This window comes from Brachionichthys hirsutus, chromosome 10 (genome assembly GCF_040956055.1).
Source record: "Brachionichthys hirsutus isolate HB-005 chromosome 10, CSIRO-AGI_Bhir_v1, whole genome shotgun sequence".
NCBI lineage: Eukaryota > Metazoa > Chordata > Actinopteri > Lophiiformes > Brachionichthyidae > Brachionichthys > Brachionichthys hirsutus.
The window spans coordinates 4570825-4850205 of NC_090906.1; the positions used below are offsets into that span (position 1 = coordinate 4570825).

General features: G+C 45.1%; 19 protein-coding genes, 2 non-coding genes and 1 pseudogene across 27 annotated transcripts; 8 read left to right on the forward strand and 14 right to left on the reverse strand.

Moving 5' to 3' along the window:
• Nucleotides 1-17171: 17171 nt before the first annotated feature.
• Nucleotides 17172-27643, reverse strand: fhl1b (four and a half LIM domains 1b). Its single transcript, XM_068744070.1, has 6 exons — nucleotides 27578-27643; nucleotides 20583-20755; nucleotides 20331-20505; nucleotides 19642-19811; nucleotides 19285-19471; nucleotides 17172-18336 (listed from the first exon to the last, which is right to left on the reverse strand). Exons 2-6 carry the CDS (start codon nucleotides 20736-20738, stop codon nucleotides 18185-18187), a joined length of 840 nt encoding a protein of 279 aa, XP_068600171.1. The 5' UTR covers nucleotides 20739-20755; nucleotides 27578-27643; the 3' UTR covers nucleotides 17172-18184.
• Nucleotides 27644-30470: 2827 nt separating this feature from the next.
• LOC137900913 (sodium/hydrogen exchanger 6-like) lies at nucleotides 30471-39977 on the reverse strand. The gene is made up of 16 exons (XM_068745062.1): nucleotides 39836-39977; nucleotides 38897-39096; nucleotides 38511-38588; nucleotides 38309-38385; nucleotides 38070-38182; nucleotides 37818-37923; nucleotides 35222-35363; nucleotides 34405-34510; nucleotides 34062-34150; nucleotides 33368-33481; nucleotides 33124-33235; nucleotides 32744-32897; nucleotides 32626-32656; nucleotides 32426-32514; nucleotides 31679-31784; nucleotides 30471-31357 (listed from the first exon to the last, which is right to left on the reverse strand). The coding sequence occupies exons 1-16, from the start codon at nucleotides 39975-39977 to the stop codon at nucleotides 31028-31030; spliced, it is 1989 nt and encodes a 662-aa protein (XP_068601163.1). The 3' UTR covers nucleotides 30471-31027.
• A 30-nt stretch (nucleotides 39978-40007) lies between these two features.
• On the forward strand, nucleotides 40008-48056 carry LOC137900203 (cytokine receptor common subunit gamma-like). Its single transcript, XM_068744267.1, has 10 exons — nucleotides 40008-40050; nucleotides 41677-41769; nucleotides 42469-42563; nucleotides 43005-43134; nucleotides 43829-43984; nucleotides 44287-44420; nucleotides 44519-44684; nucleotides 45364-45469; nucleotides 45853-45913; nucleotides 46157-48056. Exons 1-10 carry the CDS (start codon nucleotides 40008-40010, stop codon nucleotides 46406-46408), a joined length of 1236 nt encoding a protein of 411 aa, XP_068600368.1. The 3' UTR covers nucleotides 46409-48056.
• A 198-nt stretch (nucleotides 48057-48254) lies between these two features.
• Nucleotides 48255-50459, forward strand: snx12 (sorting nexin 12). Its single transcript, XM_068744268.1, has 4 exons — nucleotides 48255-48584; nucleotides 49742-49837; nucleotides 50066-50190; nucleotides 50312-50459. Exons 1-4 carry the CDS (start codon nucleotides 48426-48428, stop codon nucleotides 50457-50459), a joined length of 528 nt encoding a protein of 175 aa, XP_068600369.1. The 5' UTR covers nucleotides 48255-48425.
• Nucleotides 50460-62434: 11975 nt separating this feature from the next.
• Nucleotides 62435-67554, forward strand: slc7a3a (solute carrier family 7 member 3a). The gene is made up of 11 exons (XM_068744999.1): nucleotides 62435-62801; nucleotides 62884-63045; nucleotides 63385-63568; nucleotides 63658-63773; nucleotides 63867-64089; nucleotides 64176-64315; nucleotides 64425-64527; nucleotides 64632-64870; nucleotides 64969-65135; nucleotides 65256-65364; nucleotides 65453-67554. Exons 1-11 carry the CDS (start codon nucleotides 62435-62437, stop codon nucleotides 65602-65604), a joined length of 1962 nt encoding a protein of 653 aa, XP_068601100.1. The 3' UTR covers nucleotides 65605-67554.
• Nucleotides 67555-69040: 1486 nt separating this feature from the next.
• LOC137900856 (ras-related protein Rab-39B-like) lies at nucleotides 69041-70688 on the reverse strand. Its single transcript, XM_068745000.1, has 3 exons — nucleotides 70474-70688; nucleotides 69386-69656; nucleotides 69041-69196 (listed from the first exon to the last, which is right to left on the reverse strand). The coding sequence occupies exons 1-3, from the start codon at nucleotides 70686-70688 to the stop codon at nucleotides 69041-69043; spliced, it is 642 nt and encodes a 213-aa protein (XP_068601101.1).
• Nucleotides 70689-75895: 5207 nt separating this feature from the next.
• Nucleotides 75896-93073, forward strand: LOC137900206 (phosphatidylinositol-binding clathrin assembly protein-like). Its single transcript, XM_068744270.1, has 19 exons — nucleotides 75896-76025; nucleotides 80780-80922; nucleotides 81702-81777; nucleotides 81904-82006; nucleotides 82762-82855; nucleotides 82940-83051; nucleotides 83962-84068; nucleotides 85366-85407; nucleotides 87135-87220; nucleotides 88077-88179; nucleotides 88384-88517; nucleotides 88871-88968; nucleotides 89158-89262; nucleotides 89358-89388; nucleotides 89523-89664; nucleotides 90994-91017; nucleotides 91309-91365; nucleotides 91451-91570; nucleotides 93059-93073. The coding sequence occupies exons 1-19, from the start codon at nucleotides 75896-75898 to the stop codon at nucleotides 93071-93073; spliced, it is 1722 nt and encodes a 573-aa protein (XP_068600371.1).
• Nucleotides 93074-100570: 7497 nt separating this feature from the next.
• LOC137899942 (RNA-binding protein 4-like) lies at nucleotides 100571-104104 on the reverse strand. Its single transcript, XM_068743972.1, has 7 exons — nucleotides 103944-104104; nucleotides 103426-103610; nucleotides 102962-103135; nucleotides 102294-102394; nucleotides 101505-101786; nucleotides 101181-101401; nucleotides 100571-101054 (listed from the first exon to the last, which is right to left on the reverse strand). Exons 1-7 carry the CDS (start codon nucleotides 104102-104104, stop codon nucleotides 100571-100573), a joined length of 1608 nt encoding a protein of 535 aa, XP_068600073.1.
• A 5727-nt stretch (nucleotides 104105-109831) lies between these two features.
• On the reverse strand, nucleotides 109832-117973 carry LOC137899970 (dipeptidyl peptidase 3-like). The gene is made up of 19 exons (XM_068744005.1): nucleotides 117962-117973; nucleotides 116856-117014; nucleotides 116585-116729; nucleotides 116394-116483; nucleotides 115750-115887; nucleotides 115289-115363; nucleotides 115034-115124; nucleotides 114736-114866; nucleotides 114444-114574; nucleotides 114281-114339; nucleotides 113913-114107; nucleotides 113723-113835; nucleotides 112819-112911; nucleotides 112662-112724; nucleotides 112469-112593; nucleotides 111891-112011; nucleotides 111410-111589; nucleotides 111135-111297; nucleotides 109832-111037 (listed from the first exon to the last, which is right to left on the reverse strand). The coding sequence occupies exons 2-19, from the start codon at nucleotides 116975-116977 to the stop codon at nucleotides 110895-110897; spliced, it is 2178 nt and encodes a 725-aa protein (XP_068600106.1). The 5' UTR covers nucleotides 116978-117014; nucleotides 117962-117973; the 3' UTR covers nucleotides 109832-110894.
• A 288-nt stretch (nucleotides 117974-118261) lies between these two features.
• trnas-gcu (transfer RNA serine (anticodon GCU)) lies at nucleotides 118262-118343 on the reverse strand. The gene has a single exon. It is a non-coding gene; the product is annotated as a tRNA-Ser (tRNA).
• A 1485-nt stretch (nucleotides 118344-119828) lies between these two features.
• On the reverse strand, nucleotides 119829-123122 carry LOC137900851 (complement component C1q receptor-like). The gene is made up of 2 exons (XM_068744995.1): nucleotides 122693-123122; nucleotides 119829-121558 (listed from the first exon to the last, which is right to left on the reverse strand). The coding sequence occupies exons 1-2, from the start codon at nucleotides 123120-123122 to the stop codon at nucleotides 119829-119831; spliced, it is 2160 nt and encodes a 719-aa protein (XP_068601096.1).
• A 10427-nt stretch (nucleotides 123123-133549) lies between these two features.
• LOC137900507 (rootletin-like) lies at nucleotides 133550-158024 on the reverse strand. Of its 6 annotated transcripts, none has more exons than XM_068744601.1 (30): nucleotides 157906-158024; nucleotides 155050-155107; nucleotides 154871-154966; nucleotides 154379-154432; nucleotides 153823-154001; nucleotides 153519-153637; nucleotides 153329-153391; nucleotides 152216-152734; nucleotides 151544-151609; nucleotides 151306-151425; nucleotides 150923-151156; nucleotides 150664-150793; nucleotides 149995-150321; nucleotides 148578-149867; nucleotides 147757-148002; nucleotides 147095-147598; nucleotides 142003-146496; nucleotides 139767-140192; nucleotides 138836-139019; nucleotides 138410-138558; nucleotides 138174-138222; nucleotides 137532-137856; nucleotides 136612-136679; nucleotides 136478-136523; nucleotides 136337-136389; nucleotides 136009-136120; nucleotides 135828-135927; nucleotides 135663-135736; nucleotides 134997-135111; nucleotides 133550-134581 (listed from the first exon to the last, which is right to left on the reverse strand). In XM_068744601.1, exons 1-30 carry the CDS (start codon nucleotides 158007-158009, stop codon nucleotides 134494-134496), a joined length of 10392 nt encoding a protein of 3463 aa, XP_068600702.1. In that variant the 5' UTR covers nucleotides 158010-158024; the 3' UTR covers nucleotides 133550-134493. The 6 variants fall into 6 exon arrangements, with proteins under 6 accessions (XP_068600702.1, XP_068600701.1, XP_068600703.1 ...); XM_068744600.1 differs by having other exon boundaries at nucleotides 153329-153394; XM_068744602.1 differs by lacking the exon at nucleotides 147757-148002 and having other exon boundaries at nucleotides 153329-153394.
• Nucleotides 158025-161457: 3433 nt separating this feature from the next.
• znrd2 (zinc ribbon domain containing 2) lies at nucleotides 161458-164843 on the reverse strand. The gene is made up of 4 exons (XM_068744818.1): nucleotides 164824-164843; nucleotides 163477-163628; nucleotides 163286-163370; nucleotides 161458-162879 (listed from the first exon to the last, which is right to left on the reverse strand). Exons 1-4 carry the CDS (start codon nucleotides 164837-164839, stop codon nucleotides 162431-162433), a joined length of 702 nt encoding a protein of 233 aa, XP_068600919.1. The 5' UTR covers nucleotides 164840-164843; the 3' UTR covers nucleotides 161458-162430.
• A 1225-nt stretch (nucleotides 164844-166068) lies between these two features.
• On the reverse strand, nucleotides 166069-174171 carry arr3a (arrestin 3a, retinal (X-arrestin)). Its single transcript, XM_068744272.1, has 17 exons — nucleotides 174061-174171; nucleotides 171103-171143; nucleotides 170519-170549; nucleotides 170375-170435; nucleotides 170223-170267; nucleotides 169954-170144; nucleotides 169258-169317; nucleotides 169106-169182; nucleotides 168875-169010; nucleotides 168659-168743; nucleotides 168477-168549; nucleotides 168245-168382; nucleotides 168056-168139; nucleotides 167955-167978; nucleotides 167819-167868; nucleotides 166302-166422; nucleotides 166069-166126 (listed from the first exon to the last, which is right to left on the reverse strand). Exons 1-17 carry the CDS (start codon nucleotides 174169-174171, stop codon nucleotides 166069-166071), a joined length of 1386 nt encoding a protein of 461 aa, XP_068600373.1.
• LOC137899960 (proto-oncogene DBL) lies at nucleotides 174170-183834 on the forward strand. Its single transcript, XM_068743995.1, has 26 exons — nucleotides 174170-174220; nucleotides 175440-175574; nucleotides 175661-175777; nucleotides 175876-176025; nucleotides 176095-176219; nucleotides 176348-176462; nucleotides 176546-176665; nucleotides 176750-176941; nucleotides 177106-177288; nucleotides 177390-177570; nucleotides 177716-177804; nucleotides 178099-178199; nucleotides 178285-178351; nucleotides 178481-178596; nucleotides 178711-178780; nucleotides 178870-178962; nucleotides 179040-179132; nucleotides 179226-179351; nucleotides 180459-180674; nucleotides 180828-180920; nucleotides 181018-181096; nucleotides 181274-181319; nucleotides 182472-182644; nucleotides 183017-183132; nucleotides 183421-183533; nucleotides 183625-183834. The coding sequence occupies exons 1-26, from the start codon at nucleotides 174170-174172 to the stop codon at nucleotides 183704-183706; spliced, it is 3042 nt and encodes a 1013-aa protein (XP_068600096.1). The 3' UTR covers nucleotides 183707-183834.
• Nucleotides 183835-185303: 1469 nt separating this feature from the next.
• On the reverse strand, nucleotides 185304-189495 carry f9b (coagulation factor IXb). The gene is made up of 8 exons (XM_068744739.1): nucleotides 189414-189495; nucleotides 188582-188754; nucleotides 188483-188507; nucleotides 188289-188402; nucleotides 187575-187706; nucleotides 187060-187490; nucleotides 186334-186478; nucleotides 185304-185860 (listed from the first exon to the last, which is right to left on the reverse strand). The coding sequence occupies exons 1-8, from the start codon at nucleotides 189493-189495 to the stop codon at nucleotides 185304-185306; spliced, it is 1659 nt and encodes a 552-aa protein (XP_068600840.1).
• A 1721-nt stretch (nucleotides 189496-191216) lies between these two features.
• Nucleotides 191217-205702, forward strand: LOC137899956 (fibroblast growth factor 13-like). Of its 2 annotated transcripts, none has more exons than XM_068743990.1 (5): nucleotides 191217-191265; nucleotides 201157-201267; nucleotides 203612-203715; nucleotides 205186-205384; nucleotides 205563-205702. In XM_068743990.1, exons 1-5 carry the CDS (start codon nucleotides 191217-191219, stop codon nucleotides 205700-205702), a joined length of 603 nt encoding a protein of 200 aa, XP_068600091.1. The 2 variants fall into 2 exon arrangements, with proteins under 2 accessions (XP_068600091.1, XP_068600092.1); XM_068743991.1 differs by lacking the exon at nucleotides 191217-191265 and adding an exon at nucleotides 196080-196110.
• On the reverse strand, nucleotides 192846-192917 carry trnad-guc (transfer RNA aspartic acid (anticodon GUC)). The gene has a single exon. It is a non-coding gene; the product is annotated as a tRNA-Asp (tRNA).
• Nucleotides 205703-207691: 1989 nt separating the features above from the next.
• On the reverse strand, nucleotides 207692-221241 carry LOC137900373 (actin filament-associated protein 1-like 1). The gene is made up of 20 exons (XM_068744450.1): nucleotides 221220-221241; nucleotides 215169-215297; nucleotides 214394-214468; nucleotides 214221-214306; nucleotides 214025-214142; nucleotides 213835-213924; nucleotides 213534-213748; nucleotides 213281-213460; nucleotides 213101-213193; nucleotides 212502-212510; nucleotides 212202-212258; nucleotides 210810-210981; nucleotides 210377-210591; nucleotides 210145-210290; nucleotides 209957-210038; nucleotides 209646-209754; nucleotides 209297-209482; nucleotides 209053-209219; nucleotides 208550-208675; nucleotides 207692-208471 (listed from the first exon to the last, which is right to left on the reverse strand). The coding sequence occupies exons 1-20, from the start codon at nucleotides 221239-221241 to the stop codon at nucleotides 208445-208447; spliced, it is 2304 nt and encodes a 767-aa protein (XP_068600551.1). The 3' UTR covers nucleotides 207692-208444.
• A 2211-nt stretch (nucleotides 221242-223452) lies between these two features.
• Nucleotides 223453-243022, reverse strand: LOC137900210 (actin-binding LIM protein 3-like; annotated as a pseudogene).
• Nucleotides 243023-256926: 13904 nt separating this feature from the next.
• Nucleotides 256927-260446, forward strand: LOC137900290 (beta-2 adrenergic receptor-like). Its single transcript, XM_068744354.1, has 3 exons — nucleotides 256927-257080; nucleotides 257184-257475; nucleotides 258472-260446. The coding sequence occupies exons 1-3, from the start codon at nucleotides 256927-256929 to the stop codon at nucleotides 259490-259492; spliced, it is 1467 nt and encodes a 488-aa protein (XP_068600455.1). The 3' UTR covers nucleotides 259493-260446.
• A 10132-nt stretch (nucleotides 260447-270578) lies between these two features.
• Nucleotides 270579-276983, forward strand: ubtd2 (ubiquitin domain containing 2). The gene is made up of 3 exons (XM_068744723.1): nucleotides 270579-270679; nucleotides 272791-273027; nucleotides 275738-276983. Exons 1-3 carry the CDS (start codon nucleotides 270610-270612, stop codon nucleotides 276247-276249), a joined length of 819 nt encoding a protein of 272 aa, XP_068600824.1. The 5' UTR covers nucleotides 270579-270609; the 3' UTR covers nucleotides 276250-276983.
• Nucleotides 276984-279381: the final 2398 nt, after the last annotated feature.

Here is a 279381-nt window from a genome sequence, read left to right on the forward strand (position 1 = left end):
CCCTCCGCAGCACGGTGACCGTGGCGACGCCGGTTCACATGTAGGTAGTCGTGTGTGTGTGTGTGTGTGATCTGATGAGGTTCATTCATATTGTGTGGGCGGCTGGTCGTACCGGAGTATTCCTCCAGTCGGAAGCGACCCAAGCAGAGGTGGATTCGCCACTCGGTTCTGACGCTCTCCTTCATCAGGCAGTGGAAGAGAAAAATGAGAAGTCCTGCAACGAAAACCAAAGTGAGACGTGGCCGCGAGCGTCGGAGGGCAGGATCGGGTTTTAGCTGTTGACTTTGTCGTCCCTCAGAAGGTATTTCATTTGCACTTCATTCATTTTCACGTCTACTTCATCCGCCTTGTGTTTCACGGGCGTCGGAGCCCATCCCAGCTTCACACCCCGGAAGCGTCACCGGACGATTTCGCCGTTCCCAATTCAGCTAAAAGCAAAACAAGAAAGACTGAAGTCTCTCCTGTTGCATCAGCCTCACATTAAAATGGAGACCAGCCGAGGTAAAGGAACTCGTGAAATCGTTGCGTCATTTGATTCCTGTCTGTTTTATGTGAGCGTTTTGTTGGTGCCGCAGAGAAACAAAGCAGAAGAGATTAAAGTAGAGCGTTTGCTCATTCAAAGGCTCTTTGATTGAGAATAATAAACGTTTTTTACGATTAAAATCCGCTCGACACCACAACAGCTCATCAATGGCCGAACCTGTAGACGCAGCGTGAGATCAAACCGGTTCTAATGTGTGGTTGGATAATAAAAAAGAAAGGTTCCCGCATGGCTCCCAGTAACTGTCTAACCTTGTAAGCTGTTGAGTCCTGCAAACAGGTACAACAGATATATTCTGGCTGGGCCCCAGGTAAAGAAGCCGACGGTCCACGTCAGTCCGAGTAGCAGCGTGAGGCTGGAGACGCCCTTCAGCTCGTGAACGAGTCCCCTGCGGGTCCCCGCCGGGCTGTTGACCTGGATGTGCCGGATCTGGATGAGAACCACCACAAAAACCTAAAAAAAAAAAGAGAGAGAGAGAGGTTTGACAGAAGGCGGGGCCTAAATGTCTGAAACTGAAACACGAGACAAAGGTAAGTGCAAGTAATCCTGCAGACATTTGTGGTTTTTTATTTATTTATAGAATTGGCTTACTGCAATGTTGAAGAAAAAGATCAGCAGAGCGTAAGCAACGACAGACACGTAAAACGCCACGTCGTCCTGGAGCCAGCAGCTGAAGACAGAAGACGGGGCGAGTCGTTGATTATCACCATTCAGACACCGTGTCACATGACGTAACACTTCGGCACCATTATGACCAGCTGGGATATAAGATCAGCTGTAATATGAAGAAAATACAATTTTGGGACTAACGCAGATGTTAATTCTAATCTACAAAGAAAAATTTATCATTTTTCAACATGTTCTATTTGTCTGTTCCTCTAAAAAGTAATGTACACAATTAAATATTTTTACAATTCCTAAATATACAATGTATTTAACAGCTTCTCACATGCCTTCTACTTCCTGTTAAACGGGCCGTTTTTTGGACCATGATTCGCTTTCAAACAAATTACAAAATCATCTCAGATTAAGATTTGAGGTGAATTTTCCCACCTGTACATAATTAGTATTATTTATTAATTTTTTTCAGCACAGTAAAGGTCAAATATTCTGGTAAAACACAATTTTCAGATTAATGTGGGCTTTAACCTGCAGCTCATTAACACACACTCGTCAGTGTGATTTTGCATGCAGCCGTGCAGAGGAACGTTTTAAAGGCCTGTCAGCCTCACTGCAAATTGAAACCGCTGTCTCAAATGTACATCAATGAATGGAAGTCACGGCTCACAAGTTGTCAGAGTTGTCCAGTGGCTCCAAAGGGTGCTGAGCATCAGCGTAGAGGTGACTGCCGTAGGCCTCTCTGTTCACGACGAACACCAGGATGCAGATCACCAGAGGAATTCCTGGAGGAATGCAAAGACTCGTCTTTTAAACTGCGCCATAGCAGGAAAAGACAGGAGGCGGAGCTAGAAGTGGGGGAGATGAAGGTGCTGAGGTTCTCCTTGGGTTGGCTAGGATTATAAATGAGACAATAAGAGGGACAGTGAAGGTTAGACGTTTTGGAGACAAGGTCAGAGACCAGACTTCGATGGTTTGGACAAGTCCAGAGGAGAGACAGGGACTATATCGGTAGAAGGATGCTGAGGATGGAACTGCCAGGGAACAGGGCTAGAGGTCGACCCAGGAGAAGATACATGGACGTAGTGAGGGAGGACATGAGAGTGGCTGGTGTTGGGGAGGACGATGCAAAGGACAGGGTGAAGTGGAGAACGTTGATTTGCTGTGGCGACCACTCAGGAGACAAGCCGAAAATTCAGTCGTAGTAGATTGCCTCGAAAAAATCTACTTGAGTGAGTGTGTCGGAAAATCAGTCAGGCAAACACAGGACTTACCCCAACCCAGAGCGCAGAACTTGAGGATATAAGAGGGAATGTAGACGTTGAAGACTTTCACGAGTGCAAAATACATGTTCACGGCCTCCAAGCCCATCCAGGTGAACGACGCCAGGAGGAAGTAGTGCAGTGTGGACGCCACAGCCACACACAGGCCATGTATGCCCCAGGAGGACAGCCAGGAGTCGACAAGAAACACCAGGTTTAAGCCCAGCAGCGCCAGGGAGAGGTTGATCAGGATCTGGGAGGGATAGTCCTGACGGAGCTTTCTGAGACGGGCAGGAAAGCAAAAGGTCAACTCAGCCAGGAAACGGTAGAATCAGCAGAACGCTCGCAAAGAACAACGAGGGAAATCACGCCTGGGAAGTGTGGTTCAAAAAGATCTTAGCGCCTTCGCCATCTGTAAGGCCGAGCGTGCAGGTGGCCAGCCTGCATGGGAACACCTGCAGAGTGTGGGAAAATGAAAAAGCAAGTCTCACTCGAACGCCGTGTACGTGAGAAGAGTGATTCCCAAGAACAACGACGAGAATCCACAACCGATGTAGGTGACGATAGTCAGGATCTGCTCGTTGGCCAGGTCCACCTGAGTCCTGGAGACGTCCTAGACACACACACACACGCACACACACACACACAATGAGAGGAGGGTTCCAGCCCTGATACTTCTGCAGCTGTGACAGATTGATAGAGCTTTCTCCTCCCTTAGATGTCGTTTGACTCAAATCCATTCTGCTTTCGTTTAATGCACCTTTACTGTTTGCAAAAAAAAAAAAAAAAATACACACACAACGTGTCAAACTGATCCGTTCGTAAATGTTACGCATCGGGCGCCCTCTGTTGGCGGAGTCCGAGTTGCTGCCTCTGCCGCCTCGACCTCCTCCTGTGCTCTGTCTCTCAGGGAAAAGCCATCTCTCTCTGTCAAACGTGAAAACGTGCAGCGCAAACCATGAGAACGCCAAAGTGCGTGAGATGATCGCACAGGCACGTCGTGTGGTCCACGCTGCTGTTGAATCTTCTACAGCCGGCGTCATCCCAGCCTCCGTATCCACCTGGGTGGCGACGGGCATTTAGAATCGCATCGCTCTTCCAGCATGTGATTTAAAAATCGAGACCTACTGTTTTTGTTGAAGTTCCAGTAAACGCACTGCACGTCCTTCTGGAGCTTTACCAGAGAAGGAGAAGCGTGTTGGTTATTCACGTTTCACTGACGCGAGCCGGCGGGCGTGCTGAAGGATGGCTTTTACGTTATTGGGCGTCAGATGGCGCAGCACGACCTTCACATCGTCCTTCAGGTCTGTGATTGGCGAGCTCACGTTGGTGACACTGGCAGACACCACAGGGGTGTTGAGACTCCACCCCCTCGGGCTGTTCTGGAAAATGAAAGGGAAATGAAAGCGTTGATCATTCCGATGGATCTGCTCGTGTTCTGCTGATGGGATTCCTCCTCCTTGCCGTTTTCCGTGTTAAACATTTACTCTGGAGTCGTGTTGTTCCGCTGGAGGCCGGAGCAGTGAGACACCGATGAAAAAAAAATAAGAAGAAGTTGGCATCGATCTTCTTATTGATTGTCTCAACGACAGCCGCTTTTGCTGCAGCCTATCCCAGCTTGCTATGGGCGAAAGGCAGAGCACACCCCGGACGTGTCGCCAGCGCATCAGGGCCTCACAGAGACAACCACTCTCTCACACACACACACACACAATGGACAATTTGGAGTGATCAATTATGCTAAATTGCATTTTTTGGAGGTGGAAGGAAACTGGGAAAAAAAAAAAAAACACGCGGACACGATACAAACTCCATTCAAAAAGGATTCGAACTTTGTACCTTCTTGCTACGAGGCGACGGCGCTAACCACTACACCACCTTGCCGCCCTACTTCAGCTGCTAAAGCAATTCATTTAAAATGAAAGAAATCCTGTCAACCTGGGGAGACAGTGGGAGGTGTGGGAGCTCCGTATAGAGGAAGAGATCTCCTCCCAAGCGGCAGGGAAGGTTTGAGTGTTTAATAGGAGGCGTAAAAACCTTCCTTTATGATCAATCTTACAAGTGTGGCTGACACGGTTAGTGAGCTATAGATGAGTTTTCTCTATCAAACACGGCCTGTTGTTCCACAGGCCGTGTTTCGCTTCGGGCCTGTGGAACAACAGCGCTACGTCAGCGTTTTGCTTGCTGTAAATAAATAAGGCGTGATGAGAGAAGGCTCTTTGCAGCGGCGCTTTCTGGCGGTAAAAGGTCTTTTGATAGAGACACACAAACCCTGAAGAGCACCGGGATGCCGTAGAACTGGAACGTAACCCTGGATGGGGATTGGCTCCAGCTGCTCTGGGGGACGCTGTGCTGCAGGACAGATGGCAGCGAGATGAAAGCTACCGTGCCTTCGGATGAATACCTGTTGATGAAAATCTACCACATAGAAAGAGACGCATTTATTTTCTATTCAGATCTGAGCATGATGCATAATGACGTTCGATAACCGAGTGAAGGTCAAGGTCATTTCTGCCTGCGTTCCACTGTAGAACTTTAGACGGGTCCGCTCTCAGGCACGACTACCAGAACTGAGCCGAGAATTTAATCCATTTTCTGGACATATTTAAAGGGTGACCAGGGCAACACATATGTGCTAAAAACACACACGGGCTGAACTCTATTTATATTAATTCATCACATTTTAGCCTTAAAGATACTTTACATTTTTTGTCATCACTGTGGCGGCGACATTAAACTGCCTTTTGATTGGTGACCTCATCATTTGACAACATTACAAGTATTTCACAACATATGCAGAATCACAGTTTGACTACAATAGCTACTTTGACATCGCAGTGATGTCATCCCATCGGCGTCTCCTCTTTGCGTCTTCATTAACCAAGCGTGACGTCTTTGAGGACTTTTGTCGGTCGCTGTCTTCACTAACCTCGGGCTTCGTGCCTTCGCCATCAGACGAAACTCCGAAAGTCAACTCGCCGAACTGTCCGGGAACCGCATCGACCACCGCGATGGCAATGGCTGGAGCGACCAGGGTGGAGGAGCCCTCGGAGCCCTCGGAGCCCTCCATCCTGTCTCCCACCTCCTCCGTGATATTCAGGATGCTGCAGAGAGACATGGAGACGGGGGGGTAAACGTAGACCAAAACACTTGGAATCTGTACTCATCTTTCCATCTTACGTATTTGTGAAAGGCGACAGGTTGCTGTCAGATTCCAGTATGTCTGAGATGATATTGAGTAGAGCTTGGCCCAATTTGTCTGTGACCGCGTTTAGATCGAGGACATCCTGGAGCTTCTTGAGCACCGTCAACAGCTCCTGGTAGTTGAGGGCGGTGTGGTCGCTTAGTAAGTCTCCAATCATCGCCACCACATCCAGGGCGTTGTCTGGAGAAGACACGGCACGCGATGAAGAGCTTTCACATCCGTCTTTTTGAAAATGAAAATGGTTTTTTTTGCTGTTGTTCATGGAGATCTTTTTATACAGACCAGCGGTGACTTGGACATGGTCCAGATCAGGGATGGTCTCCACCAGTAGAGAACACGGCTGCAGGTCTGGGACCAGCCAGTGGGTACTAAGGCGCAGTTTACTGGTACGTAGACGACAGGAAGGGGAAGAGGCTCAGTGTTTCATTCCCTGTCTTTGTATTTACTTTTTGATCTTATTTTTTTCCTCTATAATTTTGTAGTCGATAATTTGATATGCTCTTTGTATCAATGTTTGTCCAAGGTGCACTTAGGCAGAAAATAGATCTATTGCGTCCACTCATTAGTGACAATCAATCATCTCGTTAATGGTTTTTTATAGCACAGCCACCTTTAAGTTTTATCGCTCTGACCCGATGCAGACAGAGAACTGAACACAGTGTAAACAAAAAACTATGGATATGATCAATACCCAAATAAGCCTGTATTTGTTCATGTGTTAAATTTATAACCGCTGGATTTGCGCTTCTGATTCTGTGGTTCCTTGTTTGGCAGAATGCCTGGAGACACGCCTGGAGACACGCCTGCCATTCATTTCCAGCTCGTTAGTTGCCATTTAGTCGCTGCCCTGCTGGCGCCTTCGTGTCCCGTTTCCAACCCGTGTTCCTCCGTAGGTTACGTATATCACCTCTCCAGGTAGTGTTGCCTGCTCTTCCGTGACCATGAGATTTGTATGTTGTTGTTTTTGTTTGGCAGTGTTTTTGATTTTCCTTTTTTTCCAGCGCCTGCCCGCCGCACAGTATTAGTCTTGAGTATTTTGTTGGCTGTGTGTTTTATTCGTTGGTGTTTTTCTAGGACCGGTCCGAGCTTCAGTTGCTTTTGATGATAGTGTGTTTATGTTCTAGATTTTCCTGTCATTCTGTATAATCCTGAGGATGTTTCAGTAAAGCTGTTTGAACTTTTTCTTTTTGACCCCAGTCTCTGCGTTCTGGGGTCAACCAGCTGGATTATTCTGGTCCGTGATAGAATTGTCTGCATTTTTATTTTATTTTTTTCTATTCAGAATGATTCCTCCTCCCAGGCCTTTTATAATCAAAGCAAATCACAAATCCAGCGGGTAGATCAATCCTAAAATGTCACGGTGGAACTGACTGACATAAGTTCTTAATTCAAAAATGTTCAAATCACACTGATAAATGAAGAAAAACACATTATCATATTTGAGAATTCGATTTAGAACTATAAGGAACAGAAATATTTCCAAAATGTACTGTATTTGTATTTTTTTTCTCATCACAAGTAGTATTGTTTGTACATTCAAATCCTCTGGACTGTTCCATATTTGTTTGATTGGGTTTCCCCCCTCACACACCAAATGCATCCCATCATCATGGAAAGTCTTATGTTGAAGTGTGTGATTGCTCCCCAGCGGTCAGGAGGGTGAATGAGTGTGTGATTGCTCCCCAGCGGTCAGGAGGGTGAATGAGTGTGTGATTGCTCCCCAGCGGTCAGGAGGGTGAATGAATGTGTGATTGCTCCCCAGCGGTCAGGAGGGTGAATGAATGTGTGATTGCTCACCAGCGGTCAGGAGGGTGAATGAATGTGTGATTGCTCACCAGCGGTCAGGAGGGTGAATGAATGTGTGATTGCTCACCAGCGGTCAGGAGGGTGAATGAGTGTGTGATTGCTCACCAGCGGTCAGGAGGGTGAATGAATGTGTGATGGCTCCCCAGCGGTCAGGAGGGTGAATGAATGTGTGATTGCTCCCCAGCGGTCAGGAGGGTGAATGAATGTGTGATTGCTCCCCAGCGGTCAGGAGGGTGAATGAATGTGTGATTGCTCCCCAGCGGTCAGGAGGGTGAATGAGTGTGTGATTGCTCCCCAGCGTTCAGGAGGGTGAATGAATGTGTGATTGCTCCCCAGCGGTCAGGAGGGTGAATGAATGTGTGATTGCTCCCCAGCGGTCAGGAGGGTGAATGAGTGTGTGATTGCTCCCCAGCGGTCAGGAGGGTGAATGAATGTGTGATTGCTCACCAGCGGTCAGGAGGGTGAATGAATGTGTGATTGCTCCCCAGCGGTCAGGAGGGTGAATGAATGTGTGATTGCTCCCCAGCGGTCAGGAGGGTGAATGAATGTGTGATTGCTCCCCAGCGGTCAGGAGGGTGAATGAATGTGTGATTGCTCCCCAGCGGTCAGGAGGGTGAATGAGTGTGTGATTGCTCCCCAGCGTTCAGGAGGGTGAATGAATGTGTGATTGCTCCCCAGCGGTCAGGAGGGTGAATGAATGTGTGATTGCTCCCCAGCGGTCAGGAGGGTGAATGAGTGTGTGATTGCTCCCCAGCGGTCAGGAGGGTGAATGAATGTGTGATTGCTCACCAGCGGTCAGGAGGGTGAATGAATGTGTGATTGCTCCCCAGCGGTCAGGAGGGTGAATGAATGTGTGATTGCTCCCCAGCGGTCAGGAGGGTGAATGAATGTGTGATTGCTCACCAGTGGCGGGTGGCGTGGCAGTTTGGGTTTTTTGGGCATGGCAGACTTGCGTTTTCCCCCCCTGAAGTGCTGGGCCATTCAAACAGGCCTTTCCTCGTCTGACGGGATTCTCCTTCGCAATTTACAATCACTAGCACACAGCGGCACGTGGAGGAAGGGAGAAGGAGAATAGAAGGACTATAATGTTCAGTGTTTGAAAGTAATATTATGTAAATTTCCCATTTTCATGCAGGGGAAGCTTTCCTTACATATACGGCTTATCTGTATGTCCTCAGTTACTATGGAGACGGATCCATTTTTGTATGGCGTCAGCAGCAGGTCTCTTATCCGCTCCTCCATTTCCTGCGTGTCTGACTGCGACGCCACGACCTGAACTTGGAAAACACAGCTCTCTCTGCAGACAGTAAAAAATAAAATACAAAAATCACTGGTTGCAAACGGTTCCTTCCTGCGGTGATTTTTTTAATGCGTCTTTGTTTCTGAATTAAAATGTAGAAAGCCACATGATCACAGGATGCAGTGTGAGAAAGAAAATGAGTCTGATAGGGCGATCCATTATTGCCGTTGTGTTTTTCCCGCTAGGCCTTGTTTTGAATGTTTGAAATGTCTTCATGTACTTCCTGTTTGCTGTGTTGTTCGATGTGAAATTGTATTGAGCTGCATGATCCGTACCGGGAAACTCCGTGCGCAGACACCTGGGAAATGAAACAGATTAATCTGAGTTAGAGCTTGTATTTACACAGTTTCCGATCACAAAGGCAGTGATGATCCATAAATACAGGGAGACTTGTCCATGAGCCCTCGTATCGTCACAGTTACGTTGCATTGACTTGAGATTTGTTTGGTTCCTTCTGCCTCCGTTTCTTTAAGATACTGGGAAAATGTTAAAGAAGAGATTGAGATACTTGTAAAAAAACCAAGCCCCTTCAAATATGTTGCTTTATTTATTAGGAGTTATTTTAGTGGATTATTTAAATTTTGATCAAAGATATAGTTTGAGGATAGTAATATTGATTGCCATGACAGTCACTGCCAACTGGAAGAAGGTGAAACCACCAACAATTATTGAATGGATAAACAAACTAAAACAAGTCTATATGATGGAAAAAATGACGACATCATCTCATCTTCATCCGCTTATCCGGGGTCGGGTCGCAGGGGCAGCAGCCTAAGCAGGGAAGCCCAGACTTCCCTCTCCCCGGCCAGTCCTCCAGCTCTAACGGGGGGGGTGACGGCATCATTACCCTCGCCAAAGGGGAGGCGAGGGTATTGCAATTGGGTCCGTTTGTTTGTCTGTCTGTCTGTTTGTTTGTCTGTCTGTCCGAGCGGAAGCCCTGTTTACTGTCTCACAAGATCGAATAGTCTTTTGGAGGCGGAGTCTGCAATCTCTGATTGTCTTTCTAGTTTCGTTTTTAAATGAAGAGCTTTCAATCTGAAATAAACCTCTGCACTGTTTTTACATATTTATATTTATATTTCTACGTTGAGCTGTCTGCATCGGAGCTCTTAAAACAGCTTTCATCCAGTTGCTGTCAGACTTGACTTCTGTCACATGCACTAAGGGCCAGAGTATTCTCTGGAAATGTCCCGTTCGGACTGGTGCGATGGGTGCGTGTATCGCATTCCCACCAACTGCACCAAGTCACGAAAAAAGACTGACATTTTGGGATCAATATTATGCTATGATCTGTAGCACGCATGTAACCGAATCAATCAAATAAAGTTTTTACAAAAATATAATTTAAGATTAAATGTCTGATATTTCTAACTCATAGAATACTTTAATCGTACCGTGGCTGGCTGATGACGCACCTGAGAGTCAAACGAGACGCACCTGATCCTCATCCCTCATCAACCCCGAGTCTTCATAGTCTCTGCTCTCCCTCAGAGCGCGATTTTGCTCTGATGCTTGTGTGTCTCGCATTCTGCTCCTGTGTCCCTCTTTCCTTGCGTCGTCCTCTGGTTTCTGTCTTTCTTCGGCGACGCCCGTCCATCCTCTGCCACGTGCAGGCTTTCTGTTAGTCCGTGTGTTTTTTTTAATTTTAATAATTTTATTTATTTATTATTAGTGAGGCCAGCCCGTCCTCTGCTGCTTTTTTGTACCTTGTGGTTTTTATGTATTTTTAGCCAAACCGTACGTTTGGAGCAATCAATTCACCTAAATTGCACGTTTTTGTATGTGGAAGGAAACAACTGGAAAAAAATGCTGACACAGGGAAAATACAAAAAATATACAATACAATACAAAAATAAAAGACTAAAATGTCATCGCGGTAGCTCCTTGCTGTGAGAGGACAGCGCTACCCACTACGCCACCATGCCCGACACATGTCACTATGGATATTTTTGTCCTAAGTAACTTAAAAGGATAGTAAATTAAAATGGCGCCCCCATCAATCTATAAAAAAAAGTCATTCATTAACCGTAAAAGTTTGAAATAACCTGGATATTGATTTGAAGCCATATCCGCCAGCCCAAGTTTAGGAGTCACATGCTGTAACTATTGATCCATGATCAATGGATGTAGCAACACAGGAAGTCAGGGGTGCCTGGCTGCTGGTTAATCTATTACTAAATAAATATAGGTACAGATGCAACAAGGCACATTTCCCAACATCTTTAGCTGTTATTGGTCGATAAATGTTGAGCTGCAGAACCAAACAGCTTTCACAGTCTAGAAATAATAGAGATGTTGTGAACGTTTTGACGCATTCAGAGTACGAAGAGTTTCATTTGTGAAATGATAAAATATATATATATATATATATCTTTACTCACCCCTTCAGCGGCAGGGAGGTTAGACTTCAGCTTGCCGAAACGTCTGAAAGGGATTTCAGCCACTAAATCAAACTGGTTGCTTTAAAATTATAGTAGTTGGTAGCTATGGCAACATACAGCGGCTTGGGAAAGTATTCATAACCCTTGAACCTTTCCACATTTTATCACGTTATGATCACAAACATAAAAATAAATTGGAGTTTTATGCGTGGGACCGGCACAAAGTCACACAATTGTGAAATACAAAATAAATTGTATGATTTTACTTTTTTTTACAAATAAAATACAGAAAAGTGGTGTGCAGAAGTATTTAGCCGACTTTTCTTTGAGTGCGACTGACTGCATTCAGAAGCTGCCTTGCATATTAATAGAACTGTAAGGTGTGTACAGTAAATGGGAATTTATCTGCTGCGTCGGAACGGATTCATTTGGCTTCTATTATTTCTCATGGGGAATATAGTTTCGGTCTTCCAACGGTATTACGGAAAGAATTATGTTCGACAGCCGACGTGACAAAACGTGGGAAGGTTCGAGGTGCGTTTGTGCTTCTGCAAGCTGCCGTATCTCACTGTACCGGTGAGCTCTGGGGAGCAGCTGGAGGTCCAGCAGCATCATCATGTCATCCGGCAGACTGGAGTTCAGCTGTGGACACATTTAAGACCCCTGAAGTCGCACATTTAACAGTTTAGAACAAAGAGAGCTTCACCAAACGTACCCAGGAGGAAACCGTCTGCTGTGCGTCACAGTCTCCGGTGATGGAAACGTTCACACGAACCTCGAAATACAGATCTGCAGAGGGAGATGGCCACGAAAGGGTGACTTTCTGCAGCTGGGGTTAAACAAACACAGCAATCATGTCTGTGACCATAAATAATCCAACTGACTGGAGAGGATTGCAATGCTGGTGGAGGAAACGGTTGCTGGGGTTTTAAAGGTTGCAGTTGCAGCTGACGAGGGGTCCGTCGTCACATCGCCCGGGGTGACGGTGGCGTCGCTGAAAGTTTCTATCGAAACAGGGGAAAGATTACGATCAAACAGGTTGTTGTTGTTTGTTTTCATCCAAGCACACATGAATGGCAAAAAAAAAGCCAGTTTCTTACCAACAGCCGTGGTTCGTATGCTCTGTGCGTCGGCCAGAAGCCACAGCAGGCCGCCGGGGTGGTCGTAGAGCTCGCCGAGCTTCAGCTGCAGCTCCGTTTGCACCGCAGCTACATCCAAACTGGGGACTACAGTTATATGAACCAGGCAGTTGAACCTGGGTGGGAGACGTGGCGTTTTCAGTGGGTCCACTTACTTCAGCTACTTTTAAATCTTAACAATTTAAAAGTCTACGTGATTCGACCTTAAGTCTAAGGATATATCATTTGTGTTATGAATTGATCCTGCGTCCTACAGTTGATCGTCTTATTGGCCAGCGTTACCTTTTGCAAGGGCCAATCCACCAAACCTGCAGAGTTAGAAAGCCGCAGATTATAAACTTATAATTGAAATAGAATTCAGCCACCTTTAAATGAATGATAATGGCAACATACTGGTGGATAAACTGCTTTATGTCCCGATCCATCAACACACGCACCTTTACAGCCGGGATTGTGTTTGCTCACCTGCTTGTCTTCTCGTGACGTTCTTTCAAGGCTGTCCTCTGCGCTGGATCTGCATCAAAGAGCACAGCGTCGTAAACGAAATGACATTCATGGGCAGTTTAATACTGGCCAGACGGCACAAAACGATTGTTGAAAACGTGGCTCTTTCTTCTCCTACCTGATTACTTCAAACACAGACACTCTGTGTAAGTACATGCTGGCGGGCAGAACCCCTCTGAGCTAGAGGAGCGACACGCAGCGTTCAGAGCCACTGAGATTTACTGCGAGACATCTGTATTTTTGCCTTAGTTTGTTTGTTTGTTCCTCTTACCCAACGGTGTGCGATGTCTCTGGCTGTGTAGAGATCAGTGTTGTTCCCATCGTCGCAGAAAATGGCAAACATCAGTCTCACTTCGTAGGTGGACCATTCTGCCAATCAACCAAAGGGAACGCAGAATGTAAATCACAAATAAGCACCACAGTGCACAAACACAAACAAGCAATTAAAACACGCGCCAACAAAAACTCAGGACTTTATCCAGTGGCGGTTTTCAAACATAATTATTTTCTGCAGGAAATCATAAATGTCCTTTATTGTCTGTTGCAGGAAAGACCTGCAGGGAAAGACAGAACCCAAATTTGACCAACAAGAGCAAGCACTTTGGGGACGGAGGCAAGGAAAAACGTCCCTAAGCCTCGCAGTGGGCGGCCATCTGTCTGGACCGGTTGGGTTGAGAAAGAGAGCGAGAGAGAGACAAAGGTAGAAAGACAGAGACAATTACAGAGAGGGAGAGACAAGGACAGGTGGGAGAAGAGTCCAAAAGGAAGAGAGAGTGATAGAGCGACAGAACAGGAGCAGACGAAAACAATGTGTTTACACTACATCCAGTGATTCACAGTTTATAGGTTGCTGAGGATACAGAGCAGCTATATAAAGCTATGAATGCTAATGCTATAGCGACAACACATATTGTGCAGCCATATCACTTCCAACATCAAGGATATGCCCAGTAGGAACATTGTAACATTGTCTGTATCCGCATGGACTGTTGAATACTGCAAAAACACTACTGTTAAGGCAGAAATAGACTGTGAAAGGAGTGATAAAATGTATGCCAGTACACGACGGGTCAACAAGGACTGAGACAGAAAAGAATGGACTGTGTGATTACTCATTTGACAGAATGTATGAGAAGTGTTCCAGTCTGTAATAATACACTGTAATAACCTGGACGCAGTAGTATACAGTGGTTAGCCTAACATAGCACGAACGGTAACAGTTTGTGATGTTGGGGGACAACATTTTTTCTGAGGGGGGAGTATGTGACCGGTGATTATGTCACCGAAACAAAAATAATAATTTCCTGTCAGGATGTCTGCTCTGATTCTCAGTGTTTGACATTTCTTTATCACTGTTAATGTCATATGGTTAAAAGTATTTTATGTTATTGTAGCTGTTTATGTTTTCCAGCGTTGGTCGGGGTTATATCGTCAGCTGGATGAATAGACGAACACAGACGGACGCAGAGTCAAAACATTAGATCGATTGTTCGGTGATCTGTTAGTAATGCCTCAGGGACTCTAGGTAGAGGGAGGCGTGCGCTTTCTTCCTCATTCAAGAGAAACCGAGTGAACGACAGGGCTGTGTGCGCGCTTTATTTCACTCTTCTCACGACTATTCCCTTTGTTTAGGGGCACAACACATGCAAGGAGCATCCTAACGTATTACAGCTAAGTAAAAAAGATGTCTTCTGTGGACTCACCACAGAGAAGGCTGGGATCGGGCAGAGGAGAGCAGGCCCGGGTGTCCCAGTCATGTGTCTCCCATCTTATCAGGTCCCCCTCTGTACATCTCAGAGACGCCACTTGCTGTTTGCTGCGTTCTCGCCCCCACAGCCGAAACAGAGTCAATTTGCCCTGCAAGCAGGTTAATGGAAGAACATGGATACCCCCATTGACCAGGATGTGCTTCGCGCCGAGGGTAAGCGTCCCGTTGGGGGCCAGTTTGCGGCAGGATGGGGAGATGAAGGGAGATGCATCTTTGCCGTGAGCTGTGAGAGAAGACATGAGAGTTTATTCCAAGAAATGCTATGCAGGTTGGATCCGGTTGAGACCTGATAGAAATACTGGCATGAATGGAAGATCAATTTAATCCCCCCCCCCCCCCCCCCCCCCGAGGTCTCCAGGTGTGTCTTCTCTCTGTCGCCTTTCCAATGCACAAAAGAAGAACATACACTTCCAAGTAAATCCAAAACTAAAGAGCTCAATCAGAATATGAAACAAAGCTGTGAAGACACATTTTAAACAGGTATTAATATTGATCTATTATTATTATTACAGTACCTACTGAGGTCAGAAAGCTGCTTGTCGTCATTTAACACACCTGACATTAAGTCTTCTGGGATGCCGTTGATGTAGAGGACAGGTCTGTCTTTGCTACATGTCCGGGTCAGACACAGCGAGTACCAGAGTGATCCATTGAAGTTGATCGGATTGGTCGTCCACTCCATTCCAAACATCCAGACCCCTAAACGGCCCTCGTTTCCGCCCAACCCCAGCTCAGCGTACGGGTCCACTGGATGATGGTACATGAAGGCCGTCCACGGTGAGGAAGCCTTGGTCTACGGTCAATGATGATATGATGCATATACATAAGGCGTCACACTCAGCAGACACCTTCCATTTGTCCTCAGGAGTCATGAGTACCTCTAACTTCAAGTCAAAGCAGAGGGTGAACTCCTGCAGGGCTGGGATGGAGACCTGAGGCTGTAGTGTCCAGTGTTTGCAGTCAGGCAGGTCTGCCACGGTCCCCCATAGGCTGAACCAGGGGTCTGATAGACAGGCGATACACAGTGAGCCATTAACATGCAGTACGTCAGAGTATTCGCAGTACGTGGACCGTTCAGGAGATCAATATTACAAAAGTCCATATAGAAGGTGCAACTGAAAGCCCTTCTAGGGTCGTACTCAAATTCAAAGGGGGATGTGAGCCTATTGTGCCCCCTTCTGAGTACATTTGATCATCCATCCATCCATCCATCCAGCCATCCATCTTCCACCGGGGGCAGTGTCGCGGAGGCAACAGTCTCAGCAGGGTTTTCCAGACTTCCATCTCCCCAGACGTCTCCTCCAGCTCTTCCGGTCAATCTCACGCTCCCTCCATCCTTCCCTCGCTCGTGAACAAGACCCCAAGATACTTGCTCAACATCTTACTGGGTTGGATTTATGCTTCATGACTTTCATTTGCTTTTCTGAAACATTTTGCAGGTTATCCAGGTTGTTTGATTTGTTACACCATAATAAACTGTATAATATATATAAAGATATTTAATGTAGACATCCAACAACAACAAAGTAGGATTCTTTTGTTTGGAAAATGATGTTTGCACCCTTTTTTATTCAGTGTCAATTGCTTTAATGTTTTTTTTTTTATGAGAAGTTCCATTTATGAAAGCTGGAATTGTAAATGTAATAAAACACAAATGATATCCGGTTAAATCTGTTTGTCTTAAAGCTCTATTTATCAACACTGTAGTCATGCATGCACGATGATGAGAGCCAGACACAGATCAAACGATTTGCAATGTCTAATTGTCCTTCATTACAAATCCGCATCAATGGCCGGTGGAGTTCCATTCGAAACCTTTTCTTACCTCTTTCCTTCATGGCAACCGGGTCGCTCAGCAGAGACAGAGTGAAACACACTTTCACAAGTTTTTGAATAAAAATCATCTGGTCTGGAAAAAACAATCCTCCTTGGTATTTTTCAGCAAGAAAATATGTGTGCATCAACCGAATAAAGCAAAATCTACAAATGCATTAATTTAAAAAAAAAAACCCCATCATATTCTTATTCCATTAATTTGTGAAACTTGAAAAATGTTACATTTATCTTTAGTGATCTGAATGACTTCTAATTCTGATGTGTCACTGTTTAAACGGTCCTTCAAGGCCTTCAAAGAAATGAAAAAGAACTTCCAAATGGGAATCAAACCCCCCCCCCCAAAAAAGCACCAGAAGTCCAGAAGGTCAGTCCCGGTCCGGACTCAGAGCAGCGCCGCTTCAGTGTCAAACAGGCTCTGACACAGATCAGAACAGGAACCACAAACCCGTCTCTGCAAACAGACGTGGGTGCGACCGTGTGAGGCGCGCTGGCCAGTGATTGGTCACTTGTGTAATTATGTATCTAAGCACCTGTGTGCAGGTGAGAGAAAGAAAGGAAGAGGCAGGAGTGTAAGAAAACGCATTCTAGCTGTTGAGCATCATCATGGCAAATGCCAGAATTACAATTTCATACAAGAGAATTTATTTTAACAAACACTCTGACTGCACATGCAAAGTTTCATTACTCTACAAACCTCATAAAAGTCAACCTTCACCCCTTAAATCTTTATTTACGCTGCAGACTGCAGTGTTTAAGAATCAACACTACATCAATAGACGAAAGTGCGACACTTGATTTTGTTGAAAGTTTATTTAAATGTAGCAAAAACATCCAAGCATACACTTTGCATATTTGATATTTTAAAGGGCCTCTTTCCTTGGAGGCAAAATGGTTAAGAAAAGTGCATAAAAGTTTATTTACTAAGAACATACAAGCGTTTGTATCCCTGCAATTAGCAATAACAAATATCAGAGCTGTGTGTTGGCGAGAATCCAGCGGCATGATACAAATCACAATGTGCGGGTTACAATCTCGTACATTGTGATAACGCAAAGCAAGGTAATGCAATGTTTCACGGGACCGGGGAGGGGGGGGGGGTCACACTAGTGATATTTGGCCTCTTCCATTCTCAGTTTATGCCCTTCCATGGGAGTGGAATGGCTGAATTCAGATTACAACACCGCAACCTAGTGGTGGGAGGCTGAAACGCAACCCGAAATGAATCAGCCACAGATGTAAAAGGGTTCACACACACACAAAAAAAAGAAATACTGTGACAGGCGTCATTATTTTCTTACACCCCTAAAAATATACATGCAATTTTGTTTATTAAAGAAACACAATTTCTTTTTTGGTCATAAGACAATATCCATTTTTAAAGAAATCAAGGCAACAATTTCATTTAAATGTCTCAAATCTATATATTTTATTTTTGACGTCACTGCTACAACATTCAAGCAATGTATTCTGAATTTTGAAAAGTACGTGGCTGCTTCCATGTTTATGCTAACTTTTTAGCATAGACCACAGTAGAACAAAATAACTACCTTGTGTGATTCCTGCTGCCGTTGTTTCCGTGATTCAAGGCTCACACACACACGTATTATCTGACGTGTATAGTATTATTATTTTTTTTATTTCCATTGCTCGGCACATTTTAGATTTTAATGCTAGAATGCAGCATCAGCGAATACAGTCAACAGTGGACCCACATTACATTTTGGTCCCATGTTTCCCCTCACTGTAGGAAAGTATCTCCCGAAAACTAAAATCAAACATATTATTGAAATAAAAGACGTCAGCCAGTGATCGGGCTCTCCTTGTCTACTTGTTCCCACAGTCGGGGCAGAGGATGTCCGTCCCCTTGGTTACGAAGCGCTTGTTGGACAGGCTGAGGGAACATCTCTTGCAGTTGAAGCAGTATTCATGCCAGGAGCTGCCCTCATAGTTCACCACGTTCACCCCTTTACCGAAACCTGGGAGGACAGGAGATGAGTCAGAGATCGGTGGCGGATGTTTGTCAGTCAAAACTTAATCATGTGGGAGGTACCGCCGTAAAATGCGTTGCTACTGTTCTTGAGTAGAGGTTTCAGGTCTCTGCGTACTTTACATGATATTTAAAGTTTTATCTGCATTTTCTAAATACATTCTTTGTCTATGAATTAATAATAAAACACTGACATCAATGTCACAGTAACTTAAATTAACAAAGTTCATTTTCGTTTGCACAGAAAACGTCAGCAGAAAGATCCTTCAAAGGACGACCGGTACTTTATACTTTCATTTCTGTGCTTCTACATTTTTACCTCTACTTGAGTATAGACATTGAATAAGTCCTTCTATTTTGACAACAAAAAAAACTTTTTGTTTTATTTTACACAAGTTTTTAATTGTAGTAATACTTGAGTAGAAAAAAAAGTGTGTACTTTTCCAACTCTGGTAACTCAATGTTTGTGTGAATTACTGCTGTTAGCAGCTACATTACATTCATGCAGATGGCTAGCATATGCACGTTAATCAGCTGCAATGCAGAGGTTGAAGTCAAACTGTGTCATCGACTCAAACCAACTCTTCTTGTAAACTTTACTGTTTATGAGGCAAATCGTTTGGTGGAAAAAAAAAAATCCATCCCAAAAGGTTTCTGTCTGTCTGGACTGTGTCCACATTAAAATGCACGTCATCGGGGGAAACTTTGACGTTTCCCACAGCCACATATCTGATCTGGGAATCAATCTGTCATCTGGCCCATATTTCCAGGCCCTAGAGTTACACTGTAAATCCATGATGGCGTGAACGCTCACAGGTCGTAAACCTGGGAATCTATCCCGTTCTTAGACTAGACTAGACTAGACTAGACTAGACCGGCCTGGGCCTCTTCTTCTATTTATTTTTTTATACTGGTAAATCTTTAAAGCTAAACCGACCGGTGATGGGGTTCTGGCAGCCACAGCATTTCTTCGCCACACGGCTCTTGTAGCAGTCGACGCAGAAGGCCTGGTCCTGGTGGTTGGTGAAGCTGGACCCGGCCAGAGGCTTCGAGCAGGAGCTGCACACGAAGCAGTGGCCGTGCCACGGCTGGTCCTGGTAGCTCACTCCTCCAGAGACGATGGGCTGGAGGTTTATGGAAGTGTTTTTGTTAAATGTCTTCAATGCAACACATTCAATCATTGCTCAAATCTCTATTTGCGCCACGCCTTCCCTGCAGAACTTTTTACACCTTTGACGCGCCGGGTTTTTAGTTCAGGCTTTCAGAAGGCGGGCTTGAAAAGGGAAAACCGTACCTTTTTGCAGCTGAAACAATGTTTGGCAAACTTCCTGTCGTAACAAGGGCTGCAGTAAACGTCACTTCCTTTGGAGAGGAAACTCTGCGATCCTATTGGTCGCTTGCAGTTGAAGCAGGTGAAGCAGTCGTCGTGCCAGGAGTTCCCTTTGTACTCCGCGCTCTCTGTGCCTGCGGAACACGAGAGGTTACGAAACGCCAAGTTGAATGAGAATTAGAATACTGTACATCCAATCACAGCAGTGTGAGGATTTCTATAAATAGAATTGTTGTAGAGGTTCTGGAGGGAAGTGTTTGGATCGTCGTCTTTGATAACATTTTAGAGTTTGGTTAGATAATTCAAACATATTGAGCAGATTAATTCAAGGGTTTTGACATTTTATTAGTTTCAGCCTTAAAATCAGTCTCATTTTAAATTAAAAAAAAAGGTTCTCAAAATGGGTTTGAAGCCCGGTTTGGCTGTGCTACAAGACAATACTTGCGAAGACGGGACAGTAGAGGCTTGATCAGAGCGCCGACATGGCAGGCAGGCGTGAAGACAAATGGTTTAAACGGCCTTGCGAGGTTGAATCGCTTCCTAATACAGTAATATCATTGCTTACATAAATTAACTTGTGTGCCAAATTCCAAAAGCCACTAGAGTACGGGTTTTTCTGCTAACAACAACTGGTTTGAAATGTCTTCCGGTACCGGCCAGTATGGGTTTATAGCAGCCGTGGCAGCGTGGAGCGTCCTCCCTGGAGCAGCACTTCCCACACATGATGCGCTCGTCCTTGGTGCTGAAGGGCTCCTTCGCCAGAGGCTTGTAACACTTGGTGCAACGGAAACACTCCTCGTGCCAGTACCGGCCCTTGTGGCTGAGCTCCTGGTGGGAGGAGGGGGAGAGTCCGATCAGAAGTGCAAGGGGTAAAAGGTCACACGCACGCACACACACACACTCACCTTTGATTCCACGGGAATGGGGCGGTGGCACTCAGCGCAAGAGTTGGCGCAGAACTTGGTGTGGCAGCGGACGCACACCGGCTTGCCTTCGTGGCGGACGAACCTCTTCCCCCCGAGGTCCTCTCGGCAGTAGAAGCAGCGTGGGCTGTCCGCCATCGTCACTCACGGGACGGCTGCATTCATGCAAAGGACAAGAGAGGAATGGTCCAGCGTCGTGAGGCACATTTTTAATGTCTTCCCTACGAACACAAGGGGGCGCTGCTGGTGCAGATTGATGATGAGATGAGGGGCAGCACCGATGAAGGATTTGTGTTGTGCCTGGGCGTGGCATCCAGGTGTTACACACCTGTGTTTATTGTTCTCTGAGCCATCTAACCTCAGCCTGATGAAAGCAGCTCCATCGACTGATGACTTTGACACAGAGAGGCAGACTGACCTTTGTATAGGTTAAACTTTACACTTATCTGGAGCTCAGAATTTAAATTCTGTATTTTTCATAGTCTTTCTTTCGGTTAAATGGAGGACACGGCACCTAAATCAGTCACTTTATTGATTTATTTTCTTTCAGCCATCCTTCATGTGACTGACCTCCTAAATCCTTCGCCCCTAAACTACAAGCACATAAATGTGATAAACATAGCCAACCAAAATGGCAGTGTGATCGCAGGGCTGGATTACAGGGTGAGCGTTTCAGATGGTTAATTATATAAAGCAGGGCCACATAAACACACATGTGGAGGAGGACACATCTGAAATCTGTCCACCGAGCTGATTCTCTCATCAGCCGAAGGCGAGGAATTCTCTTGTGAGTCTACTTGAGGTGAACTTCCTGAAAGGAATGCCTGAAGAGATTGATGTGATGAGATCTGGAGCGTCGACAAAGCTTTGACTCAACCTCCTCACGCAAACACACGTCACCTCCTTCTCACATGGACCACAAGGCAAAGTGTGGCGTGGGTAGAAGCTGGGGCGACAGATCAGCACAGACTCCTGATTCGCTTTCTGGGGTGACTCAATATGAAGACTGAAAGTTCAGACATTTTACACACGTATAACTGATGCATTCCATATTTAAAACACAGTTGGTACTGATGGAAATAGTTCAATATATATAAATATATGCTTTGGAAAAACAAAACGAAAAGCCTCCATAGACAAATTTAGAGCATCGTGTGACTCTTAAGTCGCTTTCACACCAGAGCTGTTTATTCCGCATTAAACAGATCAGAGTTTGTTTCCTCGGATAGTCCGCTTCGTTCGGGCAGGTGGGAAAGCTAATCCGAACTCTGGTACGCCTAAAAACGTGGTGTCTCGGTTCGCTTGGAAGTGAACCCTGGTTCGGTTCGCATGCAGTGTGAAAGCTCACAGGACCGATGTACATAGTAACGCTATACGCAGTGCATCTAGGGTAGTACAGCACTCCAAACCAAAGCAAACGTGGGAGAGGGAGGGATTTCCCCCCCCACAACCGAACCGGGGTCCGCTTGGTCAGGTGTGAAAACGACTTTAGTCTCTCCAAACGAGTCAAATCCCAAACGCGGAAAAGAACGTTTTCCATGGAATCTGGTCAGGGAGGAAACAAATGCATTTGCGTAGGTTGCAGCATCACTTGTAAGAGGGGACGTTTTAGACTGCGGTTAAACTGCTTCCTGTCCGTCACAGAGACAAACATCTGACTGACAAGGTTAGAGGTTGTAGCTAAGCAGATGAATAACTTGTCTTTGTCTCCTTTGCAGGCGATGTGTCGACGTTCGTCTCCCTCTCAGTAACACGCTAACTCACGACTTCGCTTTGGCTTATTTGCTAAATGGGCGAGATTCTCATCCGTCACTGGAAAGACGTTGCCTTTTTGCCTTTTTGCCTTCTACTTGACTCCCTGCGTCTCTCTGAACTAATATGAATCCGTGTTTTCCATGATCTGGCTGACTCAGTAGACACAATGTAAAGTTCCGTGGCCTTTAGAGCGGCAATAATCGTGAGTTGGCTAGCAGCGACATGGTAACGTTATCTGATGGGAAGCAAACAATGGCCGAAGGAAGCAAGCCAGTATCCACACAGGTTGGAACCAAACAAATCAGGCTGTGCTAACATCTAGCCGCTCTGAGGACAATGGCGCCGCTTGTTCTTCTCTCTCTCGCTCCGACATGGCCCGACCAGCACATACATCATATCCTCGTATCCAAGCTAGCCAAACAAAATGCTGTTTGCTCGCCATGGTAACAGTTAAGTGTTCATTTAAGATGTGGCACAGAAAGTAACGCTGCGTATACTTTTATTGACGACATTGCGGAGCCGTAAATCTATTCGTAGAGATTTGCGTCACGGGCTTTGTGCGGTTCGTAAGAGGTGCTGGGTGAGGCCGTGGAATGGTGAACGTGTAAAGAGGAACACGAGGACTACAGCTGTCTTTATTATCATTATTTATTTATTTTATTTATTTATTATCAACTCGCACATGGAGTAAGGTCAACATTCACTGGTGACTATTTCGACCTTTCTAACTCGAATAGTGGGGGGGGGGCGTGCAGAGAGATGAATGATGTAACATGCATGAGAGGAAAATTGTGCACACATTAAAAGAAAAAAACACGTGAGGGTGAAAAAAGAGGCGGGACAAAGAGGGGATGAGGAAGGCAGATGGGACGAACATGACCAAACTAAAACCGTCTGTTTGTTGGCTTGTCTGTTCTGCCTGCGCCGCCTGCATCTGTGTGTCTGTTGGCATGAGCTTATCACTGAAGAATGTCGTAGAAAACTGAGAAGCAGGAAGCCTGCATCAGACTGGCGTCGTTGGCACAGTCCAGCAACACACACACACACACACTGTTCCTGCTTTTAGAACAACACTCAGTAAAGGCTATGGATTGACAGGCTCAACTTGTTAAACTTCCTTCCACAGTGTTGGACATTTCAGGGACTTTTCGATCATCAGTCAAGAAAGTTTCCAAAAGGTAATTCCTGATGGTTTAAAAATAGATTTACTGTTAAGGTACAAAATACCGCTCGCATGTTCCTCCATGTCATCGTTACTGCAGGCTGCCGACGGCCTGGCTTCATCCTTCCTTATCTGCAGCAAATGTCCTCCTGGTGTAAAACCCGTGGTTTAAAGTATCACGTGAGTAACTGCAAAATGCTGCCATAGTTTGATCAGTTAAGGCTGCGACAATTTATTTCACCATTAAGTCTCCAGATCCCAGTATGACATCATGACATGGGAAAAGCTACAGTATTATTATACACTTTACTTAATACTTTATTTATTTACTTATTTATTTATTATCTGTTGCTCTTTCAGATGTATTCTTTCTTTTCTTTTCTTCTTTCTAAATCACCTTTAAGTAAACGTGTGATTTGTGATACTGGGCTGTGTAAATGGAAGACAAATGCTTCTTCTGTGGGCGGCACGATGGCGGAGTGGTTAGCGCTGTCGCCTCACAGCAAGAAGGTACCGGGTTTGAATCTTAGCAACTCCCGTGACCCGCAAAAGCCGAAGAAGACGGACGGGTGCTTCTTCTGACATGAAGACTGTGCTGCGCTTGGCAGCCGGGTTCAGAGCTGAGTTTTCAAAACTTCCAAAAACATTCAAGGTCCAGGAGATTCTCCCCTTCCACAAGGTTAATGACCGCTTTTGGCCAAGTTGCAAAGCGAATCTCAATGTGGACTTTAAATGTCACACTACGCCGATGACGCTGTGTTGTATGTCTCTTTCGCTCGCTGCCAATGATTTCAACGAGGGCATGAAGAAGGCTCTAAATTACAGTACAGGCGGTCGTCACCTAACAACGGACTTGCGTTACGAAGACCACGTCGCAAACGGTTTCATCGTTATACAAAACCCTCCCGTTGCTTGACAACTTGTCTGACATTTTGTGGCGTCAAAAACTGCGTTTCCGCTCACTCCAGTAACCTTATCTCGGATAAATATTTGTGCTGCCGACAAAGAAGCTGTGTTATTTAGCCGCATTCCAGACAGCGGAATAGCGGCGATACAACAGATTTGAGCTGAGCCGAGTGATGAAGGAGCACAGAGTCCACCGCTGCTTCACCAGACGCCGCCGGCAGACGACATTTCAACCGACCTCACTTTGCCCCTTCCGTTTCCCTCGAACCTCTACTTCTTGTTTCTGCATTCTTCGTCGGTTCTTTCCTTTGCCTCCCTCGTTTTTTGCGACTTGGAAACTGAAATGTCTTTCAGACCACAACAGAAAAGAAAAACCTCCCTTTCCTTCAGCAGTAGCAGGATATAAAAATATGTTAAGAGACGGCTTGGCCCTCAGTGACATACGGAGTAGTTTGCGTCTGAAACTGATTGGAATGGATTTCTAAAATGGCGACTCTTTTTCTTTCTTTCTTTTTAAACCACAATGCTGAATGAGTCTCGCGTCTTTGTAAGATGCTGGGCGTCTCCATTCCTTGACTTTGCTGAAGGGACAAAACACCCTATAACAAAATACCTTCCTCACTGTGCTTTGAACTTTCCCAGCTGAGGACCGGTGGTTGAATGCCTCTAACATCTATCACTATTATTAATAAGCAAAAAGGAAAACTGAAACATTTGGGACATTTTCTTTCTGAAAGCTACTTGAGATAACTGATAACTGTCTGTGAATTCACCAGCGTAATTTCATGAAATGACTGCACTATGATGACAAACGCAAATCTGGACAATCGTACTTCTAAAAGTCAACATAGTATTTACTGCTAAGGACAGATTTACAGTAATAAACTACCATAAAAAGACACCAGATGTTGAAAATAAAGTAATAAATTACAGTTAAATATGATTATTGCCATCAGAGAATTCGGCACATGAGAATGACTGCATTTTACACGTTTGATTGCAAACGTAAACACAAACAAAAACGATGGCGATTGTACTGCACGTTGACTTGCCTCGTTAATTTCTCACTTGGCAATGACTCCCAATGTACCGGTACTGTCTTTCCACAGTAAGTGTTTAAAGGTGTGGTTCTGTCAAATGAAACTAAATTGCAACCAGCACTCCTTAATGAACTACAGCGTCCACCGGTCGCCTGGCAACCGTACGGTGACGGAAAGACTCCCAGGAATTCACAGCTCCCTAAAAAAAAAACCTTTAAAAACCACAAATGAGTCTGTTTACACTTTAGACATTGGATGGATTGAACGAATAACAGAAGCAGGCTAACGGCTTCATCTACTCTAATCCCTACCCGTCACCTATAGCAAAGAATTTTATTCACCCCCCCCCCCCATTTTGGAACCCTGCAGGGCAACACAACAGGCTTTTGGCTTTTCACAATCACTGAGTAATGTCAGCGATTTAAAACACACCACAACACGCACTAATGGCTGCAGCGCAAACACAACACACCATCCAAGTTCCTCAGTCGGATCCTGAAGGCCGAGAAGAAAACTCTACGAAAACATCGGCAATAAAGATCGTTCCAAAAAAATATAGACTTTAGTAATCAAGAGCTGTGAAAATCAACAAAAAAGTGCAAAATAAAAAAACAGGAAGTCTCAACCTGGGAGTTACGGCCACGTTCAGACAGTTGGTTTTATGAGGCTGCTTTATGGGAATGAGCTCATGGTAATTTCTTTAACATGCAGACTCAAGTCTGATAAAAAAAAAACTTGAGTATGTGTGTGTGTGTGTGTGTGTGTGTGTGTGTGTGTGCTTGTGCGTGTGCGTGCGTGTGCTTTTCCTGGCTATTTAAATTCAGCAGCATTCAGCCTCCTGTTGCAGCGATGCAGCTTGATGTGTCCTTCCACTGTCTCAGTCCGAGTCTCGTCTTTTGCTTTAGTGTCACCCACAAACAAAGTGAGGGGGGGGGGGGGGGCGATCGGGAATGGGTTTGGTCATGTTTGGTTTCAACAACTTTTGCCAAACGCTCCGCCGACGCCATCCGAGGACTGGCGAGGTCGGTGGCGTCTCCCGTGTGTTTCCTGATGCTGTTTCTGCATGTTTCCTCCCATATCAAATCATTTTAAACATTTAATCCATTCCGGCCGTCTAAAAAACACCCAAATCAACGCCAACAACAATGGAAATTCCAATTGCTATATAGATACACAAACAAAATGCTATAATAAACGATATATTACTGTAATATAAACTAACATGTGGTTTTATTATGAGTATTAACTCCTAACCCTAAAATAGCTTTGTACACAACTTTATCGACATCTCCTGGGTACCGTAGACGCTTGATATCTGTCTTGATTTTAGTTTAATAATTTTTTATTGAACACTTATAGACATGTGGATACTTAAATATTTTCTTTCTTCACTCGTGGTGAGGGATCATGAGTTTTAATTAAATCCGTTTACTGTGTGTGTGTGTGTGTGTGTGTGTGTGTGTGTGTGTGCGTGTGTGTGTGTAAGAAAGAAGTCAGTTCCACATGTTGATCAAGACTTGATCTCACAACCACTGATTAAATAACAGTTGCTATAGTCTATGCAGCATCACAAATGACTTGCATGGATCTGTGTAGACACGCACGCACGCGCACACACACACACACACACTCGGGGAGAGACAGAGCAATGAAAAATAGCAGCGCAGGAATTTTAATTGACCTCTGTGCATTTTTGTCTCAGTGTTTCCATTACGGAGTGAAAAAATGAGAACTAACCAGAAACAGATTTCCTGAGTCCAAGTCAGCATTTATGTAACTGTAGCTTTCACTCACGCGCACGCACACACACACACACACACACACTTCCAGGAGACAGCTGGCCAACGCCCCTTTCAACTCTTGAGAGTTTAAGATTCTTCTTTAGATGTTTGTGCAGGCAGAAGGAGACAGTTACACGAGACGTGTCCGGTGGACACCCTGCGTGGGTCATCAGCCACTAGCTGCGTGTCTTTATCATTAATGACGTCATCATCCTAGAGACCATTTATATTTACATTTCGTAGTTTCACAGTTTTCACCGGACATCACAAAGCCTGCCGGCTAACTATCTATGACGTCAGCAGTAACCAGGTCAACCATTCATCACCACCTACCTGGTTCCGGGCGCGCGCAGCTCTCCGGCTCCGGGATGACTGAAGCAGCGGGACTCTCCTTCAGCGAGACCCTCGCGCGGTGCGACTGCGCTGCCGTCTGCGCATGCGCCAACTCGATGTCAAGGGTCTCTTATTTTGAAGGTGAACCCACAGGATTCGCCTTCAAAATAAGAGACCCGGCGTCGGAGTGGACCAACATTGTCTTCAAAGTCGAACCTAAAGAGTTTTTCCAGTTTAAAAAAAAAAACGCTTGGTATGTGAGTAATGCAAACAAAGCCACTGATTCCCCTCCTAATTGGGTTTAAACCGTCCACATGGTGATCTGGATCATCACCAGAAGGTTCGAAATCGTTCTCGGTACCTTTATACACCAACCATGAAAAGTAAAAGTGAATCATAGTTTATGTGTATTTTTAAATTATTTTTAGAGCTATGAATAAGGTTTTCAATGTTAAAATGTAAGATTTCTTTTCCTAACATCATTCTGGATCAGATCCAGAAGACATTCTGCATGCCAGTTCATATCGGACTCCTTTATGACTGTGATTTTTGGTGGGTGACGGTTATCCGGATCGCTTTCCAAATTTAATGAGATCTAAGTTGGGCCAAGACTCATCTTCAGATTTATTTTTATCAAGATCCATCCGGCAGTTTTACCGTAATCCTGCTAACAGGAAAACAGAAAAACTCAGTCAAAAAACAGAACCTCCTTGGTGTCTGTGCTGGTTCTCAGTCATCCAGGTCATGGTAAAACACAGAACTATTTTTACCCTGCTGATGCAGAGCAGAATGAGCCCTGGGAAGTAATTTACCAAACTGTACAGAGCAAAGCAGTCATTTTCAACAATGAATTTTTATTCCACAAGATGTTTGACTGAGCACACAATCGGAATAAATTTGGGGGGAAATCGGTTCCCCTCGACAGACATTTACACTTTTAAAAACACTCACAGACAGACACATCGTAAATCTACTTTCCATAAATAGAATTTGAATGAATGTTTCCACAAGCAGAAACATGTTCATGTTTTTAGTTTTAGAAGATGCAAAAATTCATATACAAATGATATAATTAGTTTTTCTTTCAATGGTTTCAGTTACAATCAGGTGACAAGAGAGAATTGTCGAGTGGCTCGCTTTTAATAATAATAAAACGCTAATTCACTCATGCCTGTATCGATAAGAAAGAGCAAACTCACATTAAAGTAAACTAGATAACTTCTGAAACGTATCAAAAATCGATACTGATCACAGTCTAATAGAAAAATGACATTTTACATGTTATATGGATCCCCTGTAACCCTCGACGACGCTGCTGTTATGCGCATCCAACCGGGCTCGGCTTTCCCATTGACAGTGAGTCCATCCGATTGGACCCATAAAAAAATAATTGTATTGGTTCTTATCCATTGCACGTCCCGTCCACTGAATTATGCAGAAATTGGTTCAATATTAGGGAAAATGTTGTTGACAAGGAAATTAAATTCCTGAAATTCCTGCATCTGTATCCTGATCTGGATTAACGGCAAACTCTGACGGGCTGCAAGTCTTAGATGGTTGTCCGTTTTCACCTTGAGAAAACTATTGGACCACCATTTAGTTTGTACCTCTTGAATATCGGACCGATTCAAATGTTAACAGGACAAAACTGAAGCTCATTTAGCAAAATAATTTATGCCCGCAAAATGGTTACAGTGGTGAAATATTAGTTGGCCGTGTCACTTCCCAGTACTGAGAGTTGCGGTTAAGCTTGCTCTTTCGAGAGAAATATCAACGGCGACGAAGGGTTAAAACACATTTAGTGTCATAAAAATGTGGAAAGATGATTCTACTGCACATTAGCAAATCCAAATGTGTACAATTCAGGAATCTCGAAACAGGCACTTGGAGTGAAAACAGATTTGCCAGAGCTCAGACTTTTTTTGAAGCTGCAACATCACAAAGACACGGCTCTTTGTTGTTCAGAAGGATTAAAGGACCATTTCAATCTAACATGAACCACAACCACCCCCTCTCTCTCTCTCACACACACACACACACACACACACACACACACACACACACACACACACGCAGGAAGCTCTAGTGTCCAAGTATAAAGTAGGATCTGCTACAGAACAGGAAGGAGATATTTTAATATGAACACACGGTAAAGAACAAACATTCACCTCCCTCATGAGTCCCCTGCTGAACAAAGTAACTTGTGCAGGTTCAGTAGTACTTTTTTTTTTTAGTAAAAGGTGCTTTTTCCAGGGAGCAGTCCTAGTTTCCAACAGAATACTCAACAGTGTTGCACAAAAAAACAATAAACAAAATAAATCATCACATGTAGAAACCATTCGTTTAAATAAATTAACAAACGTATGAACAGATCAGGGCTAGTGGATCCTGGAGCCTCATTTAGAAACGCGCTTTTAGCTTTAGACACTTTATCGTTTCTGACATTGTGCTAAGGTTTGATTGCTGAAACATTCTGACCATAAATGTTCTGGAGTTTAAGTTCAAGTTTTAAGTTTTTTAAGCTTTATCCTATGAATCAGCCTGAACCGAACCGAGGAAAGGTACCTTTCCATTTCCTCTGATGAACCAGTTCAACCTTTGCAGAGATGAAAGTTCTCCCGTTTCGTTGAGGACATCGTCCATCAAGCTCACCGCTGCCTTAAACCCATGTTGGTTCCAATCTGCAAATAGCTCTACAGGACGCCTGCGTCAAGTCTGGATTTAGTTTGGGATTCAGATTAACTCTATGCCAAAGTCAAGTTTTATAAATCAGGCCCACGAAAAAAAAAATAGCATCTACCGTCCATGCAATAATGTTCTTTTAGACCAACACTGGTAACGTGTTGGTCCCCCCCCCCCCCCACCACGTTGACCCCGCATGTGAACCCTCTAAACCAACCAACTTTGAGGGGGGTGTGAACACACCTGCCCCAACACCTGGATAAACAGAAGGATTTCTACCGAACAAACACTTGAAATGAGCCCGACCAGTGAAGATCTCGTACTGAGGAGAGACTCCAAAACAGAAGAGATTGAAGTGATAAGAGAACATTTAAGAACGTTAAAGGTACAGCCTGAGGGAATCTGTGTTTTAGGAAGCAAGACAGCAGCACTGGTTTATCACCAAAGTCTTAAACTGAGGAGCAAAATCTACAGGCAAACTTTCATCTTCAACAAACGGTGGTTAAATGTGCTCCTCAGATGATGTCGAGTAACCTCTGGAACCTGAGGTGCTCTTGGTTGACCCTAATTTTTTACCTTGTATGTATCACATTTACATTTAATGCGACAGTGATCCACCCAAACGGTGATTTAAATAAAGCTGAGGCTAGTTCAGCTCCGTATTGACAGAAACACGCAGAGCGGCGATCGTTTCAACAAACCTGCTACCCGATGTCGTTTCCCCGTCACATCGAGCTCAACGGCGTGCGGCTTTGGAACCTAATGGCCTTACAATCTGTGCCTGCGGGGATCGGAGTGTGGCGGGGAGGGCGGCGGGGGCAGGGTGACGGTGGTCGGGGGCTCCACTGGGTCGTCCATGGGGAGAACCAGGCGGGTGCCCCTAATCGCCACTTCCTGCTCCGCCGAAGCGAGCTCATGATCCAGGCCGTGGTCGGACTGGCCGGCCCCGGCGTTGGCGCTGGCGGCGGCGGAGCGCTTGCGGTTGATCGTGCCGGACCCAGAGGCGTCAGTTCTGACGGTGACGTCTGCGTACATGGAGCTCACGTTGGCATCATTCAGGATGAAGTCAGAGTCGTCATTGTGGAGCTGACCTTCATTCTGATGCATGGAGAGGGGGGGGGGGGGGGGTGGAGAGATGAAAACGAATTCAGAATAATAGAGAAGCATTTGAACGCTCTCCCCGACCTCCAGTGCGAAGCTGCAGCCAATAGCGAGCGGAAACAGCAATTGTAGCCTTGAGCCGGACGCTTGTCCCTATTTTTACTTGTTTATAGCATTTAACAGAGACGTGTAATTACACGTTAGGGTTTCACCGAGATGTTTGTTTCAGGCTCGTCAGCCTTGCCGAATAAAGTTTACTCGCTGTCGATACGTCATTCGAGCTGCAGTGCATGCTCAAGCTGTGATGTTTGTTCAAACCTCATAGGCGAGCGGGCTGGTCAGGCATCGAGCGAGAGGTCCACAGCACGCCGGCAGCGTGGCGGTGAGGGGGGGGCCACTGTGCGTTAACAGCGGCTTCAAGTAGCTGGGTGGAAGGATTCACGTCAAGGACGAGCAACGCGTTCACGATTCAAAGGCTTTGAAGTGTGATTGATGGTGGAAAATACTCCAGTGTCGAAGTTTTATGGGTCTGACAATTTAAGAAGAGCGCCCTCTGGTGTCCACAGCAGGAACCGCCACTCACACTTCTGAAGACAGGATCTTAGAGGTCACATATTAGACCCTTTTTCTGCAGGTCCCACACACTTGTATGAAATATCTGTGACAGACTTTGGTCAGAATAGCAAACAGATGCTTGCAGGACAGCGTCCGTCATTTCTGTCTCATACAAATCTATCAGAAACGCCTCTGAAAATTTAACCAAATCTAAATTCATAGCGGGCACGCTGCCATGGCAACCGGTGAGGTGACTTTTTTTTTTTAGCACACACTAAAACATTTTTGCGGGACATTACCACCAAAAATAAACTTTATCCACTCTGTTCTTCTTCTTCGACTCAGGCACGATCCACAGGTAGAACGTAGATGTGCAGAGCGCAGACACGGGGAGAGTGCACAAAAAAACTGAGCGTAGTTTCATATATTAGTGTAGAAACATGGGAAAAGTGTTGTTGTTTTTCATAATATGTCCCCTTTAAAATATTGAATCGATGGCTCAAAGGATACTTGTGGTCGAAGATATACCAGATCCTGAAGGGCCAGGCGCTCTCGTGTTTGGTGTTCCTCCGTTGCGACCCGTCCAAAACCGCCGAACTCTGTTCAGCATAATGTTTATTAGTTACCATTTCATTATTCTTTGACCTAGCAACTTACCAATGTCATAAAACCACTAAACCACCGATTATCATTAGAATAGTATTACTTACAGCGGCTTCCTGATCAGCGTCGACGCCCACCCTGAAAGACAAAAGGTTGAAGCATCGCCTCGGACAGAAGAACATTCAGCAAAGGGGACGAAACAACGCCGCCGCCGCCCAGCCTTACGGTATGCTCATGAGGGACAGCATGGGCATGGTGCCACCGCCACATATCCAGACGGTGAAGAAGACGATGAGGAGGGTGGTTGAAAACATCATCTGACGAGCGTACGTCGCTGTGTCTCTGATCGATAGAGCAAAGGTCATCGCGCCACGCAGACCTGGACAATGTGCAGGGATGACAAGACGGCGTCTTTGTGACACCAAACAATAGTTTGTTTATGCACCACTTTCTGCTGGACGTGAGGCTGTGGGTTCAGAACCAGCCAAATGTGTGCAGAGACACGTGAGGCATTAGCAATGAGCCCATTTACCGTTGTCATAGCAACACTGTATGTGAGAAGTCATTTGTCTAAAAGGAGCAAACCTGTGGTCTCGGGGCCGTACCTGCAAACATCATGACATGCTGAACGTTGGACCCGATCTTGTTCCTGCGGCCCAGGTTGAGCAGGAAGGACAAAGGGTAGATGTTCGCGGCCCTGCCAAGAAAAACAGCCACCTGCGCGATTCAGAAAGGTCAAGGGAGCAAGCCGACAGGAAGTTACGTCATCTGTGTTTTTTTTTTTTGTTTTTTTTACATGGTAGAAAGGCGTTCATGTCTTTATTGGCATCAAGCAGATTCAAAGGATACAAAGGCGCCAATGATAAAAAGCGCGTTGAAGACGTGCGACTGGAAGGAGAAGAGCGTCAGACCCATGTAGGAGAAGATGAAGTTCTCCGCCAGGAAGTTCAGCAGCTCGAACAGCTAACGGGGAGAGAAACGTAAGAAGGTGTTACAGCGATGGGACAAGCATCGGCCGCGGGGCGCTCGACGGTCAGCACCCAGGTGACACCCCCCCGATCTATTTACAGACCGCTCACACAAATATCTAGTTACAGAGCATGTCAAGCACAGCTATGCCTAATCTGATAAATGCTTTAAAGATGTCACGTAAAACCTTTGAACAGGATGTGTGTCGGTGTCCTAAATGTGATGATGTGTATTCAGAACTACCGTCTGGTTTGGGTTTTGGACCCTTTTGGTTTTCAAACTCAGCATCTTTATACATCGTGGTTCTCAGTCTCTCTGCTCCAGCAGCGTTTCCTCATCAGGAAAAGGAAATGTTTCTCAGAATCTTGCTTAAATTACAAATATGACAAAGATGTCAAAACTCCCTCCTCGCAGAGCAGCACCCGCTCAAGGCACGCCTTTCTTTCACTGATAAAACATCTGACTGTTTCTCCGTGTTTGATTTATGACATCTCAAACAAATAAAAAAAAACATTACCTATCGTCATTAATATAAAAGCGGCACCGACATGAGAGGCATTAGGATATAAATCACCTGTTTGGTTCTGTCCTGAGAATCAGGGGAGAGATTGTTGAAAGTGTAGTGAGCCTGCGTGATGCCACAGAACAGGACCGCCACCACGCCTGAGCAAAAGCAGAAGTCAGTCAGGACCGCCAGCCGGAACTGGACCTGGTTGTTCATCATCAGTAGTCTTTGAAACGTGATCTTTTATAACGGCAGACCCGGATGATACGTCTACGAGCAGATCGGTTAAACAATGAAGCTGCTTCAATATTTAGGGGTGACAGTTTGCTGAAGCAGGGGGCTGCCGACTTTGATCTGCTACTATGGGGAAGAGCTGCCTGGGGGGGGGGGGGGGCGCCGTGTCCAGACGTACCTGTGAAGCCGCAGGCTTCAGCCAACAGGAACGTGCTCCAAGACATGAGGAAAAAGAGCGCCGTCTCGAGCAATGGGAAGTCCCGCAGCTTCGTGAACTTGGTGACGTAATGAAAACTTAAGGAACTGCATGTGAGACGTGAACCCGTAGAGCAGGGTGCCCCAAACTACGGCCCGCCTCCACATTTGGCCCGGCCCCCTGAACAATACCAGAGACCAAAAATAAATAATAGTATCTTCCTTTCCATACAACATGAGTAGCCGGTGGGGGGTCAGTATTCGGTGCATACAAGAGGGGTCATTAATTCAATCTTTTGTTTCCTAAAGATAATATTGAGAATTGAGAATATATTAATATTCTGAAGAAAAGCATCCTTACTTTGGTTTGGTCTGTGATGAACCCGGAAAGGGTTATTTGGTTATTAGTTATTTTATTAACAGTGTTATTATTTATTTCCTGACCTTTTTTTTTCTGTGAATAAAGGGATATTTGGTTATTTGGTTGTCTGGAAAACAATAAATGTTTAGGCACCCCTGCCATCGTCACACCTTTCCTGTACAAACTGACCCCGGCCCTCCATCAGAGAAGGAAAATGTTATGTGGCCCTCACAGGAAAATGTTTGGGGACCCCCTGCCGCGGAGTGACAACGGAAACACAGATAAGAAATTGTCTCTAAGCCGACTGGAACAAGCACAATGTATTCTGGCTCAAAGCTGCATGCATGCATCCTCAAACAGTTGTAGCTTCTGCTGCTTGTTCACACGCTGTGAACAAATAAACACGCCGCCTGATGGCGAGCAACAGCTGAAAGGATATAAGAGCTGTCATGACCCCAGTGGCGACTCCAAGAGCAAAGGATCCACTGAAGACGCCCAGAAAGATGCCCAGAGACTTCAACAGGGCCATCGCTTCGAAGCTGTGGCTGTTGTCTCCTGCGGGCTGGTACGCCACGATCGAGCTGGAGGACAGAGGACACACACAAATAAGACACTCGCATAGAAAAGCTCAGGAGTTGGAATTTGGGAGGGGAACTTCAACACACCCTCAAACCAAAACACAGGCTCGGGCATCAGATCAAAGCCGCAGAATCGCCAATCCAGCAATCTGGTTTCATGTGCATGCCTATACTTCACAAGGATCGGGCGTCATACTAGAGCTGGGCTTTATTGGATCTGTGTATATTCCAAAAATAACTGGTTGATATCGATTTAGAGCACGTCCCAATGTTTTAAACAGTGATGAACAAAATGAGAGAGAGAGAGAGAGAGAGAGAAAGTTGTTGTTTTTCCTGGTCATTTGCAGGAACTATCGAGTGTGCAGAAACTTGGGAAATGAAAAGAAAGTTCTTGCAGCAGCAGCAGGGTGTCGGGTCTAAAGGCTTCATTCACAGGAAAGGAGCGGCGCCACATCCCCTGATCTGAGACGATCAGGTTCTCACGCCACGGGGCCCCGCACCAACATGTGTCTGGGGTCATCCAATCCCAAGTGGACAGCTCCAAGGGCGTCAGCTCGGACCTGAACATGAAGCAGTCCACCGATCACCCGAGGCACGTGATGGTGACTAAACAGGCCCTCGACTCGAGCACTCGGCAGAGTTTCCTTTTTTTTTTGGTGCCAATCCGTGCTTTTTGAAAGAAGATGATTCAAATATCAAATATCATCCGCGTTGAAAGACAAGGAGACTGTCGGCGCTGCGCTTCGACAAACCGAAGGATGGATTAGACGGCCAGGGAATGAGCTTGAGCGCTCAACTATACAATTCAAATTGTGCTTGTGTTGACCACAGGAAGCTAAATGTTGCACCGGATTGCTCATGTGAGGTTATCAGGTCATTTTTGGTATCCATTATGTGTTAATGTACATATCTTACTCCCTCACTGCGTCCATGTATCTTCTCCTGGGTCGACCTCTAGCCCTGTTCCCTGGCAGCTCCATCCTCAGCATCCTTCTACCGATATAGTCCCTGTCTCTCCTCTGGACATGTCCAAACCATCAAAGTCTGTCCTCTCTGATCTTATCTCCAAAACGTCTAACCTTCACTGTCCCTTCACAGCACAGCTCAACAAGGAGTGAAAATGTAAGTAAAAGGTAAATCTACTTTTATCCAAATAAATATCAGAAATCTGTTAGTTTATTCCTCACTCTCTCTTTCTCTCTCTGAATATGCGCTGAATTCTTCCTGTTTGGTGTGAACACAAGCGGCTTATTGGATAATATGCCCAGAGAGATTCTCGCATTGTTGAACAGTTTTTTCTCGATTAAAGTAAAAAGCCAATCGCCCTGTACCAGAAACTCTGCACGCAGCACTCGAGCGTTGTAAACATGCAAACAATCCACACACACACCACCTTGAGGCCGGCGGCTGTCTTTCTCCCAGCCCTTCCTCTGCCCTTCCTGACCAAACCGGCCCATCGTGCCCAACCCCCTGCCTACCCTGCTTCTCCCAGCGGAGAAGAACGCTGCATACATACGTGCAGGTGAATGACACGGACGGGCGTAGGGAGGAGAGCAAGTGAAATGACAGGGACTGATGTTAGTGGACACTGAACACACAAAAACGGTGACGTATACATTTTGCAAGTCAATCTTGAAACAACAGGCGCGTAAACATTATTGGTCATTGTGTTATTTTTTTTTCCCTCCCGGTCCACGCTGTCTGTGAAATATTCCTTCCTCATCTGGTTATGTGAAAGTACTCAGTCCGTGTAACAATTACTTCCTACAGCGCAACAGTCGAACAAAACAAAGGTGATTTCCAAATTGGAAGCTGTTCCTGCTTTGTTTTATTCAGCTGATAATAAAGACTTTTTTTAATTATTAATGCAAATTAAGAGCTAGTGCTTTGTCCCACAAGGGCAGAGCGTGTGCAGGAACGCCGATAGCATTTGTCCAGTGCAGACAGAACCTCACCGACTGATATTAGGTGTGTCCTGGTGACTTCTTTATCTTTTCTTTTTTTGCTCGTCGTGTGACTCTAATGAACGTCATATACAAAGGTCATTTTTATTTTCTGTGGCGAAATCTTCATTTTTCGAAGTAGCCATTTTTTCCCTCCAAGGAGATACCATATAAGAACAAAATATGAGATCAATCCGTTGTATGCTAGATTCTGATTACGCATTAAAGCTTGATCAAGGCTTTTATTTTTCCATAACACTGTTAAATAAGACAAGTTAAAGAAAATTAGACTGATTTGAAGTTACCTTTCTGATGTTTCACTGATTGGATCATTAAGTTAAAAATAAACAACTGTTTACAAGAAAGCAAACAGTGAAGCTGGAGGGTCAAACAATCCTCCATTGAACTTTGCATAAAAGTAGGACTCTAGATTTATAAGTCTTCTCATGGAAAATGGGGCAGCATCTATGAATTGTCAGCAAGGCACCTGGCAACTCTTATAATTCATGCTTACGAAGAGAGGACGATGGCCACAGCGTCATTCAAGACGCTCTCCCCGAAGAGTAGAGCGTACAAGTCCACATCAACCTTCAGCTCATTGAAGATGGCCAAGACCGTCACTGCAACACAAAGACACACTGTTAGCACACAACAGGAAATGCACCGCACCACGGGGGCTATCCACTACCAGGATAAGACATATATAAAGTATACATATTCAGTTATGCTGAATAAAATAATGATTACGTTTAACAAAAGTGCCGACCTGGGTCTGTAGCAGAAACGATAGCCCCAAAGAAAAGGCAGTCAGTAAAGAAAAAGTCTCCCCCAAGCTGGCCCACGGCTTTCATGAAGGACACAAAGCCATACATGATCAATCTAGAGGGGGGGGGGGGGGGGGGGGGAGAAAAAAGGATGCATTACAAGTCATCAAAACAGTTCACACAAGCTCTGGGCTAAATCTCCTGAAATTTGATTTCACAGATGACAAAGTGATTGATTTACCCAATAACAAAACAGGATATAAGCGTTCCCATAAAAGCATAAGCCAGGATGGAGCCGATGTTTCTGAAGAAATGTCTCTAAAACAGAAAAAGACACATTTTATAGACAAATTTATATTTAAAACGAAACTCTGGATATCACGCTTGCATTATAATGTACTTTATGGAGCGTGTTCATATGGACTAGTTATTACTCCCCTTACCCTTTTCAGACTGTAACCGGCATGGAAGATGATGGGAGGCAGCAAAATGTTGAAAAACACTTCTGGGTCAAAGGTCACCTGAAAATAGTTGCGTTGTCAAAAGGTCATACCGATTTTCATGTATTTCAGTTTCCGTGTGACGACCCCCCCTGCCACGCCTTAGAATCACACCTCTAGTATCAGTTTGAGTCCACAAAACCTGCCGTCGAACATAATCTAGGCATTATTTTAATAAGAAACAAGTCAAAGGTCTCAAACAATAACTGAAACACGCCTCCGTTTACGAACGCGGCGTGTTCTTCGGCCAGCCGTTTATTGTTTTTTATGTTGGCGAGTAAAGAAACAATCTTCCCTCCACACAATCCCATTTCTGTTCGTCCCCTTGCCTTTCTCAGCATTTCATCATCTTGAACTTGGCGCCCTTTGACCTGGCTGACTTCCCCCTTCAGCGTGTACTCGTAGAAGCGCCCGCTGAAATTGACCAGCAGTGTGGGGGGGCTGGTGTTGACGGCACAGTTGAGGATTAGATCACTCATGCTACGAGGCACGTGGACCCCAAACCGCAGGATGACACCCACCAGCACACCTGCAGGGAGGCAGAGAGGAGTTCAGCTGTCATCAAAGTATTCCTAATGTCAATTTAATTCAGGTGACAGGGTATGAAATACGCACTTTTAGCACTGTAAATGTTTTATTTTTAGAAGTTCGATTGAAGCTAATATGATGTTTACAGTCATACATAAAAAGCAGATATCTTCAGACTTTTCAAAACATTTCGGCTATATGATCAATGCAGTTCAATACAGGTAATACTACTAGAAAGGCACTCGGAGAGCGCAGACCTCCGCCAAGCAGCTCATTATCCTTTGTAATAGGATTTACACCATCGCCATGGTGATCTGGATCATCATCAAAAGGTTCCGAATTGTTCTTGGTATCTTTATACACCAACCATGAAAAGTAAAAGTGAATCAGAGTTTGTGTATTTTTAACTGATTCTTGAATCCATAAATTAGGTTTTGAATGTTAAAATGTAATATTGTATTCCTGACTTCATTCTGGAACACATCCAGAAGACATTTGGACTATCTTGATTATCGGACTGTGATTTTTGGTTGATTATTAAAGTGCTTAATCAACATTCTAATTGAAGGGCATTACATAATAATATTTACAATTCCATTAAAAGTCTATTGTTAATGTCAAACATGTAATTCCTAGTTCAACCACTGACACAGAAACACGCAGGATAATAAACGCGATTCTGCTTGGCTCGGCCGGCTAACGGCTAACGGCTAGCATGAAGCTAACCCCTGCGGTCTTACCGTAGATCATGGCGAGCCCCGTTTCGTGTAGGAACCTGAATCTCCGGTGTTTGAACAGCCATATCGTTAAAATGGTGAGCGTCAGCAGCATGATGAATATGAGTAAATTGGCGCTGTCCTGCCGGTGGCTTTCTTCGGCCATCCTCTCGTTGTCCATCTCGTAGCTCTCGCCATGGCTGCTGCCGACGAACACAAACGCCACCGCGAGAAGACTCGTCGGGAGCGCCGCCGGCCATTTAGCGCCGGGAAGGCGCCTTAACGCGAGGCTCATTCGGCTTTCTGTGAAAAGGTCGTGCGGGAATAACGCCGCTTGAACTCGATAATACCGAGACGAGCGCCGGTGACAGGCTCTTCCGGTGCGGCGATCAAAACAAAGCGACTTCCTCCTTTTCAAAATAAAACACATGCTTGTTTGTTGTCGGTACAAGACTGGATTTCACAATAAAAGTCAAGAAGGGGAAACCCCCGTTTGGGGAGTTTGGTAATAACATTATTATAATCAGGTGGAATATGTTCCAGCGTAACCTGTGATCCGGATTCAGACAAGACTGAAGACTGAAGATAAATTAATAGTATAATAAGAATAGTCAGTTTTTGCAGCAAATACATGTAATATAATGATTGTAAACATGAATGGCAAATATCACATAGATTGTGTGAGGTAAGCCTAAATTTCATATTTTATTGTGATGGGGAAAATGACTGTGCTTAAATATTAGTTATCACAACTTTAAGATGACACAGCTTTAAGAGTTACTATTTGTATTTTTATTTTCAAAAATCTATTTGACATGTGCAGATCTTGTTCATCAACTCGCTTTACCAAAAAATCATTCAGGTAGCCAAGCACGTTAAGCCTGCAGTAAAGAGTGTTCCTAGTATTCCACAGGGGGAAGCTGATTTAAATGCATAATAACTGAATCATGACAGAGACATGTTTTGTTAGAATTTACTGTGAAGTTTAATTAGAGTCACAAATCTCCGTAGAAGTGCTTTTGTAGCCTTCTCAGGTCTGCTTTGTGTTTTATTCTTGCTTCAGAGAGTTTATGCTTCTCCTGTAAATAAAAATAAAGGAGAAAAAATGAAGGTGCCTGGCCTGCTATTAATTTTCTAAAATATAGATAGTCACTATGGAGTATACACTTTAGATGTAGTTATACCTTCACAGTGTTCTTAAACAGTTTCCTGCAACAGGAAACCAAACCCACAAAACTCTACTTTGGTGCAGCACAAACAGAACGTATCTGATTGAACACGACCCTACTAGAATCCATACATTACATTTTAGCTCTTCTTTGGTGATATAATGCAAAACTATAGTCAACATCTTGCCACTCTAATTTCAGTTCAAGATACTTTGGTGCACGTTGCACTAATACACACGACATATTTACACAGCGGTGCTGCAGCTGTTAATGATGTCACCTGAAACTCTTCACTAGAGGTTTTAGCGACTATGACTATATAATAAATGTACAGAATGCTGACCGACATTCCTGTGGAAGAGGGCTTTGGTTTGCCCTCCCTGCCAGGGAGAGAGAGTCGACTATAGCATGTGTTTTGTGTTGTAATAATTACTCTCTCTCTCCACAGAGTCTGTGTGAAACTACTTGAAACTGGAGGCACTGTGATGTCGTATATAGAGCGCTGCTGCACTTCCTGTTCAAAAATACGTAGAAATTGTGAGTTATTTAGGTGACATGTGACACAGCATAAAGGCCTGCTGCAGGTGCACAGCTTCCTCTCTTGTCAAAGCAGACCAATGATCATCAAGCAGCAGACGAGGAAATGAACTGTGCGATGCGTCGATACTCCGTTGAAGATGTGGGACTGCAGTTGAGCCGAAAACATCCTGTTTCCGTGTTCCACGATGGCAACGAGGCTGCTTTTACTTCTCTGGCTGACAATCCATGTGTTTGCCAAAGAACCTCCAGGTAAGAACATTTAAAGCCTAAATATTATTTTAAAAATCAATTATAGGCAAATTGTGGTTCAGATAATGACTAATTAAGATAATTTGGAATATTTTGTCACTTTTCTAATGTGGCTTTGTGGGAGCGCTAGTCGGAAGACCATCGACCAAACCCTTTACCCTGCATGATTGTTTCTAATTAGAGAAAAATAAATTGATTGTAAAGTTTCGGGAAAGTACATCTATCCTACACAATGGTGGAAACCCCCCCGAACAGTCTTCCCAGCAGCACTAATACGCAGCACATGTTTTCGCCGATTACTGTGGTGCTGGAGATCATTAGAAATGTCTCAAAGCTCTAAAAGTAAAACTAACCTGATCAGAGAACTCACATTCAACACAGCAAATCAAAAGTAAAACAAATATTGCAGAAGTCTATGAGAATTTGCACTTTCGAGAACCAAAGGCTTTGAATTTATGGCTCAAACTATTTTTTTTTTGTTATAGATCATGTAAAATTTGCCACAATTTTGAGACAATTTCCTATTTTGTCTTGAAATATAATTAAATTCATATAAGATCATAACTGTAAATAACCGATTGATGGTATTACAAATGTGTGTATGTGTGTGTGTGTGTGTGTGCGTGTGTAAATGAGAGAGTGCCCTGATGATAGTGTATTTAATTAAAGATTGATTTAAGTTCTGCTTGTGCTTCACAGATGTTGACTGTTTGGTGATCCATCTGAAATATGTTCACTGTTCCTGGAAACATCAGGGGACTCCAGAGGTCAATTATACCTTCTACAGCTGGTTTGTATGACAGTAACCCTAAAAAAAAACACACACACAAATAGTAAAATGCATTTTTACAACATTATTTAATATATTGGCCTGCAAAGAACAGAACTTTGGGCTGAGGTTCTAAATATCAATCAGAATGTATCACTCTTACTCTCCATCTTAACAATGTAAGCTTAAATATTTATTCATGTATTATATTTATTTATGCATTTAAGTTCTTGAAATGGAATGAGAGTGAATCCTTGATGATTTCTAATTCAGCATACCAACTTTTGTATGATTGGAAGTTCCACGCTTTTTACAGTGCAGCATATTACCGAGTTAAAATGTGCATCTTATGCACGGTACACAGTTGTCGGATTAGCTATTAATGTTTAGAATATATGTGAGTTATAGGACTTATACTTTGGAGAGGAGCAAATAATTTGAGGATTTTTATTATTCACATGCACAGCAAACAGCCGTTTGGAATGTGATGTTTGCAGATCACAATGTGATCCGCAGTGAGAGGCAGGTAGAGGAGAATTTAGAGAAATGGAAGTCTGCTCTGGAAAAGGGAGGAGAGAAGGTCCCAGGGGGGGGCAGTGAGGTTACAAAGAATAGACGTAAAGAAGGGAGAGGACTTCAGGTACCTCGGGTCAACAGTGCCATGGAGAGAATGTGGAAAGGAAGTAAAGAATCATGTGCAGGCAGGAACAGTGAAGGTTAGACGTTTTGGAGACAAGGTCAGAGAGGACAGACTTTGATGGTTTGGACATGTCCAGAGGAGAGACGGGGACTATATCGGTAGAAGGATGCTGAGGATGGAACTGCCAGGGAACAGGGCTAGAGGACGACCCAGGAGAAGATACACGGACGTAGTGAGGGAGGACATGAGAGTGGGTGGTGTTGGGGAGGACGATGCAAAGGACAGGGTGAAGTGGAGAAGGTTGGGTCGCTGTGGCGACCTCTCAGGAGACAAGCCGAAAGTACAGTAGTAGTACAGAGAGTACAGAGGATTGATCTGTACAGTTAGCTATTATCCAATAGAAAATATAGTATTGTATATTAATATTAATATTGATATATTAGTTCAATATATGTACATATATATTATTGATTAAATTTCAATCAATGTTACATTCAATTAAATCTATCCCAGATGGATTATGTGTCTCTTCATGTTTCCAGTCAAATGAGCCAACCTCACCTCAATAACCTGCTAATAAACACGTGCCGCTGCTTTAGTCGGCACGCGGATGACGAAGTAGAATTCTCCATGCAGGTTCTCCTATCAAGGAGCCAGCGAGTGTGCCGCCTATCTGTGGGAGAACAGCACAATCGTTGGCTGTAACCAGCCCTATCGGGAAACAACAGACAGGTTCAACACATTCTACACCAGACTGGCGCACGGCAACAGCAGCGTTGTGAACAACGTCCACCTTAAAAAAAGAGGTATGTGAGGGTTACAGCATCATAATGGTGGCGGGTAGTTTCCAAAATAACAAATCATCCATCAATCCATGTTCTTACACTTTTCACGGGGAGCCTATCCTAGCTTGCTGTGAGCAAGGGGCAGGGTACACCCCGAATGCATCGCCAGCGGGGAATTACCTGTTTTTTTTTTTTTACATGAATAAGTTGGAATTTATTAAATAATTTCTTCCTAGGAAAAAAAAAAAATCTAATATTTTGGTAGAACATTTGGACATTTTCTGCCCTATTATGCCGTGATCACATTGAGTGTTTGCTTCTAGTGAAGTTATTTCCACCAACCAACCTGACCGTCCAGATTGAAGCGGACTCCAACCTGTGGTTCTACTGGAACCAGACCGCTTCAAACTGTGTCGAGCATGAAGTTCTTTACAGGATCAATAACAAGAAGTGGGATGTAGGTACCTTCGAGGGGAAGAAACTTATTTCATTCTATACTTCTTTGGGCTTTCTGCATTTATTTGACAAAAAAATCTCCGTTCTTGACTCCATCAGACTTCGAGGGTGTCGACTGAGCGACAGAGTTTCTGCATCAACTTGCCCTCCGCGAGTTCCGTGTATGAGCTTAAGGTGAGGAGTAAAATTGTGGAACACTGCGGAGGATCTTTATTCTGGAGTGACTGGAGTAAGCCGGTGGTCTGGGGATCCAACAACAGTACAGGTATTGTTGCAACGTGTCTGCCGAGGAAAGGCTCTCTAACTAACAGTGGCTTGTGCAGAACAAATGAAGTCATGCTGAATTGCCACCCGATCTAATAATTCAATCCAAGTCACATTTTCTGCGACATAGTTCTCAAAATATCATTATTTGGTTGGTACATTGCTCAACAGATTGCTTTAATGTGAATAAAATCTGATCAGTTGACAATTTCAAATGTGAAGAATATGAAAAAATAACATTCTTTTTTGGTGAATTACAATTTGTCGGATTAAAAATCGTGTAAAAAAGTCTTCCCGGAAGAATGAATGCTGTTATAACTGCTAAGGTTAGAGAAGCTCCATTTTTAATGCCGATGAATTTGGAAGTAAGACCTTAACATGGCCATGTTGTAGGGTTGGGGTTAGGCTCAGTGCATCACCTCTACAGAGAGAAGTCAGTCAGATTCAAAGGCAGAAACTGACAACAAACAGCTCTTTTACATTTTAGGATGGCCGGGCAATATGGAAGTAAACAAGTTACTGATTCCCCTTTAAATCTGCACAAATCTAATTTAACATTCTCTATGAATGTCTACAACTTGTTTGTTTTTTTACCCAAAACATATGGTACATGAATAAATGTTTAAGGTTTTTAATATATATATATATATATATAATCCTGCTCTCTGTCCACCAAACAGACCCCAATCAAAGGAATGGTTCGGTGTCTGCGTGGACCCCGGTGCTGTATGTGTTGGCCATTCTCACCCTCATCATACTCGTCTTGATGTTGCTGCGCCATGAAAGGTTTGGTTGGCTCGTGTGTCTACTCGTAATTCATGTGCAAAAAAATAAATAAAAAAATATTCCGTTTCGACAGTAAGTGGATGTCAGTTATTACTGTAACGCTGTAAAAAAAAAAACAACGAAAAAAGCTTTCTGCTTGATGAATTATAAGGGAATGCTCTGACGGTATTCTATTGTCAATGAGTCCCTGTCTCTAAATAGAATGCTGACAGATTATATCACAAGAGACCAACGGAGGATTAATGAGAGCCAGATTGAGCGCAGGGCCTGAGTCTAACCACGGCCCAGTCGTTCTGTGACCTGCGGCTATGCAGAACGTTAGAAGACGTTAGCGTTGCTGGTGTCAGGTCCTGAGAGTGAACGTGTGCCTACCTCCCACGCAGGGTCAGAATAATCCTCTTGCCCGTGGTTCCCAAGCCATCCCTCAACTCTGCCGACGTCCAGGTCAGTAGCTTTCACACAGGGATTCATGTTGATCTTTGATCCAGATGTGGATGCAGCTGTGCCTCGTGGGTGGAACGTCGTTAGACGTGCATAACAACGTTTTTTTCGTTATTTTGAGAAAACCTTTTTCTTTTCATCACAATACTGGCAAAATATGAAGTAATTAGTGACAAACATGTATCAAGTGAATTGACAACAGCAAAACAAGACATGACCCCCCCCCCCACCCACTTTTATTTTAAGGCTTGGCGTCAACTCTCCAAAGGCCTGAAAGAGAACTTTAACTACAATGAGCGAGCCTGTCCGGTCAGTGAGTACGGCCATGTCTCCCAGTCTGATAGCGAGAGCTCCGACAGCGCCACCTCCTCTGTCACCTCCGCCCAAACAGGCTTCTCGCTCCTCATCCCCATGGAGTCAGACCTGTCTACTCCCTGCTCCTCGTCCACGTCCTCGGTTCACATCTCACCTGAAGAGGCAGAGCAGCTTTCTGTTTAATCTCGATTAAGGTTGGCGTTCCCAAAGCTTTCAATCCAGATGTTCTCGTCCTTACGCCTGTCCTGCATGAATTAAAAGATCAGAAGAATAAAACAAAGGATGCGTGGGTCAGTGCTGAATTTGTCTTTCATGACCGTAACACAAAATTGTTTCCCCTTACATGTCAGACAAAGAGCATTTAATCGATCCAAGTTCACAAAATGTCATGAGATGGATGTTTACTGAAATATGTTGGGTAGAGAATGTGCTGAAATTTGTAATTGCACTGAGAAAAGCATGTTCTGTGTGTAAAAAGAGGAAGCTCACTTCTTAACAGGAGTTTAGTTATAGACAAGAGGAAGTCAGGCATTTGGTAGAAATGGTGAAAAGGGCTACGACCATGTGAGGAGATGACAGCCAATGGGAAAGACCCCAGAGCCAGGGAGAGGAAAAACGATCAGAAGATGATGATGATGATGATGAATATATTTATGAGATAGAATGTTAGAGTACAAGTACAGTCAAACAGTAGAATGTATTACAGTACAAATACAGTCAAACATCCTGTCTAAGAGGAGCATTTCAAAAAAGCCCTTGCGGTCTTGTTTCCGTTGAAAGTCCTTAGTACATAAATCGTCGACATTTAACAATTAAAAAAAAACTAATATTAAATTACTCAATTGATGCAAAATAACAATAAAATAAAAAGATACATAATATGTACAACGTAGGTGGACAAAAAAAGGGGGGGGGGATTGATCCGGAGAGAGTCGCGATGACTATCTCCGTTTCTGTCCCCCTGAAAGGTGAATTTTTAGGGCCGTTTTGAATGAGGCCAAAGATTTCTTCCATAATTCATTGACCTGCTGTTGTATAATAATTAGGATAAATATGTGGGACATCAAAATTCACCTCTGCGGTGAAAAAGAGTAATATTAAGTAGAGGAGAGAATGTCTTTGTACGAAGCCAAATTTTTACTTGATTTTCAGTAGAAAAAAAAGGCATTTTGAACGACTCAATCAAAGCCTCTCTCTGTCTCTGACCTCTTGATTTTAGAAGGCGTTGCTTTATATGATGATTTACAAGGTTTTCATTATCTAACAGCGAGAGCTGTTAAGCCTGTTTTTTGCCAAAATTATTTTCGGCCAAACGTTTGCCTTAATGCTTTTCACAGCGACATAAACTGTTGTTAAAGAAGACATGTGGGATATTAAATCCTTGATGTCAATTATGTCCTGTTTTGAATTTTTGGATTTGGGATTACAACAGTTTGACTTAAAAAAAAAAAAAAAAAGACTTTGCAGTTGATTGCAGGGCACTTAAAATTAATTTATTGTGGGATTATGTATCCGTGTGTGTGTGTGCGTGCGTATATGGACTCATTACAAAATTTGGAAAACAAAATTGTATTCTTATGGTCTTTGGCAAAGCATCAGTAAAAAACAAACATGAAACGATAGTCATTTAAATTACCAGTTATTTACTCAGCCATGACTATATTTAATAGTGCTTGTTGTCAGTGTAAGTTGTTTTTTTTTATGTTTGAATGAACTTTTTTTTTTAACCCTACGTTGTTGTTATTGCGACCAGCATGTAAATGTTTGTGTCACTATATTCTGTCTTGCTATTACATAAAATGACTCTGCTGTTTCTCTCACTTTACTAAATAAAGGCATTTATATTCACGTCAAAAGTTCTCTTCTATTATGTGCGGTACAACTGCGGACCTTTGATGTTGGAGTTCGGTTCGGTTGTTGAAGCTCCCCAGCTTTGCTCACTGTCCGCTAGAGGGCGCGCAGGGCCGCGACCCAAAACACGAGCGGCGCAGAACCAATGAACGCAGTTTCTTTCCCCAGATTCAGGAAGGGTTGGTACGGCGCAGGACGCTCTGCAGGGTAATAAAATAAATAAATAGAAACCCTCGTCTGCTCTACTTCTCGCCATCAGTCGATGTCTTCAGATGAGTTGTGAGATTCTGAGCCGCATTTGGGTTTTGACGCTAATTCGCCGTCGGTCATCCGAGAACAACCCGACAAGATGTCAGAGGTGGCCGACACTCGCCGGTTGAATTCCAAGCCCCAGGACCTGACAGACGCGTACGGCCCCCCCAGCAATTTTCTGGAAATAGACGTTTTTGACCCACAAATCATGGGCGCTGGACGGTGCCGCTACACAGCCTACGGAGTTCGTATGCGGGTACGTACGGCAGCGTTAGCTTGCATTCGCTAGGCTAACTTATAACAACACTGTTGTTGCTAGCCGCTTAGCATGTGTAGCCGCTCGTGTCGAAGTTAGCACACGGGACGGGCTGTGACGGTACCGTTACGCCGCGTCGAGTCCTTCGAGGTGGGCGCTGGTAATGATATTATTAATAATATAACGGGGGGCTTGCTAGGTGGCCTGGCTCTGGGTTTCACAGGGTGATCGATGGAGTTGGTAAACAAGGTTAGCATGGGAGCTATTTCACCGTCTGACCAACATTTTCTACGCTAGGCGGTGAATATTATTTTATTTTTATTTTTTTACATTTAAGCCACGTCTCTCATGCGGAGTTGATGTTAAGGTTTTAAGGAGAGTTAAATGTTTTTGAAATAACTGGTATGTTACTAGCTAGTTAGCTTCGCATCAACAGAGCTAAAGGTTAGCATTGAGGACTGTAACCTGTCAGGTTCCGAGGGGGGGGGGGGGTTTAACGCTGTTTTGGTCGTTCCTTAAACATGGCACCGGGATATCCTATAAAAATAACATTCCCAGTTTGGGATCAATTACGTGTTAAGAATCCGACCTAAAGCTACGTCGAATGGAAGAAAATGCTGGGAAGACGGGGAACGCTAACTGTAGCACGCTTGTTGCCGCATTTCTTCTTTGTAATATGAATAATTATATATATATATTGTTATTTATTCTTTAATAATTTCGATTCTAACAAGAGTAGTAGTGAGAAGGCTAACTTAACGTTAGCATACTTAGCTTCCTCGTCTAGTAGTCTGGCTGTTAAACTCGTTCGAGTGAAGAAAATCCTAAATCCCTGACATGGCGCATTGTTTTTGGTTCGTATTTAACAAGTATGCAATTATTGCTTCACGAAAATGTATTTGACTCGTCTGCATTTTTCTATTTGTTGTCAATATCGACCTCTGTGCGTGTGTTAATTTCCCTGAGCAACATATTTTGGCTCAGAGTTGGGAATCATGTGTTTTGCTTTGCAAATCCAAATAGTGCTGAATCACGACTGCAGACAAACAAACCAAGATTCTTCACACACACACACGAAGATTTGCTTTGTCTCGTTGATTTGGTTTCCTCCGCAGTGCTTTTGTTAATATTGTCCTTTTCCTTGTCTTGTGTTCCAGACAAACCTTCCCATTTTCAAACTGAAGGATTCCTCTGTGAGAAGAAGATACAGTGACTTTGAATGGTTAAAGAACGAGTTGGAAAGAGACAGTAAGGTGGGTGACGCTGTTTGTGCCACGCGGAGTGACGATTAAAGTAAAGCGGTGGGATTACGATGCTGGCGTTGCCGTCGAAAACACGCGTTTTGTGGGCTCCCCCTAACCGTGCTAACGCAGAGCTTTACATGCCTCTGGATTGACATTCTGCATTTTGGATTTTATTTTTTTGAAGTGCCACATATTTCATCTTTCCCCTTTGTTTGCGTTGACTCCTGATACCCTCAGATTGTAGTACCCTCTCTGCCAGGGAAAGCCCTAAAGAGGCAGCTGCCGTTCCGTGGGGATGAGGGCATTTTTGAGGGGACTTTCATTGAGGAGCGGCGATCGGGCCTGGAGCAGTTCATCAATAGGTCCGTCAAATAGCCAGCCCTATTTTGTTTGTTAAATTTAAGTATCCTGTAAGAGAACACCATAAAAAAAAAAACATGACTGACTTTTGACGAATGCCCGTCTTTGTGTTCGTTTGCACAGAATTGCAGGTCACCCCTTGGCCCAGAATGAGCGCTGTCTTCACATGTTTCTGCAAGAGGAAGCGATCGACCGTAACTACATTCCTGGAAAAGTACGACAATCTGCTTTGTCTGCCTCTCGCTCTCTCTGTCTCTTGAGGTCATTGTGAAATCATATTATATCTTTGAGATCAAGTTTGTTCTGCTAAACGACATGACATGTTTTTTGACTGTTCTTCCTCCCGTGCATCTGTTTGTACTGTGAAGGTTTAGCTTTTAATCACAAAACTGTGCGATTATGTTCAGTGTGTCCTTTATTCCTTTATTTATGATTGTAATATAAAGTAGAATAATGTCTACGTATGTGTTGTGGCTCTAATGTGCACCATATACCTTTCATGAGGTTACTGATGCTGCATTCTCTGTTTTTGTTTTTCTCTTAGGTATGAAAGAAGTAAGTTTTCTCTGCTTCATTCCATCTCCAAGAGCAGTCTGGAAGTTAAAAGGGGCTGCATGGGCACTGTAAAGACCAAAGGCGATAGTTCACAGATACTTAAAGGATAACATTTTTAGCCCCATGTATAAAAGACCACACGATATCTGCATCTGAAATGTCACCTTAACCTGCCACAGATAGTCCCTGGTTGCCAAAGAAATGACCAGTTATCCCCCCCAAAGTGTCTGTTTTTGTTCTTAGGCCGTTTTGCATTTACAGATGCTAAATGTCAAATCTCCCTCGTAGTTCTTTTTTTTATTTTTAATATGGGTTTCAAAGACTTCATCTGTTTTCATTTAGAAACTGACTTGCAGAGGTTTTTCAGACCACCAGTGCTAAATAAAACCACTGCTTGTGTTCTGAGTTCTGTGAACTATTGTTTAATGGGAATAAGTGTGATTTTCAATGATTACTTTCAACACTAACGCTGATCGGTCATCAGTATCGAGTGAACTAATCATTGGCTGCATGGCAAAGTTGCACGCTTTCTTTACTGTATTTGTTTGCATCAGTCTCTCTGACAAGTTCTCTTTTGCCTCTGGTCTATGTCAGGTTGTTTGATCTGTTCATTCGGATTGATCTTTCTTTCTTTAATTTATAGACATGGATAAGTCTCTGTCTGAAAAACAAGAACTGCTTGATATGTCCTGCAATTTTGTTCCCCTCTTGCATCTGAGTCCGCATCAGTGTCTCGAGTTCATGAGACATAGTTAATGTCTAAAGACTGACCTGAGTTGAATTTAATGTCCACACATAGTAATAAAAGACATTGCGTTGCACTTATTGCCTATTGGTCACATGGAAGTATATGTTTCAATACGTCCATGTGAATATAAAAGCTATCCTGACACAGCTATGTGCAGAAATACATTGATCTGTCCTGCATGCTGCTTTAATGGTGAAGTCTGATGCACAGCAAACCCCGCCTGCTGTCCTGACAACGGGGAAAGGGAAACTGCATGCAAGTCCTGTTTAACGGATCGTGCTCGGTGTTTGTCGGAGCTGTCGTCATTTCTTTTATCTGGCCGCCTGCCTGTCTGAGAGTCGGTTACGTTTCAATCCAGAAATTGTTTTCATTCTAAATTCATTGATAAGGTGAAATATCCGTTCATTTGAAAGAGAACGTACTGACCTGCTCTTCAGCTGCTGGCTTGCCTGAAGATAAAAGAGAACTTGATGGTAGCGAGGAATGGAATTTGTGTAATGCCCAAGTAAAAGTAACACGGGAGTTTAGACGCATTGAAATGAAGCATGAATTTAACAGCTTCGCGTTTTTGCAGACATGCAAAGTAATTTTTCCCACTGCGATGTTGTCTGTGAATTATATTCAGGCCTTTAGTTGGTGCATCTGAAGATTCTGCTACACAAAAGCTTGAAATTGTCTATTATTTCTAAAAAAAAAAAAATGTTTCCTGTTTTCTGTCTTTGTCTCTCTCTGATTGCAAAGACGGACTTGCTCCACCGTCCCCATTTACACTTATTTCTACATCATGCCATTTCAAAAGCTGGTGGAAATGTCGGAACTGATCAGCAACGTAGGGAAAACACAAATAATGCTCCTGGATAAAAAAAAGAAAGAAACGGTCCAATCTATAAATTGTTCGATGTTGTGTCTTTATTTAGTCATTCTACGTGCTGTATGTACATTGGCAATCAGTTAAAATTAAGAAATATTCAATAAATAATTTGGGCATGGTTATTCGATTCACTTTTTCATGTTTGGACGATGTCCTGCTTTTAGAGAGTTTTCTTCTGCTAGAGTTGGATGATAAAGCCGAGCAACATGTAGCATCATGAAAGAGACGGCGACGTGTCTGTCCAGTTAAAATCCCGGACATAATAGACAAGCTAATTTTACAATTCATTGTTTTAAATGTGTCTTAGTTCTATCACTACACTTTGCCAATCAGCTATTGGGAATGTCAAGTTGGGTAAATAGCCGTATCTCAGCACTGTGACAAGAGTTCGTTATATGAACAATATTTCATTGTTTAAAAGAGTAATCAGCATCTGGTTTATCTGAAATGAAGCTTATTCTGCACTTATTTTCACCTGTTTATCTCTGTCAATATCATTGTGAAGTGTATTAATACGTTACCATTGCCGTTACACTATGGTTACGAGGAACCTCCTTGTCAGTTCTGTCCACCAATAAAATTTCCTGCTGCCTGCCTGTGTATGTCTTCTTGTCCTTATAAGAATTGAACGGGAGGCAAAATCCCTGAAAAAAAACATCAACTAAACTGAGAATCAGTTGGGCAGATCACACAGCAGCTGGCAAAATAGTGTGTATTTTAGGAAATGTTGAAGACCGTGTGTTTTGCTTGCAATTCTTCCCTGGAGATAAAGCACCTCAGTGTTAAACTCGACCAGCATGTGCCCCAGTTCAGTTTTTAAAGTTTATCACCATGGAATCGGCAACAAATTGCACCATATCACACGAGACGTGCTGTGACAGAATGGTTCTACACCTTTCTCAATCATGTTGCAGTATTTTGTAGCTGCAACAATGAATTGGCAAATACTTTTCAAACAGAAATACACACTTTAATTTTTGCTCGTGAATGAGGACTTTGTAAACTGAAGATCTTTGAGTGTCTGGGTAAAAAAAAAATGCAATCACCAATACAAAGGTGGTTTTTGCTGTTTAAAGAATTTAGATTGAGAAAAAATATATTTTAGCAGTGATGTTAAATATGATTTTCCACCATTCTGTTACGCTTGCTTTCAGTTTAAGCAGTAATTGATTCACATCAATATAATATAACGTTTTCATTTATTTGCCCATAAACAGATTTCACACATTAAATTCTCAGTACTTTATGGAATATTTTAGATGTTTTTTAGATGGTAAGAGTTCACCTATGAGCCTTAATCCTCCTTGGTAAAGGATCACAATGAGCACATCAGTAGCAAAAGTGGAGCTTTTTGTTTCTGTGAACAAGAAGCTCAAGGTCATCCAGTTTGCTGCCATGAAATTCTTGTAACAGGTGGATTAACGTTCTTCCAGACTAGTGGTGCAGAAGATGATTTAGAAACAGCAGAGGGAGTCGGCTGCTGCGCTATTTCCATTCAAAACTGCATTTCAGTTTATAGCAAAGCCAAATGTGTTTCCAACATTGTAAAGAGTTGTCATAATGAAGAAGTCAATGTTAAATTTGTTGTAAGAAGCCTGGGATACTTGGTTCGGCCTGACCTCTCTGACCGAGGGGGGGGGGGGGGGTGACCTACAAAATTCTGGTGAGCTTTGATGTCCTGAGTGATGAGAGTTGGCAGGCGGGATTAAATAATGTTTGTCTTGGATTTCCAGTGCTGGAGCCCGGTGTGCAGTCATGACATTTGTTGAGTTTGCAGAGGCACCGAGTTGGGTTAGCCTGATAAAGAGCAACCCCAAAAAACCGCTGAGACAAGTAGCTGCTACGGTACCAACGGAATGGTGGACGGAGGGAAGATTATACTTTATATTAAGATATCTGTGCTTTAGTCCAATGCGTGAAAAATAAATGCATTTTAGCATTCCCAAGAATAACCGACCAGAAATTCAAATTATTCCACAAAAAAAAGTGAACAATTCACAGTAAACAGTAACTTATACAGCATGCCTGTTAGAAAGCCCATATTATTAGTTTGGCGTTGCACGGCTCATAGACGCCTTTGAATGCACCATGTCTCGTGTGCAGCGTCGAAGCTGGAAATAGTTTGCCCTTTTACCGTGGCTTGTCTGTCTTAACAGATAACGTCTACTTCCTTCAGTTCAGCGCTGTGCGTACATGCCAGAAGGTGAGTGTAATTACAGTTATTTACTAGAAGTTGAATGTGCACATTGTGCTAATGTGTGCTCGTTTAGCTGTGCATGCTAGTGTCGCCGAGTTACTTATATAGATAAATACAGTCCTTTGTTCTAACCGTTGAGTTGTGTTGATAATTAAAATAAAAGCAAAATAAAACCACCTTAAGTTGGACATCTGTATCCGTGTCCTTTAATGGGGACACTCCTCCATCACACCTTGCCACTCTACACCACCAGCATTCCCGGAAGACAACCCTCTCTTCCTTTTAATGCCACTGGCTTGGGGTGGGCAAAACCTTTTCCATTGAAGGTCTGTGGGGGTCAGAGCTTCTCCCAGCTCACATTTGGCAAGTCTCAGGGAACTACTGCTGCACTTTCGGCTTGTCCCGAGGGGTCGCCACAGCAAACCAACGTTCCCCACCTCACCCTGTCCTTTGCATCGTCCTCCCCAACACCAGCCACTCTCATGTCCTCCCTCACTACGTCCATGTATCTTCTCCTGGGTTGACCTCTGGCCCTGTTCCCTGGCAGTTCCATCCTCAGCATCCTTCTACCGAGTCCCTGTCTCGCCTCTCTGGACCAACGACCCCTCTAAGCTGCGTGCGCAATTGCGTACTGCTGATGCGGTCTTCATGCAGCGAAAATCTCCGCAGCGCACAAAAACAAAATCCAAACTGAATTGAGAATAAAAGAAACACGTAACAATTAATCCTGTGCTACTTTTCAATGTGAGCCAGTGAGTGACCGGTGACCGGCTGCTGCAGCTGACGATGAGAGTCACGTGCGTCTTTACGTTATACTGTAAGTTTAGAAAATAAACTATGTACCAATGGGATCCTGACTTTACCTAAATCTGTGTATATATTATTGTAACATTGTTTTATTACTACCTCGAGTGACCATAGCAGTCAGATTGACTGCATGCTTTTTATAGGGCGTGTCATAATGTCACTCTTTGCTACATTGTCCTTCTCTTTCTCCGGCTCTATTGTCTGTTTGTTTTTTTAGGCTCTGTGAAGCTAAAACCGAGTTATAGCTTCACTCTAAACCCAAAAGAGACGAAAATGACAAGTAGAAATAAAACGAAAGTTATGGAGGCTTTAGCCTTGCTTCAGAGCCTTGGTGAGGAAGACTCTGATGGAGGGTCACCAGTCGTCCCGCATCGCATTTTTATCTCAAATCCGGCATCATGCAAATAAGCAAAGCAAATTGGCATCGCAGCAGCAGAGTGTCTTCAGCTGGCTGCCCGCCCCCTCACAGCATTTTGGAATAATAGTTAATAATTAGCATTGTTAAGGGTCTAATGATGACACCAACCTGTTCTGAAAGCAGGATACATTAGTTTTGTTTTCCACAGAGATAATTGTTGCAGTTTGAGCTGGCGTGCGTCATTGCAGAGACGTTATGTTGTGTCAATGAAATAAATAAAACACTCATTTAGTGGCCTGATGGGGTTTTTTTTTTTTACCGATTCCACCTATTTTTTCTTAGATCATTATAACAATAATCCAAATTATAATGTCCGAGCAGTCAAAATGACTGCTATGGTCATTCTAGTAGTTGCAGAATTCTGGTAGATCGAGTGTTAAAGATGGAGCACAAACAGAAGAAGAAACGCTGAGACTGGGGGCAGATTCTTTCTTTTTCGAGCGACGCACGTTTTCCAGAGGATGAAGGAGGAGTCGTCTGTTTTTGACGTCCAGGCACTGAGCCCAGACGTCACTTTTGAGTATGAAGCAGCAGACATGGCTGCACTGGCAGAGAAGTGTGAGGCTGTTCTGCAGCACCCACATTCTGGTGGTCATTACTAGTGAATGTGTTGAATTCATGGTCCTGAAGTGTTTGGACCAGCCGATGCGTATAAAGTCAAAGCTGCAGGCAGGCGAGGGCGTCAGCCTGGACAACGTGTCCAACCGTTGGAGACGTGAGAAGGACATTTTGCAGACAAGGAGTTCCACATGAATGAATGAATGAATTTTATTTTCGAACATGTATAAAAAATATGTAAGTATTTGTACATACAAAAGAAAGAAATACTAATAAAATAACAAAAGAAACAAAAGACATAAGAAAACGCTAGTTTGAAAAAGGAGTCGGAAGAAGTGGAATACTGGAAAATAATTCCTACCCCTTTGTAACTATTATTCAGTTTATAGCAAAATATTCAACATAAATACTCGTATTAATAAACTATAAAATACTATCATATATAAATAAAAATATATATACTCCTCATCATCCAGTTAACTCCCTTCCTCCTCCGTATACAAAATAAATTGTACCTCCTTTGCTTGTTAATTATTTCTGTTTTATTTGTTGATTTTATCTCTTGTTTTTATGTGTGTTTTTTTTTATACTTTGAGGTTTGCTTTCAAATATAAAGAGCCTTCAACATAAAATATATTGTTTTGACGTTGCTCACATTTGTCCGAGGGTCTGCTCAGGGAGTTTGATGTGTTTGTGCTCAAACACATCAAACCGTTGTCTGTCACCGTGTGGCCCCGTCTCTCGCCCTTAGCGAGCCGGGACAGCCGTACATACACGTGACCTCACCGGAAACGCAAATACTACCTCCATTCCTCCATTCATGACCAGAAGCCCCGCCTCCTGCTTGCGTCGGTTTGTTTATCTCCCCGCCCCTCCCGGATGATGAAGACCTCGAACGCCGAATCGAGCGCGGTATTTCATCAGAGACCACGGAAACGCCTGCGTCCCTGTCCTCCTCGCTGTGTCCTTTGAACGCCATCTACTTGAAGATATTAAAGGTAATACACGACACAAATATTCGTATATTTATATATTGATCTGTGTGGTTGTAACAGCATTTGCCCGCCTTCACGGCGTTCCTAATATTACTCTTTTAAATGGAGTGACGCAATTCTCCCTCATGTGTTGCCGTTCGTTTTGGCGCACCTCATGTAAAAGGACGTAAGTATTTTATTTTTATTTTTATTTTATTTTTTACTTTGTGGTTTGATTTGTAGACAAATACAAATGTTTATAATCATGTTTTATACATTTATGCATTTACTCTGAGAACAACCCTTGCGAGACCTTGATGCTGCTTTCAAAGACTCCCGAACGGCGCAACGTTTCAGTAACTAAACTTCATTCCTTTCACGTAAAACGCGGCTTTAGTTGCGTCATATAATTTAGCAAGCTAAAAAAAAAAATACGAATCCCTTAAAACACACGATGCTAAGTTTAAATATTACGCTATCGTCGTTTTTCTTTTCTTTGTTTGCACATCAAAACGCAGTTAGCGCTAAGACAACCATAGTCGCGACTTTAAACCACGATGTTTCCGTGACTTTGAAGGCACCACGGGTACCCCGCGCGCGCGAGGCGAGCCACCTAACCCGCTGCTGGACCACCGAGGTCGGCGTCTCGACATTTCCCAGCTCGGTAAGCTCCGTTAGCATCGAATGCTATTTATACGCGTGTGTAAACGTTCCCTTTGCCCGATTCGCGATGCCTCCCTTGCGCTAACACGATCAGCCATCCCTTCCAGGTCCTTGTCGGGGTGTTACCGCTCTGGTGTTGCATCAGCCAGTTCAATGTCAGCTCCACGATATAAATAGATTGCAGTACTATCGCTATTATAACAAATACTGTGCTTCTGGTAGCTAGCCAGCGTGTTGCTGATTCAGTTTGATCAACATTTTAGCGCAGTTGGATTGAATTATTTGTGCGAGAGAGTGTTTTTTTTTTTGTTTTTTTTGCTTCAATAAAATTCTGAAGCTGATGTAAAAATGTCAACTAATTGGAGTGTTTTATTTTAATTGCAATAACATATCGAACATCCTTGGATCATTTCACAGGGCAGTTCTGTTCCCATTGCTCAATAACAGGACATGCAGCTCTGTTGGGACGCGGCTCCGGTCCTCTGTTGTGTGGATCTGCCCATGCTTAACTTACCATTACCATGCTTAACTTACCATCACTACACGGGCTGCTAACTAAATCTGCTAGGAGCAGGGCTGGTTAACTGGATCAACATTTGAACCTGTCCTTTCAGCAATGGACCGACTGGAATGTCGAGAACTCGTACGATGCTGCTAAAACTCCTTGTTGCGTAGTTTCTGCTTAACTCTGTACAAAAGTGGTTCAACAAGAACGAGCAGACAAAAAGGAAGCAGCGAACTCCGATCTAGAATCGAACCGGCAACGTTCTGCCGTGCATTCCATTTCACAGAGAGAGTTTTTTTTTTTTTTTTTTTTCTTTGGCAGGAGCGTTGTTGTTTTTCCGTGTGATTTTTGAAAGGTCATTCAGCTTGATCTCAGTGGTTGGTCTGTTCTCACATTCCTGTTCATGCATCCAGGAACAACTCCCTTTATCTGAAACCGCACCCCAAACATGCAGATATGTATTTCAGGTTTGTCGGAGTACTTTTAGTACTTTTAGTACTTTGAAAGCCCCGGAGTGCTTGCCAGTCCTCATTGTCGGCGTGCTTACTCTGTCCCATCAGTCCTGTCTTGCATTTTTCCTTTTGTTCAGCTGTAGTTCAGTAAATCTGAAGACTTCCAACTGCGACAGGAGCAGCTGAAAGCCGCTGAACTTTATCCTGCTTCTCTCTGAAGTCACAGGGTCAGAGTCAGAGTTTAGAAATGCACATTTTGTGTACACACTATTAGAACCTTTTGCTGGTGCGACATTAATGTCTGGTGCCAATATTAAAAAGTCCATTTCTCTGAGCCTTAATTACATTTCAAACTCGATATCAATTCTAAGAGTATGCAGTGCAGCATTTTGTCCTATTTATCTACATTTTAATTATTTATTTTGAGAGGGGGGGGCAGATTGGTGGAGAGTCATTGGAGAACTTTCCATTTTGTGATTCATTATCAGATACTTGACAGTATCACGGTGAGGCGGCAGAAATAGTCACGATGGCAGTCAAAACAATGCCGTGTGTTGTTTGTGCGGACGGAGCGAGGAGCGGCAGCACGCCGTAATGAGGCGCGCAGGTTCCTTACCTCGATCTAATCCTCTTAGACGCCATGGCAGCAGTTGCAACAGTCTTAAGTCACACGACACGGCCATTATCCCCCAAAGCCGGTTGTAACCGGAGTATTCCTGGACCGGGTCTGGACCTCGAAGGTCCCCGTTTGGAACCAAGGTGGGAATCGTCTCGTCTACGAGAAAATGGACGGGGGGCCGCGGGGAAGACGAGGACGGAAATGACAACGCTGTGCTGTTTGCTCCTGAGTGTGGTGTAGTCAGAACGGCGGCGGGCAGCGCACTCGCCTTCTCACGTGGGCGCCCGCGTGCTGTGGTCCAGTGGCGCGTACAGAGATGGCACATTTGTTAATGGGTGCAAACCGGCATAAATCCGTCCCACGTACGCAAGCGGGTGCCCTCGTGAAAACCACGAGGAAAAGATTAGCCGAACGAGGTCAAAGGGCAAGCGGGCCTGCGTTTCTGCGGCCGTCCGGTGGGAGGTGGGCGTTTCTTAGCTGGCGTCGCTCCAGTGTTGAGTTCTGTTGGGTTTGCGTGGGTTCAGTTAAGCACCTTTTCCTGCTTGGCAAAGGCATTCACCGCCATCGGGTGACCCCCCCCCCCCCCCCCCCGGGGAGATCACAGCCCGCTGCCCGGAGCGCTTTCCTCGTGAATATTTATTGACGCACCGTTGACGCTCTCAGATCTAACTTCCTGCTGCGTGTGCGTGTTTATTATCAGGTTATTTCTCTTGTCTTTAACTGCATTGTTTGACGTTTTGCATTCTCTCAGCGCTTTAACTGCACGAGAGGGGTATTTATTCTCTTTTGAAATAGCACAGCGACGCAGGCTTTGATTCATCGTTTATTTGTATGGTTATTAATAGGATATTGCCATTGTGCTGAAACACTGTGACGGCGTGCGTCCTGTGGGCTGTGAGGAAGAACGGGGCAAAACGACTCCAGAACGTGATCTGAAGCTGGAACACTTGATGTCCTTCTTCCTTTTTCAAATTTGCCCCGCGGACCGTGTGACCTGCAGCTGTGGATAAACGGAACTGGAGGACCTGGAGAAGCCGGACGAGGTACTTTATGAAGTACCGTCCACGCTGTCGGCTCGCTCCCTTGTTGCCGGGCCAGGGTTTTGTCCTTGTCTTTATGGCTATTGGCCTATTTGACCGGTTCTGACTGGCTTGAAAGGTCCGCCCGCCTTCTCACGGACACGGAGCAATCACGTGTCGTTTGATTAGTGGCTTCGGGACATGCGCCAACTCCCGTAATCTACCTTCACGCTTTGTCAGTGAGATTATTTTATCTAGAATCAAAAGGAAGCCTCCGGCATGTCCTCGATCCTCAACGGTCTATCGTTTCCTCGTAATCCGATGCTGGGACGCCGTCTGCTCAACATCTCCGAACAGTGACGTCATTTTAGACCGTAAAAAAGTTAATCATCGGCTCGGGCTAGTCTTTACCTAGCGTTGTAGTAGCAGTAGTCAGGAAGCCGGTGTAGTATTTGCAGATGGGCTCAGCCTTGACTCTGTGGGCATCATTTATCTCGGATTCAACGTCTTTGTTTTTTGGGGGGGGCAAAATGACAGCTTTTGTTAAAAAGAAGCAACAATCGACCCGTCGGCGGTGCGACGGGTCGGACCCGATGCTAATCAGCTGGTCGGGCACAGATCGTATCGTTTGTCGAGTCGGCGACGAGATGAACGTCAGACCTGTTGAGGAATCGATGCGTCGGACCTGCTATCAGTCGTAGGGGCTGGATGGCAAACAGAAAGCCGTGTGTGTGTGTGTGTGTGTGTGTGTAGGGGTGTGTGTGTGTGTGTGTGTGTAGGTGTGGGTGTGTGTAATCTTATCATTCAAGCTGACGTTTTGCATGCAGCCTTTCCCACAGACATGCCGTGTAACTGGTGGTATTTCTTTAGCTGTATTTATTCCATGGAGTATATTATACTATACTATTCTATATAGTTATACTTTCAGGTGATTTTCTTTTTCCACTTTGGATTTCTGTTTAGCGCGTGGAAGAGGAAAGCAACGCTAAGCCGACCCGAGGCCGGCCATCGGACTGGGGGGGGGGGGGGGGGCTTTCTGTTTGTCAGCTTCGGGAAGAGATAAAGTTATTAATTTCAAAGCCGTTTCAAAGTGTTGCTCGGACCTTCGGTGTCGTTTCCTATCAGAGGGATATTGATAAACGGGGCGTGCTCGTTTCTCCCAGTACGAATGTTACGCCTTATCGAGCTGCTGGTTCACGCCGTCCTCCCTTCTCCGTATCTTTCCTTCCCGGCGTTCCCAGGCTTCTCCCCGTCGGCTGTAACAACACCCCTCGTGCGGGCGGGGCGCGTTAGCGTCGTTTGTGTTTTTTATATGGGGTTTATTTGTGAAGGCAAAACGAGGCTTTCATTTCAACCCGGCGGGATTGGGCCGGATTATCTGATGCCTTCATGCCGCGCTCTCAAGATGTGGAAGGTTCAGGTAGGAATTCCTGGAAGCTGATTGGTCTAGGAGTTCTTGTTTGTAAACCGACCCCTACCCCCCCCCCCCCCCCCCCGACATTGTGTGTGATATCGGATAATAAACTCAATACCCTGCGCCGGGTTCAGTGTGATTGTTCACTCTGGGGGTTGTTGAGTGTATCGCATGGGGGGGGGGGAGGGGGGGGGGGGGGCTGAAACGTATGCTTCTTCTTCTTCTTGTGTTTCCTCACAGGTCTGGGATCTGCAGCTGGAAGACCGAAGCTCCTTCCTGTTCCTGTGCCCTGAAGCATCTGCTTCCAGAGTCAACACAGCGGGACAAATAAGTGCTTTGTTTGCATATCCGTGTACCCAGAGCCGGCCCGGCCACACGTGTCCCGTGTCCAGCCGTCCCCGCCAGTGTCCCGTGTCCAGCCGTCTCCGTTCACGCACTAAATAAATATGGCCAGCAAGTTGGCCCGCTTCGGCAAAAGCCTGCTGCGCCGCCGGGCTCTAAATGACTCCGGCGAGGAGTCCCGGTTCGCCCGCTGCCTCTCCACCCTGGACCTCGTCGCCCTGGGCGTGGGCTCCACGCTGGGCGCCGGCGTCTACGTCCTCGCCGGCGAGGTCGCTCGTGAAAAGGCGGGGCCTGCCATCGTCCTGTGCTTCCTCATCGCCGCGCTGTCCTCCATGCTCGCGGGCCTGTGCTACGCCGAGTTCGGCGCCCGCGTTCCCAAAACGGGGTCTGCGTACCTTTACAGCTACGTAACGGTGGGAGAGATCTGGGCCTTCATCACGGGGTGGAACCTCATCCTCTCCTACGTCATAGGTTGGTTTCCGGGAGCCGAGTGTCGGGAGGTTTCTGTTGCTGTTGATTTAGCGACGGCGTTTTTGTTGTTGTTTGTTTTTAGGTACGGCCAGCGTGGCGAGGGCGTGGAGCTCCACCTTTGACAACCTGGTTGAGCAGAAGATCTCTGGCTTCTTCAAGTCCTCGATGGCCATGAAGGTGCCGGGGGGGGTGCTGGCAGAGTACCCCGACCTGTTCGCCCTCATCCTCATCCTGCTGCTGACGGGTCAGTTAAACCGGGAACTCGGGAGAGGAGGGAGGGGCCGTCTTTGTTTGTTTTTTTTATCTTCTCGCTCCGTGATGTTTCACCTTGGATTTGTTTTTATTAAACGGTGACGGTTGTTCGGCTGAACGTCGCTCGCAAAGCGTTTAGAAACGGACTTCGCTTGGCAGCGCCGCTGAATCTCTGCCGCCATTTTGTGCTAATGTTGCGTAACGGAACAGTTGTCGTGCTGCGGCTTGTTAGGAACACGGCCGCCCACGTAGCAGGAAGTGTTGGAGCTACATAGTCTCTCTCTCTCTCTCTCTCTCTCCCTCTCTCACTCTCTACTGCGTCTGCCCGCAGGTCTTCTGGCGTTCGGCGTGAGCGAGTCAGCCCTGGTGAATAAGATCTTCACGGGCGTCAATCTGGTGGTTCTGGGCTTCGTCATCATCTCCGGCTTCGTGAAGGGCGACGTGACCAATTGGAACCTCACTGAGGAAGACTACGTCGCCTTCATCAACCAGACCAACACCTCCAGGACTCTGCAGTCAGTGCACGCGAGCAGAGCTTCGCTTCCGTCTGATTGGTTGATTGATTGATTGATTGACGTTGTCTTTCTGTGCTTCCATCACTCAGGGTTGAGAAGGAGTTTGGCGCCGGTGGCTTCGCTCCATTTGGACTCACTGGCGTCCTGAGCGGCGCCGCCACCTGCTTCTACGCGTTCGTGGGCTTTGACTGCATCGCCACGACGAGTGAGTTCTTTTTTGTTTTCCCGTCGGCCTCAGAACTACGGAAGGGATCGCCGAGTTCGGTCGTTGTTCATCCATTTCCTGAAACGTCCTCAGGTGAGGAGGCCAAGAACCCGATGCGCTCCATCCCCATCGGCATCGTGGCGTCGCTGCTGATTTGCTTCTTTGCGTATTTCGGCGTGTCCGCCGCCCTGACGATGATGATGCCGTACTACGAGCTGAACGTCCAGAGCCCTCTGCCCGAGGCCTTCACGCATGTCGGCTGGGCGCCTGCTCGGTACATCGTGGCCGTCGGCTCGCTCTGCGCTCTGTCCACCAGGTACGGGCGGCGATGGCTTCCCTCCAACGCGAAGTTAGAATCCTTTTCACGGCTAGGTGTAATCCAGATATTTGTTCCTCTCCCAGTCTGCTGGGCTCCATGTTCCCCATGCCTCGCGTTATCTACGCCATGGCGGAGGACGGGCTGCTGTTCCGCGTCTTGTCCAGGATGAACGCTCGCACAAAGACGCCCGCCCTGGCGACGGTAGCTTCTGGCATCGTTGCAGGTAAGGTCCGTGGATCCATCTCCGGTGGTGAGATGGAGGCTGCAGCCTCTTTTTTTTTTCATGCTTTTGTGTCTTTTACGTCATGACTGGGTTTTATTTCTCCTGACAGCTCTGATGGCGTTCCTGTTCGACTTGGGCGCTCTGGTTGACCTCATGTCCATCGGGACTCTGTTGGCGTACTCGTTAGTGGCCATCTGCGTCCTCATCCTCAGGTGAGCGGCCTCTCCGCTGCGCAGGAACGGCCCGGATGTCCACGCAGGACGTCTCGTACAGGACGAGACGGACGGCGCTCATCGGGACGCTTTCTCCGCTTCAGATACCAGCCGAGCGCCCTGAATGCTTCCAGCCAGATGGAGAAGCTGGTGGAGCTGGTGGAAGGGGAGAAGGTGGCGGCGGGCGGCGGGGACGGCGGGGACAGCGGGGACGAGTACGGCGTGGAGACCGAGGCGAGGCCGCTCCAAGAGACCTTCTCGGTCAGGATGCTCCTCCGCCCGACCAGAAATATCCCGACGAAGCTCTCTGGGAACATCGTCTACGTCACCACTGCCGTGATCTGTGAGGCTTTTCTTTGTGCATTCTAAAGGGAGATTATTTGTTTCCATGTGTGTTTAATCTACCGTACCTTTCCCCCCCCCCCCCCCCCCTCCCTCCAGCGGTCCTCGTCACCGTGCTCTGCATCATCCTGGCCAACTGGCTGGAGGAGATTCTATCGGGCCACGCCGGCGTCCTGGTGGCCGTCGTCGTTTTCCTGTTGCTCTGCGGCGTCTGCGTCGTCGTCATCTGGAGGCAGCCTGAAAGCAAAGAGGCTCTCACCTTCAAGGTAACTCTCTCAGACCCGTCGTTGTTGTTCTTGTTGTTTTGAGGGGGGGGGGGGGGGTGGCTGAGAGAAGGCGAAGCCCTCTTACTGAACTTGCCACACGTCTGTCTCTCCACCCTGAAGGTGCCCCTCCTCCCCTGGCTGCCCCTCTTCAGTGTCTTCGTCAACATCTACCTCATGATGCAGCTGGACCTGAGCACGTGGATCCGCTTCTCCGTCTGGATGATCATCGGTACTGTCGACCGATCGATGAAATTATAGCCACGCCTTCATGTGACTGCCGAGTAACTTCCTGTTGCCCCCCCCCCCCCTCCCCCCAGGTTTCGCCATCTACTTCTTCTACGGCATTAAGAACAGCAACGAAGCCGCAAAGAGGTCCTCCCCCCGGAAATACGAGCCCGCCTTGCAAAGCAAAGCCCCGATTTACACGGGCGCTCGCGACGACAGCGACGCCGAAGTGGGCGGCCCCTGATGCGAGCGCGCCCACCCCCCACCCCCCCGTGGAGACCTGGGGAGGGCTGCAGAACATCTCCGCCCGTATTTGACAGTCTGACTGAACTGGCCGGTCCTTTGATTGACGGCTGGACGCGGTCACCTCCCCGTTTCACCCTCTAAAGGTCTCCCCAGAACCGGGACGCGCTGCTTTCAGTCGCGGCGAGCTGGAACGCCGATGGGTTCCATCTCTGCCCCCCCCCCGCCATTGTCATTCTGCTGCGAGCGTGTGTGTGGCGCACGCTCATCCTCAACTAAATTTAATCCAGTGCGTTTAAGAGTAAGACGTTTAAGTCAGTTACCCGGACTTGAATCTGTCTATAGATATTTTAGCAGGGTTACAATTCCTCGCGTTTACATTCTTGTTTGTTGGGCCTGCTGAATCTGTTTGTGTGTAAACAGGGTCGGGCGTCGCCTCGCCGCTCGTCGGTCGGTGTCGCCTGCACTGTGACAGATGGGGGCGCTAAACACCCGGTTGCCTTCGTGTCCCGCTGCTCCCAGAGGACGGCCAGGCCGTCCACGCAGCCGCAAGCTAGGACGCACGCTAGGACGCTAGGAGACCCGTTGCTTGTGGTAAATTATCCGTGTTCTATTATCTTATTGTGCTGGAAAGAGCATTTGCAGGCGTTTTGTTTCAGCTCTTGCGCCGACCTGCTGCACCACACGACTATTTGCACTTGTCAGTGTGGGACGCTTCACAAGTCTGCACCCGGATTGGGTTTTACATCGTTGGCTGCTTAGTTACCAAATATCATGGGAGCAGAACCTTTTAAACCTTTTAAAAATCCAACCAATACACAGTGACGGGTTCTAATGGGTCTCTTTCTGAACGGCGCTCACCTAGAATCTATCTCCTGATCTCCTCGAGTTTCTTCTGAAACTTGCCCGTCACTTCCTGTATTTTATTCTCTTTTTTATTAACTGACGCTTTCTGATAGATTGTTAATATTTAAATATTAGAGTTCTTTTGGATATATTTGGTGTTGCCTTTTTGGGTTTAATCACTTAGTGCGTTTATGAGATGTATTTTAATCTTTCCATGTACAGTTTTTAAGCACCGTCTGATTTTATCTTTATGGATCCGTTCTGACCAAATGAAGGCGTCTCTGGAGACCAAGCTTTCCATAACTAAAGAATGACCACTAAAAGTTGGTCTTTAAACTCTGTAAAAAGTTCTCCCCCCAGTGGAGTCAATGTAACTTATTAAGTGTTATGTCGTCTTTTATTAAGTGCATTGCTGTAGAATGTACAGTATTTGTTTAAAACGCTCTTCTAAATATTTTTATATAATGCTGTAAATCATACAAATTTATTTTCTTTAATATGACCTGACATATAATTTGATAGAGATGTTTTTTGTTAAATTATACTTTAATTTGACACCCAGATGCTGCTGAAATCCAGATTATACCAATCCTCATTCCTTTTCTTTTTTCTACATGAAATGGTTCAGGTGGAAGGATCGGAGCATTTCTGTCGATGCTAAAGAAAGAGACAAAAAAAAAAGATGCTCCCCAACATACTCCAGACGTGTCAGAAATTTATTTATCTCCCTAAACAGGTGAAGTGTGCAGATTCAGATGCACCTCATGTTTATAAATGAAATATCCGTTGCCTGAAGAACTACCCATCTGCCTGAGAAAGGCACGGGGGCCGAACAAAACTCCAGCGTGTCAGAAATCAGACACAATCTGAGGCTCAAGGCTTCACTGGAGATTCATTTTCTTGCTCTTGATAAATCCCAAGAGGAATTCTTCGGTGATTCGGCTTCCATCCCATCAGCCCCTGGTGCCTTTCAAAAGTCTCGGTGACATCTCCATCTGTTTCTGGACTTTCCATTTTATATCCTGTACATATCGCGGTCATGTATAAAAGGAGCTGCTTGTTTTTGTTTTGTTTGTTTTTTATAAAAATCACTGGAAGATGCAAAGATTTTTCTGTATTTTCTCAGTCTGGCCTTTATGCAGTTGAAGTAACGTGACGACACACCTGTGACTCTTCATATTGGTGATTTAGTCAAAGCAAAAGAAACGTGTGTAACTTCTATCATTTATTTCCATTCGGTAATTTTGTCACCGATTTTAAGGTTTTGAGTGCGACCGGGCCATAATTTTAACAAAGTCCAGAATCTTGCATCTAACAAAACCACGCTGAAAATAATTATTTGAAACCTGCAAGTACTGTTTAATCATAAAAATCTATGTAAAGTAGAAGTAAAAAAAATACAATTGAAACTATTTAAAAGAAAAACAGCTTATTCCAACGATCCATTTCATGGCTATCAGTTAATAAACTGTTCTGTAGTTACGATAACAAAGTATTTTATGTCGGTTGAAGGCAAAAATCTTCGTTTTTTAATTAAACTAATAAATGTGAAGGAGTGGAAATACTTAAGTGTAGTGGTGTGAAAAAAAAAAATCCAATAGTCCAATCTCTCCCCTTCCACAAATTACGGCTGTCCCCTAGTGGTCACACAATGTATTACACCAATCTGTCAAAAAACAAGGGCGCATGGAATCTTACCAGGAACATTTGATACAATTTTGGTAATGATCCAGAAGAGATTCTGGATTTGTAGTTTCTAAATAATTTTCTAGTTGTTCATGTTTTGAGTCACAACATTGAACAGTCAACTTCCTCAAGTATCCGTTGGAATAACACGGGTTGTGTAATGTGACACCGATGGTTAAAACCATTTTTATCGATGCACAGGAATTGGAAGCGCTTGTGTTTTGGGCTTTTCCTCCAAAAGGCACTAGAAAAACGCTGCACAGTTCAAACCGAACGACTCGCTCGTTGTTTCTAAGCGCTGGGAGGCATCGATGGCACCAATAAAGACCTCGAGTCTTTGCGCTCACATTTGAATAATCCCAATTTATTTGCTTTTAAGGGTTTCACAGACATTTCCTCCATTGAACATTGAGCGTTATTGGGTTCCACATAAAAGACCTTTTAATATCTTTACTTTCCTGACCAGTCGAGTAAAACGACACAAATGTGAACCAGGTACTTGTTTATATATATTAGACACCCCCCTGCTATGTGACATTTTGAGTTTAAGTGCCCCGTTAAACAATCTCTTCCTGCTGCAGGCCGCGGTCTGAAACTTTGGTTCGATCAAACACTCGTTTGGAGTTAAGCCACTTAAGTGAAGCTCTTTACTCTCGCCTCTCTGTTCCGAGCATCACATGTTGAAAGGAAGGAGCGCCGTCTCGCTATCGCTGAATGAACACAGGCGTCTGCAGACAGACCAGTGGCGAGCTCAGGGTGCTCCTTGTGCTTCTGTGTCCTCAATTTGGAGACGCTATCGGGGACCTGGACGTGTAACGCACATGTCTTCAGACATGGATGCAAAGTGTGAACCGGGGAAGGAAGGAAAATACGGTGGCTCCCGAGGACCTGCAACGGACGGACGCTCAGCACAAGCACTGCCGGTTGCCCCTAGCGACCTCCTCGGAGGAATGGACGGTGTTGGGAACGAAGCCGCTCTTCACACCCTCCCAGTCGTCCTGGATTTTGATGTCCCCGCTCTGCACCAGCTGGAAGACGTCTCTCGTCAGGTCCACAAACGCCTTGGAGGGAAGGACTTCACGTTAAAGTGGGACATAATCAACCCCCCCCCCCCAAATGGTTTGTAGTCAGTTGTCATTGGTCAAAGGCATTGGGGACATTTTATTCTGCATTTTAACTGAACACGGAACCACGGTTTAGGAATCTACAGCAACGGAGCAACTAACAGAGAGAATAGATCTCGTCCGCACCTTCTCCACGTTGATGGCGTCCCGTGCTGACGTCTCCACGTAGCACATCCCGAAGGCCCCCGCCAGCTTCTCTGCCTCCTTCCGGGTCACTTGGCGCCGGTCCTCCAGGTCGCACTTGTGACCGACCAGCAGGAAGATGATGGCGTGTGGTTGGACGTGACTCCGGGCCTCCTCCAGCCAGCTGCGCACATTCTGGAAGGAACGGCGGTTTGTGATGTCGAAGAGCAGGAGCCCCCCCACTGAATTACGGTAGTAAGCTCTCGTGATGGACCTGGAGAGACAGAGGGATGGTTTTCTATGGAAAAAAACTCAGGTGATCTAACTGGAGGAAACGGAATGAAAATAAATAATGATCAGGAACTAGAAAAGGATTCGGAGAGAGTGTAGTTTGAGTTAATTACACCGTCCACATGGTGATCTGGATCATCATCAAAAGGTTATAAATCGTTCTTGGTATCTTTACACAACGACCATGAAAAGTGAAAGTGAATCAGAGTTAATGTGTATTTTTAACTGCTTTTTGAATCCATAAATGGAGTTTTCAATGTTAGAATTTAATATTTTATCCTGACCTCAATCTGGATCAGGTCCAGAAGACATTTTACATGATAGTTCATATCGGACCCTTTTATGACTGTGATGTTTGGTGTGTGAGTTTAATGTATATTTTTACAAGACATTATTATTATTTGGGGAAAAGCCTCCATTATAAGTAAATCGGAAAATCTGAATTGTTTTCTTCTTTTTTTTTTGTATCCGGACGCTCTCAAAATTGAATGGAATCTAAGTTAGACCAAGATACATCAAGACTCATCCAGCGGTTCTTCCGTAATCCTGCTTGGCGGAGCATCGATCACACTTGTTAGGGGATTAACTGCGGGTTTTACATCACCAGATTAGAGTCTTCACCGGGAATGTGGATCTGTCAAATAATCTATTGTTTTAAAAAGCACCCGCACATATCTCTGATCTGCTGCTGAGTTCTGACCCATGCTGACCCTCAGATCAGACGATCTGAGGCTCTCAGTTAAAGATCATGAAGTTGCTCTGACGCAGGAACATGAGAGACATGGATCTCTCTGTCTAACCTGAACCTCTCTTGTCCTGCAGTGTCCCAGATCTGAAGCTTGATTCTTTTCCCCGGTTCAATCTCCACCAGGCGTGAGAAGAAGTCCACCCCCACGGTCGGGTCAGACACCTGGGCGAAGCGGCCCTCGGTGAACCTCCGGATCAGACAAGACTTGCCGACCGTGGAGTCTCCGATGACGATCAGACGGAACTGATAAAGCCATATCGTCTCCATGTCTCACCGACGTGAAATCTGGACGCAGGAAAAACGGTCAAAATCCTTCATACGAGGCCATAACGATCCAAAAACACAAAACACGTTACGGTACTTAAAAAACAACCGACATGTTATACCTAGATTTTAAGACTTCCTTTAGTATAAATTAATCCGTTTCATTTGTTAATAGAACTGATTTAAAAAAAAAGATATCAACTGGTGCGCATAAAGAAACTACAGAAAACAACATATAAGGTGACAAACATGGAATCTACAACCCGCAGGAGGATATGAAAGTTTAAAGTTAATGCGGCCTGTGAGTTTTATGTTACTTCATATTCAATGAATGAATATCTCAAGAATGTCTTGAGTTTTCGATTGATAAAAATGCTGAAAAGAGGGTCAGAAAATTGGAAAATTAAGACATGCTTGTTCTGGGCGAGAGGTCAAGCCCCATTTATTCAGTCATGTGGCCCGATCTCACCCAGACTTTGCCCCCCCCCCCCCCCCCCCCCCGTAGGTTCATTTGAGTTCATTCAGGTTCATTCAGATGAATCTATTTATAGGAGGGGAATGAGTCTAAAGGAGACAGAGGACGTGTTTAAATGGGATTAATGCAAACATGCTTTTAATCCGCAGAACCCCTGGATAATTCCTGGATTACAGCAGCCAACGTGAGGAGAGACGGATCGTCCCAGCAGTGCCCATGAGATCTACATGAGGGAGGGGGGAGGCCACTCCTATCCGACTCTGTAAACCCCCCCCCCCCATCCGACACACACAGCGCAGGCAGGTTGTTGTAACACATGATTGGGTTACATTGAAGTTCAGAGTAACCCAGCTGTTTAATTCATGTATTAATAATTAGAAGAAATAAATAAGTGGCTCAATAATTAATCAACCTTAAAGATGGACGGCGGCAAAAAGCAAACCCCGTATTGATGGCCCTACCTCCTAGAAACGATCCTCCGGAGTAGCGGTGGCCGTTACGGCGTAGAGAAATGAGCTGCACCCACGTGAGGGTCCATCACCGTAACCGGGCCGCTCCTCCATCCTCTGCGTCTCCGCCCCGTTGGCTGAGCAGACTGTAAAAACGGTCCGGGCTGCGGCTAATCCGAGCCGGACCGCCGAGAGTCTGCAGAGGAAATGGCAGCAGGACACAGCATCATCATCATCATCATCATCATCCCACACACATCTCCCTCATCAGCAACATTACCGTAAGTGCTCACACAGCGGCGCAACAGCAATCCTCAGGCTGCTCCCGCTGCCTTCACAGGGCGTAGGAATACTGGGATCACGTGGGCCCACTGTGTGGTATTAACGAGATCGAGATGCAATCGATCAGATCTGTGTCGCCGATTCAGTGATGAAGAAGATAAATGCTGATAACATCAACAATAATAATTTAGGTGTGAACCAATTATCAAAAGATGATAAAATGGCTTCGTAATAAACAAATATAAAAGATCAAACATATTGTGTGGCGGGGAAAAATACAGCTATAATGAATAAAATAAAAGAGGAATATGACTTAAATCCAATAAAAGACAATAACAATAATAGTTTTCTGTTATTCTGTTCGGTTCAGGTTCTTATTTTAAATATTACATTAAGCCTGTCTGGCAGCTAAACAAACTAATAACCTTATAAATCACAATCTGTGCAAACTGTACAATTGTACATGTTAAATATAATATATATCAAGTACATGACTAGTACTTTTACAAAGTAGGCCCTCACTCGCACTGCGACATTTACACTTGTGTACAGCGTATGTCGACTTGGCGTCCGAGAAAGTGTTTTAGGGCCAGTTAATTCTGAAAGCACATTTTACGAGGAGTACTTTAACGCACCACCAGCAGCCTGTGCTTCTTTGATCCGTGAAATGTGCCTTATTGGCATCCTTTATTTGGACAATATAAAATATTAGACATGTTAGATAGATACGTGTATATCTTCTCTCCTGAGGTGTCCCGTAACCATGGGCGACCAGTTCCGACTGTACTCCTGGCCTATAAATCAGACCAGTTTGCTTCCCAGCAGCCTAAACTGGACTACTTCTGCAGGGAGAACGGATTCGTCGGCTGGTTTGAGACCTCGGCAAAGGATCGTCTGCGTTGCTCGTCATGTCTGAAACAGTGACCGGTGGGCATTCACACGCAGACAGGAAGTGAACAGGTGCTGGGTGGTTTGGGTTAGGGGCCGCCTGTCATAGCACAGGTAGAGTTAGTACCTTAGAGTTTAGCTGGCATAAGGCCTAAAAGAAGATGTTTTACACACGATTGGGGCAGATCCTGAAGCATGTCTTTATTCCCTCCTGTTTGGACGTGTGGCTTCTTTGATGTTTGTCATTGATCTCGAACTCTCTGATCAGAGGGCGAGTTTGAGTCAGACATTTGAAAGCAGCAGAATTCAAAAGGGTGTAGAAAATATCCGCATTAATATGCAGCATGATCGCTGTATTCATAATCGCCCACTGAGACCAGAGATGTCTCCTTTCACACCGGATCAGGAACCGATGACTGGTAAAGTGTAATCTGTTCTTGCCGGGCTGCCATCTGGAACCCTGGAGCGGCCACAGAGAGCCAACATCTGCAACGAGGCCACGCTTTGCTGCACAGAGTGTTTTAATGCGGGGTCGAGTACACAGTAATAATCCAGCCATTCCCACATTTTGATTTATTTCTGAACACAAGAGAGGATTTGTTCCCGCCTGTGTGCCGTGAGACGAGCTTCCGTGGAGCAGCACGGCACACAGCCCAGTTTGTTCCGGTGTGACTAATCTGTGTTCTGACATTCTGAGTACCGGTAAGTGTGAGGTTTTTATTACCCTCGCCGAAGGGGAGGCGAGGGTAATGCAATTGGGTGCGTTTGTCTGTCTGTTTGTCTGTTTGTCTGTTTGCTTGTCTGTCCGAGCGCATAACTCAAAAACTAGTAACCCAATTGACTTGAAATTGTTACACAAGCAAGGGTCTGTCCGTGGCTCGGTCCTCCCCGAGAATGGCGTTGATCCGGATCTGGATCCAGATTCTAGAATTATTTTTACATCTGGAATTGTGCCTGTGCTGTAAACTGCCACTTTAAGAGGGAGGGACACGAATGGCATGATGGGAAAAAGAGTCCAGAAGGTGTCTTATAGTACGTTCCGGAGCAGCAAGCTAGAGCAGGTTTGGCCCCTCTGATCCGGAAGCCCTGTTTACTGTCTCACAAGATCCAATAGTCTTTTGGAGGCGAGGGTCTGCAATCTCTGATTGTCTTTCTAGTTTTAATTATTATTCCCTCTGCATGCACCAAGCATTTCAAGTTGTTGCACAACCATTTTGGCCAGCTGAGTCAAAACGGTGGCGGGTCAGGCCGACCAGCAGCAGGACTCCATGCCCCCCCCCCCACACACACACACATGCATTCTGGCATTCATCACATCTAATCCCTCTCTGACTGATTGCAGTTCAGAGCATCGCACTCTGTAATATTAAAACAACACAATCACAGATCAATGATAGATTTCACTGTAAATTCACATCACAGGCTTACAGTGTGACTAAATGTCAAAGACACCGACTCCAGCGTTGCTGTGCGGGGACATTTTCAGAAACAGAACGTGCGTCTCTTTCCGGCACGGCGAGGACAGAGTGGCTGCACGTCGTCGTGGCGTTCGCTGTCTTTGATGTGTAATAGCTCAGGCTTGTAATGATTTATAAACGCTCTCCCCGTGACATTGCACTGTATTCGTGCAATGCGCCGGGTCTTTTGACCTTGTGTGTGTCAGATTAAACTTTTTAAACATTATGAAGCTTGTTCTGAGCTTTTGATTGTCATCTATCGGGAATCTATTCGTTATAGGAACGATTGTACACGTGACTTAATGCTTCCCAGACTGTTCCACAATCTTTTAAGACTTTTCTAACAATATTAATGGATGTTTTTTGTTTTTTTTACATCCACTTGTGTAGCAGATTCAAACTCTGATGAATCAATGATTAAAATGCTCATTATTTGCAGTCCTATAGAGACAAATGAGAATAAGGCAGCAAAATATGTGATGAGCCGCTTCATAGATAGCTTCAAACTGTGACGATCCTGAGAGGTTTTTATTGATGCTGCATGAAATGTCCCATGAAGATATAGAATTTAAAAAAAGTTAAAAGGGACGTAAAAAAAGAGTTGTTTTTTTTATTTTCCTACAAAACAAACCGCCAGTAAATAAACAGCGCTGCGCTTTTAACCCCGTTGATTACGCGATAGGTGATTTTTAGACACGTTGTCAGACAGGATGGGAAGATGAAGATGGCTTGGATTTGGCACGAAATGAAACATCTCGCTGATAGAATCCTCCGTTTTCCTCTCCACGCGTCTCCGTTTCATTGGACGGCAGCTTATCACGGAGAGCCCCCCCCCCCCCCCCCCCCACGCACCGAGGTGTCGAACCAGCTTGACGCCTTCTGCTTTAAGACACCCCCCCCCCCCCCCCCCCAATCACCTGATTCATGTGCTGCCATTTTACGCACAGGTTTGACTGACCCCCCCCACCACCTCACACCCCTTAAAAGAAAAGCTTATCAGTGTCCTCATCACAGAAATACACCTTTTTGTGAGAAGATAAGAAAAACAAATAGCTGCCACGGTTGGATGCGGCCGGCGCGGCGCGGCGGGGTGCGGTGCGGTGCGGTGCGGATCGCTGCAGAGATTCAGCGGTCGAAGCGGAGCAAATAGCGGGCAGGACGATGCTTCTCCACCGACTGGGAAAGTCGCGCCTTCAGTCGTAGATCTGGCAGGAATCACCGGTTCCGGTTTGTGGCTTTGTCGCGGCTCCTCCTCTGATCCACGCCGATGATTCCACGCCGGCTCCGGCGTCTTCCCACGGCGGCTCCTGTCTGAGTGCCGCCGCCGGTTCTTCCTGCCCATTGAGCATCAGACGCTTCTCTGGACGTGATCCTCATATGGTTTATTTGCCGGCGCATGAATTCTCCCACCGGATCCTCGCCGGTGTGTTCTACTCTCCTCCTCCTCTTCCTCCTCCTCCTCCTCCTCCTCCTGCTCAGACGGCCGATTCTCGCAGAGGGCACTACCCTCCTCCCTGCCGCTAAAGACATTTTGATCGTCCTCCCCGGCATCCCCCACCCGGACTCGACCACCACTCCGCCTGCCTCCTGTTTCACCACCACCAGCAGCACCTCCACCTCCTCCTCCTCCACCTCCACCTCCACCTCCTCCTCGGTATCATGTCGGGACAGTCTCTAACGGACCGGATCGCAGCCGCGCAGCACAGCATGACCGGGTCTGCCATCAGCAAAGCAGTCTGCAAGGCCACGACGCACGAAGTCAGCGGACCCAAGAAGAAACACCTTGACTGTAGGTTAAACGTGACTCTCTACCGACCCGCATGCTTCACGGTGCCCCCCCCCACACACACACACAAAGGATAGCCTGAAGAAACGGCAGCGATTAACGCGCACTCACGCGTTTTTGCGTTCGAGCCGCTCGGATTTGGCACCATTACAAACATTCCCTTACATTTAAATGTGATTTACGCAGCGACGCATGTGGGAGTTAAAGCAAAGCCGTAACTGTAGCCGCCAGACGGGGGGTCGGCGTGTTTTCTCTGCGCGTCTTAATAGGCCGGCCTGTGTAGTCTAGTCATAACGCATCAGCGTCCCTTTACCGCGCAGGCCTGTGCGTTATCAACGCCACTATCAGCGGCAGCGGCAGCGCGTCAATCCTCCGGTGACACCCTCAGCGCTCAACGCGCGCTATTGCTCATCTCGTTCAAGTTCACGGTCTTGTCCTCTGGTGCATTATTATCATCACTGATGGATGTGATGGTGGAGCGGAGCCGCGCTCCTCCTGTGCGTGTCGGAGCTCCGCTGGCGGCTGTTACTGGTGTCGGTCCAGATTCTTCATCCACACGTCGCGCCACGCAGAGAGAGAAAAACGACATGTAGATAAAAAAAAAAAAAAAAAGACAATTTAACCAGTGATTATTGGTGAGGTGCTTTCTGCTTCATTATAATTACTCTGTCTCCATCTCGCTCTGATCGATGGAGCGCATGGGGGGGAATCGATGGTGCTGCCAGTTAGACGCACAGGCAGCAGCTATACAAAAGATAGGCGTAGACAGACAGACAGACACACAGGCAGCAGCTATACAAAATATAGGCGTAGACAGACAGACAGACACACAGGCAGCAGCTATACAAAAGATAGGCGTAGACAGACAGATGCACAGGCAGCAGCTATACAAAAGATAGGCGTAGACAGACAGACAGACATACAGGCAGCAGCTATACAAAAGATAGGCGTAGACAGACAGACGCACAGGCAGCAGCTATACAAAAGATAGGCGTAGACAGACAGACGCACACAGGAAGCAGCTATACAAAAGATAGGCGTAGACAGACAGGCGCACAGGCAGCAGCTACAAAAGATAGGCGTAGACAGACAGACGCACACAGGAAGCAGCTACACAAAAGATAGGCGTAGACAGACAGGCGCACAGGCAGCAGCTACAAAAGATAGGCGTAGACAGACAGACGAAACAGCGAGGTGCTACTTAAGAGGGAAAGTGGGCAAACCAGACAGAGACACAAGGAGGCAGGGAGCCAAGCAGCCAGAGTCGGATTGGCAGTCCTGTTCACAGCAGAGGTGACTAGGAGTTCTAGGCTCCTTCCCAAGATGTTCTATTGGAGGGGGGGGCTCAATATAATATATATAAATTAGGACTGCATCACTAAATTGGGGGGGGGGGACTTGTCTGTGACTCTGGAAGGTTCCGTCACACACTTTAGTGACGTCAGCGACATGAAGCGGCCTTAGTCAGATCTGCTCTGTGTCGATGCCACCGGATTTCTTTTAGCCTGGAAAGTTACTCTCAGCAGTGAGAATCGTACGTTCGTCAGCAGCAGTTTGAGTTATTGACTTAAAATATGATTTCCAATGCTGCAGGCGGATCAATCTCACATCCACCTCACGATGTCGTCAACTTCTGCTTCTCGCAGACGGAGGTGATGAGGAGTCGGTTTCGTGACTCTAGAATTGATCTGTTCGGTAGCTATAGCTGCTACCTTGATTTCCGTATCTACAGCTGACGCCGATGGCGATGACATCTTTGATTTCTATCGCCTTACATCGGACTCTCAAAGTTTTGATCTCCGTTTCCGTTCCGGTAAACTCGGCTTCAAAGGCTGTGGAAAAGCCAGTCGATGAGTCCAAAAATCAGCTAATCAATCAATCAATCACTAGTGATTGGGCACCGGTCGAAAGCACTCGCCATCAAGAAGTATCAATCAATTTATAGGTAAGAACATCAGAGTGGAAGAAGAGGACTCGCCCTACGTGACAATTGTTCATCCATGAAGTGGATTATTGAACGTTTTAAGCTACCGCTCCCACGGAAAAACTTGATTTAGCTCAGAATGGATCCGTTTATTGTTGTCGGTTGATCAGTTTGTTTGGCTCGTTCTATTTCTGATCAGCGGTAGGATAGAGAGCTTCATGTCAAAGCAGGAAAATGTAGGCCGGGCCCCATTCAACCCAACTCGGAGCTTGAATCGACATTTTAGTCGAGTGGATATTCTGTACTTGAGCCATTTAGATCCAGGCGAAGAGGAAACATTTTCCGTTTCCTCTTCGGAGAGCCCTCCTTCTCCACTCAAGACACGATACGGGACATGGCATACAGCTGTCTGGAGAGCCGACGCTGCGCTTTTAAGGTCGGGGAAGAGAAACGGGAAGGAAGTGTGTTTTTGATCAGTGGATCTAATGCCTCAACTGACCGAAAGGCTTTTCAGGGGAAAGAGTCGAGAAGAAAAAAAAAAATGCCAACCAATGAACTCGACTGCACTGAATGAGGCTCTGATGAGTCAGCTGCACAAGACTGTGGGTCTATGAGTGTGTGTGTGTGTGTGTGTTAGGTACCGATGCTTGCAACTCATTGGATTCGAAAGGCTTATTCAACCTGAACAGGGTCATAAAAAAGGACAGATGTTTGCTCTGTATTTTGAGTTAATGGAGGAGTGCGTGAAAAAGCCCTCAGCAGGAAGGACTGCAGCGCTTGAAGCGAAATCAATGCCTCTAAAAACAGACTGAAAGGAGCAACAACACCAAAAACACGCCAGACTTGTTGCTAATACATCCATGACAGACGCAGAGGGTAGAAAATAAGAATGGCGGCGCCGTTTCTCCGACTGTTGTGCATCGTAACGATGTGACGATGTGCCGTTGAAGCGCAGGACTCGTCCTCGTTTTCTGCCGGTGTCGTGACCTTGAACACCGGCAGAAAGCTGCCGGTGTTCAAGGGATGCACTATTTCACTGGCAGGAAATAGAAAAGGCAAAATAGGAAGTAAAATTCCATCAGCACCAAACACACACACCCACATTTGCGTCAGCATAAACGGCCGTAAAATTTCAACGCAGTTTCAGGTTCTGAAAGCGACTTGTTGTTTCCGCAGCCAAGGTCGTAACGTTCTTGAATAGCTTCTTGTTATTGCAGTAGGAGTGTTTGCAGGACAATAAATCTAGTGCATGTACTTTGTGAAGCTTGAATCAATCAATCATTGGAATCAATGCAATGCCATTAATTATTCCACAAGGAGGATATTCTCAAACCAACCATTTGTGTTTAAGGACATGACTGAATGCTGCCATTACTATCTGTTATAAATGTCCTCAAATTCAATTAGGACAAGGGGCTGGAAGAAAGTCTTACATTAAAATGCTAATTTATAACTTGTAGTGACACCAACTTTTTTTTTGCCTTCAGTTCTGAATATGAGGTCATTTTGCATCTTTGCTGTCTGCTCAGCTGTATGAGGACATTTATTTAAAAGTATTGTTTGGTGATCATTTGATACATTCATGTCATTTGTCATTTGTCACACATTGGAAGGCAACAGGCCTTAATATTGGTTAATATTGTAAGGGATCAAATGTCGCATCGCCTCTAATGGTCTGATTGCGCTGACGGCTGATGAGACGGCAGAGTGAAGCCTGTAATTATTGTCGTCTCGGTGATGTGGTTTTCACGCTTGGAAGCTGTAAGGTTCAACAATGAGCTGTGATGAGCCGCCGGCGCTCGGGGCTCCTCTTCAACATGCATTAAACATGTGACTGTGGAATCAGCCAGAATTCTTGTAGCCAGTGTTTTCAGCAAGGTTCGAAAACATCCCAGAGATTTAGAAATAAACCCCCCGATAACCTCTGATCCTGCGGAGGACCCAAAACCAATGATTTGCTTTAGAAATCAAAGTGCCTTGAATGTTTTCTCTCTCTCTGTCTGTGAATTCAAGCTCACTTCTTCCCACCACCTCGGGGGGTGAACCTATACTCGGGTAGACTCCGCCTTCTCCCGCGTGTCTTCGGTTTGCCTCGGCTCCACTCGTGTGTTTGAATTACGAAAAACTGTCTGACTTCCAAGGCATTTCTAATTCTTTTTTTTTTTTAATTATTTTTCAAAAACCGTGTCGTTCAAGAGCCGGGGTTTCTCTGTATAACGCTCACTGCTGAATTTTTATTACCTGTAACTAAATGCGAGAGAAAACGTACTTTTCTCTCTTTAAAATAATTCTGGGGTTCTCCTCAGATGTGTTTTTTGGGTCTCTGAGTCCAGAGTTCAGCAGAGCTTTGATCCATTTGAAACAGCTTTTTAATATTTGCACTGAAAGCACAACGCACACTCTAGATGTGAATCTCTGAGGTTAAGCGTTTAGGTCAACGCGACTTCTAGAGCGTCAGCGCTAACAAAGACGCCGTAGAAGAAAGATCGGATTCATTGCCCTTCATCAGCCGTTGGACGTGATGAAGTTCTGCCTCTTACGTGGGCGTAGGAGGAAGGATAGCTGCTGAACGACAGCCACAGAGTGGATTTAACGATGCAGCTGGTTCGTTTGTCTGTCCAGTCGCTCTTATGAAATAATCAGTGGCGAATTGATTTGTGTTGATATTGAGCGATGGCTAAATCAATGCTCCGGCCGATAGCCTCGGGGCTAGTGCTTTTATTCTGGAGATTCACAATCAAGCTCAAGGTGTCTAACTCTCTTCAATTGTTAGATTTATTCTCGTTCCTTTTCTCTGACTTTTTATTTTCTATTTTTTTTCCATCCCTTCCAGACCTGATCCACTGCACCAATGAGCTGAACGTCAGCATCCCACATCTGGCAGACACTCTGCTGGAGCGCACGGCCAGCAACAGCTGGATAGTCGTTTTCAAAGCGCTCATCACCACACACCACCTCATGATGTACGGCAACGAGGTGAGCCCGACTCGGGGACTCGGGGACTCGGGGACGCGATTGGGAAAAGACGATCGCTTAACAAGTGTGTTGAATGAGCTCTCAAATAGATTCCTGTCGTTGTTTTTGGAGGTCAACAGAGTTTGAGACGATAAAACGATTTACAAACACGTTCAGGGACTCAAATGAGACAAAGATGCTGATTTTGGCTACGTGTATATTGCAAAATGAACATTTGAGTTCTGATGATCTGCTAAACAGGAAATCCAAAGAAGGGCCCGGGAAAATGTGATGGGAATTTAACACTAATTTATGATATTCAAGAGTTTTATTCACTAATTGAGTCAATCTGGGAAACATTTTACAGATTAAATGGCATCAACTGTTAATGTAGCATCAAACTAGCACCCAACGGACAGAGAAAGGACTTAACAGAGACATAACTCCTCCCTGCACCGCAGACACAGAGAGGACATTTGATGTGAGGACATTTTGATCTTCAGACAGCAACGGTTTCCCCTCCAACTCTTTGCAGTGAGCTTCTTTGAGGCGTCCATGTGTCCATGGACCGATAAGGTCTCTGGCTGGCTGACATTTCTGTGGTCGCCGTGACAACGCATTACAAGAGCAACAACTTAAAAACATCACAAAACGCTAAATAAGTAGAAGAGGTCGTGCGCACCAGACGAGCACCTTCGCCTTTTTAAAGGGATGCAGATTCCTGTTAGAGCAGAGATTGTTGTTTATTATGGGATGTCTTTGCACACTCCTCTTCCCTGCTGTGCTTCTTCTTTCACCAGAGATTGATGCAGTACCTCGCCTCCAGAAACACGCTCTTCAACCTCAGCAGCTTTCTAGATAAGGCTGCTCTACAAGGTGATTTGATGCCATTTGCTTGCGAAGTATCTAGAAAAATGGCCTTCGTGGCACCCCGTCCTCCAGCTCCATGTGACGCCATCGGTGATCAGTGCCTAACTCCAGCGCCTCCTCTCTGTCCCCAAGGATATAGCATGTCCACTTTCATCAGACGCTACAGCCGCTACCTGAATGAAAAAGCCATGTCTTACAGACAAGCTGCTGTGGATTTCACCAAGATGAAGCGAGGGTAACGCCGAGCTCGCACACCCCCACGCTCACACGCTGCGTCTTTGATCACGTTTTAGCATAAGGCTATCGCACTTTATTTTGTTACGCCTCATGGCTTGTCCCCTGAGGGGTCGCCACAGCAAACCAACCTTCTCCACTTCAGCCTGTCCTTTGCATCGTCCTCCCCAACACCAGCCGCTCTCATGTCCTCCCTCACTACGTCCATGTATCTTCTCCTGGGTCGACCTCTAGCCCTGTTCCCTGGCAGTTCCATCCTCAGCATCCTTCTACCGATATAGTCCCCGTCTCTCCTCTGGACATGTCCAAACCATCAAAGTCTGGTCTCTCTGACCTTGTCTCCAAAACGTCTAACCTTCACTGTCCCTCTTATTGTCTCATTTCTAATCCTGTCCAACCTGGTCTCGCCCAAGGAGAACCTCAGCATCTTCATCTCCTCCACTTCTAACTCCGCCTCCTGCAAATACATTTTCTATTTTTTCCTTAAATCAACATTTTGTAATGACTACTGACAATTATGGGTGAACACAAAAATATACAATAACAGCAGCACATACAGAAGATTTCATAACACATCAGTGAATGGAGTTTTAGCATTCGTCCCTGGGTAAAGCCGCTATTCTTTTCTTATAAAGAACAACTTGTCGTTGTCGCCGAGCCCCACCGAACGGCACCTTTCCACACTTTAGTCTGCAGCTCTGACACGCGGCGCGCGTGTGTGTGTCTGTGTGTGCGTGCGTTCTTGTTTGTGGCCAGGGCTGATGGCGTGATGCGCACCATGAACACGGACAAGCTGATTAAGACTCTGCCCACCATTCAGAACCAGCTGGACGCGCTGCTGGACTTCCAGGTAAATGTCCGCCTCAAGAGAGGAACGAGACGTCGGGGTCGTTGATCCGCTCTCAGCGATGTTTGTCTTCCACGTTCCCTTCAGCCCAACTCAAACGAGCTGACCAACGGCGTGATCAACACCGCCTTCATGTTGCTGTTCAAAGACTCCATACGGCTGTTTGCTGCTTACAACGAGGGGGTCATCAACATGCTGGGTAAACACCACAGCAGGTCATCGGAGTCCGTCCGGCGTCCATTGCTGTAGTCCATGTCTCATGTCTGAAATGATTTGTCATTAATTGAAATGATTTGAGGAACTTCAACCACGGTTATTAGGACTTTATCTTTATCTCTGAATACATGGGCTCTTCTGTACAAATCAATACCCGATTGATTTAATATATATATATATATATTCCACTGCAATTGTCTAGCACCTCAGCGGACTGAAATAAATCTAAGTGAAGTATTTAAATTATATCCTCATGCAGCCGAGTGATTTTGGCAATAATTGAGTCGTGAACAAACAACTAAATCAATAAATATGCTTTAGGTGATTAAAAAAAAAAACAGTCCTGAGATCACACATAGAAATATCAGAGTAATAATTTATTTACAAATAGTTTAGAAGTACATATTGATCAAATGCATTGCTTTACTGTGGTATAAACATAAATAAATACCCCCACAAACAAACAAATAAATAAATGCATAGGCATAGAAAAAAAGCTGCGATCACACATATGAAGTATCAGTTATATTCTATTTAGACAATTTTTAAAACAATTAAATATTTACAGATTGTTTACCATGAAAACTAGTTCATATATTTTTTATTTTATTTCATACTTCTGGACAATCACAGGCCACTCAGAAACAGGATCGGGATCACATTCGGGTTTGGAAATGCCAAAAACAGCAGAGTTTATAAAGGGAAAATACATTGTATAAATAGCAATGGTTGAATGAACACATGTAGAAAACAATAATGAATGTTTATGGTAAATAAGCCATAGCAGCCTCTTCAGGCCACAAATACCAAAACAATGGATGAATAACTTCCCCGGTCGATCAGATGCTCCGGTGTCGGGTTTTAACGTTGCTCCTCCTCCTTCTGACACACAGAGAAATACTTTGACATGAAGAAGAACCAGTGCAAAGAAGCTCTGGAGATCTACAAGACCTTCCTCAACAGGATGACCAAACTGTCCGAGTTTCTCAAAGTGGCAGAGGTAACGCCTGTGCGTCCTGCTCCTCCTCCTCCTCTTCCTCCTCATTCCTCAGAAGAGGAGGAGGAGGAGGAGGAAGAGGGAAACATCATGTGTCTGGAGCCAACCTCAACGGCCCTCCGCCCTCCTTCAACTTAGGACGTGTCTGCATCTCGTGCATGTTCTCCTTCCTTTTTCTTAGACAAAATTAACCTGCAGAGAAAATAGTCCCCGTCAAGCTGTTGAGATTTGCTCCGGACGAGTGTCGCCTCTGGAATCTGATTTGCGGTCGACATTTCCCAAACTGAATCCCGACTGTAGATCAGCGTCCAGGGGGGCCATTCTTCACCGTAATCCTCCGAGGCTTCCCCCCCCCCCCCACCCTAGATTTTCTCCTGTCTCTGTCCGTCTCTTGCCCTGACCCGGGGAGGGGGGGGGGGGGTTACTCTGAAACAGCGATAGCCATCACGGGAGCCACTCATGTAGCGCCTCCAGTGGAGCCCTCACTGCGCTGCCTGGTCGCCTGCCTGCACTGCATGCCCAAGCGAGCTCTTTTCCTGTCCCTGTCTCTGTCTCCTCTGATTTCAGTCCCTCTCTTAACAAAGTGTCCCTAACGACTGCTATCCAGTTGACAGTTGCCGTCCTCGCTAGGCTCGCCTGTAGACCACGTAGCCTCCATCGTCAGGCTGTCTCTCTGGCTTGGTTTCGATCCCATTTGGAAGAAGGTTTGGGGGGTTGCAGCCGCTCAATCCAAAGAGAAAACAAACAAACAAACAAAAAGAAGAACAGACTAACGTTGACTTTCATCCATTCGACCTGTCTAACAGAATGTGTTTGTCTGTCTGTGTCATCTGCGTCCCTCCCCTTGTCCGTCTGTTCAAAGTCAACATTAGTTGAGTGTCTTCCCCTTTGGATGTGTCTTCGCTCGCAGTCATGTGACCTGTGGTCTGCCTCTTCCGTTCAGTCAGTCGGTGTGCTTTGCATTCATTCCACCCCCCCAGTCTCAGATCTCTTATAGGTGTGTGTGTGTGTGTGTGTGTGTGTGCATATAGAATACTGTGAATATTGGTGTTTCTATGTGTGTGCATGTTTCCTCCTCCCCTCCTCCTCTGTTGTCTTTTGTTTTCCAGCCACTGCATGAAGTAATGAATGCTTGCATTTGATTCTTCTTTCTCCCTCCTCCTCCTCCTCTTCCTCCTTCACACGTCTACTCCCTTTTTTAATCTGTTTTTTTGCTTTATTCCTTGTTTTGTTATTACATTTGTTTTTATTTTGCCTCCCTCCTCCCTCCCCTCCTCCTCCCTCCTTTTTTGTGACACAGCGAGTTGGGATAGATCAGGGCGACAGCCCCGATCTCACACAGGTCAGTCCACATCTCATCTCAGTCAATCAACCACTCAGTCAACCAGTTTTTAAATCTGTCAAGTCAGTCCATAATGCTTCATCCTAAACGCTCCCGTTCCCTACTCACCCTACAGACCTGCCCCCCCACGCTGCAGCTGCCCCGTTCTCCTCCTCTTCTTTACTCTCCTTTACACCTTAACGCCTTTTCTCCTTTTTCTCTCTGACTCTAGAATAGAGAGAAAACGACCAGCAAAATAGCCTTGAAGTCACATTTGCCAAGCATCGGTGCAGCTTTATATATATTTTTTTTATTCTTCTTATCTATAACATTATAGAGCAAATTCTACTCCGAGGTACGATTTTCGAATCAGCATCCTGCAGCTGAATAACAAGTTTGTAGCCGGTTTTTTGGCTATTTTTTTTAGACGTCCAAGTTTGGGGCTTAGGATTCATCTGAATTTTCCCCTCTAGTCTTTCTGTAGATATCAAGACTTGTCTCTTTATACAAATGTTTATCGGCACAGCTTTATGAAATAGGTTATGTCCCCCCCCCCCCCCCCCTACAAGCCGTGTCCAAAACCTGAAAAAGGTGATGTCCCTTTGCATTAGCTGTGGGGAGAGCAGCGAATGGTGTTTATTAAGAAGGTCTCTGCAAATATGACTTGGATGGGAGTGGATAACGCCATCATAAGTGCTGCATGTCATGTTGAAAGCCCCAAATGCAACTTGCTCTGTCACGTGACTCATGATTGGATGCTTCTAAGGTGACGAATCGGGTAACAAACACACTTTACGCCATGTTTGCAGTGCTTATGAAGACCTTACATGCCCTTATTCAACAACATAGTGAGCCATGCCTATACTGAGTTCTAGATATGTGTCTGTTTTACTTTCAAACTTTTAGCATATTCTAGATTTCTCTGAAGAAGGATATCCGCAATTCGCATTTTACTCCCTTTCCCCCCTTAAAATAAGTATATGAGAAATCTTTCCTTTGCTTGTCGTGCTTGCGTTGTGTTGTTTGGTGCCGAAATGGAAGCCTCGAGATGAAAATCCTGGTATCACATGAAACCCATCCACCCTTTTTTTGTTTTCCAATAATGACCGCCAGCCAGCTGCTGAATGTGCATACCTGATTTTCACCAGATGTTGACATTTCTCTGAGTTAACTTCCTCGGCTTCCAGCGGAGTGCATTTTTAATTCTTCGCTCTATTGTTTGTTTGAGGAAATCAAATAAATAAATAATAGACTAATGTAATTTTCTTTTCTTTTTTTTTTATGGAATCCACAAGTTAACTCTTCATTTTGAGACAGTGATTTTCTTTGCGTATGCATGTGAAGGTGTGTGCACGCGCTCCTTAGATGGATTTGATATAGTCTCTGTTTCCGGAGCCCTGCAGCGACGCCGCTCTGCTCGGCCCCGTCCCGTCAGTCCTGCTTGTGGACAAACGCTTGCATGATCCAGTGCTGATTGTGTGCATGCTGGTCAACCAAACCTGATGAAACCAAAATGAAAAAATAATCATCCAAAAAAAAAAAAAGCAAAACCCCCCCAATGAGCTGCTGAACGGCAGATCATGAATCTGAGGATGTCTTAATTCTGCTGCTGCTTTATGTGTGTGAGAGAACGAGTGACATAATGCAAGGTAGGTGGAGGGTGAATGTCTGTGTGTCCCCTTTTGTCCACTTGGCTAGCGGTTCTAACGATACCCTATAAAATACCACCCCCCCCCCCCCTCCCTCAGGCTCCCAGCTCTCTCCTGGAGGCTTTGGAGCAGCATCTAGCCTCTCTGGAGGGCAGGAAGCTGAAGGACCCCCCCGCAGCCAGCAGGTACGATCAGAAAAGCTACATCGTGTTTCTGCTCTCAAACGTTTCGATACGAAAAATCAGTGTAACGCATGAAAAAGACTTTTATTTTCAAATGGTCGCTATTTTTTGTAATGCCTTGTAAAGACCTTATATGCACTTATGCAACAACATACATAGACTCATGTTCCTTTATTTTCATTGGTCGAGCATGTTTCAGTATCTCGCTGCATAGTGCTTCACAAGGACAGCAAGAAATGAAAGAACCATTAGAACGTCCACAAATTGAATAACATAAAAAATGTATTAAACCGTTCCAAGGGAAAATTACAAGGCAAGTAAAGTGGGTGGGGCGGTGGCGTAGTGGTTAGTGCTGTAGCCTCATAGCAAGAAGGTGCCGGGTTTGAATCCAATCTGTGTGGCGTTTGCAGGTTCTCCCCGTGGCCGCGTGGATTTTTTCCGGTTTCCTTCCACCTGCAAAAACATTAAATTTAGGTCAATTGATTATACTCTAAATTGTCTCTGTGTTGGCCCCCACGATGCTGGAGAAGGTTCTTCAGACGAACCCCTGGAATAAATTATAGAGCTCTGCTGAGAACCTCAGAGAGCATGTACAATACCGAAAGGTCGAAAATGCAAACGGGAGCGCCTGGCCTCAGAAGGAATCGGTAAAATCTTCCTTCAAAATCTCGACACATAAAGATATAAATGTGTGAAATTGTTCTCTGTGTCTTTGCAACACGCCCTGATTATAAAGCCGACAAGGAACGACAGGACGACTCTTTGACGCGGTGTTAGCAAAAACGCGAGAGACAAGCCAATCGAAACAATACAGGGAAACAGAGAAAGCTCTGCGTTGACATGTTGGTGTCTGTCTCAGATCCAGCACCTTGTCCAGCGCGCCGTCCTCTCTGTCCAGCACTGGGATCGCCCGCAGCCGAACGGACGACAAGACGGAAGACAACAGACTGCAGCAACACAAGGCAGGAGACAACCTTAAACTCAAACGCACAAACCTAGAAGCGCTAACAACTCTGTCCCGAACCATCCCAAGTCAGAGATACTTATGAAAGCTGCACTGTTTAACACGACAACTCGCGTTCCCGAGGAGACTCCTGCTGTTGATGTTGCGCTGCAGAGCTCTCACACGCCGTGGAAATGTGATCGTGTTGATTCCTCCCTGCCAGGAGGAGACTCATAAAGTATTTGACCTTCAGACTCCCACTGCGTCACCCGGCGCCCAGTCGGTGGGCAGCGCTAACAGCAGCGGGGGAGCCACAGATCTCTTCTCGAATTCACCCATCGTAGCCGTCAGCAACCAGTGAGTCCGTGGTCGCGCACGCACACACGCACACACGCACACACACACCTACACACCTACACACACACACACGGCGTGTAGGAAACGTCTAGTCAGGTGTAATATAGTCCAGATTTAACACCGATGCCAAGAGACTGCTTCCTCTTGGTGGGACGGGAACAAAGAAATTCGTCCAGTTTTTAAATTTGATGCGAGGGCTGCCCGGCCCGGCCCAGCCCGGCCCGGCCCGGCCCGTAGACGAAATATGAGCCTTTATTTTATTGGCCCTTTTCCTGCATGCCATGCTGATGATTTCCGGTTGCACAAATGAGATGAATTGAGAAACACTCTCCTCCCCGCCTGCCTTCCCACAGCGTGCCAAACCTGACCAGTGAGCTGTTTACCCTGCAGCCGAGCTTCACCCCCATCCAGACCACACACACTGTGCCCAACAATAGCAATGCCTGGGGAGGTAGGCCTGCAAGCACAAGTAAAATCACGCACACACACACACACACGTACACGCACACACACACACACACACACAATCCTGCAAGCATACAACGGAGCAGGCGAATAAACGTCCTCAAACGTCTCATCCTCCTGACTCATTTCCCATCTTTTCTTCTTTCATGTTACCATGGTGATGTCCGAACGTCAGGTGATTTGCTAAAGCCGGCTCAAATTCACAGCCCCGGAGCCCCATTGCATTCTGGGAAAATGCTGCCAAATGACTTCGACTCTTCATTAGCCAACCTTGTTGGCAGTGAGTGTAAAAATATCTCTCTCCAAATAGTCACTCTGATTCAATTTGTCCCCCCCCCTCTCCTGATGATACATTTCTTGTCTTCCTTCTCTCAGACCTGCAGTTTGGAGGCATGCCAGCCAAAAAGTGAGTGGGTTCTTTACGACAAACGAAACTTGGCCGCCGGCACATGACTCGGCTGCCCGTCCGGTTTTATCGCCACTCGCACGCTCTCATGACGAACGATTTATTTCTGTCTTTGTATGGAATTCGTTCATCAGGCCGGAGCTCCAGTGGAGTCAGCTGGTGGAGAAGAAGCCAACAGGAGGAAGCGGCTGGCAGTCGAAGGCCATGTGCACCAACACCAACTGGACGCACGCCACCCATCCCATGACACCTGCACCCATGCCGATCCCCCAGATGGTAATTTGTGATGCTTTGACTTACGTTACTATATATGACAGTGTGGGTGTACAACCCCTCCCTCCACTGTTATCGACCCACCCTTTACCCACGTGTCTTTTTTTATTCTAATACAGTAACAGTAGTGTATATTTATTAATGCTACCTGTACTCTTAATCCTAAATTAGTTGTACTGCACAGTAATTCTATATGAAGTACACTATTATCGTTCTCGATACAATAATAAATAGAAAAGCACTCTGAGAGCACAGACCGCCACCAAGCATCTCATTCCCCTCCTAATTAGATCTACACCGTCCACATGGTGATCTGGATTGTCATCAAAAGGTTCTAAATTGTTCTTGGTATCTTTATACACCAACCATGAAAAGTAAAAGTGAATCAGAGTTGATGTGTATTTTTAACACATTTTTGAATCCATGAATCGGTCTTAATGTTAAAATGTAAGATATTTTTCCTGACCTCATTCTGGATCAGATCCAGAATACATTTTGCATGATAGAGAATATCGGACGCCTTTATGACTGTGATTTTTGGTGAGTGAATTGAAACCATATATTTTTTTAAAGCCTTCATTATAAGTAAATGGGAAAATCCAGATTTTTTTAAATATCGTGACAGTATCCAAGATCCGGATCCAAACCGGATGATATTCAGTCCCCACCCTACACGACTGTGTCAAATTCCATAAATATCGGTCAATAATCAACCGAGATATTGAGGAACAGATTTTGAAGCTACATCGACTGCAATGTTATTGAATATTTCAAAGTGATCCAGAATCCAGAATCTCTTCTGGATCATCACCAATTTTTTAATCATTTGTTCCTGGTAGAATTCCTGAAAATTCCATCAAGATCAATCTGTAACTGCTTGAGTTATCTTGCTTAAAGAGAGACAAACAAACCAACGGCGGTGATTTCATAACCCCCGTCTCGGCAGACTAATACGCGAGAACAGAACGGGACACTCACCATTCAAGATGCTGCAATGAGAGCGAGAGAGAGAGAGAGAGATCAATTTCTAGTAAATTTCATTCCATGGCCATGTAATTTACAAAAAAACATTTTGAATAGAAATGAGAAAAACACCAGCAGCAAATGAAACTTGATCTGCATCATTTTGGGGCTTTTGGAGAAGCGTCTGTCCTTTTGAGCGCGACCCTGATTATCGATACGTCTCTTCCATTCTATCTGGTTCCATCGCTTCGTTTCCAAATGATTGCCCTCTCAGCTTTTAGGCACGGCCTGAATAGAAAATAGAAGCGATTCCAGGATGGACGTGTCTGGTTTATTGTTGTAACTCTCGTTTTCATTAACTCTCCACAGAATGGGATGATCTATACCGGCTATGTAAGCTCCTTTATTCACTTGCTACCCTTCAATGCGCTTTTTGCACCTGATTCTATCTCCCCACCCACTATCTATGCATCTATTATTTTTATGTAATGCATGGAACGTCAATGATCATACCTGTTCTGCCATCGTTTCATCTATTGTGGCTGAAAAAGCTGCTGCTTTAATTCATCACTCGCCAAAGGTTCCACCTACTTTGTTGCTATGGGGAAACGTTTGTTTGAGGGACGTCTGTAAGCGGTTAGATAAGCTGGATATCATGATTTTATACATCTTATTTCCACACAGGCTCCAGCACCAGTGGCTTTTCCTATGACAACACCCCAAGTGCCTGTTTACGGAATGGTAAAGAGCCCCTGATCTGAGAACAGCATGTTGAACCCTCCTGCTCTTGATCTGACTTTGTGTCTCCACCTTGCCCTCCGACCAGCTCCCTCCTCAAATGAGTCATCAGATGGGGGGCGTTCCCATGATGCCCCCCCAGCCTGTCATGTACAACCAGCCAGTCCTGAGACCCGCCAATCCCTTTGGGCCCATCCCGGGGACGCAGGTAAAAAAAAACTAACTTGTGTTCTTTTAAAAAATGGTTCCGTCTTATATTTAAACAGTTCCGCTGTTCTAAGAGTGCCTGCGGTTTACCTGGAGAGCTCTCCCAGCGGAATCCTCTGAGCAGATGGGACATTACAGAAACACTTTCATTTTACACGTTTCAGCACAACCCGTAGCTTTCTTTGTTTTTAGCATACATAAACATAATGTAGGGGAGCACTGTGGGGCAGTGGGTAGCGCTGTGGTCTCAAAAACAAAAAGGTCTCAGGTTCAAATCCAACTTGGCGCCTTTCTGAGAGTTTGCATGTTCTCTCCTTGTCTGCGTGGGTTCCCCCCCCCCCCCCCACACCTAATTTGCATGTTTTTATTACGGCTAAAACATGCAAATTAGGTGACTTGGTTACACTAAATTGTCCGTAGGCGTGAATGACTGTTTATGTGGCCCTCTGATGAAATGGTGGCTTGTCCAGGGTGTACCCCCGCCCCTCGCTCCCTGGACTGCTGGACTCGGCCCCAGCACGACCCGTGATTTGGATTTAGGATTAAGATTAATAAATAGAACAAATAGAAGCCAACGAGGACTTTTCGAGGACATTCCAGACCCGATTCCCTCACATTTAATAATCCACCACGGCAGAGTTTAGGACGCCACTCAAGAAGTTATGGACAAAATAAAAAGGAAAGTTTTTATTACAGTTAGCAGGTATTACAGAAGCTCACAGACTACTGCTAAAAAAAGGGTATTTAAACGTAAGAAACCCTTCCGAATTGTAGTGCAGAGTTTTTCTGTGTCAAAACGTGACTCTGATCACCCGTGAAGACACAACCTTCAGTCGAGTCGGGCGGGGCGCGGCACGCTGTCGCTCTTCTGTGACCCACATTCAGACTGTGCCAAGTTTACGAACGTTAAATATGTATAAACGCTTTCAGTAATGCTTTTCAATTCAATTATTTTCATCAAATTCACAATAAATTTTGAACAGTCACACTTTCATGTACCAAAACAGACGTTTTCAGAAAGTAATACAGTAGTATTGAGGTAAAACATCCAAACTGAACCGTGACTAAATATTAGGCTGCGCTCACGTTCATTTTTTGGGGGAAAACATTCCTTGGTAGCTACTTAAATCAAACTGAAACGGGCGTAGGGAAGACAAATCGAACAAAATGGGACACATTAACAGTAAATTTCATTATTTAGCCACAAAATATCCGAAATGGACATATATAGAGGAAAAACATGCGTGCAAGAAGTACTTCTACATGTAACTTCAGAAAACTATCCGGCGAACAAACTAGTATATTTTGACCAATCACTGGGAACATGGCAGTGAATTGCAGTCGTTTACCGAACGCTCTGACCGAGAAGCTGGTTTCACGGCGCTGCTGCAGGCAACAAGCTCCTCAGCACATCCCTGAACGCCCGATGAGATGTTTTTGTTGACCCAAATTACCCTCCATTGTCTGCTCCCTTCCGTGTCCTCCGCAGATGCACTTCATGTAACCATGGCAGCAAAGCCAAGTGAGCGAAGGCGAGAAGAGAAATTGAAGAAAACTAAATCCAGCACCACATCCAGCGCTGGAGAAGGAAAGAAAACTACAGAGGGGGGGAGAGGAAGGAGCAGAGAGGAATCGCTGCTTCCATCTCACCCGGCCCTCCAGTCTCCTCCCTGGTATCTCTGTCTTTGAATCTATTTGTGCGGGGGGGGGGGGCACCAGAGGCGCCTCATCGACCCCACTCCATCCTCTGTTTGACTTGCAAATTCAAATGGTGATTACATTACAAAAGACTGACAGCTCTATGAAAGTGCAGAAGCTCCGTTGCCACTTGTTGACCTCCTCATTCTGATGGTTTCCTGTATAGAAACTCCTCCCTCTCCATCAAACCCGCAGGACACGTCTCTTTCTGATTGGATTGTTTGCTGGCACTTTACTCAATGTGAACTTTGCCAAGTGTGTGTGTGTGTGTGTGTGTGTGTAGATGATTTTAGCATCCTGATTAGATTGGTTCCTCTGTTGCCAGTCACCCATCACCTGATGTCAGATGTCATTGATTTGAATGTGTGTGTGTGTTTTTCTACATTTTAATGTGTTGCATCAACATTACTGTTTTTTAAGTCTTGATCTATATTTGTTCTTAATTGCCAATGTCACATTTAGAATCCGGGTTTGGAACGGTAATTTTTTTGGAGCCACGTGTTTGTGTGTGTGCGTGAGGATTACCGCGGCTGCGTGTGGGGTGTGTAACGTGTTTTCCTTTTGGTACCGGATGCCACTGCTGTGTTTCCAGGTACCAATATGTTGCTGCACTGGAACTAACTGATGAAAGCACTGAGCCAGTCCCAGGCATGGCATTTGGATGTAAACCTCTAACCTTGCTAACTTGGGTGACGTGCTGTACACACTGTGTATTTAGTTTGTTTGTTTTTTTGCTCCTCTACAGCTGTGCAATATCATGCAATCTTGTCAAATGCTTTCCCACGCATCTGTAGAAGTTTAGAAACCGTTTCCTGCCGTCCTGTCGTCTCGTACGTATCGTTTGTCTACTTCAGGTTTCTGTACAGAATGCCGTTTTTTCTATGTTATTTTTAACCTGTTCTCTTACACTGCTTTAAAGTAGTTAAAATGCACTGATAGGAAGATAGAGAGGCGACTGGAAATTATTTAAAGTGGCAATTTTCAGCCTAGTCAATCCAACTCCCAAATGCACGATGTCCTCCCCTGTCCCTTAGCTTTTATCCTGTCCAGAATTAGTCAATTTGTGAAGTTCTGTACACTCCAGGAAAAAAAACTGGACAAAGATAAATCTCAAGGACAGACGACATAGCACAAACCTTCAAGGAGGGGACAACGCTCTGCTGCACAAAAAAAAAAACATTGCTGGGATGTAAAGTTGAAAGGGGCAATAATTGATTGGGGATGAAGTTGTTTTCTATTGATCATGTCTGGTCTATGTACATGTACTGTATGTGTGTGTTTGCCTTCTCATAGAGATATACACGGTCATGTTCCTCGGTTAGAGATGAGCTGATAGAGAACTCACTTAGCAGTGAGTGTTACTGAAACTGTCTGTCCAACCCAACGTTAAATTGACTTAAGGATCACTCGTCCGGGGGAGGGGAATAAAGACCCATGGAAATAAAAAATAATTGTAACCAGGAATCCCAACGTGGTTCTGAGGCAAACCTCTTAGTGGCGATTCCCAACAACACTTCGACAATTCGATCTAAAACAGGCAAAGACTAAGCTACCAGAAGCTAAAAGTCAAACAGCAGTTTTCACCCGGCAGACAGATGTTCTCTGATGCTTCTAACGTAGAGGCCACCTGACATTTGGATATCTCTTTTGGAAAATGTTCACTCTCCTCCATTGCTTGATGTTCCAGTGGTTTGTCTTTTTCATCGTTCACATCCCCCCCGTCCCCCCATGATGCAGCTTGATTCATCCTGGGCCAACTTCTGACTGTTACTGTGTCCTCTGTATATAGGTAATGGCGTTCATGTGTTTTTAGATGTGGTCTCTGTAAAGTGATCGAAGCCCCATTGGACGACGCACTGTACGTGGGCCGATTTATTGCTGTGTCCGTGTTTGAATGGTTGTATTTTGAAGGTGTCGTCATCCAGGGCAGGGCGGGTGGATTGGGCAGGTTTGATATTTGTGATGTTTTTCTCCATCTTGAGAAGGAAGAGGGTGGGGATTGGGGGCAGGAAGTTAATAGTAAACTATCACAACCGGTCTATACCAAGAGTGTCTTCATCAAGGAAGTGGACAGGACAGGGTCTGTCCTCTTCGAAACAGGAACATTTTTTTTGCACCAAAGTCATCATCCAAGCGCAGCTTCTTCTTATTCAAAGGTCACTACGAATGGATGATATCCGTACTCAACAGGACTTTTTGTTTTAGTTTGAGAGACAAAGGTATTTTTTTTTTTGCATGATTAAGTGTCGTCTTTTTATTGGCTTGTGTGCCTGGTAAAAGCATGACCATTGCGTGAACTCGCACTTACCAGTGTGTTTGAAAAATGTTAAGGACATTTTTTCCATGACTTTTATTTTTTTTTAAACTTACCTCTTGACATTAATGTTCATTGACATTCATAAGCAACTGTTTTACAATGTGGGCTCCCGTAACTGTTTGAAGGCTGCCTCGCATGCAGGAATGCATCTTGCAAGTAACCATCAAACTTCAAACCCAGTTACCATAACTTGCTTCTCTGTAAAACACCGTGGATGTCAATGCCAGTTATCTAGCTAGGTTAGCTAGCTAGACTTTGCAGTCTTGTAAACTCGCTCTTTATTAAAGCGTTGCTATTTTCCAATCCGTGTTTGAATGCTCGCTCCTTTTTCATACTACGCCAGCAGCATCATGTGAGGTTGTGGTTGAAAGTCAAAGTACTGTAATACGTGTTCATTCTGGCCCATATTGTGTGGTGTTTTTAACGTGTTTGCCCCGTCTTGTCCTGCTTGTTGCACATCAACCGGACGAGTTTCCCCCCAACCATCCTCCTAAAGCACACACTGGTTTCCTAAAACCAAGCTTCAATGTACTTGAAGCAATTTTGGAAACCCATGCCCAAATGTATACAAGCTTAGACGACGAGTTTCAAGATCAGTGGCATTTTTTTTAAAACCCCACTGTCAAATGTGCGGATGGGTAAAATGTCTTTCCTACAACATGTAGAATATCCATGTCTGGGTACGCTTTTATTTTTGTGGACACTTCATCTATTAATGAATAGACCCGTCCTAAAAGGACAACGCACCACAAATCAATTACATATTTGCCCTTACCTGTAAATATTAAACTCTCTAGATTGGCAAATGTCCGCCTCCACCAATGCAGCTTTGCAGAACTCCATCCCGTTATGCAAGATAATTCACAGACCTTGTTCCATTCTATTTGAGAGAAGGCAGAACATTCTGCAAAACGATGTAGACGGTCAAACAGCCCTTCAGAAAGTGTTAATGTGTGTTTAGATTTATATTATCTGCTTCCTTTCACTTAGTTTTAAGAATCTGGTACACAAGCCTCACAATATATGGAGAACAAACCCCATATAATGAATATAAATGGGCATTAAACATCAATAATCCACGCACACAATACTTTGGTTACCTCCACTGCAACGAAATGCAAAATGACAATGTCTTCTAATATGTTAAACAATGGAAACGACCCAAACTAGGAGTCTTTACTGCCTCAAGCGGGTGCAGATGCTCAAATTGACCTTCATCACTGCAGCTACTTCACACTCCTCCGGTGTCTGGAAAGCAGGCTTACACATTACCGGGACAGAAACCACATTTACACAACATGTCAGCGAAAGGGGCACGTGTTCTATGCATTTCCCCCTCCAATCATTTACATAAGCAGTCCTACTCATCGTAGTACCTCTGTATCGTGTGTACTGCAGTCACTGCACTCGGTACTCTAGTGTCTCTATGTAAAATGTAAAAGTGAAACTCAGCAGCGTCCATTAAAATGTCGTTAGGAGGGAGTTTCCGTATGTCAATATTTTTTTTTTCTTCATCTATCCGTCTATCAAAGTAATTGATTTTTTTTTTCCAAAAGGTTTGGCTTATTAAAGTTCTGTTTTTCTTTGAACGGCACAGGTTGATGTTTTTGGAGGAAAATGGAATAAAATGTCATCTAACGCTGAGGTCTCTCAATCACTTGGTAATCCTGAGGATTTAAAAATAAAAGTGAAAATACATTAATTAAAAATGTATGTATTCAATTAGATCGATTCTGACAGCGAAACATCAAATATTCACACACAAGCTATGGTTCAGTTGGAATTTATTGATAATTAAACATTGCAAGGAACATGGGACAAAACGTAATTTAAAACAAAACGATTTTTGTGTTCATTCATACAAGTTGACTGTGGCAGCGAAAATAGTTTTAGGGAGAGGGGGACTTGAGCGTTGAACCAGCAACCGATCCTGAGGCAGGTTATTCGACTCTGAAATGAAGGGCCTAGAGATGTGCTCTTAAGCAAGGCACTTAACCTCAAAGTGGCCCCAGGGGCACTTTAACAAAAACTAAAACAACCCGCGCGACTTAAACGTCTCACCTCCGGCTCGGACCGCCAGGTACTCTTGAACGATGGGCTGCATCGGAAGGGTTTCAGATCTAGACTCAAAGACATGTCCTCCAAATCGTGTGTGTGTGTGTGTGTGTGTGTGTGTGTGTGCGTTCAGTCCGTCAGGAGCAGGAATGTATGAGCAGGATATGCTTGGGTAAAAATGCAGAGCTTGATCAGAAGCAGGGGGGGGGGAAAGGCCATCTCCCATAAAATAGGGAAGGGAAAAAAAAAAAAAAAAACATTAAAAAAAATCCTGGTCAAGAAAAATCGCTGAAGACACGTAAGGAACAGGAAGTAAGGGCACAGGTTTATCTGTATGGCTGTATGACCAAGTGTGTACGCGTGTTTCGGGGAGGGGCAGGCGTGTGTGGTCTGAGTGTTTACCTTAGAGGGGGGGGGGGGGACACACCTCACCGTCCACAGCATTTTCAGGCCTAACGCTGCTGTTTTCCCCATCCCACGCTACAGCTGCGTGTGGCGTACGTCCAGGGCAAGGGCTCAGTTTGGCTCCCTCCCACTCTAGCTGCAATAATCAGCAAGAGGAAGAAGGTGGCTGGAGCAGCAGCAACAACAAGGCATGCAACTAACAGTTCACATGGAGGAGGATAACGTGGAGATTTAGAGCGGCCGTGTCACTCGGAGCTAATGAAACACTACCAACTGGTGTGGTGCAATGAGGAACGCTACAACTGCTGCGGGTCAGATCAGTTTAACGGTGGAATCAGGAGCGCATTAGCATCGTTCGGTTTACATGAGCAACGAATCCGTTCGGCACACGCGTCGGTAGAAGTGTGGGATCGTTTCGGCGTGGCACGAACGCAGCCGACAATTCTGTGTCAAAATGAAATGCGGGTTTGTGGTGAGGAAGAGGGGAAACATCGGCAGCCCTTCTCACTGCTGCTCGGGGGGGGGGGGGGGAAGAAAAAATAAAATAAAATATTTAAAAAATCATCCAGCTTTGCCTCATCCCAAACAACCACTGCACCAAAGCTCCTCGTCGATAAGCCCACGCCGCTCCTGTACTACGCTCAAAATGAATCCCTGTTCTCGTCACAGTCCACGCCGTCATCTCCCCAGCTATTTCCATACATACTGCCATAACCCGACTGTTCTATTGGCCATTTCCAACCATTTGGGGAAACAAACGGTAGCTGTTCTCACCGTTCAGCCAAATGTTGGTCGGCTTTAAAATAAGGTTATTTTTAAATGTGTACAGGAGTGCCAGTTGAATATATTCTGGTATAACAAGCACCTCAACTTTCCCTCAAAAAACTACAAATAGTTTAATTTGAGCCGAGGCATGACCGCCACTGGAAGAAAAGCCACGTCAAAAACAAACTGGGAATTTGATTTACTACAATTTTCAAATCCGTTTCAACACCACTGACTCACAAACATGTACTTACAGCTTCCAGAAACAAAATTCTTATTTTCTGCCTGAAAAATATCAAACAGGCAGGCTTCAACCGACAATTGCAAATGTATTTATCTTTTTAAGTCAGAGAAAGATATCTATGTATTTCTGTCCAATTAAACGCTGGAGGGCTTTTCATTTGAAACGGAAACAAAGTGCTGAATTTATATTGATGAGATTTAAGCGACTGAACGGGATGCATCACAATACTGGATGCGAGGACCTGTAGCAACGCGCCGCGTGTTCGTTAAACTTTCACATTTTAATACAAACACGGGAGCATTACGTTGTGGCACGGAGCTAATACTCAACTCCTATTTGGGGCTGCGCTTGTCAATCAGATATCTCTACCTACGCCTGATAAATGCCCGTTCAGTCTGTGTGCATGAGATTTTAACTATTGTACACCAGATGGGACGAACCAGAAATACGGCCAATCGTAAGATTCTTTTGATTTCTCTTTTTATGCAGGATGCTCCGATAACCCCAAAACTACAGCAAACAAAAGAAAGACCGATGGCTTATCTCTGTTGTAACGTTTTAGAGGCAAACGCTGAGCTTTAAATAAGAACTCGCAGGACGTGTCCGACGCCGGAGGAACAGATTCATCTTATTCGTCCTGCTCGAAAGACATCCTGGTTTAGCAGGACAACACAAGACGGATGGCTTATTGCGGAAAGCTCCAGAGGAGCTTCAAAATGTAATTTATATGACCCAAAAAAAAAAATGTCTGGAGTCGTGTCAAATCTTGACCCATGACTGACCGGACAGAGCGTTCACCAGCAATCAAGCAAAACTTTGGTTGCGAAATCAAGAATCTGGCTGACGCCCCGCCTCATACCGGCCAAATCACGGGAGGTGCTGGTCTGTCTAACCTTCAAACCTGTTTCCATGGAGAAATATTTGGTGATACACCAAGCCATGTTTATATCACTGCAAGATAAATTAGAAAGAAGCCCTCGTTTCTACTCTTTTTGCCCGTGCACTTCTGTTCTAATCATTCATTAATGTCTTTGACGCTGTGCCCACCATGAACATCCTCTGGAATCGTGCAGAGGACGCTTTACCGTCATGTTACTACGCAGTTTCATCTAAAAACTGCTTACTTTGTACATACTTTATGCAGACAACGTAGAATGTCTTTGATTTAGTTCAGACGCAAGATGAGCTCGAGCCCCCGGGCTCCGAGTCTAACCTCGCCCCAAGAACATCTCAGCTTCTCGACCATTCGACGTCTCTAAAACGGTTTAAACTAAATCACACTCCCTGCTTTTCCAAAGGCCAACACAGACATCAGTGTCCATTTTAAAAAACCCTCAGCAACAGGAACGGAAACGCTAGTAAGCAACAAGGACATAACACGGTAAAGGGGAGACGCTTCAGATTTACAACCTTGCTCCTCTGCTATTCCGTCTTTGAACTGTAAATAATGCGCGCGCACACACACACACACACACACACACACACATCAGCCGTGTGGAACGAGTGCGGGGGTGGGACTATCGATAAGGGGGCTCTGGCGTGTGGTAAGGGTAATCGTGGCGCGGGGGCATGGGTTGCCCGTGTGCGGGTGTCTGCTCATACGGTGTGGATGTCGAGTAGCTTCCCGCTGCTGTGTACGCTCCAGATGGATCATATGCTCCCGCTGCCCCATAGCCTCCGGACGAGTCATAGCGCCCCGACGACGCCTCGTAGCTCCCCGCCGCGGCGCCGTAGCTTCCCACCGACGTGTCGTAACTTCCCGCGGCGTCGTACGTTCCCGGGGCTGCGTACGCTTCCGGCGTGGCATAGGTCGGGGGCGCCGAGTACGTTCCTGGGGGAGCAGTGGCAGCGGTGGAGGCCGGCGCTTGTGTGGTGGCTGGTGGAGGGGGTGGCGGTGGGGGAGGGGGATTGGTGTAGGCATACTGGAGGTACTGGTACTGTTGCTGATACTGCTGATACTGTTGATATTGATGCATTTGCTGGTAGTACTCGGAATAAGATCTGGAGAAGAAACGAGGCATTGGTTAAAAATCACAGCTCACATAAATACATTTGGACTTGCAAACATAGGCAGGATGTACACGATTGTGTTTCATCCTCTGCTATAATAAAATGCAGTAAGTGTACCTCGCAACAGGGTCCGACCCTTCAGGATTGCTTGGTGCCGCCGGGGGCTCGTCGGGGCCTCCCGGTGGCGTCGGCAGCAGGGCTCGGCGTTTGGGTCGTATCTGACCAAAGGAACCAGGAACAGGATCTGGGAGGAGGGGGGTCCGGTTCCCTCTGATCGGGCTGCGGTCCCGTTCATTTTCTGAAGTCGTCTTTCTCCCTGCCTGCTGCTCTGCCAGAACCTGAAATGAGTAATATTAGGAAAAATACATACAAAAAAACCTGGAAAAAAATACAAAACGTAAATGGAAAGTAAGATTACAAATCAAAGAAATATTCAAAGACCTTCTGTCCCTCCTGAAAGAACTTGGCTCTTGCCGCCTCAAAAAGTGTTGTGGGATCCGGTCCGGATTGTGGCTCCACTTCTTCAACAACAGCGGTGACTTCAGAGTTGTGATTGGCCATATCCTGGTACACCTGATCAGCGACAGTTCCATACACTTGGCTGGCGAGGGCGCCGTAGATCACCCCGTCTGCTCCTTTAGCACTCGTGATGCCTTTTAAAGCCGCGTAGGTGGGATCAAAGGACGTGGTGTTGTAGAACGAGTTATGAACACTTTGTTGAACCTGCAATTCCCCACCAGAAACAAATACTTTTAACATTTTAAATAAACTTTGTACGTCTATGTCACTATATGACAACAGTGTGAATACTCTAACCCAAAGTATTATTCTAAAGAAGGATCAGGTTGAGAAGTGGTCTGGAACCCAATGGTAGTTCATAAAAGGACAGGGTTCGACTGTCGGGCAACCACCAGATGGAAACCGCCTGCCCAGAAACATTTGGTGGTTTCCCACAAATATGTTAACTTTTTTTTGGTAATGAATCTAATAGAATAATGATTGTGAAAATGTATCATTTTCCTTTCCCGTGTGATTCATATGAACGTTTAGACTCTTATTTTTTCAGTCTTCAGTTGCCATTGATCCCCCTGTTACGCCAAAGTCTAATAATTTACGTTGTTTTGACATTTTAAAGAAAGTTCTCCTCTATTTAGTTTTGATTTAATGAAATAATAATTTCTTGTATAAAGAGCTACAGTCACTAGTTTTTCCTAGACCGATTTCACTCACTTGAATGGGCAGTCCAGCTGCAGCAGCTGCTGCCGCTGCTAGCACGGCTGCTTGGCTCTGGTGGTGCTCTAGTGATGGAGGAGGCCTTGGGAGAAGACCACCTGCAAAGACCAGGAAGAAAAAACACGTACACGAGTTGCGGTTAACATTTGTAAAACTGTCATATTTTGGGTCTGATGCAGCCTCTACTCGGTCTCCAGCATTGCCCCACCCACAGCATCACCTGATTGGTTACACGCAGAGCCATGGCACGGGTGAAACAGCCAATCAGCAGTGAAGCTGTGCGCTCATTGACAAAGTTTTGCGACTGAATAAACTGGAGAACAGATACGTTTAGAAATCAAGGCAGCAGAATCTCAGTCCTGTGCAACTCACAACTATTATTGATACTGTTAGCGCGCTAGCTCAGTGGAAAAGCCTCATGTGAGCCCATTAATAAAGATTTGTTGATTATTGTCCAAGATAAAAAAAAAAGAAGAAGCTGTTTAACATATGCTTAAACGCATTTAAACGAAGTTAAGAGTTGGAGTTCGTATTATTCTGTATTTTGACGCCAATATTTTCACTTTTATTCCAAATATCGGTATCGGCCATAAAAAACCCAAATCAGTCAATCACTAAAGCGAACCTCAATAAATAAATGGAGGCTTCCTGTCTGCATGCCACACCTGCTGAATTCCCAGCCGATACCAGTTGGTTGATCAAAGGCTGGGCTTTAGACAGCTCGACTGCCAGCTGACGGCCTTTGTACATGGTCCCGTTGAGTGCCTCAATAGCTGTAACGGCATCCTCCTTCCTCTCCATGTGCACAAATGCGTAGCCAACATTTGAGCATAGCCTGGCTGTAGAGCAGAGATGTGTATTTAAATGAACATTCTGATTATTAGCTTTGTATTATGACAAGATTACTGATACACATACGGTCACATGGACAATGTTTTTTTCATTCTAATGCAAAGCCAGATATCTAATCTACAAACTGGCATCAATTTTGCAGATTGATCACTCAGTGTTCAGTGAGTAGATGGTGGGGATTATCACTAAAAATTAAAACATTCTATAACAAAGCCAACATCGAGACGGGGCACAAACACAAAAGGGTAAGACTGTAGGAACGAATATTGTGACTCACCTTTGACTTTATCACAATCTAAAACTCTCCCAAAGGTCGAGAACAATCCGTGCAAGTCGTCTGCTGAACATGTCGCGCTGATGTTCCCCACAAACACTTTGGTGGAGTTTGGTGGGCGAGCGCGCGATTCCTCGACCACCAAGGGCCTGCCTCTGTACTCTTTGCCGTCAAGATGCCGAATGGCCCTGTGAAAATCAGGGAATCAATTAATTTAGTCTACAACAGTCAGAAGAAAAACTGCTGACTGTTGAATAATTACATTTACTAATTCTGTACTTCATTCTCATCGTTAAGTGCATGTATTTTTATGTCAAGTATTTGTACCTGCATTTCTTGTAAGTTCTTTGTTACAAATAAATAAAACACATCATCATCCGGTAATAAAACCTGCATTTTTAATTTTGTGATTTGTATTGCAGAAAATACAAATATTTTTATTTTACCCAGTTCTTGCAGCTCCAATCAGAATATTGTCAGAATAGCAATTCAATAATATGTCTAATCGTGGTCACGCTTACCGGTCTGCTGCCCCCTCTCCCTTCAAGGTGACAAAGGCATACTGTCTGAGCAGAGAGCAGGTATTGATTTCTCCATATGGAGAAAACAGCTTGTTTAGCTCATCCTGAGTTGCATCTAAAGGAAGGTTACCCACAAACAACTTCACGTTCTCACCGCTCATCTCTGTATCAACCAGGCATCTGGAAAAAAACAATAAAAAACATAAACGGGATGCTATTATTTAAGGAGGATACTGACGTTGATTATGTTATCACTTAATCTCAACAAAACATCCACGCATGAACATAATAGCATTCTTCTGTACTGTTCTTTGAAGGAATAATGTATTTACTGATAGACAAAATAGATTAGCTGTTACCCAAATCCTTCTGCCTCAAGAGGTACAAGACAAGTGTCTGAGAATACTACATTACCGGTAACTTATGTGTGTCGATGATGTTAATGTTGACCCTCTGCCCCTTGTCATTAATCTGAGCTGTGCATCTCTTTTCTAAACAAACTTTTCATCCTACATTTTGCTGTGACTAAAATGTGTTATTAACAGAAAAGTAGAAACCTGCGGTAATTAAAACGTAAGTGTATTCATTTTAAACCGGCTTTCTGGTTTAAATATCTGTAATGAAATTACACATCGTCTCCCCTTTTGCCTAAATTCCATACAAACTAAAGCCAGTTTGGCATGTAGAACTGTAGCATTACCGGCTTCATTTTCTGTATGACACATCACCACTATATTAATGCATATTTTAAGCCCTGTGTAATGAATTCGGCTGCATTATGCAATATGCATTATGAGCAAAAGATCGCAAGATTTTTATTTTACCGAGTCATATCGATAGTGTGATCTATAATAGACTCACTGAATTGATCGCTAATATAAGTATATGATTTTAAATCGCAAAGTAAATAGAACAGTTAACTTTCGCGGTGAAAACTGATCCAATTAAGTTAGATACCTGATGAGCGTGCTAAGTTAGCTAGGTAATGCGAGATAAACGATGCATACATGGTATGTTAACATTCGTATATGCTTTAAAAGTTCTCCAACTTAACGATGCACGGCCGAAAAATGTTTGAAAAGTACCACTAGCCAGTTGTTAAAAGCAAACACCGACGATACAGCTAACGTTAGCTAAACTAGCTAGCAACCTAAAGCTAACATAGTTAGCTGAGAACAAAAGCCGATACCGGATGAAAACGTGAACTTAAACTTGGCCATTTGTACGAGCCAAATAAATCTATATTCTCTAAAGTTAATCATATCATATTTACATTTTCGTTAGAGATGCCAAAAACACGCACAATACGCAAGCATATTAGTTTAGCAGGCTTCTTACCCAACGCGGTCGTGGAGCTATATTTCAGACGTCACTTCCGGATCCGTTTTTCTTTTCTTTTTTTGACGCGTCGTCACAGCCCCCCCTCAGTTTCAAGTTGGTACGAAATGGCTGCAAAGTTCACAGCCTCATAAGCCTTTTAGTTTAGGCATTACTTAATTGAAAAATATATTTAATAAGAGTGTTTGCCCGACTTAACTTACCTACTACCTGTTTATATAATAAAACGTTTGTTCAACTGTTATTACTGACATTAGTTCTGTGATTATTATCCAACCCAATGCCAAGTGTGACTAATAACTATAGGCCTCTGTTACCACCTACAATTACCTACTCCTTTGTACAACGCAATTTAAATATTGTTAAACCCCTCATATATGAAGACTGCTCTTCTTGGAAAGTGCCTGAATAGGCCTGAAATCGGATACTATTTAGTAACTAAAATTGACTTCACTTCATCCTCATTCGTGACGTGAGTGAGGCGAGTCCCCCCCCCCCCCGCCTGCCTCATGTTTCCGCAGGTGAGATCAGGTGGGAGCAGGGGAGGGAGGAGCGAAGGAATCTCTCCGGATGTTGGAACACATGTTATGACTGGCAACACTTGGAGGCAGTTTTTCCTCGAGCGGAACGTGATACGAATAAGGAGCATGACATCTTAAAATATAACCCGAGGGGATTTAAACAAGACGGATCGTGGCCAAAATAGAGGTAAACCTGCAAATGTGCGCCGGATAAACTCTCAGAACGGACCGACCAACATTTGTGATTGTACTGTGGGGAAACTGAGAAATAGGGAAGGACGTACTAAGTTGTACAAAAATGCGCTCCTGATCCAGACGTTGACGTGTCGGCTGCTGTCAGACTCCTTCTTATAAACGGATCAACATGTATTCCGATCTCCTGCGGAGTGCGTCTCTGCTGTCAGTGTCTCTACAGTATATTATATTTTATACATTGGTTAGCAATCACGTCCTAATCATTAAATTATGTCTGAGGTGATGCATTTCCCCAAGTCTGGACTTGCTGTTAGGCGGATTTATTGCGCAGGTGTGTGTGTGTGTGTGTGTGTGCGTGTGCGTGTGCGTGCGTGCGCGCAGCTATCCCACCCATCTTTCTGTGATGTGAACACACAGTCACGGATAATAATCACCTGCAAGCATGTAGGCTCAAGACATTTAAAAATGCACCCTGGCCTTCACCTCCAAACTCGCATGGCTGCTTTGTAGGAAAATAATCTGTTTTGTTGTTCCCCGTGAAATTTGAATGAATATTATTTAATTTAACAACATAAACAAAGACGCATGGCAAAAAAAACAAACGCTGGATTTAGAAGCACCATTAGCTCAGATGAAAGTAATTCTCCGCTGCATGGATTGGCACGGCCTCTGTGACGTCACTCAACCAACCAACACAGCAGGGTTTCAGTCCGCAGCATCAGGGGGTGTCTTCTTGATGAGGTGTTGGGGGGGGGGGGGGGGGGGGGGCGGGGTTCTGACAAATGACATCTTCATGGATTTTTACGGTGGGAGTGGTCAGGTCAGACAAAATCCAGTCAAAGGTGACCAAATGTTGAAATGTTGAGAATTGTAGAAGCAGTAATAAACACACACGTATACTTCTTGTTGTGTGTGTGTGTGTGTGTGTGTGCGTGTGCTAGATGGCCCAACAAGAAGAGCCGCTGTATGATTTCCCAGAGCCCACCCAGTCATCGGAGCGAAGGTTCTTGGGGCATCAACGGGCTCTGGGCTCGCTGAGGAGCGTCAGCGTCCTGGATCGCCTGCTGCTCACGGTTCCTGTCTGGCTCCAGCTGTCCATCAACGCCGCCACGGCGCTGCACATCCTGCAGAGGGAGCCACCTGGGGTCAGAGGCACACACGCTGACACACATGCTCGCAATAATGTCCATGTGCCGTGCATAAACTCAGTGCATAACCCCCCCCCCCCCCCCCCCCCCGCAGACCTTCCTGGTGCGTAAGTCTCGCACATCCCAGACAAATGTGCTCTGCTTGCGTCTGGCCGACGACAGCGTGCCGTTCTTTGTTCAGCAGTTTGGGATCAGGGAGGAACAGTCCAGTAAGAGTACGTATGATGCGTCCCCCCCCGCCCCCCCGCCATCAAGACCGAATCTGCCAATATAGAAACAGAATCGTTTCATCTCAATGTGTCTCAGACGGCGCTTTATTGCACGAGCTTCCTTTAATGCAGCTTTTCCTCTTAAAACACAAACATGTACATTTTAGATCTGAACAAACAGAGCCGTTCAGCTCCTGTTAATGTCCCCCCCCCCCCCCCAGCTCTGTCCCTGGAGACCTCCGCTGTAAGCTTTCCAGATCTCCCCAGACTGATTTCCTTCTACTGTGTCAGCAGGTAAAATCTTGTCTTTCCAAGCGTCTTGTCTTCCATCCACTTCCTCATTCCTTAGCTTGTCTCTATTAAAGCTTCATGATCTCTTTTTCATTCAGTTTTCTTCCTCGTCCTCTGAAGTACGTAATTACACTCTCGATGCTAATCCACCCAAACTAACGTCGGTGTCAATATTCTATGTTAGAGACGTGTTGCCCTTCCCCCTGGAGCTCCCTGTTGCCATTGCGAGGGCAACATCTCACAAAGAGCTGGAGTCCATCTCACACATGGGAGTCGGTTAGTGAACAGAAATTGCACAAATATACACATTTAAAAGGATTTATATCACATACACGATATATATATATATATACAGCAACTACCTCCCAGCTGCTGGTTAAAAAACATAATGTAATAAAAAAATGTATATGGTCCCATAATATAGTTTTAAGTTATTCATATAGAAAATTGAACATACATTATTAACAAATGTAATAAATTATATCATGATTACAGGTTTTGCATGCAATCACTGTTTATTTTTAACCCGCTTTACCTTATATGAATTTATAATTCTCAAAGCCGTCCTTTTTATATTTTTATTGGTTGATTTATTAAAATTGAAGAACAGAAAACCATTTATGTTTTTGCTAAGCAGAAATAAAAATAATTATTCCTGAATTTATATTATGTAAAATGTTTATAATGCTTGCCCCCCCCCCTTCCCCATCTATTGCTTCATAGAATTCTGGAGTTCTCACCTAAATGTCCGCGGCCCACGGGAGGCACCAACGCCTCACAAGGGACAGGAGACGAAGGCAGACGCTGTCGACTCGGCCGTCCCTGCTGCTGCAGCGCAGACAGGCTCCTCGGCGCCGCTGGATTCGGCCCCCCAGCCTGAATCGGACACCCTCCTCAACGCGGCTCCCCAACCGGACATTGCCCACAAACAACTGTGTCACAATCCGACCGTGTTCCGCGAGTTTTGTCCGATCACGACGCGCAGCCCCAAACAGCTGGACTGCGGCTCTGGCCAGGGCGCCCTCTGTTTCATCAACCCCCTCTTCCTGCAGTCCCAGGGTCCTTTGAGCAGAAAGCGCATGTTCAAACGCAGCATCAAGGTTCGGATCTCTACAGAAACATCCACCATGCTTTCGCCCCCACTCTCTCCCCCACCTCCGCCACCTATTATGCCAAAAACCAAAGGGAAATGTAAATCACTGAAACAAGTTCCAAATCCAACCGTTGACGTTGGTCCCGGAGGTCAGGACCCCCGGGCTCAGCGGCAGGCATACAACACCCCCGGCGAGGCATCGGCAGCGCCTCGCTTCCAGCCTGAGGTGCGGGTGCAAGGCCGAACGCGGGTGGAACCTGAGCAAGGCAGAGAAGCAGCAGTCAGGGAGCCTCTTCCAGATGTGTCAGACTACATGCAGCCCTCCCCAGTGATCAATATTTCTCACCCTCCTTTAACGTCTCCTTACCTCACCCCATCTGTTTCTCCCATGCTGTCTAATCTCTTCTCCCAAGTATCTCCGTCCCATTCTCCTCTCGACTCTCCCGCGGCTTCTCCCACGTTCCCCCGTTCCCTATCGCCATACGACTCCCCCAGCGCCTCACCCTCTCTTTCGCCTTATCAGTCCCCGGCTCCTTCCCCTAAGGTCCCTCTCTCCCTGTCTCCCTTCTACTGTCCAAACCTATCTGAGCTGGCAGAGGAGGCCTTCCGCTCCCCTGCTGCTTCGTCCACATCAGACGAGGAGAGGGAGGACGAAGAGGAGGGAGCAGGTACCAAGGATGAAATTGAGGATGAAGATGAAGAGACATGTGGGGAGGGTCTCATTTTACAAATGAATGCTGTGACAATGGCATAAACGTCAAGGGACCAAAAGGGATTCTCATTTAAAGACGGTCAATAAATGATGACATGAGATATCATGAAAAAGTGTGCAGCATCTCAGAGTCTCTGTGTTTAGGGCTGAGTAACTTTACTCATTAGAAAAAAGTATTTTTACTTTAAGTAATGAGTTGAATAGGTTTTTAAAACCACGTTTTCATAACAATACTGGCTGATTTAAGTGTATTTGAACATTTTGAGTTCTTTCGGCAACCACTTACCTCAACGGGGACTTTTTGTTTCCTTTCATGTCAGTGTTTTATAAAAAAGCGACCAAGGTTTGTAACTATCAAATAAAAAAGCATAAAGTCATTGGCATAATGCATTTATTATTGAAATGCATGGAAGCAAACCCTTTATAATGATCAGCAGAATTAGGTGATGTGAACCATCCTGTTCTATCGACGATACTTGTTAGAATTAGTTCTCAGAATCTCCTGAATGCTAATTACATCGTATATAACAATAAGTAAAGTTTGTGCAGAATGATTCTGTCAGTCTCTTGGTTCATTCAATTTGCTCAAAATGCTATAAATGCATTTTAATGGAATTTTCTTCTGTATTTAGATTTTTTATTGGGGGGCCCGTAGGAAGTTTGGCCTCCAACACAGAGACAAAAATGACAGAAAATCCTAAAGTAAATATTCTGAATCTAGTAATCTAAAACTTATACTGTCAAAAAAAAAAAAGATCTTCCCAAACTTGCAAATCAAATTGTGGCTGAAACGGTGCTGATTCGATGAGCTGTCAGACTGAGACATGAACGTGGGTTTCGATAAAGTCCAGCTTTAATCTCCAGCGCAATTGGTTGTATTATTAAAATATCACGTACTTCAAACTTTGTGGGCAAAAAATACAAATGAGAGATTGTCTTAGAGGACTGGTAGAAAGAAATCTCATCAAATGCTTTCATTAGGGAACGCCACGTTTAGCGCATGCAGCATTTTGCTCAGTGAAATACTGCAAGTTAACCCTATTTTGTCTAACAGTCAGCGTTCGGCCGTCACGAAGCCAGGAAACAGTACGAGCTGGTAAAATCATCAAATCCAAGGCAAACGTTCAACTCAGTGGACGAGTTGGAAAGATGAAACCATTTTCAGCCTAAAAGTTGACCCTTAAAAACAACATTTACATCAAAAGGACCATTTTGTGAAGATCTGAAGCTCAATTTGGATTTCACACAAGATTTTCCTAATTTCTGGGCTTCATTTGAGGAACAGAACTTTCATTTCTGACCAGTTTTCCAGGATTTGGAACATTCTGCAGTTTCCATTAAGAAATTTAGAACCATTAAGAATCAGTTTATTTAGCCACGAAAAGCAGAGTAAATACGACTGAAGTTGGTAACTTTGACGTATGCCGAGCAGTTTGTCGATCCGTCAACACCAGCAGGGGGCGTCTCTTCTGTTCATCTCCAGAAGGTCGGCCTCCAGCTGCTCCGCGTCGTCTCGGAAGCGCTCGGTGAAGGAGCGAATCAAACCGGCGGCGCTGCCTTCGTATTCCACCAGCTCCGCGGTGTCCCCTGGAAACCACGCAGGGAATAATTCACTTCCTGTCATCCGCGCACGTTCAACTAAGAGTGAGCGTCTCTTAAAAAAGGCACGGATGAAGGCACGTACCGCTGATTCTGGAGTTGGCCTGGACGAGCATCTTGCGCGGTTCCTTCCTCAGCAGCACCGTCTCTCGTAGACGCAAGAAGTCGTGAGCGCCGTCGCTGCCGACGGAGGAGTAGCCGTCATAGAGAGCCCGCCCCTTTTCCACGTCCGCCGTCGACTTAAAGACCTACGAATCGACAAGTCGGGTTAGCAAATGGCTCCATTTTCTCCATGTCACGCTGAGCTCGTCACCTCGCCTCTGCCGTCCGAGGGAACGTCCGCCGCCGACGTGGACGTACCTGCAGTTTACAGAGGAACCTGTGGATGGCGTCCCTGCCCACGGTGCGGATCTTGCTCTGGTCGAGTGTGATTCGAGCGTCGGGCTTCCCGTCCTGTCCCGTCACTTCCTCCAGGCCCACCAGGCCCTCGCCGGCCTCCAGCAGAACGCGCAGGATCACGAAGCGAGCCTGCATGTGCGCCTGACACACACACACACACACACACACACACACGTTAACACACTGTGTATATCTCCCTACACTCATTTAAACACAGATTGACTTACTGTAAACTGTATTCTAAAACACAGGGGGATAAAGCCGAGCCAGCCGGGCCGTCAGACACACACACACACACACACACACGCGCTCAGTGCCGACTCCTCCTGTAAATACTGTTCGCCCGACACTACGGACATCTGAAGCTCCACATAAACGAGTTAGGGTTCAGTAAACAAGCCCAAATACAGAGTGACGGAGGACGGCAGGCAGACAGGTTTACCTGTCTCCAGCTCTTGTGCTCCGGCGTGTAGAACTCCAGGCCCAACAGTCCAGCTCTGACCATACCGAGCCAGGTGACGTACACCACGCCATCCGCAGCCTGGCCCTCGTGACCGAAGATACTGGAAGAGACAAAAAAGGCATTCCATATTAGCCGGGCGTGGCACTCTGCGTGACGCACAGCGTGTCCAAGGGACTTTGACGGCACATTAAAGGTAATAATTAAACACGCTCTTTCTGGCCCGTCACACTTCTGTACTTTTGGCTCGTCCCATTCGGGGTCGCCACAGCAAATCAACCTCCGCCACTTGTCCCCGTCCCTTTGCATCGTCCTCCCTTTGCAAAATAAATGTCCTCACATCACCTTGGGTAAGGAACGGTCCCGCTCTACTGGCATATTCTGAACAGAAAGCGATGCAAGTGTTTTCCTTAGCTCGTGTCAGCATCTGCATTGCCGTGTTTTCGGGCTATTAAATCATTTCATGGGACGTTCAAAAATAGTTTCAAACGTGTAACACGTATTCTGGACTACTAATGAGATATACAATGTCTGGAAGTTACAAGCAAAGCGTGACGTACCTGAGCACTTCCTTCTTGAAACACAGGTGGAGGGCGACGCATTCAGCGCGACATTCTTCATAAGTGGACGCAATCGTGGAGAATTTACTGTCCCACGTCTCGTTGGCCCGATACCAACTGGACACCTAAATGACAGATTCTCATTAAGCAGCACGATCTGGAATTAAAAAACATTTAGCACAGACGTACTCACCAGCTCTCCAGTCTCCGGGTTGATCACCTTACTCTTGTCAAAGTTGAACTCCCCGTTGTCGTCCTTTAGGGGGAGACAAAGAGACAAAAGTCAACTATTGAATTGTGTTTCACAAACGCATTCGGGGGAAATAAACCGTGTGAAAGTACGGACTGACCTGAGTGAACAGCTTCCCGCTGCCGTGTCCCAGCAGCTCATGAAGACCAACCTGCACCTCAAACGCTGCGCCCTTCAGTTTGATAAACAGATCCTAACACAGACAGACGCACAGACGACGAGTTATGGTTCGGATCATGATCTGTCATACGTCGTGCTCCCATATTAAAAGTACAGTTATATACAAACGTATTGCTGCTAGTGACAAATTGGACCTAATCAATCAATCAATCAAATCTTTATTTGCAGACACAATGGTCCAATTAAAAAGCACACATAACATTTACAACGTTTACACAGTAAACACAGTAACCCTATAATAACATCAGGTACCAATGACACCAAATACCCGAGTTAAACTTCACAGCACTTAGGCATGGCTGAGTCAGTGTTCTGATGATGTCATTCCCTGAGTCATGCAGCTGACATATAAACCTGTATGACAGGTGCCTCAGCTGAGCATTAAGGGTGTTAACCCCGACACATTACAGAACAGGAGAAAATAGGTGAAAATAATCAAAGCTGCGTGCTAATATGAATTTTCTTAGAACAACACGACAATAGCACACTTTAGAAAATCACAATTTTAGCGGAACTGTAATCATCTTTCATTCGTGGTTTACGAGGCCCCCGCTTGCAAAGCATTCAGGAATTGTCTGCTGCTATTTTCCATCCCTCCGTTTTGAGAGTGCATCTGAAAAGACTTTGTTTGAACAGCCATCTGAAGGATTAGGCGACTATTACTGTACTCCTCCATCCCCTAAAGAAACGGGGCGAAATACCCGACACAGGAATACACAAAACGGAGGCATACGGCGAAGGGAGGGGGGGGGGGGGCAGATTGAGCATTGATATGTGAGAGATAACAGACATGAAAACATAGTCCAGAGCGCTGCATGCGTTACCTTGTCCTCCTCCTTCAAGAAAGTGAGTTTCTCTCTTTGTGAAGCGTAGGCCACAGCCACCACGTTGCCCAGAGACACGTTTTTGAATCCCTCGGTCTGCCTGATGTCATCGTCTGCACCCAAAAATAAAATAAACTCATTAAAACGTAAAACCGGGCAAATATGTTTAAAAGAATCTCTGCATACATACAGTTAGGGATGTTGATGCCAGCCGGTATTCCACTCCCAGCGAAGGTGACAACGTCAAGCGAGGTGAAGTCGGGTTTGAGGAAAGTGTCCTTCTCAAACTCTTGGGGCCACGGCAGCTCAGGAAGCAGGACTTCTGCCGAGTCCACCAGCCTGGCGAAGCGCTCGCTCATGGCCTTGTTCACGACGGCAACGAAACCTAGAGGAGACGACACAAGCCGCGAAGTCAGGGCGAGCATTTAACTGAAGGAAAATTCATTATTCAATTCTGAATAATCAGGAAAAATAAATCAGTAATGCACTTCATCCCTGAACCACAGTACCGACACCGGGAGGACACGAGCACGAGATACAAACGTCGCTGTCAGTTACCTTCAAACTCCCCTCTGGAGCCGAACGGGTCTCTGTAGCTCTCGATGAATCCGATATAACTGAGGAGGATGAGGACAACATGTGAAAGATTACGCAACAGTTTCATAAAAAATAAAAAGTGTCACTCAAGCGACCATCTGATGTTAATGTTGAGCAGGCTCACCTTTCAACAATCGGTCCCTTGTCTTTGATCCAGTAGCGCGAGCCGTCTTTATGGGCCTCGATTGAGCCGGAGGCGAAGCTGCGTCTGTACTCCTCCAGCATCCTTCTCTGGTTTTCATTGGCAGCATATTTCTGTGGTAACGATTCATAAAGCGGAATGAAATTCCACCCTGAAAACAACAACTTGTATATTCCTGATTTTGCTCAAGCCATTTATGATTCTCACTCGTTGTGAAAAGCCAATAGCATTTCATATTTGTTGATTTCACTCCCGAGTCATTCCAAATGTTCACCTCTGCACGCTGGAGGTGATAGCAAACTTTCTCCATGAGAGGAGCGTAGTCTCCCCTCTTCACAACGAACTCCTTGTCTTCGAAGCTGAAGCTGCCGCAGCACGACTTGGGTTCCCCTTCCGCCGCAATGTCTGCAAATCAATAATGATAAAAGTGTCAATAACCGATGGTGTAGAATCACCACAGAGATCCTCGCACGCCCATCTGTGGAGAATCTGAAGCTAGACCAAGTGCAGTTCAAAAGTCTGATCTGGTATAAATCTCACGTTGGCTCTCGTATAAAACGGATTATTCTGACCTTTCTGCGCAGATGAAGCCAAGCGGACCTCATAGCGGGCTTTACCTCCATTAACGCTCTTAAACAGACGGGTGTTATAGGCAGAGAGGCCCTAGAAAAGAACACAATTCAGATTAAACAGAAGAAGAACGATGAAACATGGACGAGCGGTCGAAGCAAAGACTGCAAAAAAAAAAAAAAAAGAAAAGCACACAGCAACGTCAACGAGGAAGATCTTTAGGTCTCGTGATGGGAAGGGAAAGGCTGGTTTCTCACTTTGGAGTTAAGGAACTTCTGAGCCAGTTCAGCATCCTCCATGCAACAGTTTCCTGAGAAGTAGGTCGTTATTCCCTGAGTGGGGGAAAAAAAAAATAAAGATTTCATGAGCCACAAATTCTCTCGCTTTTCAAGTCAACTGCCAATCCACCGGGATGTATCAGAATCTGTGTGTTCACGAACATACAAATGGAAAATAGTTCGTTTCTAGCGGCTGTGAATGACAACTCAAAATGAGAATGGTAAAAAAAACGAGGTTTTAAAATGCCAGAGAACAAAACGTGTCAAACGTGTCAGACCGTCTCAATGTTTATCAGATCCATCAACTCCTGGAAACTTAATCGGGACGGACCAACAGCACTTTGCGTTAGTGACGGTCGTTTTAAAGTACTTCACAAAGTTCAGTTCAGTTGAGATTATATTCAATTTTACAAAAACAGTTTTCTTTAGCGAGATCCCACCTTATCGCCCAGGCCCAGCTGCTTCTGTCTTTCCTCCAGGGAGTACATGAGACAAGCGCAGCTGTCCCACAGAGCCTCCATCTCTTTGGGCTGCTCCCGGAATGCCTGGCTGGCCTTCAGCAGAGCTTCCAGCTTTTCCTGATTGGATAGACCGGATTCGGACGTAAAAAAAAAATCGACCTTGTTAAAGTGATGTTTGGGGCACCCATGCAAAACGATGTTTAATATCGGTTTTAATATGGATTCTGTATCCAGAAAGAAGTGACTCATCTCAATAGGAGGGCTTTCTTTTGGAACTTTTTATTTTTTAACAAAACATCATCTGAGACAAGACATTAATAAGCAAATAATAAACAAAAACAATATATATATATATACACATAAGAAAATAAAGTGTATTACCAATAAATAATAAATAAATAAATACAATAGGAGGGCTTTCTTTCCACTGACTTTTGACTTCTTAAGTTTTATGGTGACTAAACACGCACCAACTTGTTACCTAACCTTCCACTCTGAGGCATCGCAATGAAACGTAGTGAAACTTAAACCGGTTTAACCGAAAAGTTAACCTACCCGAGTCTCCACAAACTCAAAAGAAGCAGCTAAGCTAATTTTACAATGGGCGCCAGGGGATTTCTTACCTTGGGCAGATTTGGGATGAACTTGGTGTCTCCAAAGGACTTGTAGTTTCCCATGTTAGCAAAGAGACCCGACGCGTACACCACGAAGGCCTAAAAATCACCGACAACAACAACACAAAACAGCGAGTGTTTGTCAAATACTAAATATTTGTAATTGTGTGCACACACAGCCAAATACACAAAGACCGCACCTGGAACTCCTCCACGCTGAGTCCAGCTGCCGCGGCAACCTGCTCCAGCTGTGCGGGAGTCTGCTTCCTGAACATCCTCTGCAGCAGGACGAATATGTTTGCAGACTCCGGGGAGGTCTGCAGCAGAACGACCAAACCGCCATACCTGAGGAAAGCCGTGTTTTCAGCCAGTTCACGAATAAAAACAACATTCATTAAAATATCAGTTTTATCAGCCGGTGTTAATAGAGCTCGACTTGAGTTTGCAACAATCTAGAGATCCGTGACGTACCAGGCGGCTCGTGACATGTAGTGGGCATAGAGCTTCTCCTGAGGTGAAAGCAGACGGAACGACTCCGCGCAGTCGAGAGCAGCGAAGGTAACGTCGTTCGGGAGAATGTACTGCGAGTCCATTCTTGCCAGCCTGGGATTTGACACTAACTGTGAGAAGCTGAATTGAAAGGAGAGAAAGGAAAAGTAAGATGAAACATTAAATAATAAGTGCGGCTATAACAGGAAGAGGAAGGAATGAGGTGTAAATTGGATGGGAAAGAAAGGTGGGAGACAATAAATACAGATAATAACGAGAAGGAGAAAGTGACAAGTTAATATGAAAAATAATTAGGTTTTTCTGCGAGCTCTCGGGGAATTGTTTGCTCATCTATAGTTTGTTTAAGGTCGTTAACTGTGCAAACACTTTGTTCAGTTTAATAATGACTAAAATCAGCATATTGTGTTCACACATTGTAAGTTCAAATATTTAAAGTTTTGTTCACCTTCACAAAAAACAAGGTTTTACCAAATGTATTTTTACATGAACATAAAGGCACAGTTTTCTTCTTATATCCTACTATATTGATACGCAATGATTATTATTTTACATCGATTGCAGACCTTTCCTCCTAGTTAGCATCATAATTCAATTTTAACAAATGCAATTTCAGCCAATTGAGAAGTCATTGTTAATAATGATAAAAACACTAATATTAATACTGGGTGGATCATTTAGTGATTTTTAAGATATTTGCTTGCTCTGAAGAAGCAGACTCAGCGATGCCTGTGTTCAATGTATCATGTTAGACAATAAGATGAGGATAACTAACATTAGTAAGATTATAATAAGACGCAAAGATCAGTTGAAGTTCAATTTGGTTGAAAAGCAGAACCCGATTCAACCGGATCACAACGATTTCTGCATTTAATGGACAGCTAACTCAATGCTAACGTTAGCTCCCATGATGCATGCTACGACGACAGCTAAGCGTTTGGAGCATTTCACTGCCACAACTTCCGTCGGCTAAACATCGAGTCGTAAATGATATAACACATCAATTTATCTGACCGATCAGCAACAACTCGGTGCATCCCGAAAGAGAGAAAGGTCGATACTAACTCTACCTGGTGTTCTTCCGTCGCACGTCAAATTGCAGTCTCACGCTGGAAGTTACAGTTCCTGTATTCATTCAACGTAAGACCCGCCTCTTAACCAATCACAGCTTGCGACATTGTGGTTGACAGAAACACTAACCAATCAGAAAGTAGCGACGGAGTAGACTCATTGTGGAGTTAACAGCACGTTAAATAGTCCAAAATAAATAGTCCAAAATAAGCACAGTAGGACAAAGCGACACATAATAAAAAAGAATGAACTGCAAGAAAAAGGTACTTTTATATTCAAAGAAATCGAAAAATCCACGTCGACGAGGATGGGATTCGAACCCACGCGTGCAGAGCACAATGGATTAGCAGTCCATCGCCTTAACCACTCGGCCACCTCGTCGTGTTTAACAGGCAACGATTTGTTGCCTTTGTTGTTTTCCTACTTTTCAGATTACATACTTGCGCGACTCCTTTCAAGCGGCATCCGTGTTCTGACCGGCTTTTCTTTTCTTTTTTGTTCTTTTTTTAAATAAAGTTTGATTTTAAAACGAACATACATTCAAATAAATTGAACGTGATACAGATATTTAACGTTTTTGAAGGCTTTTTGTTCAATGAACCACAAACGTTTGAATGAAAGGTCTTTGCTTATTTTATTTACATTTGTGGATATAAAACTTTGCTAATACAGTTAAGAGGTTTATATTGAAATAAATCTTTTTTTCCTATTCTTTGCCTTCTGAAAAAGCAAAATACAATATTTTCCCATTAGGTAACGTCCCATTCCAATCTGCAAGAACGTGATCTGATTATGACATACCTAGTTATTACTTATCTTTAGTCTAATCTTTAGTTGATAATCAAGCAAAACCTGCTTTGGTATTGCAGCACAGTCTCATTTGTACTCATGCTTCTTCCTTGTATTTTAAAATGCAACTATCATTAAAATATATTAGCAGTTTGTACACATCCGTGGCTTTAGGGTCCGTTCCCTGAATTATCTGTCCGTACGATCTTTTTGCGTGAAAGCATCTCACTTAAATTTCTTACATGCAGCAGACTGGATGCAGTTCTTTTTCAAGAAAAGTAGCAGCAGGAAAGAAGAATAAAAGTGTGTAAATAATGGAGTATTTTTTCCAGTAGCCACACACACACCAGATAACAGACATGAAGATCTCAAAGACTTGAAAGTTTCCTGAGCTACTAAAATTTCATTACGTTTTAAAGCAATGTCCCCAAATTAAGATTTATTCTTTTAAAGTTTCATGTCTTGTAAACAAGTTTTAACTTCAGTCCCATAATTTTATGATTTATTTTATTTTTGGTAAACTGCAACTTGAAACTTTCATATTCAGATTTTTTACTGGTAATATTTTTCCAATGTGGCCTTATTATTCCATCGTGGCTAGATTTATTTACACGCAAGCTGTTTGCAATTATTCCCAAAACTTCCACAACCCCCCCCCCCCCAGCTTCCTTTCCTTCTTTCTTCTCATCCCAAATAATCATTGCAATTGAAGATTATCTTCAGTCTTAAATTGTTCTCACACTTTCGACACTAAAATATTACCCAAATAATCTTTTCACAAATATTTGTCCATCTCCCTTGCTTAAAGTTTACTTTCCTTTAACCACGATAAACACACAAACCACACAGTGTTTCCTTGGATTATTCCGTTTTATTGAATTATGGAAACATGATGCAAATGTGAATTATTTACAAAAGGTGTGCAGCAGAAAGAATTCAGTTTCCCTTGACAAATGAGACCGAGAGTCCGTTGCACCAAAGGGCTTGCAGAAAAAAAAGACAAATATTAACAGAGATCTGGTGGATTCAGCGTTTTTGTGTACATGTGCACAGACCCGTGGGCGTTTAGTTTAAGGTTCATGCTTGGGTTTTGCCGTCCCTCGGCTCGGGAGGCATAGTAGGGAGTATGGAGCGATAGCAGTCTGTGAAGCTCAGGCTCTTGTCCACAGCGCAGCTGGTGCAGTAGACAATCCCCAGAGCCAGCATCACTACCAGGAACACGCAGAGGGGCACCAGCAGGGCCACCAGCAGCCAGCTCTTGTCGTTCTTCCCTTTACTTGCAGCAGATCCATCTCCAGCCTCAGCTGAGCTGCTGGCATCTTCTGTGCCATCCATCTCGGAACCGTCCTTCTCCATCTCCCCAGTGACCGGGTCGCTTTCATTCTCAGCACTCTCATCTCTACCTACTGCTTTAGCTTTTTCGATTTCGTTGCCTGTGCTATCTTTTTGAGTTGGGGGCGGGGCTGTCTGATACTGCTCTGGCGATAGGGCATCCCATTGGTTGAGATGGTTGTCAGAACCACGCACCATATCAGGGGAGAGTCCCTCGGGGGCCTCGGTGAGCCATTCAATGTCAAAGTTGGTCTCTTCAAAGTTTGGGTCCAGGGTGAAAGAGGTTGACCAGGGGACATCATGGCTAGGATCCAAATCAGGCACGTTAGTGGAGTCGCTGGTGTCAGGGGTCAAAGTAGAATACTCCTCATCATCAGATGAAGGCTTGCAGGTGAGTCCGTCTGACTGTAGGTCATAGCCATTGTCACAGTAACACTGGTACCCTCCCATGTAGTTGAGACACTGCTGCTGACATGGCGACTCCCCCGTACACTCGTCTACATCCACGCACTTTCCTCCACTGCCGAACTCGTATCCTGGATTACACAGGCATGCAAAAGAGCCCAACGTGTTCTCACAAGTGCCCTCGCAGCTGCCTTCGTCGAGACACTCATCGGTGTCCACACACTCGCCGTCATTATCAGGTTGATACCCAGTGTGGCAGGTGCAGTGGAAGGTGCCGGGGACGTTGACGCAGACCTGCGTGCACGGTTGCTGCTGACACTCGTCCACGTCGGAGCATCTGCGGCCGTCTGGGCCCATTTGGTAGCCCGGTGGGCACGTGCAGCGCCTTCCACGAAGTGTCTCCACGCAATCGTACTCGCATCCCATCTCCAGGCAGACCTCTTTGACGTGGGGTTGCTCAGTGGGGCCGGCAGAGTCGGAGGATAACTTGGGGGAGTCCGTTTGGATCAAGGGATCGGGTTTGCAGCTGTACCCATCCTCGTCTAATGCAAAGCCCTCAGAGCAGTAGCAGTAGTAGTCCGTGTCTGTGCTCTGACAGTACTGCTCGCACTTACGGTCGCCGCCACACCAGTCGCGGCTCTGTGAAGCTGCGGTGGATGAGCAAAGTGGGGCATCCCTGGACCAACCCACCGTCTCGTCATCTCTTTCCATGCACAGCACAGTCTGCTCAAGGCTAGCGTCTGGGTTTGCCTGGTCCTCGGGGCAGGATAAAGTGGCTACAGATCCATAGGGCACGTAAGTCAGCGCGGAGCTGACCAGGTGAAAAGGGGTGACGTAAACGGCTGGACCTCTACCCTCGTCCCCCAGCGGATGACACATTCCTTTGTAGACGTACTGGCAAACGTATCCGTCCAAAGGCAACGCACAGGAGCCATCCACCCATCCTAAATGATCGAGACCCTCGCGTCCGGCGGCGGAGGTGTGGACAGTCATCGCTACACAGCGAGGGGCCGCACACGTGCCGGGGGTTTCCTCACGGAGCCAGTTTGTGAACCGCCCATCCTGGTCTCCTGTTGGAAAGCAAAGACAAGGGCCAGATAAGTGCAAGTACAAATGGCCTCATTCTCATTTCCATATCTATCCATCTATTGCCATTCGTTGGCTCGAACTGCTGTTCGTCTTTTTCTTTTCTTTTTTTAAATACGACCACAAGGAGTCGCAACTAGCCTTCTCACCGGAGCGTTGGATATTACCTCATTTCTCTTGCTCTTTCATTTATATTTGTGTTGTGTCATTCAGATCGGCTGAGATTTGTGATTCCATTACAGTTTTGATCAAATACACCTGAGGCAGCTCCACTGCTGTGTATGTATGTACTGGATCTTCTTATTGAGAAAAAACATACTGTCACTGTCACTGTCGAAACTATTTTTTTAGCGCTGCTTTTAGCTCCACATGCATGCATTAACGTTATTTATACTGGGGCTTAGGAGGAAATTACTGTCAAACAAGATCACTGAACTGGTCACACAACTCCATGAAAAATATAGACTTTTTTTTCGGCCAAATACAGATGCTGTGACTGATTGAAACCCTTTAGTTTTTTCGGTTGCATGTGACTGAGCTAAGTGGTGCAGCAGTGAGTTCAAAATAGGACTGAACCTGTGTATCATTCTTTGTCTCAAAAAACAGAAGCTAATGTAATTTATTCAGGAGTCTGGCCTGGGTGCCAGACTCTGCATGGGGGGAGGTTGATTTTCTACAGCTGTGGTTGTAAAAAGTTGCATTAAAGTTCAGTAAAGCCTGTTTTTGTTTCATATAATGCATGTTTAACTAAAATCTGTCAGGCGAAACAGATTCAAATATTTACTATTTAGATTTGATATTGCCTAATTTAGTTTTATATGTGCTTCCAGGCTGCAAACATTCCAAAGATCAGTCCAAGATATGACAAATAAATGTTTGCAAAGCTATTCTCAGTAATGCGGACCCTGACTTGCATATGTTCCATTAGTCTTGAGTGCAGTGGTTTGTGAAAAGCTGAAAGGAGGAGGAAAACTGAATGATGAAATTCTTCTTTTTTTCCAAAAGTATTATACTTTTGCCTATTTTGGGATTGTTTAATCTGACTTTACTCCTTAAAATGCAATTACACAACAAACATTAGCAATGAAGGGTCAAATATCATAGAATTGTGACTTTGCCTGTGACCCAGACGAATCCTCTGAGTGGCCGCGTGGATGAACATTGGCGCGATGCTCTGTGGAGCCCAATCCAGAGGCGAAGTCGTGGTCTGGGACTCTGTGTCTCAATGGCCGACACCAGCGCATGGACCATGCCCGCCGCCTCCTCTCTATGCATCGTTGCCAGGGTTCCACCTCGCTCGCGGCAGCTCCGCCCAGCCTCCCTAAAGGTTCTCTTCTGGAGGAAAACACTGTAGCATCCATCCTGGTGGCAGAGGCCATCCTTCTCTGCCAAATGAGCCCTGGCTGCTGGCTGCTCCGTCTCCCTCAGCCTCTGGCCTCGGCTTCCAGGTGCCAGACAAACCATCAGCAGCCACAGGACACACGAGAGGCTCATGCTGCCGAAGCTGCTGCTGCTCCTGATTGTCTTCTGCGTCCTCCACCAAGCCATGAGTTTAAAACCGGGCCAGCATATGAGTAGAAAAAAGTAGCCCAAACTTAATGCAAAAATAAATAACTTATTTAAGGAAAATCGAACTTTTTGACCTGCTATTGAAGTAAACCTGATCACTTCAAGTAATTTCACAAACTAGAACTTGCCAAATAATCGATTTCCTTTAAGTGTATTTGAATAAATTATATTGGTCCAAATGACTTTTTTACTTGGCGGAATTGGAGCCAAAGTCCAAAACTGACCTTGAATTACCTTGATTTGTGCGATAACAAATAGCCCAGTCAGTGCAGAATCAGTCAGCACTGCGACAGCAAAATAGAAATCATCTGATCCTTTAAAAATGAATTAAAACCAGTGCAAACAAACAAGGGGCACCCCGTAGAAAGTCCTGTGAAGTTCAGTACAATCCAAAGTGAAGACCAGTGAAGTAGAATCCAACGTCCAAACCGGAGGACAGGAGCAGCCGACCCTTCCGTTAAGTCCGAGAGACTCAAGATGAGTCCAGTGATGAGTTGGTGCGGTGAGTTGCTCCTTTCGCCATTGACGAAAACCCTCTCCTCTCTCCGATCCTGCTGGGGCTCTATCGCCAGCGCAACGCTGACTCTGAGGCTGAGCCTCAGACGGAGAGAAAGATGGGGGGGGGGGAGGGATTGAGAGAGGAAAAAGAATTGTGTGTTTTTTTGGAAAAGGGGGTTGGTAAAGTGTGAGTAGGCTGAAGGGTAGACGGGTGGGGGTGGGGGGGGTGTAATGGAACCAAAAACCCTCAGAGAGTTATGAAAACCGTACGGCACCATTCTGTCCCCCCGTCTTGCCGATGGCTTCAGACACCCCCCCACAGCATCCACAGGAATGGAAAGTGTTTGTCATCTCTGTGAGACGCAAAGATGGTCGTGGCCTGCCTTCATTTAGTCCCACCTGGTCTACTTCTCAGCCTCTCATTGTTTTTATGTGTCTATATGTTAATGCCCTTAATCTCATTCTTCCTTAATGCAGTCATTGCTCCATTTTTATTTTTTCTACCACCATCTTTTTTCTGTCTGTCTACGGAGTCTTTACTGACAGGAAAATGTTTCCAGATTAATGGAAACATTGGAATATGAAGCAGAAATACCTGTGTGACTGTGTGTGTGTATGTGTGTGCGTGTGTGTGTGTGCGTGCGTGCGTGCTACACTATGATTCAGAATGGGTGCAGATGTCTTGGTGTGCTCCTCAGAGTGTGTCCGTGATTCGCCACCACCCAGGGGTATCTGGAGGAGAGGCAACAGGAAATGCCAGATGTGCATCAGCCTGACCTCTCACTGGATGGGGAGAAGGGGGCTATTCTGGGGGGGGGGGGGGGGGGGTACTTCAACTGCCATCACATAATCTATACCCCATGAATGCTAAATCCGATGCAAAGTCAGAGGTTGAGGTTGTGTGCCGGTAAGAAAAAAATCTTAAATCTGATCCTTGTTGTAAGGAAAACCGGAGAATAGTAAATGAAGCCAGCTGTGACTATGGGAATAAACCGGGTGACAAACCGACCGAGTCCACTGAGCTGATCTCAGGTAATCCTCATGCTTTCTCTTTGTGCCGCCTCTCGTCTGATTGTTGGGTGCAAAGCCTGCCAGTGACGGCGCGGCTGTCGCCCGCTGCAGCTGCTCAGCACAGGATGAAGGGATGGATGGGAGAGCGCTGCTGTTTGTGTTAGCGGATCAGCGATTAGCCGCGTGATGCCAGATGAAGCTCTGCTTCTGCTCTGTTTACAGCAGACGAGTCAGCTGGCTGTGTGAGCGTTGGGCTTGGCACACAGAATATATACAGTCTGACTATTCGGCGGTCTTCTCCAGTTATCTAACAGCCGTCAGGACTACAGGCAGAACAAACATAAAACCTCAGGATCCTGGAGAACCTAAAGAGCCATTTGGACTGATTCCACCCGCCCTCCTCCTCCTCCTCCTCCTCCTCCTCTTCCACATCCTTCATTTCCCCTCTGCTTTTTTCTCCTGAATTACCCTCAACCCTCTCTCTTCTCTTTCTCCTCTCACAGTTTCCATCATATACTTTCAACCCCTCCCCCCTTTCCTCCCGCGCCCTTGCCCTCCTCCCTCTGCTTATCTTCTTGCTAGTTATCTCCCACGTTTTCAGTTTCATCTTCCGGGCTCTAAAGTCAGCGGGTTCTCCACGCCGACCTCATCTTTTACTCCCATCCTCCTACCGCCGTTCTGTTTATTCTATCAGACAGACCCCCCCCCCCTCCTGATGCAGAGGGTCACAATCCCAGAAACTCATACCAGAAATATAATAGATAGAACAGGCAACAGTTCTTCCTTCCATCATTCTGCACTCCCAACTGGCCCATTTCTCTTCGGCGTATTTACGGCGTGTCCCAGCCGCCAGCTCAAAGGCCTCTTAATGGAACACACAGATCTCAATTGTAGACTCCTTTCCTCCGAGGTCACAGCCGAGTTTCTCTGTCTTTGACTTGCAGCCATTTGCCACATCTCATTATTGACTCTACTACACTCGCAGATTCTAGCTTCTCGGTGACTTAAACGGCACCCTCCAGCTAAAATCCGTGCAGCTGCAGATCTGTTCTTGATTTGACGTTCTTTGATGGCTACAGGAGATTTGATGGATTCTTGACATGCTTCTCAACCACTGAAACAGTCTATAGTTATGACTGACTGGCGACTTGTCCAGGGTGTACCCGCCTTTCCTCAGGTTACGTAACTAACGACTAGTTTCTCTATGTGGCCACATGCAGGCGCAGACGTCCGTGTGGGATGTGGGCAGGACAGTCCTTTGCACGCTGCGGTTCGAGGGGGAGGAGCCCACGTCGTGGATCTCCTGCTGGACTTTGGGGCTGATGTGTGTTGCAGGAACTCGGAGGGAAAGACGCCGCCTGATCTGTCATCAGCAAACAGCCCAGAAAGAATTGCTCTGCAGAACAGAGGTATCTTGTGGACACTCCCCATTCGTGCTACTGAAAGGCCGAAGAAGCTACAGAATGTAACAATTGCCCCCCCGCTCTCTTTGCTCCTCCTGCTCAGCTCCATGCTCCCTCTCTCAGCTCTGTCGCTTCTACGACTGCAAAAGAGATGGCTCGACTGGACGAGGAACGCCAGACAAAACAAAGTGTCTGTGAAATGGAAGAGGATGGGATGGCAATGGGTTTCAAGAATAACAATGGAGATTTGCAATCCTGAGGGTGGAGGAGTCTCCAAAAAAACCTTCTCATGCAAGTTTACGTGGAGAGCTGTACTTTTGCAGGCATCATACAGTATATGCTGTAATTCCACGGTCAGATTTTTAAAGGATTTACCGGTACTTTCACTCGCATTCGGTTGAAACATCTTCGTGTCTTTTGCTGAACTGTCATAATAGGAGATAATTTATTTAATCTTTTATACAGATTTTGCAGGATGAAATGCGGAGCTCTGCAGGGTTCGAGCCCGAAACCTTCTTTTCTGTGAAGTGACAGTGCTAACCACTACGCCAACAATAGTTTAAGGCTAACTAATTTGGTTTCCCAAATAAGTGGAGATGACACAGTGGAAACTCAGTGTTGACAATGACAAAGTAATATTAATTTAAAAAATAATTGAAGACCTTGACATTTCTGTGTGTATTTTGTATAATATTCCCGTGTCTGCATGGGTTCCCATGCCGTAGCCATAGCTACCTACATCAAAGCACACTAACAACCCTACATACATCCTTTGACGTCTTTGATGTTGGTTGGGTATATAAAGTCTACAACGTTGAAGGATTCACCTGAACTGTGAAATATTTGTGTTGGAAAGTGAAACACCTTTTGAATATAAGTATTGCTAGAGTTCAACTCAGATCCATCCACGTCTAGTTGGTGATTTTTAAACTTTTTTCCTCACCCATGAAACCACCCATCTCGTCGCTATCGCTTGGAGCCAACATGACCGGCCGTAGAGACAGCAGGGTAAGATGTTCTGTTTGTCACTTTGTTTAAGTGTCCATATAAAGCTAAAGTTAGACTGATATATATCAGTTTGACATTTTCAGCTGTTTTCATTCACTGTTTACGTTTGATTTCTACTCAGAATGATGTGTAATTTGACCTATTTCCATTATATTATATTGCGGTGGACACGAGTTGTGTGGTTTCACACAAATATATGCCTTTAAGGTGGAGGTTGAGCTTCCGGTAGAAAAAGCGGGAGTGTTGTGTTTCGGACCGATTTGAGTCAGTTATTTATTCTTCTGGCAACTGGATTATGAAGACAGTGGAGTCAAATAAACTCAGCAGAGTAAAGAATATTTTTGCCCGTTTTTCCTCTTATTATATATTTATACAGGGACAAATCGATATCCTACTTTGTCATATTCAAAACATGTCTTTACTAATTTTACACAGATTTTTGAAAAGGCCTTGGACGACATCACATGTCTCATGTCGCGTCTCCACTTGGACGACAGGCAGGACAGGCGTGAAGACTCTCAGCCTGTTTGCAGGAAGAGGAAAATGTCCTCTCGGGAGGACGGAAGCAGTAGGCTGCAGGCCGAACTCCAGTTCGCTCGGGAGATGATCGGACTCAGGAACAATCAAATTCAACATATTCAACATCAGCTGGATCAGGCCCAGAGGCAGGAGGACCTCCAACCACTGGTGAGTTTGTCCTAACTACTATTTCATTGGACTTCAGATCAGATCTGCAGTTTGAAATGGAAGACTGGAGGTTCTGGAAAAATCAGGAAGCAATATATCCATTATGATAATATATATATATTATCAAAGGTTCTTCTTTCAAACCAGTAGTCCTGAGCTGAAGACACCTGTTGTGTGTTTTATCTTATGGGATGACAAAAGTTGTCATGATATGTGAGCCCATGACAGTTGCCACTGTAATCGCAGTGGGATGATTCATTTATTTTCTTTATTGTAGAACGAGGCAGCACAATAAATGATGAATTATTATTTTAAAAACAGACATTTAAATCCCTGTATGGTTTTATGGCTACAGTCGCTGGGGGGGGGGGTACATCTGAGTGTTCTGGGAGTGACAACAAACATCCTTCCTTTTTCATTTCAGAAAAAGAAGGCCACCCGACCTCCTGTACAGCATCACGCACCTCCACCTGCTACCTGGGAGCCGACAGTCCACCAATGGACTGATCGCAAGATTGCAAATTGGCGTTTTCAGCCGAGGAAACCCATCATTTTCCTGGGGGATTCCAATCTTGCTCGGGTGCCAAGATTTTCAGACCCAAACATTCAAGTCGACAGCTATCCAGGGGCCCAGTTTTTCCATGTCACCGAAATGCTCAGGAGGCTTCCACCGACCCACACGGTGGAGACAGTTGTTTTGTCGGCAGGACTCAACAACTGTCTCAGAAGACAGAATATGGAGAACACAATCCAACAGCTGGATGATCTGCTGAAAGTGGCCCAGGAAACATTTCCTAATGCCAGTCTTCACGTTCCGGTGATCCATTTCTCTGTCAGACTGAGAAGGGAGCAGAAGCAGCGGCTGGTGAAGCTCAACAATTTCATTCAAGCCAACTGCAAGGCTTTGTCAGGACTCAATCCGGCCCACTTCAGGACTCAGCCTAGGGACCCTGTCCACTGGACAAAGAGGACGGCTGATTCTATCATCCACCGTTGGCTGGATCAAATATAAATCACAACTCCTGACTCTCTCAATGCAATTAATTTCCACCCCGTGACCCACCAGTCAGACTCTAGAGACCAACTGTCTTCCACCAAGACTGCTCAGAAACCCAAGATCGCAACGCACCTCGCGTTGGTGGCAAGCGCTAAGCCTGACCCATTGATTGATTGTAAATAAATGTCTTGGTTAATCATCATTTTTGTGTGATTTGTCATTTGAAACCTAGACGGGAACATTTAAGTGCAAATCATTTTTTTCTTGTGACTATTTATCTTACTTTAAGTACTTTTTTTTTTATTCAACTGTTTGGAAGACATTTTCTCACCGGTTAATGAGGGAACAGTTCGATCTCTGGAGAGGCGACCGGTCAGTCCAGTCAGTTTAGGATACTTCTCTGAACAAGTCTGAGATCTGGAGCGTGTATTTAGTAAATGTAACTAAAAAAACTACTTCAGACCAGATATTTACATTTTGCTTAAAGAACATTTGTTGCTGTGGACACGGAAGAATTCCATGTCTTCAGTGTCTTTGAACCCGCCGTCGTTCCGAGACAGACTCCAAAGTTTTTCTGTCCAGGTTGAGCGTTTCATGTTATGCAGCTACAGGTCCAAAGCCCTCCTGCGTTAACGTGACAAAAAAAAAAAAACTAATGTATTACACTGTAGATGATGGATTGGGAACAGGGTGGGTGGAAGATGGCAAAGAGGAGGAGGCGGATAAGAAGGGGGGACGGCAGACTTCGGGTCTCTGTATGTGACTTGGTGAGGAGGAGTCCAGAAGGAGTCTGCTAAACGATATTCACCCCCACAAGGGGGAAGAGTGATAGGGAGGGAGTGTACAGAGATGCACTCTCAATGTAAACATACTGAACATGATGTGTTGTCACAAAGCATATTTGATCTATTATCATTCATTCATTCAGTCCTTCATTTCGTTAACGGCTTAATCTGTAATCCGGGTTGCTGTAGTCGAGGCGGGGTACACCCTGGACAAGCCGCCAGTTCATCGCAGGGCAGCACACAAACAGGATATCATTTGCGCACTCACACACACCTACGGACAACTTAGTAACCAATTGACCTAAATTGCATGTTTTTGGAGTTGGGAGGAACCCGGAGAGAACCCACGCAGACACGGGGAGAACATGCAACATACTGCCCCCAGTTGAATGTTAAATCTAGTGCATATCAGCACTGAGACAGACAGACAGACAGACAGACAGACAGACAGACAGATAGATAGATAGATAGATAGATAGATAGATAGGTAGATAGATAGATAGATAGATAGATAGATCTAAAGTATTTATGCAATGTCAAATACCTCTGAGCGTGACAGTTCTTCGTTTTTCCCAGCCACTGGTGACCCCCCCCCCCCCCCCCCCCCCCCCACACACACACACACACTGAAGCAATTAGCTGTGGCCTTGTGGTGAAATAATTGATTGTAGGCATTCCTGGTGATTTCTGCGGCGTGGAGGAAAAAGACGATGCTTTCATCCACTTCTTCTGCGAGGTCCACGCGTTTAACCTTTCACGGCAGAGGGAGCCTCCCGCCACACCCAGACTGACAAATATTCACCACAAGTATCTGACTAAACCGGGGGGGGTCACTGTCAAATGTTTGAAAAATCATTCCTTGCAGGCTGAGGTCTAGAAAATCCTTGAACCGTTGTGGAGAAGATCTTTGTAGCTGCAGCTGCACGCTGGCTGGTGGCCCTGCGGTGCAGCTATGTCTAATTACTGTCTGCATGCCAGGTGATGGCTCTCAAACCTTCATCTAACGCAGGAGGAGTTCGCTGAGCGTGATTCTCAGCCACGTTCTCCTTCCTTAATGTTCGTCTCCCCTCGTGTTACTGTACCGACTGGGATCTGCCCCAGGACAAACACAGACTCCGACTGTGTTCCACAGATTAGCTTCACTGGAACAACCTCACTCTGAGAATATTAACTCACACCCACGAGGGCATAAAGCTAATGTTTGGAATGTTTCTTTCTTTTTTTTTTTTTTTTTTGTAATCTCCATTTATATATTTATCTGAAAAACCGAGGAGTCACTCTCGCCCATCTCAATCTTTAAATTGGCAGAAATGGGGAAAAACTAAACAATTCCATTGTGAGGCCCTGCTACTGGATTTCCAGTGAGACGTCATGTGATACAATTTGATGGAAACTGCAGTGTCTGAGTTCTTTCCGTCCAAAAATAACTTTCAGCTTTGGAGAGAAAGAGAGAGAGAGAGAGAGAAAGAAAAGAAAAGAAAAAAGAAAGCAGCACGACCGGCTCGAATGACACCGATGCACAAACGCATGGAGCGCAGTTGGAGTTTTGGGGGCGAATAAAGAATCGCACGTGTAAAAACAAACGTCAGACCTGCTGCTAGAAAATCATCAGAAAACTGTTCAGGTTTAAAAAGCGCTGACGGCCAGAAAGGGATCTGGAGAGGAGGGATGGGTCAGATGATTTCTCCACCAGATGATCGGATCAGCTTTTCCATACACACAGCGAGCGATGCATGCCTGCGTCATCTTACATTTCCTTATGATGTCTTTCATGATGCAGTCGCATTTCTCCAGGGACAGAACATTTTTTCTGCATTACCCTGCGTGTGATGGGAAAGGCATTAACAATGGGATTACTCAAAGATGACACAGAACCCAGAGAGGAGAACCTTTAAACTCCTCTCTGCGCGACCTCATTCTCTCTGGCCTGCTGCTGTTAAAATAGAACATTTTGTTCCCCCCGTAAGGTTCCCTCAGGTGTCCCGACTGCATGCATGTCAAAAAAAAAAAAGAATTCAAGAAACAGAGAAACGATGAATCCTTGGCGATCGAATCAGAAGCAGTTTGATTTGAGCCTGGAGAAGGCCACTAAACAACCAAGTCAAAAAACCTCTGCAGGTAAATGATTGGATGTTGGATTAAATCTCAGCGAAAGCAGGGAAGCACACCGGGAAGGAAAACAGGTAATAGAGTCGCCTCTCACGAAACATGCTGTCACATTGATCCAGAGCAGCAAAGCCTCCTAAATCCCCAAACTCCCAGTCGGAGGCTTCGTTGTTCTGGAAGGTTCCCAAGAACGAGCGAGCCGAGGTGAAAACATCAGCAAGCTTTCCGTGACTAAATAAAGATGTAAAAAAAAAAAGGTTTGTGATCAGAAGTCAGATGAATGGGACACACACACACACACAGACACACACACACACCTACATGTGTGCATGGCAGATACAGCCGGTAACCAGTATGAAGGATGGAATCAATCTCACCTGGAGGTAATAAACACCCCCCCGCTCCTCTCCTCTCCTCTCCTCTCCTCTCCTCTCCTCTCCTCTTCTCCTCTGTGTCTGTGACAATATTTGTTCTGGAGATAACTGTCTTTTATCAGGAGTCTGTCTCTCTTCACTTTGATTAGCTTTGATAATGTGATTTTTTTTTATGAGTTGGTCCACTTTGGTTCATTTTGTGTCTCTTGGCATTTGATCAACGTCTGTCTCCCTCCCTGCGTCTGCATATCTTCTTCACACACAAACACACACACACACACACTTCAGTGTACTCCATTTCATCCATTTCATTTAAAGGTTTTCTCAGTTGGTAACACACAAAAATTCGAACTTGAAACACAATCACAGAAACCTCAAACTCCATAAACCAATTCTGCTGAAACACAAGCACATTTCCTGCTTCTCACTCAATTCTCAAAGGCAAACCACACTTTTTTCAGACCACCACACACAATTCTCTCCATTTCACACAGTCTTCATGGATAAACCCTCTTTCCACGTGGAACACACAACCACTCAAATGGCAAAACTCCTATTTCTATGCCTGCCATGCAATTTGCAATCAGAGCTTCAGCAATAAGATGGCCAGATATGGGCACCTGGTTTGGACAGCAACGGACAGCAACATTGAAGAGAGAAGCGATCGGAGAGGCAGAAGAGTGAGAGGAAGAGGAGGAGGAGGAGGTGGGAGAGGAAGAGGAAGGAGAGCCATCATTTCTGATAAGATCCAGGCCACTTTGGTTGACCATGTGGGAGGCTGGCCAGAGAGTCCAATCCAATTCAAAGGCCTGTTCTATGTTCTTTTTACACAGCAGTGTTTGATATGATGTGTAGGCAAACCCATTTCTGTTGCATTTAGCATTTTGTGTGTGCGTTTTTGATTTGTGTTTAGGGTTCTGGGAACAAAAGGTAGGTTTATTACCTCGTGTGGAGGCAACATTGAAAAACTGTAAGATGTTTTTTTTATACTGCAATGCTGCTCCAGTTTATGGGATCCAATAACCATTTCTCTTTGTAAGCAGGAGTGTAGCACAGAATGTCTGAGCCTCTATACAGGCATTCTCTGAGGGCCCCTCCCTGCATCCACAGCCACAGTCTATCTAAGTGCATCCTCTTCACATCAAGGTGCTGTATACAGTAACACGCACCAGGATGAGGAGTGGACCCCCGAGAATGTCCTATAAATTACACTGAGGAGGAGACAACTTAACTGTTTCCTCACTGGGAATCCAACTTGCACATGTGGGACAATTAGCAAAGCTAAACATTTTACAAATGTGTGTGTAGCGTGTTGTAGCTAGATGTAAATGATTGCATATTTAGAATCTTTGTTAAGATTCTATCAGAGCCCCGGAGATGAGCCATCATGTATTTCAAGGGCCATTTTCGGATTCCACCCGAATCCCATTTCATTTGGAAAATAAACGTTTCACTTCATCAACATGTTTCTTACATGGTATCACATATTCATGAGTTCATGATGTGTTTAAAGGTTAGACAATAAAGAGATATAAGCAACCAACCAATATTCATTTATTGTTTCAGCATCAATTATTATAATCAGTAACATTCATTGTATTTTCCCCTCATGGATACAAGCAGCAACACCAACAGGGTATCAGCAGGACGCAGTATTCAGTGGACACACAGGAAGAACCAAGCTCGTCTCTGAGGATCCGTCATTGCAGGTGAATTAAGGCACTCGTGGTCGGACTTAAAAAGAATGTTTTTATTGCTAAAAACATCTCAGGAATCCCTTGTTGCACAGAAAGTGTAATTACCAAAGATTAAAAAAATAATAATAATAATAAAAAAAAAGCTAATATTGCAAGAAGTGGAATTTTCTTAAGGGTTTAATCAAAATGCGACGACGTGGGTTATCCTGGAGGTGAAATTATGTACCGTGCGCTTTGAACTTTGGGGGTTTGAGTCCAGCTCATGACTTGGCTTCTTACTTTTATAAGTATTGGCATGTTCACACTCAATATTTCTAACTTTCAGGGTGGGAGTGTTTGGAAACAAAAGAAAAACACCACGGCAAAATGAATAAAACCCTTGATGTGTGCAGACAATGAGCAGCTGGAAACCCTTTCGCAGTTACCATCCGCGTCTCTTCTGACAAGCCGCCCATGTGGCTGTGAACAAAACACGCAAACACACAACACCATGTATGCAAAACATGTACAATCTGACAAATAATTTAAATAAATAAAAGTATACGAACACCATCAAAATAATACTAATTACTTTAAGACCAACTTAAAAGATTCTAATTATCAAGCAGTCAAAGCAGAAATCTTATCGAGTTTCTTCAGAACAGAACAGGAAAATAAAGGCATGGCAATATGAGGACAGTCCTATTTTTTTATATGTGCAAATAGAACAAGATAAAACAACAACAACAACTTCCAGGACTTGAGACAGTCAGTAGTACAAGATGTTAGTGCATGTCCTCTCTTCTCACTGTAGGACACATTTGTCTTTGTTGCTGTATTTTCGCCGCCTCATCTCGAGACCACGCTCCAGACGCTCATCTTCCTCCAGAGCCCTGCGAACACAAACATTATATGTTTCATTCATTCATCTTCCGGGTCGCGGGTCGTGCTGGAGCCTGCATTCACACGCACACACACACACACACACACACACTCACACATGGACAATGTAATGCAACCAATTCACTTTTTCATGTTTTCAGTGGTGGGAGGAAACCGGAGAACCCGGAGAGGAGAACATGGACATGGAAACTCCTCCCGTGTGGTTTATTAGGTAATCATAATAATTACCATTGAGACAACTTTATATTTGAGATCAACTTGCAGGTGAGCCTGAGGGTTACTTTTAAAACTCGATAAGTTAAACAGTATATAAATGCGTTTATTCGAGCCTTTCCCCTTTTTTTTTAACAGAGAATCTTCCATCTCCCCGTGACTTTTTCCATCCACTCGCCTACAAACGCTCACCCTCTCTCCTTGGCGTCAATGTCCCTGATGATCTCGTCGCGCTGGTTGACCAGAGACACCAGCTCCTGGAGGAGCAGCTGCTCCCTCTGCTGCTGAGAGGAGGACTTCTGCCAGTCTGCAGGACACAGCAGAAGTTCAAGGTTCATATGGCGGAGCTACGAACTGCTAGCTGTCCTTTCTACTGTGTGCTGGAAACGACAGCTGATTTCATGTCGTGGTGGAATGTCATTAATTGCTTTTAATCTTTTTTTTTTTATTAATATCTTATAATTTCATGTACAGACGGCCTTTTTATTTTCACGTCCGCTTTATCCGCCTTGTGGGTCACGGCTGTTGCTGGAGTCTAATCCCAGCTTTTCTACAGGCGAGAGGCAGGGTACACCCCGGAAGCGTCGCCAGCGCATCGCGGGGCAAAGCCACACAAAATGTTGGCCAAGTTGTCAATCAATAATATAATTATTATTATTATGATTAAAACCAGCAGTGCTGAACTGAAAAATTTAAATATCGTGTAAACCAGCAGGAACAATAGATCTAAAAAAGATTTTAATATCTTCTCCTTAAATATTATGCATTTCTATCATTTAAAATCAACATAAACTTGTTAGTATTAGCTCCACTTTGACCAGCATCACAATGAGCATTCTGGTGCCGGATGCCGCTTACCTTCTATCGCCAGCATGACCCGCAGCTCTCTGTTCAGAAGCTCGAACCTCCTCTCCAGGTCCTGCTCCTCTTGGCTGTGGATGACATTCGGTAAAGTGAGGCGACCCTTGTGTGTTGTGCTTGTCTTCGATTGCTCGTCTGCTGCGTGTGCGCGAGTTCTCTTACAGCAGCTCCAGATTGTCCTGCCTGCGAATCAGAGCGTTCTTCTTGTTCACCAGCGTGAACCACTCCTGAATGAGTCTCTCCTCTTCATCGCGGTCGCTTCCTGCAGTAACAGACGACGGGAAGGAGGATTCCAAACGCAACTGGACAGAAAACCTTTTTTTTACAAAAAACCTTTTTCTACCTGTTTCCATAAGGCTGCGTAGGCGCCGCTCCACCACAGCAGCTCTGCTGTCAATGTGCTTCTGTTCCGTCTCCAGTGCTGCCAGCTCGCTCAGCACGTACTGGCTGGTGTCCTGCAGACGCTGACCACGAGCCCCGGGCGTGGTCAGAAGAACACACAATCACCCATGAACACAGACGAGGCAACGGCAGACGGGCACCAGAAGAAGGAAGGGGGGGGGGGGGGTCAAAGGATTAGAGAGAGGCCAGGGCAATTCAGGGTTTTCAGTAGAGTTGATGTGAAACTGAGGGTCAAAGCAAAGACGCAGAGAAGGGGAAACAGAACTGACCAACGTGTCTTCCTCTTGCTTGGGCGGCTGGGTCTCAGATGTGCTCTGCAATTCTGCACGGATGGGACAAAGCAAAGAGGAGAGCTGGGAATAAAGACTAGATGTTAATGAGACGCTTAACGTTCATGCTCAGGTACCCACGTGCATCGCCAGAGAGCTCAGCCGTGGGACTCGTGCCATCTTCATCCTGGACAAGAAAAACACGAAGCCTTAAAATGAAGCAAATATCAAGGCTCATGCGTTCATTGAAGTTACCGTTAAATACAAATTGCTACCTGAGACCCGGATTTGAATGCTTTGTTGATTGACCTCGGCGGTGGGACGGGAGTGACTGACTCATCCACTAGAAACAGATATCAGAAGTTAGACTGAGCATCTTGAAGCCTCATTATTCCACACATTCTATTCAGCAACTTCATTATAATTCTTAAAATCAGATTAAAACAAGATTGATGATAATTAGTTTGATAGTTACTCAAGAAAAGCAACATTCCACCGGTGGTGGTTTTCTTCAGGAGCTAGCTCTGAAACTTCGGAAGCTCCATCCAGCTTGACACCAGATTTTTATCAGCTTTGTTAAAGCTACATTTAGTTTTTGTTTAATTAGTTCCAAGTCTGCAGCATTCTTAGTTTTTTTTCCTTCAGGACCATATTTAAAATTTTAAATATTCAGCATTGGATCATTACTTGGATCCGGATCAGACTTTGAAAAATGCTAAACCTTATGGGCATCGAGTCTTTTTTTTTTAATGAATTGAATGTTCCATGTCTCATAAATTGCCTCTACCCTGTGAGAAATCCTGTAAAAACGAATCCAGATCCAGACCTATGACCTTTACCATTAAACTCGGAATGATTTACTTATTTACTGTAGGAACTCTGGAACACAAGAATTTATTGACCCGTTGTAAACTTGATTTAATGATTTGTTTTCCCCTGCTGCTCGTCTATGGAACTAAGTCAAACTGTTCCGCTTGACGTTCCTGCGCTGCCTGGAGACACAAACGGAGACGTCCCCTGCTCCTCTTTTCTGTTTTTTCCGGGTTGATGATATTTGTGCGCCACCTCAGCGAATGTATTTATATTTCCACTCTATGAAGAAACTGTTGAGCATCTCAGAATGATGACTGGAATCTGAAGTGAAACCGACTGTAGGTAGAAGTAGCTGAAACAGACTTATTACAGACAGAGAGACCTTTAATCGGCCGCTTGGTCCTGGGCGGAGGGACGACCAATGTGCTGCTTCCTCCTTCCTCCAGGCTCACGCCTTCGTTCAGCCTGGCCATGCAGAACGCAGCGGCGTCCGCGTTGGACGGGCCGGGACCGGAGGGGGGGAGGCCGTAGCTGGACTGGCTGCTGTTGTGCTCTATTTGAAGCACACTCAGCTGCTGGTTGGTGAAGTGGGAGCGGATTTGGCTGAGGTAGGTCATGACTATGAGCCTGTCGGGAACGGAGAGGATAACCATGTCGGACGGCTCGAGCAGACGAGAGATGCCCAGCGCCTCGAAACCGTCAAACGCCTGGTGTGAAGCAAAATGTAACGTCAGAAGAAGTTCATTTCAGCAAATGGAGACTGAAGAGACAGAGAGTTTATGCCAAAGCGTGTTTCATTTGTTCACTTGTTGCGGTTCCGCCAGGAATAATTAATCAGAGGAAAACAAGCAAGTGAATAAAACAGTCAGGGAGACACAATCCCATAATCCCATAATCCCATGCGATTTAGATGTTTTTTATTTGTACTTTAACTCAGAAATTACATTCTGGACATATAAATGAATGCAACAACCTCTTGAGTGAGGCACACCCAGACACTAGGATGAACGAGTCCATTCCTTACCTTCTTGTTGTTCAGTTTGATGTCTTGAGAGTCCAAATTGTCAAAATCTCTGAGGTTAAAACAAGAAAACAAGAACATATTGAGAAAATGTCTTTTAATTTGACGATTATATTTGGACAGTTGGTCATCGACCAATCACATCTTGACTTGCTGCGCGCTGAGCTGAACTGGCAGACTATGTAATTGGAAAGAGGCTGCACTCTGAGAAGCGGGTCATCCTGCCTTGCATGCGTTACATTTTGTCTGGATGAAAGTGATGCAGGATGGCGCAGAAGGCCAGGCCATTTCTCCACGATGTGCTGAAGTTGGTGACCTTGACCCCCTGGTAGATGTTGGTGATGTCCTGACACCACTGGAGCAGCGACTGGCTGGAGTTCACCAGGTCCTGGAAGAGGAGGATGGAGGGATGAAGAAAAGGAACTTCAGATCTGACTGCATAGTAAAATGATGTTTATTTTATCTCTATTTTTAGATTCCTTAACCATGAAAACAGACTTTTCGCATTTGGATTCACGTTGACGTCATTATTAGTTTAGAAGTTATTCACTAAAAGAACACTTTCAGTCATGGTGGATCCGTTTGCCCACGACTGATTCCACAGTGTCTCGGTAAAGGCCAGCAGAAACAGAACCTCCTTGGCTGGGGTTACTGAATACGTTTACCTCAGCTGCGTCGTCCTTCCCATCAGCCTCCTCCCTGACCATTTGAACTGGACCAGGTGACTTGAGGTCAGAGGGCTCTTCCTCTGGTAACGTAGGTAGCCAAGAAGAAGTCTTCGTCTCGCAGTGATGGAGTGGTGGCTCCTTCCTTGGACTGTCGGGGACGCCGGCTGGCCGGGCTTTTAGCCTAAGAAGAGGGAGGACATGAAGAATTGAAAAGTAAGATAAACTTTGGTGGGAAGAAAGCGATCGTCTGTTATTAGTGCAGCGACATGCAAGCTTTGGTAGCACGTCGGATTGCAGCACTGGTGCGAAATTAGATGGCAACAATATAAAACATATGCAGCAGCATCAGCATAAGAACCGCTATTTTATCTATGGGTGACTTTTATGGTTTGGAGAATTTTTAAATCTCCTACAAACCAAGCAAACCAAGGTCCGGTAGCATGTGTGGTTACGACATCCTGCCAGGAAGTGAGCGAGCGAATCGAGTGTGTGAAGCAAAGCTGACCATGAACAGAGCATCGCCTGCTGCCCCAACTGATGATGATGATGATGATGATGATGATGTAGCCCACAGCCGAGCATTAGTGATGCCAGCGGTCAATAATTTTAGCATTTTTATTTCCTATTTTAATTTTTTATTGTATTGAATTGAGTTTAAATAACGTTTTTTATATTTTTCACACCTGTATTTTATGTTTTTGTATATTATGTACATAATAAAAATAGGAAAATGTTGCTAAAATATAACTTTAAGATGCCGACAGTATCATGTCACAGCATAATAATTAATGATAAATTAGCATCGGCTGAATGACGACCAAATCGACTTAGGACCGGTCCCCCGGAAACGAAAGTTCCTCACACCTGCTGGCGGCGCAGGGACATGCAGGGTAGCTGAGGAAGGGGAGAACAGGCCTTCATCACTTACACATCCTTTACTCCCTTCTGATTTGGCTCTTCCGCCCGGGTTAAAGGCATTTCCTGAAGGGTATCGAAGCCGGTAACGATCACTTCCTGACTGTCCTCAACAAGTTCTGTTTCGTCAGAATCTGGGATGAGCAGCTTTGTTCTGCGAAGCCGAGCGGCGGCGGGAGATGCGTCGCCCGTCATGCGGTGAATTTTAGCCAGCAACGACGCCTCCTCCTCCTGGAGCTGTTGCTCCTTGGTGAGTTGGTCGAGATCGCCGTTTTGTGACTGAACTTGTTGCTCAGAGCCTGAAGACGTTTCAGGGCGAGAGCCATCAGTCAGACCGCTCACTGATTGTTCAGGTTTAAGTTGCTGACCAGCAGCTGAGCCTTGGTAAAACGTGAGTGAGGGAGGCTTCTGGGTAACGGCGAACGACGGGTGGCTTGGGCTGAAGATAGAAAAGGAAGTTTCAGAGCCAAGAGACTGAAATGTCCTTCAAACAAGCGACCGACAACAGATGCAACGACAGCGCCACACTCTGTTCGCCTGTGTTCATTTAACAGCATGCATCTCGTGCAGACTTTCTTCTTGTCCCCCGAGGGGTCACAGCAACCCAACCTTCTCCGCTTCACCCTGTCCTTTGCATCGTCCTCCCCAACACCAGCCACTCTCATGTCCTCCCTCACTACGTCCATGTATCTTCTCCTGGGTCGACCTCTAGCCCTGCTCCCTGGCAGTTCCATCCTCAGCATCCTTCTACAGATATAGTCCCCGTCTCTCCTCTGGACATGTCCAAACCATCAAAGTTTGTCCTCCCTGACCTTGTCTCCAAAACGTCTAACCTTCACTGTCCCTCTCATTGCCTCATTTCTAATCCTATCCAACCTGGTCGCACCCAAGGAGAACCTCAGCACCTTCATCTCCTCCACTTCTAAGATTAAGATGAGCTTTTATTGTCATTATATGTTTAACACTTTTTACACCGCAAACACACAACGAAATTCCGTTTACACCCTCGTACAAGGGCCCCTTCAAACAACCACACACACATGCATAGGGGCCCCATGAGCATAAAGAGAGGGCGTACGGTGAAGGTGTCGCCATGATTGGCGCACCTGGAGCAATTCGGGGGGCAGTATCTTGCTCAAGGGCAACTCGGCAGTGCTCTAAGGGTAAAGCTGGCCCCTCTCCAGCCACCAGGGCTGGGATTGAGCCGGTGGACTGCTCCGCCTCCCAGCGCAAGGCCCAACCCACTGAGCCACTGCCGCCCCCCTAGCTCCGCCTCCTGTCCTTTCCTCAGAGCCACTGTCTCTAAGCCTTTCCACATTCTCTCCATCACTCTGTTGACCCGAGGTGCCTGAAGTCCTCTCGCGTCTATACGTCTATTGCTTGTAACCTCACTGTTCCCCCTGGGATCCTCTCATTTGCACACGTACTCTGTTTTACTCCTGCTCACCTTCATTCCTCTCTTTTCTAGAGCAGACCTCCACTTCTTAAATTCTCCTCTACCTGCTCTCACTGCAGATCACAATGTCATCTGCAAACATCGTATTCCACGGAACTTCCTGTCTCACCTCATCTGTTGGTCTATCCATCACCATGGCAAACCAAAAGAGGCTCAGAGCTGATCCCTGGTGCATCCCACCTCTACCCTAAACTCCCCTGTTACTCCTCCTGCACACTTCACTGCTGTCGTACATATCCTGAACTACTCTGACATACTTCTCTACTACTCCAGACCTCCTCGTGCAGTACCACGGTTCCCCACTAGGCACCTTGTCATAGGCTTTCTCTAGAGTCTAGATCAGGGGTGGGCAAACCTTTTGACTCGCGGGCCACAATGGGTTCTAAATTTTGTGTGAACTAATATAAATGACATGCAAAAGTCGTTACATGAAAGAATTTGGCCTTTTACAGGTAACATTAGAGGGAAAAAAATGAATTTCGTTGTGTGTTTGCAGTGTAAAAAGTGTAAAACATATGACAATATAAAGCAAATCTTAAAATGAATGAGGTTTAATTATAATAACATTTTATTATACAATTTGGACAAGTTCGGTGGGCCGGATTAAAAAGCCCAAGGGGCCACGTATGGCCCCCGGGCCGTAGTTTGCCCATGCCTGGTCTAGATCTACAAAGACACACCGCAGCTCCTTCTGACCTCCCCTGTACTCCTCCATTGCTCGCCTCGATGCAATCATTGCGTCTGTGGTACTCTTCCTTGGCATAAAGCTATACTACTGCTCACAAGTACTCACCCTGATTCACCTTCCATGTACAGCTCATCCATCCAGATGGAGCTAGGGTCTTCCTGTCCTCCCTCACGCTCCGCCGCCTCCTCCAGGGCTTTGTTAACAGTAATTACAGAGACTGGTCTGGAGTCAGTCTCTCCTGTCGGTCTGGCTGAAACAGTTTTGTGCTCAGCGGTTGGTTCACTCATATTTAAATTGGGAGTAGATTTGCTTCCTGACTCCTCCTGACTCCCCTGCAGCTTCACACGGAATGCAAGATCACCCAGTTCTGCCTCCTTCAGAGGAGGCCAGTCATCGAATCGATGAGCCAGGACTTGTTTGTTCTGCAGAGACTTTGCAGAAATCAAGTCTTCTTTTTGTTGTTTGACCACCTCCTCCTCTCCTGGCTTCACAACGGCATCCTCTCCTTTTCTCATGTCCTGTTTTATATTCCTCTGCTTCTCCTCGTTTTCTGTCTCTTTGTCGACCCATTTGCTTCCCAAGTTCTTTTGTGTATTTGCCTTTTGCTCCTCCATCCTTTCTCTGCCCTTTTCCAACCTATTTCTCTCTTCCTCCTTTTCCCACTCCACCCTCTCTCGCTCCTTCCTCTCCATTTCTTTTCTCTCCTTTTCCCGCTCTACCTTTTCTCTCTCTTTTCTCTCAGTCTCTGCTCTCTCCTTTTCCAACCTCTTTATCTTTTCCTCCTTTTCCTTCTCCACCCTTTCTCGCTCCTTCCTTTGAATCGCTACTCTCTCGTTTTCCAACCTCTCTCTCTCATTCCTCTCCTTTTCCAATCTCTTTTTCTCTTCCTCCTTTTCCCTTTCCATCTCTTTTCTCTCGTTTTCCAATCTCTTTCTCTCTTCCTCCTTTTCCTTCTCCGCCCTTTCTCGCTCCTTCCTCTCCATCTCCAATCTCTCTGTTTCCAACCTCTTTCGCTCTTCCTCATTTTCCCTCTCCACCCTCTCTCTCTCCTTCTCTTCTCTCTCCCTTTCCAGCCTCTTTATCTCTTCCTCCTTTTCCTTCTCTGCCCTTTCAATCGCTACTCTCTCATTTTCCAACCGCTCTTCCTCCTTTTCCCTCTCCACCCTTTCTCTCTCCTTCCTCTCCATCTCCAATCTCTCTGTTTCCAACCTCGTTCGCTCTTCCTCATTTTCCCTCTCCAACCTCTCTCTCTCCTTCTCTACTCTCTCCCTTTCCAGCCTCTTTATCTCTTCCTCCTTTTCCTTCTCCGCCCTTTCAATCGCTACTCTCTCGTTTTCCAACCGCTCTTCCTCCTTTTCCCTCTCCACCCTTTCTCTCTCCTTCCTCTCCATCTCCAATCTCTCTGTTTCCAACCTCGTTCGCTCTTCCTCATTTTCCCTCTCCACCCTTTCTCTCTCCTTCCTCTCCATCTCCAATCTCTCTGTTTCCAACCTCGTTCGCTCTTCCTCATTTTCCCTCTCCAACCTCTCTCTCTCCTTCTCTACTCTCTCCCTTTCCAGCCTGTTTATCTCTTCCTCCTTTTCCTTCTCCGCCCTTTCAATCGCTACTCTCTCGTTTTCCAACCGCTCTTCCTCCTTTTCCCTCTCCACCCTTTCTCTCTCCTTCCTCTCCATCTCCAATCTCTCTGTTTCCAACCTCTTTTGCTCTTCCTCATTTTCCCTCTCCACCCTCTCTCTCTCCTTCTCTTCTCTCTCCCTTTCCAGCCTCTTTATCTCTTCCTCCTTTTCCTTCTCCGCCCTTTCTCTCTCCTTCCTCTCCATCTCCAATCTCTCTGTTTCCAACCTCGTTCGCTCTTCCTCATTTTCCCTCTCCACCCTCTCTCTCTCCTTCTCTACTCTCTCCCTTTCCAGCCTCTTTATCTCTTCCTCCTTTTCCTTCTCCGCCCTTTCAATCGCTACTCTCTCGTTTTCCAACCGCTCTTCCTCCTTTTCCCTCTCCACCCTTTCTCTCTCCTTCCTCTCCATCTCCAATCTCTCTGTTTCCAACCTCGTTCGCTCTTCCTCATTTTCCCTCTCCACCCTCTCTCTCTCCTTCTCTACTCTCTCCCTTTCCAGCCTCTTTATCTCTTCCTCCTTTTCCTTCTCCGCCCTTTCAATCGCTACTCTCTCGTTTTCCAACCGCTCTTCCTCCTTTTCCCTCTCCACCCTTTCTCTCTCCTTCCTCTCCATCTCCAATCTCTCTGTTTCCAACCTCGTTCGCTCTTCCTCATTTTCCCTCTCCACCCTTTCTCTCTCCATCCTTACCATCGCTACTCTCTCCTTTTCCAACCTCTTTATCTCTTCCTCCTTTTCCTTCTCCGCCCTTTCTCGCTCCTTCCTTTCAATCGCTACTCTCTCGTTTTCCACCCTCTCTCTCTCCTTCTCTTCTCTCTCCTTTTCCAACCTCTCTCTCTCCTTCCCCTCCATTTCCTTTCTATCCTTTTCCAACCTCTTTATCTCTTCCTCCTTTTCCCTTTCCATCTCTTTTCTCTCCTTTTCCAGCCTCTTTCTCTCTTCATCCTTTTCCTTCTCCACCCTTTCTCGCTCCTTCCTTTCGATCTCTTCTCTCTCCTTTTCCAACCTCTCTCTCTCCTTCCTCTCCATCTCTTCCTCCTTTTCCCTCTGCACTCTCTCTCTCTCCCTTTCTCTGTCCACTCTTTCTCGCTCCTTCATCTCCATCTCCAATCTCTCTGTTTCCAACCTCTTTCGCTCTTCCTCATTTTCCCTCTCCACCCTCTCTCTCTCCTTCTCTTCTCTCTCCCTTTCCAGCCTCTTTATCTCTTCCTCCTTTTCCTTCTCCGCCCTTTCAATCGCTACTCTCTCGTTTTCCAACCGCTCTTCCTCCTTTTCCCTCTCCACCCTTTCTCTCTCCTTCCTCTCCATCTCCAATCTCTCTGTTTCCAACCTCTTTCGCTCTTCCTCATTTTCCCTCTCCAGCCTTTCTCTCTCCATCCTTACCATCGCTACTCTCTCCTTTTCCAACCTCTTTATCTCTTCCTCCTTTTCCTTCTCCGCCCTTTCAATCACTACTCTCTCGTTTTCCAACCTCTCTTCCTCCTTTTCCCTCTCCACCCTTTCTCTCTCCTTCCTCTCCATCTCCAATCTCTCTGTTTCCAACCTCGTTCGCTCTTCCTCATTTTCCCTCTCCAGCCTCTCTCTCTCCTTCTCTACTCTCTCCCTTTCCAGCCTCTTTATCTCTTCCTCCTTTTCCTTCTCCGCCCTTTCAATCGCTACTCTCTCGTTTTCCAACCACTCTTCCTCCTTTTCCCTCTCCACCCTTTCTCTCTCCTTCCTCTCCATCTCCAATCTCTCTGTTTCCAACCTCGTTCGCTCTTCCTCATTTTCCCTCTCCACCCTCTCTCTCTCCTTCTCTACTCTCTCCCTTTCCAGCCTCTTTATCTCTTCCTCCTTTTCCTTCTCCGCCCTTTCAATCGCTACTCTCTCGTTTTCCAACCGCTCTTCCTCCTTTTCCCTCTCCACCCTTTCTCTCTCCTTCCTCTCCATCTCCAATCTCTCTGTTTCCAACCTCGTTCGCTCTTCCTCATTTTCCCTCTCCACCCTTTCTCTCTCCATCCTTACCATCGCTACTCTCTCCTTTTCCAACCTCTTTATCTCTTCCTCCTTTTCCTTCTCCGCCCTTTCTCGCTCCTTCCTTTCAATCGCTACTCTCTCGTTTTCCACCCTCTCTCTCTCCTTCTCTTCTCTCTCCTTTTCCAACCTCTCTCTCTCCTTCCCCTCCATTTCCTTTCTATCCTTTTCCAACCTCTTTATCTCTTCCTCCTTTTCCCTTTCCATCTCTTTTCTCTCCTTTTCCAGCCTCTTTCTCTCTTCATCCTTTTCCTTCTCCACCCTTTCTCGCTCCTTCCTTTCGATCTCTTCTCTCTCCTTTTCCAACCTCTCTCTCTCCTTCCTCTCCATCTCTTCCTCCTTTTCCCTCTGCACTCTCTCTCTCTCCCTTTCTCTGTCCACTCTTTCTCGCTCCTTCATCTCCATCTCTACTCTCTCTGTTTCCAACCTCTTTCTCTCCTGCTCCTTTTCCCTCTTGACCCTTTCCCTTTCTTTCCTCTCAATCTCTTCTTGTTCCTTTTTGAACCTCTGTCTCACCTCGTTTTCTTTTTCTATCCTCTCTTTCTCTTTCCTCTCTGCCTCCCCCCTCTGTACCCTCTCCCTTTCCTCTTTATTCTTGTTTTCTGACATTTCTTTCTCCCTTCTCTTCGTCTCCAGCTCCTTCTCTCTCTCATGTTCCGTGGCTGCCCGTCTCAGACTCTCCGCCAGACTCCTCCCGCGGTCGGACGAACGCTCTGGTTCCTGAGATGCTTCAGGTCCTTCCCTGTTGTCCTGCTTGTCTTTTGTGTCGGAGAAGGCTGTGGGCGGTGAAATGTCCACAGGGACAGACGGACCGTCCACTGTCTCAGAGACAAACAACACCTCTGCATCTCCTCCAGGTAAACACAGCTGGACGGCCGTACTGATGGAAGGGCATGGTGGATCTACGGAGTGGTGTGGATGAGCTGCACCAGTGGATCCAAGAGTCTCCAGGGTGGAGGTCACTGTCTCAGCACTAAAGGGACAGACACGAGGGTCAGGAACACTCTGAGACGGGGCTCACCTTAAAGTGTCCTCTGCAGACTCTGAACAGAAGGCCAGAGGCCATGCTCCACTAAGCAGCTCCTGTCTCAGACTTTGTTTTTGTAGCTTGTCCACAGCACACGCAGGAAACGTCGTTACCGCTGGCTGCACTGGGATCAGCTTTTACCACTGGTGAGCAGAGAGACCCTAACCCTAACTCCCTGCACGACGCTCCAACTATTGCTGACGTGAAGCTATAGCAGGCGCCTCCGCCTCCGGCTCTGCAATGCATGCTCCGCCCTCTGCCGGCGCACATTTAATGGACACCACCACACAAAGCCATTCACACACAGACGTGATTCGTACAGTTTGCAGCCGCACTCGTCTAAAATGGAATATTCAGATCATCCTTGACAGCACAGGCCGAGGCTGAGATGAAGAGCGCAGCGTCAGGTGAGGTTATGAGCAACTGCTTGAGCTGCAGCAGCACAAATGAAAAGCCGGTGCATGCAGCACGCAGGTGTGTGTCCGAACTAGCAGACAAAATCAGACACGTCATGCCACACTGCACAAGAACGTCTCTGACTCACCCCCCCATTACATCACTCTCCTCCTGCACCTTATCCTCCTCTTCAGTGCTGTCACTACTTCCCTTTGCTCCTTCCACTGTGGCCTCCTCCAGAGTGGCCCAAAACTGTGTCTCTGCCTTCCACACTGGTTTCATGTTGTTGACTAAAACCTCCTGACCACCAGCCTCGATGTTGGCTGCCTTCTCCTCATCTGCTCCCCCCTCTGGAGGTTTTCCTGATGACTGCAGAACTTGTTCCACCCGCAGTTCTGGTTCTGGTTTTGAGGGCAGCGGCGACTCGAGCCTCAAAGTCACATTCTCACTAGTCGGTTTGTGGGATATGTGGACTGGGGTTGCTGGATCCCCGCCGGGTCCCTTCGGCTCTTTGGGCTCCTCTTTAACTGGCGCAGCGCTGGGTTGAGCAGGAGGCGGGATGTTGGGAAGTGCTTCGGAGGTTGTTGACGTGATTGGCCGGTGCTCTTGCCTGACAGCGGTGTCCGTCTCAGCAGCATCTTCCTTGTGCGAGCTGGAGGGGAGGATAAAGCAAGAAAGGACACGGACATTAGGATTTTATATTTTGTACTTGTGACAAAAAGAAGCCCCTAAGAGAGGCAGAGAAAGCTGGTGAAATAGAAAGGTAAAGATGAGAAGCAGACATTCACACGACCCCTTTTCCAATCTTACCCTCGGCATAAAGGTTGTGCAGAAATGTTTTCAGGTATGTCTTTTTTACTTCTCCCTTCAAGCACTGTCCACAGAGGAACCTCTGCATCAGACGGCCTCCGTGGCGACGGTGCTACGTTCAAGACCTCCAATGTATGAGTGGGATCTGAACGGTCGCTGGGCGGAAAACCTGGGGCAGATGCTTGGTTTTCTGGGACAACATTGTTTGATAGTGAACCTTCCTTTATGAGAGAGGGATGCCCAAGACTGGAAAAAGGGGAGAAAAGAGGAAGCAAAAAAAGAAAATGAGGAGAGCAGAAGAATATCAAGAGGAATGCGCAGGAAAACAAGTGGAAGACAAACAAGGAGAACAAAAAGTAGAGATGGGCGATCCCAAAAAACAAATATTCATTCATTCATACATTCATGCATTCATTTTCTGCCACTTATCCAAATCCGAGTCATGGGTTACCCTGGAGACAATCCCTGTCGAGATCGGGCGAGAGGCGGGATACACCCTGTACAAGTCGCCATATAGAGAGACAAACATCCACTCACACCTACGGTCAATTTAGATTGGCCAATCCTCATAAGCTGCATGTCTTTGGAGGTGGAACAAAGCCGGAGAACCCGGAAAGAACCCGCGAGAACGTACAAATTCCACACAGAAAGGCCCTGGTGGAAATGAACCCAGATCAGATCAGACAAATCAGAGAGGGGAACTATTCCGTTTGACACATTTTCAATCCACTAACAGAGAAACGTGAAGAACTGGTTTCATTTGTCGGATTGAAAAGCAGGCGACAAAGACAAAAGCAATCCACTTGATTTCTGTGACTCACCGCCCACTGGTGGAGCCAGAGCTCGGCGAATTCACTGACTGAAGGGTCTGTTCTCTGTCTTTGCTCAGAGGAGGGATGGGTTCTCCACCTTCCTCCTCCTCCTCCTCCTCCTCCTCCTCCACACCTCCCTGTTCTGGGACCGGAGTGTGTGTGGCATCCTTCAGAGCTGGGGGAGAGTGGGTGAAGCTGGGTGGAGGGGCGTCAGTGTGTTTGTGTGAAACCAGAGTCTTCATTTTCTCTTTGTCCTCATCTGACCAGTTGGCCTCCTCCAGAGCAGCTTCAACCTTCTTCCTCCTCTTGCCTTCCTCCCCCTCCTCTTTCTTTTTTCTTCTAATCATCTCTTCCTGATCCTCCAGGAGTTTCTTCGATTCCTCTTCCACCTTTTCCCCATCTTTTTCCTCCTTTCTTTTCATGTCTGCTTTCTCTTTCACCTCCCTGTGGCTGTTCTCCTGATTTCCTTCCATCTTTTTAAATTCCTCCTTGTTTTTCTTCCTCTCTCCCTCCTGCTTCCTCTTCTCTTTTTCTGCCTCTTTTTTAATTGTCTGCTCTTTACTCCTCTCCTCCTCCTCTATGTCATTTTTCTTTCTCTCCTCCTCTTGTTGATGTTTTATCTTTTCCACCTCCATTCTTCTTTCTTCTTTCTCCTCTTTCATTTTATGTTGCATGCTCTCCTGTTCCTCCCTGAAGTGCTTCTCCTTAATCTTTCTCCTCTCTCCCTCCAGAAGTCTCTTTTCCTCTTCCTCCCTCCTCCTCCTTTGCTCCTCAAACAATCTTCTCTGCTCCACCCTTTTCTCTTCCTCCTCTTTCAATTTCCTCATGAACTTATCTTTCTCAAGCCTCCGCTCATCTTCCCTCCTAAGTCTTTCCTTTTCCTCCTCCATCTCTAGTAGTTCCTGTTGTTCCTCAATTTTCCTCCTTTCTTCCTCAGCCCACTTCTTCTTTTCCTCCTCTTTCTCCCTCAGCTTCTCCTGTTTTTCCCTCCTCTCCTTCAGGAGTCTCTCCTCCTCAAATTTCCTCCTTTCCCTCTCAATCTTAACCTCCTCCACCTCCTTTAAGACTCTCCTCTTTTCCTCCTCTAACAATCTCTTCTTCTCCTCCTCATGTTTTCTGCTCACTTCCTGCTCTAGCAACACAAGCATTGCTTTTTTCTCTTCTTCCCCTTGTTCTTTCAGCGTGTCTTTCTCCCTTTGCTTCTCCTTTGTTCCCAGCGCCTCCTTCTTCATCGCTGCTCCCTCTACCTGTCCTATCAGCTTTTCTTCAGAGGCCTTTTCATGGGATTTCTGTTCCCGACTGCAGAACAGATAAACAGCACGCCTTAGCCCTGAATGTGACTCTGCGTTGCATCACCAGCACCACGAGTTAACATTTTCAACCTCGTATTTTTAAGCTCTGTAACTCTGTACACATGAATACTCACCCAGGAGGACATCTTTTGATAGTATCCATCTTAGAGTCGTCATCTTCCAGAAACAAACCCCCTGATTCTTGTCTTTGATTCAATGACTCAAAGAAGATGTCATCAATATCAGGCTGGGGCAATCCTGTCTTCACAGTGCTAATAATATTCTGCACCTCATTGGTTGATTTGTTCAAACCATTACCCCCCTGATCATTTGGCAGTTTAGGGGTGATAAAAGCCGCCACCACAGAAGTGGAAGGCTGCTGAGGAGTGGCGCTCTCAATGCACGAGAAAGGCCATGGAGGGGGCGGTGCTACTATCAGCTCTGAATGCGATTGGGCAGGACTGCGGACACAAATGTTGGAGGTCAGACTCAATGGATGAATGAGTGAGACTTACAGCCTGAGCGTGCAGGAGGTGATTAAAAGGGAAACACGGCGGGCCACAGCAGAAACCACAGAGCTGATAACTACTCGCAGGAAACGACCACTGCGACAGGACCGAAGGTAGAACACACTCAGCACACGTTAGCGCACACCCAAAAATCTACATCCATTCCGTTACACACAAACAAGCGTGCTTAAGGCTTTGCAGAAGCCACACTTTATCACCGACAATGCTTTAGGGCTGCGACGGGCCAAACATATCTCTGAGGTTCCAAATTTAAAACCCGGCGCATGATCTCACCTGACCCTTTGTGGTTCAGCTTTGTTTTCTGTTGCCTTTGAACCCTGGGCTGGTCTGTCCGGCCGGTTGGACGCCACTGATTGGACTAGAGTTGTTTCCTTATCTATTTGAGCAAGGGGGAACGCTGAGCCTAAAAAGACCAAAAGTCTGATGATGAGTTTCACATGAAGAGTGATACTCGCAGAAAAGGAAAAGAACGGTGTTTATTTACACATACAAAGTCATCGAGAGTGAGGTGGGATGGTTTCGATTCGTGTACCTGAGTGACAGGAACTGATCAGGAATGGAGGAGCAGAAGGAGAGACAGCAAGCTGAGGATGAGGAGAGGAGAATAGAAGGGAAGTGGAAAGAGAAGACAATCGAGATGGCGAGGAGTGTGGAAGGGGAGAAGTGAGGCTCGGCAATTCAGGGTCGCAAAGAGCATCAAGATCGGGGCTGCTCAGCAGAGGGACAGGGGTGATGTCAGCCTCAGAGGGCCATGAGCCCTGAACACCTGAGGAAGCAGAGAAGATAGGAAAGAGAAGGTGATGACGATGAATGAGAATGATCAGTGAAAGGGTGGAGAGAGAGAGAGAGAAGAAGAAAAGTAGGGAAAAAGAGGACCGAAATTATAACAGCTGCAAGACTTTTGACGTCAGTTACCTGGCTCTGAGACCGAGGCATGGGATTCAAGGAGAGGAGAGACATCAGCAGAAAAAGGAGAGGGAGAGGAGGGACGGGTGATGAACTCCACGATCTGAGGCCTGAAAATATGAGAACGGCCTAGTGGAGAGGACAGGCCATGACAAAAGAAACAGGGAAGGAGAAATTACAAGAAATGAAAAGAGATTTTAAAGGTGTGAAAAGAGGATCAGCAGCTACTGTCGAAACAGACACAAACCGGAGGCCGCAGCAGGAGCATCTGCGGTTTTAACCACCAGGGGGAGCTGTTGTTGTGAAGCGGGAACTGAGAAGAGGAGGATGGAAAGAGAAGTGATGAACCAAAGAGGAATTAAGAGTGAAAGGGGAAGAGCAGATCGAAATTTATAATGTGCTGAAATGCAGAAGTAATCCTTATTTGTTGTTTGCTTCCGTTTGAAAGAGGAACTCTCCGGTTTGCCTCTGCTGGTGTGATTTATCCAACAATTACTCATGTAGTAAAAATGCTGCTCAATGTCAGACAGGAAGGCTGAAAACCTCATTCAAAAGCGTCCCAAACCTTCCCCAGTTTGCTCGCAGCGCCGCGTCTACGTGCTATTACTCAGAGCAAACTAATGAATTCCTTTATATCAGTGTGTGCTTGAATTATTTAAAGGGGAATATTTCTGTATATAATGTCTATATTAGAATGCAAGGGCCTGGTTTTTGGATTCACTCTGTGATGATATGATCTCAATCACCAACAGGTGTTTACACAAAGCATAAATCAACTGTTCTATTTTAGATCAAAGAGGGATTTGATGCCTGAAGACGAGACACTCGTGTGACTATGCATAGATGCTGTAGTCTATATACTGTGAAGCTGTGGAAATGAGGTCAGCAAGCCATCGCATCACGTCTGTCACGTTGATACCTTTTCCTGAGCCGGACTGGAAGATTCTGGGCAGAGAGGGAGGCTGGGAAAGGGTCCGTGTGAGAAGAGGATGAGAAGATGCAACCGCAGAGGACAGGGCGGGCTTTAATGAAGCGTGGAACTTAGTCGGAAGAGGCTGGGAGGTGGTGGAGGCGATGGTCTTATCAGGCACAGTGGCGAATACAGGTGGAGGATGAATAGTAGAGAATGCGATTTGGGAAGAAGGTGCGCCGGGGAATTTAAGGGACGGAGGATTTGCAGGAGACACACCAGAGAGCAGCGGGGTTGAAGAAATGCTTGGAGGATCAAGGGCTTCAAGTTGGAGAGGGGTCGCTAATTTTTTACACTTGGATCTGGGCGAGGGCTGAGGGGAGGGGCCAAGGGAAGCCTGCCTCTCTGATTGGACAGGGCCGGTGGTGAAGGTGTGTCGGCAGCGATGGGGCGAAGGGTGAGGAGCGGTGGGGAGAGGGGGGCGGGAGTAGATGGTAGAACTTGGAGGAGTGGAGCCATGTCCACAGTCTGGATGGATGGATGGATGGATGGTTGGATGGATGGATGGTTGGATGGTTGAATGGTTGGTTGGTTCAGTGAAAGCAGATTTATGCAGAAAGAGACACAATGGAGGAGAAGGAAGGAAAGGGTTGTGAAATGAGAATGGAAAAGAAATGATGCTGAAAATGACATCGGCGTCGGATCCCATGTTCAGAGGATGCGTTCAAATCCCATCAGCCAATCACGTGAGCAGCATCTCACGACCTTGTGGACTACGACGTGCCTCGTCTTTTGCACCTCCGCCTCCACTCAGAAGCTCAACTTGCTGTTGAAAGGCTGTACTGTGATGCTAAAACGCACAGCGGCGCTCGACTACGCAGAGACAGCGCACAGCTGTGATGCAGCCGTCTGGTGAGGCGTTGCACCGCATGTTTTCATGTCGGTACACTAATACCTGCCTGAGTACACGAACCGCTGCGTGCCATATCGTCACGATTCATGTCTAGATTTAAAATGTGCAACAGGCAGGGCAAATTGCGCAAGTGTGTGAAATAGAATACGACAAACGGAGCCTCCCAACCGACAGAGAAACCAAAAGCAGGAGACGAGAGGAGAAGATACCTGAGGTGGAGGTGGGTGGAGGAGGAGCAGGGCGATTCGGGCGAGTTAGAGTGTGAGGAGGGACTGCTGCGGCGAAGAGGAAGAAGAAGCAGAAGGAGGAGGAGGAGGAGGAGGAGGGTAGAGTAGAACAGGTGTCAGGAATAAGGTAGAGGAGGCAGAACTATCGCAGTGATGGTGTGCAGCTGCTTACCTCTGGCAGTGACAGACTTCTTATCCTCATCTTCGTCGCTCTCGTTGAAGTCATCCAGGTTGCCGATATCTGTGGGCTTGAAGCTCATCAGGCTGGCCAGACTCTGCATGTCTTCATCACTGCAGCTCAACGACATTCATGCTTACTGATGCTTTACTGACGCTGTGATGACAACAACTCGGGGGTTTTAAATCATGTGGAAACACTATAGTCTGAGACGGGCATGGTGATGTCATCAATGTGAGCGGCGTGGCCGATAAACGTCTTTTTAAAAAAACCTGCAAAAATAAAAGCGAGTCCTCACGTGGCTTTTCCCTCGCGGACAAAGACACAGGACAGCGACAGCTTGAGCGAGGCCTCCACCACCTTCACGGACAGCGGCTTGAGCTTCAGGGTCAGGTCCGTCTGGGTCGGCGTCGGGCTGGCAAACTGCTTCAGGTTGACGTCTGCAGACGCCAGCACCTTACGATGCCCCTTGTTCTCCTGTCCCGGACGGACACACAAAAAAATGACCCATGACATGCGCAGCAATTTGTAGTGTTTAGATCGAACTTGAGCAGCAGAATGATGTGCTTTAATAAAAATAAAAAAAAACACTCCATTAAAAGTGTGGTTATCAAAGTGTCGTATAATTCAAACATCCAGACTGGACCATGATAGTGGTTTATTAATACGTCTTGTTATAACGGATTCTAATACTTTAAGCGTAAAGTGCGTTTATATTGTAGCTAATCCCGATCGGTCATGCATCAGATTTCCGCTAACAATGGCTGTGATAAAAATACAGAGCGGCTTAAAATAAGAATTTCTAGATTTATTTATAAATCCGGACATTTTATTGAGAATAAAGAAATACTCACGCCCTCGATGACGAAGGTCCACTCTTTGTCCTCAAACTCGCTGGCGTTGGCCTCCTGAAGACAGGAAACACACAATGAACCTCGTCTTTGTGCGTCTGCTGTTGCATCCGTGCATTTCATCCTAAGTGGTGCCATTTAATGAGTGCAAGATTTTACCCACCTGCAAAAAAACAGATTCTTAATATGTCATGTGCAACCATTGCTATTTAATAAGAGTTTTATGTTTTGCTGTAACAAACCAGCATCTTAATCTTTAAAGACAGAGAGCCGTGGGACACACGCCCTGAATGCCTGCATGGACATTCAACAATAACACTGGAGGTCCACAAAAAGGGACATTCCATTCTTTACTTCTGGATGACGGTGGTGAAAAATACGTCTGACATACCTCACCTAAATCTCCCAGAGGTTTTCATTTAACCTCAGCATGAAAATCCTGCAGGGGGGGGGGGCTCTCTGAGTCGTGCAAACAGTGAGTTCTAGTTCTGGTACCTTGAAGAGCGTCACAGAGATGTCGATGTTCTCTGGGACAGGCCACACCACCATGCCCCTGTAGGGGTTCTTTATTCCCGGCTGCCAACTGTGAAGCTACACACACACACACACACACACACACACGCACGCATAAATAGCTGCATTGTGACACTGTGTGTGTGTGTCTGGTGTATCACCTTGGAGCACATCCGCCTGTTCCTCCTGGTCCACACCACCCTTAGCTTGTCGGGTTGCCTGCAGACACACATGGAAGTGACTTCTCTCCGTACGGACATGTTCAAACTTCATTCTCTAGACACGTGAGTGTCCTACAGGAAGTCTGGTGGCTGCTCAATAAGACGCCTTTGTGTGTTTGTGTGACAGTGAGCACATGTCCTTAACCTGCGTAAGGCTTTGATTCGTGTCGGTGTGTAGCAACACACAGACGGGTGGAGTCTGTGTGTTTGTGTGTACTCTACATGTGTGTCCATTGAATTTAACTTCTAAGTCCTCTGCAGAACAGGAAGTGAAAATGGAAGCTGCCGTGTCATGTGGCGTGAATGTGAGACAGGAAGAGCCCCACCTTCATCCCCATATGTGAACACACACACATACCAAGACGAGGTTATATACTAACAAATAATAATCCTTCACACTCTTTAAACTACAGAACCAAATATTATTACATCCATTTTAACTGTAGAATATTGGTAGCAATAGTTTATAGATGCTGAAGTTAATATCAAGATTTGTTGTAGCACTGTTCAAGTATATCAAAAGGGCTTTGTGAGTACTTGTGTTTGTGTGTGTGCCTGTGTTTGCTCTGGTGTGTACGTGTGTATGTGTGTGTGTGTGTGTACGTATCAAAAGATAATGATGGAGGTGGAGAAAAGCACAAAATAGATAAGAAGGTATGGCCAAAAACACAAAATGATCTTCTGCCGGTAGTAGGCCTTAATTATGCCTGTTCCACGGTACTTGTTTTATCATTTTCCAACTTCTGTCACGTACAAACGTCTGGCCGATTTTATCTTTGGTCATTCGGATTGTGCGTGTGTGTGTGTTTGCGTCCCTTATCCAAAGCGGAGTGCGGTTTAAGTAGGTTACAGTCAGACCTTTTCTGTTTTTGGGTTGAAAACAGCTCAAGACGATACTAGGAGAGCAGAGGAGGCAAGGCAAAAAGTACATCGACTAAAAACTACAAACTTTAAAACCATGAGCCGCCTCCGACACCAAACTTGAACAAAATTTCCTTTTCAAAAACACGCAAACCGCCAGCCGTTCTCGTCTTCCGCCTGTCCTCTACCCTTCTGCTCTCTGTGCTTTCTTGACCTACAAGCAGATTAGTCAAGTCTCTGATTTCATCACGCCGTGCATGGGAGTATTCACTCTTTCTTAATCTCTCTGCCTGCTCATGTTTCTGCACACGTGCACTTCACCCGTGATTAAACTCTTAACATTTATTGATGAGTGTCCTCAGTCAGAAAAAAAATCTTCTTATCGTGCTGCTGACAAGCTGATTAGAGGATTACTCCATACGTTTATGTAATCTCGAGAGATTAAAATATTCAATGCGTGCCAAACTGACATGTGTTCAGAAGTTTCAAGATATCTTTGTAATAAACCAGACAAACTTAAAAATGTGTCCTTTCAAGGGGATTTTCAAAAAGACATAAAAAGAATTGAGTCATGACTTTTGTCTTTGCAGCGTCTTGACATAGCTGAACGGTGACCCGTCACACGGCCGTCTCCCAAATACTTGGAAATCACCCAACAATAGAAAACTCTCCTAAACCACTGCATGTCTAGAAAATAATGGAACAGAAGGAATCTTCTGTTTTGATAAACGATAGCTTAAATATTGAATTTGAATATAATCTCAGTCACATAGTCTCAAAATATTTATTATCTTCTACTACTTTGCACGTCTACTCCACAGAGATCCCTGGGTAAATAATACTTTAATACATTTATTTTTTTCTCATTTTGCAGAGTCTCATTAGTAATAGAAACTATAATCAACATTTTAATTCTGATGTATTATCATGGATGAAGATGAGACTTTTGTGAATACGTACTTGGGAAAAGCTATCTGGAAGTTTGGTACATTATATATATATATATATATATATATATAAACACCACAAAGCATATCCTTTGTTGAATTTATGAAACCTACATATGAATGCATAATCATCAGTGATTATAATTCAATGATGTCAATTCTTCTGAAATGAGGCGCTACAAATGATGTGCACTTTCACTATAGTGTAGTTTAAATGAGCTGCAATGAATTCGTGTTTGGCTAATCTGTGGCTAATACGTCTACACTTAATCTACTACGTTTATTCTATTAAAGTTCTGAATCTTTGACAGTCAATAAACAGGGTCGGTGTCATTAGACCCATTTCCCTGTCAGGAGTCTCACACTTCCTAATAATCTGTGTTGATTTTTCCATCATGCTGAAGCTGCACTGTTCAGCCTAAATCCCAGCTCTGTGGTCCGGGTCCAAACACCAAAGCGCCCCAGTCCCGTGCACCACACACGTGGGTAAATGTTGGACCAACACATGCATGCCTTGGAGCTTTACAACAGAACATCTCAGGTCATGTTATAATAATAATAATAATAAGAAGTCAAAGATCAAGGCTGTTCGAGGCATTAATCATGAAGGTCATAAAGGTGAACAGCTGATCTGGAGCTTTTTCCTCTACCTGCTTAACATTTACTTTATACTACATGCATGTACTATTACTGAACTTAGTTCACATTTACAGGAGTTTAATAACTTATGTCTGGTTTTGTTAATTTATTTAGGTTCTGCCTTTTAGAAATGTTCATAATGTTACATCATTAGGGTTAATGTGTCTACATTTGCATTCGCCAGTGGCGCACTGCTTCATGGGTAGTGTAGTTTGAAGCGCTATTTATTCGCGCAGCAGGATATTCAAGTAGAGTAAACACGCAGTTAGGCGTTTTGCGTGGCGGGAGAGAGGACCTATTGACATGTCAACCTGCGGGGAACCTTTCTCCACGTTGTTTCCAGACTCACCATTTCTTCGTGAACTCCAGCTCCAGCTCCTGGTAGGAGGCGACGAACTGAAACCTGGAGGCCTTCTTACCGACTCGTTGAAGTCTTTTCCAAACAGAAGTCATAACTTCTCATCAGGAATAAAAACCCAAAAGAGAGGAGAGAAGAATCCAACACGAACCCCCTGAAAGGGCTTCTCCTGTCGCTCCTGCTGCTGCTGCTGCTGCTGCTGCTGCTGCTGATGGTGATGATGATGATGATGATGATGAACTTCACACAAGCTGCGGCTCGAGCTCGTTCATAATTAGATGAATAAAGAATTATAAAGTCGCCATGACGGAAGAGAAACAGTCATTAAACCTGCAGCGACAGCTTCTCTCTGGAAGTCTCCAAGTCGAGCCGAGCTGCGTCTCCTCCTCCTCCTCCTCCTCTTTCACTCCTCCCTTCAGCAGACAGACAGAATATCGTTAGCCTCATAGCCCATTGTAAATAGGCGTTGCCTAAGACTTAGGCAATTCTGCCGTGAGGCTAACGGCGCAGACTGCCTGCCTGCCGGTGGCGCAGCAATTACGCAAAGGCCTGGAGACTTTGATCAGTTCAGTCACTGGAACGAGCGCGTCTGCTGCAGCTCTGAACTGCAGCTGCAGGAGTTCAGCGGGGATTGTTCAAGTCAGGCATCCTGGCTTTGTTTTATTTCCCCTCCTCAGTGGGAGTTCACCGAAGGGCACCCTGCAGCAGGAAGACAACCGAATGCAACACGGTGCTGCAGCTGCAGCTCTGAACTCCCACAGCTGCAGGGCAAATGCAAAGCAGGACTGATACAACACGAAATACAGGAAAGTCACTGCTTATTCATAACGCCAGTCATTTCCTGACTCCCAGTCACGTCATCGAGGCCTCCTCCCCCCCCAGAAAGTTTCCGTGCAGAGGGACAACTGGTCGAAGCGGGGATTTTCCAAACTTACTGCAGGAGTGTATTTTTAGGGAGGGGGTGGATGGATGGACAGAGGCAGCTGGCATGCAGCAGGGGGGGGCGACTCTCTTGTGACTCAGAGAGTCTAATATTAGGCCCCGGCTGTGGGTCCCATATTTTAACATGCAGTCCTTACTGCTTTTACAACTTTCTGTTTTAAATATGCTTCCTTTCATCATATTTTACCCTTAAATTCTAAAGATCATGGATCTTTTTCTTCTTCTTCATCTTAATCAAATTCTGTATTCTCTGACCCCCATCACCCCCCCCCCCCCCCCCATCCTCCATTCCATAAATAAATAAATGAACTGGCAATTATGATCATTAAAAATGAGGAAGTGTTTTCTAAGGTGCTCTATACAAGCTAGACAACGATTGAGTGCTACTTTATTATTATTTTTTAACCCTTGCATTGGTTCAATGACATAATTCTTGCCGAGACGGCGGTATCATATTGTTCTTTACATAAAGGAACAGAAACAGAGAAGAGATGGACAGCAAGAAGTAAAGAGAAGGGAAGCAAAAGCAGAATGGTGGAAAAGAGACAGAGACAGAGAGACAGACAGAGACAGAGACAGAGAGACAGAAACAGGGACAGAAACAGAGAGACAGAGACAGAGAGAGAGAGAGAGAAAGAGAGAGACAGAGACAGAGACAGAGACAGAGAGACAAAGAGAGAGACAGAGAGACAGAGACAGACAGAGACATAGAGAGAGACAGAAACAGAGAGACAGAGACAGAGACATAGACAGAGACAGAAACAGAAATAGAGAGACAGAGACAGAGACAGAGACAGAGAGACAAAGAGAGAGACAGAGACAGAGACAGAGACAGAGACAGAAACAGAAATAGAGAGACAGAGACAGAGAGACAAAGAGAGAGACAGAGACAGACAGAGAGACAGGTTGCAGCAACAGCCACAACATGCAGTGCACATTGATTAAAAAATAAACTATAAAAACAAATTACCCCCCCCCCCCCCCCCTTGTTTCTGATTTCTTCACAGCAACTGGGATTTCCCAGTCTGCTCCTCTCAATGACCCGAGAGGAGGAGGAGGAGCACTGCAGGAGAGAGGAGCTCTTGGCTGAGGGGAGTGTGTCCCCTGTTGGACATCATACGCAGCAGTACCTTCAGTGGAAATACACAGAAGTACTGCATTCTGTTGGGATAGTTTTTATCTTAAAATTTAGATTGAAAAGTAGATGTTTGTTGAAAGGTGATTGAACCCAAGATTTATTTAATCATTTGCACTTCTGTGAACTGGCACGTGTGTGTGTGTGTGTGTGTGTGTTTAGCGCATGTGGAGGAAACAGGTAGAAGAACAGAAAAGTCCAATCCTCCATGAATTAGACCGACTTCATGCTTCTTGAATTTGCACCACATATACTGAAGTGCACTAAACACACTTTGCCACTTCCAACAACTTCAACTCAAAGGTCAAATATAGTTTTCATTGGTTGGTAAAATTGGAACAAGAACGTGGAAGAGAACTTGCTAATCCTGGCTGAACGAAACATGCACAGATCAGATCACAAAGCAGCGTCAGAGACGTGAAGCAGGCAGGAAATACGAAGGGCGTGCTTGAAACACTCATCTCTGGGGTCGCTGCCGGGTGGGGGGCAGGCAGAACACCTGTCTCCTCTCAGAGGAAGAGGAGGAGGAGGAGGAGGAGGAGTTCTTGTAGTCCTGGACGGCCTCCAGAAGGGGCCCGTCTAGCATACTTGGCTCAGAGGGAGACACACAAAATAATCTATTATTATAAAAACAAATTAAATCAAAGGTTTACTTTGATAATTCAGATATTCTGCAGTTTGGCAAAAATAGCCATTTAAAGCTCTCAAATATATAGAACGGCGACAACGAGCGCTTTGAGGAATAGTGATTAGTTCTCCAACAGATAACTGTGTAAAGCAGACCCCCCCCCCCGCCCGGCTTCCACTGTCCAAAAGCCTTGCTCCTCAAAGGTTCCCTCTGCAGCCTGCATCTGAAGCAGGGATTGTTCAAGTCAGGCATCCTGACTTTGTTTTATTTCCCCTCCTCAGTGGGAGTTCACCGACGGACACCCCGCAGCAGCAGGACAACCGGATGCAACACGGCGTTGGTCTGTTTGTGGGGACAAGGAGACTGAATCAAACGGGTCACCGTGACAACCCACACACATCCATAATTGTGGAAACTATTATTCTCTCTTCCACACATTAATAATCTGTCCGGAAGGGCATGCAAGGGAACTTAAAAATTGTGTATTTTATTTGTGAGAGGTTATGGTGCATCTGAGGCTACACGGCCTACAATTATAAATAAATTAACACACATTTAATCTATTTTGCTAGTGAATCGAGTGCTAAACGGGTTTTATGCCAAACAAACAATCTTAAATAGCTCAAGCTTAGAGATAAGACAAAACCTCTACCATCTAAATTCTATGCAAATCAAAATGTCATGAAAATTACACACACACACACACGCTATCCACACCCGAATAAGACTGGGATTAAACAAAGAGCACACAAGAACATATGCAAGCGCCTTTAGACATCAACTTGCATCTTAAGGAATTCACGGGACACATTTTAACCTGAAAGGCAATAGTGCTGTTTATTGGTCAAAGTGGTATCTGTTTAAATACAGGCTTTGAAAAACAAAAACCTTCACAATTGCTTTTTACATTTGGCGGCCTCCTGTGGAAAGACACAAACTGCAGAGCCCCTCTTCCCACGAGCCCATGAGCAGTACAGCACAATTTGGTCGAGATGTTCCGAGCGAAAGGATCATGGGCTCGAGTCCTGAACGTCACCCTGTCTCACATGCCTCGCAGAATCGCACCACCATCATCATCATCATCACGTACCCAATGCATTTCCAATCAAACCCTTTGATCTGGCAGGAAACAATGACACTGCCGTCTTTGCATCAAAGCAGTTCTCAGAACCGGGACTGAGCAGTCAACAGAAAAACGTGCCGAGGGTCTGAATATAACAGATTTATTCATTTAAATTCACAAGGTACAAACAGGAAGTGCGCCTCACATTTTTCACACCGTGCTGCAGGTGTTTGTGCACTGGGTCAAATGTTTTCCTTTAGTGACTTTCAAACCAACACCACGTACTGGATAATAAAGAGCAAATAAATCAGCAAACAGATGTTTCCGTTTGGGCTAGTCGAAGGCAATCGACGACGCGAACACGTACGACGTCTTCTACCGTGGAATACGGTGCAATAGTCTGTTCTCATTGGCCTGAAGCTTTTAAATCGACGATTATTAACGTGCACCGATAAATGTTCCATTACCACAATCTATAAATTGACAAAACAGTCAACTGTTCGAACATTTGTACTTGGATATTATGGAAAAAAAAAAAAAAAAAAAGCGTTACTTTCCAGGTCAAATGTGCAGCAATCCCTGACAGTTTAATCCTAATCCACGTTCTTCCTATTTGAAATCAACTCTCTGGAAGGTTTCCCCATCGCAGAGTCGCCGCGAACCAGCGAGCCAGAGTCGGGATTCGTGGGCGGAGGCAAACAGCGACAGTCTTCCTGCGGATCCGCGGGCTTAACCCTTTGCGTGCCGCTTACTGGCCGAGCTCTCTGAGGCTGCGGATCGAGCTGGCACAGCTGGTGATGAGGCTGCAGAGCTGGATGCTCGTCTCCAGGGAGGCGGAGCTCTGGAGCTGGGCGGTGGCCCAGCGGAGTTTAGTGAGAAGCGCGTCCTCCGCTTCCAGCAGCATATTTTGGCGGGCAGCACGCTGTGGGCTGACTGGAGGGCGGGCAGGTGCCGGAGCCACGGCGGCGGCGGCGGCGGCGGCAGCGGCAGGAGTCAAAGGAGAGGGGGCTACAGGTGGGGGCACAGCCGCTCGTCCTCCGGCTGCAGCCCCCTCGCAGTGCTCCGGTCTGGGAACCGACACACTCGTCTGACTGCTGCTGGGGCCGCCGTTAAGTTCAGGGCTTTGGGACGGCGTGGGGAACTGGGTTGCCAGCTGTCGCTCTCTGACCTGGGACAGAGCGGCCTGAGCATTCAGAGCTGAGAGGGGCGGAGCAAAAACAGGAAAGGGCTTAGGAACAAGCAGGAATAACGTCGACCAGCAGCTCACGCGATCGGAGAGAGAAGCACTTGCACTGTTCCATTTGCACTGCGTGATTAAGCTGGTTTACTGCTGTTAGTACACATCTGTGTATCCACTCCTGCTGCTGCTGATGTGTCCGTACTTGTATGGTTTTTGTATTTTGTCATTACTGTTACATGTAGCACGACTTCACCGAGAAACATTCCCAGTCAGTGAACACTCACTGACAATGGCAATACACTGATTCTGAAGACCATGAAGATGGAAAACAATAAACAATAACTAAGCATAAAGGTGAGTTTAATACACGCGCACGCTAAATGTGAGTGACAGGAGTGTGTGTGTGTGTGTGTGTGTGGGTACCTGGATTGTCTTTGTCAACATCAGAGTCCAACTCCTGACACGAGACGCAGTAGTTCTTCTGCTGTTTGTCCTGGAGAAGAATCGTCTAGACACACAAAGGAAACTCGTTACATGATTAAAAGCAGACACACACACACACACGCACACACACACACACGCACACACACACACACGCACACACACACACTTACCCCGCACACATCACAGCACTCTCCCAGCATCTTGTATCCTTTTAGCAAGTAGTCGCCCATTAGCTTGCTAATTTTGTCTTGTCGCTCCCTGCGGGCTTGGATCACCTTCATCTCCGCCTCTGTTGGAGGCTCCCACTCAAAGTCTTCGTCATCTGAAGTCGGAGTGTAATATTAGTTCCACAAAAAAACATACACATTATATATATATATATATATATATATAGACAAAAATTACCCCCACCCTACACAGTTCTTCCAGAACGCTACAAACAATCCATCAAGACATATTCGCAAGTCAGATTTTCCTTTGCTCATATGTAAATAGAAACCATATCTTTTTCAGATGTCAAAGTTACAGAAATTTTGATTTTGGCAACTTTCGTACGGTTCTAAAATCAGAAGGCATCTGACGAATGAACAAGTGCTGAACTCGTTATTTTCTTTTTATCCCACTGAGGATACTCATCAGTATTTTGCCATCAAAGTCAAACATGGAGGATCAAAACAAATGAAAATTAAGTTTTGGCCTTCTTGTCCTTGCGACAAACAAAAAGCAGATAAGAGTAACCCCCCCCCTAAACAAAACAGCAAAATTAAATATGTTCATCACTATTGTATTCATTTTTCTAATGAAGTTGCATTTCATGCCATTTGCTGCGACGCAGCATCCCTAGTTTAGGTTCACTCAGGCACACAAAACGAGCAGTCAAAGGTAGTAATAATCCGCCCACACGGATTAGAGAGTTGTTTTACGGTAAAATTGAACACATTTCATCGTAAACTCCATTTCCACCGCGCACACACACACCAACCGTAAATCTCTCTTAACCTGCATATTTCTGTCTAGTAATTTCACTTCCGGTTAGATGCTAAAGCTGCCATCTTCGTTACATTGTACTTGTACATGTTTAATGTCAATAAAGTTTAACCCGATACAAAATGAACCACCGCAACATGCAACAGTTAGCATGCGACTTTCTGCAGCTCATCAAGGTAGCATTGTTGATTGACGTGTCAGCACTTAGCTAACGCTGCGCTGAACAAAAGTTAAATACTTATCGGATAATGAGTACAACAGTTGTTTTTCAACAAAGTGTTGATTTTTGATTTTTTGATTTATCCAGCCTTACTGGAGCACTGTGCTAAAAAATGTGTATGCTAGCTAGCACATGAACCGGCCGTGACAGTGTGAGCTACCGGAACTCGGATTATCAAACTCGGATTAAAATTAAACGACGCACTGGAATCACCGCCGACACGTGTGAAAAAGCAGTCCTTAACCAACAGCAACTATCGCCGATAAAACTGCCAATTCCATCTTATCTAAACGCGCGTAAGTCCACAAACCTCCATTCAGATCCATGTTGCCTCCGTCCCTTACACGTCTTTGCGTGATGACGTCATGCCGTCGTCGTCTGCGTCCCTTTTCACGGTTGGATTTAACCCTGTTTACCAATTTAAACCGCAGCACCTGCTGAGCCTTTAATTATTCTGCTCATTCCTCACTCATTGTGACGTCACGCCAGGTACTGAAAACAATCCAACATCAAACGTAACTTTTTGAAAAGGTTTTCTTCAGGTTCAATCCTTTATGATAAATAAAGATAAAAACAAATGGTGGCTGAAGCTCTTTCATATTTAAGGTTAATCCTTGTCCTTTGATTTAATCTTTATTGTTCAAACCATGAACTGGGCCTTTACAACTTCAAGACAATAGATTAGTATGTGCATAAGAAAATTTGAAGTGTTATTTTTTAATTCACTTTGAAACTCATTTGCATTATAACAGAGGTGTGTGTTCTATTAAAAATAAATTATTCCTTTTCAAACTTGTTAATTTCTTTGTGTTCAGACAATTTAAATACTACAAGAGATTCCCAACTAAAATGTTATTTCTCAAATCCATTCAAATAGTAGTTCATGATGACACACTTTCCCTTTCACAGATTTACAAATATTGATAACCAGTAACAAACAGTCACCTTAGCATCACGCAGGTCGACCTGGGAGCGCAACACTTTGAAGCTCTTTCCATGTGAACGCAGACGTGAGAACGTTTCCCTGAAGAACGCGTCTCACTCGAGGGGCAACTGGTTCTTCCCTTTAGTGAAGCTTGGAATACGCAAAGTGGCACCATATGCAGAAAGCTCTTCCCCGATTAGGAATCCTCGGTCAGCGAACATTACATCTCCTGGCTCCAAATTATCCCTGATTCAAGAGTTACCTTTTGTCTGATACTCTGCCTCCCCAACCGGAGGACAGAAAGGAAACTGCCCCTGCAGGTGTTATTCCTACACCTGCAGGGGCAGTTGTATTGTTCTTTGTACTTCTTTGTGTTGTGATGTTTATAGCTTGACCAGGTCTGAGCTCTGTACAGTCTATGATGCATTTGCATCTTCTGAAATTCCTCCTGAACAGTTTTGGCATACTTTTGAGGACAGCGCCCCCTACTGGGCCATTTAATGAGAGGTTTCAGCACAGCTGCCATAACAGGAAGCCAAGACCGTAACATTTTAGATACCGGTAGTTTGATTTCCTAAATATTAAACCTGTAGGCAAGATCTCTGTGACTAAGACCAAGTCCAAGTTGCATCAGTACCAGCAGTCAATGATCCTCCAGTCTGAGATTTGGTATTTGGTCATCATCCAACTGAAGATTGTTGAGGTGAGCCCGGTCAGAAAGAGCAGACGAGCAGCTTTGCTTTTAACCGTGGCGGATGTGAAGTGAGCTTGCTCTTCTTTCAATTTTGTGTTTTCTTTCTTTGAGTCTATCATAGTCGGCTCTAAGATTACAATATTCACTGTTCAATTCCTCATGTCCCTGCCATGATTTCTGATTGACCGTGTGCTCGGGCTCAGTCTCCTCTTCCTCTTGGTCATGTAGCAACAGCACAGGCACCTTCTCAGCTGGCTCCTCATCTGGAACGTCTGGGACCTCTTCAAATGCTGGGAAAACACAAGACGGGTGTAATTTCAAATGAGAAAAACTTTCAGTAAAGAGGTTTGCATGTGCTACTCACTGTAGCTGTCCTGCTCTGTGTCGCGATCGCTTCCCTATGCATCTTGTTTTTAACTCTCCTCCGACCTGCCATTCTCTCTCTCTCTCTCTCTCTCAACCTCCTAGCCGGTCAGACAGATGGCCGTCCACCATGAGACTAGGTTCTGTCCAAGGTTTCTGCCTGTTGAAGGGAAGTTTTTCCTTGCCTCCGTTGCCAAAGTGCTTGCTCTTGTGGGTCAAGTTGGGTTCTGCGTTTCCCTGCAGGTCTTTCCCTGCTAATCCTGTAAAGTGCCTTGAGATGAATTTCTGTTGTGATCTGGCGCTATATAAATAAAACTGAATTGAATTGAATTAACCAGAAAAGTCTTCGCTTTCTCTGGGATGGTGTGTCCGCTGTCATCCTATAAAACTTTAATTTACAACTACGAATGTTGTTCCTCCTATTTTTGGCGCCCAAACACACAATAGGACGTTCTGAAGTTGTAGCTTTTAGCTAGTTTGTACTACAGCCATCTTCTTGCCGCGCCTTCCCAGCTAGAGTGGTGATGTAGGCTGGAACAGGCTCAGGTGTGTGGGGTATTTATTGTGCTACAGTTTCACATCACATGTACTTTCCAGTTTGATATTATTTTATTGAATAATAGCAATTATACTGAATCCATCTGGATGACGTCACCAATCTAACACAGTGAACAGAAAAAAAAAACATTCAACGTAATAATTTTGTTATTTTGTATATGTAAATACTGACTACTACCTGCAATCCAAAGACACCCCCAACCCCAACCCCCTGTCCTAACACCTAAATTATATTATTTAACCAACAAATACAAGCTCAACAATAACTGAGAGAGAGTGGGGAGGGGCTCTATTTTCTTCAGGTGCTCAGTTGTTATTCGGTTTCATGACACCGGCCACATCTTCTTGTGCCACTTGTTGTCATTTTATCATTTTATCTGTGGCTTTATTCTCCATCTCCAAGGTATCACCCCCCCCTGGATAGACGTAAACAGGTACAGATGTTTCCACACACACACACACACACACACACACACACACACACACACACACACATGCATGCATGTGAACAACATTACGCAATCATCACCTGAAACGGTTTCAACATTATTCTGTATATCACGGGCATTTAAATATATGTATTTACTTACGTTAACGTGTCGTCTTTATGCTGTTCAGTTTTGTAGTTAGGAACATGTGAAGAAAAATGAGGAAATAAAATAACTTAAAAAGCCATTACAATTTTTGACATGTTCATGTAAGATAGTTTACGGATAAATGAACCAAATTCTTGTGTTTTTTATGAAAAAAACAGTAATAAAATACCTTCAGGTTTGGGGTGCATGAGCATCAATGGTATTTCCACTGTGACATCACTGCAAAGAAACAGCCAGTCAGAACGAGCGGCTCAGGCGATTGGCTCTCACCGTTAGCGGACGTGATTATACAGAGCCTCACTCACCTAGATGTGAGGCTGCCCAGCAGGCTGCAGGAGGACAATAGCTTGCTGTTACCCATTCATTCATTTTCCTTGTGCCCGAGTAAACAGCAGCGGGTACCTACCCGCCACCGGCCACCATGAGGTTAATCGTAATCTTGTAGGAAACTAGGATGCCCATCACGTCCTTTTCTAAACCCGGCCGCAGGCTGTGGAGCAAAGAAAACTAACTTCATCTCCCTTTAAAATGAACATCAAACGCTACAGTTTACAGAGAAATTCATCTTGATCATTTAAACGTTGTTAAAACGTACATAGTGGTGGAGGCCAAGTTGGTGTCCTCGTCCTTCAGGTGTCCGTCCAGGGCCAGCCCACGTTTCTCCTTGTTGTCAGCCAGCAGAGGCGTGATGGACAGCGTGTTCTCGTAGGTTCCGCTGGGTTCCACCGTCTCCCTGGGGTAAAGTGAAAGGCAAACAAAGACCTGCATCATCTTTTGATATTTGATATTTGGCAAAGCTCTGGACTCTCAGCTGAAAAGCCACCTACTCAAACTCCTTCAAAAAAACAGACTTGGCGTATTTGTCTGCTGAGTAGAGGACGATGTCGGTGGTTTGGTCCACTGGGACGGGGGAAATAGAGGGGGGGGGGGGCAAAAGGAGGGTGAAATAAAATAGCTGTATTGATTTCAGTGAAATGTATTGTGCTTGAAGGCCTTTAGAGGAACCCACCGCTGAATTTAAATTTCTTTACTGTTTTGTTGCTCTCATTCCTGATTTTGATTTTAACTGGAATTGCTTCGCCGTGGAAGTAGAGCTGTGGTCAAATCCAGAAAGCAAAGCAGTTAATGGCGGTTTAATCTGGATTCAGGAGACAGACGCAAAAAAAGCATCTGGAACGGTGAGGGAATGCATTCTGAGACTTTTAAAAACGTCCTTCTACTGTACATCTTTTTCCAGCGAAGCCTCCACGTGAACCGGCTTGTCGGACATCATGAAGCTTTTGCAGAGGTCGACCTTGGGTCCGGCGCCCACCTGAGAGGGAGCGTACTGGATTTTACGAACGATAAGGCGAGCAGTGTCCCTGTTATAAAAGGGGCAGGGAAGAAGAGACGAATGAAGAAGAGGCAGACGGAGTTTGGGCGGGCGAAGCTGAAACAGTGAGGCAAGCGGTTTTACTTCTTCGATATCTTCTCGTCGGGGTCGCTCCTTTCCTTGGCGAGGTAGGTTTTGACCTCATAGTCGACGCCGCAAGCCTGAAGATATAACAATGCAGCTGTAAGAGTGAAGAGGAGCAGCGATCACTGGCGCCCAGGACGAAGGACGTTTACCTTCCCCTTGTCGTCCGGTCCGGGCTGCAGACACACTGAGCATGGCAGGTTGTTGGGAATCTGAAGAGCCAAAGAAAAATATATTTCCACTTTAGTCATGAATTTAAAACCCTTTTTCTAATCTTGTATTCAACCTCTAAACTGAAATAAGTTAAGGCAGCTAAATCATGTTTACAATCGATCTGAGGTTTCAGGACGGCAGGTTAATAATATATATACGTAATCAATCGGCACCCTCTCAGGGCATCGAGCAAATGAACACCAGGTCAATGTTAACAGCGGTTACTTATTTAACAGTAAACATTAAAAGGAGTGGCTCGCGCTGTCGCCTCACAGCAAGAAGGTACTGGGTTCGCATCCTATCTGTGAGGAGACTGCGTGTTCTCCCCCTGTCTGCGTGGGTTCTCTCCGGGTTCTCCCGTTTCCTCCCACCTCCAAAAACATGCAAATTAGGTTACAATTGATTACTCTAAATTGTCCGTAGTGTGTGAATTTGTGCGTGTGAATGGTTGTCTCTCTCAGTGTGGCCCAGCGATGTGCTGGCGACACATCCGGGGTGTGTGCCCCGCCTCTCTACCATAGCAAGCGGGGATAGGCACCAGCAACGCCAGTAGCCCTTAAAGCAGAAAAGCGGCTGTGGATGAGACGATGGTCTCATCTACAAGCATAAACGTGCGTCTGAAAATGTTGTCTTACCTCAAAAGAGAACGGATAAGAGCCGTCTCCAGCCTTCTTCATCAGCATGTCGTGCATGTCGCTCAGGGTGGGCTTGTGGTTCTCGGGGTAAATCTGGACGTGGTGGATCCAGATGTCCTTCCTGAAGCACAGACCCATCACGTCCAGGTCGTCGCTGCCGTAACGGAAGGCGCACGCCAGCTGTACGAACACTGCAGAGTCCTTATTGCATTGAGCTCTTTCACACGACTGGACGCTCAGAATCATGTACTACATAGTTATGAAGTTACCTTTCCGGTCTCCAAAATCCGACGTGTCCAGCTTCACAATGCCATCTGAAAAGGTGCAGCCCTTTATTAAAATCATCGTCCTCACCGCGTGGCCACACACACACACACACACACACACACACCAACACACAGCGACTGGAGAGGGAACGTACCGACTCGCTCCACATCGGACACATGGTCCAGGTAGTCTCTCTTCCCCAGGTAGAGGGTCAGCTATCAGACAGATGGAAGACAAAACCGCTCAGACGCTGTCTGTGATTGGAGAACGCCAAATAAGGGAACAAATGTGGACTCACGCCTCCATTTTTACTGGTCTTCTTGAAAACTCTGGCAAAAAAGAAGATGCGGCCATTTAAAACCATTTATCAACCCTTATTTCTTCATTTAAGACAACCGATCACGTGACAGAATCACTCCCCTGAACAAGCAGAAATAGTTTCCATATTCACTATGGAGGACTAGACAAACCAAGAAAGAGGTCTGTGGGTGTAAATAAAAACTGGCAGCGAGACTATCTGGATTACTGCAATCCCTTATTCCCCTTCATCCAGTTAGAACAGCTCAGAGTGGAGCAGCTTGGCCTCGCTGCACCCAGACCGACAGGCCGGCTAAGGTGCGAGAGCCTTAGATTAAGACTTTGGTTGACCTGAGTCAAAGAGCAGAGTTAAAGCTGTTACACGGTTTAATGTCAGTGTTTTATCTTTTTTTTTTCAAGAGAGGTCAGAGGTCAAATCAGCATGAATGTTTTATGAAGGTTTTTAATGTTCTTTATGATAACAGCACTTCACCCAGAGAAGGACACTTTTAAAAGTGGAATTATTTCCCTTTGAAGCAGGTAAGAGAGCGCACAAAGAAAAACAACAACAACAACAGCACTTACTTTTCCATCTCTGGAGGAAGACGAGGACTTCGAGGAGAGTTCTGTAGGGAGACATGACAGAAGAAGCGACCTTAGGTCAGAGGTCATAAGTCAGATGTTTGCGATTAAGACACCGACAGTCCACCGGCTGTCGGATCGGCAGCGAGCTTTTGTTTGTAAAGTTATCGAAAGTTAATCCTGTTTAAATGGATTAAACCCATTCAGGAATCTGCTGCAGTTTTCTTGGACCTACTGGGACACTGAGTCCCAACAGTGCCGCTCGGCCTCTTAAAAGACATTTCCAGAGCAAAACAATCTATCATTTAGAATATTTTAATACTATCTTCATGCATTCTCCTCAAAAAGTTGATTTTCGGATGCAGAAACGTTGATCAAACGTTAAAGTGGTGTGACATTTTATCCAGACATTTCTCTGCTTCCACAGGAAAACAGAACTGATCCGTTCATCATTTACTGACAGCTTAATGCTTGTAGCTCGGAACGACGTTCAGGGGGTCCCACATTGTTGTTAACACGGACCCGAAAGACAGATTTTTACAGCACAAGAACATGAAAGCATTTAAAGTGTGAGCACATATTCTTTCCTCTAATTAGTGCATCACGTCCGAAAAGCAATATCCTGAATATCCTGAATCAAATCCTCCACCCATTCATCCATCCATTCATCCGTCCATTCCTCCGTGACAGGAAGACGTCTTACCTTTTCTCTGTCGTCTGGGTAACTGCAGGCAGCTTCCTGCAACGGCTGAGCTCCCCTTTTATAGTCGCAGCCCCGTTCTGGGCATCATTCAGGCTCAGCTGGTTCACTATTATTGTCACTGCCTGCTCCGTAATCCAGACAGGCAACCAACAGGTAGCTTTGTTTATTTTTTTATTTTTTTGGGGGGGGGGTCTACAAGGGTTTAATAATACCAGGCAGTTAAATCACAGATGCACCACATGCCTCTATTATGGTAGTAGTGACCGGATCGGTTTCCTCGACACCTGCTGTACGTAAACCAGGCGAGCAAGGCAAGGGAATAGCATTTAGAGATGTTGTTGTAGCCTTCATGACTCTTTCTGCTTTGCAAAGAAAAAAATTCATAATACTCGATATTACACTTGAGAACAAACATCTAAATAATATTTTCTTTATTCTAGCATTCAGAAAACTATTATATTCATCTCAAGAGGGAACAAACGAAGAAAAAGAAATGATGAAATATGGATCCATCCATCCAGTTTCTAGTTGCAAGAAAATGGAATTAAGAATCAAATAATGTAAACCAACATATTATTTGTAAAATATTATAATGGAGATATTGATAATATTCCATCGTGTCTGACTTCTCTTGTAAAGTCCTGAAAGGAATGAACATAAAGAACGTGATATAAATAAATATGTATATCAGCTTTCTACACCATACTGCTGCCTAACTGGACTTTCAACCCAAAGATCAGTTCATTCACGTTCACATCATTTTGCAGAATTTGACTGCATTTTGCTAAATTAATCCGATTCCGCAGAATAACTATCAACGAAGGTTCTGAAATAAAAGTACTCGAACAAACCTGCCCAGTTTGTCTTTAAAAGACTAGAAAGCACAGAAGTAAAGTTAAGTATCTCAGTATTGTGCTCTTCAGTACTTGAGTTGTATTTGGATCTGCACACACCTCATTTCCACCATCATTCCCAGAGGTTTGGACCTTTTCCTTCATACATACACCAGGATAAAATCTAAAGATACCAAGGATCCAAATTGGACTCTACCCGGCAGTGACCTCCGGGCCACCAGGACGCCCCACAAGGCAAGGGTTACTGTGGCCAACGTAGCCCAGGTATTATTAGCTCACTCAATCCACAATATCGAGGCTGTGCAGGTGACATTAAGCCTTATCGGATTTATCTGTGTTATTTGGTGCGATGGGAATTTAAAGATTTGAGGGATTATTTAGCGAAGAAGACAAACAACATCTCCATGGATTGCGTAAAACTTTCTTTCATTCGCAGTCTGCGCTTTAGCTAATCTAATCTGCAGGAGTGGGTTCAAATGAAAACACCGCCTAGAGTAAGCTCAGGTTTTTATTAGAAGAGGTCAAATTGCCTCTAAATTTATCGCTGCGTCGTCTGCCGTGCAATCAGCTTCTCAGAAACGCGTGCCCTCTCCGGCTGGCTGCACCTTGATGGGGCCAACCCAAATCCAACCTGACAGCCTGATTCCCTCTGAGGAGGATCTTCCTGCTGCACACGACCCAACGGCCAACACTCGCATGCGTTATTGTAGCCTCAACACGGAGCAGAGAGCTGAGAGCAGGATAGCGAAGTACTTTATTTATTTATTTTATGTCAGTGGATCTCCTCATCTCCTTCCTCATCTTGTTCTCCTCGCTATAGGACGAGGAGAATGGTAGGCGTGATAGGAAACTTCAGAATTAAAGCAAAGCTGTTCATTTGTACACCGAGAACATGGCTCAAAGTATTTGTATTCATATTTTATATTCAATAATAGTAATAATCATCATCTTCAGCTGCGGTATTATTATTATTATTTTATTATTTAATAACACTTGCGCGGTTTGGGTTCAACAACCAATGGCGACTCTTTACCCACTAGGTGGTTCTTTGGCGCCACCTAGTGGGTAAAGCGGGCATGACCACGTGTTCTATCTCGCCCTTTACTTTGTGTAATTGTTTCACGTGAGCGCTTCTCTGTCGATCAAGAACGCAAGATTTTTTTAAAACTAAATAAACATTACAAAAAAAAAGTAAAATATAAAAATAAACATTCATTATAAACTCCACGCAGGCTTTACTACTCGAATTTGTTCCGTGTTAATTTTCACAAATAATTCAAATAGATGTGTATTTTGTGCACGGAGAGCGACAGCTCATCCGGGCTTTGACGTCAGACTCAGGTGGGTGAAAGAGAAACGCGCCCCGTCATCCTGGTCCAGAGGCGCGTCTGCTGAGGCGCGCACCTCCCCGACGCGCCGCTCGTCCCGCACGCTGCAGTGCAGGTTGCGGCGCGTCGCTGCGGCTGCTCTCTCTCCCCAGTCCAGCGTGTCGTCCAGGGAGGAGGCAGCGGCCATGGCGGACTCCAACCCACTGCGGGGGTTCCCCCGCCTGCGCCGGGCCGCGGTGAGTTCACCGTGGGGGTGTGGGGGGGGGGGGGGAGGATCCTGCAGCAAAGACACAAGCAGAGACCGAGCGCTCCGCGGGACAGCGCGGGACTGCGACACGCATGTCGGGGACGCGCCGTCCCGCCAGACTGCGTGGGACATTTCAGACGATGTTCGGTTTCTCGTCAGATTAAGATCAGTTCAATGTTTGCAGCGCGTTGTCCCGGTCAGGACAGACACATGACGATGTGTGTGTGCGGGGCGTGCGCACAAGCGCGGCTGAGGTCAGTGCGCGTGCGTGTTTGTCTGGTCTGCAGCATGCGGGTACACAGAGAGGGACAGGTCGGGTTTGGCACTGCAGTCTGGAGAAGCTTCAACTTCTGCAGTTTCGTTGAACAGATCTCGGAGCGCTGCTGCGTTCAGGGTCTCAAGGTGTGTCCTCCGACAGAAGGATGCGTCATGGGGGAGTCCAGGTTAACCAGGTCACGTGATGTTCCCAATTTATATCCCAGCACGGCAAGGAAAGGGGAATAAACATCACAGGCCTGACACAGAGAGAGAGACGCTGCAGGGGGCCACGGGTCGGGATTTGAACCAGCACCTTTTTGCTGTGAGGGAACCATGTCCACGGCACAAGTTGAGGCTGTTTGAGTCAAGGAGAGACAAGGAGAGAGAAAAAAGCAGCAAAGAGACAAATTAATAAACAGAATAGTTAAAGATTTGGGATTTAACCCTAATCCAGCAGTCAGAGAGAAGATCAGATGCAGAGTGGAAACAAGCGTCTAAAGGACCGTAACACCAGTCAGCCGACTGTGGAGGAGGAGGAGGAGGAGGAGGAGGAGGAGCAGGAGGAGCAGGAGGAGGAGGAGGAGGAGGAGCAAGAGGAGCAGGAGGAGGAGGAGCCGAGAGTCGTACCTGATGATCCAGTGTTTAGTTGTTCGTCTGGCTGCGCGATGTCTTTCCGTCCTCCGTTAGTCTCATCCGGTGGACGTGAGGACAAATCACAAATATCAGCCGGCCTAAATCTCCAGTCGGGGCTGAATTGCTTTCTCAGTGATCTGCATGGCTTTAGTTGATCGACTGATTGATTACTTGATCAGGAGACGCAAGTGAAGCAACTATTTCAGTGACGGAGATTCTGATCAAAGAGCATGGAGTCCAGACACTGGGGGGGGAAATGTATCTCGAGCCTCACGTGGAGGTGGAGATACCCATAATGCATTGTGTCCTTCTGTCAGACTTCATTCCCAGGAAACCTCCACCTGGTGTTGCTGCTCCGCCCCTCCGGTTTGCTAAGCAACGCTCCGAGTCCGTCGTCCAGCACTGACCTGGGCTTCCGCTTCAGCCAGGACGACTTCCTGTTGAAGATGCCGGTAAGGAGGGGTCCAAACTAAAGCAGTCAAATGGCCCCTCCTCCTTTCTTCTCATTGGTCAGGCTTGTGGCTCCGTGTTTGTGTAGGTGGTGATGCTGCGCTCGGTCGGCGACCTGCTGCGCTACATCGACGAAAATCACCTGGCGTCAGACTTCAGGGCAAACGTGGAGCGTTGCCAAAGCGACTGGCTTGTCCTCCGCACGGTTTGTCCCGCACATCTGCAGAGACACGCTTGTGTCTTCCACAAAGAACCGGGGCGTGTCTCTGATGAGTTTGTCTTCCTGTCCGTGTGTCCCTGAAGGCCATTGAGACGTTTGCGGTGACGGTGAAGGACGTTGCCCAGGTGCTGCAGAGCTTCGGGTCAGAGCTGTCTGAGACGGAACTCCCAGAGGACGCGGACGCCGTCGACTTCCTGCTGCACGCACACACGCGCCGATACCAGCAGATGAAGGTATCGCCGTCCTGGCACAGCTTTCGTCGTGGTGGTTTCCCTGCACCGACATGGTCTTCTGTGCTGCAGGATGAAGTCCGGAATGTGCTGAAGGAGGGACGCCTGCTGCTGTCCAATCTGGAGACGTTCAAGGCCTCTGAGAGAGACGTGGAAGAGGAGAGGGACGCGAGAGAGGACATGGACACCGTTCAGAGGTGCGCCGTTCGTTCTGTAGGGAAATGAACTGGACTCATTTCGAATGCGAGACGGTGGACGGGCTCTTGAGTTTGGCGCCAGCGTCTCACTCTTTGTCAACACGCTGTCCTCCTGTGTGTCTCTCAAGGCTCCTGGCCCAGCTCAGAGACATGGAAGAAGCGTTTGACGGCTTCTTTGAGAAACACCACCTGAAGCTGCAGCAGTACCTCCAGCTGCTGCACTATGAACGGAGTTTCAAGCAGGTGCGAGACCTGCTCTGTGCACGGGGGGGGGGGGGGGTCTTCAGCTACGCAGCTGTGACGATGATCTCTCTGTCGGTGGGTAGATGGACGACACGCTGAAGAGGACCGCCGACCAGGAGAGGGACATCGCCTCCGTGGGAGCCACGGGGGTTCAGACTGAACAGCTGCTGAGGGACCTGGAGATGCTGGACGCCCGCGCTCAGGTAACGCGGCGTGCACGCCGGGACCTCGCGTGCCGGGGCGTTTAATCTGCGACGCCAGGTAACGTCTGCGTTTCTGTGCATCAGGAGGAGATGGCGCGCGCTCAGCTGGTGATCCTGCACGGACACCAGCTGGCTGCCAACCACCACTACGCCCTGGCGCTCATCGTCCAGCGCTGCAACGAGCTGCGACATCGCTGTGACATCATCACCGCCGCCACGCGGGCCAAGCGTGCGTCGCTCACTCGGGCTCGAGACCTGCTGCTCCGCCTCGAGGCGGTACAAATTCTGACACACAAAAACGTGCAAAAGTTATTGGAGGGAAAAAAACATGAAAAACAAATGTACAATTAAGTGTCTTAAAAAGGGGTAGAAATTTTAAAAAGACAATTAATAAACGTCCTCCAAATAAAGTTTTTCTCGTGTTTGTATGTTGCTCATAGGCCCTTCGGTGGTGTGATGAAGGCGCCTATCTTCTGGCCAGTCAAATGGTGGATCGGTTCCAAACGAAAGAGGGAGCGCAGGAGGCGCTGCAGTGTCTCAGCTCTCACCAGGAGAGGGCGCCAAAGAGCAGCCAGGACACCCTCAGCCTGGAGTTTGAAGCCACGCTCACACCGCAGCTGCAGGTAAAACAAACAAACAAACAAACAACAACAAACTAGCGGGAAAAACACACAAAATGACGCACAAAATACCTCAAATGAGAATCTGTCTTCTTTCCCGCTAGTCACGAGCCTCAGCGGTGACGGAGAAGCTGAACGCAGTGCAGTCCATGATCAGAAACAGAGAGCAGTGTCTGAGGAAGTTGGCAGACATACAGATCAGACCAGTTCAGCTTGTGGCCCCCAGACCCGAACCCGAGCAGACCTCCCAGCGCTGCAAGTCACCCCTCTTCTCCCCGAAACATGGTACGACCCACTCTGCCCACCTATTCACATTGATCGTCTTTTTTTTAATATTTTCTTATTGCATTAAAAATCAAAATCAAATGATTTTTTTTTCATTGATCCTGTTCAATATTTGATGTGATTTGGTGCGGTTCTCTCTCTGCAGGCGTAGATTTTAACGTCCTGAACTCCAAGTTCTCCTTTGACCTCCTTCCTGGCAAGAGAGCAGCGAGGAGGAACAACAGTCAGCCCAAGGTGCGACGTTTTACTGATCCGTCTGTGGACGGGACTGCCTCCAAATGAACTGAGCATTTCTGTGAAAACCTTTTAATCATTGTATATAAACAGCTGTGTGAAACACAAATGGCTGAATTGAGTAACGGGAGGAAGCCGCACTCATTTCGGATTAAATAGCAGGAATACTGCCACTGATTTTAGAATCATCCGACAGGATCGATAGAGTATCAGATCATTACATATGGACAGGACCTACTCCCGCGTGTGCACAAAGCTCCAGCTGACGTGCGTGTCTCATGCGTGTTTGCTCAGATTGAGGTCATGCATGATTTCCAAGGCAACCGCAGCTGCTTGTACGGCCCCACCCCGGACGCTGACTCGGAGGCGGAGGACAATCCAGAGCAGGTCACACGGTGAGCCGTCCTCCACCAGGCTTGACCCGTGACCCCGTGACCTCTTCTCTTTACATATTTACTGCTTGCCTCTCTGTCATTCCAGGCATATAATAAAGGAACTGATCGCTACAGAGAGGATCTATGTGGACGAGCTGCTCTCCGTCCTTCTGGTGAGTCGATCTGAGGTGATTTTTTTATTTTATGGCACAGGCTTTATTCACCCTTCCAAGGAGTTACTGTTTTAATTGATCTTTGTTTTTATTTGAATCCTCTCCTCTCCTCTCCTCTCCCCTCCTCAGGGTTACAGGGCAGAGATGGAAGACCCGTCTGTATCTGACCTTCTTCCTTCGGCTCTACGTAGCCAGAAGGACGTTCTGTTTGGTAACATGCCAGAGATTTACCAGTTCCATAGCAGGCAAGACACACGCACACACACACCCACACCCACACACACACACACACACACTTTTTTTGCTCTCCAATCCACCTTCCAACTTCCTGTAATTTTCCTCTTGGACTTTCCATTCAGGATCTTCCTCCAAGATCTGCAGCGTTGCCTGGAGACACCAGAGGGGGTGGGGGCTTGCTTCCTGCAACGAGTGAGGAAACACGAGGAGAAAAATGAGAATTTAAATGATATGACATTGTACAACTAAATGTGTGTGTGTGTGTGTGTGTGTGTGAGCAGAAAGAGAAGTTCCAGGTGTATGAGCGTTACTGCCAAAACAAGCCCCGTTCTGAGCTGCTCTGGAGAGCGTGCTCCGACTGTCCCTTCTTCCAGGTACTCGTCCTCTCTGACGTCCACCACACGGACGGGCGTCTGCATCGGTGCGGTTTGATCTCTCCTCTTCTCTCCAGGAGCGGCAGAAAAAGCTGGAGCACAAGCTGGGTCTGGATTCTTACCTTCTCAAGCCGGTCCAACGCCTCACCAAGTACCAGCTGCTGCTCAAGGTTCTGCTCGTCAGAGCCAGAGCTAAATCAGTTGTTAGCTACTTGCTACACACGTTCTAATGTGTGTGTGTGTGTGTGTGTGTTCTTGCTCAGGAGCTGTTAAAGCACTGCACGGAGCAGCGCTACCGCTGTGAGCTCCGAGAGGCTCTGGGCTCCATGCTGGAGCTGCTGAAGTCTGTCAACGACTCCATGCATCAGACGGCCATCACTGGATATCAGGTACCAGCAGGGCGGCCAGCGTTTATACTGGAGGCCAGGTTGTTATGGGCTCATAGGAAATGGTCGTCTCTTCGTCTGCCCCGCTCTGGAGAAGATAATCCTCCCCCCCCCCCCCCCCCCTCATTTGCATATTGACGTTTACCTCCGGCGAGGTCATGTTATCACCGGCCTTTGTTTGTCCGTCCGGGCAATAAGCAAAACAACTCAAAAATGTTCTGGACAGATCTCGATCTTGCTGGGAATGTTACCCGGAACAGACTATTACAGTTTGGTGATGATCCAGAAGAGAGAGCCTGGATTACGGATCATTTTCGGTAACATCGCAGTCAATGGATTTAAAAAATGTGTTCCTCAGTATCTCGGTTGATTATTGACTGATGTTTACAGAATTTAACACAGTCATGCAGGGTGGGGGCCTCTGACTCGCCACCGAATTTCATCTGGATCGGACCCAGAATGACATTAGAAAGAAATATGAATGTTTTACATTAAAAACCGGATTTACGGATTAAAAGATCTGTTAAGAATACTCTGATTCACTTTGACTTCTCATGGTTGGTGTATAAAGATACCAAGAACAATTTAGAAACTTTTTTTGTGATGATCCAGATCACCATGTGGACGGTGTAAATCCAATTAGGAGGGGAATGAGCTGCTTGGCGGAGGTCTGTGCTCTCAGAGTGCTTTTATAGTTTGTTGTTGTTTTTTTATAGTCAGCTAACATTAAAATTCAGTTTTATGTTTTATGTAAAAAAAAAAAAAAAGGTTTTACTTAAAGGACAAACCTAAAATGGAACACGTGCTAGAATATTCATTCATCCTTTTCTTGGTCATGCTGGAGCCTATCCCAGCGGCGAGAGGCGGGGCACTCCCTGGACAAGCCGCCAGTTCATCGCACTTCTCACACACACACCAATTCAATTAAGTTCAACGCTATTTTTTCTTGACGTGATTTGTCGAACTGGTTTATAGAAATCACAAAATAGAAAAAGCGTGCTTCAGATAAAGTCCTGAATAGCCCAACTCCAGCTTCTGGATGAAGGATGTTAAATCGTTTTTTGTGCGCTCCGAGCCGAGATGACCTGCGTCCCCACGTCTGTGTCCCAGGGCGACCTCAGCCAGCTGGGCCGGGTGGTGATCCAGGGAGGCTTCAGCGTCTGGATCAGCCATAAGAGGGCGGCGGTGCGGATGAAGGAGCTGGCGAGGTTCAAGCCCATGCAGAGGCACCTCTTCCTCTACGACCACGCCCTGCTCTTCTGCAAGCGCAGGGACGAGGACAGCAGCGACCGGACGCCGTTCTACAGCTTCAAGTCCTGCCTCCGAGTAACAACATGCCTTATTGAGACTTATCGTCTGTACCCTTTGACCTTTAATGACTTAAAGATTCGACTTATTAGTCCTCGGTAGGGATCCATAATGGAACTGAGGGGGTAGAGACAGCAGAATGAAATCTGACGGCTGCCTCTCTTTCTGTAGATGAGTGCCGTTGGAGTCACGGAAAACGTAAAAGGCGACACGAGGAAGTTTGAACTCTGGTACAGCAGCAGAGAGGTCGTGTACATCGTTCAGGTATTGTCTGCGTTCGGTTTGCTCTTTGCTTGCCGTCGTTCTCTCACACGCGTCTCTTACGGTCCGCTCCCGTCTGTCCTCTGTGCGTCCCGTCCAGGCTCCCACACTGGAGGTCAAAGTTGCTTGGCTGATGGAGATTCGCAAAATCCTCACCGAGCGGCTGAAGCCGAGCCAAGGTTCCTGCCGTTAATGTTCTCACTGCTCCAGGGTTCGCTCCGGTCTGATTCGCTTAGCGTGAAAAAGAGGGCGGAGCTCTCCGTCTGTCGCTGTGTGTGTGTGGTGCAGATTCCAGTTTGCTGTGTGCTGGAGTTCACGGCTGTTTGTGTGTCGTCTGTCTCTTCTTCTTTTCTCAGTTGAGGATCCGTCTCTTCCTCTTTCAGACAGCGCCCTCTCTGACAGGTAACGGTCTCTGCATGACCTCCCTGTGTCCGCCGCATCGGTGTGTGATGATGATGATGACCTTTCACCCAGTCTCTTATCAGACACCGACTTAAAATGATTACCAATCACTTAAAATAGTAGTTATGCTCATTTGATGTCTTCACATGCTATATTTGCTGTTGCCCTTGAGAACTTGTATCCATGGCTACGTCAAATCCAGCAGCAGCATTAGCTCCGCCCCTGCTGCTGAAGGGGAGAGAGGGAGAGAGCGAGCATTACATTCAGCGTGTAGCTCGCTCTTCCTCAGTGTGCAACTTCTTTCTGATCACGTGGTTGAAAGAGAATTATTGATCCCGGGGTCAAGCAAATGTTCAAATAGGGTTAGTGAATTGCATGTTTCTTCGTTTAAAGCTGTTTATTTTTTTACTGATCGCATGACGGCATGTTATAAATCTGACCAATGACCAGGTTCAGCCATGGCAGTGAAAGGGGGAGGCCTTTTATCTCAGTGAGACCTTCTTGGTTAACGCAACGTCCATCCAACGTCCATCTACCTGCAGACGAGACAATCACAGTCGTGTCCAGCTGCTCATCCGCCTCTGACAAATTAAACAGTCGTTTAACAAATGCGGTTTCCACAGATTTAAAGTGCGACTGTCAGGAAAAAAAACGTATTCTTTCTTTTGATCTCTTGCGGTTTTACTCTGTGACTGTTTTACTTCCTGGCATTTAATAATCCTGGTTGGAGATCATCTGCTGTTGATGATCCTCATTGGCAGATGGAGGATAAATCCTGAATGATTTCAGCATTAAATATGTTTACTGCATTTAGCCGACAAAGCATATGTTGATAAAAACAAAGCAAAGCAAAACCCAAAGCTCAAACCTTCAGTATTTAGATTGAACGTTCTTTTTCCATGTGGGACTGTTGGGACAAACGGAACTCCTCTGCTTCCTAAAGCGGCGTAAACATGTCGCCGTTTATTTTTTGCAAATGCTTGTCACTAGTTGTGGTAAAATGATTCCACATTTGGCAGCGACCTCTGATCGAGAACTTAAAGGAATGCTTGATGTAGATGAACTCGTGTGGTGACATCGTTGTTGTTGTTGTTGTTGTTGTTTGTTTTGTCTGTTGTGGTCGTGTCTTGTTCCCTTGGCGATGCGGTTCAGTGCATCAGACATGTGTGCGCCGTGGGGCGGAGCAACGGTGGGAGGCTGCTCAGCGTGTCTCCCTGTTCCTCACAGCTCCATGGCAACGAGCCACTCCCACGGGCTGAGAGGGGAGGAGTCCACACACACTAGCCCCGCCCACTCGGAGCCTGTTGTTTGCTCGCCTCAGCGCAGTAAGTTACCGCCATCCACAGATACTGTATTCACTTCACGGATCTGTGTTTTTATTCATTTGTTCACCTTTTTTGCTTCGGTTTTATCTTTGTTTGACAATTTTCAATCTCGACTTCAATCTTTGAATTCTTCCGCAGTATGAATTTAACTTGCAGTTTGTGGAAATGTAAAACAAACAATGAGCCAAGCACAAGCCACACAAAACGATAGAGTATATAACATAAAAGACAAAAAATAATAACAGATAAAAACGAACGCTAAACAACAGGAGGAGACTGAAGCCCTTTGATGTGTCATTGTTTACGGCGTATTCACATAGATCATCACGTATCAGAGCGTTTCAGCCGCTTTCTGTGCCTTGTTGCCAGCAGCCTGGCCGGTCTCTGCCCACTCCGTGGCGATCTGCGACGGTCTGGAGGACTGGGGTGCCGCAACAGACCTCTCCAACATATCCGACTCAGATGAGGAGGACTCGCCCGCTGCTCTGGTAACATTTCATCACCGTCGCGGCAGAGCACAACAGGGGGCTCAGATTGGGAGGCTGCAGTTATGTCCTCAGCCGATTGATGGGAGTCGCCTTTCATCACCGACCACGCCTTGATCAGCCCCGAAAGTTAAAAACAAGAAACCGTATTTGACAACATTTTAACACCTCCAAAAAAATCTAACACACACACACACACACACACATTTAGTTGTACAATGTGGGCTGATGGGACGGGCTCCATCATAGCACACTGTACGGCCTCTTATACACACCTGTCTGCTGTTCCAGGTGGCTGGCAGGTACAGGGTCATGGTGGACAGCAGCATGGCCAGCGCCGATGACATCATCTTTAACTGCGGTGATGTCATCCAGCTGTTGAATGAGGAGCTGTCAGGAGTGTGGTAAGAAAAACGCCATTCCTTTAACTAACACAGTGAATCCCTGTTCGGCACGTTTGATGCATCTCTGCTGCGTTTCTGTGTGTGACTGCAGGACGGTGAGGAACGTAAGTCGTGGTGAAGAAGGGCGGGTCTTAGCTGAGGACCTGCACAGGATTTTGGGAGAAACTTGCTAAGAGCCAATCAGAACAGAGGATAAATGCTGTCCACACACACACACACACACACACACTGACTGCTGAGATGATATTTCCCCTCAGAAGGATGCAGCAACGTAAAGCACAAAGAAGAGACCCCACGGAACCACGCCCTAATCTCTCTTTATCTGTCTCTGTCGGTGTAATTCAGTAGATTATTTGGGATTATATTTATATCTGATTCATTCATTTATTCTACTTTCTTTTGAAATATCACAGAAATCATTTGCGTTAACTTCCAACATATCATCACTGCCCGTGTGCCAAACAGCTCAGTTAATCATTGTGGCTTTTTTCTGGGGGGGGGGGGGGGGATCAGGCAGCAGCTTTTCGCTGTGATATTGTAGTTTCAGTGAATTAGTAGCTCTGCCCAATCATAGCAGCAATAGCGAGTTTGCTTAACCACACGGTGGTGCTCCTCAGGGATGCATGAGTGAATGAATGAATGAATCGGGGGGGGGGGGTACTGATGATCCTGTCCTGGACAGGAAGTGCATATTTATGTGAACAGGATAAATAGACCGGCGACACGTAGCTGGTTGTCTGGCAATGTGACACTTTGATGCATACATTGCACATATCTCCTCTTTTCTTTTTTCTGTTGATACTTTCTTTTTATTATATCGGAAGCTGTTATTTTGTGTGGCGATGATTTATTGATCGTTCAATCACTGTTCAAATACCTACCTACCTATTTGAATTAGATTCTAAATTCTTCACAGCTGGGAGTCACAATGAGTGAAATGCGATTCTGAAAACTCTTCTGCTTTACCATCAGACGTCGATCAACGACAGATTGACACATTCAGCGCAAGGAATGAATTAACTGTGAATTTGTAAATGTTAAAAAACAGAATTTCCTGTGTGACTTTGAACAATCAGATCTCGACACTCAGGTTTCAAGTGATTTAAGGTAGATTGTGCTTCATCTCGATTTAAATCTGATCCAATTAAAAGTGAGACTTAATTATAAACTGAATAGACATGCACTTTCACAGCATGAAACACCCATATTGGGAATATATATAATCTATAATATTACAGTCACTTGGTGACGAGTGTCAGACTGAATAAGTAAACCCTATGAATCATTTTTTATTAAGTTGCTTCCATAGAAGACAACGTTTGTTAAAAGGTTCCAGGTTTCAGTCCAGTCTTTTCTGCTGTAACACAAAACAAACTGCTTTGAATCACTTTGCACTTTTTAGGAAAATATATTTCTTGCCAATGTGAAAGCTTCTGTTGTACTGCATTGTTTTCCAAACATAAGCACAAGGCCTGAGTGGCGTGATGTCTTCTCTCTGTTAGAGATTAAATGACATTTACGTGCGTTCTCCTGAGTGCGTCGAATATCTCTCTTCTTATCGGCAGCTACAATTTAAAGATGTGAGAAAGTGATGAAAGGTATTTTTTTACAGTATTTCAGGAAACATGCAAAGACTCAGAATTTTTAGTTGTGTTTTATTGTCCAATCACAAAAAGGGATTTATTTATTCAGTAGATTCAGTAGAAAACCTTCCTCACTGTCTCCACTGTAAAAAATGTGAGTGTTCTACATGCAGACTCCCGTCGCTGGTCAGTTCACTCGGATGCCTGTTCTCTGACTGATCCAGGGGTAGTACCGTGACAAGCGAGTGTAGACGCCGTACTTCCCGTCTTTGGCGCACTCCTCCCCCCAGCTGACGATGCCTGTCAGGAACCAAGTGCCTTTGTAATTGGTGGCGTGTGGCCCCCCACTGTCCCCCTGACACGAGTCCTTTATCGCAGTACGGAAGCCTGCGCAGAACATGAAGCGCGTGATGTGGTCCCGGCTGCTCTTCTTACACAGGGTGCGATCCACATAGGGGACCTCGAGTTTCTGGAGCTTGGTGGCCTCAAGGCCCTGGAAGCGCAGCCGCCCCCAGCCGCTCACCAGGGAGCTGCTGGACTCCCTCATGAGGTTCTCCGTGAAGTCTCTGGGGCCGAGGCAGATGGGACGCCGCTGGTTGGACAGCTCCACTGGGCTGGAGAGTTTCAGCAGGGCGATGTCGTGGTTGTACGGTGACCTGCTGTAATCGTACATGTGGTGGACGTGCTGCTCCGCCACCACATAGTCTCGCTCCGGACCTTCGACTGCGCAGACGTCGTGTTCGCCTGGAAGTAGAGGGTCACGTGAATGATAATCCAGTTGATGCGTTTCTGCAACAGATAGTGTCTGTGACGATCGACAGAGTAAAGTCAGTCGATTTTACCTCATTAAGTATCGGAATTAATCTTCAGAATGTGACATAACAATATTTTTTAAGCATAATGGTATTTAATAATAAAAAATATAAACTGAATGTGGTAAATTCCCACTTCAGAGAAATTAACCAAACTGTGCTGTGTTTGTCTGACACTGACAATCGCTAATTGCATGTCTTTGGATTGATCTCACAACAGCAAAGCCGATTGATGAAAAACAACTCCCTGAGATTATCAATAAATTATCAACCAGATCAATAAAAGCAGAATAGACCTTTGAAAAAAGTAGAAATAAATTCTCATTGCTAAGACCAATCCATCTTTGCTGGAAGATGCCGAGGAGAGAGAGAGAGAGAATGAAATGGAAAATATAACTTTCCTACCCACTCGGATGAAGAAATCTCGCTTAGTAATGTTAGCCTGCATCAGACAGTGGGCGGCGGTGATGACCCACAGGTCACTGAGCAGAGCTCCTCCACAGAAAGGCTCCGCCCTCTGGAGGGTGGCGGAGTGAGACATCAGCGCCACCTGCAGACAGGCCGACACCTTAATGGCGTTGGCGTTCATTCCCTGCACCACAAGCGTTCTACACCAACACCACACAGCGGGTTAGCTTATATTTACATCCACGTCTGATAACTGGTGATACTTGAACTTGATCAAAATGGATCCATCACTCCATTTACTTGCTCTTTTCCGCTCTGCGGGTTACGGGAGTTGCTGGAGACTATCCCGGCTTGGTATGGGTGAGAGGCGGGGCACACCCCGGACGGGTCGCCAGCACATCGCGGGGCCACACAGAGACAAACAGCCACTCACGCACACGCTCACAGACTACGGACAATTTGGAGTATTCGGTTCACCTAAGCTGCATGTTTTTGGATGTGGGAGGAAACCGGAGAACCCGGAAAGAACCCGGAGAGAACCCGGAGAGAACCCACGCAGGCACAGGGAAGAATACACAAACTCTGCAAAGATAGAACTTGAACCAGGTACCTTCTTGATGTTACCTTTTTTGTTCTCCCATTTGGGAAACATTCCCATTTTTCATTTAAATCGTGCGCTTCCCGCTTCCCTGTAAAACCAAAATCATCCCTCATCTCAATTACCTGCCAGGGTATCTCCCCAGGAACGGCTGCATCTCCTCCGACGATCCTCGTGCCCGTGTTTTCCTTCTCTGTGATGGTGGGGAGTGTCGGGAAGAAAGCCCAGTGAGGCAGCGGCTTCGTCTCCTCCGGTGCTTGGGTGAAGCCGCTCTCCTCCCCGCTGCTCCTGACGACCTCCTCTGGATTTACGGAGGAGCCTGAAGCCGACCTTACTGAACGGACGTTTGCGGCGGAGGTGGCGAACACGCCTGCGTCGTCTGAGCCGTCGTCGTAGTACTCGTAGAACATCGTCTCATTGATGTCGTTGTAGTCGTTGTGACGGCTGCTGCTCGAGTTGTCTTGCGTTCCAGAGCTGTGCGTCGCCGACCGAGGGTTCACGAGGGTTCTGGTGTCCTGGGTGGTGGGCCAGATCACAAGACCGCAGCTGAAGGGTTCTGAGAGAAGAAGGAGTAGAGGAATATGTGCTACGATTCATTCCTGAGTCGGATCAAGACATTTGATCTGCCTTTAAACCCCACCTGCGGGCTGACAGGTCCTCTTGTCCGGCCCCAGTTGGTACCCAGGCGCACACTGGCATAGAGGCGTCTCCGCCTGCATCACGCAGAAATGGGAGCACCCGCCGTTGTTGACCGAACACTGCTTCGACACCTCTGAGAATAAAGAAGGAACAGGACAGCGGCTAGAAAAACAGAGCGCAGACCTCCGCCAAGCAGCTCATTCTGCTCCTAATTAGTTTTACACCATCCACATGTTGATCTGGATCATCACCAAAAGGTCATAAATTGTTCTTTTCAACCATGAAACGTGAAAGTGAATCAGAGTTGATGTACATTTTTAACTGATTTTTGAATCCGTAAATGGAGTTTAATGTTAAAATGTAATGTTTTTTTCTGACCTCATTCTGGACCTGCATTCTAGTGCATATCGGACCCCTTTATGACTGTGATGTTGAATTGAATGCATGTTTTACAAGATGAAAAAGCCTCCATTATAAGTAAATGAGAAAATCAAGATTTCTTTTGTATCCAGACGATTATCTGGATCGCTGTCAAAAAGTTAGACCAACAAACATCTTCAGGTGTTTTTCATCAAGATCTATGCCGCAGATTTTCAGTAATCCTGTTAAATGCAATGCAATGATTACAGAAATTATTACACAAACATAATATTTAAACCTAATATTTCCAAAGCAAAAACAAAGATCCTTTCTACCCACAGCCCGCCACACCCACCGATCTCACAGTTCTTCCCGCCAAAGTCTGGCTTGCACCAGCAAACATATGTGTTGATTCCGTCTTCACACACTCCTCCATTTTGGCAGGGGGGCGGTTTGCACTGGTCGCCATCTACACACGAGTGGAACACACATGCACGCCGCTTTAGAGGTCAGGGGTCACTGCGAGGACTTGCCTTGTTCTTTTCTTACCAATGTATCCGGCCCAGAATTTCATCTGGAAGAGAAAAGGAAGGCGGCCGTTACCGTGGGAGCTCAAGACGTGCTGCTCGTGGAGCGTGTGCAACCTACGGTCTTCTCGTCGTTCTCGAACACCTCCCTGGCCTCCTCCATCGTGCAGAGTTCCTCCCTGCACTCCCGCTCCAGGTTGTCCTTGTGAAGCATTTCTTCCAGATGGCCGCTGTTGTACCGGCGCAGGCGAAGCAGCACTTGGTTTGCCGTCTGCTGAGACACAAACACACCTCCTGAAATGTTGCCAGAGGAGGGAAAGGGAAATATTTAAAAAATAGGTTCTCCCATTTTTCTTCAAAGTGAACAGAACTTTTATTTTAGGGGTGATAGACAAATCCTCACTGGATGTCTCGAGTCTTTATTTAAGCAGGTAAAAGTCTTGACATTCAAAATCTTGAATTTAATCTGCCCGTCCGAGACTGTGCTTAAGATGTAAGAGTAATCAATTTGCAGAAACCAATGACGCGTGTGAATTTTAATGGATTCTGTCCAGAGGTTTTTGGCCATATGTGATCCGCTGTGTACGCATGGATGGATCTGTACAGATGATCAGCGGATGAGCGGATCAGGGTAACTTTATGGCTCATATTTAAATGCCCCTTTTGGCAGGGTCATAAAAATATGGCTCAAGTCAAAGGAAACCCAGTAAGAATGATTACAGAACCATTATAATCCCGTTGGGGATATGGATGGATGACAGATGGGCGTCTAGATTCTGGATATTAGTGTTTATTCCCAGTCGGAATGAGAACAGATTTGACCCCGTTAAGCCTTTGGGCTCAGCGGTCAGGCCTCTAAAGATGATGCACCGGATAACTTATAACATGTTTTCACATCCCTGATCTTTGGCCGCCGCCTCAACCGATGCTTGCTGTTGTGTCGAGTTGTTTACCTGCGTCTTCCACGAGCACGGGTAGTGCACCTGCCTCCAGAAATAAACCAGCCACGAACGCCAGTAAACAAACTCCAGCCATCTTGTCGTTGTCAGCTGAACGGCGGCTTTACTGCAGAGCCAAAAACTGTAAGCCGGAGAGGCAGAGCCCGACTCCAAAGTACAGCGACACTGTTTACTCACCCACGAGTGTGTGTGTGTGTGTGTGTGTGTGTGTGAAATCAGGGTATGTCAGAACAGGAAAAAGTGATTTTGTTCATGTGTTTACCAGAAAGATCGACAAAATGAGGCTCAAAACAGAAAAACCAAATGATTTTATTCAGTCGTGTAAGATTGAAACTGAGCAAGAGCAAACACAGTGTGTGTGTGTGTGTGTGTGTGTGTGTGTGTGTGTGTGTGTGTGTGTGTGCGTGTGTGTTACCAGCTGTGAATCATGTTGTTTATCATCATGAGTCCGATAAGCAGCTTTTGCTTTGTGGCTTACGTACCGGTTTCAGTTGGGATAAATGGGCACACACACACTAACACACACTGAAACTAACACACACTAACACACAAACACACACATTTTGAGAGCTCACACTTTTATCACTATACTTTATTGATCAGAGATGTTAAATGTAAAGTTATGAAAGGCCTTTAAAAAAGGCTTGATCATAAAGCAGACTTGAAGGAGTCGGGGCAAATATCTTTTGCTTTTCATTACGACTACTCTCTCTCTCTCTCACACACACACACACACACCATTTGGATGGACAAATGCTATCGTAAATCCAAGCAGGCCAATTTATTTAGAAAGTATTGAATGCTGTCTGATTAGACTGTGAGTTCTGCAGGGCGGGGCTGTCGACAAATCACTGTGACTGACAGCCGGGTCGGTGGCGGGTCGGTGGCAGCGGGAGCTTTGTGGTGATTTATTGGCTGAGAATGATTCTAAATGAGGAGAAGGAGGGTTGCATCCCCCCCTTTAATGCTACTTGCCCAATATATTAACTTCACTCCCATTGCAAAACAAAACTTAGACAGCGTAGATAAGAAACTGTGAGGGAACAGAGCGATTTGCACAGTGATGTAAATGTGACTGAAGCTGTGCTGGTTAGCATCCGGCTATCTCTGCATGTGAAGAGCAGCTCCACAGTGAGGAAAGAGGCCGCTGCAGGGCGTCGATCATCTAAGTCTGATGTAAAAGCAGCTTCTTGTGGGGAAGCTGGAGAGTCCAGAGCAGACATATAGATCATTATTGAGTTACTGATGTCTTAAATATCAAATGTTTCAATGGAACTAAAAGTCATTCATGAATTTAATCATTAATGAAGATGAAAAATAAAGCTAACATTAATGATAAAGGAGGAAAGACTCAAATTCATATTAAAACAGCAGCGTGGAGTTTAATCCATTTAAGTTCAAATAGACTGCAAAAAAAATAAAAGTACAAGTTTACCAAATGATTTCAAGTGATAATATCGACCATCACCGCCTCATGGGAGATGTAACGCGTAATGCTTTTTTTGGGCGCTATTTCTGTCATCTTTCTGTTATTCGCGATGTGCGCGTGTGAGTGCCGTTTTCTTTTTTGTTGTTGTTGTTGCGCGCGCACACACTTGGGAGCGCTCCTGCCATTGGACGACATGGTGACACCTCGAACACGGCGGGCTGCAGAAGGAGGGCAGATTCATTGAGATTTGGGACGGGAGGAGAGTTGGAGCCGCTGCTGCGTGCGTGGGAACGGGGATGAGAAAGAAAGAAACCCACGATCCCGCATCTCTCACCTGAAGTTTGATCCACAGCCGGCGGCGGAGCTCCATGAGCGGGAAAGCCAGAGGCAAAGAGGATAAAGACCATGCGGCCAAAGGTGAGCGAGGATGAGCCAGAGTTCATCCAAACGAACGCTTCTCAATTCTCTTTGATTGAGAAAACAAATGAGAATATCTGAGAACACCCAATAATCGCATGTATTTGCGTCATGTTGATGTAAACTCTGTGTTTTGTCCGCTGGTCTGGAGCTTTAGGACAAAGAGATCCAAACACTTGAATGGTTTTCTGCTCATTGGAATATAATCGATACATCTGCAACGTCCGTTTAGTGAAAAATCACCGATACAGGATAAAAACATAAGCTTCTCATTTCTCACACGCACACAATATTTTTTTTTAATCCTTTGGACAGATAAGACACCTGCTCTTTCAGATGAGATTCATTCATGCGCACTGACGTCATCAGGAGCGGGTTCCAGCGTCAGTCAGCGTTAAGATGCGCTTTAAATTTAAAGCTGTTTTTTTCCTGATCCTGTTTCTGGTTTTAGTCACACGCACAAGAAAAACAGAAATTTACAGCGGCAGGGATTTTAATGAAGATACTTTTATTTCCAGAGACAAACGTGAGAATTAGAAATAATTGTCGTCGTTCCATGAACAATTTTAATTATTCATATTTCTATATTTTTTTTCAAGAATTGCTTTGAGGTGAACTACGGGATATTTAATCTCTGGTCAAACTCCTGTTGCGAAATAAAGAAACTATAGCAATAATTTTTAAAGACAATTAAGCATTGAAGAAACTGAAAATGACTGAAAAACAAAATTAACCAATGCATGTATATATATATAAAAAAAACAAGTGTTCAGGAAAAAAATGACAAAAATAAGGCAGAAATTGATTGTTTTTGCAACAATGCAACTGAATTCACAAATGTATGCTAATATAAGAGAGCGCGCAGGAGAGTATAAACCAGACTGCTGTTGGTACCAGTCATGACTCCGAGCCGATGATTGGACAGAATTATGTCTGTAAAGGCGTCTGGCGTAAATGTCCCTCCAGCCAGTTCATTATAAGGAACAGTTAATGCAGAAGAAATTGTGCTCTGGCCAAAAGAAGAAAGATTGCCAAATTAAGTATAAGCAGATTCCAACACAGAGGCCACTTTTACACAGACACAGGGTAATACCAATGTAATACCAATGTAATGCTAATATAATACCAATGTAATACCAATGTAATACCAATGTAACAATGACAAACCAAACCAACCTGTTTGGACTGAATAAACCAAGGGTGTAAACAGTAGCAATCTGTAAACAACACAATAAAGCAAAAAGCTAAATATTAGCTCTCTTCTGCCCCCTGAGGTCAAAAGTTGGAAAACAACTTCCTGACAGCTGCCATGGATTCTCTCCAATAAACAAGAGTTGGTGATTTATGAAAGAATAAATCATCTGAGAAGCCAGAACAAAAATAACGAATCAGCAAATCCTGATGGAGTCCTGAACAGCAGCACTCTAATCAATCAATCAATCACACATACATTTTATTTTAGGCTAATTAGGAGAACGTTTGGAGTGTCTAAACTAAAGGAAGGCCGATTGAGTCGTGAGAGTCGAGCAAATGGGGAATGACGCGGGGATGGAGCAAACTCGCCGGCAGCCAAAGAGCGTCTCCCCGTCGGGGAATCGAACCCCGGTCCTCCGCGTGACAGGCGGAGATACTGTCCACTGTACTAACGAGGAAGCCGCAAGCATGCGTGGTGACGTCAGTGGGGAAAGTATTTGTTTTTTTAATGACACAGCGGTCCATTAAGTTTATATATTCTCCTTTTGGTGGCAGTTTTCGTTTACGGCCATTCCACTCTGAACGCGCCCGGTGTATTTTAAACATGCTGACTAAGTTCAAAAAGAAGACGCCAATCTGATTGGCTGTTCAGCGATGATGCTCTGCGTGAAGCTGCTCATTGTCCACAAAGCGCAATGTAAATGAAGTACTTTGTACAGTTTTCTCTGTTTTACTCTACCTCTGGCTGCAATGATTTATAACTGAATGTGATCCGTATTGATGAGAGTAAAAACAAAACACACATTAGTTATCACGAATCAAATAAATGCCAGATTCAGAGACACAAATGAAGACATTTAATCGAGTAAAATGTCCAAATGAATGTCAGAAATGTATTTAATAGTAGTGGCATTCAGGATTACATTTGAGTCAGAATAAGAACTCATAGAATTCATAAACATCTGGTTCTGTGAGAGATTAGGTTTATAAATGTGGTGTACTTGTGTGTGTGTGTGTGTGTGTGTGTGCGTGCGTGCGTGCGTGTGTGTGTGTGGACTCACAGATAAGCATCAGGACAGGATTAACCACAGACACACTGCTGTTAATTAATCCTGATTGTGACACGGCAGCAGCGTCATCGCTGAACAGCCAATCAGATTGGCGTCTTCTTTTTGAACTTAATCAGCATGTTTAAAATACACCGTATACTGTACTGTATACTAATATGTTCATCAGTATTTATGAAAACTTAATTTGTATTTTTCTAATATAAACATGACTTAATTCATCCATTGAATGTTGAACATTGGGCAGGAAAAGTACAAACAACACATAAATATTATTGGTCAGAGGGAAAGGAAACGGCTTCATGTTGAAATATATGTTACGATGCAATGAAAAAAAAAAGTGGAGCATTTCCTGTTAGGCGAGTTACATTAGTAATAGTTAGTAACTACCGATATCTGTTGTTCAGGTGAAGACTGTGATGAACTGGGATGTCTGGGAGCTCCAATAAAATGAAAACCTCACTTTAACAGAAATGTGTTGTATAATTAAATAACATGAAAGCCTGGTAAAAGCTTTTTTAAATATTTTAACATATTTGTATTATTATTATTATTAGTATTGTTTATATGATCGGGTCTGTATACTTTTACACAGATATGAAGCATATATGATAGTAAAACGCGTCTCATCATTGCCCTTACCGAGGAGTTGAGTTTGTTTGTGTGCCTGCAGGCTGAATTACACAGAACCTGATTCTAGGTGATATGGCGCCATCTACTGGTGGTTCATCTAAATGACTGTTAGTGAAGGGAATGGCTGGCTTGTCTTCCTGTCTTTAGACTGCAGTGATTGAATCCTGGAAACCTGCCCAGGCTCTTTACTTCAGCAGGACTGGCTGCCATCTTTGTGGTCCGCTATTTAAAGCCCGAGGCTGCAAAGCTATTACCGGGTGTTCAGTGCAGATCAAAGGCAGCACGCGATAGCCAGTGTGAAACGCAGGCAGGCCGCCGCCCGCTCCATCCATCAGCCTGATCCAGGAGGGTTATTTCCTGATCGCAGGAAGATAGAAATAAGACGGCAAAAAAATAGCTAGACGACATTGTGACTAATTGCATCCTGGGGGGGGGGGGTCACAGTCACACATGATGTCATGATGACATCACCGTGATCAGCCTCATTACTAATTCTGTAGATGCCCCTTCCCCCTTTTCCTTTCAGACCCACATGTTTAACATCAGCAGTTTATCACTAGTGATAGAGTTCTCTGTAATGAAGTTGTCCATTTTTAATTGACAACTTCTTATCTTCAGCAACATGAAAACTATTTGAATGACACTGAAATGTATTGATCTCAGCTACATATTGGTCTCTCTCTCCCTCTCTCTGATATGGATCAAGTTGCACATAGTGGTGCGGCATCATAAGGTGTACGAGCTTGAGTATTTTTTTGTGTTTCTAATTACCCGCATTATTCTTCTTTTTTTTTATGATATCAGCAAAACATTTCTAAAAAAGGTCAGATCTCAACAACGTTGAAGTGAAAAGTGAAAAAGCCGGACTCTACAAACCAAACCGACAAACATGAGTAACCACAAACTCGATTCTATAACCGCAAACAATAATGTTTCTCTCCAGGGGTTGTGTATTAGAGCCTCACGGAGATTTGGAAAATCCAGAGAGGCACATTTACACCCGAGATGACCGTCAGCATTACTTTTCAAGTTGCTGAGTGTTCATGTTCTCTAGCAACATCCGCAGCTTTTATTGGGTCCTGCCCCGGCAGCATGTCGGCAACCTGCAATCTGTAATCATTTCTGCATCATCTCAATAATATGGATGCTGCCGGGTCTTAACCTTCACAGGAAGCGTTACAGCGCGACGGCAATGTGCGGTTCTGAGTGTGGTTACTTTATTATGTGTGATGATGGTGTGCAGTTAGGGTAGCCCGCAGACACACTGGGAGACAGCAGAGCCATGAGCTGTGTGTGTGTGTGTGCGTGCGTGTGTGTGTGTGCACACAGTCTTTTTACTTTATTCTTGAAGAACATGTTGATATGATGAGCGGCACGGTGGCGCAGTGAGTAGTTCTGTCACCTCACAGCAAGAAGGTACCGGGTTCGGCTCCTATCTGTGTTTGTATGTTCTCCAGAATTGATCGAGAGAGAGATAAATAAGCAAACAAACCTACCAATGCTACACAATAGAAACGTGAAGGAGACCCACGCCTGGTGTTAGGGTAGCAGGTTCCAGATCCAGTGTGTGGCGACCAGTAAAGGGTGTGTTTTACTGGTTGGGTGACTTGTAGTTCTGTTTCTCTGCATCCTCGATGGATCCTTGGATTTGGGGAGCCCCCCCCCCCCCCCCACCCACCCAGCTCCCTCCCTCTCCCATAGTGCCAGATCAGCGGGGCCTTGAGATGAATCATTAATGACCGGTTCCAGCGGCTTAATGGCCTCTAATGTTCTGTAATGATCTCCCGTCATGTGCGGCGCCCTTAATGGACTCGATGCTGCTTTGGACTTTAGGTAAATCCTCCTCTTTACGTCGAGCAGCTCACAACAGGAAACGCAAAGGGCCGTGAGCACAATGCTCCGGAGCGCCACGGGCACAGCATGACTTTCCCTCTCCGCCGATCAACCTCAGGTAGGACCGGGGCGGGGGGGGGGGTTGGGGGTCCGAGATAAAGGGGCTTCACCGGGCTTAGACTGATCTTGAACAGCGGTATGAAGACAACTTTGAGAATCTCGCTGACGTGTTCCGTTTAAACCTTTGGTCATTTTGTTTTTATCCTTAGTCCAATTATTAATTCACCTAAAATTCACAAAACCTTTTTAAGTTGTGAGCAAATGAAACCGGAGTCGACGCGGACATGAGGCGTTTTTTTGTGGGTTAAAAATGACTCATCTGCGTGAAAGTCCATTTAAACATGAGGCGCTGTCTGTGGTGCTGAAAGCGCACCGGACGCGCCCTTCTGGCAGGACGACCTGCTGAAAGCGCATCAAGTTGTGCCTCGAGGCTACATACATGCATTATGAACGACCTCAATATAAGATCCTAATATTTCATAGCTTATGCTCAGCGGTCTTGACAAATAATTCATCTCTCAAGCATTTCTGGATCCGAGATATTCGTCCTCAGGCTGCAGATTTCGCCACGCCGCACATTGCGGTAATAAAACGCAGTGAACCAGGTTTAGATCGAAGCCCTGAATAATATCTAGAAACTCTTCTGTAAAAGCAAGTCGAAAGTAAAAAGTAACCGCTACCTTCACCACAATTAACCGATCAATCGCTTAATCTATGATACATTTGAAAAGAGCGTCATGTAATATCTCCTTTCCTCTCCTGTTGTCCTTAAATATGACTAACATTTTATCCCTGGGGGGTCAATCTGACCAGGGATTTTTGCCTCCAGCAGATGATGTGTTGCGTCAGGAATGTGTTGAATACATGCAGAACCCCCTTGATAATGAAACCTTGACCTGTCCTCTCGCGCCACCATCAGGCCAAACCTTAGAATTAGTTCACTATTAGAATTAATTGATCTTTTAAAAGGAAAAAATGTGAAAAGGCCAAGTGTATCAAATATGACAGACTGGGCTTTAAAGGGTTAAGTGTCATTTCTAGTCAGTGATTTTCTTTATAAACTGTCATCGAACGTCTACAAACGCCTGCCTTCTGGAGCAGATGTTCCATTTCAGATGTGAAGGTGGAGACAGATCCGTCTTTATGATTGAAGCAGGAAGTAAAGGAACGACGAGAGGAAACAATGTTGCAAGAGAATCACGGAGCCCTTTGAACCGATTGATCTTCCCTACGGTGGAAACAAAGTAGCGGAATGAACTGAGCTACTGCAGAACATTAGAGACGCATTCATACTCACTTTATACTGGACTACGTCTATAGAGGCTGCTTTAACTAAAACACGAGACCTGGGGTGTCAAACTCATTTTCTTTGAGGGCCACATTAGCATTGTTGCCCTCGAATGGCCAGTTTTAATGGTAACAAAGTGAAAATGTAACTAAATGTAATTCAATTTAATGTAAAATAAATGTAGCTACTCCTTAACATGCTGTTAAATAACTATTCATTTTTTATTTAAGTTACAATCATTGCATATGCAATTGTATAGTAGTAAAAATATATGGATAGATTATTGATGTTATTAGAACATATATTCATTCAATTTATCAGGTTAAGAAAACCACATTACTCCATCGATCAACACTCAAACTTATCCAAGTAAATAATATTAAATATTAGCACTTGTTGTGACTTTAACTTTGTTCAAAACTCTTTTGTCACAGTTGAGAGGAGCAGAACTACAGTACAACCAACACAAGAACATGTGCGACAGATGCGGCCTTTTACAAAAACAAATGTCTGCACACAGCTCTCGCGGGCCACAGAAAATGACTTGGAGTGCCACATGTGGCCCCCGCGCCTTGAGTTTTGACACATGATAAAAACCCTGTGAAAATAAGAACAACCTGCACCAGTAAACAACAGAGGCTGATACTACGAACTTTGAGCCAGGAGAGTTAATGATTTACTGTCTTTCATGGTTCTTCTCCAGGCCTAGAGGCAGCTCTGCGGCTCTGCAGCCTCTAGGGGACGCTGCAGAGCTGAAACAAAGACAAACAGACAAAAATCCAGCAAGGGTTTATCTTTTTGCGTATTTTCATATAATTCCACAGTTGCAGTTATTTGTCCCACTGAGACGACTGTTGTTCTGTTGTACTCTTGTTCTAATGTACTCTTGTACCGTTGTACTGTTGTAGACTTGAATTGCTATTCATCAATATGTTCCAAATTCTTGTCTTTCGTTTTGTTTTTCATTGATCCTCCCATTGATTAAGTTGTTTTCTGTGACATCTCAATTTGCTTTTGCGCTGATCTAATGCAGAGAGTGAGATATGGTTGTGTTTTCTCTGCACTTGAGCGCATCACTTTATTTTTTTTTTACCTTTTGATTGTGCGGTTTTTGCTTTTAAGGGGCACTTGGATTTTGAAAGCGAGGGTCTCATAAATAAAATATGAAGGACTCAACTTGGCTTTCAGTTACTTCATTACAGCGGTTTCTGCGTGTTTGCTTTCGTAGTTTGATGCGCCGGATCTCATATTGATGGTGAAATGCGGCGTAACGGAGGTTTTATCTCCATCAGAGACAAAGAGCGGCAGAAATCCATCGACGTGACGTTTGAGATGTTTCAGAATGCATCACTGTGTTTATTTGGATATTTACTGGCTTGTCTTTGAGCTACATTTCTACTTTTCTACATGAAAAAAAAAAAGTCTTAATTGAATCAGTAATAAAAACATCAAATATCTAAGTATAGCAGGACGAAACAACATCAGTCGCCCTTTGTGCTTTTTGATCCGGCCTGCCAAACTTGTCCAAAACATTAAATGTTATTAGAATTAAACCTCATCCCTTTGACCTTTCCCCTGTAATGCTACCTGTAAAAGGCCAAATCCTTTCATGTAATGGCTTTTTCATGTTATTTATATTAGTTCACACAAACACTCCATCCATCTGTTCCTGGCCCCGGCCCTCTGGCACATTTAGAGCCCATTGTGGCCCGTGAGTCAAAAGGTTTGCCCACCCCTAGTCTAACCTGTCATACAGGTCATCATATCTCAGGTGACTGCTTCACCGACCAATGAGTGCCATCCATCTCCGCTGCCGCTGTGGTGGCCGGGGTTAATCCTGATTCCGAGTCACCTGGATCACAAGGACGGTGTCGTAGACCATCCTGGCAACTTGTCCAGCAGTCTGCCTCGCCTCAGTCAAGCCCGGGTCACGGTCATCTGGTCCCCAGCCGTGGTTCTTGTGCCTGAAATGTCCATGTATTTATATTTTCACACTTAAGACTCACCGATCACAAGGTAGAACCCGGTGCGTGTTTTTAAGTCCCTTTAATGGGCTCTTACCTAAAAGGTTGCAGGAATGACCTGGTCCCGAGTCCCGACCCCAGCCAGGCGTCCCACGTCAGCCTCGACTGTGATTCAGTCCGCTCTTCATCATCCGCCGCCTCCTCTTCCTCCAGAGTCCAGACCAGTTGCAGCGGTATCTGGCGCTGACAGCTGCGCTCTGAGGGCCGCCTGCTGCCCCCCCCCCCGTCATTCACCTCCTTCCTGCACGCTGCATCCTTTCAGCAGCGGTGAACCTCTGCACCAAAAGATGAGCGCCCCTCCTCTCTCCCTCCTCCTCCTCCACTTTCTCTCCCCCACACTCTCAAAGGGTCCGTCCCTTCATCTCATTCCAACATTCCTGCTCCTCTATTTAACCCCCCCCCTCTCTCTCTCATACTCTATAAACCATATCTCCCTTTCGCCCCCCCCCCCCCCCCCCCCCCCCCCGCCCTCTCTCTCGGGCACACTCAATATCTCATTTTCTCTATTAAGCCGCCCCTTTCCATTACTCCTCATCTCATTCATCCACCTGTCTCCTCACTCCCTCCTATTTTTCTTGCTTCTATTTCTCCTTACATTTCACCCCCCCCCCCTCCCGTCACTCCCCTTGTGTGGATTTAATACCACGTGGGGTTCAGACTTACAGGTGCCTCATTAGAAAGAGCCCCCACCACACACACACACACACACACACACACACTCCCACTCCCACGCAGCCCCTCCAGCCCCCCCTCCTCCGTCGTGCGCGGGGTGGGCAGGGCTGCAGCAGTTTTTATGAACGGCACGGCCCGACCATGGTCCCGTTCCCGAGCCGTTTCATTGACAAACATTCCGGTTGCTGCATTTCTGTCACGGCTGGCGTCCAGGAGCGGATCGTCGCTGGGGAGGCGGCGCGCAGTCAGCATCAACATCAACAGGCTGTTGACGCGCATCTCGGACCCGGACTGGATCATCACGCACCCCATCGCGCACCCCATCACGCACCCCATCACGCACCCGCCCTCCTCCCGGCAGATTACTGGATTTGTTTCGCGCGTCCGCGATGCGCTCTCGCGCGCAGATGGAGGATTCTGGACCCTTTCTAAAGACACGGACATCATCTGCGAGGCTGCAGCGGTGTGTGATGCGAGCTGAGCCGCGGGTGGTGTAGACCCCCCCCCCCCCCCCGCGCGCAGACAAACACCTCGCCCTCGCCCCCCCACCCTCCATCCGGACGCAGAGCCCTGCCTCGCTCCAGCCGGGGGACATGTCCCGGGCAGCGGCTATCGCCAGCTCCCTGATCCGCCAGAAGCGGCAGGCGCGGGAGCGGGAGAAGGCGAACGCGTGCCGCGCCAGCGGCAGCCCGAGCAACGGCAAAGGCGCCGGCGAGAAGCCGAGCAAGCTGAGCGTCTTCTCGCGCGTCAAACTGTTTGGATCGAGGAAGAAGCGGAAGAGAAGGCGCCCCCCAGGTGTGAGAGTCCGGTGGATGCGCCACCGCCACCACCATGTTTTTGTTCCTTCCACGCTCCATCAACCCTCTGCGTCGTCGCCGAGGCCGTCCTGTTGAATGTCACCGTCTCGTCAATAACTTAGTGTCCCGGTGAAAAGTCTGCAGCAGCATGCGTCCCCAAATGTCCCAGCTGTCTGTTTGTTTGTGACATTACGGAGGGGGGGGGGGGGGGGGGATCAGTGGGGTCGAGGCGGCCCTTAAGGTCCAGCTGCAGGTCGCTCTCACCTGCCCCGGGTCATCCTGGGGTGGGCAAGCATTGACTGTGACTCCTCTTCTCCTCCCAGAGCCCCAGCTGAAGGGCATCGTGACCAGGCTGTCCAGCCGCCAGGGCTTCCAGCTGCAGATGCAGCCCGACGGCACCATCGATGGGACGAAGGACGAAGACAGCGCCTGCGGTGAGTCCAGCGCTGGCCTGGGGACGGACACAAGACAACACCGGCCACACACAGTTTCCATAGTCGCTGATTCTGTTATTGTCTTTCTCGTTAAAGAGCTATAGGTCTAGGATTCCTGGCCTATTGATCCATTATTTTAGTTATTACATATCAATAATAGTCTCCCAGAGAACAAGACAAAAAGACATCCGTCTTGCTATCCAGCATGAAAATGAAAAGCATCAAATCAGTCAATCAGAAAAACTAAAAAATAGCAAATGTAGTTCTGTTGTGGAAAAATGACTTCCCCCGTACATCTAATAATATATTATTATAAATCTTTGTTTTGTCTTCTGATTGACTACCGAAAGGTTTCAGCTCTAAAAGCAGCTCTTTGTGATTTTCAGATTCCCAGAGAAGGCGTGACAAACCGGTAGTTACCGTAGTTACCAATGCAACATCTGGATCGCCTACAAACCGCTTTCTTTTCCCTGACACGCAGATAATAAAGAGGATATTAGTGAAAGAAACGAATGACAAAGGAAGGGACATTTCACCAGCAGCGACCGGTTTGAATGATCGATCGGTTTATCGTTCGACTTGATAAAGTAAAGCTGCTCAGCAGCGACTGAGTCTAAGCCTTCTTTTCTTTTCATTCGAGGTACAAGGGAATGATGGCGTATCGAGGCTTCCTGTATAGGAAACAACATATCAAGCCTTCGTTTAACTCGTCACCCGAGACACGGCGATCCATCGGCCGTTAGACGTTTCAGCAGCCGATTAAACGTCCACGCGGATTCAAATGGGCGACGATGAAGAAAGGTCGACCCGGACCGGTCAACGCATTCTGCCTCGCTGGCGCCGTCTCAAACACGCAAACACGCAAACACGCAAACACACAAACACACACACTCTGGGCTTGCAAAGAGTGATTGATGGGTCTAATTCAATTCTGCTGTTGTGGTTTGAGACAGCGATCGCTCTTCTCCTCGCGCTCACTCGGGCGTTGTCGGCATCGGGTATTAATCTCTGCCTCTCCCCTGGCGAGAGAGAGAGAGAGAGACGTGTCGATAAAGCAAGCGTGTTCTTAAGTTAGATAATTATATGCTGTACGGACATCACGTATAAGTGCTTCCCCACATGAAACCAGTCGGCTGTGAGTGGATTTGAATCCACGGCTTAATTGAACCACCGCCATTATAAAGTCCACGGTCGGCTAAATGAATATAATTAAACAAGCGCCTGGCTCATCAAATTGTGTGGAATAATTATGTCTCTGCTGCAGAGCTTTTACTGTAGAAACATATAAATTACTACATCTGAATGCAAACCACAACAACAACAACTAGAAAACGACAATCAGAGATTGCAGACCCTCGCCTCCAAAAGACTATTGGATCTTGTGAGACAGTAAACAGGGCTTCCGGATCAGAGGGGCCAAACCTGCTCTAGCTTGCTGCTCCGGGACGTACTACAAGATACCTTCTGGACTCTTTTTCCCATCATTCGTGTCCCTCCCTCTTAAAGTGACACTCCCATGTTACAGCACAGGCACGATTCCAGATGTAAAAATAATTCTAGAATCTGGATCCAGATCCGGATCAACGCCATTCTCGGGGAGGACCGAGCCACGGACAGAATCTTGCTTGTGTAAAAATTTCAAGTCGATTGGGTCACTAGTTTTTGAGTTATGCGCTCGGACAGACAGACAAACAAACAGACAAACATACAAACGCACCCAATTGCAATACCCTCGCCTCCCCTTCGGCGAGGGTAACAACAACAACAACAACAACAACATCACGCACACCGGAACTGGAACTTCTCTCATGCACCCGAAACACAACTGAAGATTTACACATCTCTGATTAAACCTTAATAGGCTCATCCAGTATACCTGCCGTTTGAGCTTATTGACAGACACATTCCTCCCGTTGCCAGAGCGACATCGTCGTCATGGGTACGACAGGAAGATCAGGTAGGCGGTCGACCATCCGATTGTTGAAATCTAAAGATCCTGGCCACAGCGGTGAAGCTAAAGTCAAGGCAACACAAGACGATGAAAACGCTGTTCAGAATAAAGACGGCGGCGAGCTGGAGAATCCAACCAAGGACGAGGCCAACAAACAACAGAATTAGCGCCGCCCCCATTAAAAACCTATTCAAACGCACAACCGCTGGTTTCAAAGGACGTGTCGAGCCGCTATCCGACGAGCAGCTGCTCCTCTGTCTGATTCTCCCCGAACATTTGACGCCGAGTCATTCGTGTAATTCTGTGACCTCCGTGGTGAAATGAAAAATGTAATCACGCCAGATTGGTTTTCTTTTCCTTTGTGTGTGTGTGTGTGTGTGTGTGTGTGTGTAGCTGTGTTCAACCTGATCCCAGTGGGGCTTCGTGTGGTGGCCATCCAGGGCGTCCAGACCAAACTCTATCTGGCAATGAACAACGAAGGATTTCTCTACACCTCTGTAGGTCGCCTCACGCGCTCACCATCATCACCATCATCTTCATCACCACCATCATCCTCACACACCATTTGAGATTGAGTCAGGCTGACAGGCGAAGCAATTTTCAGTGTCCGTCGTCATCACGATGATCAGAATGCAGCGTTCCTCCAGTTTTCACTCCTTTCTCCTGCCCCCCCCCCCCCCCCCATCCACTATTGTTGTAGACGCCACAGCTATGAAACCTTCTCAAGAAGAACTAAGGAGCTTAAAGGGAGAACAGCAGAGAGCGTATCTCCTTAGCTCCATGTATTATCCATGAGGAATCCAGGAAGCCAGAAACTCTCCAGATCCGATTGGCAAACAGGATCCCAGTTTGAGCCCAGCCAACCAGGGACCTGGGGGACGTGAGGATTTTGACTCCTTATTGTTAAATGAAACGGAGCAAACAAGCAGTCGAGATTTGGTGCATTTCATATTCTCGCCACCCTTCAACATTAACCCACGGGTTGCTGCAGACTTCATCCCTGCTGGTTCTTTCAAAGCTTTATTTCAGACAGATAATCAAGACGTTTGAGCTATTATTAGCTGCCTATTGTCTCCTAGTATTTTCCTTTCTAATTTTAAACATGTCACCGTCTTCTCCCCTTTAATTAAGTCTTTTCTCGACACCTGTTTTAAAAAAAACACTGGACCTTTCTCTAAGCTGATGTTCCTGTCAAGGAGTCAGCACACAGTTAATTTATTTTATGAATAAGAACCAAAAAACAAAACAAATCGGCCCGCTTTCTAGTCGGTCATGATTTAATTCTGGCAGCTGATTAAATGAGCTCCTGAAATGCTTTTTACCTCCAGCTGATTTACTCACAGGCACCACTTCAGTTTCTCAGACAGGTCTGATGGCACTGCCGCTGTAGCTCTTGAGTAGAGATGGGGGCGGACGCAATAACAAACCGAAATCCACATAAATAACAGCAGTCCTGCAATTTAAACATGGCTGAAACACCAGCAGATGAAAACAGCTCAGTAATAACAGCCCTGCAGGCACGCAACATCATCTTAGTACCTCGACCACCGTGACCGGTCCAGCGCTTCAGGCCCAAATCAGTTTATACTGGGCGTATCAGAAGATTCTATAAACACAAAACTTTATTCGTAAAGATTCATTCGAAAGGACAGAGGATAGAGAGAGAGAGAGAGAGAGAGAGAGTCCTTTCTCTCTATCTTTGGGCATCTTCCTCTCATCAGGCTGGTCGGTATTCAAGGGAGTAGCTAGTTGCCATGGAGATGCAGGAATAAGGAAATGCAAGTGTCAGCTGTTGTAAGTTGGTGCAGTCTCTACTCGGAGGCTACGGCATGGCCAAGATAGTGATTAGGAGAGCAGCAACAGATTAAACGCTATTTAATGTACCGGTCGGCGCCATTACTAAATCCTTCACTGTCGTCTCCTCCTCCTCATTTGATTGGCTCTGATACATGCCACTCTGCCCTCAGGAGCATTTCACCCCCGAGTGTAAGTTCAAGGAGTCGGTGTTTGAGAACTACTACGTCACGTATTCCTCCATGCTGTACCGGCAGCAGGCCTCGGGCCGGGCCTGGTACCTGGGCCTCAACAAGGAGGGGGGCATCATGAAGGGGAACCATGTGAAGAAGAGCAAGGCTGCTGCACACTTCATACCCAAACCCCTCAAAGGTAAGACTATTAGGGGGGGGGGGTATTGATTTAATGATGGATTTGATTGATTGAAAAACTAAATATCATCAGCTGGGATTTTATGCAACAGTTGTCACAGCTTACATGGATTCTTGACTTTTCTTTCTGTGTGTGTGTGTGTGTGTGTGTGTGTGTGTGTGCGTGTGTGCGTGTACAGTCGCCATGTACAGGGAGCCGTCCCTCCATGACCTGACAGAACTCTCGCGGTCAGGCAGCGGCACGCCAACCAAGAGTCGCAGCGCTTCGGCCCTGCTCAACGGCGGAGGGAAGTCACCCAGCAACAATGACTTATCCTAGCCCCCCCGCCCCCCCCCCCCCGGCTCACACTTTACACTTCACTCACACACACACACACACACACACACACACACACACACATGCACACAGATCTCAGGCTGTTGCAGGGTAGGAGGATGCAGAGAAAGCGAAGGACGACGGGAGCCTGCTCTTCCACTAAACGGACCGTACTGTGACTGACTGTGATGTAAATAGTTCAAGGACAATCAATCCACCGGGTTCTGCTGCTGCTGCCGCCGCCGCGCTCTGCAGACGGACGGGACGTGGGACTATCTCCTCTTGACTGCTCTTCTTTCTGTATGATAACCAGACAGGACTCGACCGGCAGGGGAGGGAGAGAGCGGGAGTCGGCCGGTCCCGTAGTCAGGAAAACAGACTGTTACCGAGAACCAAAGAGTCCACGCGAGTGTCAAGAAGGTTTCACAGCGACAGAGGAAAGGGAGGAAGTCCTTATCTATTCTACCGTATGCTATGTTTACACTGAGCTCTTGGGGGGTCAAGTCATATTTTTAACAATTGACGTATTCCTAGTACATTTAAGGAGGACCGATCGTTTGCTTGCATGCAGGCGAGCCTGCGTGTGAGTGTGTGTGTGTGTGTGTGTGTGGAAGCACAAGCTGTGCTGGCAGGAAGACTGTTGCGTGTTTGAATGAGAGTGTGTGTGTTTGAATGAGAGTGTGTGTGTGTGTGTGTGTGTGCACGCATGTGTCGGGGGTGGGGGGGTTACCTTTTTAAGATCTGTTGTATATCAGACAAACCTCCTGAGGGCTTAAGCAGATTAACAAAGGTTTACTGTAAATGCTTCCATGCTTCCTCCTTATGAGCAACGCTGCTGTTTCTCCTTCCGTTTGCAGTCGTCGTCTTGTTTGCTGCTGCTTGTTTGTGTGTTTGTTTGTTTGTTTGTTGTTGCATGGACGCTAGTGGACCTCTGCTCAGTAGCAGCATGCCGAAGGTCCTTTATCTGTTTGGTCTTGCGTGTTCCTGACCGAAAGAGAGCGCTGGTGAGCCAGTAGTATTATACCAGAACACTAGTGAATCAATGAGTGGAAGGTGTCGGAACACTACTGGACCCCCCCCCCCCCCATAGTATTACCACAAAACCACAACGGGAATGGACCAATGCCGTTCAACCAGAGCCCAGTTTACCCAATGGGAGCACAGATTTTTGGTTCCTTCTGTGGACAAACTAGAAATGCACTAAATAAACTCTTTGTAAAGAAGTCTGCTGGCTGTCTTGTTTTGTTGTACCGACACCTAAAGATATACCGTACTTTATTGAATCATCATAATTTATTTTCAAACATTGCATCATCTTTTATTGTCCAAGTTAAACAAAAAACAGCAACATTTAAGCAGAGTTAAACCAACAGTTATGCCTGAGGTCAATGCCAACTAAAGAAAAGCAACCAAAAAGTGTCTATAAGCAAAACACTCATTCTTAATTAGAATTCTTCAGTGTCGGGTAGACTATGCGTTTCTCATGCATAACATTTAAAGTGGCTGTAATTCTGTGTTGCTATGCTGTGTAAGGATATCTGCCCCCGAGATACGCCGCCCGATTACAGTGGAGGAGAATGGAATTTTAATTGTCAGAATAAAGATATCTCTCGGTAATTCTGAGCAACAAGAAAAATGTTTAAGGCAGGTACTGATTTTCTTTATATACTTCTTCTTTATAATGTGTGTGTATTAAAAAAGGGAATTCCTTTTACCTCAGCCGTATGCAGGTAAAACAATAGTTCAATAGTGCCTTTTCATGTGCCATAAAAATTACTTTTTTGGAAATGATTAGTAGTAATTACAATTCAGTTCACGCAACCGACTTGTGTACTCCAAATGGTCAGTATGTTTGATGAAAAACGCATCAAGGTGTTTCATGAGGTAAAAACGTAGACGTCACGAGTTACGATACACCTTCAGAGCACGTCAGTCGGGATCCCAAGTGCAGGCTTATCCCGGGAATAATTATTAGACTCAATCATAACCTGCAGCAGTGAAAGAAGTTCAAGAGGCAATGTAAAATAAACACAGAAATAAAAACAATGGACAGTTCGTCTTTGTAAAAAATCGTTTAGTCCATATGTGTATTTGTTCAGGGAAAGCACACATTCATCCTTGAATGATTCTGAGAGGGATGCTAAAGCTAATTGCTAAGACGCATAATCACAGAATACAACAAGATAAAGTGCAAAAGGCAATCATGGAAAAACGTCACATTGCCATAATAAACATTTTACTCATTTGTTCAGGAACAGTGTCATACTCAATATACTTTCCAAATGGTTTAAATACATACAAGGTGTCACTAATAAAGATAACTTAACGTAATAATAAGAATCATTTCTTTTATTTAATCTAGTTTTACATCATGATCCAGTAAAAACCCAATGACATCAGCCGGTGCAGGTAGACCGTCTCACCTGAGCTCACAGTGTTGATGAGGCACACTGTCCCTTTAATATGCATCTCTATGAAATAATACAATAATACATACATGCAAATTTACACAAACGTATACATTTCACTTTGAGATAATCCACGTCTACACTTTACTGGTATGTTTGCCGTATTTACAGGGGCTGAGAGCGCGACGCCGACTGTAGTTGCAAAAATTCCTCTTTCATGTAAGAGGAGTTAGTTTATCTTTTAATCCTTCTTCTTCTTCTTCTCCTCAGTTCCAGTTATAGCACTCTTCACGTTTTTCTCTTCACACATCCTGGAGTTGTTCCTTCCCCGCTTCACCTAGGTCTCCTTCTTTGACTCCCATGCCTGAAACCCATCAAGCAGCACAAAGTGAGCAGGGAAACATTTCTGTCAGTTCTCATTTCTCCCACGCAGAGACGCTACCTTCGCCTTCTGCATGACGTTCCCCTTGGAGGAGGCGTAAAGAGACGGGGGGCGCTTCCGATGCTCGGACGCTGAATTCACAGGCACGGTCTCGTTGTAGACTTTCTCAACCTTGCTGCCCTTTGCCTGAACACACAAACGCAGACACAGACCAGAAGGTCAAACGCGAAGGTTATCTAAAAGAATACTTTTGGGGATTTTGGGAGGTCAACTTTCTAGGACTGTTTCTTGTCAAAAAAGATTGCATGAAATTGCCAGGCAACCAGATGGGAGTTCTTAAAGGTCGTACTGAGCATACAGACGTGAGATTGGTATGAAACTTTCCTCAAAGTCTGTGAAACAGTGCAAATAAGCTTCCATCCAAAATGTCTACCCAGTTCACCTGATGATAAAATCCAGGGACAGGCCACAGACACGTGTTATAAACAAACAAGCAACATTCATAAACAGTATCTTTTAGTACTAGATTTAACCTGGACCCTGTCTCTGCTGCCGCAGCCTACCTTGACACTGATCTTGGTGTCAGTGGGCGGACCTAGCGCTCCTCTAGCCAATGACTTCTTCAGGTTTTCTTTGACATCGGTCAGTCTGAGCTCCAACTCCACCCTCTCGTCCTCTTTCCGTTTACACGTCGTCTCCAGTTTGGCTAGCCGCTGCTCCACAGCATGACCTACACACACACACACACACGCACACACACGCACACACAGAGTTAGTGCTGCTATGACACTTTATTCTAAACAATGCGCCTGATTTGTCTCTGACCTGTGTCGCTCTTCATCTTCTCCTTCACCTCCCTCTTCTCCCCGCGGAGGGATATCAGTGCGTTTCTGATTTCTTCCTTTTGCCTTTCGAGCTCCTCTTTCTGTTTCAGGTACCTCTTTGCGTCCTCCTCTGCACGCGTCTTCCCATAGCGTGCATACTGGTTTACATCTAACAGAATGCATGATGGGATAACAGTGGACAGAAGGATGGTGGGTGTAGATTTGACTTCACGCAAGACCATCCACACAGAATTCTTTTTACTTTTCACCACATACCGGATCACTTTTTCCATCGTACGTTTTTTTTTTTTTAAGTACAAAAGGAGACTCACTGGAGGCGTGTCTCTTAACGGCGGCCTGTTGCTCAGTCTTTTCAGAGTCCCTGCTGGAGAAGGAGGCGTGACGTCTGACATTTCCAGCTCTTCTCGCCACATCAATGTCCTATTGAATAAAAAAAAACATTTTAAAAAAGCATTCCAATGTGAAATTCCATAATTTAGAAGCTGTTTAATTCCTAGGAGCCACCCGCAAAATTCAAGCATATGCTAAAGCAAAAAATAATAGAGGCAGCAAACAAAGCTGCTACTGAGCATGATAGGAAGAGAGGATCCGTATTGAGATTAGAGAAGCGGCGTTCCCTCACCTCGACACTCTCATACACCTCGTCGTACGTTCTGGAGTCTGTGGAGGTGCTGCTGGAGGAAGTGGCAGTGGTGGTGGCCCATCTGAAAAGGAAAACGCAGACAGGCAGGGATCATTCCAGGAACTAAAAACATACGAAGAAGCAGAAACTCCAGATGAATAACGTGTGGAAAGCAGGAAGTGACTCACAGGAAGGAGTGTCTGGCGGCGTGCCGTATGTCACCGAGCGTGTCCACATCGATGTAGTCGTAGTGCAGCTCTTCGGGGAGAGTGGCGCTGCCGCTCTCTGCAAACAGAACGCCCAGCCATCGCCCCAGATCCTCAGAGCAGCTGGCCTGATGGACACACACACACACACACACAGTAGTCAGGCGACGCAAACCCAACGCGTCCTCGATCTTTACACGCCACAACGAATCACCTCTAAGGACGCCAGTTCGCTGCCTGCCTGACAGATCAGGAAGGAGAAGGGGTGTTTGGGGCCGAGGCCCCCGGGCACCACCTCTGCACCTTTGAGCGGCACCACAGCGACCGGCGGCTGCTGGTCGCCGGGGTCCCTCTGCAGGTACAAGCTCCCGTCTCGGACGACACACCAACGCTCCTTCCAGGAGCCGCTCAGCAACACGCCGAGGTAACCTTTGACGAGAAAGAAGGCGAATGCGAAAGTGATAAAAAAGCATTTGTTTTGTCGGCTTGTTACTTCTTTCAATGCATTCATTTCAGAGTGCGATTAAAAGTGATATCATATATACAGAACAAGAACTTCTCTGAGTTCAGAAACACGGAGGATGATTTCACCAAGCAGGGCACAAACCGACCAAGCGGCCCGTCAACCAGTCAGCTTGCGTCCTCACCGCAGCGTGGATTGTCCTGCTGGCCAGAAGGTGAGGAATGCTCTCCAGGTAAAGGAGGTTTCCGTTTGGAGAAAGTGATGATCCGATTGATCTTCTTCCCTGCTGCTCGGCTCATCGACCCTGTTAACTCCGAGAACGCTCCACGCTTCCCTCTGCCTGAAATCAAGCGCACCTTGGTCAGCTGACAGTGAAAAGCCTCGACAAACATCAGCGTGGTCATTTAATCAGCGATGTGAGAATATGTAAATCAAGTGGGTCCATCGGGGTCAGGTCTCACTGCGCTTGGAGAATTCAGCGACAGCATAATGTTGTATGTTTTCAGCCTGTTTGTGTCTTTATGCTGCCTAGACCAGGTGCAGCAGCACGCTGTCCACTTCCTGTGATGTCATTGGGAGACAATCACAGGAAGAGCGCAGGAAGGATGCCGTATCTGTTCTCGCCTCACTTCCTGTCTCTTAATGTTCAGAGTTGTTTGGGCAGTAAATAGATTCCAGCGACACTGAAACACGAGTGTTTGACCTATATTCTGACCCGACATCAGGGATTCCCACGCTTGTTCTTCCCGACGTTGAGGATGTAAAAACTAACACAACACACACGCTTTTGATCGGACTTTACAGGGTGCATATGTGTGTGTGTGTGTTGTGTGTGTGTCTTTTAATTACATTTTTATGAAGGTAAATATACATTTTTTAGTTTCTCAGTATGCCGAAGATAACATTCAGCAGCACCAGAACCTAGAACTTGAAAGCTGATGATAAAGTTCAGTCAACTTTTCTGAGGAAAAGACAGGAGGCGGAGCTAGAAGTGGCAGAGATGAAGATGCTGAGGTTCTCCTTGGGAGTGACCAGGTTGGACAGGATTATAAATGAGACAATAAGAGGGACAGTGCCTTCACTGTCCCTCTTATTGTCTCATTTCAGTAGTAGTACAGTAGTAGTAGTAGTACAGTAGTATACAGTTCAGTCAGCACTTTGTGTTGCAACAAAAATATTATAATCTGCTTCTTTATGTGGCTGCTTCTCTTTTATTCAAAAACAGAAAAATGTAGTAATGTTCTGATTAATTTTGACCTCAGCAAGATTTTAATCAGCCCGCCCACCCACCCTCTATAACTGCTCTCCTTGTAGGGTCACAGATGACTAACGCCTATCCCAGCTGACATTGGGTGAGGGACCAGGTTACAGCTCATCAGAACCAACAACCATTTACACTCACACATTCATTTAGAGTCACCAGTGCTAAACATCACCACAAACCTCACATTTTATAGTTACTGGTGGTCAACACCAATGTAAAAATAATCAATAAATACCACCAGATGAATAATTGTTAACTTTGGAACGTAAATGTACTCAGTGAGTCAACGGTGTCCCGCCCCGGCCCCTGAACGCCGGGCTGGCTCTCTGCTGTCGGCCCGCTGTCGGAGTCTGAAGCCTGCCGCTCACACTGCAGCACCTGTTGAAGGGGATGAGAGAATCGTTTTAGTTCAACGCCTCAATACTTCAGCCCTGAAACGCGGGCTGGTTGAATTCTCGTCACAACTATTGTGCCAACGTGAGCTGAACTCGGCTTGTTCAACCGTCTCTTGGGCTATTTAAAAACTATTCAGCTCCCCAACCTCAATGTCACTTCACCCTGTTTTTTATTAGAAGCCACGTGCAGAGCGTGGACCGAAAGAGGAGATTTCACCGACACCCACTGAAATGTAAGAGCCAGGGTGCGGATTACAAATGAAACGCACCTCGCTGAATCATTAAATAATACCGTAACACTCAAATATAGTGAGAGAGAACTAGGAACTCTTCTGTGGACAGATTTAGACACACGAGGAAACAAAAAGAAAGTACATTTGATAAACTAGAAAGAGCGCAGACCTCCGCCAAGCAGCTCATTCCCCTCATTATTAGATTTATTTATTCTTTATAGACCAACCATGAAAAGTAAAACTGAATCTGAGTTGATTTCTGAATCCGTAAATGGAGTTTTCAATGTTAAAATGTATTTTTTTTTTTACTGACTCCATTCTGGATCCAATCCAAATGAACTTCGTTGGTGAGATAAGAGTTAACAAAAATTCTCAAACATTTTCAAACTGATCCAGAATCCAGAATCTCTTCTGGATCATCAACAAAGTTTCATCAAAAACCATCTGATCCTGGAAACATTCCCAACATTTTACTGAAAATGTCCTCCAGATCTGTCTGTATCTTTTGGAGTTATCTTGCCGGTGATTAGACAGCCCCCCCCCCCCTGCCTCGGCGGAGGTGAAAAGGGTGACGCCTCCACACCTTGTCGAGTTCCAGCTTCCTCTTTATTATGGGAGACGTGGACTCATCCAGCCCTTCAGCGTTGCTGCACTGACTGCCGACATCTTGAACCACCTGGTTAGAAACAACAACGCCTTGGTTTTTAATCCCCCTGCGGCCTCTGCCCTCGGCGACAAGCTCTGACGCAGCGACTGAAGGTACCTTCAGCCACCGCTGGGCCTGCTCTTTACTCTGAACAGCCAAGACGAGAGCTTCGCCTCCAGGCAACGCGAAACGCAGCTCATGCCTCTTTTTGCGGCCTTCCTTTGGGACATAGATCACGTTGCACAGGTTCAGCGGGAGCTCCGTGTGGGGGGTGCTCTCTTTGATGCTCTTAAAACACTGCAGAAGAGAAATAGAGACGGGATTCATGTCTATAAATAAACCCCAGATAGGATTAGCCGGGTCTGTTCACCTGAAGTTTATTGTCTCGGACAACGACGAGCTGTTTAGCCCACTGGCCGAAGCGCTTCTTCCTCAGCAGGAAGGCACAGATCCGACAGTTTCTGGCTGGTCCGTCTGGGTTCTCCTCAGCCGTCCACCTCTGAGGTTGGTCCCGCCCCTTCCCCTCTTCCTCTTCCTCCTCTTCGTAAGACTCGTACGAACTGCTTAAAGCATCCGAGTCATTGTCTGATCATCAGGAATAACAAAAACGATTGATTTTCACAGCAACAACGTCCGGTTCTGTTCATTCGCACGTCGTAAATCGGACTCACAAGAGTTCTTGGGGGGCCCATTGATCCTGGTGGTGGGGTAGTTGTTCTCTGCATCTTCATAGTAGGCATCCTCCAAGGCGTTCCCGGAAGCTGCAGAACAGCAGACACGGGAGAAACCTTTAATAATTCATCCTTTTGTAATTCTTCATGAACGTGGAACTCTGTATTTGTGTGTGTGTGTGTACAGAACTGTTTATATTAGTGGCAAAGTACTGAGGGGACGATCCGGGATCGAGAGGAACGGCCTCTTCGTAGTAGTCATCGGGATGTGGGGTGGCTGGCAGGGGAGGGGGGGTGTCTGTCGGCGTCTGGGGGGAAAGTCGAGCCACAGTTCAAGCACAGAGAAAAGCCACCGGCCCGAGCGGCGCGCACCGCCGGCCACTCACCGATTCATCAGGATGAGTCTTCTCCTCTTCCTCTTTGGGCTCTTTCTGCTCCACCGGAGACGCACTGAGCATGTGCAAATCGCAGTCTGGTGGGGGCAACAGGGCATTAATGTTACATGCCGCCTCGTTTTGTCTATTCAACAGATGCTGTGGGTGTCGACGGTGCTCCTCACCAAAATCGTCAAAGAGAGACTCGACGAAACTGGTGCCGTTGCCGTAGAGACAGCTGTTCACGTAGACGTCAGACCCTGTAGAAAGAGATAGGTTTGGGGTCGGGGATAGAAAATGTGAGACGTTTTACCAAACCTCCCGAAGAATCCTTCAACTCTCCGAATATTCTGGTGTCAAAAGCAGAATTGATGTGGAGGAAGATAATGTCTCAGATAATGTTCTCTCCTTTCTACGACCTCCTCTCGTCATCCTCTTAAACTGAACATTTCATCATCCTCTTACCTTAATCCTTTCATCCTCTCCGACGTCCTGTTATTCTCACTGACCAACAACCCTCTACTGTAAACGACTTGGTGTCTGTGGCCGTTTGAACTTTCCTGCTCGCTGGTATTGAGCTGCTCTTGGATTGGGAAGTCAAATGTAAAAAAAAAAAAAAAAATGACTGCATTTGTTGGTAAACGTGTGCAGCTATAATTACTGTGCGGCTGTCTCACGACTGGAAGATGGAGAAAGAAATGTCCCGTCTTTTAATTAATTAAGTGTTTCAGTCAGAAATGCAAGACTGAAACATGCGTGAGATAAAATCCAGCTCTAAAATAACTCATTTCCATTTTCCAAAGTAGTTTTCACTCTTTCCACAAGCTGAAACTTTGCTGCGCTGCACAAGCAGAAAAGGTTACGCCGATTATAAAATGCAGTCTTTGCATCCCTGCGTCCAACGATACTAACAAGATGTAAAATGGAGACGATGCGTCCATGCGAGGGTTAATCCGGTACCTGACAGCTGCAGCGTGTCCAGGAGGTTCCGTATGGAGGCCACCTTGTCCGCCGTGGCGGGACTGACCATCTCGTGGTCCAGCATCTTCAGCAGGGCGCCGAGCTCGTTCACAAGTCGCTCCATCGCCCCTGAAAATAGCACGAAGGAAAATAACCGGGGGGGCTGTGGGGTGACAGCGTCATCGCGTCACAATGGAAACGTGCACGCTTGCAGAATAACAGGGTTTAAATTCTTGTGCATCAAGTGTCAATTTAACACGTGCATGTAAGACCAGACGTGCACGTGTGGGCTAAGATGGCGGTTCACGAGGAGCACGGAGTCATTTCGCCTTCTGTTGTAACAGCTGACGGGGTGGAGGAAGTGTACATTCATCCACCGTGTGTGTGTGTGTGCGTGTGCGTGTGCATGCGTGCACGCTTTATTGACCTTGGCATTGTCTGAAAAGTTCTGCCACACTCTCATACATCCTGCTGACAGCCGAGTGGAGGAGGAGAAGGGGGGGGAAGACAGTGGAAAGGAAGTGAGGAGGAGGGGACAGGAAGCTTCCTTCCATCGAGGAAATGGAGCCCAAGTAAAGAAGAAATTCTGTCGTTCCCTTGGCGATCGAACGGAGTGCAAAAGCCAAAACTGCCCATCGTACTGTTAACTCATCCGTAGGTCTGAGAGACGCACGGCTGATATGAAAGATGCCGGATCTCCAGGATCATCAGATGTCCCTGAATTAAATAACGACGCATCCCGTCACCAAGCACAAGCGGAGCGGATCATTCTGCGTTGGAACCGCCAAGCCTGGAAGAGCGGGAGGTTTAATGACCAACATGACCTTTAGGAAACACTCACACGGTCCCGGGCATTAGAACTGTGTAAACGTTTCATTTCATTACCGCCGCCAAGGAGGTTGTGTTTGTGTGGAAAAACTGCCGGATGGAAATTGATGTAAAAAAAAATCTGAAAATGGGTCTGAGTCGGATCCCATTACATTTTGAGAGCGATCCGGATCCCTGTCTGGATTTAAAAAAAAAAAGTTTTTCTAATTTATTTATAATGGAAACAAACAAACAAACACAGTCATAAAGGGGTCCGATATGAACCATCATGGAAAATGTCTTCTGGATCTGATCCAGAATGAGGTCAGGAAGAAATATTTAATGTTAGCATTTAAAACTCCATTTATGGATTCAAAAATCAGTTAAAAAAATACACAACTCCGATTCACTTTTACTTTTCATGGTTGGTGTATAAAGATACCGAGAACAATCTAGAACCATTTTGGTGACGATCCAGATCACCGTGTGGACGGTGTAAATCCAACCAGGAGCCGAATGAGCTGCTTGGCGGAGGTCTGCGCTCTGAGTGCTTTTCTAGTTTCATCATATATCACTCTTAAATTAATATAAAGCATGGCATTTACAGCAGCAGATAAATACGCTCATTGTTTCATGAAACAAATGCAGAAGAACAGACACACGGGTCAGATGAAAAGGTTCTCTCAGAGGGGGGAGGAAAGCCCTCGCTCTCCCACAGACTCTTGCGCCACCCCCCCCCTTTTTCTGACAATACGCCATTGTCTCCGCCAGGTCCAAAATTAGATGACCACAATGCCGCACGAAAGAGCGGAGCAAAAAAAAAAACACGATGTCTGAAACTCCAGCAAAAAGCAAAACAGGAACAAACGCACACAGTGGAAGAGGGGCGTGGCACGGTGCAGCTGCGTCGTCGCCATCCGTGGTCATTCTGGGTTAATAGACATATCTGCAGCGGCTGTGTGCGTGTGTGCGTGTGTGTGTGTGTGTGTGTGCGTGTGTGTGAGCAGCTGTGGTTTCCTGTCTTAGCTGTCGACAGAAGCTTCTCTCTGCTCCTTCCTGATCTGGACTCTCTCCTCCATCCTACTGAGTTTAAGAAGAAGAAGAAGAAGAAGACCTTGGTGGTGCTCTGGAGGTAGACTGGCCCCTCCCCAGCCAGCAGCACACGCCCCACATTTGGTCTGAGCTGGGGCTCGAACCCACGAACAGGTGGACGTCTCTGCTTCCCAGCCCACCTTTCGCCGCTCCTCGCTCTTCCTCCAAACGTCTCTGATTCTCTCCATCCTGCCGATGGAGGTTGCCTCCAGGTTGCATTTAAAGAACTGCTGGTTCGATTCCGCCTCGGTGAGAAGCAACAAGGCTGTTTTCTGTTTCCTGAAGCCTAACTTTAGAATCATGTGCTGCATCTCTATTACTCGCCGTCTGAACGCGAGGGATCAGCTGTTCTGGAGGCTTGTGGTCGGTCCCACCCACAGAAGGATCTTTGTACCCCGCCATTCCACACATACACATATTTTCCCTTTGACTGTTTTCGCCGATGCTCGGCCGGACACACACACAGAGACAGAAGAAGAAGCTGTTTTTGTGTGTCTGTGCGGACGGGCCGGCTGGACGAGGTCGGTCATGAGACCCGAGCCACGCGACTCTCATCTGAAGCGAAGCGGGATGTTTGGTCGCTGCTCGGCACGAAACAAGCCGACAGATGCTGCCGCCCTCACCGGGAAAGGCTGCGTCCTGAGGCTGTCAGTTCCCTCAGTCGCCACGATCCTCCCTTCATTAATAACTTCAATGATCGATCCAATCACGCCATTACGTGACGCAGAAAGATCAAAGGACACAAAGGCACTCTTTTCATTCGAGCACATTTCAAGCACTCAAGCGTTTGAGGCCGTTTGTCCGCTCTGCAGCCTCTTCCTGCCTCCCCCACGTTTCCAGAGGCTGAGGTCCCTCTAGATCCCACATTCTCCCTTCCACTCCTTTTTTGTCTCCTCCTCCCTCTCCGATCTGCTCCTTTGGACTTTTCTCCCTCCACTTCTCCTCCAGACCCCCATCCTCTTCAGACTGAGGTCAGAGTTCAACGCTTGGAGACAAAAGTCTACTTCAGAGACGCAGCGTCCATTAATTCATATTTCCGTGACAACAACATGGCGTCGCTGCTCGCCTGAGGTTAGCCTGCAGTCAGGCCCTCGACAACAAAGCTGGCAGCAGCTTTAAAAAGAACCGGCTGGTTGTGTCTTTCGAGGCTCTTCTCAGTCTTTCAGGATCTAATCACTCTCCTCACATGGTAAACTAGAAAAGCAGACCTCCGCCAAGCATCTCAGTCTCCCTGTACTGTGATTTACACCAGGAATAACGGCCCTACATTTGTTTTAACTCTATTTTTAGATTCATTAACCATGAAAACAAACCTGTAGCGATTCACTTGGATTCACTTTGATATCATTATTAGTTTAGAAGTTATTCACAAAAAGCACATTTTTCAGTCATGGTGGATTCTTCTGGATCTCGATTCAGAGCTTCTGAAGATACAACAAATCCGTTTGTCCACTACTGATTCCACAGTGTCTTGGAAAAGCAGCAGAAACAGAACCTCCTTTAATAATAAGAGAGCTATTATTGAAAGGGTCCAAAAACAAAATTGTGAAAATGTACCCCAATCTCAACTGGATCCATTTCCTCAGGTATTAAAGACAGAACAAATCCGTTGACCTGCTCCGATGTGGAATCGACTCAGCTATAAGACGACGCTCGTTAGAAATATCTGTCTCTCATATTAAATGCACGGTAGGTCTAAAGCCAAAGTGTACCCCCCATTTTATTTTAGAAAAATGTCAATAATATCCGCAATCTGGATCCAATGTGGATCCGATTTGCGGTGAGATAAAGGCCCCAGCCCTACACGTCTGTGTCAAATCCCATAAACAGCGGTTAATAATCAACCGAGATATTGAGGAACACATTTTGAAGCTCCATTGACTGAAATGTGAAAGCAAATTTCCGTTATCTGGAATCCAGGATCTCTTCTGGATAATCATTCAATTCATTCAATCAACTGTTCCTGGAAACATTCCCAATATTTCCTGTAAATGTCATCAATATCCGTCCACCAGTAACTTAGGTTGCTAATGGTCAGACAGACGGATGACCTCCCTCCTTGGGGGGGGGGGGGGGGTCATGATGAGCGGGCGCAGAGAACGGCGGGGCGTGACCTCGGTGCAGCTACAGCAGTGCCTTAATTTAAATGTCTTAAGTGGAGGGCGAGTCATTTAACATCCTTAAGTAGATTTCTAAGTAGGTAACTGCACTCAAGTGCAACTTTGTGGTGCTATGTAAGAGCATGACCTTTCTCACATCCTGGGGCAGCTATCGTAGCTTTGGCGCTAATCATTTTTATTTGACAACTTAACTTGCCATCACTTCAGCAGATTTCATGCAGGATCAGAAACCAGAGTACAGTAATGCGTTTCTAAATCGAGCCACAGTCAGACAAAAGTGACGCAAATGTGGGATTGGCTTCCTCCAAACGTTAGCGGAGTCTGAAAATCAGTCCAAGTTTGGAAACTAGTATTTTGTTGACTTAATCTGTGGTTTAAAAAAAAAAAAAAAGACAAGCTGCTGGTCTCTACAGATTTATACTGATATTAGTCTTCTTAAGAAAATTAACACATTCCCATAATTCTTCTTCTTTGAAGCTGCATTAGGTAATATTTTGACATTATGATGTATAATCAAAGGGCTCTATTTCAGGTGAAAGTGATGGAATATATCAAAACCACTAAGGAGAAACTCCGATGTCTGAAACCTTTTGAGGGGGAAAAAACTTGTTTGATTTCTTTCCGAGAGTCAAAGAAATAAAAGTTATTGCCTGAAGGCAGCTGTAAAGTTGGAGCTTCCAGCTTGTTGCAGCAGTTGTGCTCCTGGAACAGAGCGCCGTTATCAATAACTCCCGTTCCGTCCCCCTGGGAGAGCGTTTGCTTCCTCTCGGGAGGCACAGCTGCAACGCAAACGACGACTGATGACGCCCGTTCAACAGGGCCTCCGAGCACGACAACCGACACGACGGCTGACGAGCGACAGATCCGTTCTGAGAGTCATGAGGCGAGAAGCGGCGACACAAAACTGAGGCAGCAGCAGCAGCAAGCAGGATGCGCTCCAGACGATAAGAGGAGACTTTGAACCAGACAAAGAAACGACACAACGCTGGTAGAAGCATCACGCTGGCGACGCATCCGGGGTGTAGCCCGCCTCTCGCCCATAGCAAGCTGGGGATAGGCTCCAGCGGAAACGCGGCCGTTCGACGAGACAAGAACATGGATGGATGGAGTCGGTGTTTGAAAACATGAATACTGTACATATTTTATGGAAATATGTACAGTATTAAATGATAATTATGAGTTCTGACTCATTGCTGCTGATTAAAAGAAGCCCCCAGGCAATAGTTCTTCTCTGTAGTTTGTCTCTCTGCAGGAATACATGAAAAGAACTTGACTTTTGGGGGAGGTGGGGGAATAACCCATTACATTTTCTTAAACATCAAGAACTCGGGCTATTTTCACCATTTCCTGCGACTGTGTATAAACTTCCGGACGGATTTTGATCAAAGGAATGAGGAAGTGATGGATTTCTTGATTTCACGAAGAGGAAATGTTGGGCTTCGGCAGAAGCATCTCGCACTTTTCCATCCTAACTTGAACTGAAATGTGTTTCTACATTTAGAAACTTTTTTTTTTCCTATCTCAAATTCTATTTCTTTTCATGGGAAGTAATTTTCTAATTAAATACTATCCTCCCTATAAATAAAAGTCCGGACCAACTACCTCCAGGTGGCAGAAAGCCTCTGACTTTGCTTTTCCCTGGACCCCGCCCCCTTGCGGTTCTGGAGCTTTGCCTCGAAGGCAGCGCAGACAGAGCGGCTGCGCCTGCGGCTGCGGCTGCGTCACCTCCAGCGGGGGGAACTTCTCTGTCGGCATCAGATTACGTCACTCCACCTGAGCGAGGATTCCTCCTCCATCAGGCGCGCGCGTCTAGGTGAGTGACGTCACCACAGACGCAGGAAACAATGACTGATGGCTTTATGAATTAAAGCGGCTGGTGTGAAACTGCGGCGCGGATTATGTCAAAGCTCTTTTCCTGTGAGTTTAATTTGAGGCTCCCTGTTTGCAACATTTTTTATTTTTATTTTTATCTCCATTGAAGTTCTTCTCAAAGCCAGCTGACTTCTGAGCGGAGGAATAAGGACAGACTCACCACTTTGGCGTTTGGACTCCATGTCTGCGGAGGCGACTCGTCCGGGTGAATTACCCAGAAACGACGGATCACGCGTGGAAACGTTTTTTCACCGCGACCGGCGGAGCTCCGCTAACCTCCGGTGCGGGGAACGGACTCAGAGAGGCGGCTTCGGTTTCTCGTTTGAGCCCCTCAGCCGCTGGTTCATCACACTGGGGGCTCCCCTGGGTCCTAAAGCCAGTCGAGTTAACAGACGAGTCTTGAAACGATTCCTGAATCCCACAAGCAAACAAGGGACTCTGGGAAAACTTGAATATTACTCTTCTAATGACATTCAATGAATTCCTGATAAGCCCTGAAGCAACATCCTTTGATTGGGAATCTCTCCTCTGACTCCCACATAAAGCCTCGCTCAGGACCAGCCTCTTTCATTTATAATACTGCATAAAAAAAAAGAAGGGGGGCTTGATTATTGTACTTGAAACATCTATTCTAGAGCGAGGGATCCCTCATCTGTGGTTCCTCCTTTGTTCCCCTATTAGGGTCTTTATTATGGCGTTTTTCTTCACCTGGTTTAAGGGTCGGAGGGTAGAGGGTTGTACTCTGTACAGATTATAGAGCCCTCAGAGGGTCGGAGGGTAGAGGGTTGTACTCTGTACAGATTATAGAGCCCTCAGAGGGTCGGAGGGTAGAGGGTTGTACTCTGTACAGATTATAGAGCCCTCAGAGGGTCGGAGGGTAGAGGGTTGTACTCTGTACAGATTATAGAGGGTAGAGGGTTGTACTCTGTACAGATTATAGAGGGTAGAGGGTTGTATTCTGTACAGATTATAGAGCCCTCAGAGGGTAGAGGGTTGTACTCTGTACAGATTGGAGCCCTCAGAGGCAAATTGTCATTTGTGAATTTTATACAAATAACATGTAGTTGATTAATTGAAAGGTTCACCCTATCAACCAGCACCATGAGCATTTAGGATTCAAAATAATAATAAAAAGGAGAATAAATAAGACTCTTAAAGTATTTATTAATTGCTGTGAGAGACATGGTTTAGCAAATAGTAAATTATAAAAATCCAAACCAATGAGCATATTTCGTGGTTTCAGTTCTTGCAATGGTATTTTTTTTTTAAATTCAGTTAAAACTCTCTGAACTCTCTTAAAGCTTCCGAGTACGGTCATTTCATGACTCTGCATTTTTTGTCCACACTTGTCATTTCAAGATTTCTTTCTTTATTCCTCCTCCACACGCTGCTCACTTCAGAAATACTTGTTCTCTATAGGACTTCTAGATAATCAGCAGTGGAAAGTCTCTATTCGCTGTAAAAAAACACACAAACTCACGACCATGATCTCGTCTAGATTGACTGTAATCTAAAACTAAAAGTCCAAGATTTCTTGAATTTGGCCAAACATCGATTGGATTTATTTGAAATAACAGAGTGAAACACAACAGTCCTAAAACCAGACGTCTCTGAGCTCATTCACATTAGACCTCACAACCAGATCTTGTTTCACAAGGCGTGTCAGTGAACTGGGGGGGGGGGGGGGGGCAGTCGATATGGCTTCAGAAAAACAAACATCCAAATCAAACACATGCCAGCTTTAAAAAAGAGAGAACATGAGACTTGTAAGTTGACTGAGTTTGACTCTCAGCAAGGTACCAAGTCCCTCATCTTCCAGCCCCCCCCCCAGGTGCTGTATCAGCCCACACCTCCAGTAGCACACTGCCACCTTCTGGTAGGAGAGAGAAAAGCAGCTGTTCTTCCAAGCCTTCATGGTACATTCCAGGATACCCCCCTGTTCTTCCGGCTTTGATATTCCAGGATACCCCCTTGTTCTTCCAGCTTTGATATTCCAGTATTCCCCTTGTTCTTCCGGCTTTGATATTCCAGTATTCCCCCTTGTTCTTCCGGCTTTGATATTCCAGTATTCCCCCTTGTTCTTCCGGCTTTGATGTTCCAGGATACCCCCTTGTTCTTCCAGCTTTGATATTTCAGTATTCCCCCTTGTTCTTCCGGCTTTGATGTTCCAGGATACCCCCTTGTTCTTCCAGCTTTGATATTCCAGTATTCCCCCTTGTTCTTCCGGCTTTGAGATTCCAGTATTCCCCCTTGTTCTTCCGGCTTTGAGATTCCAGTATTCCCCCTTGTTCTTCCGGCTTTGATGTTCCAGGATACCCCCTTGTTCTTCCGGCTTTGAGATTCCAGTATTCCCCCTTGTTCTTCCAGCTTCAGGTTCTGAGGAGAACATTCCCTCAGAACAGTCGGACCTGTTTCTTCAGTTCGTTTTTCCTCCACTGAGCAAGACGATCGAAGGAAGTCATTGACATACCAAAGACCTTGTAGAACTCTTCTGGTGAGAGGTGACGCTGGCAGGAAGAGGAGACAAAGGAGTAAAAACAAAAAAGATGTTTCAGGGTCTCCTTTTGATGTAGAATCTACTATATTACAGGTTCTTTTGTTCTGTGAGAGATTTATTGTTCTGCGATGCACATTTTACGTCTGTCTGCGTTTGTGAATGTCACCTCCAGTCTGGCTCGGTCCGCATCACCGGGAAGACGCTGCTGCCCTCTGACGGACACAACTAGGGCTTTATATGGATAAATCTAGGAGAGAGAGGGCGAGAGAAGCCTGTGTTTTATTCCCTTAAACCTCTTGGTCAATTTAAAAAAAGCGGTAATATAACTGCATTGAAAATGTTGGATTCTAAAATGATGTGTAAACATGGAAAACATAATCCGGATCTGTTAGCTATTGTTTCACTTTTAGTTTAGTTTTCTTGCCTTTGCAGGCTTACCTTGTATTCTGGAATAAAGGGAGAGGAGAAAACGCAGTGTTAGTTATATTATGTGCACTGGGTTCAAACTGGATTATAAATAAGATGGCTGTTATGATCAAATACATAACATTTATTACAGACATTTGGATGAGGAAATGTCACATCGTGGCTTAGTCCACTGTTACGCCCTTGAATGGCACGACAGAAGCTAAATCAGGACAAAAGTAGATCACTAGATCACCAGAGCTGGAGGACAGGCTCACCTTTGAGCTGCCAATTAGCCGCATGACTGCTGTCGAACTGGGAATAATCGGTTCCACTGCTTCCAGGCTGGAACACAGAAAACTCACTTCGGCAAGAATCAAATGATTATGTTTCATCCCAGGAGAAGGGATCCAATAAAGCAGAGTAAAATCTTCAAACGCTGCATCCGTAAAGGATCACATCAGAGTCGGTCCAATCATTGATCACGTACGGAAGGAGTCTCAGAGGGGCGAACAACGTTGAAGTGGTTCCAGATATCTTCTTTAATATTTCCATTCTCTCTATCACACACACACACACACACACACACACACCATGACTGCCTACCCTGTTCAGTCCATCTTTACCGTATCCAGGCAACGAGGCTGATTTGGCAACGTATGAATCTGCAAGGACAAATATAAAAACATTACCACAAACTCAAGTTCTTTAAAGTATAGTACTCGAGTAAAAGTATTGTTACTTTGCACCTAAGGCTGAAAACATCTGATAAACTTCACATTTCAGGTTTCTGGTGTATTTCAGAATGGCACGGGGAGTTCTAGCATCTCCGTTTCTGAGGGAAGCGCTTTAATCTGCTTCCTCCCAGCCCCTTGATGGACTCCTGAAGAGAAGTCATAGTGCAAGCTCACTCGCATTGCTAAAATCAGAAAGACCACGTGAGAATGATAATCATTGCCTGAACAAAAAAAGCCTTCCCTGCAGAATTTCAGTCGTTAGCATAGCATCTATTTCTCCCTGGATCGGTGGCGTGCACTGCTACAGCCGAGCCAGCAGAGAGCAGCGGAGTCACGCTGACCACATGGGGCCGTCCTTCCTCACTTGGACTTCACCCTCCTTCTGTCTCCCTCTCTTGGTTCTTGGCCTCTTGGTTCCTTCCTAGTGTTTTCCCATCCTGTCTTTGCTCTCTTGTTCTGTCCACCTGCTATCCCCCCCCCCCCCTCCTCTCTCTCTCGTTCACTCGGAATATGAAGGTTACAGCAATGCCAAAATGACATGATGCAGTAGGAAATAAAGAGAGAGACAGATTCGTGCTGCTGAGCTATAATGACTCTGTCATCTACACCGCTCTATCTCAAAAAGAAATGAGACAGTGTTAGTCCCAGCTTCATCAGCGTTCCAAATAGGAAGAACTCCAAGCTCTTCATTGATCAGGGTCTCCATACTACAAGTACCTCTCTGTAATTGCTGCTGGCACTTAATGCTCACAGTAAGTTGTTGCACATTTATGGTTCACTTGCTCTACATGCATTGATTTTATTTGTAATATTAAATATAATTTTGTGGCTATTGCTCTGGGTGTTATTGTGTTTAAAATCTGTTCCGGAAGACAGAGGTGGTGAAGAGGTTAAATGTGCTTAATGTGAGGCACAAATCACATCCATCTCAAACTGTAGTATGAGACAGGTGGCTGAGGGCTGCAGGTCGCTGATCCTGGGTCAGAGCTGCTGATAAAAAAGGCCTGATCGACATTGCTTATCTTCTTACCTGTAGCTTACATGTGTGTGTGTGTGTGCGTGTGTGTGTGTGTGTGTGTGTGTGTGTGTGATCACAATCTCCCACTTAAAAACAGGATGAAGGGGATCAGAGGGTGGTGGATGGTCTGGATACGCTGCTGGACCACTCACCGCTGTCAGCACTGGAGATGGACCTGGGCGCTGGGGGTGGACAGAAGAAAGAGAGGGGGAGGGGGGCAATTTATTAATGTCCCCAGATTCACATGTTCAAAGCCTAAAAATCTTTGGCATCTGAGGCGTTGTCTTTTGCACCCCATAACTGGAGAAAACGTCATCGTCCCCCCCACACACACACACACACCCTGGGGTCATAGTGACCATCTAATTCTAATCGGGTTCCATCCTTCAGTCTAAGCTGAGGACATTTCCTGCACTCACAACAGCCTGAAAACACAATGCCTGTAAGAATGGACCAGAAAACAGTTCAAGAGTCTCATATCTCACGTCAGGGCGCCGTCAGCCCCTTTTGTAATTAGCCTCTTTCACGAAACCGATGAGCACACACCTCGGTGTGTTTTCTAATCTGTACTATGGGAGCAGGCGCCATGAAGCCGCGGTGATTACACAGCGCTGGACACTCTCATTAACCACACCCCTCTCATCTGGCCGCCTGACGCTCATCTCTCTCTCTCCCCGCTTCTCTCCTCTTGGCTTTGTGTCATACGTCTTGGCCCAACAGCTCCAGATTACTTTTCACTCCCTCTCACTCCTTTTGTTCTCCTTTAAATTTAATTCACTCTCAATCTCCTTCGTCCTCTCTCTCTCTCTCTCTCTCCTGTTATAACGGGCCAGTCTTTCATTCTCATTGACCTGAACCTAAACACGCTGTTTCTCTTCATGTGCCGAATGCAATGAGGAGTAGGATCGATGACAGAATGAATAGAGAAGAAAATCCCCCTCCAGCACAAATAATGCTCACTCAGGATCACAAACACATCTCCCTCCTCCTCCAATTGAGGTGAATATATTATTTAATGGACATTACTTCAATTGGAATCTTGTGCAAATGTAAGTTTCGAGCTAAAATCACAATCTTAATTCTATTGAAACCCTAAAGGATGATTTTAATGATTAGAGATAATTTACATACCTCATGATATTAACACCCCTTCAGTCATTCATTCATTCATTCATTCATTCATCTTCTGAACCACTTTGTCCGTTACCGGGTCGCGGGTCGTTCAGGAGCCTATCCCATCAGTCAACGGGCGAGAGGCGGGGTTACACCCTGGACAAGTGGAGCTTAGATTCATTCATTCATTCATTCATTCATGCATTCATTCATTGATCCTGTGTAGGTTCATGCGGAGGGCTGGAGCCAATCCCAGCTGACTCAGGAGGCGGGATTCATCACATACAAGCGTTTTCATTGAAGTTGCCTGTTGTCGTTGATAGTCTAGTGACAGCAGTCGTGGTTATTCGGTGCTAGCTTCAGCTAGCTTCAGGGGCTAAAAGTGCTGCTAGCTTAACACACTTACAGCAGCCATCGAGGGAGCCCGATCCGACATTGTTCAGAGCCTCCTTGCTGTTACAGCGGGAACTGCATCCGCTCCCCCACTGCTCATTGTCATGGCAACCTGACCGTGCCTTCATCTCCTCCTTCAGGATCATCCTGCCAATTCCCTGTGGGAGGGGAAGGAGTTGGAACAAAGGGTGGAATGAAGGTGGCAAATGGACAGACGGATGGATGGAGGTCGAATAATGGAATGGACACATGGGTTAATAGACGGCCATGACATAAAGAAGAAGAAGAATCACATTGCATGTCCGGTAAGAGAGGCTGGAAGGAATAATCTAACCAAGCCCACCTAAAACAACAAATAGCAAAGAGGAAACTCTGATCTTCCATTTTACCCTGTTTATATTGTGATTCCATCCATTCTCCTCTCCTCCTGATGAGAACCTCCTCACCCTGGAGACTGGAGACAGAGATGAAGACGAGAGAAGATTCATTTGGAAGTCCCTAAGCTCTTGTGGGCACAGACAGAAGAGACGGTACTTTTCGGGGAGCCGGTATATGGGTAGTAGTTGGACTGTGGGTGATAGAGGCTGTTGGAGTTGGCGGTGGAGCGGCGGCTGGAGTTGATGAGGTTCTCATTGGTCCTGCTCCTATTGGCCGTCGGCGAGCCAGACGCGTCTGAGGGAGAGACGATCAGAGAGCGCATCAGCACAAATAACTAAAGGACCAAAAGACAAAGTCACACACTGAGAATGACAGATGCTAAGAAATGGACCGTTGAGAAGGAGTGGAACGTTTTAAACAGTATTGGATTTTCTATTATTGATCTGTTTCACTGTTCACTGAACAATGTCTGGAAGGTTTTTTTGTGTCTAAACAGGAGGAAACAGAAGGAGTACATTCACTTGCAAATAGAGGAGGGCATAGCAGGGGAGGAGAAGCGGAGGAGAGGAGAGACATCCAAAACAAAAGGGACAGAGAAAGAAAATGTGATGGGAAGCAACGCATGACTTGTGGTATTTTCTACACACCAGCTGTTGTCTGCATCTGGCAACTGTCAGCGTATATTTTACGTTCAGCGTGAACAACAGACGCGGTGGACATGTGTTCCAAGCCCCGTTTTTACAGAACCAATAACACTGATGACATGGCTTCGTGGCCTGCATAAGATTATTCATACTGAGGGAGCAGTGAAAATACGACATAATAGTCATTTTATATTTACCACCGGTAATAATTTAGGTGCTGCATCTAATATTCTCTGTGTTTCTGTTTTCCCTTTTTACTTCCATTCTCTCTCTCTCTCTCTCTCTGTTTTACAATCTAGATAGAGTATATATACGTGCTATATACTGTACATTTGTCCTCAAATAGCTGCGGCTGTATCCTGCAGGTTCTCCATGGTAACCCGTCAAGCTGCAACATTTGCCTTCCAAGTTCTCCCATTCTTCATATTAATGTTATTATTATTTATGCATCCACAATGTTCTTATTACACTCTGTCTGGGCTTAGATTTAGGGTTAAGGAGTTGTGCTTCGGGATTTTTGACTACCTAAATAACACTGAGATTTCTAAACGTTTAGCATCTTGTACATGACGGCACTAAACGCAAGCACATGCATGTCATTATGGAGCGCTTGCTGAAAAGTCAAATTCCCTAAAAGAGCGCAGATTGCTGGTTAGACGGAAGACAGAGTGGCTGGTCAGCACTTTGTAGCTCGGCGTTATTCATTCTGGGTGTTTCTGAGGAACTGTAACTCTGTCAGGCCCGACATCTGAGCCTGATGGATTACCCGCCCACTCAGACGGCGTAGCAATACTTCATCTCACAAATTGAATGTGCAATCCCACCGCCGATGTGGCTACAACCCTGACAGTTGCACGATTACGTGACATTAAAATAGTTATTGTGGTTGCCTGCAAAGAAACAAAACAAAAAAGCGTGGCAAAAAAAACACTTCCCAAACTTCCCTGACCCTAACTCAAAGTTGGATGTTTGACTCCCAGCGGGCCATCCGTGCTACATTTGTATACTGCAAGGCACTCCAGATAAAAGCAAGAAGGGAGTGCTGTCGCAGGGTTGGCAAAGGAATAACAGCTCTGGAGAAATCGGAGCGAGGGAACATGCAGCGAGGGATGGACTGATGGCAGGAGGAGGGAATGATGGAGGGAAACCAGGCGGACAGCTTGCAGTGAAAAAGCAAAGGCTTTTAAAGTGAAAGGAACAAAGATGGAGTGAAACGTTCAGCGAGCAGAGAGGCATCAACTGGGAGACGCTTTTGGAAGAAGAACTCTGGAAGAGTGAGAGAGCATTTAGACAGTCAAAACGCGCATCTATAAAAGACGGTAACTGAATATGCTGCCTCATTTCTAAACAATCTTTATGTGTCATTACTAATCAGGACATTTTTGAGATGCAATTCTTGAAAAGTGATTCTTCAGGTTATTTTAGTCAGAGAAATTCCATTTACAGAAGAAAAATATCATTACAATTGATGATCAGCAAATGATCAAAAGAGTCTCCAGATAATATTTTGCGGATGAATTAATATATCATGTACAATAAATGAAATTGTACAGCATTGGGTCGTTAATGGAGGTTAAAGCGATTAGTGAATAATTAGAGGTGGGATTTGATGTCTGGTTAGTAAATAGGTCGAGGGACAGCATGATGGTGGCAGCCTTCCTGGAATATGGACATGCTTGGGGGGCTTGGAAGGTGGTGGTGGTGGTGGTGGGTGTGGCTCAACTGGGCTCTGGTGGATTGTAATAGGGCGAGCTCCTGCCACTCACAGTGCGAGAAACCAAAACATGCGCAGCAGAATGAGCCCCCCCCCCCAAACAGAGAGGAAGACAGCCTGATGAATCACGTCTGTGTGTGTGTGTGTATACGTGTGTGTGTGTTGCACCTATCTTTGATGAAGTGGACGTCTTACCGGGGAGATAACGATGCAGTGGGGAGCCTCCATGGCGACTGTGTGTAGGAGAGTCGGTGAAGACGGAGCTGTAGGAACGCCTCGTGCTCAACTCAACACCGTCCAGGAGATCCTGGGAGAAGAGAGAGAGAGAGAGAGAGAGAGCAATAAGCTTTCATTAGCTAAATGCAGTAAATTAGCCGGCACACAAGGCTCCTTCCAATCCCATTGAGAGCCGTTTAATATTGGGTGAATGTGCTGCAGAGCATTCACACCTGAATGTTTCGTCCAGCAGTGAGGAAACAGCCTCTCATGGAGCCCTTAACTATAAAGCAACCAGGCTTTAAGTAAACAGATTAACATTTTGTAAATATGCTCATTTGCTTACGGATATAATTAACACCCATGTCTGTATGAGATTCATTATTAACAATTAATTCATAAAATAATTCATCACTCGTTGACTCGGGCTCGACAATGAGCTGAAATAGAACGTGGCCGCACTGCACTGCTGTCGACACGAGACGGGCCTCGTCCTCCTAAGTCATTACCAAACACAACCTTAAACTTGGCAGTCAAATTTAGATGTCTAAAATTTCCCAGCCCTCCCTCAGCTGCGCTGGTTACATACTGCTGCCTGCCTTCATTTTAACAACACCCCAAAGAGGTATATATATATAATTCTATCTTCACAAGTAACCCTGCAATAATGCACAGAAAATCTGATTAATGTAAACGGCAATGAAAATGTAATTATATCATTGTATTTTAGAAAAATCTCTATTTATGTGCTTGTTATCCACCGTTCTTACAGTTTTTGAAAACAATCATATATTTTCATTTTTTTTGCAAGTAGTTTGTGTTGTGTTTGCATATTCTTTTGTTTTGTCCTGTACATTAGATCAGATTTGTCATGAGTTCTTATAGCAGCAGCAACACGCTTGTCCAGAACTATAATACTTTTGTGTTTGAACAGGACGCCTGAAGAGACCAGGCACAAACGCTTAACTCTGTTTGGAGCGACGAGACAAAAAGAGAGCGGCGCTCAAAGACAAGGAGTCAGGTTTAGAAACCATGAGGTCAAGTGAATGATGAAGAAGTACTTACATGGGTGCATGATGATAAGGATCCTAATGACTGGATGCAAAGGAGAAAAAGAAATACCGGTAGATAAAAAGATTACAGTTCATTCATGGAAATGTATCATAAAAGCAAGAGTTATTTCATCACACACACACACAGAAAATAATATAGAGCATCAATATATACCTTTTGATAATCAAAATTATTTATGAATGATGATTACACTTTTTCCTTTGATTTTTTCCATAAAACAAAATGTAACTCGCCATGTCAATTACCTAATGCTGTTAGTTTCAGTAATGGTTGTGTGTGCGTGTGTGTGCGTGTGTACACCTGTCGCTCCAGCGTGTCATCTGAGAGGGGTGTGTGCGCGTGGTCAGCCTGATATGGGATGATGTCGGGCCGCTGGATGTCATGCGTGGCTTTGCCTCCGGGGAGCGCCACCAGCTGCTTATAGTTGAGAACATCAGTGGCAGCCTTCGACTGGCAGACAGACAGACAGACAGACAGGCAGACAAGCAGACAGACAGATCAGTAGATATACCGGTATAGAAGCTAGGGCTCGGCCAATCAGAAAGAGTTCTTTCAGGGACGTCAGTTACTCTGAGTGACGTGACAGTGACAGTGTGATCACAGCCGGCGTAACCGTGGTGATGTGAGTACTCACACAGACGAGCCGGCGAGGGGAGCCAAGGAGCGGTGAGGAGCCTGCAGGGGAAACAGACGCCGCCTCAGAGGTGCGTCTCAGCTGGGAGGACGAACGCAGGAGCAGGGTTAGCTCAAATACAGAAAAAAAGGTCTGCTCGAGGTCATTTAGGTTTTAAAAATGACTCTTTAAATATTAAAATATTCTGAAAACAAATCATGCACTATATTCCTTCAGCATTAAGAGCCTTGGAATTAGGAAGGTAAAGGGAACTGATTTAAATGTCCACGGTACTCCAACCTGTTGCTCTCGGAGGCTCATACAGTATATCCATGTCTATATCGATGATGATGAAATAACACAAGCAGCACGATTTATATTTAATGATATATATATATATATATATATATATAATATATAATATAATGTGGAGGGCAGCTTCATTTCAGAGTGACGCTTCTGAGAGGGTTAGAAACAGAAATAGAGTTTTGTGGTCATCACTCACCCTCAGCTTCCTCTCCAGTCGAGCTGCTTCTTTACACACGGGGTGCCACACCTCTGAACCTGCACACACACACATCCACACCCACATGCACACCCACACACACACACACACCCACACACACAATTTTATCTCGGTTTACCTTCTTCACTGTGTGGGAAGCAGCCATCATACAGTTTTATTAGATCCTACGAGGAGTGGATCAGCTTCTGTCAAATGCATCACCATCAATCAGCACACACACACACACACACACACTGGAGGCAGCATATCTAGTCTGCGGACTATGTGAGCTGTCTTGTCTCCACAGACATAAAGAAGAAGACGCAGGTTTCAGTGATGCATTGTTTTACTGTCCTCTCTTCCTCATCACATCCTGTTTAATGCAGTTCGATGCAGACAGACTTTCCAGATGTTTTTATATAATCTCCTCATCTTGAGGAGGATGCCATCTTAAGAGTTAGCTTCCTTGTTAGCTGTGTTTTATTGGGTGTTCGGTCCGAGTCGGGTTAAAGGCTAAATAGATTTTAAGTAAATTTGAATAAAAAAATGGACGTGGCCTGAAAGGAAAGACAGAGAACTAACATTTCATGAGGAAGTGAATGGAGGGTGTTAGATAATAATATTATTAATGATAATAATAATAAAACAACAACAAAGCACTAATCTATCACTTTATCAGGCCTAAGGGTAAGGCAGGTCAAACAGACACTCAGTTGCGTGATCCCGACTCGAACACATAACCGTTCTCAACACCGTAAATCTGACCTGCAGACACACACATAGACAAGCACAAGGCTACACACACACACACACGCACACACACAGTAACCACACTAAATCAATACAGCAGACAGAGCCCATGCGCAGTGATTCAGTGCGCCCCGTCCCACCCACGCTCCTCAGCCCTGCTGCCACGCAGACGTATGGCCTTGGAATCCAGATCCTTTATCTCCTGGATGAGGAGAATCTAAGCGGCGCCGGAAAAAGGAACACAATCTCAGAACTGCGCTGCACATCAGGGCTAAGGAAATTAGCTCCGCCATTCAAAGTGATTCATTTGGGAATAACTTTGATTGCGTTTCCAAAGACTTTCATTTTTCCTTTTCTGACTAAATGATAAAATCAATCAATCGGCTCATTCTGACATTCTAGAAAAGGAACGAAAGCAGTCAGTAGAATCTAGTGAGGCAATGTGGTCCTTTGTGCTTCTGCCATAAAGAATTAAATAATGACGTGGCATTTAGTGCTTTGCTTTTTGCTGAGTCATGCTTCCATGGCAGACGACAAACACATCACCCTGCAGCGAGCATTCAGCGTCAAGATGTGTGTGTGTGTGTGTGTGGTGACTGAGTGTGTCTTATGAGGGTGAATGCACAGCCCTGCTGCATGCCTGAAGTCATCAGGAGGAGTGAGTGTAACCTTGGGGCAACACACTTGAGCTCCGCACACACACACACACACAAGTGCAAAAAAACACACACATTACTGCAATATTAAACTTTCTCTAATTTCAATAGGAAATCAATAGGAAATTAAAGAAGTAAAGAATATGTTTGCTCCAAATCTGTGATAGAGAATAAGTAAAACACAAATGGAGTTGAGTATTTTATATTCCATGTCGCCGCCATACTATTTATTTTGCTCTTTGCTCTCCTCACCTGTGAGATACATCTCCTCTCCTTCCAGGAACATCATGTGACACCGTGCACATCTGGCACAGCTGGGATGGTAGCGCTTCCCTCCTGCCTGAGGGAGATGTGGGATAGGATAGGATAGGATAGGATAGGATAGGATAGGATAGGATAGGATAGGATAGGATAGGATAGGATAGGATGGGATGGGATAGGATAGGATAGGATAGGATAGGATGGGATGGGATGAGACAGAAGGAGGGGGGGGGGCGAGGATGGAATGGGAAGTGATGGCGAGGAGAGGGTTGCTTTGTTGATTATGCTTTCAGTATCAAAGATGTCAATTATAAGATGGACAGCTACATGTTTCGCAGCTTTTTATAGACTCATGCACATTTACCTTGTTGCTGCCATGTGTCTTAAACACAGACACACACTCACACACACACACACACACACACACACACACACACACACACTCGGAAAGAAGCACTCACCTCAAGGACCTGTCCGCTGATGTACCTGTTACAGCTGTCACACCTGATCCCAAACTGAGTGTGGTAGTCAGTCTCACAGTACGGTGTCCCATCCCTGCAAGGGACAGAGAAAAGAGCCTGTTTGAATTCAAAGCCTGGATTTCAAGAAGATTCCTGCACTATGTATTAAACACTGGGAAACTCAAATGCTGCACTACAAAGTGTAGGAGGTCGTTTGTGACAGCGTTTGTTTGTCTGTCTGTTAGCAGGATTACGGAAAAACTGCTGGATGGATCTTAATGAAATAAACATCAGAAGATGTGTCTTGGTCGAAGTTAGAGCCCGTTAAATTTTGAGAATGATATGGATTAAAAAATATATATATTTCAGATTTTGCCATTTATGGAGGCTTTTTCAACAAATCATATTTGATAAAATATACATTCAATTAATTCACTAAAAATCACAGTCACGAAGGGGTCCGATGTGCACTATCATGTAAAAAGTGTTCTGGATCTGATCCAGATTGAGTGCCAGGAAAAAAAGTTAACATTAAAACTCCATTTATGGATTAAAAATCTGTTAAAAATGCACATCAACTCTGATTCACTTTTACTTTTCATGGTTGGTGTATAAAGATACCGAGAACAACCTAGAACCTTTTGATGATGATCCAGATCACCGTGTGGACGGTGTAAATCTAATTTGGAGGGAAATGAGCTGCTTGGCGGAGGTCTGCACTTTCCGAGTGCTTTTCGAGTTTATTATGAGACTTAGAAAATCTGACTTTCCCATTACTTGCTAGAATTCTTGATTTTTTTTTTGTTATTGGTTATTTACGCTTGTGCCGTGTCTCACATTTGGAGAACTACCAACCATCTGATCCTTCTGGAATCTTTGATACTCTACACAAGTTGGATGAAGCCACCTACTTGCTGATGTACTCCCCGGTGAGAGCGCAGCCACAGGTCCGGCATTTCAAACAGTTGACGTGCCACTGCCTCTCCAGCGCCAGCAGAGACTGCCCCTGTTTGATCTCGTCACCACAGCCGGCACAGTCTGGAGCACAGGAGGAAAAGCAGCCCAGCGTTAACACCGATGCACTCATCACACACACCCTCGTCTTCATCGCTGTTCACTGTTGTGAACAGATGGAACCACCAGAACTAGGTAAAGAGACTTTCTGCTTCTTATTCCAGACATGTATCATGTGATTGATTGCAAGGTTGTGCACACATGTGTGTGTGTGTGTGTGTGTGTTAGTAATTGTCTGTCTCTTACAGCTTGGTCCATGGACCTTGATGGGCTTTCTGCTGCTCAGGGTGTTTGAGCACTGCTGACACACACACTTCTTCCCACAGAAGGTCACCCTGTCTCCAATTGGGAAGGGATTCCTGACAGAAAACACACACAGCTGATGTAGAAATATATTTACTGTACTGCATATTGTATATATATATATATATACTCCTCGTGTTTGCCTGTCCTGAACGGCTCTTCTGTTTTGAACCTCGGTTACTATTACTGTTACTATTGGTTATGGCGATCTGTCATCAACTTTGTGCTCCAGTTTAAGACACATTAAAAGTGTCTAAATAAACACCACTGAAACAACTATAACTATTATTCTTAAAGGAACATTCCGCTTCCATAGTTCACTAGTTTCTGCTTGAAATAGTGAATTTGTAACAGAAAGGCTGTTTATCAGGTAGGGTAACACTACTAGCATAGCTGTCTCTCAGAATCTCCCTAAACTTTATGACACTGTTATGGTAATCAATGACCTATTATAGCAAATAAAGATAGCAGCATCACATTCATTTACTTACATTGTCTGCATTTATCCTTACCTTTATATGGGTCAGCACATCATGCATGTGTGTACTACTTTACTTTACTACAAGGGTCCCATAATGGTCTTCGTAACAAATTTCAAATGCACACACACACACACAATAGTTTTTCCTTACCTGCAGACGCTGCACACAAAGCATTGTGGGTGGAACGTCCTGCCCAGCGCAGACACCACCTCTCCAGTGATATACTGATCGCAGCTGTCACACTGAGTCCCGTGGAGCCGCTGGTAGTCCTCCGTGCAGATGAACTCGCCGGCGTGGTGGAAGAAGCCAGACTGCACCAGATCACAGCCACACACTGGCACGTATGAGGAGAAAACAGGGATCAGATCACTTTGTTAGAAAGAGAAAGCAAACTGACCGAATGTATAAATGTTAACTCTATTGGGACAGGCCGGACTTCCAGTTAAACCACAATAAGTGCATGCAGCAAACTGCTGTCATTAGGAACATTTGATTCTCCAGTCTTAAACCATTTTTGTGAGTAAAGTAAATAATAATAGAATACAGTGTAGCCAGTACTTTGTTTGTGTCCATGGTAAATTCTGTATGGGTTATTGAGAGTGCAAACCTGTTGTCCTCATTGACCTCTAAAGGGTTAATGCTGTAATCTGGTTTTAGGGATTAGACCACCAATCATCTAATGTGCTCCTTTCCTTTGCAGCGTGCAGCATCGCGGTTGTTTCTGCATTTCAGAATGAACTGCACCTGCCTTTGCACCCATGTTAGATGCTTTTACATTAATGGAACCAGGTGCAAGTCTAAGTAAAGAGATACACTCAGATATGGATACACACAACAAATAAATAGAGCTTCAGACAAATGAATGTTTAGTACTATGGGACTGAGGCGGCTTCTGATTGGTGCAACATTTTAGAGGAGCTGAATGCTGATTTGCTAGTCCAACTGGAGGAGGCTTAAAGTGCATATACTCTGAATGCATGTTGTAAATTAGACATCACAATATCTGACACTGAATTCAATGTCTGGTCTCTAATCAAGCTAATGGCTCTAAACCCAGTGGAGTGAATGGAGCTGATCGGATCTGAGCCCTTGTGTTAAGTAGTTCGGCGAGACAAACAGTCTCGCTGCCTCGCTTGCACGTCTATCGGAGTCATTCAGGAGACATAAAGACATTTAAGTGAACAGTATTACTTTTATATGTCTTCTAGAGATAGAACCGGAGCCAAAAACACAAATCAATTCATTCTATTTTAGAGTGGAAGGCTTTGGAAGGCCTTCATAAAAGTCATTTTATCCATATAAACTTGTAATATTACATGAATATTAACATGGTATTGCTGTAGTGGCCATTTGGAGGCTGAACGTACCCCCCGATGTGACATCACAACGGGGGGAGAGTGCTGCCTGAAATGAACCAATACTTGATTGCGCAAAATACACAGGATTGACTGGAAGGTATAATTTAGCAGTTTTTGGGTTGGTAATGACTTGAAACTACCAACATATGAGTGTAGAAACATGGGAAAAGGGATTTTCTTTCATAACATGTCACCTTTAAAGTCAATTTATGCCACTAAAAGAAGTTGGGGCGACGAGCTGCAGACAACAGCGCTGGGACATGGCTTAGAAATGAGTTAATTCGTCCTCGATTTGTGCCGGTCATGCCTTGATCCAGTGTAAGGTATTCTATAAAATACATTATACAAATACAAGATTATCTCAAATGTATCCAACAGTGATATTTGTAATAGGTGTGGGCTGTAAACCATGTCCACATGTTTTGGGGTTGCCCTAAAACTGAGTGCATTGTGGAGGGAGATTAACTCGCGTTCAGCCATCTTTGGCATCCTATTATCAAATCCCCTCAAACAGGCCTTGGCCTTTACTACTCTGCTGGCTCGGAGCTTATTTTACTTGCCCACGCCCCATCCCACGATTTGTGGATGAAGGAAGTACTTTTTAATTTACGGCTGGAAAAACGTAGATTTTCATTAAAAGGATCTATTAATACGTTTAAGGAAAATTGGTGCTATAACTCGGCTTCTATCACCCCTGTGCATGTTTGAGCGCTCCTGTACGTGTTGTTGTTGTCTCTGTGGGCAGTGACTGGATCGCTGACTGTCTGTACTTTACTTCAGAATAACAATGTTGTGTCAAACCAAAGTGGGTCAGGCTGTAATTTAGATTCATTAATCACATTTACTGGTGTGTGCATGCCCCATACACCGAGTCATCAGTCGACCATGGGCTCGCTTCCCATCCCATAAAGGCTAAAAAACATCCACAAGAAAAATCCCATGTATTGCTGCTGAGAAGGTTAAAGTACTTGCACAACACATAAAAAAAGAGCTTGCATGAAGGAGGGCGCCTTTAACTTAAAACCATGATTTGGTAATCCAGACTTTTAGTTAAAAGAAAAAGATCCATCAAATTCCAGAGAATGAGAGACGTATATATCCTTTTCTCCAGTTCATTTTTATGGTAAGTATGCTATAAGAGCGTAATGATATACATGTTTCGATCGTTTGGATGATTTTAGAAACAAGGCTAAGACATGGAGAGAAGATAAGAAATGTTGGGCGTCAAGGGAGAGATTAGAGGGGGAGGAAGTGGGTTTAGAGACTGGAGTGGCCCAAGGGAGGTATCAATGAGGCTATTGATCTGCCCATCCAGCACCGCGCTGTCACCGTCTTCCCTCGTCTATTAGCCTCATCAAAATGGGATGGATTTCCCGGCTGAAGCTCTCCAGTATTTCCTACAACGATACCCAAAGGATCTCAAATCATACCAAGACACACGTTTGCCTTTCATCTCATCGCTTCATGCTCACTCCGCTCCACACAAACAGGAGATTTTGCTGGAACAAAAAAAAGAAAGATGCATTTGTAATATATGACATTTGCTACATTCAAAGGAGATGGAGAAGAAAGACGAGGAAAAAATCATGTGTCAAAAAAAGAAAAAAAAAAGTATGTGGCAGGATTAAGATCTGACAATTTGGTTCTTGTTCTTTCATCACTTCATGTCTACTCAGCCTATTAGCTAAAAGTCATTAAGCTTACTCCAGGAGATCAATCGTCCATAATAATGAATGATTCCATCAATGAGACTGGAGATGGTTTTCTGTCAAAAGTCAGTCAGACAATCAGTTATTCAACCAAAGGAACAGTCCGACTTGCCATTTTAGCTTTACTTTTACTTTTAGTTACTTTTAAGATCTTCAATGTGGCATGTCTCATAAAATAAAATAAAGCAAAAAGAAACGCTCCTCTGCGGCGCTTTGTGGCTTAGTTCATCCAGACGATGGAAGATCAAAGGGAGAAAACCGCGCTGTCTCTCAGCACGCTTTGGGACGGAGCGGGTCCCGGTCCGTGAAAGGAGGTTAGCTGCTTGGACTCTGACTACAGGCTGGAAAGCTGCTGACTGCAGACCTCTCTTCATACATTGTGTCCCATCTCCATGCAAAGCATGCAAAGACATAGAAATACCTAACAGCACACACGAGGATATATTCAGTAGGAACTCTAATACATTCAAATAGGATTCAATGACTTTCAATTAAATTGTATATCCTGTAAATGTCTATGTATTGTTGTCAGAAAATAGTTATTTCAAGGAAAATCTCGTTGTTCTTCTCAGTTTTATCCTTTAGACCATTTAATCGCAGGTTTTATTGCTACATCTTATTATACAGACCATGATGCATTCTGTGCCTTTTCTTAACGCGGGCAGCATATGTGTTGAAGAAAGTGAAATGTATTTTTGAGGCACTTCATGAGCTGTGGCTTCTAAAGTTACTAAATACTCAGTATAGTTGGATAATTAAATGTATTTATTTTTCAAATTACCTCTTTTGTTTGCTTTTAGAGAGTTGGAAGAGGAAAAAGGATTACGTCTTATTACAATTTAATCCATCTCTATTTTTTATTACATTCGTACACTGCTTGAAAGCATTAAGGGGACGCTTAATCTTCACAGTATGACCACAAGTCAGTAAAACCTCAGGGATTGCTTTGGTGCAAATGAGAGTGGAAATTGGTGCAATGGAAAAGCAAAAGGTTTCCCACAGACAGTGATTCTCCTCTAGCTTCGTGTTTCGCTGGCGCCGCCATCACGACCGGCAGCACCTGGTTCTATCCTGCCTGAAGGCGGGACATTATTTAATATCTATATATGCAAATTGATCGGGTGAAATCACTGCAGGAGAGCACAAGCATGAGTCCAAGATGGGAAAATAAATGGAAATCAAGCCTTGTGAGTTTAAGATATCAGATGTGCACTGCGTGTGTGGGAGCACATTAAAGTGTGTAGGTGTGTGTGGGCTTTTTGTTTACCTTGGCAGGTGAAGCAGTGAACATGGAAGTGTGTGTTTTTGACACGCACTACTTCCCCGCGACACACCCCTCCACAGCGGTCGCATACAATGGCCGAGGTCCCACGGCTGGAGAGAGGAGAGCTGCTGTTGTGATTTCCTCCATAAAGAGCAGCCTGATATCGAACTGAGAGGAGAGGAGAGGAGGGAAGAGGAGGGAAGAGGACACGTTTAATCTTCTTCTCCTCAACAGAAATCATCTGATCAAAGAAACAAACTGTCACAGAAAGATAAGAGACCCGATGCATGTTTTTGAAGTGACATCCAAACGCAATCCAAAAAGAATGATAGATTTCAGTTCAGTGGCTCAGGTCTGTCTGGCATAGAAAGCAGACACCGCTGGAACACGTGCTTTAATTTAGATGAACCTCTTCTCAGTCACACGTAATAAATACTGCAAATCATTCCTGAACGGATCGATGAGGCAAAAACACACACAACACAATATAGGAAGCAAACACACAAACATAAAGTTCACACTGGATACATAAAGAGTAAGGTAGAGTGTGTGTATAGAGCAGTAGCGGAAAGGATCCAGCAAGACTTATAGTCATTCATTAGAAGATAATGACTTCACAGACAGACACACACAGACACACACAGTGTAGCTCAGACTTTGTCTCAGCCTAAAATGACAACACAATAGAAAGAGACAGAGAGAGAGAGAGAGAGCGAAACTGGCAATGGTTTTGTAGCCAGATGGCAGCGGAACCCACAGATATAGAAAGAACTGAGCCACCTGTGTAGGTGTGTGTGTGTGTGCGTGTGTGTGTTTGTTTCCACTACAGTGTATGTTCTGGTGGATGGAGCTGAATGAGCTTATTGTTCTGTATGTAAATGTTCTTTAATGTGTGGATTTTATTTTTTTATTGTTCAACCAAAGTATAAATTCTGATCTTTTTTCTATCTTTTCTATTTTTAAACTCTCCCCTCTTTTCTGTCAATTCTCTTTCAACTATAAACAGTTTGGCTTTTTTCCCCACTCATGATCATCTTATCTGTAAAGCTTTTATTCTCCATATTTTTTTCTATTGTGTTTTTATGACTTCATTATTTCTACATTTCTGTGCAATCTCAAGTGACTTCCTTCTGGACTCTCGTCAGGTTTGAGTCGTACATTTTAATGGCTTCAGTTGTGACAATTAAATTAAGAACAATTGTTGTTCGTTGTTCACGACTCTTGACTTCTAATGAACGTGAGGGTTTAGACGTAATGCTTTAGCCCCAAAAATTAAAAGGAATGTGTGTGAAAATAGACACAAGCAACCAGTTACTTCCTCCTCGGGATCAATTAATGTTCACGCCATGGCCCTGAAATGATCTATCTGCTAAAGTGACAAGTAAAGATTTGTCCCAAAATTAAAAACCTGAGATTCTGGACAGCTTTTTTTTTTTCGGAACGCGCCGCGATGCAAACAGCTGCTGATAAGAACAAGACAGCACAGAACCTTCGGTTCTCATCCTATCTTGTCTTGAAGCCGCCGCCTGACGGGACGTTCTCACTGACCTCTGGACACTGCGTTCTGACAGGTCTCCCTTAAGTGGCTGCAGATCCTGCATGCCTAGCAATAATGCACATTCATGCCAACCTTTCCCAGAGTGGAGAAAACATCCTGGATAAATAGACAATAAAGGAATTCCATTCTGTGAAACAGGCCAGTCTGGGGGCAGATGTTTCGGGTCATCCGGCACTGACATGGTGCTACTTGCATCAGAAAAGCCCCACTGGGGCTCCTATCAGGCTGGACAGCTCCCTCAGCTCACAGAATTAGGGCAGCAACTGCTCTGCGATGTCGAGGAGCTGCATCGTGTCTCTTCGTGTCTCGTCTGCAGCTGCCTCACATGAATTAAACCTGCTTTGTGTGATTCTATTAGTCCGTGGGACATTTAATCTATGCCAGGCACAGCGCTTCAAAGGACAGCACGCCTACTTCGCCACACCTGAACGCTGTCACAGTTCATTGCAATAAAGACGGATTTCTAAAAATGGTTTTTTTAACATATTTTTTTTACTAAAACCAAATGATGGATTCAATGATTGGGTCATCCAGAGGAATCCCTAGCTGTTACCAAAACCAAAGAAATCTACTCAACACAACACTCACGCATGAAAACACTGGCCAACACTGACACAGATCAATAAATATCAGCTTCTGAGTCTAACCGCCACTGGCAGAAAACCAGCTAATTACATCATGAAAAACTGTGCCAATAAGTCAGTCAGTGATCAATAACCTCTGTTGGAAAATGGGTTTTACCTATTTCAAGTTAAATTCAAGTTAAACACACGCACACGCGCACGCACACACACACACACACACACACACACACTGCTTACCATTTGTCTGTCCACTCATGACGGTGAAGAGGTCCAGCCGCTTGATTTAAAGTCCACGAGTCAAGGATGGAGCTCCAAATGCTCCTGCAGGTTCTCCTCCCTATTTAAACTCTCCCCTCCTGACTCCGCCTGGGGGGGGGGGGGGCTTTCCCCTACTCCTCCAGGAGGGAGGATTACTCTGCCAGACAGACCACTGTGCCGCTCCGCGCCCTGCGTAAAGGCAGCCGGCCGAGGAATCAGATGAAACCGGACTGGTGCCATCCCCGCCTCCACGCCGTCATGTTCATCCTCCTCTGCTCTAAACCCAATCCGGTCCTCCGTCGCGGTGGAGCGGGGTCCTCCATCCCTTTACCCGACAGTCAGCGCGCTTCCACGGACCCCTGCGTGTCCGTGCATGCGCTCCGATGCACGATGACTTTCGGAGTTGTCGGAGCGTCTCTCTCCGGGCAGGAAGAGCGCCGAACAGTGTCTGAGCTCCGAACTGCCGGAGTAAAAAACACCATCCGGGCCCGGACGACGAGCCGCGAAGGCGCTGGAACGGAATAATCCTTTAATCGGATCTTCACTGGAAATCAAAAAAAAGTCGCGACACAAAACGTCATAAAGTTCTGATTAGATATAAGGAGAACCGTCATTATGAAAATGCAGTTATAACAGGTATTCTGACTTTTTCTCAGGATAATAATAATAATAATAATAATAATAATAATCCGATTAATATTTTTTTACGTTTTTCTTCTATTTCTGGGCTGTACATGCTTCTAATGGAAACAGCTGTCAGTTTAGTTGTCATAGTAACAAAAGCACATAAAACTTGTGTTAAAAATACACATGAAGCCCCGATAAAACGTGACTTTTTCATGCGGCTATGCAAATATTTCTGTTGCTAATTACACAACAAAACAAAAACACACACCCAGTTGTAATGCAATCTATCCTGATTTACAGACGGGAATGTAGACAGCTTGTTTAAATGCATGCTCTGTCAGCTCCAGGCTCTACGGACAGGCTCACTGCAGCTAGAACGAAACACCAAAAGGTGGCAGCAGACGTTCAAGCCGGAACCATGGAACGTGCGACAGAGCAGCCGGAGGAGAGGGTGCAGCAGAAGCATGTTGTGATGTACCATTGATGAAATACCACTTAAGAGTGCTGTGAGAGGGGGAAGGTTGGTGGTTCGAGTCCCAGTCCCAACAGTCTACTACATGCCAGTGTATCCTTGAGCGGGGACACTGAACCCCAACATGCTCTCCAGGGGCCAGAAAGACTGCCCACACCATCCTGTGTGTGTGTGTGTGTGTGTGTGTGTGTGTGTGTATGTGTAATCTGCCTTTATGTGTGATAGGGAGTGACTAGAAATAAAATATATCTCTGGACGGAGGTGATCGGGTTTATGTCTGTTAAAATGTCATTTTTCGCTGGTTAGTTCAGGATCACTCGATTCATCACATTCTATTTGTATTCTTTATATAATAATATCGACCTATTCTAGTATAGTCTATGTTGTACAGAGCTGCGTTCTCAATGAGCATCTTTGGTATTTATTATCTTTAAAGAGGACATATTCTATATTTATTTTACACCTCCCTTCATCTTACATCAGGGGTGTCAAACTCATTTTCTCCGAGGGCCACATCAGCATTATGGTTGCCCTCAAAGGGCCAGTTGTAAATGTAACATCGTGTAAATGTAACTAAATGTAATGTAATGTAAATAAAATGTAACTACTCATTAACATGCTGCTAAATAACTATTTACTACTACATACTTAATTAAATTATAAATATTACATATGCAATTGCATAGTTCTAAAAATATATCGATACCTTACTGCTGTAAAAATATCCGCCGAGGTTATGTAATCGCCGCCGTCTGTCTGTAATTTGTTCTTCAATATCTCGATTGATTATTGACCAATATTTAGGGAATTTAACACAGTCATGTAGGGTGGGGGTCTCTATCTCACCACTGAATATCATCTGGGTCGGATCCAGAATGGAGTCAGCAACAAATATTTAATTTGAACATTAAAACACCATTTACAGATTAAAAATCAGTTACAAATACACAAACTCTGATTCACTTTTACTTCTCAGCATTTTACAAAAACAAATGTCTGCACAAAGCTCTTGCGGGCCACAAAAAATGACATGGCAGGCCACATTGGCCCCCGGGCCTTGGGTTTGACACATATGCACTACATTCTTATCACACAGACAAATATCTTTACAGGCCTTCTTCTCCTGCAGCAGCTCCGCAATTAGGTTACAAACACAGCTAGTTAGCCACACTCGTCTCGGACAGTTGATAGTGCTCCTTCTTGGAGGAACCGTTTCGTAGCTAGACCAGCGTTATGTTGGCCGAGGTTCAATCAGGCTCCTGGTGTTTAGCACACACTAAAACATTTTGGTTAATTTTCTCCGCCACAATGCCACCAAAAATAAACTTTGTCCACTCTGTTCTCCTGTCCTTCGAAGCTGGTAGCCGGAGTAAAGATCTGTGTTGTTCAGTGCAGCCAACAAAACAGCAGCTCTCCTCTTCAGTGCACGCAAATGATGGGGAGAGTCACGCACATCTTGTGAACGTGCCCTCCCCCCCCGCCCCCTTTGGGGGGGGGGGCGTTACACAAATATTTATTCTGAATCACACTCATTATCAGGACAGAGATTATTCTGGTCTGGTTTTCCATCCGGATTGTAAACCCTTCTGCAATGCGCTGAGGTAAAGCGTCCAGGGCGCTCCCCCGCCCCCCCCCCCCCCTCCCATAGTCAGCTGGGATCCGCCCTCACTTTAGGCTCAGGAATGTTGCTGATGATCCAAAAGAGATCGTGGATTATGGGGAGCAGTTTGAAATATTTGCTAACAATTCAGTCAATGGATCCCAATGTTTATGGAATGTGACACAGTCATGTAGGGTGGGGGACCGCCTCCCCTCACAGCTTAACTGCTGGGATCAGGCAAAAATGTCCTGTACCACTTCTTCTTTGCGTTCTTCGCATGCAGCTGGTCCCGGAGGTCCTCTTGCCCTGTACACTGTTGCGCCTTCTTTGCCAGGGTCTTGTTCAGAAGGTTGTTCTCAGCCGCAGCCTCCTTCAGAGCATCAATCTCTAGATTTTTCTCCTCCTGGATCTTCTCCAGCTGATCTACTGTAGCTTTCAGGCTCATGTTGTTGCTGGAGAGAATCAGCTCATTCTGTTCCAATGTTGATCGTTGCCGTTCCTCATCATCTAGCTTCAGCCTCAATGCAGTTTGAAGGGTGTTGGCTTCAACCAACAGTGAATTGAGATTGCGGATCTCTAGTTGCATACATTCTTTCTGCTTTCTATATTCCTCCTCCAGCAGCTGCTGGCTCTTCAGCTGCTGTTGAGCTTCTTTCAAAGAAGCTTTGTGCTGCAAAACCAGAGCATCATGACGGTCTGTGTATCTTTCCAGCTCATCTATGCGGGACTTGAGCTTTAGAACTGTCCTCTCCTTGTTCTTTTCCATCCGCTTAATGTGATCTCTCTGATTAGCGTTCTTCTGAGAGAGAGACAGCAGTGCCTGTTGACTTGTTGATCGTTGATCTTCCGCATCATTTAGCGCCGTCCTTAATTCACTCACTTCTGCTTGAGCGTTAGTTAGCTGATCGTTCATGTACGAGGATGCAACCAGCATAATTTCTTTCTGCTCCCTGTCTTCATCCACCTGCATCTGCTGGCTCTCCAGCTGCTGTTGAATGTCTTTCAGAGAAGTGTTAAGACTGTTCAGCTCCGCTTTCTGCTGCTCAACAAGAGCAACATCTATTTGCATAATTTCTATCTGCTTTCTGTCTTCCTCCACCTGCAGCTGCTGGCTCTCCAGCTGCTGTTGAGCATCTTCAAGAGAAGCTTTAACGCTGTTCAGCTCCGCTTTCTGGCCCTCACGCTGGGCCATATAGGAGTGTCTTTGTTTTTTCATGATAATGAGCTTCAGCCTTAATGTGTTCAGTTTTAGATTTAAGTTATTCACTCGGTACAACTTGTGTCTTGATGTCTTTCGCTGCTTGATGCAACAAGGTGCCTTTGAGTTCATGTGCAAATGTGTTGGCAAATTCAGCGGAAAGCTGTATATTTATAGGTAATTATAATGCTGCTTTGATCGTTGATGCTTTGATCTTCTTTGATCTTTTAATACTTCATAAATACATTCAACACTCAGTTGGTGCAAATAAAACAAAAGTTTATATTGCATAAGGAAATAATTAACTTATAATTGCGATTGTTTGTCCGTCCATCCGCCCGATGGACGGACATCGGGCGGAAGAAAACTCAAAACATTCTGGTTGGATCTTGATGAAATTTTCAGGAAATGTTGGGAATGTTACCAGGATTAATCTATCTATCCTGGATTATGGAGCAGTTTGAAATCTTCTGTAACATTGGAGTCAATGGCACTTCAAAGTGTGTTCCTCAATATCTTGGTTGATTATTGACCGATGTTTATGGAATTTGACACAGGCATGTAGGGTGGGGGGACCCATCACTGAATTTCATTTGGATCAAATCCATAATGGAGTCACAAAAAATATTTAATTTTAACTGAAAACCCCATTTACAGATTCAAAAGAAGAAATCTTCAGGTGCTTTGAAGAGGGCATCAAAGCCAACTTTACCTGCTATATGCTGTATTTCATGCACCAACAGAAAATTACATTCCACTGTGACAGAGGTAATTCACAATTTGTGAATTATCTCAACCTTTTGGTGATGATCCACATCACTATTTGGATGTGTAAATCTAATTATGAGGGGAATGAGCTGCTCGGCTGAGGTCTGCGCTCTCTGAGTGTTTTCTAATATTTTAGATACCCCGATTCTGTGTTTCAGCTGCAATTTCTCCACTTCATATTTTGAAACCTGTATATTTTTTAATCCTTATTTAAATTTCGAGATCGCTACAGGAATACAATGGCAAATATACATTGTATGAACTGCTTGCGCCTGTGGAAATGCACTTTCCACACGTTTGCGTGATAGTACAAATTATAATTATTTTAGTTAAGAAGCTGCTCTCTGCTCTGTCCAGCTACACTGTCCCCCCCACCACTTCTGGTGTGTTTCAGCAAGCTCTCTGAAAACATACCCGCCCCTCCCCTGTAATGCTACCTGTAAAAGTCCAAATCTTTTGATGTAATGACTTTTACATGTAATTTATATTAGTTCACACAAACACCCCACCCATCTGTTCCTGGCACGGCCCCTCTGTCAAATTTTAGAACCCATCGTGGCCCGCGAGTCAAAAAGTTTTCCATTTTGGGTGATGAAAACCGGCCTGGCTGGGATACGGATGGGCCAGGCTGGATTTCATCTCCCAAAATATTTCTGGGTGAGAATGGTGTTTTTTACACAGCCTTGAGACATGGTATTCTCCTGACTTCTTAATTATTCTGGTGGGGAATCACTGATGGCAAGCTTCGTGGTTTAGTGGGCCATAAAAACTGCTGCGCCAATGACTCTCTTAGCAAGCTATGCTATTCAGCACAGCCGAACTGGAAGGAGTTGTGCTTAAACATCACTAATTGTGGATAATCTGTACAGTATAAAAAGTGTTAATGATGCCTGATGGAATTCTACTCCTTCTTGCAATAATTGTCCTTAACGGGTTGTACCAGAATAAACAAGGCTGTCGTACTCAACATCTGAATGTTATGTTTTCAATTAAGTTACCATTAGTTTGACATTTTTTAAATGTTCACTTTGTTTAGCCTGAAGTTCCAGCGGCAGTCTGTTGGTTTAGCTCAGCATAAGGACTGCACCATTAAGAGCAGCAATCAGGTGAATAAATATTTATTAATGAATCAAATTGTCCCTTTTAGTCTCAATGATTGTTTTTTTTATTTTATTTATCTAGCTAAGGTAAGCTAGCTCTCCATCATCTTAATTAAGACCGGATATGACAATGGCACCTAATACATCAAACAAGCATGCTTCCAAAAGTCAAGCTGCTTATTCCTGCATTATGTTGTGTGGTGGTGCATTTGTTTGTTTGTTTATTTATTTATAAGTTTATAAGGTAAACCTCCTTATAGATAGTAAAGCCACCTTTTGTAGTGGCTTTACGATTTAACTCAGTGGAAAGGAAGTTTTTGGCTGTTGGATTGAGGACTCCGAGGGATGCAAACTGAGGACATGCCTTTTTATAAATGACAAAAAAAAGACCTTGTACACTTCGAACTAACTTCTTGTTGCATCCATTGTTAAAGTGAAATGAGACCTCAACAAATCTTCTTAGAAATTCCAGATTGAAGGAGAATTAAAGTTGTTTTTTCAGCTCAATAACGTAACAAAACAATCATCCGTCCGCTGTGACTCTTTACATGGTTGCATCAAATGAAATGATGCAACCGGAACAGCACTTAAATACTCAATTTAAAAATCGGTTTCACTTAGTGCAATTTAAGCTTTTAACGGAGTTGCTGCACTGCCTTAGATTACTTACTGCATCCGTGGTTTCCATGTCACCTGAATGAATGAGCAGATGTTTCGAGTGTCACACTTTTTTTTCTTACCCTTTCATACCTCCTTTTCCAGAGTGGTGTGGAGGAGAGCAGAAACACACTCCAGCTGATAAATGTGTGTGTGTGTGTGTGTGTGTGTGTGTGTGTGCGCGTGTTCTTTGATCCAACTGCCATCCATCATAAAAACATGTTTACACAAAGTACCTCTCAATACTTCCTGGCTCATTTCCCTGTAATTAAAAACAATCTACGGGATACTTCCTGCCTCCTAATTCCTTCTCCTGATGTTTCTGCACTGAGAACAGCCTCACTGTGAGACGAACCGCGTTGTCTGGGTCAAATTGCTGCACTATATGAATACTGCCGAAACGCTGGAACAACAGGTGACAGATATTTTCTCGTATACTGATATTAGGTACATCCCAATGAATATGATTTACTGCAGGTGCACTGGGACAGATTTGTGCCACGAGCAGCACAGAGCAGTCTCATCGTGAGGCGGACGCTGCTCCTCCAGGGCAAACAGAGAAGTGATGGCGTTTGACCACGAAAGTAAAAAGAGACATAGAAATGGAATACGGCAAAAACAAATACTCGCAGTTTGATGTCTGAAATGGGATCAAGTATAGCCACGCCCTCTTTGACAGGAAGTGTAAGGCTTTATAGGAAATGTGACACAACAAATGCTTATAAATAACACTGGAGTAGAATATAGTCCACCGGTCTCATGAGCGCTGCCAAGGACATCATGCTTTCACCAGTATGTCTGTCCGTCTGTCTGTCTGTTCGTTTACGCTCTCCTTGAATTTGTTGCTTGTTAAGAGGATGACTCAAAAACGAGTTGGTGGATCGATATTCATTATGTTCAGTAGAGGAATGGAAATATTACATTCAGTTCTGGAGTGGATCCAAATAAAGAGGCTTTTTTTTTCATCACATCCAGATTTTTTGTTGCAGTCTGGATTATGTGATTAAATTTAGTGAACTCTGGGTCTGGTTGAGGGTGTGCGCTTCCTCTAGCGCTATTGAAATGCTATTGACGCACTTCAACAACACCTAATGCATCTATTGCTCCTAGAGGAGGGTTAAAACCCACTGAGGATAACTTGAAATGTGGGGCTTGAAGGGCGACGATAAACTGTACAAGTGGCCTGCGTGAAAGGGCATGGTGAAGAGGGAAATTAAGGGCAGATGAAAGATTGGGAGGAGAGAGCAGGAGTTATGCAAGGGGAGAACAAGGAAGACTGGAAACCCACAGTGATGTGACAAAGTATAGTAGTGTGTGTGTGTGTGGGGGGGGGGGTATGAACGAGAGGCCAGAGGGACGATGGTGATGAGGGATGGCATAAGGACAGAGCGGAGAAACCAGAGACATGCACCCCGTTGCTGATCTGCAAACAGTCTAAACACATGAGCTGCTGTCTCTAAACAGCCCATAGCTGTGACTGTTAGCAGAAGTGGCTGTCCTGGAGTCAGCCCTGTGATGAACTGGTGACCTGCCAAGGTCATGCCATGCCTCTGAACCGGTGTCAGCCGGAACAGGCTCAAGAACCTCAAGGGACCCTGCATAGGGCGGGCAGTTCTATACAAACTAGACGAATAGATGCTTGCCAACCGAGGGGGGGGGGGGGGGGGTGAGCGATGAACAAGTCATGGTCACAAACCAAGAATGTGGAGAGCCACTGTGTTGATGTGTGAACCTGAAAGATAAACTCGAATGCACCAGTAGCGCGTTCGTGTGAGGGCTCCCTCGCTGACGGCCCCGATGATGACCATTCAGGAAACAGTCCTGAATTTAAATCAGAAATAAACTCAATCTCAAACATGAGCTTTGAAGCATGTGCAGACTCTCACTGATGTGTGTGCCTGGCAGGTCCAGCACACTGACGCAGATGATTGTGATTAACGCTCTCTCCCTGACCCCACTTCCCTTGAACCGCACCCACACTTTCTTTATCCTGATTCTGAGCACTGAGGAAACCACCGCCACCGCCGCTACTACCACTAAAGTCATTTTTATGGATTTAAAAGCAAACTGAAACAATGCTGGGAAACAGTGTGGCAGCTCGGGGTCATACCATCCCTTCAAGTGGGAAATCATTAGGATGTACTTTTTTTTAGCTGTGCCTGTCGTTTTTTACGCGTGCTTGAGCTTTATGCAACGTGAAAAGTATAAAAGTGTCACGGCGGCTGTCTAATCTGACTCAAATATCTACGTTCCTAACGTTACCTCTCCAGTTCTTCTTCCAGACCTATCTCCTGACCATCTGCTGATTTGCATGACACCTACCTGCCACCCAGCTCCTCATCAGCACCTCAGGATTTGTGGACTCCGCCTGTGTGCCTGCTCTCTTGGATTTGTCTGCTGCTTTGGACTGACTACCCAGTTGTCAATCAATAAAGCTCAGTTTCTGGATTCCTCTTCTCCTGTTGTGCTTTTAGGTTGTATGTCTGCGTCCTGACAAAAATAGGGGAAAAAATAATAATATTCACAATCAAGTTTCTTCTTTATTTTTGCTCTTTGTGCTTTACCGTGACCTGGATGACTGAGAACCTACATGGACAAACAAAAATTAAGAAATCAAGGAAATTTCATTATTTTTTGCCGTTTTGTTTTGCCAGAATTGGTGCATCAATTGTGTTCAGTTGGACTGAACGGAAATGGAGACCATGACCACAGAGATGGCATGAAAATATGATTCATTGTTTACTTGCTATCAGCAGATATCGCTTATTTAGATAACTCTGCAGTGATTCTAATATTTCTATACAGAAAAGTCATTACAACCACATCAGTTCGTAACTCGAATGGACCAATCATGACGCAACACTGAGAACACAAAAAAAATGGAGCAACTCAAGACAACTAAGGAGCAGAACGATGATATCAACAGATGGAGACTTGAGGGGTGAGAATGTGTGGCGGGGGGGGACAGGAGGATGTGGAGGAAGGGACAGGATAAGCACAGGAAGAGGTGCAGAGAGGAATAAAGCTGTGGCCAGACCCACGGCAGGATGTGACCGTGCTGACCGCACCATAGAGGAACACAGATGGTGTGAAAAAGAGAGAACATCTAAAGCAGATCTGTTGAGTCTTTACATTTTATCCAGTCTCATTTATATGATTTTACATTCACATAAAGGTGCTACCACAGAACATTAGATATTATAACATCAAAAGGAAACCCAGTGGAGCAGGTCTTGGATTACATGGACTTTTATTTTAGATCAGGAGCTTTTGTTTCGAGCACATATTAATAATAATGGTCACTAGATTTAGGGGGAAGCTTGGGTTCTTTTTCCAGAAATAGAATCTGTGCCTCCTGAAAAGATACATTTTTTTCTTTAAGGTTCTTTTAGGGGTGATTTCCCCTTATTTGTTGCCCTTTTGTTGCCAGTGCAGGTAAAAGAGCCCAAACGCACGACAGGTGTTGTCTGTTGTTCTGTTACGGCTTCAACTCTATTGCACCTCATGTTTTAATCTGCGCTGCCATTTCTATCTAACTGGTTTTATATAACTGTTAGACGTCTTGGCCAGCCGGTCAAAGAGATCCCGAATAAAGACTGAACGTGTCATGTTTGTGGTTTTATTCCTAGTTTTATTTTATGCTTCCATGCCCTGCCTTTATGTGTTGCATTATTTCCCGTGTTCTTTCCCTCTCGTTGTCACACCTGCTCTGATTGTCACACCTGCTCCTGATCCCTGTCCCTCCCTCTGTATTCAGTCCTCTGTCGGTTCATTGAACCTCAGAGTTGCGTTCAAGCCTTTTTTCTTACGCCATAGTCTTGTTCCTGAACCGTTGCCCGATTTTTAAACCTCACCTTTTGCCTAACAATCTGGATACCTTTGCCAGGGTGGAGCTGTTTTCTATATGCCAAAACGTTTTTTCTGGATTAAACCCTTCTGTTGCTCTGCCGTCAGTCTGTGCCTCTGCATTTTGACTCCATGCCATCTGTTTAGCGTTCTTAAATAAAATAAATGGACTGGTCTTTCTGCAGTTGAAAATGTGCCGCATAGTATGAATCACCAAACATGACAATGACCTTGAGCAACTGAGTTGGAATTTCAAGAAATGAGACAGAATTTTGCTTTAAACCGGAACTATTATTGCCCTCTCCTCTGAAATGCTACTTTGCATTAAAAGACATGTCCTTGACTTGTCCTCAAATGTGTAGCAAGCACTCAATTCAAAATTAATTTATTTTTAAAGTAAATTACTTTCAATATTAAATGTTTCGTCTTTTATTCGCATAAGCAAATGCATTCATCTCCATTTAGGTGGAAAAAAAGTTAAAAATCATTGCAATCTATCTTTACTTACATTTGATATTCTTATAATGCATCAAATTATTTTGGAATCAGGCAGGGTGCAGAGAAACATTTAAGAATTTTCAACTGCAGCAGCAGTCTCAACGTGTGAATGTGAAGTAGGGCGGTGTGGAAAAAGAGATCCTTGAATCAATTCAAGTTAAACAAAAGCTTCCATGGGGTCCTTTTGATCCGTGAATATACTGAGTCAGACACGTGATATACACTAAAAAGCCATTCCTTGCCCTCTGATTGGTTGCCATCCTGCTGTGATGTCATTAGGGCGTGCTTCTAAAATAAAGTGACGGGCTCAGCTGCTTGAAAAGGGCAAGTGTGGCTGAGAGCTGAAAGAGTGTGTTTATATGTGAGTGTGCACCGCAAAGAGAGAGCGAGGCATTATGTGAGTGTGTGTGTGTGTATGTGTGTGTGTGTGTTTCACATACAAAATCAGACACTCACAACTCAGCAGAAGAAGAGACGCCAACGAGTGGCTGACAAACTGATTATAATGAGACTTTTGTGTGGATGTCCAATCGCCTGGATAATAAAATCTTTGGATTGTAAAGGAGAGCTCAGATCCTGGAGGTAGGAGAACTATTTGAATTTCCAAGTATGGTTTATGTGCACATGTTTCATGGATACAGCGTGTTCTCCTGAGTGCATGCATATATTTAAAGATATCGAGTCATGATAACACCATGGATATTTTAAGAGCCAACTCTGGATACGTGACCCCTGGTTCACACATTTCAGCATTAGAAAAGCATTAAATCATGGAAGTGTTGCATATATTCACTTTGGAAAAAGTTTGTCTTAAGAAAAAGAAAAAAAAAAACAGATTCAAGTATTTAAACAGTGAGAAGGTTCAGATTTGTTAAAGCGAGCAATAATCCGCATTATAACTGGATTATAGTGAATAATTTCACGTTTTCTGGCTTGCGTTAGGTGTTGGTTACGTCGTCGTGTGTGCTGAAAGGATTGAACAGAATTCGGTCAGATTCTTCTGCTCTGTTTCGGGGAACCTAAACCAGCTGTCATCCAAGACGTGCACGGTTTACATGATCACTTCATGAAAATGTTTATTCCTAACTTGTTCTTGAAGCATGTGTGATGTTCTTTACACAGAGTGTAACGTGATATCTCTATTACCTAACAGGTTAGTCTACAGCCATCCCTTAATTACACTAAGTACTGCAAAAAGCTGGCTCTTCCGTGTGTGTATTCTTGTGCCAGTGTGTGTGTTTGTACGTGAAATTGCAACCACTAATCTTCGCAAATGTTGGTGTACTACCGTCTTGGAAAATGTGTTGATTTTGATTATTGGCTTAATAATGCTCGTTACGTTTCTACGTGCAACTGTGTAAACGGCTCGTTCAGTGGGCGAGGCCTCTTTTTTCTGCAGGCTTGGCTTTGTTTCAGTGCAGCTATTGATCTTAATGATCAGGGAATGGTAATAGTCACAAGGCACCCTTGTTCCTGGAAAGGGCCGCAGGGTGAATCTTCAAGAAACATCAATTCAGTCAAGTCAAGAGTCACAAGTTATCATGAAGGGCAAAAAAGAAGAGTCAACTGGACTTGTTCAAGTTCGATTGAAGACGTTTCACCGCTCATCCAAGAGGCTTCTTCGGTTCTGAGAGTCGTTAGTCAGGTTTCATGACTGCCGGGGAGCATTGGCATTCATAAAGGAAATGCTAGTCTGATTGCCTTGGTGGTTTCGGTCCCTTCTTTGTCTCTTTGTTTTCTGCTCCAACTGGAGTACCAGTATCTAAACTATCTACCAGTCTCTCAGAACTGAAAAAAGCCTCTTGGATGAGAGGTGAAACGTCTTTGATCTAACTTGAACAAGTCCAGGTGATTCTTCTTTTTTTGCTTTTCATGATTTACCATGACCTGGATGACTGAGAATCTACACAGACCTGTCACACGTTGTGAGACTAGCATTGTGCTCAGCCCAAGGGCAGACTGTTGATCATCCATCACACCCCTGCCTCCTGAGCATTTGCAATTAAAGGTTGATTTTGCAGTTAACTTTGCCGTGGAGCCTTATGTTGCCCTGCTTTTTGGCACCTCTAATTTCTCTAAGTGCATATTGAGTTGGAGACTTTTCAGAAAATCAATACAGTGTACTGTTAAAGTGCCGTAACAACATTTTAAGTCTGTGCCTGTACACGGTGGCAATTTATTCCACATGATTGTCTTAAAAAAAAACAATTTGTCTTGACAAAGTCCACCCTGACAATTTGAAATGAATCCCAACTTTCAGCAGTTTGCTCGTTGACCGTGTCAGAAGCCGAGTAAACACGTGTGAATCAATGTGCCTCTCTTTACATCTGGCATTAACACCTGTTGTGAGTGTTTGGATTGGGTTGAAACAAGGCCAACAGACATATTGATCCAAGTCCACATGCACACACAGTATTTTGTTAACGAAAGATTCCCTTGAGTGAGTCGGAGGTGCTTTAAACCCACAATCCGCTATGTGCTCTTTGCTGCGCATACAGTATGTAAAAGAGGCAGTGGAGACTGTCTGGACACCTTTTATCTCTCCTCCTTTTCTCTCTCTCTTACGTGAATTCATCTGAAAATATTGTGCTAATTAACTCTTTGAGTGCCATTCAACGTCATAAAGATGTTTTTTGAAACCTAAACATTCACTGCCAACCCTAAAATTGAAATTTGCCTCTTTCTAATGGCCAAATAACTCTGGAACGAAAACTGGTATAGGAACACACTGTTTCTTTCTCATGAAAGAAGAGAATTTCATCTTTCATTTGGTTCAGTGTTTGCATCGTTATAGTAAGGACTATTTCTGTGGGGCTTGGAAAATTGGGAAAAATGCATGAAAACTGGGACACTCAATGAGTTAAAGTGCACTTTAACACCAGGAAGAACTGGTCTATTAGTCTTTTTAGATCCACGGCACACACATTTTTATTTAAGAGACCATGATGTATTGTTTAGTATAAATACATTTTTCTCATGCCTTTTGAGCAGTGGACATAAATAAAGATTTGTTGAAACTAAGTCAGTAGAAACTTCTGCCCACAGGACTGGAAAGCCTGAACTGGATCATGCTCTGCTGGGATTGACTGAAACCGGTATGAACGGAACTCTGTTCTGTGTTTTCTGGATGTAGATCATGGAACATGCCAGCAATGCACTGGCTAATCAATCAGAACATGGCAACTTCTCCCTGGTTTCTGATTGGTCGGTGAAGGCTTCAGAATTCAGCGATGTTGAGGACGTGTTGCTGGGCATTGCAATGGCTGTTCTGATTTTGGCCATAGTTTTCGGTAAGTGACAAACATTTCAATTAGAATCGTGATAAAGAGATCGAAACAAAAATGTTTTCGTAGACGATTGTGTCTTTTTGATGTGTGGCTCGCTTCTGTTCAGGTAACATCTTGGTGATCACGGCCATCCTGAGGTTTCAGCGACTCCAGACCGTCACCAACCTCTTCATCGCTTCTCTGGCCGTTGCCGACCTCATCATGGGTTTGGTTGTGGTTCCTTTTGGCTCCAGCTACATCCTGCTGGATGTCTGGCAGTTTGGAAACTTCATGTGCGAATTTTGGACTGCGGCCGATGTGCTGTGTGTCACAGCAAGTATAGAAACCCTGTGTGTGATTGCACTGGACCGGTACCTCGCCATCACATCGCCGCTGCGCTACCCAATACTCGTAACCAGGTACGAAGAATGTGTTTTGTTCTGCCTCCAGTGGAATTTAACTACGAGTCAAAAGCGGTGTTTAAAAAAAAATCATACAAGTGCAACTTTAATAGGATCTGGCACTGTTGATGTATTAGACTTTCATTGGTTTACTCTTGAATGAGTCATAAAGCAGGGGCTGCTGCACCACTCTTTATATGGACAAGCTTTCCAGTATCTTGTCCAGTCAGCCCCGCCATAAACCAGTGATGTCACAGCAGGAGATTTCCAAGTTGTCATAGACAACACCTGTCTGGATATTACTATGTAATGTGCAGCCACAGATGCTAAACGCGACAGATTTTGAATCCTTATAAGCCTGTGCAGCTGTAACTTTCCTCCACATAGCATAGTTACATCCTTCAGACTGCAGATACCATCACAATTACAATCAATGCATGCATTATTCCTGAGAGAGCTGTTCAAGTTGAAGACTATCTTTTGAAACATTTCAAAGCTCTTAGGGAAAGCTGCTGCACATATAAATAAATGGCAAACATATCTTGTATTTTTATTGGTACCAAAGGGAGGTTAGGAATGTAAATAAATGCTGAATTGCCTTGTGTAATGTCATTTGAGACAAACGGGGGCCTGACCGGTTTGCAAGTAAAAAGAAATCTGGGGATAAGGAATTGGAAAACAGTGGCAGCTGATTATAAAACATTTTGGAAAGTCCCACATATGGTTCATCTGCTTTGAGTTAATGCTTTCCGTTAAAAAAAGATTTCATCATGATTCTAACCATGTGGGAATGAAATGCAAAATTGGTGCAAAAGAACAACTTCATTTAAGATGTGGCAAAACACATCAGAGTAGGTTCGTAGGCGTTTGTGACACCACCATGTTGCATTGCGAACACATTTATTATATGTGTATTACACTTCATATTCAATCTGCACCGTAACCAGGACCGGTCGATGTTTTCAACAATCTATTTACTCACCTGTGCGCTCTTCTGTTTTTGCTGCCAACCAGAGGTCGAGCCTATGCAGTGGTCCTCTGTGTTTGGGTTGTGGCCTCCTTGATCTCCTTCTTGCCAATCCACCTGGAGCTATGGGTGTCAAGCGATAAGGAAGCTCTCCGATGTTTGGCGGATGAGCACTGCTGTGATTTCAACACCAACGCGCCATATGCAGTATCTTCCTCGATCGTTTCCTTCTACCTGCCGCTGGTGGTGATGATCTTCCTGTACACCCGGGTCTTCCAAGAGGCTCAGAAACAGCTGGAGAAGATCAGAGGGAGGGAGAGGCATTTTTATAACTTGCATCATACAGCGCCACTGATGGATCCCAATGATAGCCCTGCGATGAATAAACACGGGGCTGGAACTGAAGCGGGAGAGCAAACCGATGATGATAGCGTAAACACAAATAAAGCAGGCGGCGCGGGCACTGGAGGAGAGCACAGGGCAAGAGGAGATGGAAAACAGTCGACCACAAAGCGTCTTAAATTCTCTCTTATGGAGCACAAGGCAGTAAAAACTCTGGGGATCATCATGGGAACATTCACGTTGTGTTGGCTACCCTTCTTCATCCTCAACATTGTCATGACCTTCCTTGACTTAGGCGACATTACGTTACTCTTCAGACTCCTCAACTGGCTCGGATACTCCAACTCGGCCTTCAACCCGCTCATCTACTGTCGCAGCCCTGACTTCAGGCACGCCTTTCAGGAGATACTCTGTCTGAGGGGCAAAGCGGGGAGTCGGGGAAGCAGGAGAGCACGGAGCTGGTGCAGGGAGAGAAACTGCCACTCCAACCCCTCTGGCAGGACAACTGGGAGCTCAGACCTGAATGGTGTTCGGATAGTAGACCTTCAGCGGACTCCAGAGTGGGAGGGCAGTTTGGAGGGCTCCGTTCGAGGCAGCTCTTCAAATCTGGCTCCTCCGACTCCTTGCTTACAGGGTTTGGAAGTAGCTCCTGGATCCCTGACAAATTTGCAGGGTAACGGGTCGGCTAATGGGAGCTATAGAGAAAATGAGACTTCTATTGCTTGACCAGTTGGGTTTACGAGACTTTGGGTTGCGTCTGCAAAGCTGTGCACTCAGCATCAGTTTGATTAAGCTTGAAATGGTTGATTTTACTTGAGAATGACTTCTTTTTTTATATATATATATTTATGTAATTGTCGAGACTCTACTGTGTAATGTTAGTAGCCATTGTTTGTTTGAGTGTTTCATTCATTGTTATGAAATGAAACACTTTTATTAATCATCATCTGCGGACACACACAATGAAATTGAGGTTTTCTTCTTCTCTTTCCTAATAATTCAAATCACCAAGGCAGCTACACATCTGCAATGTCATATTCAGTGGTGTGCGTCACATTTGAATTGGAATTTTCAATTGTATTTGCAAGGATTCATATTTGGTGTACAAAAAGGTGTATGAAATGTACAGCCTAAAAATTATTTATAATATTAAGAAAACTAAAACAAATACAAATGCATTAGTAAAGTGAAGCCAAACGTTGTACGCTTCACCAAACTGGAAGATTGATGACAGGAAGGTGATCTCATAACGGATTGCATATGACTTACTCGCTGCTGAAATGTGGGCCAACATGATTGAATTATGTTTCAACAACAAATCATGCATGCTCGTGCACTCCAAAGTGTGCGTTTATTGCCCTCAACTAAGAAAAAGAAACATTTGCTGCTCCAAAGTGTAAAAAACAATTATATTCCTTCTCCACATTTATGATGTCAAAGGTAAAGGTTGTGAAGCAGCTTCACTAAAGCTAAGAACGCTTGTTCAATAGGCAGTGAGTGAGAATGCCATGCGAAGTTCAGCTGTTGTTGATTTGACTATGACCCAGAATTTGCTATGTCCTGATTGGTGCACGAAATTAAGGCGTCTGACATTTTTTATAATGGTGCCCCGCCAACTTCACAATATCGAGGAGCGCAAACGAGAAAGAGCTAATTATTCACATCTGAAATAAACAACTTTGACAGATTATATGTGTTGTCATGGGATCCATCACGCTTCTGGGTATTAAAGGTTTTTAATCAACTAAAAATAAAAATAATAATAATTAGCATTTAACTGGGTGAGAACTCCATGAAATACAAATGTTATCCTTTAAGCTATTCTCTCTCTCTCTCTCTCTCTCTCTCTCTCTCTCTCCCCAAGACTTCAAACATAAGTCTACCCACTCTGTCTGTTTTAGCTCTTTATAATGGGAACATCATAATCTGTCAAACAGAGCCGGGGAGATGATTTTCAGGCCATGACATGCGTCTCCGTGTTTTTTGTTACACTGTAAGACTGTCAGGTCAAAGTGGCAATAATAAATCAGCTATCTCACAGTTTATATTTGAGAAATACCTTTAAAAAAAAAAAGGTGTGACAAAGTATGAAGTCCAGGGCTGACATTAAACTTTGCAGACCTTCTTTTCTATGGACAGAATTTTTTTCTAAAAATTCAATTCAACTACAGCAGGTTGTCACAATACTCCATCAAGGAGGTTATGTGTGCACTTTGTGTTCCTTGTTCGTTGTTTGGATTGTCAGCAGAATGATGATCTAAAATATCAAACGGATTTCCATGAAACTTGGTGGGGGGGGGTGATGCCGGGGTCAGACAAGATGAACAGACAAACAGTAATATGATTGCTCTTCCCTGGTGGAGCCGCAAGTGTCATTCTCCTCCTGGATTGTGTGTTTGGACAGCGACCTCAGATCCCATGGGGAGGCGCTTCAGGAGACAGGACTGTTCCTTGTCAAAATGACTACACACCAGACTGCAGAGACCAGTGGGAGGGGGGGGGGGGGGTCAGGGTACCAAGATGGGGTATGGGGTTTCACTTTTTAATCACATCACAGTGGAAGATAATTCAGACAGTCTATGATTCCTTCAGTGTCTAGTCCCCTAAATCTAAGAACTGTCATTTTATTTTTTCTATTTTTTTACAAAGAATGAAAATGTCCTATCCAGAGAGGAAGTGGGCTGTCTTCCCTGGAGTCTGCATGTTCCACCACAGCAGTCCGGAAAAACAAACCAAACACTGGCTCTGGAGAAAGACGGAAAGTTTTCAGCGTCTACTGACAGACAGACGGTGTCCAGGCATTGCAATGTGAAGCTGCAGCCTGAGGCGCCTCCAGCTCACACACACTGAACTTTTATTTCATGTAAAGAAAATTAGAAAGTTATTATTAAACAAGGTATTGCGGGTTGATGTACTGTAAATCCATCTGTGATTTGTACACATGTGTTGTCAAAGCTTGAAACATTGAATATTTGTTGTTTACTGCAGATTAAGAGAGCAAACTGTGGCGCTGAAGTCCTTCAAATTAAGTCATTTTTCTCACTTTCTAAAAAAGACGAAATATAAAGAACTGTTGTAATCAGTGTTTGCATCCTGTTTGAGATCAGTCTCATCGGTTTGAGCATCACAGATGCAGTTTATAGTCAAATGAGGGCTACGTTTTATCCCACAGCTTTGGGTTTATCTCATAAAGTCAAAAATCTGACATTTTTATTCAAAATAAGAATTTTCATTTAGCTGTAGTCTTAATCTAAGGCACACATTCTAGTACCGTACATACCTGCACCTGATTCTTGTGGATGTTATTTCATGTTATCTCATATCTACGTGTGTGTGTGTGTGTGTGCTCAGCCACCCTTTTCGGCTGCAGCCTGTGATAGAACTCAGAAACAACCTGGTAACATTTTGAGTTATTTTTTTCCCCCAAAGAATCGGTAATCTTGCTAATTTCACATTTTAGCAGGGCGTACAAGTGTTCTTGATGCCACCGCTTCTTGTGAGAAATAAAATTTTGGATGGAAATCTAATGCGTCCTATAAAATGTGCCAGCTAAGGAAAGCATAGCTTTACACTGGCACTAACAGTCCAGAACAGAACGGCGGATTCATCCATCCAGTTACCAACCTGACAAAACAAGACGTGTTGGAGCGTTTTTTTCAACAGTTTAATTTCACAGTCATTTTATAATATGAGTATCATAAATGTCCGTGAATATATTTTGCCAAAGTTTGCTTCAAAAGGTTTTTTGTGAACATCCGAATGAGATTCATCTAAGACGAGACTTCAGCTCAGATGAGAGAGGCTTTTTGTGTTTATTCAGTCATCCTAGTAGTTAATCGTGAAGACTTGACTTGGCTGACTCTATGTGCTCATGCGCATGTGCGTGTGTGTGTGCGTACGAGGAGCGACATACTGTGACAGGTGCAAAAAGTCACAGCAGCTACAGTATCAGCTGCAGCAGTAGAAATACACACACACACACACACGCATATTGCATGCATGTGTGTGTGTGTGTGTGTGTGTGTGTGTGTTGGGGGTTGAATGCGTCGTTTCCAAAGAACGCCGTTTCCAAGGAGGAGGTTTCATATTTAAGTATGCTGAGGTAGCTGAGGTAGCTAAGGCTAACGTATCCTGTTCTGTTATATGTGTTATGTTGCATGTGTCCATTTATTTTTTCCATTTGTGCTAGTTTAAAAATTTAGAGCTTGTAATCTGATTGTTGTTGTTGTTCTTGTTGTTGTCATGTGATGTGTCTCAGGTGAAAGTCACATTTATCCATTTTACTGACCTCTATTGGTTGAAGCTTCAAGACTGAAGTCTGTTTGCTTTCACATAAACTGCTGATTGCCAAAACATGTCTGTTTTGGCATTTCATTTCCAGGAACCATTCCCTCAAAAACAGCTAAAAATGAAGCCAAATGAAATATTTTGTTATTATTTATTGGATTTTAATGACATATTTTTGGCACTGGAATATAAAAAGTATGACCGTACTATTTTTAAACACATCTTTTTTGTATACTTCTTCATCCCTACACTTAACTTAAGTGTCAGATTAAAAGAGATGAACCTTTAAATGTTTCGCATCCTCCCTCCTTCCTTTTCACAATGACCCCACTTCCCTGAAAGATTTGTCTGGATACATTCATGTTTTTTATGTTGTCAGGTGTTAACAGCATGATAGAGCTCACAATGGGAAATCACATAGTGCACGTACCGTGTGTCACTCACAAGCACTGAGAGACACACACACACACACACATAACAAGCCTACGCACATTCAGGCACACATTTGTGTTGACAGGACGATGCGGTTAAATCCCTTTCGATCAGAAAACAGACCCCGGCCCGTGTCTCAGCACACAGGACTGGAGGTATGCCCTGGAGTCAACACACACACAATGTCTTCCCTTTATTGCATTTACACGTGTACTGTATCTGCTGAGCAGAATACGTAGTTATGCATCATGTGCCGAATGTGCATGTGTGTGTGTGTGTGCGCGCGCGCAAGTTCCAGCAAGAGAGGTGTGCCAAATGAATCTCATGATCACAGACAGTTTATAGATGGTGAGCGAGTGTGTTGCTGCTTGAGCCAAAGTGGAACAAACATCTGCTGCCAAAATAAGGCAGGTCTGTAGTTGTCAAACAAATGTCTTATGTTCATTTCTTAATATACTGTAAAGTGGTGAGATTTGCTCTTTTTGTCACAAAAGTCCCAACTGTATAAAAGTTCTACACTGCTTTTCCTCAAAAATCAATGAAGTCATGGGTGTCTTCACTGGGTGCATCTGTTTGTGTGGCCTGGGCGGCTGCTCTCCTACAGCGGACTGTTTGCATGGAGATGTTACATAATGTTTGGCTGCCCTTGGGTTCTCGGGTGGAGACATCCGAGGGTCATTCAAGGCAAGGATCCTCCCTGCATCGAGGTAATGAACTGAAAGAGGGGGAAAAAACCCTGAAAGACCTGAAACAGGGCGAACAAACTCAAACATCAACTATTAATTTAATGAATCCATATTTAAACAGAATTATTTACCAAGGCAGGATGACTAACGAATGTCAACTGGACACTGTCACTCTCACCAAATAGGTCATGGCATCATTATAATATCAATTTCTGATATTTACTGATAAGCCGATGGTGGCGTTAGCCAGCGGCGTTTCAGTTGAGCGTGAACATGCTGCTTCCCTGAGCGGTTCGGGAGCAGGGTTGTGACTTTCCAATAAATTAGCAACAGAATTAGAAAAAAACATTTTTTACATTTTAAGGTTGGACATTTTATCCAGTTTGCTGAAAACAACTCCAGTCTGATGCTTACACAAGTTAGCTGGTGCTTTTTCAAGAGCAACAAGGTGAAGAATAACTACAGGTACAAAAATAAAATGACTTATCTCAGCACACAAAGCCAGAATGCTTAGGAAGCGCAGATGATTGTTTTAATCAGACCTTCTTAAAAACATACAATCTCATAAAATCAACGAGAGAAAAGCTCACAGGAAAGGTGAATTTCCTTATAGCTGTCGGTACGGTTGTGGCAACAGAGCATTTAATTAGCATTTCTTTGAATACTTGCTCCCACCATCTATTAGCTAAGCTCTTTGAGGGCCTTGTGAGTCACAAATAAACCAACATACACATGGCAATCCTCCCCATGGTAAAGCTGCTGCTGTCAGACACCTGGCAGATAATTCCTGACCACAAGTAGCATCTTAAATAGTTATAGGCACAAAAACAACATCATACCCAACCACAACATGACTGAACACTGCGATGATCGTTTCGGGCATCTTTGATCTATAAATATCTCCCTCAGACGTCATTCTGTGGTGCTATGTCGGCCAAGAGTCCGATTGTAAAGGAGACTGCTTTTGGATCCGTACCCTGGCCACCTGTACAGAAAACCTGTGCTGCTTTTTCCACCTTAAAATATTATTTTGTATGTTGTACGGATGTTACATGCTGCTATGTTGTGCCGGAAATTCCATTTAATGTGTGTTTCCTGCTAATTCCATGTCTGTTGGGTCCAAAAGATTTCCAGCTCTCTCTCTCTGAATACTTGCGGTCCGGAAAAAGCTGCAGCATGTGGCTGCACACCAACAGACAGGAGTGAGTGTGTGTATGTGTGTGTGCGTGTGTGTGTGCGTGAGTGAGACTGCATGGATATACATTCATATGCATGTGCGGTGTGTAGCCTGCAATTCTGAATGTGTATTTATAGCATGCAGCCTGTGTGTGTGTTTTTCTGCAGGTGTCCATGGTACAGTTCCAGTGGAGCGCAGGAGGTTAAATATTCCTGATTCTCCTTCTGTCCTTCTGCAGCCCTTTTGGCAACAGCTGTTTGACCGCAAGAGAGCTGACCCGCAATAAAATAGTCACCTTCATATCCCTCGGGGAAATTATATTTATTTTACTTATTTTACTTTATTATATGATAAAATGATAAAGGATTAAAAAATGCAGGGCATAATTATTTTCTTCTGAGAAAATACTGATGATGTAAAATGTGGAATGTTCCAGTTGAGTCACCTAAAAAGGGTATGGTGTTTGTGTTTGTCATATTTTGTGATCTTTTTTCAATAAGAGACAATAAAACTCACCCAAGCAATTCTGCAAATAAAGACATTTTTGAGTCCCTTGAGACTAGTTTGTTTAAATTGGTTATAAAATAGTTACTTAATTCCTCCCAATGCTAAAGAAATAATTTCAATACATTCCATTTAATATTCATAATTTATGACAGCAGCACCTAAAATCTTTTTTTTAAAGATTTCCAACAGATTTCTCATAATAAATAATTATAAACCACACGTATCACTAACTTTTTGCTGCTATTGCAAATAATTCTTATCTTATATACACATAAGAAACCCAGTCAAGCTTAGAAAAAAATCCATCTTGCTCCTCTCTGTTTTTTTTTTACAGCAAGGGAAATATATCTATTTAATTCTTTGTTTGCCAAATATGAAACTCTGCTTGTTTATTTCTTTATGGTATTAACTGCCCTTTGAGGTCTGCCAAGCCTGCTGGATTTTCCACCACCAAGCTGCTTATGAATTCCAGATGGCACTTTTGGAGACAAAGCACAAACAAGTCAGGAGAAATGTTGGCATGTCAAAGACGAGGAAGAAAAATGGAGATTGACTATTTTTGGCCTTTTGATAAAATCAGAAAATATGCTTTAGATGCATTTGCATTTTTTTATTTTAATGGCTGGTAAACATTCCTGATGTCTCTGAGCTCATGAAACTGATGCTCGTTCGATCGTGATGATGATGATGATGATGAATACATTTATTAGATGGAATGTTAGAGCTTCTAAGAGAAGCATTTCAAAAAAGCCCCTGCGGTCTTGTTTCCGTTGAAAGTCCGTTGATCATGTTGACGATTGCTCTAATATTAAATTAAACACAGCAAACAAACAGTAACTGCAATCTATTACTCCAGCACACAATGCACTGTAAAACCTTGCAGTGTAACATTACAAATTAATGATACATTAATGTTAAATTCTTTTTTTTAACTATATATATTAGAATTACAGTCATTACTGGAAACAACCAAGAGTTCATTAATACAAATCATAAAGGAATTATACTGAATTTTGTCCATTGGCTTTTCAAACCTAGATTATACAAGGGTAACCTCAAATGACCCCGTCAGCAGGGCAATAATGAAAATGTGTTTCTTCAAAAGCCTGTGTGTGTTGCATTTTGAAATGTTTCTTCCCATGATGCTCTTCTGTTTGTACTTACGTTTGCAGTGAATTCCTTTGGTATCCAGGCTGCGTGTATTATAGTTCACCCAGATTGCATTGCAGTCTGCAGCACTTCCCTGTGTGACGTGAATTCAGGGTAACGTGGTTTAGATTTTAATGGACAACAAAGTTTACAGTTCTTTGTGGCTTGTCTGCATCAAGAACAACTTAAGGCACCGAGTCCAAATGTTCTGTAGTGGCTGAAATTATTGCTTCTAAAATAGAAGAAGGAATGGTTTGTGTGGGATATTCTGTGCACATTGATGACTGTGATGGTTCTATCTGACCATTCAGTGATCTACTGGGTTTTCCCATCATATTTAATTAATTCCTCAGCTTTTTTGGAGCCTCATTGGAGGTTACATCAAAAGGATGCTGATGTTTTATTTTATCTGCTATCGTGCTCTATGTACGGTCAGCAGGTCATCCTTATCCACAGACTTCATCTTCTGGAGAACACAAATGTCCACTACATGTTGGGAAATAAAATCATGGCAGCTCTTCCTATAATTGTTAAGATCTGAAGAAAAAGAAAAAAAGAAAAAGGGATAAAAATAAATAATTTAAATATCTATTACTATTATTTAAAAAAAAGAAAAAGTACTCTGTTAAAATATAATCAAAATATTATTTAGTTATTTAGTTTGTATTTCACTTTAATGCTATTCCTTGAAGCCCAAAACCACAACCCTGAGTAAAGTTGTGTAGTGAGGTGAATCTTGAATGCTGGTTGTGATCCAATGAGTTTCTATCAATACAGTAAGTGGTGGGATAAACTGAAGGCCTCTCCACTGGACACACAACTCTTTATACAACTAAGCTTTACCATAACAAGTCAGGTCTGTGTGTGGGCGTCGCATGCACACACACACACACACACACACATACAACAAGAAGGAACGACAGAGAGGAATGATAAGATATACGAAGCAACCAGTACTGCAGCAGCCATGCCCAAAATTAGTAAGGGGAGTTAGCTCCACATGTCCGCCTGTTCTTCTCTCTCTCTCTCTCTCTCTACTTTTTTTTAATATGAAAGTATATAGAACAGGGTTAAAAAAGAACAGTGGTCTTCAGTGGTCTCTGACAAATGCAGGTGACATTAAATCAATGAAAGGACAATCAACCATGTGCCATGTGCTAACCTCCTTCAGCACAGCTGGATGTGAATGATTTGAAAAGGTCCCAGTCGCTCTAGTCATCATCAAATACACTGTGGTGACAGGTCTGGGTGGGGCGAGAGCAGACCGTGGGAGATAACGGAAAATCAATAGATCCCTTAGAATCTTTATTGTCGCTATAGAAGGGGCGGTTAGATATCTTCAAATTGCCATTGGAAACCATAGGATTAGATAGAAGATGGTTAGGCTGAAGACTTTTGGGCCAGTGTTGAGAGCAAATCAATGACAAGCCTATTAGTGTTTGTGTCAGCTGCTCTGTTTGCCTGGAGGGAGATGGAAGGAACAGAGGCTGCTGAAGACGAGGGCAAATGGGTGAAGAAAGAAGCAGCAGGGATAGAGATAAAAGGGAAATGCCAGATAAAAAAAGAACTTCAAAAGAGAAAAAACAGACTTCTGGACAATATCTGGAAGAAAAAAGCCTTTTCTGAGGTTGTCCTGCAAAAAAAGAAAAGAAAAAGAGACATTCCTGCCTCAGAGGTTGCTGAGAGAACAGCCAATGTGTTTATGGCATCCTCACCACAAACAACAGATGCATCAAATCCATGCTTGGTTCTCTTTTTTTCTTTTTTTTTGGTCCCAATTATATCAATAAAAATGAGATGGATGTCGTAAGTTTTGAAAAGAAAAAACAAACGCGCCTGTTTGCAAGTTGAAACTCTCCACCTCCATCTACTGACTGAGTCGTGCAAGGGTCGACCAGAACGTGGTATTTTATATTCCAGCAAAATATCAGTTCATTAATGACTGACTGAATTAATGAAATGTACAAGCACTCATTTTTTTCATTTGCTGAATCTGAGTAGATATCCCTTTGAATGCAGTTTTATTTTTGCACAGGTCTGAGGTTTGATGAATGCAATTTGAATTTTTGGATTTGTGTTTTGAGAATTTGAGAAACGGTGGAGGTGCGTTAGCGACTGTGGAAAAACTGTAAGCCAATTGTTATTATAATTGTAACCTTACAGTGCATCAAACAGGATTTCAAATGGAGACACAAAGCCACAATGCTGTGGAATTATTGCACATTTACAGTTTCTATTTCACCGATACAGGATATAAAAATGGGGATTTGCAGATTTTGTAGGCTATTAAAGTTTCAGTAATTCCCACATGAACAATATAAGAAGATTCTCTACTAAATCACTTCCCTCGGGCGACATGCAGCAGCAATCCTGAGCGACACGGCAGCATGTAAATGGTAGTGTTCGGTAATCTGCGCCATGAATAGGAGTCGGAAGAGTCAGCTGAATGGCGTCGGTCAGAGTACACTGAGCTATACGTCATTGGACACCCTGCAAGACAATCAGAAAGTGGATTCCAAGTAACCTCACTCCTGCACGGACACGTCTTCTGTCAGGTCCAAGCCATGAGAAATACTCGTAATTCCAGACAGTGTTGTAAATGCATCCTTTCTTTCGTGTGTGTGTGTGTGTGTGTGTGTGTGTGTGTGTGTGTGTCTCAAATTACACTCCAGTCTCTTTGGGACAGTCCTAAAGATAGTGACCAGGCGGGTCACTACACTGTGGTGTAGCATTGCAGCATTCGGATGCAGAGGGAGAGAAGAGAGAAGCTGTTTCGAGCTTGTGAACTAACAAATGTTTTATATTATGTTAAATCCTAAAAGCTACTGACAGTATAATATAGATAAATAAAAAAAATCCCTCCGTGTGAGGTGGATTAACCTGATTTAGAAATATGATGACATTTCTGAATTGGCCTGCAAAACGTTAAATAAATATAGTAACAAATAATAATGGATCGGAGCTTGAGAGGCCATCAAAACGTCCCAGTGCGTGTCCGATAGAATAGAATAGAATAGAACAGAACAGAATAGAATAGAATAGAATAGAATAGAATAGAATAGAATAGAACAGAACAACAGAATAGAATAGAATAGAATAGAATAGAATAGAATAGAACAGAACAACAGAATAGAATAGAATAGAATAGAATAGAATAGAATAGAACATAATATAATAGAATAGAACCGAACATAATAGAATAGAATAGATTTGAATAGAATGGAATAGAATAGTTCACTTTCAATGGAGGCTGCAGTCTTCATCAGTGTCACTAATGAAAGCTGCGTGCTTTGTGACAGCAGGATGGAGTCCTTTGTTCTCACACCTCCACGTCGGTCACCTTGTAACGATGTGAGCCCCCCCCTCACGGTGATGAAGATGATGCTCTCCTCTCCCCACCAATGGTGCGAGTTAGATGGGAGGGGAGAAGGAGGGAGGACAGGAGAGAGAGAGAGAGAGAGAGAGAGAGAGAGAGAGAGAGAGAGAGAGAGAGAGAGAGAGAGAGAGAGAGAGAGAGAAGGGGTGGGGGGGGGGGCAGTGGATGTAGCTCTCGCTGCGTGCCGGGGGTGAGCTACCTAAGCCCGGGCGGCTCTGCCGGAACATCCATGGGTGGCTGCGTGGGGAGCCACCACGACTCCTCGGGCAGCCTGAACGAGAACTCGGACGGCACTGGAGGTAAGCTGCGTGTCCTGTCGGCGCGTCTACGCGGCTACAAGCTCGGCTTCTGAGGGAGACTTCCTCCAGGCTTCCTGCGTGTTGTCCTGGCTGGAGGTCCCCTTACCCGAGCCAGACACACTGGAGACACACACCGCAGCCCTCCTGGGTGTCTCCCCGGGAGAGGAGGACGAGAAGCGGGGATATATCGGGGTCACTACTACTTAATAAAGTGGGGTGAGGGGGGGGATATTAATTGTGCCTTCCTTCTGTTCGTGGCGTTTTAGCAGCTAGCCGGCTGGGTGTAGCATAGTTAGCTCCGCTAGCCGTTCAGCGTTAACGAATGTGGGTCGCGAGACGGGAAGCAGGGAAGACAGTTTTATTTACAAGTTACCGTTAGCTTAGCTTAGCTTAGCTTAGCACAAGCTGCGCTGAGGCGTTTTGTTTCTGCCGGGTATATGCGAGGGTTTTTGGAGCTGGAAAAGTGCTCGCTGGTAAAAAAAGAAGAGGCGTGAAAAACTTATTTGCTGCTTCAGCATCGCGGGGGGGTGGGGGGGGGGAGACGGGACCGTTATTACGGAGTTTAGCTGAAGGCCTGAAAGGAGCAGATGAACGCAAGGCTTTTATTGAGCAATACACACTTAAGGTTGTGAGACATGGAAACGTGTTTTTGTGTGATGCATTTCGCATGAAATCATTATTATTTTTTGTTCCTGTCATAATAGTGCAACCTGCCTGTGACTGGTTCAACCATCGAGATGCGTTTGTTTCATTAAATCTGGTGTTGCGCACAGAGCAGACAGTTTGAATGGCTTTCATTTAATTTTAAGTTCCCTTAGCTTGGGCTAGGGATGTTGCACTAAAATTCTTAGCCACATTGAACAAGGAGATATATTATACATCAAACAAAACTGTAGTTTTCTGGTTGACTGGTCTTGAGAAAGGATCTCAGGAATGGCCAGTGAGGTATTCTAATGTTGGGTCAGGGTTAGGCTGGAGAGTGCTGAACATCTACAGATGCTAATGCTAACCTTAACTCCGAGTCCTGTCTTATCACCCGAAATGCAAAACCTCCCATCTGCAAAATGATCCAGAAAAAGTAGTGGAAAACCTCAATGCATCAATACTGAGTCGGTATTGTTTACACATGATGCAGTAATAAAGTCTAAAATCAGTGGATTGTGCATTACGTATCCTTAAAACACAGCATTCTGCAAGAAAGCAACACGATTTTGCAGATGCACGGGTCGTGGTGTCGTGCAAACTGGTTTCAGAGATCCCTTTATCTGTCCAGGAGTGCACGCCTGTAACAATAGAGCCAACCTGCTGTACCATCGAGGGGTCTGTTGGCGCCATCCGTCCGTTTGTCCGTCCGTCCGTCTATCTGTAGAAAGCTTGATTAAAAAAATGTTTTGGTTAAGAATGAAATGTGACATATTGATAGAGCTATTTTCATATCACCACTGATCGAAACTGAAAAGTGAAAATGTGCAACCATAACCACGCAAAAGAAACCCGTACTTAATATTTACGTTGTCATTTTTCATGTGATTAAAGGACAATTACTCTTTCAACAATGTGCCGTTCTTGTTTGCAGGTGCTTCTTGGCGCTAGAGGCAGGCGAGCACGCGAAGTCAGTCTGTTAGCTCGAGGCTCTGTTGTCTTCAGACAGGCAGGCGAAGGTTGGCGGCGCTACCGGAGCGTGCTGCGTCCTCGTTTTAGAGCGTGTGTATCGGCAGCAGGTGTAACTCGACACCTTCATCGGGACGTCTTCCTCGCTCTCTGTGTGCTCCCACACACTCCCACACGCACAGACTGTTCTGCTGCTGTGTTGGTCCAGATGTGTTAGTCCCAGCCCTTTAACGGGACACTTGGGTTTCCGGTTGGGCTCTGTCTGAGTGTGTGAGGGAGTTTGTCCCCCCCCCCCTGCCCCCACGTTTATAGCGGGTTGTTGTTCATTTCTTTCTGAAGTCGTGGGTTAGAATAATCTCTAAAGATGTTTTGAGTGTACTCTTAACTTCTTATTTTTCTGTTCTTTTTGTGTGCCCCCCCCCCCCCCCCCCCTGCCTGTCTTTCTCTCCATTTCCTTTCTCTCCATCTTTCCTCTCTCTCTCTCTCATTCCTCCTCCCAGTGGCTCTAGGGCGTAACCAGGCCCTGAAGAGAGAGCGGCCTAAATGGAAAAGCGACTACCCAATGACCGAAGGCCAGCTGCGCAGCAAGCGGGATGAATTCTGGGATACGGCGCCGGCGTTCGAGGGCAGGAAGGAGATCTGGGATGCGTTGCGGGCGGCGGCCAGCGCCTTTGAGAGCAGTGACCACTTGCTGGCTCAAGCCATCCTGGACGGGGCCAGCATCACCCTGCCTCACGGTAGCACAACGCCACAGAGCGGTAGACGTCATAGATGGTTCACGGCGTTTGCTTTATTGTCCGTGAAATGCAGCTTGTTGGATTTTAATGTAGGACAAGTTAATCTCCCTCTTCTCAGCTTCTCGAGAGAAATGACAACTCGGGAAGTAGAAGCTGCAGATCTTGTTCTGTGTGCTAGTTCTGATGCGTACGGACACGCTGCGGGTGAATCGCTGCCTGTGGGGAAGGTGGGAATAATTATTATGCTAATTGGCCAACTGTTACCGTTTAGCCGGATTGTTTACCACCCTGGCCGGTAAAAATAACAAATTCTCAGCTGCCAGTAGCTTTTGGATGAATCATTTTCCAGTTTTTAAAGATGTCTCCTTCACGTCAAACTCGGGATGTGGCGGACATATTGAAATGTAGCTGCGTTTAAACGTTACGTTTAAAGGTACGTCCATTATTACCTTTTCTGGTTAAATCAATGGACAGATCATACCTGCAAAGAATGTATCAATAAGATCAGTTTAAAAGTGTTTCTAACATAAACACTGTGATGATGATTCATTATTTAAAAACATCTTTTTTTTGTTTGTTTTTTTTTTACCTGCTTTCGTTAGATAATGCCGTCGTAAATTCATATGATCGCTGAACGTCAGAATCGCGGCAGCAAACGGTTGTCGTTCAACCTAATCAATAAATCTGGGCCCCGGACATCCTGCTCAAAGTAATTTGTAAAAAAGTGTTTAGGTGAAAGGTGTTTTTATTTTCATCCATATTCATAGTCGATATGAAAGGTCTACAAGACGGTGGTGAGGACAGCCATGATGGACGGCTTAGAGACGGTGGTGCTGAGGAAGAGACAGGAGGCGGAGCTAGAAGAGGAGGAGATGAAGGTGCTGAGGTTCTCCTTGGGAGTGACCAGGTTGGATAGGATTAGAAATGAGACAATGAGAGGGACAGTGAAGGTTAGACATTTTGGAGACAAGGTCAGAGAGACCAGACTTTGATGGTTTGGACATGTCCAGAGGAGAGACAGGGACTATATCGGTAGAAGGATGCTGAGGATGGAACTGCCAGGGAACAGGGCTAGAGGACGACCCAGGAGAAGATACATGGACGTGGTGAGGGAGGACATGAGAGTGGCTGGTGTTGGGGAGGACGATGCAAAGGACAGGGTGAAGTGGAGAAGGTTGGGTTGCTGTGGCGACCTCTCAGGAGACAAGCCGGAAAAAAAAGATGAAGAAGATTCATAGTCAGTCTGTCAAACTGGGTTGATTCTTGTTGAGTTTTTTTCTTTTGCACCATATCTCTTGCGTCCTCAGTGTGAGTTGCTGGACTTGCGACCCACATCCACACACAGAATGCCGGTTTCACTCTCCTTCCACCCTTTACTCTCTTGGTTTCGCTAACTCTGGTGGGCGGTAACCCGAGACGAAGCCTGATTGCCCTCACCTTTACCGCGGCAGCCGTCGTCTGGAGAACAGAGAGCAGCTTCCCTTGAGTTTCTGCTGACTCAGCACTGTCTAATTTACCGCAGTACTCATTAAGTCCCACCAGTGGCTCCAGCTGTAATCTAAGCCTCCGAGCATCAGGATCAATGGCGTGACATTTTTAAATACTAGTTACAACGGATGTGGAGCGAGAGTTTTCACCGTTGTTCTAATTTTACCTCTACCACGTGGGGGGGGGGGGTATTTTGAGCGATCCGGATGCTTGTCTGATTCCAACAAGAAAATCCGGATTTTCTCATTTACTTATAATGGAGGCTTTTAAAATAAATATCTTGTAAAATAAGCATCCAATTAACTCGCCGAGAATCACAGTCATAGAAGGGTCTGATATGAACTGTCATGCAAAATGTCTTCTGGGTCTGATCCAGAATGAGGTCAGGAAAAAATAAAATATTTTAACATTGAAAATGTATGGATTAAAAAATCAGTTAAAAAAAAAACACATCAACTCTGATTTAGTTTTACTTTTCATGGTCGGTGTATAAAGATGCCGAGAACAATTTAGAACCGTTTGATGATGATCCAGATCACCATGTGGACGGTGTAAATCCAATTAGGAGGGGAATGAGCTGCTTGGTGGAGGTCTGTCCTCGCTTACTTGTTTTTCTAGATTGTTTGTTTTTAAATGAAAACCATCACTACAAACTTGAAAATATAAACTGTTGGGGGGGAAACGGGATGTTTCACATTTTCTTCATTATCTAAAGTAATGGCATTAAGGGGCCTCAGTCTGAAATCCTTTTAAAGAACCCCCCCCCCCTAAGTTTCTGTGTGTGCAGTGATAACTCCTCCTCACTGCATCTTGATTCCCCTTCTCCCCACCACGTCTGTCTGAATCACAGCAGGGTGTCATGTTTTTATTGTAGTATTAAACCAGACACGACCTTCCCCTTCTCCTTTTCACTCACTGACCTTTCCTCATTTTCAAGCGTTTCGGATTCTCAATTCCTCATTTCATTTCACCAAAGCGAAATGCGAAATGTCAATGGAATGTCAGAGTTCAGAAAAAAACCACCCTTTTAACGTTCCGTTTACGAAGGCAGCCATGGAAATGTACAGAATGCACCACGTTCATGATCAAACCGGGAGCATGAATTATTCCGAGCATTCATTTGGGAAGAGAACGTTTTGAGACGCTGAAGACAGTTGACAATTTGTCCAGAGCCAGGGTTTGACTCCCCCCCCCCCCCCCCCCCCCCCCCCTATTCTTCCAGGCGCTCTGACGGAATGTTACGATGAACTGGGAAATCGATACCAGCTGCCAGTCTACTGCCTCTCTCCTCCAGTCAACATGATTGAAGAGCGATCCGAGGAGCCCGACTGTTCGGATCCCGATTCCGGGGCGGCGGATCCCTCCGCAGGCAGTGCCAGTGATCCAGCTTCAGGAGGGGAGTGCCAGCTCCGGCTCCGGCTTTCCACGGGGCGTGACATCCGGCTGGCGGTCCGATCCGCGGACACGGTCGGCGTGATGAAGCGTCGCCTGCAAAGTCACGAAGGCGTGCCTGCGGCGTCCCAGCGCTGGTTCTTCTCAGGTCGGCCTCTGACTGACAGGCTGCGCTTGGACCAACTCAACATCTCCAGGGACTACGTGGTGCAGGTCATCATAAGCCAGCCTCCAGCACCAGAGCCAGTATCGGCACCGGGACACACGCCAGAGGCCACTGGGCCGGTAGCCGTGGAGGGCGTGGCTTCGGTGCCACAGAGGCCCACATCGGTGGAAAATTAACCAGGAAGGCCGAAAGTCGCGGACTAAAGAGGAGGATAAAGAGAGAAGGACAAAGGAGCTCGGACTCCTCTCTCTCTCTGAAGGGCTTTCTGTGGGCAGAAGCCGACTGCTGGAACAAACAGACTATTTAAATGAGACTTTTGGTTTTACACGTTGACCTTTTTAAGTCTTTTTAGCTGTTCCTAAGGAACCGATGAGCAAAGAGAGAACTTCGATCGATGACTTGAAGGGTTTCCTTCCTTTACCGTTTCCATTCGAGTTCTGCGCTCTGGTCGAGCTGGTTCTGCAGATTTCTGCTCGAGGCTACAGGGTTTTACATGTTCTTTCATTTCAACACGAGCAGTTTAGAAAGCGTCACAATCCTAACAGTTCAGGCAGGTCTTTTTGGTTATACATGAATAAATAAATAAAAATTCCGTCACTATGCTAAAATCTATGACGAAACATTGATGTGTAAAGAATTTGCAGTCGGGCGGCACGAAGAATGTTCCAGCGAGCCGACGGGCGACTAGCTGCTTATTTTATTCTGCTTCAAAGAACAATCAGAGTAATAATCATTAGTAGTCTGCCTGGCTGTGTGTGTGTGTGTGTGTGTGTGTGTGTGTGTGTGTGAGAGAGAGAGAGCGTGGATATTCACTTATGTTCAAAACACAACTTGTTCTTGTGACAAAAGGCTGGAACACCAGAAACACAGTTGCATATTTTGATGAAAGATAGATTGTTTTTTTTTATTAAAGTTGGTCGTTGTTTCTATTCCTCTGACTCTGTCTGAATCCTTGACTTGAGTTGTTTTTAATATGCAATCTACATTCTGCTGTCGTCTTTCAGTGCCTGTTTATGGCTAATAATCATTGTTAGAGCTAAAAAAATATGCAATTTGATGCATGCTACATCTCAGTAAAAAAAAAAGGGACCGTGTAACGCAGCACATAAATGTGTGAGTCCACCAAGTGAAGGATTACTTTCCTGTTGAGTATAATAACTATCAAAGCTCAGAGATCATAAGAAACTAAATTAGATTGTATCTGAAAAGATTCCTGAACTGGAGCGTCGTCATCTACATTATAACATTTAAAGAAATAAGACATTTTGGGGAATTTAATTTAGCCTCATTATATGAGATTGATACCTTGCTAATAATGTAAGTAAGGTAAATACGTAGTTTGGCATAAAGGCTAAACTACGTATTTAATATTATTTCAAACTTTTACCTATTTTTTCCGATTAAATACTTATTTATTTTATATACCGGTACTGTTTTTACACTGCCTGCAAAGTTCTGACAATGTCTGTACTGCAAACCTGCTGAACTATTAAAGCTGGGATGTTTTTTTCTTATTGTTCGGTGTCATCTTCACTGAAGCCAGGATGAGTCCAGGCGATGGACGCCGCCTTCCATGCCAGTAAATCTAGCATCTCTGAGGCTCTCTGTAATTCATCACGTATTGTTTTGGTGTAGTAATACACAAAACAAGTTTTTGTGTTGGAGTTTTGTCTGAACTGTCGCTGAATTGGTTGCTTGCTTACAATGTTAATTACTACACGTGCTTGGCATAGTATATTTAGATCTTTTACTTTTATAAACTACTGAATATTCCTCCTTTTATGTCGATGCTTTTCAGCCAAGCAGAACATGGACAATTCCATGAGAAAAACCATTATGATGCAAGAAGTGCTGCCAACTGGCGTTCCCAGCTTTTACAACCAATGCACAAGACGGAAGGAAGGCGGAACTAACCTGCGTGGCTTCAAGCTGTGTGTCATTAAACTGTAAAGTTCTTGAATGTTATTGCAGAGTGGGGGAAGGGAAGTGGAGACAATCCAATTAAAAGTTCCGCTGCCGTCATGAAAGAACAACTTTGTCCCACAGATCATCGTTTCAACATGAATTTTCCTGTTAAGAGACGTTTACACCGGCCCGGAAGAGACGAGTCCTTTATTCATCTTCACCGATGAAATTGCCGAAGGGGCATCTGAGACTCTGGGAAGCTCCGGGCAAAAGAAACCAGTCGCTCCGCTCCACGCCTCGTGTGCGGAGATGTCCCGTCTAAAGACACACGCGCAGCGGGAGGCTCCGTCTTCACGAGCTGCTTTTCACTGATGAGTTGAACAACGGTCATTTCTCCAGAAGTATTTGCACAGGTGGATTCCGAACTGTTTCAGTCACACATGATATTCTCTGTAGGAATAAACAATGTGTTCATTCTATTGACGGATCGAATCCACGCTCTGTTTCACTTCTAAAAAGTGATTTCTGCTTTATTTCCAGTTCTTTCAATGGCGGTCTGATCTATTGCACTTTTTCTTTCTTCTTGTTCTTCTTCCTAAGAACTCTCACCGGCCCGGTGAAGCACCGCCATCATGCTTCCGTCACGAGCAGACGTTTGAAGTTCCCTTTTCCCTTGAGGTTTCTGTCCCGACTTCCCTCCCAGGCGTGGCCGTGGCGTCGCATGGCATAGAGAGACTAGGAATGTTTAGCCCCGGCCATGGTGACCTTGCTCCAAACCGTATAATCAAATAAACACGCCGACCATAAGCACAGGGGTCCTAAAACTACACCATGAACTACACTTACTCTTTCATAGGTCAAATAGTTGTAGTCTTATTTTTACTTCATCATATTCTAAGGTTACACAGTAACCTTAGTTACTTCTGTCTGTTGTTTCACAGACAGAAGTTCCTCTTTAGTGTGTTGGGAATTTTTCAGTTCTACTTCTGGCACACATATAAGCAGAGGTGGCATTTGAATTCGAGCAGACGCATCAAACACACAACCAGCGAGTCTGTTTTCAACTGGGAATCGATTTGCACCAGTCCAGCCGTCAAGGTAAGACCTCACCTCATTAATAGATGATCAATAAAAGGGCATCATAAAGTTGACGCTACAATAAGTATTCAAATCGTATGTTTAATTAATTAGGACTTGTCCCTGTATAGTGTATTCCTGATCATCACTGATGGATAATTGTCAGGTCACTATATGAGATTAGTCCACATTAATTGATAATCAGATGAGTGTTATTTCATATATCTGTAAGTTTTGGTTACAGTTGGATTTAAGTATTGTCTCGGTCAATAGAAACACATTTCCATGCAGAATATTAGTGTTAGGGTTCCTTAGAAGAACTGTGG

What these genes read in the sequence shown, in the direction of transcription:
- fhl1b (XM_068744070.1), bottom strand. Translation starts at nt 20,738, where the DNA reads ATGGCGGACAGCCCACGCTGCTTCTACTGCCGAGAGGACCTCGGGGGG. An exon ending in CCATTCCCGTGGAATCAAAG is followed by an intron (nt 20,506 to 20,582) that starts GTGAGTGTGTGT and finishes TCCTCCCACCAG; the next exon opens with GAGCTCAGCCACAAGGGCCG. An exon ending in ATTGTTTCAGCTGCAAAAAG is followed by an intron (nt 19,472 to 19,641) that starts GTACGGTTTTCC and finishes ATAAACCTCCAG; the next exon opens with CCCATCGTCTCTGGAGGAGT.
- LOC137900913 (XM_068745062.1), bottom strand. Translation starts at nt 39,977, where the DNA reads ATGGCCGAAGAAAGCCACCGGCAGGACAGCGCCAATTTACTCATATTC. An exon ending in ATGATGAAATGCTGAGAAAG is followed by an intron (nt 38,589 to 38,896) that starts GCAAGGGGACGA and finishes AACTATTTTCAG; the next exon opens with GTGACCTTTGACCCAGAAGT. An exon ending in ACGCTGATCAGGAAGCCGCT is followed by an intron (nt 32,515 to 32,625) that starts GTAAGTAATACT and finishes TATGCTGAACAG; the next exon opens with AGTTCGGCGGTTTTGGACGG.
- LOC137900203 (XM_068744267.1), top strand. Translation starts at nt 40,008, where the DNA reads ATGGCTGCTGCCGACGAACACAAACGCCACCGCGAGAAGACTC. An exon ending in ATACCTTCTACAGCTGGTTT is followed by an intron (nt 42,564 to 43,004) that starts GTATGACAGTAA and finishes TCACATGCACAG; the next exon opens with CAAACAGCCGTTTGGAATGT. An exon ending in TCAATAACAAGAAGTGGGAT is followed by an intron (nt 44,421 to 44,518) that starts GTAGGTACCTTC and finishes TGACTCCATCAG; the next exon opens with ACTTCGAGGGTGTCGACTGA.
- snx12 (XM_068744268.1), top strand. Translation starts at nt 48,426, where the DNA reads ATGTCAGAGGTGGCCGACACTCGCCGGTTGAATTCCAAGCCCCAGGAC. An exon ending in CCTACGGAGTTCGTATGCGG is followed by an intron (nt 48,585 to 49,741) that starts GTACGTACGGCA and finishes CTTGTGTTCCAG; the next exon opens with ACAAACCTTCCCATTTTCAA. An exon ending in CTGGAGCAGTTCATCAATAG is followed by an intron (nt 50,191 to 50,311) that starts GTCCGTCAAATA and finishes TCGTTTGCACAG; the next exon opens with AATTGCAGGTCACCCCTTGG.
- slc7a3a (XM_068744999.1), top strand. Translation starts at nt 62,435, where the DNA reads ATGGCCAGCAAGTTGGCCCGCTTCGGCAAAAGCCTGCTGCGCCGCCGG. An exon ending in CATCCTCTCCTACGTCATAG is followed by an intron (nt 62,802 to 62,883) that starts GTTGGTTTCCGG and finishes GTTTGTTTTTAG; the next exon opens with GTACGGCCAGCGTGGCGAGG. An exon ending in CTCCGTCTGGATGATCATCG is followed by an intron (nt 65,365 to 65,452) that starts GTACTGTCGACC and finishes CCCTCCCCCCAG; the next exon opens with GTTTCGCCATCTACTTCTTC.
- LOC137900856 (XM_068745000.1), bottom strand. Translation starts at nt 70,688, where the DNA reads ATGGAGACGATATGGCTTTATCAGTTCCGTCTGATCGTCATCGGAGAC. An exon ending in GCAGGACAAGAGAGGTTCAG is followed by an intron (nt 69,657 to 70,473) that starts GTTAGACAGAGA and finishes CTGTCTCTCCAG; the next exon opens with GTCCATCACGAGAGCTTACT. An exon ending in ACGCCATCAACGTGGAGAAG is followed by an intron (nt 69,197 to 69,385) that starts GTGCGGACGAGA and finishes CTTCCCTCCAAG; the next exon opens with GCGTTTGTGGACCTGACGAG.
- LOC137900206 (XM_068744270.1), top strand. Translation starts at nt 75,896, where the DNA reads ATGTCGGGACAGTCTCTAACGGACCGGATCGCAGCCGCGCAGCACAGC. An exon ending in AGATAAGGCTGCTCTACAAG is followed by an intron (nt 81,778 to 81,903) that starts GTGATTTGATGC and finishes TCTGTCCCCAAG; the next exon opens with GATATAGCATGTCCACTTTC. An exon ending in GGATGATCTATACCGGCTAT is followed by an intron (nt 91,018 to 91,308) that starts GTAAGCTCCTTT and finishes ATTTCCACACAG; the next exon opens with GCTCCAGCACCAGTGGCTTT.
- LOC137899942 (XM_068743972.1), bottom strand. Translation starts at nt 104,104, where the DNA reads ATGAGCGGTGAGAACGTGAAGTTGTTTGTGGGTAACCTTCCTTTAGAT. An exon ending in AGATTGTGATAAAGTCAAAG is followed by an intron (nt 103,136 to 103,425) that starts GTGAGTCACAAT and finishes TCTGCTCTACAG; the next exon opens with CCAGGCTATGCTCAAATGTT. An exon ending in TCTTTCAGGAGGGACAGAAG is followed by an intron (nt 101,402 to 101,504) that starts GTCTTTGAATAT and finishes TACTCATTTCAG; the next exon opens with GTTCTGGCAGAGCAGCAGGC.
- LOC137899970 (XM_068744005.1), bottom strand. Translation starts at nt 116,977, where the DNA reads ATGGACTCGCAGTACATTCTCCCGAACGACGTTACCTTCGCTGCTCTC. An exon ending in TCTTGAAGGAGGAGGACAAG is followed by an intron (nt 112,912 to 113,722) that starts GTAACGCATGCA and finishes TGTCTGTGTTAG; the next exon opens with GATCTGTTTATCAAACTGAA. An exon ending in TTCAAGAAGGAAGTGCTCAG is followed by an intron (nt 112,012 to 112,468) that starts GTACGTCACGCT and finishes TGTCTCTTCCAG; the next exon opens with TATCTTCGGTCACGAGGGCC.
- LOC137900851 (XM_068744995.1), bottom strand. Translation starts at nt 123,122, where the DNA reads ATGGCTTGGTGGAGGACGCAGAAGACAATCAGGAGCAGCAGCAGCTTC. An exon ending in AGGATTCGTCTGGGTCACAG is followed by an intron (nt 121,559 to 122,692) that starts GCAAAGTCACAA and finishes GCTTTCCAACAG; the next exon opens with GAGACCAGGATGGGCGGTTC.
- LOC137900507 (XM_068744600.1), bottom strand. Translation starts at nt 158,009, where the DNA reads ATGACTTCTGTTTGGAAAAGACTTCAACGAGTCGGTAAGAAGGCCTCC. An exon ending in TCAAACTGAACAACAAGAAG is followed by an intron (nt 137,857 to 138,173) that starts GTAAGGAATGGA and finishes GCTTCACACCAG; the next exon opens with GCGTTTGACGGTTTCGAGGC. An exon ending in TGAGCTCTCTGGCGATGCAC is followed by an intron (nt 136,390 to 136,477) that starts GTGGGTACCTGA and finishes CCATCCGTGCAG; the next exon opens with AATTGCAGAGCACATCTGAG.
- znrd2 (XM_068744818.1), bottom strand. An exon ending in AGTGCTGTGATGTGTGCGGG is followed by an intron (nt 163,371 to 163,476) that starts GTAAGTGTGTGT and finishes TTGTGTGTCTAG; the next exon opens with ACGATTCTTCTCCAGGACAA. An exon ending in TGTTGACAAAGACAATCCAG is followed by an intron (nt 162,880 to 163,285) that starts GTACCCACACAC and finishes CGCCCCTCTCAG; the next exon opens with CTCTGAATGCTCAGGCCGCT.
- LOC137899960 (XM_068743995.1), top strand. Translation starts at nt 174,170, where the DNA reads ATGGCGGACTCCAACCCACTGCGGGGGTTCCCCCGCCTGCGCCGGGCC. An exon ending in GCCGATACCAGCAGATGAAG is followed by an intron (nt 176,026 to 176,094) that starts GTATCGCCGTCC and finishes TCTGTGCTGCAG; the next exon opens with GATGAAGTCCGGAATGTGCT. An exon ending in TGTTTGCTCGCCTCAGCGCA is followed by an intron (nt 182,645 to 183,016) that starts GTAAGTTACCGC and finishes TGTTGCCAGCAG; the next exon opens with CCTGGCCGGTCTCTGCCCAC.
- arr3a (XM_068744272.1), bottom strand. Translation starts at nt 174,171, where the DNA reads ATGGCCGCTGCCTCCTCCCTGGACGACACGCTGGACTGGGGAGAGAGA. An exon ending in CTGGGCAGCCTCACATCTAG is followed by an intron (nt 167,869 to 167,954) that starts GTGAGTGAGGCT and finishes GTTTCTTTGCAG; the next exon opens with TGATGTCACAGTGGAAATAC. An exon ending in ACGGTCAATCAGAAATCATG is followed by an intron (nt 166,127 to 166,301) that starts GCAGGGACATGA and finishes AACAATCTTCAG; the next exon opens with TTGGATGATGACCAAATACC.
- f9b (XM_068744739.1), bottom strand. Translation starts at nt 189,495, where the DNA reads ATGGCTGGAGTTTGTTTACTGGCGTTCGTGGCTGGTTTATTTCTGGAG. An exon ending in CGTGCTCGTGGAAGACGCAG is followed by an intron (nt 188,755 to 189,413) that starts GTAAACAACTCG and finishes GCAACATTTCAG; the next exon opens with GAGGTGTGTTTGTGTCTCAG. An exon ending in GAGGACCTGTCAGCCCGCAG is followed by an intron (nt 187,491 to 187,574) that starts GTGGGGTTTAAA and finishes TTCTTCTCTCAG; the next exon opens with AACCCTTCAGCTGCGGTCTT.
- LOC137899956 (XM_068743990.1), top strand. Translation starts at nt 191,217, where the DNA reads ATGAGCGGGAAAGCCAGAGGCAAAGAGGATAAAGACCATGCGGCCAAA. An exon ending in TAAAGACCATGCGGCCAAAG is followed by an intron (nt 191,266 to 201,156) that starts GTGAGCGAGGAT and finishes TTCTCCTCCCAG; the next exon opens with AGCCCCAGCTGAAGGGCATC. An exon ending in GGACGAAGACAGCGCCTGCG is followed by an intron (nt 201,268 to 203,611) that starts GTGAGTCCAGCG and finishes GTGTGTGTGTAG; the next exon opens with CTGTGTTCAACCTGATCCCA.
- LOC137900373 (XM_068744450.1), bottom strand. Translation starts at nt 221,241, where the DNA reads ATGGAGTCCAAACGCCAAAGTG. An exon ending in AGGTCAGAGACAAATCAGGC is followed by an intron (nt 209,220 to 209,296) that starts GCATTGTTTAGA and finishes GTGTGTGTGTAG; the next exon opens with GTCATGCTGTGGAGCAGCGG. An exon ending in ACACCAAGATCAGTGTCAAG is followed by an intron (nt 208,676 to 209,052) that starts GTAGGCTGCGGC and finishes TTGTGTGTTCAG; the next exon opens with GCAAAGGGCAGCAAGGTTGA.
- LOC137900290 (XM_068744354.1), top strand. Translation starts at nt 256,927, where the DNA reads ATGGAACATGCCAGCAATGCACTGGCTAATCAATCAGAACATGGCAAC. An exon ending in GATTTTGGCCATAGTTTTCG is followed by an intron (nt 257,081 to 257,183) that starts GTAAGTGACAAA and finishes GCTTCTGTTCAG; the next exon opens with GTAACATCTTGGTGATCACG. An exon ending in TACCCAATACTCGTAACCAG is followed by an intron (nt 257,476 to 258,471) that starts GTACGAAGAATG and finishes GCTGCCAACCAG; the next exon opens with AGGTCGAGCCTATGCAGTGG.
- ubtd2 (XM_068744723.1), top strand. Translation starts at nt 270,610, where the DNA reads ATGGGTGGCTGCGTGGGGAGCCACCACGACTCCTCGGGCAGCCTGAAC. An exon ending in GAACTCGGACGGCACTGGAG is followed by an intron (nt 270,680 to 272,790) that starts GTAAGCTGCGTG and finishes TCCTCCTCCCAG; the next exon opens with TGGCTCTAGGGCGTAACCAG. An exon ending in CAGCATCACCCTGCCTCACG is followed by an intron (nt 273,028 to 275,737) that starts GTAGCACAACGC and finishes CTATTCTTCCAG; the next exon opens with GCGCTCTGACGGAATGTTAC.